Source organism: Eleutherodactylus coqui, chromosome 6 (genome assembly GCF_035609145.1).
Source record: "Eleutherodactylus coqui strain aEleCoq1 chromosome 6, aEleCoq1.hap1, whole genome shotgun sequence".
NCBI lineage: Eukaryota > Metazoa > Chordata > Amphibia > Anura > Eleutherodactylidae > Eleutherodactylus > Eleutherodactylus coqui.
The window spans coordinates 20,432,577-20,683,532 of NC_089842.1; the positions used below are offsets into that span (position 1 = coordinate 20,432,577).

At 43.8% G+C, this 250,956-nt stretch overlaps 3 protein-coding genes across 3 annotated transcripts; all 3 read left to right on the top strand.

Moving 5' to 3' along the window:
- Positions 1–1,175: 1,175 nt before the first annotated feature.
- On the top strand, positions 1,176–52,028 carry LOC136633502 (IgGFc-binding protein-like). Its single transcript, XM_066609263.1, has 7 exons — positions 1,176–1,196; positions 2,191–2,257; positions 23,103–23,156; positions 27,466–28,689; positions 30,547–30,893; positions 49,916–50,185; positions 51,723–52,028. The coding sequence occupies exons 1-7, from the start codon at positions 1,176–1,178 to the stop codon at positions 52,026–52,028; spliced, it is 2,289 nt and encodes a 762-aa protein (XP_066465360.1).
- Positions 52,029–53,644: 1,616 nt separating this feature from the next.
- LOC136633503 (IgGFc-binding protein-like) lies at positions 53,645–72,147 on the top strand. The gene is made up of 13 exons (XM_066609264.1): positions 53,645–53,650; positions 54,066–54,661; positions 55,573–56,146; positions 58,259–58,458; positions 60,798–60,939; positions 61,251–61,579; positions 63,036–63,606; positions 63,747–64,345; positions 64,986–65,547; positions 66,346–66,926; positions 68,234–68,804; positions 70,859–71,058; positions 72,142–72,147. Exons 2-13 carry the CDS (start codon positions 54,197–54,199, stop codon positions 72,145–72,147), a joined length of 4,800 nt encoding a protein of 1,599 aa, XP_066465361.1. The 5' UTR covers positions 53,645–53,650; positions 54,066–54,196.
- Positions 72,148–72,270: 123 nt separating this feature from the next.
- Positions 72,271–106,592, top strand: LOC136633504 (IgGFc-binding protein-like). The gene is made up of 21 exons (XM_066609265.1): positions 72,271–72,498; positions 72,557–72,694; positions 75,759–75,900; positions 76,392–76,720; positions 77,927–78,497; positions 79,928–80,526; positions 80,846–81,407; positions 82,229–82,809; positions 82,913–83,483; positions 84,635–84,837; positions 84,965–85,106; positions 88,549–88,877; positions 92,140–92,707; positions 95,012–95,592; positions 98,592–99,165; positions 99,288–99,868; positions 99,977–100,547; positions 101,051–101,250; positions 103,226–103,594; positions 104,474–104,763; positions 106,093–106,592. Exons 1-21 carry the CDS (start codon positions 72,271–72,273, stop codon positions 106,100–106,102), a joined length of 8,139 nt encoding a protein of 2,712 aa, XP_066465362.1. The 3' UTR covers positions 106,103–106,592.
- The last annotated feature ends 144,364 nt before the right edge of the window (positions 106,593–250,956 follow it).

Below are 250,956 nucleotides of genomic sequence, written 5' to 3' on the forward strand. Positions count from 1 at the left end.
TATACTATATGATTAGGGTGGGCAGAGGGGCTGCTTTAAGCACTATATGAATATAAATGCTGCCTGTATTCTGTCATACTTCCTCAATTCTCGAGCCTTTGAACATATGAGTCCACTAACATTTTAACATATTTTGCCCACAAAATCCAAATTTGCATAAACCTCAGCTTTTTGTTGTTCCATTAGTGCAATAGCATTAAAAATTGGACTGGTAGAAGCAGTTGTGGATTACAATAGGAACAGTTTGGGCAGCAGCATAGGTCTGAGGTTCCTGGAAAACACATGGCCACCCAAACTGCCCATCATCTTACAGTGTATAGCTGATGTCCACAGACATCATTTGAGATTGGATGCATCAGGCTGCACTATCCTTCACAGAGACCAGTGTTCATGCATTCCCAGCAGCCAGGCACTTCCATTCCACCCTATGGTAATGAACGGGTTCTGGGTTGGTGTCTCTTGGATAATTGGGATGAAACTTGTCCGTGATCTTCAGAGCATGGATATTGTGGGCCGCTTCCCATGAGTTCTCCTCCGGACCATACACCGTCGATTGCACCAGGTACTGCAGCCTCCCTATATGTGTTCTGGAATCCAGGATTCAGTCCACAAGAAACTCCTCTTAACGCTACCTCTTCACCAGTAGTTGGAAGGTGACTTGGCCCAACTTTGCAGAAATCTGGAAAAGCCCAATAAACTTTTGCCCTAATTTGTGAATGGGCAAATGCATTTTTAAGTTTTTAGTAGAGTGCCAAACTTTATCACCTACCTGGAAAGGAGCCTTGCAGTATTTATCCATTGCCTTTTTGTAGCGTTTCTCGGCTTCTTGAAGCATTTCTTTTAGCTTTTCCTGAGTTTCCCGTAATGCAGTTAATTCTGGTTGAGAAAGATTGTAAATTTGCCTGAAAGGGATGGTTGTTCCAGGGAGCAATTTGATCGGACAATCATATAGTCGATGACGGACAAGTTGGTCGGATTTCATCTTGCTGCAGACATCATTGTTGACTATCCTCATAAGTTTGGGTTTGTTTAAGGGTGGATAGTGACATCTGGCATCTTTCTTTGCAGTTCTCAGAGGGGAAGGTGATGGTCCTTAAGTCCCAGTTGATAGAAGGATTGTGGGTAGAAAACCAAGGAATTCATAGAATAACTGGAAACTTGGGACAAAAGATAAGATGGCAACTAATCGTTTCAAGGTGATCAGGTTCAATAACGATTTCAAATTTGATTGTTTCATGAGTTACAGGCCATGAAGACAACGGTGATCAATCCATGATTTCCATATTAATCAGTATGGTTTTGGTCCTACTGGAGTTAGTGTTGTCGGAAGCATATTTAAAGTCCATGAAGTTCCCTCCAGCTCAAGAATCTTACATAGAGGAGCTTTGTAATTTATGGCCTCAAATTAGGACTTGTATGGGAATGACAAAGAGAAAAGATGGTGGACGTATCTCATCTTTATCTTGAGTTATCGATGGGATGGCTGTGACAACGAATCCAGCTGTTTGGGAACATCAGATTTACCTTCGGACTTAGCACAGATAAAGGCAATAGTCTTTTGGAACTTGTTGGGGCAGTCAATACCATAATGTCCTGAGCCCCCACAATGGAGACATGGATTCTCCGCACAGTGCCTTTCCTTCTCTGTTAAGGATAGGGTTTTGAAGATGACATCAATCTGCATTGGTTCAGGTTCAGTTTCACTCCTTTGCTGGGTGATGAATGCTGGTTGACTGAAAGAATAGGCAGTGTGGTTCCAAAAACCTGCAGCTTCTCCTTCTTTCGTTCTGTAAGTCTTGGATAAATTTGAATATATATCCGATTAAAGTCCTCCAAATTGTCAGGGGTCTCAACTCAGGCAAGCTCATCCTTCACTGGCTTTGATAATCCTCATCAGAACTGATTCTTCTGGGCAACTAGGTTCTATATGGTATCAGTCATCCAGCGACAAAATTCTGCCGTATATTCGGCAACAGATGGTCTCTCTTGTCGTAGGCTATGTAACCTACCCTCTATAGTGGCAAAGCGATTTGGGTCATCAAAGACTTGATTCATAGTGGTAGTGAAGGCATTTACTTGGGCTTGGTCCCCCAATCTACAACATATTTAGGCGGATCTTGTGCTGTTGTGGTATTATAGGATGGCCAATCATGTGAATGATAGTCTTATAATGCTACTTTTTGCCTGCAGTGGATGCTGCAGGAGAAATGCTTCATTGGCTATGACATCCCCAAGCAAAGTCAGTGGACTGGCAAAAGTGGGACCCAGGGCAATCAGCTTTTTGCCCCACTCCCTGCATTCTGTGAGGGATTGTGTATGTTGGTGCAACTCCTTTAATCACCAAATTCTATGAGAGAATCACCGACTGGGTTGATCAGAGAAATGCGGTGGATATAGTATATCTTGACTTTAGTAAAGGATTTGACAGAATATCTCCTACCATACTTATTGAAAAAATGACCAAACATGGGATTGACAAGGCAACTGTTAGGTGGATTCACAACTGGCTGAGTGATCGTACTCAAAGAGTGGTCATAAATGGCTGCACATCCAAGTGGAAGAGTGTATCAAGTGAGGTACCACAAGGCTCTGTCCCTTTGCCCAGTGTTGTTCAACATTTTTATAAATGATCTGGAGCAGGGAATTGATGGGAAACTGATCAAATTTGCCGATGACACAAAGCTAGGAGGGATAGCTAATGCTAGGGAAGAGAGAGAGAGAGAGTATTCAAAAAGATTTAAAAAAGCTTGCACAGTGGGCGGCGACTAACAGAATAGTAATTAACAAGGAGAAATGCAAGATCCTACATCTGGGCAGGACAAATGAATAAGGCCGCCTGCACACGAGCGGAAATCCCGCCGCGGGATTTCCCACGGGATTTCCGCCGCTGAAAGTTTGCATAGGAGTGCATTAAAATATGCACTCCTATGCAGACGGCCGCGGTTTGGCCGCGCGAAATCTCGCGCGGCAAACAATCCGCGGCATGTCCTAATTTTCTGCGGGGCACGCACACTCACCCGGCTACCGGCTCCGGTCTGCGCATGCGCCGGCTGCGCGGCAGCCGGCACATGAAAGAGCCGGGGCCGCCAGGCGCGGGTGAGTACGCGCTCGTCTCTGCAGGCGCTCGGGTCGGATCGCATGGCGAGATTTCTCGCTGCCGGATCCGACCCGCTCGTCTGCAAGCGGCCTAAAACACATGCAGAATGGGAGGAATTGGACTAAGCAGCAGCACATGTGAAAAAGACTTGGGTATACAAATAGATCATAGACTGAACATGAGTCAACAGTGTGATGCAGCAGCCAAAAAGGCAAACACATAGATAAACTGGAGCAAGTTCAGAGAAGAGTTACCAAGATGGTGAGCGGTTTGCAAATCATGTCCTATAATGAACAGTTAAAGGATCTGTTTAGCTTGCAAAAAAGAAGCCCTGAGAGGAGACTTAATTGCTGTCTACAAATATCTGAAGGGCTGTCACAGTGCAGAGGGATCTGCCCTACTCTCATTTGCACAAGGAAAAACTAGAAGCAATGGGATGAAACTGAAAGGGAGGAGACACATTAGATATTAGCAAAAACTTTCTGACAGTGACAGGGATCAATGAGTGGAACAAGTTACCACAGGAGGTGATGAGTTTTCCTTCAATGGAAGTGTTCAAACAAAGGCTGGACAAATATCTGTCTGGGATGATTTAGTGAATCCTGCACTGAGCAGGGGGTTGGACCCGATGACCCTGGAGGTCCCTTTCAACTCTACCATTCTATGATTCTATGAAATAATTAATAGATTTGCTAAATTTAATTTCAATATGTAAAACCATTTGTACTACTGTCTATATTCATGTAGGGAATCTACTAGCTTTTCTATAGGGACTTCCAGCTAAAATCTACAGAATATAATATGATTTGCAACCATCTTAGCTATGCAGGTAAGGATGCATTCCTATACTTTCATATACGATGTGGGGACTTTTGAAACACAATGGCATACAATCCCATAGTGATGCCACAGAAAGATGTGAATTATCTTAGGATGTTTCCTTGTCACCTGCTATAAATCTTAAGGTTGGCCCTTTGCCAGTCTGCTGACACTGAGCTAAATCTGAGTTGCACAATTGTGAAGGGCGGTTCACTGGACGTGGTTACTTTTTTTAATATATGTAAATTAGGTTTAGTAGTGAGCAGTTATGATCCAGTAATATATATATATAAACACTGTCCTATGCCAGGCAGTCACAGTCCAGGGCAGACGAGGAGCAGGTAAGCATTGCACTTATTTGTGATGTCTTGTAAATTTTGCAAATGTTTTCACACTCACTTGATGGAAAAAGATTTTTATGAGAATTCTAAAAGATTTACAATTTACTATTTTATTTTTTTAGAATTCTAAAAGGAAAATAAAAATCAACTTTTTAAAAAATATTCTAATATTTGAAATAAATGTCTAATTTATAAATACAGGGAGAGACCCCTATTTAACCACAATGAAGAGAAGCTCTGGAGAACCCTGCATTCCTTAGACAACCCATTGATTTCAGTGCTGGTGCTGCAGACAAATGAAACTTTAGCTTCTTTCTTCGACTTCTCTCTTAGTGCTGCGATGTATTATTTACTACTACTATGTATTATTTATTACTGCTATGTAACTTTAAATTGAAGTCTTATTGTCTTGTTACAAATGGGGGAATTAATTGCAATTTAATCCAGTAGGGATCCTAACAGTGATAGTATGAATGTTGTGACAACCTGGGGGGACTCACTCATGGGGATCGCCATATTCAGGTCCTAGGATGGTTGGCACCATCTTCAGATAGACACTGGACAACTATATTTCTTTAAATCTCTGGCTCCTGCCACTTTATGGCACGTAGCAAAATTTTACAGTATCAACCCACTGCATATGTAGTGGAACATAAAGCAACTTCAGGGTTCACAACCCGCAGAGCCCTTGTCACTTTACCCTCTAAGGGCATCTAGGGGCGTCGTTCCCTGTCAGACTCGTGACTCTGGGTTTACAACTTGCAGTATCCTTGTCACTTTACCTAGCAAGAATGTCTAGGGGGCGTCCTTCCCTCTCAAACTCGTGATGGACATGTTCTAGCCAGCAACAACCAGGAAGTACAGAGTGGGGGAAGTCTTGTATTTACGGTGTACCCCCTCCAGCAAAAATGACAGAATAACTTTATTCTGTGGGTCATTATGATTATGATGCTACCAAACTTAAATCTTTTTTGGGGGAAGGGTACTACTTTAAAAAAAATTGAATATCTTAAAAAAAATTCCCTTCCACCATCTTCTGACTACCATAATTTTTTTATCTTTGCGTTTATTAAGTTGTGCAAGGGCTTGTTTTTTGCAGGACAAAGTGTGCTGTGGTTTCTATTGGAGTACATGCAATTATTTGTTCTCTTTTTATTAAATTATTTCTTGGAAATGGGGTGACCAAAAAAAACACAATGCTGTATTTTTTATTTTCTTTACTTACTATTGCAGTATTGTATTTATGGTATTTATGCCAGCTCTATATTAAGACATGCCACAGGCATGTCTAAATAGACAGAAATACAAGAGAACCCTAGGGGCCTACAAAAGGCTCACAGCTGCCATGATAACAGAATGGCACCTTGCGTTTTAATCATGGGTGGGGCCATTTGGGACCTCCAATCACCAGTTGGGGGATATAAGTGCTACTGTCAGAATTGAGAGCAGCATTTAAAGGTATAACAGCTGCGATCAGTATGAACTCTAATCGCGGTTGTTGTGGCCTGGCATCAACTGTTAAAGACCTCCAACACCAGCCATTTATGGAGTAGTCTTGGCTTCCAAGCCTGTGCCATATGAACCCCATGCACCTAGGATGAACATATATGTCCTGGTGCATGAAAGGGTTTAGTTATTGGCTTATCGGCTGTTATAATTAGATAGTAGCCCTAATAAATAGAGCCCGGCAGTCCCTTGTTTTACAGAGGATGGTCAATGTCCTGCAGTGCTGAGCTGCATGAAAGCTACGTCTTGGATTACTAAGGTAAGAACATAGCTGTATAATGTGGCAACTGTGTAAAACGAGTTTCTTATAAGATGACTCATGATTTCATGAAGAAGAATGTTCTGAATCACAGATTGTGAGTTTATGCCAAGAAGAGACGGAAACAGGGAGCAATGTAAATAAATATCACAGATGTCCCAATTTCCACAAGCCGTGCGTATATTGTGACAGTGCCGCTGATTAATGGCTAAACGCCACATTACTACATAGTGTGTGCAAACATGGAGCAAAATAACATTAAAGCAACACTCCAACAAAAACTGCCATACTGGGTATGAGGAGTCGAGGCATCAATCAACAAAAGAGAATACCTGAACCATTCCTGCCTCCCCACGACCAATATGCGATATACCCACAGATGTGAGCCGTTTTTATATCAAAACCGACTTCATCACTTCAGGGAGTAGCAATCCTCGTATGGCCAGGTCAATGAAAAAATAAAAATTGTTATGGCTTTTGAAAAGTAGAGATAAAAATCCCAAAAAAACTGTTGCATCCTTTGGTGCAAAATAGGCCGTGTCACTAAGGGGTTAATATGCCTTGCAACATGACTGAATATAAGCCAAAACCAGAGGCTTCTCTAGAAGGAAAAAAAGCATGAATAGACAGGCAGTTTTGGGGCCTTTGTCTCTCATTAGTATTCTGGCTGGCTGTGTGAGAAGCCTATGATGTCACTTGGGGAGGAGTACAGTTTCTTCTTGGGTAGATGCCTTGCAAAATAATCAGGAATATAAGCCAATCCCAGAGCCTTCTCCACGGAGAAAAAACGTATATAGACAAGCTGTTTGGGCTTTTTTTTGCCCTTCATCGGTGTACAGTAGGTTGCTGCCTGATTGGTTGAGAGGCCTATGATGTGGCTCGAGAGGGGTGTAGTTTTTTCGTTGTGGCGACCACCTAAAACATGTCAGGCTGTTGTAAAATCTGTCATTTGCATATCAAATTTCCCAGAGGAGCACTGCAAGGCCTTTTAAGTCTCCACAAGGAGAAATTGTACCCCTCCCAACCCACATTGTATCACTTCTACATAATAAGTTTTTAATCTTTAAGAGAAACCGTCTGTTCTTCTGACATGTCTATTTTAGTAGATACTTGAACTCCCTATAAAGTAACAATAAACTGACAACTGGGTGTTACCATTCTCCTTGCCAAAGAGGTGAATCCATACCCTGTCAGAAACTGTCAGTGTACGGACACCTGAATTGGCAATGTATTAATACATGTCTAAGAGGAATATCAGAGGAACGTCACAATGTCTCTACTCTGTGAGAAGATGCTCCAGAATTGTTCTATAATGGGCAATACAAGTATTTGTAGTAAAACAGACATCTCATTAGAATGGGTAGATCCTCTTTAATATATTCTGTTTCACATTAGTTCTTACTACATACAGCATTTTATCAGTCCAAATAAACTTCTATACCATAATACACTGAGGTCAAACTGTATTTTTCTGGGGAAATGAATAACTCATCAAAGGGGCTTCACCAGAATAACAAGCTATGCCCTATTCCCAGGATATCCACGGGATGGGGAATAACTTGCTGATCGGTGGAGGTCCCGTTCTCCTGTCACTGCGGGGGTTGCTTCTTCCCCAGCAGTGATGTCACTCTGAATGGAGCAGTGGCCGAGTATACCTGATGTATATTACTGTGTAGGCACACAGAGGGGCAGAGATGCGCCTAAAATAGCAGGAATAATATTAAGACTAGCCTATTTATACAATGCTGGCAGGCCTAGATGCAATGGTTTAAATCTAGGAAATAATGCAATCACTAAAAAGTCATCAGATATCAGTTCCCCGTATTTCGTGGTAAAGTGCGATTTTGCGCGATCGCGATTTTAACATTACAAGTCCCATGGACCCCTGCAGAAAAAAAAATGCTGCGAATTTCGCAGTGAAAAAAACCTGTAGTGGTTAGTCACCCTAAAGGCCCATTTACACGGACGTAAGTACGCCACACATTGAGGAGTGAATGAAACCCATTGATTTCAATAAGGTTATTCATATGTGCGTATGAAAATTAATAAAAAATCCTTCACAGAAAGTATTTCTTCTAAAAACAATTTTTATTAATATAGAAATAAAATTTTGGGCTACACATGTGGTGCACTAAAGCGCCACGCCTCACCACGGACGCAAGATGGGGTCCTAATAAAACTGCAACAACTCTCATAATGTTGCATAGACCAATTACACCTCTCCAGGTCAAGATGGAAGGACACCCATCCCTTACTAATCAGGGAAAGTGGGGAACCCCTGTCTAAAAGCGGGGTGATTGTCCTAATAAAGACAGACCCACTGTCTTCCTCTGGGACCTGGCTATCCCTGATTAGGAACCTGCAGATAGATACAAAACACAGGACACAACACTTGTTCTATGTTCAGTGTGTGTGAACAGACAGTTCACACCTCATGTCTGCCACCTGCACAGACACACAGAACAAGACGCTGTTCACACCAGCACACAAAGTCATGCATACCACATAGAACAGTAACCCCCCCCAGAACTCACATGCATACAGATAGTAAAACATAGCTAGTCCAAGTGTCCTCACTGTAAGGGGATAGAGAGTCAGCCACGGTGCTCACTCATCACCCATCTGACACACATATAATATATCAGACGTCTGGAGGCCGCACCTGTAAAGCGATAGGGAGAAACCTGTGGGTGCATGCACCTGTGTGGTCACCATACCACACACTACACAATTCACGCACCCCAGAACGCAAGGAGGGGAGGGACAACAGGTTCCAGACCGTCCTCAGGAAGTTGAGAGAGGCACTACAGACAAGTATGCATAACACCAGCTGTGAGTGGGATTAACCCTTTCCAATCCACTCTCTGACGTCTTCCAACTTTCTGATTGAAGCCTGTACAGCTCCGATGTTGGAAGACATCCGGCAGAGTATTCTTACTGTATATTACTGGCCGCTCTGTTGTTGGGGGCTCTCCAGCATGTCACATACTGCAGTGCTGGCTCTAGCCAGAAGATGGTGCCATTGTAAAACGGCAGCAAGATGTTACAAGCTTAGCTTGAGACATGACAAATTCTTAATCAGCAGATGGGTTTATAACAGTTATTACTCATCGGAGGACCAGATTGTGCTTGCTCCACATTCTAGATTGTCTTAACACTAATAGGGCCAAAGCAGCAACAGGCAGAATGAACTGTTAGAGGAGCAACCCATATACAGATATACAGGATGGGATATAAAGTCTGATCAGCCAGTCTCCCAGGGCATACACACTCAGAGAGTGACACCTAAAAGAGCACAGTAGATCCAAAACAGCATCTACCCAGAAAACTAATATCTCCTAAAGGGTGCGCATCTCCAGGATTACTGGGTGCATCAAAAAAGGGACTGAAAGGTCCACTATTAGGCCTTAGTCAGACGGGCGTTTTTAGCCGCGATTTGCGCATGCGCATGCGTCCGGCGATTTTTTAAAACCATTGCTTTGCAATGGTATCGGACACATGAGCGCTTTTTATGCGCTCGTCCGATAAATTATAGAACAGAAATCGCAGATCGCACCTATCTGCGATCTGCGATTCCTGTTCGCTTCTGTATATGCGCTCAATGGGGCCGGCGGCAGCAGCGTCGACCCCATTGAGAACATATAGAAGACAAATCATTCTTCTCTGCCACAGCTGTAACAGCTGTGGCAGAGAAGAACGATGTTTGCCCATTGAATTCAATGGAGCGGCAATACAGCCGCTCCATTGAAAGCAATGGGCTGCCGGCGTGCGCGGGGTGAATTGTCGGGAAGGGGTTAAATATATAAACCCTTCCCTGCAATTCATCCTAAAATGTGTTAAAATAAAAAAAAATTGTATACTCACCTTTCCGCTGCAGCCGGAGTCCAGCCGCAGCCGCTGTCAGTTCTCCTGAACTGCTTCTCGGCACTATTCAGCCGGCAGGGCTTTAAAATCCCCGCCTGCTGAATGATCTGCCTCTGATTGGTCACAGCCTGACCAATCAGAGGCCGGTTTCACTCACACACCCATTCATGAATTCATGAATGGGTGAGTGACTGCTGCCTCTCAGCGCTGAGCCAATCAGGGGCAGGTCTGACTCACATCCATTCATGAATTCATGAATGGGTGTGAGTGAGGCATGCCTCTGATTGGCTCAGCGCTGAGCCAATCAGGGGGCAGGTCTGACTCACACCCCCTTCACACCCACTGCAGGACGGCCGCTCGGAGCTGCCGGCAGAAGGTGAGTATGCAATTTTTTTTTATTTTAACACATTTTAGGATGCATTGCAGGTAAGGGCTTACATATTTAAGCCCTTACCGACAATTCATCCCGGGCTCGCCCGCAGCGCATTGCTTTCAATGGAGACGGCTGTATTGCCGTCTCCATTGAATGCACTGCGCTGGACAGCTCCGGCCCGTTTCTAATGAAACGCGGCTAGGAGCAGATTTTCGGGCGATTTGCGGGCGACTTGTGCGCACCGGTCACGCGATTTGCGGATGCGCATCCGTCATGCGATCCGCAAATCGCGCGAAAAAACGCCCGTCTGACTGAGCCCTTAGCTAACTATGAAGCGTGCAGAGTCAGATGTCTAGAACCAACTATTCATAGAAAAAGGATGTTTGTAGATAGAGTTCAGTTGTGGATTTAGAGCTAAATCAGAAGTACAATTATTGACAAAAACGTCAGGTTGAGAACAAAGATCAACTGAAAATTCAGAGTTTGATAATAAATATGACAAAAGATGGATTGGGTTCAAAGCTTGATTGAAAAGTCAGAGCTTAAAAAGCAATTGCAAAAAAAAAAGATAGGTTCAAGTTCTGTTCTCAATCGTAACTGTACATCAGAGTATGTGCCCTAGTACAATGGAGTCACAGGGCTATAAAGGATCAAAAAGCCCTACCTGAATTACTGATATAGAAAGAGTACCAAAGAACCTGCAAAATTCTAAAAGCAGCAGTGGAGATAGCAATGGTAATGTAACAGCAAATAGAGCAAATGTCAGCCTTGATGGTAGACTGACAAGAGAGATGGAAATAGCAACCTAATATAATAGCAAATGGAGCAAATGTCAGCCCTGATGGTAGACTGACAAGAGAGATGGAAATAGCAACCCTAATATAATAGCAAATGGGGCAAATGTCAGCCCTGATGGTAGACTGACAAGAGAGATGGAAATAGCAACCCTAATAAAATAGCAAATGTAGCAAATGTCAGCCCTGATGGTAGACTGACAAGAGAGATGGACATAGCAACCTAATATAATAGCAAATGGGGCAAATGTCAGCCCTGATGGTAGACTGACAAGAGAGATGGAAATAGCAACCTAACATAATAGCAAATGGGGCAAATGTCAGCCCTGATGATAAACTGACAAGAGAGATGGAAATAGCAACCCTAATATAATAGCAAATGGGGCAAATGTCAGCCCTGATGATAGACTGACAAGAGAGAAACAGAAGTAACAAGTGGTCCAGCTGTAAGCCCTGAAATGGACTGACAGTGTAGTATTTTTTTGTGTGTGTAAATACAAGCAATTACGTGTGCAAAAAAAATGCAGGCAGGACCAAAACACCTGAGTCCAGATCGGCATTAAAACGTCTTCCAGCTATGACTCATCTCAGCACACTTTCCCCATCCTGCCACTACCTCTTTCACTGAATGCCACCCATAGTATTAGTGCCTCCTCTGCAGCCCAACAAAATTATAGTGCTCTTTGCACGATCGCACACATTAATAGTGTCCTCTCTGTAGCCCCTCTCATTAACAGTGCCTGTAAACGTAAAAGTAGCCCCTATGTGGACCTTCTTAATAGTTTCTCCTACGGTATATGGCTCCTTTTAGTAAGGCCTCTTTCCCATGGGTGACAGTGATTTTGCCACAAGACAATTACGGCAAAATCGCGTGCTTGTTCTTGCGATTTTGCAGCGCTATCGCTGCTTTTATGTGAAAATAATCTTGCATCATATCTCATTTCTCATATCTTTTGGAATAAAATCTCGCAATAAAATCACATCGTTTTTTATTGCGAAAGTCAATATGACTTTTTCTGATGTTAAAAATGCATCGCAAGAAAATCGAAAGTTTGTGCAATGCGATAAACAAGAAGGCTCCATAGGGAAACATGGAGAAATTGCAAAAAAAAATAAAAATAAAAAATCGCAAGTCATGGCAAGATAGAATATGCTGCAATTTTTTCCCCAAAAATCGCAGGATTTTGCTGCCCATATGAAAGTGGCCTTAAGCGCATATTTTTTACATGCATTACGCAGTGCTGAAACACCATAGAGTTGCATTGGGGTATTCAAACATGCGTTTTTCATGTACTTTCATGAAAAAAATTTCAGTGTGTCCTATTTTGGTTCATATTATGGAACACAATAGCTCATGTAAGTTAATGGGAGTGGTAAAAATACGCGATGAATACATTTAGTATTTACACAGGAAGGAAAAGAAATCTACACCTTTTTGCGATTTTTTTTTTATGTGCATAGATACTCAGTGATAAGTGTCTATTCACTCATGCAAAAAAAACGAAATATGCGGGAGTAAGTGCAGTTCAGTTGCGTAAAATTGCAGAGATTTACACAAACGAATACATGCAATGCCCATGAGGCCTCCTCCACACAACCATATGCATATTTACTTTCACCCGTTATGCAGCGTATATACGCATGAATGACTTTTTGACACCATCAAGTCCCGATCTTTATTTGCATATTTAAAGCCATTTACACTGGGTGAATCTTAAAAAATACGCAGAAGCGATGGCAAGCAATGATCAGCAGAAATCCTCGAAATGGCAATAAAATGTCTAATGACAGCGATCAGTCTTCTTTTCTCAACATCGTTAGCAGAGTGGTTCCCTTTTTTTCAGCTGCCATAGAAGTCTATGGGAGCTTGCTGCATATCACGTCGAAAGATAGGGCAAGACCTATCTTTTCATGCACCTTATAAAATATATGGCCTCAGATGGTCACGTATGTCCTATATTTTCACGTGCGTATACTTTACGCAGAAAAAAAAGTTCAACTGAATGAAGCCATTGAAATAAATGCTTCGCATGGTCGCATTTCAGGTGCTTTTTTAATGCACCAAAATACCTGCGTAAATACGGTCGTGTGAATAAGCCCCAAAAGAGAGCCCAAATGCATCGCTAATTGTATCTGCTGCATTAAAAATACTCAGCAGAAGATGATGGATCTCGACTGGTTCTGCAGATAGTCCTGTGTCGTCAGCTAATAATACTAAATGAGAAGATGGCATACAGCATCAGAGGAGACACTGCATTCCCATGTGTGTCTAATCTGCTACCTCTGTCAGGGGGCAGAGTTCTGGGGCTACATAGGAAGGGGGGGGGGGGGGTCACATATTTATTACAGGATGCCACAAAAAGGGGCACATATTAAAATGGGCTAAGGGGAGTTACATATTGCAAGGGGCCATGGGGGTGCAGTATTAGTTATTGGTACCACAAACGGGCACTATCACATAATGGAACCATAGTGTTGGCACTAATACATAGTGGGGCAACAGATGGTGTCACATAACCAATTGAGGCCACAGCAAGGCTACTTTAACTTACTTGGACCATAGTGGGGTCATATTTTTACCATAGGAGGGCACTGAGAAGTTCATTAGGGGTTGCAGCAACAGGATGGTATGAGTGTGCAGAGCAACTATAATAATGCTCCTGCGTACAAGAATATAACTACCATAATACTGCCGCCTATGTAACAAGAATAGAACTACTAATACTGCCTCCTATGTACAAGAATATAACTACTATCATACTGTCCCCTCTATGTACAAGAATATAATTACTATAATACTGCTCCTATGTACAAGAAGATAACTACTATAATACTGCTTCCTATGTTTAAGAATATAACTACTTTAATACTGCCCCCATGGTACAAGAATATAACTACTATAATACTGCTCCTATGTACAAGAATATAACTACTATAATACTGCTCCCTATATACAAGAATATAACTACTATAATACTGTTCCTATCTACAAGAATATAACTACTATAATGCTGCTCCTATGTAGAAGAATATAACTACAATAATACTGCCCTCTATGTATAAGAATATGACTACTTTAATACTGCTTCTTATGTACAAGAATATTACTACTATAATACTGCCCCCAATGTACAAGAATATAGCTACAATAATACTGCCCTCTATGTACAAGAATATTACTACTATAATACTGCCCCCATATATACAAGAATATAACTATTATAATACTGCTCCCATGTACAAGAATATGACTATTTAATACTGCCTCTTATGTACATAAATATAACTACTATAATACTGTTCTCTATGCACAAAATACAACTACTATAAAACTGCCCCCATATGCAAGAATATAACTACTTTAATACTGCCCCCCTATGTAAAAGCAAATAGCTACTTTAATACTGCCCCCTGTATACCATAATATATAACTTATATAATACTGCTCCCTGTGTGCAAAAACAAAACTACTATAATACTGCCTCCAATGTACAAGAATATAGCTACTATATTACTGCCTCCTATGTACAAGAATGTAACTACTATAATACTGCTCCCTGTGTACAATAATATAACTACTATAATACTGCCTCAGATGTACAAGAATACAACTACTATAATACTGCCTCCAATGTACAAGAATATAGCTACTATAATACTGCCTCCTATGTACAAGAATGTAACTACTATAATACTGCTCCCTATGTACAAGAATATAACTAGTATAATACTGCCCCCTATGTACAAGAATATAACTACTATAATACTGCCTCAGATGTACAAGAATACAACTACTATAATACTGCCACCTGTGTGCAAGAATATAAATACTGTAATACTGCATCTATGTACAAGAATGTAACTACTATAATACTGACCTCTATATCCAAGAATATAACTACTATAATACTGCTCCTATATACAAGAATATAACTACTATAATACTGCTCCCTATGTACAAGAATATAACTACTATAATACTACGCCCTATGTACAAGAATATAACTACTATAATACTGCCTCCTATATACAATAATGTAACTACTATAATACTGCCTCCTATGTACAAGAATATGATTACTCTAATACTGCCCCCTATGTACAAGAATGTAACTACTGTAATATTGACCTCTATATCCAAGAATATAACTACTATAATACTGCTCTTATGTACAAGAATGTAACTACTATAATACTGACCTCTATATCCAAGAATATAACTACTATACTACTGCTCCCTATGTACAAGAATATAACTACTATAATACTGCTCCTATGTACAAGAATGTAACTACTATAATACTGACCTCTATATCCAAGAATATAACTACTATACTACTGCTCCCTATGTAGAAGAATATAACTACTATAATACTGCCCCTATGTACAAGAATATAACTACTATAGTACTGCCTCCTAGGTGCAATAATATAACTACTATAATACTGCCCCCTAGGTGCAAGAATATAACTACTATAATACTGCCCCCTATGTACAAGAATATAACTACTATAATACTGCTCCTATGTACAAGAATATAACTACTATAATGCTTCTCCTATGTACAAGAATAGAATTACTATAATACCTGCCCCCTATGTACAAGAATAGAATTACTATAATACTGCCCCCTATGTACAAGAATAGAACTACTATAATACTGCCCCCTATGTACAAGAATTTACCTACTATAATACTGCTTCCTATGTACAAGAATATAACTACTATAATAATGCCCTCTAGGTACAAGAATATAACTACTATAATACTGCTCCTATGTACAAGAATATAGATCACCGATGGGAGTCACTGATAACTAAAATATAACTTTTAATGTGTTTGTTTAAAAAATGCGCGATCAGAACAACTAAAATTAGTGCCTCTTTTTGTTGAAAAAACAGCACTGATATATTTTATGCCTCAAGCTTAAATCATTGTGTCCTCATCACACCTTATATATTGAGAGAGTAATACCACGACACTAGAGTCCTCAACACGGATCATCCAGTGTTTGGTGTGAATTGAAATTTCATAGGTAGTCTCAATTACGGACACCAAACCACACCACTAAATAAGTATTGGTTTCGTTTGATCAATTTGACCTGTGTTGAGGACTCTAGTGTAGTGGTATCACTCTCAATATATAAGGTGTGATGAGGACACAATGATTTAAGCTTGAGGCATAAAATATATCAGTGCTGTTTTTTCAACAAAAAGATGCACTAATTTTAGTTGTTCTGATCGCACATTTTTTAAACAAACACATTAAAAGTTATATTTTAGTTATCAGTGATTCCCATCGGTAATCTATTGGTTTGATTTATTGGGATATTCGCCTGTCACGGTGACATTATGTACAAGAATATAACTACTATAATACTGCCCCCTTTATACAAGAATATAACTACTATAATACTGCCCCCTATGTACAAGAATATAACTACTATACTACTGTTCACTATGTACAAGAATGTAACTACTATAATACTGACCTCTATATCCAAGAATCTAACCACTATAATATTGCCCCCTATGTACAAGAATATAACTACTATAATACTGCTCCTATGTAAAAGAATATAACTACTATAATACTGCTCCCTATGTACAAGAATATAACTACTATAATACTGCTCTCTATGGACAAGAATATAACTACTATAATACTGCTCCTATGTACAAGAATGTAACTACTGTTATACTGACCTCTATATCCAAGAATATAACTACTATACTACTGCTCCCTATGTAGAAGAATATAACTACTATAGTACTGCCTCCTATGTACAAGAATATAATTACTCTAATACTGCCACCTATGTACAAGAATATAACTACTATAATACTGCTCATATGTACAAGAATGTAACTACTATAATACTGACCTTCATATCCAAGAATATAACTACTATAATACTGCCCCCTAGGTGCAAGAATATAACTACTATAATACTTCCCCCTAGGTGCAAGAATATAACTACTATAATACTGCCTCCTATGTACAAGAATATAACTATTATAATACTGCTCCTATGTACAAGAATTTAACTACTATAATACTGCACCCTTTATACAAGACTATAACTACTATAACACTGCCCTCTATATCCAAGAATATAACTACTATAATACTGATCTTATGTACAAGAATATAACTACTATAATACTGCTCCTATGTACAAGAATATAACTACTATAATACTGCTCCCTATGTACAAGAATATAACTACTATAATATTGCCCCCTATGTACAAGAATATAACTACTATAATACTGCCTCCTATGTACAAGAATATAACTACTATAATACTGCCCCTATGTACAAGAATATAACTACTATAATACTGCCCCTTATGTACAAGAATATAACTACTATAATACTGCTCCTATGTACAAGAATATAACTACTATAATACCGCTCCCTATGTACAAGAATATAACTACTATAATACTGCCCCTATGTACAAGAATATAACTACTATAATACTGCCCCCTATGTACAAGAATATAACTACTATAATACTGTCCCCTATGTACAAGAATATAACTACTATAATACTGCCCCCTAAGTACAAGAATATAACTACTATAATACTGCCCCCTAAGTACAAGAATATAACTACTATAATACTGCCCCCTAAGTACAAGAATATAACTACTATAATACTGCCCCCTATGTACAAGAATATAACTACTATAATACTGCCCCTATGTACAAGAATATAACTACTATAATACTGCCAATACTGCCTCCTATGTACAAGAATATAACTTCTATAATACTTCTCCTATGTACAAGAATATAACTACTATAATACTGCTCCTATGTACAAGAATATAACTACTATAATACTGCTCCTATGTACAAGAATATAACTACTATAATACTGCCCCTATGTACAAGAATATAACTACTATAATACTGCCCTCTATGTACAAGAATATAACTACTATAATACTGCTCCTATGTACAAGAATGTAACTACTGTAATACTGACCTCTATATCCAAGAATATAACTACTATACTGCTCCTATGTACAAGAATATAACTGCTATAATACTGCTCCTATGTACAAGAATATAACTACTATAATACTGCCCCCTATGTACAAGAATATAACTACTATAATACTGCTCCTATGTACAAGAACATAACTACTATAATGCTTCTCCTATGTGCAAGAATATAACTACTATAATACTGCCCCCTATGTACAAGAATATAACTACTATACTACTGCCCCCTAGGTGCAAGAATATAACTACTATAATACTGCCTCCTATGTACAAGAATATAACTACTATAATACTGCCCCTATGTACAAGAATATAACTACTATAATACTGCCCCCTTTATACAAGAATATAACTACTACAATACTGCCCCCTATGTACAAGAATATAACTACTATAATACTGCCCTCTATGTACAAGAATATAACTACTATACTACTACTCACTATGTACAAGAATATAGCTACTATAATACTGCTCCTGTGTACAAGAACCGGGAAGGGTGTTATCTCTCTTTAGGAGAGCACCCAGAAGGTGTGTAGAGACACCAACGAGGTGGGAGGGTCAGGAGGGGCATCGTTTCTCTGCAAACAGAGCACCCAGAAGGGCTGTAGAGACACCTAGGAGGCGAGTGGGGTGTGAGGAACTCTAACACCAGGGACTGAACAAACTTCAGACCCCTGATGTTTAAACCTTTAAACGCCGCGGTTCGTGCTACTGCAGCATGTAAAAAGCTGACAGTGGGAGGGGGTTACCTCTGTCACCTATTGGAGCCCCCGAAGCGTCACATTTTTCCATGTAATTTCAAAAATTAGTGGGCGGAAACTCGAGTATGTCAGTTTTTGAGAGATTCAGTTTCAGGAAGAGAGAGGACATAGTGTTAGAGATAGTAGACAGTCTGTGGCATTCTGGAGGAATGTTGCTGTGATGTCACGGGAGGAGGTGTATAACTGGGTGTCGTCAGCATAGAGATGGTACTGAAAGCCAAAACTCCTGATAGTTTGTCTAATCGGGAATGTGTAGATGGAGAGGAGGAGGGGACCATGGACCGAGCCCTGGGGAACCCCAACAGCAAAGGGGAAGAGGAGGGGAGGTAGAGCCAGCAAAGGTGACACTGAATGAGTGGTCAAATAGGTAGGAAAAGAACCAGGTGAGAGCATTGTCCTTTGGTTCAATGGAGCAAAGCATAGTGAGGAGGAGTTTGTGATCAACAGTGTCAAATGCTACAGAGAGATTGAGCATGATCAGATTGAGGAATGACAGCCTCAGATCGAGGAATGATCAGATTGAGGAATGACAGCCCCTCGATTTGCCACTTTTGTAAGGGCAGTTTCTGTCGAGTGTAGAGGGCGTAAGCTGGACTGTAGAGGGTCAAGAAGAGAGTTTCTGATATATAGCTTGTAAGGCGGGAGTAAACCAGGTGTTCTAATAGTTTGGAGATGAAGGGGAGATTTGAGATGGGTTGATATTTTGAAATTGGGTTGATAAGGGTTGATAAGTTGATAAGTTGAAATTTTGTGTCCACTCTTCAAAGAGGAGATATTGAAATAGTAGTTGTATATTAATAATAATAATAATAATAGGTGCTTAAAAAGAATGGGTGATAAGATATATCTAGGTAAAGTGTAGTATGGGACTCACTTGGTATTGAGCCTGTCATATATGACCAGGCTCCACACCTGTGGTCCAAGGTCGCAATCTGTAATCCTCTGGGGGGATCCTGCTGGATGGATTGTGGAGCAGGAGAGCAGCATAGGAAGAGATCTGGGGTACTAGACAGCCTTGGTATAGACGATAGTAGTCCTCCTTGTGCTACTTTTACAAACGTATATAAGGGAGGACTTATTTCACTGGGAGGGGGGTGGGGGGGATGGACTTGTTATTTGTATAGCACCAACTTATTCCGCAGCAAGCTGAGTACTTTTTTGATCAACCTCGGAAGGATGGAAGGCTGAGTCAACCTTAAGACGGCTACCTTAATCATGCGGTGATTGAACCCGCAACCTTCAGGTCGTGAGTGAGAGCTCAGGACTGCTCTCACTGCTGCCTTAACTGCCATAACACTCTGTGCCACACGAGGCCCCTGGGATTGGACAATCCCTGGTGCTCAGAAGCCAAAGGTCAGAGAGAGGTTGAATATAGTGGTGAGATGGGAGATGACCACCAGGGAGAGGGACCGGAGGAGGTGTGATGGAAAAGTGCCGCTAGTGTATGTGGAGGGGCTAGCAGAGGAGAGAAATCTGGAGACTTCTTCCTCTGTCGTTGGTCTGGATACAGAGTGTGAGGAAGATCTACATGCAGCACTGATGAGACTAAGGTCTGGGCTAGTCTGGGATTGGGAGGTTATTTCCTGCCAGATGTCATCAATTTTCTGTTTGAAGTGAGCAGACAGCTCTTCAGCATGTAGATCTGTCACTCTGGGCTGCAGTTTAGGGCTGGGAAGGGAGTGAAAAGAGTCAAAGAGTCATTCAGGGCTGTAAGATAGTGAGGAGATGAGAGAGGTGAAGCAGACTTACATGGCGTGGTGGAGGGCAAAGTTGTAGGTTCTGAGCATGAATTTGAAGTGAAGAAAGTCTGAGGACGCTTGCGACTTCCTCCACAGCTGTTCAGCACACGTAGAGCACCATTGGATGAAGCGTATTTGAGGCTGAAATGTCTTGCTGAAATTTGTAAGGCCTTCTCTGAAAGACATTATCTGGATGGAGCATATGTTGTTCTACAACCTCCATATACTGCTGAGCATTGATAGTGCCTTTCGGGATGTGTAATCTGCCCATGCCATAGGCACTAATGCAACCCCATACCATAAGACATGCAGGCCTTTGAACTGTAAGCTGATAGCGAGTAAGATAATCCCTCTCCTTTTGAGTCCGCAGGTTTCCAAAAAGAATTTCAAAGTTTTAATTCATCTAAACAACAAACAGTTTTTTATTTTGCTTCAGTCCATTTTGAACGAGCTTTGGCCCAGAGAAGACGTCGGCGTTACTGGATAATGTTGATATATGGCTTCTTCTTTGCATGATACAGCTGTAACTTGTATTTGTGCATTGCACGGCGAACTGTATTCACAGACGATGATTTCTGGAAGTATTCCTCAACCCATGCAGGGATTTACATTCCAGAATCATACTGTTTTTTAATTCGGTGCCCCCTGAGGGCCTGTAGATCTCCAGCATCCAATATGGATCATCGGCCTTGTCTGTTGTACACTTGGATTTCTCCAGATTCTCTGAATCCTTCGATGTTATGTAAAGTAGATGTTGGGATATCCAAAGTCTTCGCAATTTTACCTTGAGGAACATTTTTTTTTAAAATAGTTCCACAATTTATAGATACGTTTTTTCCCAGATAGTGATCCTCTGACCATCTTTGTTTCTGATAGACTTTGGCTTTCTAACATGCTTTTTTTTTTACAGTCATGTGACTTAGTAGAAAAGTGACCTTCCAGCTGTTTTTCATTAGTACCACTTATTTTTCCAGCCTTTTGTTACCCTTGTCCCAACTTCTGTGAGATGTGTCGCTGCCATCAACTTCTTATTTAGTTATTTTTTTAGTGGAGTGAAAAAACGTCTCTCTTTCACCCTCTGATATGTGATCTACGTTCTATAGTGAATAAAGTATGGTTAAATGAAATTCCCAAATCATTGTATTATTTTATTTTTTACATGTATTTACATTTTACACAGCATCCAAACTTTTTTGGAATTGTTTTTTTCCCTTCAGCGTTCTATTGTCCATTCTAGGTTATCATTATTAATGATTCCGTCGCTTCACATTGACCCTTTGGCCCTAATAGAAGGATCATGTTTAGTGACAGCAGTTAAACCTGGATGTACTGGGAAACAAATTACCTGTCAGCTGTATTAATTATTTGGCTGCCAGGTAATTACATCTCATTATACCGATTTCCTCCTAGCAGTGGTTGGACTAGTTTTTAAATAAGTGATCTCCCAGGTGGCAGGAGTCCAGGATACATGCTGTGCCTCGCTTTCCAGTTGTGAGATTATTTACACCTGGTAATTGGCTTCTATAGAAACTACTGTTCTCTCCTTATATAGAAAACATATGAACGATTCTTGCAGAAAAGTAACTTTGGTACTGTATTATACAGATCCTGAAGTTATAGAAAACCCAGTATGTACTATAACACACTGAGGCAATACGGCCTGATACTTGGGGGACAACAGCAGGCTGATACTAGGGGGACAACATAAAGACACACTTGGTGTACGGAGCAATGACACTCAAAGGGACAGGATAATGACACACTGACACTTGGGGGACAGGATAATGACACACTGACACTTGGTGGACAGGATAATGACACACTGAAACTTGGGGGACAGGACAATGACACGCTGATACTTGGGGGACGGGATAATGGTGCATTGACACTTGGGGGACAGGACAATGACACACTGACACTTAGGGGACAGGATAATGATGCATTGACACTTGGGGGACAGGATAATGACACACTGACACTTAGGGGACAGGATAATGATGCATTGACACTTGGGGGACAGGACAATGACACACTGACACTTAGGGGACAGGATAATGATGCATTGACACTTGGGGGACAGGATAATGACACGCTGACAGTTTGGGGACATAATAATGGCCGCTGACACTTGAGGGACAGGATAATGGCACACTGACACTTGGGGGACAGGATAATGACACACTGACACTGGGGTACAGGATAATGACACACTGACACTTGGGGGACAGGTTAATGACACGCTGACACTTGGGGGACAGGATAATGACACACTGACACTTGGGGGACAGGATAATGACACGCTGACACTTGGGGGACAGGATAATGACACACTGACACTTTCGGGACAGGATAATGACACACTGACACTTGGGGTACAGGATAATGACACGCTGACACTTGGGGGACAGGATAATGACACGCTGACACTTGTGGGAGAGAACAGATGATGATATAAAATATATGTTACTTATCACTGCTGGTTCTCATCCTCTATAATGTATAATTCTGTTTCTTTTCCTTATTTGCAGAGATGGGGACGCTCTGGATTGTGCAGTTCTGCATGTGGGGAGCGTTATTCTGTGGTAAGATCTAATATGGCAATTCATATATTGTCAGTAGAATAACCAACCAGAAAAGCTGTTATCAGTGACATTATATATATATTACATTCCGTACTAGAAGCTGACTCTACTCATCAGATTTAATGTAATGACTGTTTCTACCATTAGAGGGCACTTTAGAGAATTGTTTATCACATGTTCTATTGAAAGTACTTTGTGCTCTACAATGTTCTCGGGCCTATTTGTTCCTAACAGCACACCATATGGATAGGAGTGGTATTGCAGGCAATTACTGAGTGTCTCACCATCACCCACAAAGAAATCTTACTAGATTCCCTTAAAAATGTTTCTTATTACTTTAATTAATGTCACCTGAAGATTGCTCAGTACTATGTTTCACAGCATGACGGCGCTGTCACACGAGCGTAGGCGTATTTACGTTCGCACGTGCGCAACGTTTAATCGCCGGAAAGAACGTTTTTCGGCGATCATGACCAGAGCTAGAAAGCGTATTATCGTTTGTTCCTACTTTGCAAACTATCTTTTCGGCCATCGAATATGCGTTGGCGCGTATTTCGGTCTCATATGTTCTGTTTTTTTTTTCGGGTTGCCGTTTTTACGCGCCGTAAAATCGCACGTGCGAACGAATACATTGGAAACCAATGCCTCAGATGGTCACGTTTATACGATTAGGCGCAAAAACACGCTGTTTATGTGCTCGTGTGAACGCACCCTAAGAAGGGCCGCTGAGATTGGTATATTGGACAAAACGCTGTGGTTTCCTTTACGAACACCAATTTCTCACAATAAAAATTATGTAAATAGTGTAGGCAGCTTACACCACATTATGTGGAGGGCATAATTATGTGGGGGGTTTTGCATTATCCCTACAAACACAGTATATCGCAGTTTCCCACTGAAGGCAGTGACTAATATCACTTGCCCTGTTATGTGTTATTATTGTGACAGGTATTAACCCCTTAATGCCACAGGTTGTAAGTTTACAACAGGGGTGGGTAGTACGTAATAAGAAGTGGACCCACACCATCCCGCAGAGGGTGCTGGCTGTGTCTGATTGCCTGTCTCTGGCACCAACAGCAAGGATTAAAAAGAACATTGATCTCTGCTCTTAACCCCTTACATGCCGCGATCAATGGAGCGTGCTCTGTGTCTGATGTAATCGCAGAGGGCCAATTGGTTGCCATAGAAACTGGACACCATACACTGGTATTCATAACAATCTGTACAATAAATTGAATGCACTCTTTATCCTGCACGGCAAAAACCGTACAAAAAAGCCTAAAAAACAGAGGCAAAATGCTTCCCAAAAATGCAATAAAAGTGATCATAAAAGTTGTATGTACCCCAAGATGGTACCAATAAAACATACAGTTCATCACTAAAAAAACAAGCTCTAACAGGCTCTTTTCATTGAAAAATAAATGTTATGGGACATTCAATGCAACAATGTAAACGTGTCCGTAAACATCAGATTTCATCATGGTGCACAATCACTCAACTTAGTTCCTAGTCTATAAGGGCTACTCACAATCCATTGGATCCTCATGTAAACAGAACATATCATCAGTAATATCTGATCAGTTATTTGTTAATCATCCCATAAGTAATAGACCTTAGTTTGTGAGTGGTTGTTCCAAAGTCAGTTCCAAATGGTAATGTCTTCTGCTGGACCTTTGACGCCCATTACTGGGTCAGAGCCTGGGCTCATCAGAGGATTTCCTAGTATTCTGTTGGACTACTCTAACCCTGGCACTCCACTTTCCATTCTTCTGAGACACATAATACTATGACTTTATATGCCATATAGGGGAAAGTGCTGAGTGAAATGCTTCCCATAGACTCTGCTCAATGTCAAAAGAATTTAGTGACTGGAATGTGTGAGTAAATACATATGATATAATTTTTATGTCTTAGTCTGTCAAGTCCACAAGGTCAGCATCTAGTAAGGAAGATTTCCCAGCAGCACTCTATAACACTGATGTAGGTAGTACTATGGAGATGCAGCAGCCACGCAATAGAGGCTATGTGGCAGCATCAAACGTTGCAAAAATGCTAAAAAAAAACTTTATTCTCCCATGACATACAAAAACATACTAGCAACATTTCGACCTATTGGTCTTTATTAGAGATGAGCGAGCACCAAAATGCTCGGGTGCTCGTTACTCGGGACGAACTTTTCGCGATGCTCGAGGGTTCGTTTCGAGTAACGAACCCCATTGAAGTCAATGGGCGACCCGAGCATTTTTGTATATCGTCGATGCTCGCTAAGGTTTCCATTTGTGAAAATCTGGCCAATTCAAGAAAGTGATGGGAACGACACAGCAACAGATAGGGCAGGCGAGGGGCTACATGTTGGGCTGCATCTCAAGTTCCCAGGTCCCACTATTAAGCCACAATAGCGGCAAGAGTGCCCCCCCCCCCCCCGCACTGTCAGCATAAAGATCGTTCTCCTCTGCCATAGCTGTAACAGCTGTGGCAGAGAAGAACGATGTTTGCCCATTGAATTCAATGGAGCCAGCAATACAGCAGGTTCCACTGAAAGCAATGGGCTGCCGGCGATCGCAGGATGAATTGTCGGGAAGGGCTTAAATATATAAGCCCTTCCCTGCAATTCATCCAGAAACGTGTTACAATAAAAATATATACCGGCGTATAAGGCGACGGGGCGTATAAGACGACCCCCCAACTGTCACCTTATACGTCGGGAATACAGCGGAGCAAAGAATAAAAATCATTATTCACTTCACCGGGCGTTCTGCAGTGCTGCTGCAGGCTGTCGCTCCCTCCTGGTCCCCGGCAGAGCATTGCTTTCTGGACGCAGTGGTTGAAATCCCCGCCTCCAGAAACACACGTGCCTTCAGCCAATCACAGCCATTCAATGACATCATTGTCATTGGCTGTGATTGGCTGAAGGCACGTGTGTTTCTGGAGGCGGGGATTTAAAGCCCTTCGTAGAGAAAGCAATGCTCTGCCGGGGACCAGGAGGGAGCGACAGCCTGCAGCAGCACCGCAGAACGCCCGGGGAAGTGAGTAATGATTTTTATTCTTTGCTCCGCTGTATTCCAGGCGTATAAGGTGACAGTTGGGGGGTCGTCTTATACGCCCCGTCGCCTTATACGCCGGTATATATTTTTATTGTAACACATTTCTGGATGAATTGCAGGGAAGGGCTTATATATTTAAGCCCTTCCCGACAATTCATCCTGCGATCGCCGGCAGCCCATTGCTTTCAGTGGAACCTGCTGTATTGCTGGCTCCATTGAATTAAATGGGCAAACATCGTTCTTCTCTGCCACAGCTGTTACAGCTGTGGCAGAGAAGAATGATTTGTCTTCTATATGTTCTCAATGGGGTCGGCGCTGCTGCCGCCAGCCCCATTGAGCGCATATAGAGAAGAGAACAGAAATCGCAGATCGCACATAGGTGCGATCTGCGATTTCTATGGCCTAAGAAGGACCATTGGGGTTCTTGAAGCCTAAAATACTCCTAACGCTCTCCCTATAGCAGCTCCGGCATCAACAACACTTTCCCTGAACTATGTCAGAATGCATCTGTGGCGAGCCGCGGGAGGGGCAGATTTTAATACTCGGGTGACACCTAATCTCGCCAGCCACTCACTGCAGGGGGTTGGTATAGGGCTTGAACGTCGCAGGGGGAAGTTGTAATGCCTTCCCTGTCTTTCTATTGGCCAGAAAAGCGCGCAAATTTCTCAGGGAAGAAAATGAAAGTAACCCGAACACCGCGTGGTGCTCGTCACGAGTAACGAGCATCTCGAACACGCTAATACTCGAACGAGTATCAAGCTCGGACGAGTATGCTCGCTCATCTCTAGTCTTTATCAAACTATTTAGCATCTAGTGAGGGAGTCACATTGCTTTTAGGCTCCCTTTACATCATATTTGATCCCTTTGTCAGAGGTATGCATCAGAAGGTTATTTTGAAGTACACCTCCACTATAAAGCTGCAATGTATGTCACTATATATGAGTATAGTAGCATTCATCAGTCGTGAGACTGTGTTGTAGCAGATATCCTATAGTAAAATATTGTGCCAAACGGACAGACTTTAGGCATGTGACAGGTAAATCGGGGCCTATGAATGCATTTCTTGTATGTGTCTAGAGCTTCTTGGCACATACACCAAAAAAATCACAAATGAAGTATGAATACAGCCTCAGGAGATTTTTTTGGTGGGGAGTTGGGTTGGGATGGAATGTGTCCTGCATGACTTGACATTTATTTAAATCCAAATTTAGGCATATACTCTATGTGGTCTCATGCAAAAATGTTTAAAATTCTCTGCCTTTCAGATTCCGGGAGAGCAAATATGATTGGAACGAAATTCATAACAACCTTTTTACAGAATGGGCCATCAAGCTTCAGTAATCAAAAGAAGGAAATTCGACTAACTGGCACTGAAGATAAAACCAATGTTACTGTTGAATCTATAGATGGCTCTTACTCGAGACGCCTAACTCTTGGAAGTAGAACAACAATCTCTATGCCTCTAACAGAGTCCGCTGAGAATAGAGGGAACACGAGGATTCTAAATGCGGTCCTCATCAGTTCTACCAAACCCATCAGTGTGCTTTCAATGAACTCCAGATACAAAAGTGCAGAGACAACAGCAGTATTGCCATTGTCTGCGCTGGGAACAGAATATTTTGCAATGACACCGACAACTGGGGCTTCAGACTCTTTCAAGGTTTGTGCAGTCATAGCATCAACTGAAGAGGCTTCTGTTGAAATTCACACTAAAGGTTCAGTCCAAGTCGATGGTAAAAGGTATGCAGCCAACAGTGTTTTCAAGGTAACGCTTCCAGCCTTCCAAGGAATCCAAATGTTGAGTGCTGATAATCTGTCAGGTTCTCAGGTGCTTTCTACAAAACCTGTGGCTCTATTGTGTGGACACACTTGTGCCCAGAAGAACACCCAGTGCAACCATGTCTATGAACAGCTTCTACCTGTCTCAAGATGGGCAGCCAACTATCTTGTTGTCCCACTATCTTTCCAGCAGAACACAGACCTTGTCTATATCATTGCAGCGGGTAAAACTGAAGTCAACTACTTTTTAGATACAATGCATAAAAAAGAAAACATGGTGGCCGGTCAGGTGCTGGAAATAGAATTACCAAACAAACCACTGAGAATTGAAGCAAGTGATGGTGTACAAGTCATCTACTTTAACACGGGTGGAAGAAGCAAGGAATTTGCGTATAACCCATTCTTGATGAATATCATGGGCATTGCTGACTATTGCAGCTCCTACTACTTATATGGTCAACGTGGTATTGAAAATTACGCTATTATTATAGCAGAAACCTCTTCAACTGCAGACATTAGCTTTGATGGAAGACCCCTCTATAAACCAAAATGGACTACAATACCCGGAACGACCTACAGTTGGGCTGAACTATACTATGGAAATAGTTTGACATCTCACAGAGCTGAACAATCCAATAAAAAATTTGGTCTACAGAGTGTGGGCATCGGGTCACTGTTTAGTTATGGCTCTCTTGGAACATGTCTGAAAGGTACAATCTACTCATTAGTCTTATGACTTTATTTTTCATATTTGAACTCTAGTGATAAGTAACGTAGTAAAATGTCCTAATATTAATAGATTTTAATTTCCGTAATATCTACATATGCGGCAGCAATGTACAATTCAATATGAGTGAGGGCTCACAAGAGCTTACAGTCTATGAGGAAATAGGTTAGTGTACATAAAGCTGTATAAGCCAGTCATCAGTTGGTATTCGTATGTATAGATAAGAGGTGTATTAGGGTGAATGGAGTATGGGACATACAGTGGGGTGAAAGAAGGTAGGATTCTGAGGGAGAATGTGTAAGAGGAGTATACAAAGGAGAGTTAGATTTGAGAATATGATAGGCATCACTAAAGAGGTGTGTTTTTAGAGCACACTTAACATTGTGGGTGTTGAGGATTAACCTTATTGTTCTGGGTAGCTCATTCCAGAGAACTGGTAAAACTCGGGAAAAGTCTTGAAGATGGGAGTTGGAATTTCAGATTACAGAGGATGTAAGTTTGAGATTTTTAGCAAAATGGAGATCACAAGTAGGGTTGTAGACAGAAATTAGGGAGGATATATAAGGTGGTGCAATGCTGTGGAGAGTTTTATAGATGGCAGTGCTAAGTATTAATTGTATTCTATGGTGGATGGGCACTGGGGCAGTGATTGGCAAAGGGTGAAGGCATCAGTGCATTGACTGGCACAGGGTAGAGGCAGTGGTGTACGATAGAAAAATGAGCCTGGTTGCTGCTTTTAGGATGGACTGGAGAGGGGGAAGTTTAGTAAGAAGACCAATCAGTATGGAGTTACAATAGTCAGGACGAGAATGGATCAGGGCAGTAGTAAAAGTTTTAATGTATCCAGAGTAAGAAAAGGACAGATTCTGATTCTGGAGATGGTTCTGAGGTGCAGCTAAAGTGAGTGAGAAAATGATTGCATATAGAGAGTGTAAGAAATATCAGAGTAATTAAATATGACCACAGCATAATGTGCGTCTGCCTAGAAATAGAGATAAGCGAGTATATTCGCTAAGGCACATTACTCGAGCGAGTAGTGCCTTAGCTGAGTATCTCCCCGCTCGCTCTAAAGATTCAAGGGACGGCGCGGGTGACAGGTGAGTTGCGGCGGGGAGCAGGGGGGAGAGAGACATCTCCCCTCCGTTCCTCCCCGCTCTCCCTTGCCTCTTCCTGGCCCCCGAATCTTTAAAGACGAGCGGGGAGGTACTCGGCTAAGGCACTACTCGCTCGAGTAATGTGCCTTAGCGAGTATACTCGCTCATCTCTACCTAGAAACTATGGTGGTACCACACAATGAGGTGGAATTATTAGCTTTCCGTAAGTTAGTAGCCAGCAGTTTTTGAAAACTTCTGTATCAAATAGAGAGAATACGTGATGTTAGAGACAGCAGACAGAAAATCATTAGAATTTTGCAGTAATGCAGGGGTAATGTTTCAGGAAGAATTATATAATTGGATAGATAGAGAGATAGATAGATAGATAGATAGATAGATAGATAGATAGATAGATAGATAGATAGATATGAGATAGATAGATAGAGGTATATAATTGGGAGTCATAGGCCTAAAGATAGTACTGAAAGCCAAATCTGCTTAATTCACAACATACTGTAGATAGATGCATAGATAGAAGAATATGAGATAAGTAGATATTAGAAAACTAGATGTGTAGACAGATGCATAGATATGTGGATGGATGGATAGATAGGTACATAGATAAAGAAACAGAGATGGATTTTTGTATACTTCCTTTGTTCACTAGTTTTAGAACTTTTCTTTTCACAATCACATCTCTAATGATAAGTAATGAGGTAAACTGTGATAAACTTTTGTTCACCTAGATCCAGGTCCCCCACCACCATCCTGCCGAGATGTGTTGTGTCCTCCTCGCCAAGCTTGCATCATGGAGAGTGGAAAGCCAAAATGTGTCAAACCACAACTGGACTTGTGTTGGGCATCAGGAGATCCTCATATCCGTACATGGGATAACACATATTTTGACTTTATGGGCACTTGCACCTACACCTTTGCCACAGTGTGTGGAGATGTCAAAGACCTTCCTAAGTTTACTATCCAAACAAAGCATGATAATCGAGGCAATGTGCGAGTGTCCTATGTGGGTCAGGTCACCTTCATAACAGGACCCCACACAATCGTAGCCAAGAAAGGAGAAATTGGTCACGTAAGAGTAAGTGGTGATTATTATTTAAAACAAAATATTGACTCAAAAATATCTTCTGATGGAACTTTGGTTTAAGGGGTTCTTCCACTTCTAGCTATTGGTGACCTTTCCTCAGGATAAGTTATGAATAGATATATCGGCAATGTCTACTACCCAGTACTACTAGTGATTAACTGTTCCCCCAGGCTAACATGTTTGTGTATGGTGCTGTTTTGCCACTGGATGCAGACGGCCATTTATGTTGTTAAGTGGCCCAGGCTGCTATTACAGGCTGAAGTGAATGGGCCCACTGTGTGATGTACAGAGCTGTCTGCTTCTGGCAAAATGCAGTTCCATGCACTAAGGGTATGTTCACCTATCCTGAGGTAGGTCATGATTAGCAAGAAACGGGAGATGATGCAACCTTTTTTTTCCCTCTCTCCTTCGTTTTTGAATTTTTCTGCCCACTTTAGAAAGATCATAACTCTTTTATTTATCCATCAATATAGCTGTCTGAGGGCTTGTTTTTTTGTAGGATTAGTTGTATTTTGCAATGGTACTATATACCATATATAGTAACATAGTATGTTTGGGTGAAAAAAGACATTCGCAGTTATAGACAAAAATTAAAAATTAACCTTTATTAAGTCCTTTAATAAGCTGAATGACAGCTGCGCTGAGCCAATCAGACGCAGCACTCACTCACCCATTCATGAATTCATGAGTGGGTGTGAGTGAGAGCTGCCTCTGATTGGTGAGGCTGTGACCAATCAGAGGAAGCTCATTCAGCAGGCGGGGATTTTAAATCCCCGGCTGCTGAATACTACTCACAGCAGTTCAGGAGAACGGCCGGCCGCGGCTGAACTCCGGCTGCAGCGGAAAGGTGAGTATAATTTATTTATTTTTTTTTACACATTTTAGGATGATTTTCAGGTAAGGGCTTATATTTTTAAGCCCTTCCCGAAAATTCATCCCGTTCTCGCCGGCAGCCCATTGCTTTCAATGGAGCCGGCTGTATTGCCGGCTCCATTGAATTCAATGGTCAGTGCTCGTTTAATCGAGACGAGTACTGCGTGGTGCTCGTCTCGAGTAACGAGCATCTCGAGCACCCTAATACTCGAACGAGCATCAAGTTCGGACGAGTATGCTCGCTCATCTCTAGTGAGAATACTTGACACGCAGTGATGGCCAGCAGTTCATCAGGAGCTGTAAACAGACGATCCTGTGTGCTTCTGGGTAATGAACTACAATAGAAGTCATCCCTGTCAGTATAGATAGATAAGGTATTGTGAAAGATACTATATGCGCAAAAGTATTGTGTCGGGCAAGGGGCGTTAGGTCCCCGGGATTAGGATAAAGCCCACTTGACGAAGGTATAGGGATAGATAGTGCAGAGAGATACCACTCCTGATACCACTTTGCAATGGCCTACGATAATTAGCCCTAATTCAGATGAGCAAAGATTGCCTTAGGTGCTATCCCTAAAGAAAAAGTGCAACGATACCAAATAAAATGAAAAGAAGTCAAAAGAGAAAAGGTCTGTGGCTCTGATGGTGAGCCAAGGCATATGAGTGTCAGCCCAGAGTGAAGCTGTAGTTATATCCTGCTAAGGCCTCCCATAATGGGTGGATACTAACTTAAATGGCCAATCAGGATAGGGTAGCGTTCCAAAAGGGGCGGGGCCAGAGTGACCCTTTCCAATTAGTGCCCCAAATTCCACGGGTATGGATAATGACCTCTAAAGAAGGTTGCCGCTATAAATAGGGACATATATATCACAGGTAGCCCTAAGGGTGACTACTAGAGATGAGCGAACGTACTCGTCCAAGCTTGATACTCGTTCGAGTATTAGCGTGTTCGAGATGTTCGTTACTCGTAACGAGTACCACGCGATGTTCGGGTTACTTTCACTTTCATCTCTGAGACGTTAGTGCGCTTTTCTGGCCAACTGAAAGAAAGGGAAGGCATTACAACTTCCCCCTGCGACGTTCAAGCCCTATACCACCCCCCTGCAGTGAGTGGCTGGCGAGATCAGGTGTCACCCGAGTATAAAAATCGGCCCCTCCCGCGGCTCGCCTCAGATGCGTTCTGACATAGAGGAGGGAAAGTGCTATCTTGTTGGAGCTGCTATAGGGAGAGTGTTAGGAGTATTTTAGGCTTCAAGAACCTCAACGGTCCTTCTTAGGGCCACATCTAACCATGTGCAGTACTGTGGAGGCTGCTTTTTGCAGTGTTGCACTTTTTTTTTTTTTTGGTATATCGGCTGTGCAGAGCATTGCGCCCTGCAGTAATACTCCAGGGCCAGAAGTGCTTAGGCAGGGACAGAAGACATATTGATTGAATATAGGCAGTGGGCCTTTGCAAAAAAATTTGGGGAAAAAAATCTGGGCTGCCTGTGACTGTCCTCAGTGTTCTGGGTCTGTGCTGGGTGTAGTAGTTCTCCAAATTCATACGCAGCCAGCTAAGTGTTACAGCAGGCTTGCACAAAATTATTTCCTGGCTCTGTCTGGGCTGTGAAATCACTGCTGTATTGCAGTCCACAGTGCAACACTCTGCAGTTCTTTGACATACTCCAGGGACAGAAGACATATTGATTGAATATAGGCAGTGGGCCTTTGCAGAAAAATTTGGGGAAAAAAATCTATCTGGGCTGCCTGTGACTGTCCTCAGTGTTCTGGGTCTGTGCTGGGTGTAGTAGTTCTCCAAATTCATACGCAGCCAGCTAAGTGTTACAGCAGGCTTGCGCAAAATTATTTCCTGGCGTTCCGTAAGCGAAGTCAGCCTCCAACCACAGGCCAATAAGCGGCACATTTAATTACAGCGTTCTGTTTCTGCATTCCTGGTAATACAGCATGCTGAGGGGTAGGGGTAGGCCTAGAGGATGTGGACGCGGCCGAGGACGCGGAGGCCCAAGTCAGGGTGTGGGCACAGGCCGAGCTCCTGATCCAGGTGTATCGCAGCCGACTGCTGCGGGATTAGGAGAGAGGCACGTTTCTGACGTCCCCACATTCATCGCACAATTAATGGGTCCACGCGGTAGACCTTTATTAGAAAATGAGCAGTGTAAGCAGGTCCTGTCGTGGATGGCAGAAAGTGCTTCCAGCAATCTATTGTCCACCCACAGTTCTGCGCCGTCCACTGCTGCAACTCAGAATCCTCTGGCTGCTGCTCCTCCTTCCTCCCAGCCACCTCACTCCATTAAAATGAGACATTCTGAGGAGCGGGCAGACTCCCAGGAACTGTTCTCGGGCCACTGCTCAGATTGGGCAGCAGTGGTTCCTCTCCCACCAGAGGAGTTTATCGTGACTGATGCCCAACCATTGGAAAGTTCCCGGGGACCGGGGGATGAGGCTGGGGACTTCCGGCAACTGTCTCAAGACCTTTCAGTGGGTGAGGAGGACGATGACGTTGAGACACAGTTGTCTATCAGTGAGGTGGTAGTAAGGGCAGTAAGTCCGAGGGAGGAGCGCACAGAGGATTCAGAGGAAGAGCAGCAGGACAATGAGGTGACTGACCCCACCTGGTTTGCTACGCCTACTGAGGACAGGTCTTCAGAGGGGGAGGCAAGGGCAGCAGGGCAGGTTGCAAGAGGCAGTGCGGTGTCCAGGGGTAGAGGCAGGGCCAGACCGAATAATCCACCAACTGTTTCCCAAAGCACCCCCTCGCGCCATGCCACCCTGCAGAGGCCGAGGTGCTCATAGGTCTGGCAGTTTTTCACTGAGAGTGCAGACGACCGACGAACAGTGGTGTGCAACTTTTGTCGCGCCAAGATCAGCCAGGGAGCCACCACCACCAGCCTCACCACCACCAGCATGCACAGACATATGATGGCCAAGCACCCCACAAGGTGGGATGAAGGCCGTTCACCGCCTCCGGTTTGCACCGCTGCCTCTCCCCCTGTGCCCCAACCTGCCACTGAGATCCAACCCCCCTCTCAGGACACAGGCACTACCGTCTCCTGGCCTGCACCCACACCCTCACCTCCGCTGTCCTCGGCCTCATCCAGCAATGTCTGTCAGCGCAGCGTCCAGCAGTCGCTAGCGCAAGTGTTTGAGCGCAAGCGCAAGTACGCCGCCACGCACGCGCACGCTCAAGCGTTAAACGTGTGCATAGCCAAATTTATCAGCCTGGAGATGCTGCCATATAGGGTTGTGGAAACGGAGTCCTTCAAAAGTATGATGGCGGCGGCGGCCCCGCGCTACTCAGTTCCCAGTCGCCACTACTTTTCCCGATGTGCAGTCCCAGCCCTGCACGACCACGTCTCCCGCAACATTGTACGCGCCCTCACCAATGCGGTCCACTTAACAACGGACACGTGGACAAGCACAGGCGGGCAGGGCCACTATATCTCCCTGACGGCACATTGGGTGAATTTAGTGGAGGCTGGGACAGAGTCAGAGCCTGGGACCGCTCACGTCCTACCCACCCCCAGAATTGCGGGCCCCAGCTCGGTGCTGGTATCTGCGGCAGTGTATGCTTCCTCCACTAAAGCACCCTCCTCCTCCAATGCAACCTCTGTCTCGCAATCAAGATGTGTCAGCAGCAGCAGCACGTCGCCAGCAGTCGGTGTCGCGCGGCGTGGCAGCACAGCGGTGGGCAAGCGTCAGCAGGCCATGCTGAAACTACTCAGCTTAGAAGATAAGAGGCACACGGCCCACGAACTGCTGCAGGGTCTGACAGAGCAGACCGACCGCTGGCTTGCGCCACTGAGCCTCCAACCGGGCATGGTCGTGTGTGACAACGGCCGTAACCTGATGGCGGCTCTGCAGCTCGGCAGCCTCACGCACGTGCCATGCCTGGCCCACGTCTTTAATTTGGTGGTTCAGCGCTTTCTGAAAAGCTACCCACGCTTGTCAGACCTGCTCGGAAAGGTGCGCCGGCTCTGCGCACATTTCCGCAAGTCCCACACGGACGCTGCCACCCTGCGCACCCTGCAACATCGGTTTAATCTGCCAGTGCACCGACTGCTGTGCGACGTGCCCACACGGTGGAACTCTACGCTCCACATGTTGGCCAGGCTCTATGAGCAGCGTAGAGCTATAGTGGAATACCAACTCCAACATGGGCGGCGCAGTGGGAGTCAGCCTCCTCAATTCTTTTCAGAAGAGTGGGCCTGGTTGGCAGACGTCTGCCAGGTCCTTGGAAAGTTTGAGGAGTCTACCCAGGTGGTGAGCGGCGATGCTGCAATCATTAGCGTCACCATTCCTCTGCTATGCCTCTTGAGAAGTTCCCTGCAAAGCATAAAGGCAGATGCTTTGCACTCGGAAACAGAGACGGGGGAAGACAGTATGTCGCTGGATAGTCAGAGCACCCTCCTGTCTATATCTCAGCGCGGTGAGGAGGAGGAGGAGGAGCATGAGGAGGATGAGGAGGAGGGGGAAGAGACAGCTTGGCCCACTGCTGAGGGTACACATGCTGCTTGCCTGTCATCCTTTCAGCGTGTATGGCCTGAGGAGGAGGAGGAGGAGGAGGATCCTGAAAGTGATCTTACTAGTGAGGACAGCCATGTGTTGCATACAGGTACCCTGGCACACATGGCTGACTTCATGTTAGGATGCCTTTCTCGTGACCCTCGCGTTACACTCATTCTGGCCACTACGGATTACTGGGTGTACACACTGCTCGACCCACGGTATAAGGAGAACCTTTCCACTCTCATACCCGAAGAGGAAAGGGGTTCGAGAGTGATGCTATACCACAGGACCCTGGCGGACAAACTGATGGTACAATTCCCATCCGACAGCGCTAGTGGCCGAAGCCGCAGTTCCGAGGGCCAGGTAGCAGGGGAGGTGCGGAGATCAGGCAGCATGTACAGCACAGGCAGGGAAACACTCTCTAAGGCCCTGGACAGCTTTATGGCTCCCCAGCAAGACTGTGTCACCGCTCCCCAGTCAAGGCTGAGTCGGCGGGAGCACTGTAAAAGGATAGTGAGGGAGTATGTAGCCGATCGCACGACCGTCCTCCGTGACGCCTCTGCCCCCTACAACTACTGGGTATCGAAGCTGGACACGTGGCCTGAACTCGCGCTGTATGCCCTGGAGGTGCTTGCTTGTCCTGCGGCTAGCGTCTTGTCAGAGAGGGTGTTTAGTGCGGCTGGGGGAATCATCACAGATAAGCGTACCCGCCTGTCAACCGACAGTGCCGACAGGCTTACACTCATCAAGATGAACAAAGCCTGGATTTCCCCAGACTTCTCTTCTACACCAGCGGACAGCAGCGATACCTAAGAATTACGTAGGCTGCACCCGCGGATGGAAGCATCGTTCTCTATCACCATCAAAAATGGGGACCTTTTTGCTTCATCAATCTGTGTATAATATTCCTCCTCCTCCTCCTGCTCCTCCTCCTGAAACCTGACGTAATCACGCCGAACGGGCAATTTTTCTTAGGCCCACAAGGCTCAGTCATATAATTTTTCTAAACAATTTTTATACGTTTCAATGCTCATTAAAGCGTTGAAACTTTCACCTCAACCAATTTTTATTTTTACTGGGCTGCCTCCAGGCCTAGTTACCAATTAAGCCACATTAACCAAAGCGATTAATGGGTTTTAACTGCCCTCTTGATTGGGCACGGGCAATTTTTCTCAGGTACATTAGTACTGTTGGTACACCAATTTTTGGGGGCCCTCGCTTACAGTGTAATCCAATTAATTTTTAGCCCACCTGCATTACAGCTGACGTTACATCAGCTGTGATGGGCACTACAATGGGATATATTTATGTACCGCCGGTGGGTTCCAGGGAGCCACCCATGCTGTGGGTCCACAGGGAGTTGTAACTGCATGTGTCCACTTCTAAAGAACCCCAGTCTGACTGGGGCATGCAGTGTGGGCCGAAGCCCACCTGCATTAAACATGACATTACCTCAGCTGTGATGGGCAATGCAATGGGATATATTTATGTACCGCCGGTGGCTTCCTGGCACCCACCCATGCTGTGGGTCCACACGGAGTTGTAACTGCATGTGTCCACTTCTAAAGAACCCCAGTCTGACTGGGGCATGCAGTGTGGGCCGAAGCCCACCTGCATTAAGCACGACATTACCTCAGCTGTGATGGGCAATGCAATGGGATATATTTATGTACCGCCGGTGGCTTCCTAGCACCCACCCATGCTGTCGGTCCACAGGGACTTCCCAATAGGGAGTTGTACCTTCCTGTGTCTATGAATTAAAAACCCTGGTCCGGTTGGGGCATGCAGTGTGGGCCGAAGCCCACCTGCATTTAATCTGACGTTAGCTCTGCTGTCCAGGGCACTGCAATGGGATACATTTATGTACAGCCGGTGGGTTCCAGGGAGCCACCCATGCTGTGGGTGCACACGGAATTCCCATTGCGGAGTTGTACCTGCCTGTGACAATTTATAAAAAACCGCGGTCTGACTGGGGCATGCAGACACCTTGACAGAATGAATAGTGTGTGGCACATAGGTTCCCCATTGCTATGCCCACGTGTGCAGCTCCAGATGGAGGTGGCACAGGATTGGATTTCTCGTTGCTTATGTACAGCATTGTGGACTATCGCCCCGCCCCTTTTAAAGAGGGTCGCTGCCTAGCCGTGCCAACCCTCTGCAGTGTGTGCCTGTGGTTCCTCTGGCAGACGCACTTATAAATAGACATGAGGGTGGCGTGGCATGAGGGCAGCTGAAGGCTGGGCAGGGACAGTTTGGTGTGCGCTGTGGACACTGGGTCGTGGGGGGGGGGGAGTTGGGCAGCATGTTACCCAGGAGAAGTGGCAGCGGAGTGTCATGCAGGCAGTGATTGTGCTTTGTTGGAGGTAGTGTGGTGCTTAGCTAAGGTATGCATTGCTAATGAGGGCTTTTCAGAAGTAAGAGTTGTTGGGAGGGGGGGGCACTCTTGCCGCTATTGTGGCTTAATAGTGGGACCTGTGAACTTGAGATGCAGCCCAACATGTAGCCCCTCGCCTGCCCTATCCGTTGCTGTGTCGTTCCCATCACTTTCTTGAATTTCCCAGATTTTCACAAACGAAAACCTTAGCGAGCATCGGCGATATACAAAAATGCTCGGGTCGCCCATTGACTTCAATGGGGTTCGTTAATCGAAACGAACCCTCGAGCATCGCGAAAAGTTTGTCTCGAGTGACGAGCACCCGAGCATTTTGGTGCTCGCTCATCTCTAGTGACTACCCACTACATTTTTTTTTTTCACTGCGAAATTCACAGCATTTTTTTTTCTGCAGGGGTCTATGGGACTTGTAATGTTAAAATCGTGATCGCGCGAAATCACGATTTTGCTGTAAATTGCGATTTTGCGCGATTTTAACATTACAAGTCCCATGGACCCCTGCAGAAAAAAAAAACGCTACGAATTTCACAGTGAAAAAAAATTGTAGTGGGTAGTCACCCTAAGAAGGATTTTATTTTAAACATTTTTTTGAAATGCAATGCAGGCTATATAGCGTGTATCTGACTTTCCCTCTATCAGGGGCTGTCGCCGTACGCTGTGCGTGAAGTTGACGGCACACACAGAGCGGTGTAAAAATTTTTTGATTTACTAGCGTGCAGTTGGAGGCTGACAGCGCTTATGTTATGCAAACTGCAGCCAGAAAAAAATTATACGGAAGGCCGCAAGCAGGCCTAGCTGTGCAATATGCAATAGTGATGCACCTCAACTCCCAGCAGCCACGCAGTGAAATGCACACGGTCACAGGTAGCCGTAAGAAAGAGATTTTTTTTTAAAGTTTTTGGGAAATGCAATGCAGGCTATATAGTGTGTATCTGACTTTCCCTCTATCAGGGGCTGTCGCCGTACGCTGTGCGTGCAGTTGATGGCAGACACAGAGCGGTGTAAAAATTTTTTGAATTATTGGCGTGCAGTTGGAGGCAGACAGCGCTTATGTTACGCAAACTGCAGCCAGAAAAAAATTATATGGAAGGCTGCAAGCAGGCCTAGCTGTGCACTAGTGAGGTACTAGAACTCCCAGCAGCCACGGAGTTAAATGCACACGGTCACAGGTAGCCCTAAGAAGGACCGTTGGGGTTCTTGTAGACAGGATTCCACACTACCACTGTCCCTGCCTCACCAGCACTCTCCCTATACTATGTAGTACAGACTGCAGCCTGAGAATGCTATAGCCTGCACGCCCGATATAAAAAGAAAATGTGCAAAACTGCTCCCAGCAGCCACAACAGTAATACACTAGGTCAGATGTGGCCCTAAGAAGGACTGTTGGGGTTCTTGTACACAGGATCCTACACTGACACTATCCCTTAATAAGCAGCAGCACTGTCCCTGATCTCTCCCAGTGTGTGTCTGTGGCGAGCCGCGTGCGGCCCCACTTTAAATACTCGGCGGTCACTTGATTTCGCCAGCCACTCACTGCAGGGGGGTGGGATAGGGCTGGAACGTCACCGGAGGAAGTTGTAATGCCTTCCCTGCGTGTCTATTGGCCAGAAAATGGCGCAAAACTTTCAGGGAAGGAAATGGAATTTACTCGAGTACCGCGTGGTGCTCGTCTCGAGTAACGAGCATCTCGAGTACCTCTAATACTCAAACGAGCATCAAGCTCGGACGAGTACGCTCGCTCATCTCTATTAATGACTTTACATAGTTTTGTATCATCTGCAAATATTGATATTTTGCTGTGCAATCCTTCTACCAAGTTATGAAAGCATATATTAAAAATAGTGTCTAGTTTTGACCTTTGTGGTACACCACTAGTAACGATGAACCATTCAGGAGTATGTACCTTTAATAACTACTCTCTGCGTTATATCCCTGAGCCAGATATCTACCTACTTACACACTTTCCCACCCACACCAAGCATTCTCATTTCATATACTAACCTTTTATGCGGCACAGTATCAAATTCTTTGGAAAAGTCCAGATCCACATGATCCAATAACTCTCCATGGCCCAGTCTAGAACTTAAAGCCCAATAGAAGTTGATCAGATTGGTTTGACAGGAGCGATCTCTCATAAACCCATGCTGATATGGAGTTATGCCGCTATTTTCCTTGTGGTACTTCAGGATAGCATCTCTTAGAAACCTTTCAAACATTTTACCCAAAATAGAAGTAAAGATTACCAGTCTGTAGTTTCCAGGTTCACTTTTTGAATATCAGCACCATCTTGGCTACGTGCCAATCCAGTGGAACAGACCCAATCATTATAGAGTCCTTAAATATAAGAAACAACGGTCGGTCTATCACATTACTTAATTCCTTTAGAAACCAGAGGGGATGCCTTCAGAACCCAGTGATTTGTCTATTTCAATCTTTTTAAGGAGGCTCTATATTTCTTCCAGGGTTAGACTGGTGATATTTAGTGAGGAGTTTAATTTATCACTCTGCATCTCATCTGACATTTCGTTTTCCTCTGAATACACAGAAGGAAAACTGATTTTGTAGATCTGCTTTCTGCTCATCACCCTCTACAATTTTTCCTACATTATTTATTAAAGGGCCAACACTTTCGCTATAAATCTTTTTACTAGTTATATAATTGACAAACAGTTTAGGGTTAGTTCCATTCTCTTTGGCAATGAGTCTCTGCCTCCAAGTTTGTGGCTTTTATCTGATTTTTACATAATTTTTTTTTTTCCCTATAGGGTTTTAGTGCATCTTCGCTGTCTTCTTGTTTTAGTAGTTTAAACACTTTCTTTTTGCTGTTTATTGCCCCCTTTAAATTTAGTGTGTCTTCACACTTGCGATTGTGATATCGCTGCATATTTTTTAATGCAAATGTCAATAGGACTTTCTTATGTTAAGAACACATTGCACAAAATTCGAAAGCACAAACTTGCGATTTTTGTGTGATGTGTTTTTAACATTAGAAAGCCATATTGATATGCGCGTAAAAAAACGCAGCAATATCGCGATCGCAAGTGTGAAGGCACCCTTATATTGAGCCGCATTGATTTTCTCCGATTCCTAACCCTTTTATTCCTTTAGGCCTCATTCAGATGAGTGCTGTTTTAGTGCACTATAGCCACGAGAAAATATCGCAGCTATAGTGTTTTAAAGATCACGTGAACGGGCTGCTTTAAGCTACTTGAAGTAGCCTATTCACCCGATCCAAGGTGCGTGCTGCATACTTTCAAGGCTCCCATAGGAGCCTATGGAAAGCATGCAGCAAAGATAGGACATGTCCTATCTTTGCGCGCACCTAGGAGCCAACATGAGAGTTTGCACTCGCAGGTCCTATCTTTGTTTGATGCGCTGATTCAGTGCGTCTAACAATCGTCCATGTGCACGCTTCTATAGGAACCTATTAGTTTCTATAGAAGCGCATTCTGTGCGCTGCTTAACAGCACAAAAACAGCACTTGTCTGTATAAACTGCTTACACTAAGCATTTAAGATGTTTTTAGACATTTCCTATTTATTGTCCATACTGTTATTTTTTACTAAAGTTTAGTACTTTTCTAGCTCCCCTATAAAACTAATTTTTGAATGATGAGTAGAAATGTATTATATTATGGCCATTATTTCCCAGGAGCCCCCAACCTGCACTCCTCTTATTCTGTCAGATCTTTTAGTTATTATTAAGTCCAAAATGGCCGTCCCTCTAGTCAGGTCCTGAACAAATTGAGTAAGATTATCTTAGTTATTTACAGAAACTTGTCACCTTTAGGCCTTAGTCACACGGGCGTTTTTTCCCGCGATTTGTGGATCGCATGACGGATGCGCATCCGCAAATTGCGTGACCAGGGCCGAAAAATCACCCGAAAATACTGCTCCTAGCCGCGTTTCAATAGAAACGGGCCGGAGCTGTCCAGCGCATTGAATTCAATGGAGCCGGCAATACAGCCGGCTCCATTGAAAGCAATGCGCTGCGGGCGATCGCGGGATAAATTGTCGGGAAGGGCTTAAATATATAAGCCCTTCCCTGCAATTCATCCAGAAATGTGTAAAAATAAAAAATATATATATACTCACCTTGTCCCGGCAGACGGAGTTCAGCCACGGCCGGCGGCAGTTCTCCTGAACCGCTCTCTCTAGTATTCAGCAGCCGGGGATTTAAAATCCCCGCCTGCTGAATGAACTGCCTCTGATTGGTCACAGCCTGACCAATCAGAGGCAGCTCTCACTCACACCCATTCATGAATTCATGAATGGGTGAGTGAGTGCTGCCTCTGATTGGCTCAGCGCTGAGCCAATCAGGGGCAGCTCTCAGCTGTCATTCATGAATTCATGAATGGGTGTGAGTGAGAGCTGCCTCTGATTGGTCAGGCTGTGACCAATCAGAGGCAGCTCATTCAGCAGGCGGGGATTTTAAATCCCCGGCTGCTGAATACTAGAGAGAGCGGTTCAGGAGAACTGCCGCCGGCCGTGGCTGAACTCCGTCTGCCGGGACAAGGTGAGTATATATATATTTTTTATTTTTACACATTTCTGGATGAATTGCAGGGAAGGGCTTATATATTTAAGCCCTTCCCGAAATTCATCCCGCAGCCCATTGCTTTCAATGGAGCCGGCTATATTGCCGGCTCCATTGAATTCAATGGGCAAACATCGTTCTTCTCTGCCACAGCTGTTACAGCTGTGGCAGAGAAGAATGATTTGTCTACTATATGTTCTCACTGGGGTCGGCGCTGCTGCCGCCGGCCCCATTGAGCGCATATAGAGAAGAGAACAGGAATCGCAGATCGCAGATAGGTGCGATCTGCGATTTCTGTTCTATAATTTATCGGACGGGCGCATAAAAAGCGCTCATGTGTCCGATACCATTGCAAAGCAATGGTTTTATAAAATCGGCCGACGCATGCGCATGCGCAAATCGCGGCAAAAAACGCCCGTGTGACTAAGGCCTTATAAGGTCCACAGGTTTCAATTTCCCAATTTATATCCGGATAGTTAAAGTCCCCCATGATAATGACCTCATTGTGATTTGCAGCTTCATCTATTTCTCTCAGTAATAGATTTTCAGTGGTTTCTGTTATATTTGATACTCTACAGAAAACCCCGATGAGGATTTTATTGTTTGTTTTCCCTCCACATATTTCTACCCATAGAGACTCAACATGTTCATTTGTCTTACCTATATCTTTAAAACTGACTTACTCATGTTTCCGCCCTCTGCAAATCGACCTTACCTTTACATCTCCATCGCAGTGTGTGGCACCACCATAACTCCCAGACAGCACCCCGCTGTCTTGGGGTCATATTCGACTCCGATCTTCTCTTTACCCCCTACATGCTATCTCTTGCCGAAACATGTCACTTACACCTTAAGAACATCGCAGGAATCCACTAAAAATGCTCACCTATCCACTCTCAGCTCGATTACTGCAACTCGCTGCTGATTGACCTCCCCCATGCTCAACTCTCCCCTCTCCAATCCATCCTGAATGCGACAGCCAGGCTCATCTTCCTGTCCAGCCGCTACTTAGATGCCTCGGCCCTCTGCCAGTCACTGCACTGGCTGCCCATCAAATGCAGAATTCAATTTAAACTCACTACCTTTATCCATAAAGCTCTCCACAACACCGCGCCACCCTACATTGCTTCCATCATCTCAATCCAACACTCAGCCCATGCCCTCTGCTCTGCTAACTAAATCAGATTAAGCGCCCTTTAACGTGAACCCCTCATTCCCACCTCCAAGACTTCTCCAGAGCAGCACCAGTCCTCTGGAATGCACTAACCAAAATTATCCAGGCAATTTCTTACTCACACAACTTCAGGCGTGCGCTAAAAATGCACCTATTAAATTACTCGTTAATTCTCGTTACTCCGCCTGATAACATGCTCCTTGTCCTACTGACTGCAATCCTTGCTAGTCGCAATGAACTGCCCGATTTGGCCACTATATTGCTCAATTCAACTATTGTCTATGTGTATAGTATCCCTCACTCTCCAACTTGCCATACCGTACACATCTCTAGCCCCTTTACCTTCTGTATCACCCCATTATTTGTATTATGTAAGCTTGTTGGAGCAGGACCCTCACCCCTACTGTTTCCATCACTTGATTACTTCATGTAGCCATGGTTTTGTTTCTGTTCCCCCTGTTTTGTAAGCTCTGCAGAATCTGTTGGCGCTATATAAATAAAGATTATTATTATCTTCCCATAGTGTGGGCTTTAAACAGGACTTTAGATGAAGACAAACCCCTCCCTCTTTTTGGTTTTTACAATCCCTTCTGAACAGACTGTAACTTTGTAAGTTCACTGCCCAGTCACATCTTCAATCCGACCAGGTCTCAGATATTGTCACTATGTCATAGTTCTTCTCAGACATTATTACTTCCAGTTCGTCAACTTTATTTGTCAGACTTCTAGCTGAAGTCACTATTTGGTCAGACTTTTAGCATTAGTCACCATACAGTTTTGAAGGTTTTGTGTATTTTTTATTTTAACTGTATCCCTATTAACTGTTCTGCCAGTTCTAACTCTACCTATCCCCCTCCCACTGCTCCTCCACCATTCTCATTACTTAGTGCCAGGTCACTGTCTACACTATCTTCCCTTCTATGTCTCTGGTTGCCCTCCCCTCCAACCTTCTATCCATCTTCTTCCCCAGCACAGCTGGACCCACCCCTTGAGATTCAGCCCATCCCTACAGTAGAACCTGTAGCCAACATCAAAGCCGGTCCAGTTCTCCAGGAACCAAACTCTCCCCTTCATACACTAACTATTGAGCTACTTGTTTACCACCATAATCTCCCTCTACCTTTCTACTTTGAAGATCTTTGCCTTAAGCTTACATCCTAGTTCCCTTAAATCCTTTTTAAGGACCTTTTTCATCTATTTCTAACTTTGTCATTGGTGCCAATGTGTACTGTGACTACTGGATCCTCACCAGCCCCTCCGAGTAATCCGTCAACCTGATCCGTGCAGTCTAGTTTCGTTAGCAGAGTGGAAAGCCACGGCTGGGTGATGGATTGAGATGAGGGAGGCAATATAGGGTGGCGCTGCGCTATTCGTCAGTAGTATTACGATAATATTTTATATATTTTTTTGTTTTGTTTTTTTGCTGTATTACTATTAAAATATAAAATATCTTTGGAAAAAATAAAATTATTTTCTGCCACCATAACTTTTTTATTTTTCCATCGACAGTTGTGCGAGGGCTCATTTTTTTGCACAATGTCCTGTAGTTTCTATTGGTACCATTTTGGAGATCACGTGACTTTTTGACCAAAAAAGCACAATTCTGGCATTGTGTATTTTTTGTTTCTGACGATGTTCACCGTGCAGGATAAGTAATACATTACTTTGATAGATTGCACATTTTTAGGAAGTATGTTTTTTATATTTTTGATTTTTTATTATAAATATGGGTAAGGGGGATTTAAACTTTTATTATGGAGTCACTGAGGGGCAGCAGGACACCCAAATTGAAAAATTAGAAATCCCAGAGAAGGTTCCTAGTAAAACTTAATCTTTATTAAAGGGGTTGTCCCGCGAAAGCAAGTGGGGGTATACACTTCTGTATGGCCATATTAATGCACTTTATAATATACATCGTGCATTAAATATGAGCCAAACAGAAGTTATTCACTTACCTGTTCCGTTGCTGGCGTCCTCGTCTCCATGGTGCCGTCTAATTTCAGCGTCTAATCTCCCGATTAGAAGCGCTTGCGCAGTCCGGTCTTCTCCCTTCTGAATGGGGCCGCTCGTGCCGGAGAGCTGCTCCTCGTAGCTCCGCCCCGTCACGTGTGCCGATTCCAGCCAATCAGGAGGCTGGAATCGGCAATGGAACGCACAGAGCCCACGGTGCACCATGGGAGAAGACCTGCGGTCCACCGTGGGTGAAGATCCCGGCGGCCATCTTCGCAAGGTAAGTAAGAAGTCACCGGAGCGCGGGGATTCGGGTAAGTACTATCCGTTTTTTTTTTTAAACCCCTGCATCGGGTTTGTCTCGCGCCGAACGGGGGGGCTATTGAAAAAAAAAAAAAAACCCATTTCGGCGCGGGACAACCCCTTTAACCAAATTAACCCCTTGAGTAGCGTGTTTCCTACCACCCTGTTGTACCCACCAGGGCAGGTTTTTTAAATGGGCCAATCATTTAATTTCAACTAATTTTCCAGTCGCGTTCCAAGAGCCATAACGTTTTCATTTTTCCATTGACACTGCCATATGAGGGCTTGTTTTTTGCGGGACAAGTTGTACTTTTTGATGGCATCATTTTTGCGTATATATAATGGATTGGATAACTTTTGTAAAAAAAAATTGTAGGGAGATTGGGGGAAAAAAAAGAAATCCTGCCATTTGTTTTTTCGATTTCCTTTTTACGGTGTTCAGCGTGCAGAATAAATAGTGTGATGACATTTTTCTCTGAGTCACATGATTCTGGTGATACCAAGTTTATACAGTTTGTTTATGTTTTGCTATTTTTGTACATTTAAAACATTTTTTTACTTAAAGGTTTGCTTTTGTGTCGCCACATTCCAAGAGCCGTATTATTTTATTTTTCCATTGCCAGAGTTCTAGAAGGCCTTTTTTTTTGCGGGATGAATTCCAGTCTTCATTTATCTATTTTTAGGATCATGTAAAATTTTGATCGCTTTTTATTCCATTTTTTCTAGTGGCAAGATTAACAAAATCTGTAATTCTGGCATGCTTTTTATATTTATTTTTCCCTGCATTCTCTGAGCAGTATAAATAATGTATTAAAGTAATTCTACAGGCCAGTACGGTTATGCCAATACCAAATTGCAATAGTTTTTATTCTTTTTCATGACTTTTTCACACTTTGAAAGAAAAAGTAATACAAGTTTAAATCACCCTCCTTTTGCCATATCTAGAATAAAAAAATCTAAATCATAAAAGAAAAATATATATTTGGTATCACCGTGTCCGTAAATGTCCAATCTATCAAAATAGTGCATTATTTACCCGCACGGTGAAAGAAAGAAAGAAATTCACTTTTTCAGTCACCCTGTCTCCCAGAAAAAAATGCAATATAAATCGAACAAAATGTTGTATATATTCCAAAATGGTACCAACGTTAACTACAGGACGTCTCGCAAAAAATGAGCCCTTGCTCAAGTATGTCGATGGAAAATATAAAAAGTTATGGCGCGCAGAAGATGCAGCAGAAAATAATTTTTAAAAGTTAAATGTCTTGAAAAAAAAATACAAGTGCTACAGCAAGGATGGTGCAATGTCATTTTTCTTTCATTTTACTCCACTTAGAATTTTGTAAAAGTTTTTCAGTACATTATATGATATATTAAATAGCACCATTAAAAAATACAACTCGTTCCGCAAAAAACAAGCCCTCATCCAGTGACGTCGATGGATAAATAAAGGAGTTATGATTTTTTAAACGGGGGGAGGAAAAAAAGAAAAGGGGAAAAAAGAAAAAAAGGGTCCGTGTCATTAAGGGGTTAAATAATGTACTAACCTCCTCCTATGGGTCATTACGATGCAGGGATACCAGATGTGTAATTTTATTTTTAATTTTTTACAAAGTAAAGGGAGACAAGTGTTTTTATTTTTATTTATTTTATTTTTTTAATATTTTTTTAACTTTTTTTTAACTTTTTTTTTTGTCCCTTAAGGTGACTTCCACAGAGACCCATCAGGACCCCCTGATCACATTCTGAGGGGGTCCGATCGTGACAGCCCTTTACATGCTGCAGTCACATAAAGACACAGCAGAGATCAGAGGTTTTCTCTGATCTCTGCTGTAAGAGCTGGTGCCTGGCTGTCCTCTGACAGCGAAGCACCAGCTCTACCTGCCACAGAGACCATCGGCTTGCTTCTGACAAGCCGATGGTCTCTATAGCAACCTGTAAACAAAGCCGGCATATCGGCAATATCTTCCTGCTTCTGTTTTTCAATGTCCTGCTTTGTTCTCTGTGGGACTGTTAGGCAGAGCACAATGCCACAGCTTTTGGCATTGTGCTCTGCATCTCCTATAGTGATACATAGCCGGGAAATCTTCCGGGCTATATTGCTATGAGCAGTGGAGTTCGCCCCGGAAAATTTCCGGGTGTGCCACTCAAGGGGTAAAATTCTACCATCAATTCTGATAACAGCACTTAAATGCCCCAATTGATGTTTGTGGGTCCCACACTGCCCCCCATGATGAGATCACAGGGTGCTGTGCGGTTGCCATGAAAGCCGGATTCCTTCTAAAAAACTGCTATGCCTATCAAGTTAGCCCAATGTTTTAGAGTTTATTAATGAAGGTGAAGTCTTATTAGGTACCTTCTCTGTGATTTCTTAACTTTTCTTACCATTTATGTTTTTTAATAATTAATACAACTTTTTTTCAACTTGTTTCCCCATCTGTTTAGTCCCTAGAGGTGACTTGAAATTGTGCTTGCTTCATTGCTCATGCAGTATAATGTAATACCATAGTATTGCATTATACAGCTTTTTGGCAGCCAGTCTATCAAGACATGCAACAATCATGCCTTGACGGTCAATCAGTCATGGCAGCCCTGGAGGCTTTCAGAAGGTCCCAGACTGCCACAGCAACCAAAATTGGAACTAACAATAGCATTGCAGGAGAACAAATCCCTGAACACAAATTGGGGCATTTAAATGCTGCTGTAAGAACTGACAGAAGTATTTAATACAATTGTAAATGGCAGAAAAAAATTATTATGTCATTTATGCTGTTTGATTAACGCTGTAAAAACGTAGTAGAATTGATGTGTTTTTTTTCTACCTGGCCTACAAAAAAAGTTAACAAAAGTTATACAATACATTATATGCATCCAAAAATTAGTACCAAATGTAAACTACAGATCACCACATAAAAACAAACCCCTATATGGCCATAAACATTATGATATTTGAAAAGTGGAGCTTGAAATCCTCCAACAATTGTGCCACTAGGTCCCAAATAGTCCATTGTCACTAATGGGTTAAAAGTGCTGAACTTTGTGCCACACATAACACTGGTGTATTCTTAGGTGGCAAAAGAACTCTTTGAGTGTGGATGCCACTTCTGTACCCCCTATAGCTATTCCTCTGCCCATACAACTGGAATCTAAGTTTCTAGCTCTCCTGTTCAGTATCCCAACCTGCCTAATGTCGCAGATGCTTAAACAGACGCCAGGCAGGACGGAAGTAGAAATCAGAACTTTTTCCAAATTTACAAAAATGTTGTCTGTTTTTCTCTAGGTGGATAATGCTCTTTGTCAACTCCCCATTTCACTGATTAATGGGACACTGAAGATTTTCCAGAGTGGGGCCTCAGTAGTGATTCAGCTGGGAAATGATGTACAGATAACATATGACTGGAATCACTTTATAACGGCGGCAATTACTCGAAAGTATGCTGGGAAAATGTGTGGCTTGTGCGGAAATTACAACCAAAATCCAAAAGATGACTTCCAAACACCAGAGGGAACTCTAGCTCCAAACGCCATTGCTTTTGGCGCCAGCTGGGCGGTAAGACGGACGTATATGTTATTCTAGATATCAGATTATTTTTGTGCTTTTTTGCAGATATCCAACCTGTGACTCTCCAGATGCTGCAAAGTACATCTCCCACCTGATGACCATACATTAGTTGGAGATCAGCAATGGAGGACCTTCACTTCTTGCTCATTTGTATTGATTAAAGGTTCTATATAGGGATTTTTCTAGATATCTATTCTGGGAAAAACTGAATGGAAACCAAGATGGCTGCCATTAGACCCACAGGGGAGTCATTCACCAGCTAATTGGCGTCATAGATGTATGGCAAATATGACCATTAACCCCTTTTTAGAGGGATCTGGTCATCACAGTAGTTTCAGTGCACTGACAGTTGACCTGGGCCAAGATGCACCAGAGCGTGGTTCCAAAGGAACATGCAAGGATATAGTGTGTATAACAAGCTGAGGCCAGGACAGGCAGGGTTCATGCAATATGGTAAAGCAGGCTAGAGGTCAGGGCAGGCAGCAGTCAGGTAAGACGTAGTCGGTAAATAGGCCTAGTTTGGGAAAGTTGACTACATAGACAAGGTCAAAATTGAGTAGCAAGCAGAATTCATGAACACCTTCATGTGAAGGACAAGAAACCTTTTGCTCTGACAACCTCCAGTGAGGGGAGGTGTCTTAAATGACCAAATAGGCTTGGAACAAAAAAGCTGGGTGCATCTGTTGACGTTTTAAGAGGCGGCCCAGGCATGTACCTGTGCCCAACGAGAGGAGGAAACGGCTGGCACAAGACTACAGACAGAAGACCAACAGCCAACAGCTGCTACTTGCCAGGGAGGTGGACAATAAAACCATCAGCTGTGACAGGTAGCCATTACATATCGACTGACAAAATGTGATTGTTCCCAGCAAGAGAAACCACATAATCTTGTAGATATGACATCTTTTAACGGCTAATAAAAATACATGATGTTAATGCGAGCTTTCTAACCAACACAGGGTTCTTCTTCAGGTTTAAATCCCTTTTGCTGTAGGAGCAGCATGTAGTTTATCTGGTTTCTGGCTGTTTTTTTTAGTATTGGTCTAATGAGACATTATTGATGACTGCAAACCATTTGTTTCTTTGTTTTCTTTCTTTTATTTCTTCCAAACATCAGTCTTCAAAACCCAGATGAAGAACTAATGAAATCTCACGCAACTGAGTTTCTTTTCTAAACATAAAGATATAGGCAGGACATGCCCTTCAGCAATGAGAGCTCATCTTGTAGGAAGGCAGTCACTCGAATGAAGAACATCCAGTTTTTGCTGTAGCTGGCTTCTAAGAACCCAAAAAGAGGGGAAAAAATAGAATTTAGTCCCTTATATTTAAGAGTTGGCTCTTCTTATGGCTCAAGGTCAATAATACTATCACTAGATCATAGATTGCTGAACACAAAGTCTTCTTTTCTTTATTATTTTTTTACATTTGTCATAGCATTATGCCTACATAATAGATTATAGTAATGCACTAATGAATGATGAGGCTTCACTAGCGAGTAAAGAACTGTTCTTCTCTATACTTGTAGGTGGAAGACAACACATTCTGTTGGCATGACTGCCGTGGACCTTGCTTGAGCTGTCCTTCTACTTCTGCCAATAAGTACTCAACTGTTGCATACTGCGGACTCATCAGCAAAGTTGATGGTCCTTTCAGTGAGTGTCATGCCCTTGTAGACCCCAAGATGTACATGGAAAACTGTGTCTTTGATGTATGCGTCAATGGTGGCTTCAAAAAGATTTCCTGTGATGCTGTCCAAGCTTATGCCGAAACTTGTCAGCGTGCCGGAGTGGCTATTAAGGACTGGAGAAATGCTGCTGGATGTCGTAAGTAGACCAGTAAGACACAGATGTAAGCAACAAATATAAGCAAGAACTGACTAAGTTGTAATGCCATTCTTTATGTTTTCAGCCATGCAGTGCCCTATGGACAGTACCTACAATATATGTGGAAGGGCATGTCCAGCTACATGTGAAGACCCTGAGGGCACAGCTTTCTGCCCAGACTCATGTGTTGAGACTTGTCAATGTAACCAAGGGTTTGTTTTAAGTGAAGGAAAGTGTATACCTAAAACACGCTGTGGATGCTCTTATAATGGCTTCACCTATGCCCCCAATCAGGCTTTCTGGAATGATACCGTATGCAAACAAAGATGTGTGTGCAATGAGAGAACCCGGAAGGTGGAATGCACAAACAGCCCATGTACAGCCCAAGAAGAATGCGCTGTGAGACAGGGAATCCAGAACTGCTATCCCCGATCTTTTGGTGTGTGTACTGCCTCTGGTGACCCACATTACATTGGCTATGATGGACTCAAATATGATTTTCAAGGCACCTGCGTCTATCTGCTCACTGGCCTGTGTAACCAAAGTCGTGGATTACCAGATTTTCAGGTCTGGGTTCGAAATCAAAATCGAGGCAACAACAGAGTCTCCTATACGACAGTGGTCTATGTGAAAATCTATGGCATGGAGATTGAGGCCAGTAGGCAATACCCAAATAAAGTTATGGTAAGCATAGCCATGTAACATGTGAGATGTCTTCAAAATATCTACAAGGTGAATGAAGGGTGAAAATCCATCAACTAAGATGATTTAACTGAGAAAGCAGCTATTTGAGTACAAACTTTACATTGAATGTGAGGTTCTGGGAAATTCCTGAGATTTTATTGTATATCTATTATAGATATAGGAAAACTAGACCATTTACGAAGTAGGTTTTCTATCATTTATTGTTCTGCACAAAGATTTTTTAACAGCGATTCTGAGGCTCCACACTAGTTCAACATTTTACCAAAATCACCAAATATTAAATTTTGAATCTAAAGATTTGGTTTATGATTCTAAATCTTTGCCTAATTTCTTTCTCTTCTAATTTTTCTTTTTCAGGTTAACAAGAGGCTCATAAATCTACCTTTTATGTCTGACGATGGCCGATTTTCCTTCTATCGCAACCCTTGCTTAGCCGTTTTAAGTTTTGACAATGGAATTAAGATCCTATTTGACTATAACAGTATTGTCAGGGTCACGGTTCCCAGCACTTATGCTAATGCTTTGTGTGGCCTTTGTGGTAATTTTAATGGAGTCGCCCGTGATGACTTAACACCCAAAGATGGACTAAAGCCTACTGACCCCACAACATTTGGTAAGAGCTGGAAGGTTCAGGAAGTTTACAGATGTAGAGATGATGGGAGTGCTGTCTGTACTGACTTATCATCCGAAGAGAAAAGGCAAAAAGATGGAGCCAGTGAATGTGGCGTCTTGATGAGTCCCAAGGGGCCGTTCCGTGATTGTCACTCACTAGTAGACCCAGAACCTTATTTCAAGAGCTGTGTGTATGATCACTGCATTCTACAGAAGCGCCAGGCCATCTTCTGTTCTGAGATAACATCATATGTTATGGCATGCCAAGATGCAGGAGGGACTGTTCATCCATGGAGGAGTCAAAAATTCTGTCGTAAGTGAATTTATTTTTTAATAAAAAAGTTTAAATGTAATTTTAACATTTCATGTTTAGAGTCATGAAATGTGACACCCTTGTATGCAGGATTGAACAAGTTACCATGGGCCCACCCTGACTCTACATTTGCAGTCAATTTTTAGAGAAGTAGTTCAATAGATTTACCCATATTGTGACAACTTGATCACATTAGTGGATTTACTGGTTTGGTGGTGGACGGATCCAACAATACCTGCAAGTGGACAGAGTACCATGGCTCCATTAGATAGACAGACAGACAGATATGAGATAGATAGATAGATAGATACTGCACATAGATTCTGTGATTAGATAGAGATATGAGATAGATACTATAGATATATAGATACTGTTGGATAAGCAATGACATGTATCTCATACATATGTGTTGCAGCGTTATCCTGCCCGGCTCACAGCAGTTATGACATCTGTGCTGACGCGTGTCCTGTCACCTGCAATGGCTTGTCCCGCCCCGAAGGTTGTAGTGGAAATTGCACAGAAGGTTGTGTGTGTAATAACGGATTCATGCTCAGTGGCGGTCAGTGTGTCCCTATATCTGAATGTGGATGCAATTACAACGGAGTTTACTATTCTTCTGGTGAGAGCTTTTATGATGATTTGTGCTCCCAGAAATGCTCCTGCGCTGAAGGCGGGGTTAGCTGCGCCCCATCACAATGCTCACCTACCGAAGAATGCCAGATAGAAAAAGGAGTACGTGGCTGCTTCTCAAGAGGCTCAGCAACGTGTATAGCTGCAGGCCATTCCCGCTATAGGACTTTCGATAATACATCTTTCAGTTTTCGAGGACAGTGCTCCTATGTGCTGGCCCAGAGCAGCAGCAAAAACATGAAAGGAAAAGATCTGACACCATTCACTGTGACTGTGACACACGAGAATCAAGGTTCTGGTCCAGGATCAATCAGAAGCGTCACTTGCGAGGTCTATCAAAGAAACCTGACCCTGAATCAAGGAGAAAAAGGCATTATTCAGGTAATGAGATATTGGAATGGATTAAGAAAGTGTCTGTGCTTTTTCCTCTTCTCACTTGTGTAAGCATCTTAACTCTGGACAATTCCTTTCCATTATAAGGGTTGCAATGGGAATAATATCATATTCCATGAACTTCACTGTCCGCTTCAAATTGGTTATAATGAGAAGTTGCATGCATGCAAATGTATCTGAGTCTGACTCTATGTTGGTCATTCTCTAGTACACTTCTCCTTTATTGTTAACATCATAATACAGATATAGTTGAAATGACGCATGTACGCCCCCCAACATCATAACAACTCATGATTGGCTTAGTATGTAATGACTCTAATGATTAGCATATGTTTATGCCACAGGTGTATGCCGCTATCAAATATGTCATCTCTAACTAGATAAGAACAAACCAAACTTATACTGTGTTCATTATGTAAGTAACTTTTCCTTATCAGTGGTTGAGGCCCCAGTGTTCTTTCCAGACAGGTTTCCCATGAGAAAGAGCCTACCTAAACATTTTGAGCAGATTTGCATATGCTTTGACTATCTTACAATGTTTCTATGTTGCAACATGTATCACAATCCAGAGCTGTATTTACAGGTCAGTGAGTGTCAACGCTCACAATTCCCAACACCCCTGCTTGTTCAGTGTCTGCAGACAGCTTACCCTGCTGATTTTGACTTCAATGAAGCAGAGTTCCTGCAGCAGGCACGGCTCATTAATCTAATGCAGAAATTTCTAACTCTCCCACAATGCTTGTCGGCCTGTGTTTGTCACAAAGCAGTTGATTGGTTCCAGTAGCTACAAGCAGAACTGTAACTGCAACTCTGAAATAATGAGTTTTTTCCTCAAAGGATACATACATAAATACTTAAACAGGCTTTATTACTTCTTTGATATTTTTGAATGTTTTTAGGTTAATGGTGAGAACTTTCGGCTTCCGGTAACACTACAGTTCGGGAAAATACGAGTGGAGGATAATGGTCAGGGCAGAACCATTAGTGTTGATGGCAGTGTTTTGGTGCGCTTCAACAATCAAGGCAACAGCATTTCGGTCACTGTGCCTAGTAACTACATGAATAGCATGTCCGGTCTGGGTGGCAACTACAATGGAATAGCCGAAGACGATGTGGGCAAAACGCCAGAGGAAATCACTGCCTTTGGAAATAAGTGGAAAGTGAGCAGAGAAACAGATAAAAACTGTGATGGATGTGGCGGCAGGGACAACCCCTGTCCATCGTGTCAAGAGGAAAAGAAGAAAATATTTCTACAGCTCATTAATTGTGGGATCATCAGCGACCCCTCAGGACCTTTTGCAAACTGTCACTCCAAGGTCAACCCTAAAACTTATTTAGATGATTGTGTTTCTGATCTCTGCGAGACCAATGGAGAAGACAGCAGTGTTTTGTGCACCAGAGTCACTATGTACGCTGATGCTTGCAAGTATGCAGGAGTCAAAGACTTAACCTGGAGGAAGGACGATTTTTGTCGTAAGTAGAACATTTGTTAAAGTATTAGATGAAAGCTAAAACAATCCTATGATAGATTATTAGTATAATCAAACCCATTGTGAGTGCAGTTAGCCCCAACATCCCCTTTTGCCCCCTTTCAGTAATAATGCCCCTGTGTTCTCTATTTAGAAATAATGTCCTTGTTTTCTCCTCTGAAGAGTAATGCCCCCGTTTTACTCATTAACAAATAATGCCCCCATTTCCCCCATTTAGACATAATGCTCCCCTTGCCTTCTTTCAGAAATAATGCCCCAATGTCCCCTTTCAGAAATAATGCCCCAATGTCCCCTTTCAGAAATAATGCCCTATTTTAGAACTTATGCTCTCTTTGCCCCCTCTAAAAGGAATACCCCCATTTGCCTAATTAACAAATAATTGCCCCTACATTCCCTTGTATGTAATAACATAAAAAAAACAGTACACACACCCTCCACTGTCACTTCCCGTCAGCAGTAATGGGCACGATCACTGACTTCCACGTTGTACGGTCATGTGACAATCACATGATCACTGAAGAAATTTCCGGCCTCAAGAGAATTGACTACAGCGATCATGTGATTGTCACATGATCATAGATTGGGGAGGTCAGTGGAGGACAAAGCACCATTACAGCTGCTGGGGAGCAACAGGGAATGTGAGTATGTCATGTTTTTTATTAAACACAATTAAAATTAGGGTGTCCGACTGTTGCCCCTGGCCCTCTATGTGGAGGGGGTTTGTAAAATCACCTTCATATGGAGTGAAAAATTTCCAGACCACATTTGCAGATTCTTAATCCCCAGCATGACTGTTTGGGATGCGGATATCAATCCTTGAAATACAATGGTTGTAACACGTGGCGCTTCCACAATAGAAACTATGGAAAAATCTACAGCATTTAGATGTGGATTTGGCCACTTTGTTTTTTTGGCATATTTGCTTTGGGTTTTTGGCTGCCGAGAATCCACTGCAGATTCGCCATGTGTGAAGACGGCCTTATTGTTTTCGTTTTACACATCAGACAGATCACTAAAAACATCTAATAGATTATTTCTGACTTATCCCATAAAAGCAGACTCTAGTCCCACAAATTATACTGTGACTTGCTCGCGGCCTTTTCTTGTTCATGTGCTTTTCGGCCACCATTGCTCGTGTGAATGAGGTCTTAGGCCTGCCTCACACAGACCTTTTTTTGAGCGTTTAGCGCTGCTATTTTTAAGAGAAGTCTATCCTATTTTAGTATGTTTAGTGTTCCCATCAATTTAAATTACGGCGCTTTCCACAACACATGTGTGCGAGGGAGGCCTAATAATGTATAGCTGGCACCCCAAACGAATGGCCAAGATCATAGATAACTCTGATCCTGGCCATTTAACTCTTTAGATGCTGCAGTTAATGTTGACCGGGCATCTAAGGAGTTATCCGAGCAGAACCCCCTCTGTCTGCCCATTGGCTTTTTCCGTAAGGCAAAGGTTGAGGGCCAATTGGTTGCCATGGCTATTATTCTGTACAAGAATACAGAAAATAGACTGTAATGCAGGAGGTGTATCACTTGAGTGATCATAGGGTCACTTGCTCAACTGCCTGACAGGGTCATAAAATTTGAGTAAAAAGAAAAACAGGTAATAGATGTTAAAGAAAATACTTTTACATGCACCTTTTCCTGTTGGTATCGTCAGAATCGCAAAGACCAACCAATAAAGTTATCATGTAATGTAGTAACATAGTGTATATGGCTAAAAAACAGACATGTCCATCCAGTATAACATGCTTTCCCCTCAATATTGATGCAGAGCAAGGAAAAAAAACTTGAGATAGAAGACAATTTTCCTCATTTCAGAGAAAAAAAAAGCTCTGCTGTAACTTATGCTGCTTGGTGTGTGCCATAAAAAAATGGTGAATGTGTTTTTCATCCTGACTCCCCTATAATAAAAATTATACATTCACTGCATCCCTATGTACCAAGGGGCTAGAGCCAAGTGATGGGATCAAAAGTTGCCTTTGATGACTCAAAACACGACTTCAGTGTAGTAAGGCTACTGTACTGTTATATCGCTCTTTAAACTACGACTTCTCACTGATATTTCACATCTCTTGTTGGTTTTTCGACAGCTATAATATGTGTCCCTCACAGTCATTATACAACCAAGGCTGATATGTGCTCCACCAGCTGCAGGTCCATCTACGATACTTATGAGTGTTCAGACCTATATAATGAAGGCTGTGAGTGTGATGAGGACTATGTATTTGATGGGGAAAACTGCATCCCCCTAAAAGAATGTGGATGCTTTGACAACGGTCGTTATTACAAGGTATGGAACATTAGCGCATAGAGGAGCTTTCTTATAATTATCCTTATTTCTATAGCACCAATACATTCTACGAATCAGAGGAAACATGTCCGGCAAAATCAGACACCACAAACCGTAGTAAAATGATAAACAATTCAAACAATTGGGGTGTATTTGGGTGCATGCAATTTAAGGGATACAATGGGGTGAAGGGGTCAGGTTTCGGGGAAGAATATAGAAGAGGGGTAAACGGAGAATAGTTAGCTTTGGGATCTGATGGGCAGATCCCCAATATAACTAGATGTTTTTTTTCTGCACGCTTAAAACTGTAGGCATTTGGAATTAACGTGATTGTCTGAGGTAACGCATTCCAGAAAACTAGTGTGGCTCGGAAGAAGTCTCTGAGATGGGAGTTGAAGTTTTGGATTATAGAGGAACTTAGTCTGAGATCTTTAGCAGATAAGAGAGCAAGGGTAAGGGGGTCGACAGAGATGAGGGAGGAGTTTAACGTGTTTTACTAATATGATGATATATCTTTGTGTGATACAATTTATTTGTCCTTTTAATAGCTTTGCAATGGCTAAAGATAAGATAATTACATCTGTAGGGCAGTGGAGCACTGTGGAGAGCTTTATCGAGGGGAGGGGTAATGTATAGGTTGTATATACAGACAGAGAGGCATTAAGTGAATAGGACAGGGTGGAGACATTAATACAGAGACTGGCAAAGGGTGAAGGCATCAATGTAGTGACTGGCACAGGGTTGTTAGCACAATGAAGCGCTGTAGGTATATTCTTGAGTTCAAGATTCAAAAGGTTTAAGTTATCAGCTGCTTGAAGAATCATGGACTTGTTCACACAGCATTTTGTGTAATTAACTGATTCTCTCTTTTATTAGAAAAACTGAAATATTTACTATGTGGTTTTTAGACAAAGACACTGGAAATCAGGCTTAAGTGACGCCTACTAATAAACATGCATAGCTTATTACAATTCATTTGTTATCAATGGTTATTAAAGATGAGCTTGGCTGCTGCATTCAGGATAGATTGGAGAGGGGGAGTTTAGTAAGAAGACCAAACAGTATAGAGTTACATCAGTAAAGACAACAATGGATCAGGGCTGTAGTAAACGTTTCTCATGTATCAACAGTAGAGATGAGCGAGTATACTCGCTAAGGCACATTACTCGAGCGAATAGTGCCTTAGCGGTGTATCTCCCCACTCGTCTCTAAAGATTCGGGGGCTGGCGGGGGGCGGAGAGCGGCGGGGGAGAGCGGGGAGGAATGGAGGGGAGATCTCTCCCTCCCTCCCCCCTACTCCCCGCCGCAACTCACCTGTCACCCGCGCCGGCCCCCGAATCTTTAGAGACGAGCGGGGAGATACTCGGCTAAGGTACTACTCGCTCAAGTAATGTGCCTTAGCGAGTATACTCGCTCATCCCTAATCAACAGTAAGAAAATAGATCTCTCTCCATCCCTCGCTAACACCCGCTGCCCCCCGCTCAACCCCGCTCGCTTGACTAACTGCTTTACCCAAGCTTGCTCACTCATCTCTAAAGGTAGGCTTTTATGGAAAGACCAGCCAAATTGTCCCCAAGAAAGCAGACATGCTGCCTATGAATTACAGTGGTGCATTACCTCAGACTGAAATGAAGCGATGTATGTAAGCAGCACCATACAGGAATCTTCAGATAATAGTCATTGAGATAAAATTCCAAACTTCATCTTTATTTATAAAAATTCCATGCAAAACAGGACTTCCAGCGTTTCGTCCGACGCAGCGGACTTTATTTTATAAATAAAGATGAAGTTTGGAATTTAACCTCAATGACCATTATCTGAAGATTCCTGTATGGTGCTGCTTACATACATCGCATCGTGTTGACCTTGGGGATCCCTGAAGTCCGGACCCTATGGTGAGCGTCCACAGCTGTGGATACTTGGTGTGCTGCTGGGACCCTTTTTTGTTTGACAGATTGAAATGAAAAAAGCAGGATTAGGTAAGTTTGTGGTTAGTAGTGAAAAAAAGAAGTTCACTGTCAAATAGAGAGAGGACATGATATAAATGAAAACCCACAAACAATCACTGGGGGTTTTCAGTAGTGAAGGTGTGATGTCACAAAAAGAGGTATATAATTGGATGTCATCAGCATAGAGATGGGACTGAAAATCTGTATCTGCTGATAGTTTCCCCAATGGGGTAGTGTAGATGGAAATAACGGAGAAGACCGAGGACCGAACCCCGAGGAACCCTAGCAACAAGAGAAAGTGGAGAAGTAAAGTCCTAATATTGGAGGCCAAAAATACTATCATAGTTCTAGAAAGGTAAAAAAATCTCAATGCCCTCATTTTTTCCATAGGCCAATGAAATCGTGCTGAGTGATGACTGCAGTCTGGAGTGTACCTGCGACCCAATCTCAGGGCTGAGCTGCCAAAACAAAAGCTGTGCTGCAGGAGATCAATGCCAAATTGTGGATGGTGTGAGGTCTTGTGTCAATTCTGGTGAGTCTACAGTATATCTGTACTGATATCATGCATGGAACAGAGTAGGACCTGTGCACAGCTCAAAGTCCACCAGTTTATGCTCATTCAGGTTTTTGACAGTATGACTAATCTAACTACATAAATTTCCAACATTAGGGTCAACTAGTTGGTTCACTGGAGGCTGCTAACGAAAAAGCTATCACTAAATATGGTCTTTCAATGTTGTGCTATAAAAGTGAGGTCTAAGGTCCCGGGTCAATGAATATTCGATTGATTTTTAGGACGCTATTTCTGTTTTTCTATATTTCATGATATCTTTTGTATTTCAGACCCTTGTAAGTCCAAAATCTGTCGTACAAAAGAGACCTGTCAGCTCCAAGATGGCGTAGCACGTTGCACACCAGACTTCACAGGCACGTGCTTTGCATGGGGAGATCCTCATTTTGGTAGCTATGATGGCTATAATTATGACTTTCAAGGCACCTGCAGCTATACTTTGTCAAAGTGCACTGGCAGCGATACCAACCTGGAACCATTCGACGTGGTCATAAAGGCTAACAACAGAGGAAGTCAAGCTGTTTCATATGTCGAGATCACACATGTTACTGTCTATAACACAAAACTTACAGTGGTAACTGGAGAATATCCAAAGATTAGAGTAAGTGTTTCTTGAGTTAAAATCAAGTTGTTGACTTATTTTGAGATCTTGAGGCAGGAAATCTGAATATTGTATCTACAAATGACTGGATGTATCATACATGTTCTTGTCTAGGGTGAAAATGAAAATTTACCACACATAGGTCTTTTCAGTGCATCCAAGAGTGTGATGAATATCTTGTCAAAACCAATAACTAACCCTCTCAGGGACCGCCTTAGGTTGCTTAATGTCCTGTAAGGTACCTTCTGCTGACACCCCCATGCTCCTCCTATACCATAAAGTTTCCCGGGAAGCCCTAGGTGCCCAAAGCCAGTGATGCGCTCTACAATAATCTGCAATAAACTAACATATAAGAATAGGAACACATAATAGATCATTTTACAAGGCATCACAAATACTATAGATCAATTTATTGGATTACAATGGAATTGCTGTCAGTGCTACAATAATTAAGACTTCTCACATCGTCATAAAACTGAATCTGGTTGTATAACTTTACAGCTGCCTCCTCACTGACTCCGGTACCTTTTTTTGTTCTAGCAACTGCTTTTTGCTCGAAACTGGTCTCTTTAGATACAGTCCCAATACTAGTGAATTGTCAGGTGAAAAGTCTCCACTGCCCAGTGTAATGGCTGAGCCGACATTCCTTTGAGACTTAAGCCCCATTTACATGCAACGATTTTTGCTCAAAATTTGTTCAAATGATGGCACATGAGCATTATAATCATTGCATGAAAACTCTACAATCGTTTACTCTTCAGCTGAATGATGATTTTAAGGTGAGCTTAAAATCCATTGTTCAGCCAGAGAGTAGATAACAGGGACTGCATGCTGTGTTCTGCATGGGAGTCGGAGATTACATTGTATTGAGCCAACAGCTTGTGCAAGAACAAAGGAGCTGTGTGCAGAGCTCAGACCACATGCTGTGCTCTGCAAATAGCTCCTGGAGGCTCATTTACACACAAAGCTGATAAAGTGCTAATGGACATTAGCATCCATTAGCACTTTATACAAAACAATTGCTAAAACTGTCAATCTTTCAATCGTTTGAAAGATTGTCTTTGCGTGTAAATTGGCCACGGGAGGTGGACAATTTTCTACTACTGGGCACACAAACTATTGAAACCGATTGTGTGTGAACAGGACAGCATGGCTAAAAAAAATAACAATTAAAAGAGGAGGCTGTGAAAGTGTGCAACCAGTTTTAGATCTGAGGGGATATAACAGGTCACTTTCACATTTCAGATTTGCATATGAGAGGACGACTATTATTCATTTCAATAGTATTTTTTTTGTTAGTTACACAAAGCAATATCCTTCTGTGTTATCTGTTCCAGACAGATAGCGTACCCTGTGCAACTGTAAGGCCAGGCCTGGCCCCAAATGCCATGTACGTGTTGTAACTCTAACAATTAAAGTAACATCTGACCTCCTCTACATTCACATCTTTGTGCAGGTCAATGACGAAATAATCAATCTGCCAGCAACTTTTGCTAATGGAAAATTGAAAGTGACTCGAAGCGGGCTGACAGTCTCCATAGAAGCAGAATGTGGTCTACTAGTTACCTCTGATTGGAACTGGCAAACCACAGTAACAATTCCCAGTAGCTACTACAATGCCACGTCTGGTCTTTGTGGGAACTTCAACCAAGATGCAAATGATGAACAGAAATCGCCTAATGGAACCCAGATCACCTCTACCATAGACTGGGCAGCATCATGGAAAGTCGACAGTCCAGATCAATTTTGTTTTGATCATTGTCCAGGCAAATGTCCAACCTGTAATGAAGCAAAGCAGCAACAGTATAGCAGTGAGAACCAGTGTGGAATCATCTTGAGAGAGAATGGACCATTCCAAGGATGTATCTCAAAAGTCGATGCAGTCAAGTTCTTTAAGGCTTGTCTCTTTGATGTTTGTATGACGGATGGGGCTAAAATCATTCTTTGCCAATCACTCGAGACTTATGCAAGTGCTTGCCTGAACCAAGGAGTCAAGCTTTTGGACTGGCGAACACCTTCCAATTGTCGTGAGTACAATGTTTTTGCAGTATGTAACATAAGTAACATAGAAGCAAGTAAATGTAGAAATATGAAGTAGGAGCCCAAGTATCTCTGTTATTGCTATGCTTATGTACTGAACATTTTCCCTTTCTTTTATTCCCTGTAGCCAAGATATGTGAGGATAAGAATAGCCATTATAATGCCTGTGGCAACGCATGTCCGGCCAGCTGTTTTGACAGAAATGCTCCAGCAAAATGCACAAAGCCCTGTGTAGAAACTTGTGAGTGCAACACCGGCATGGTCCTCAGCGGTGGCGAATGTGTGTCTATCTCCAACTGTGGATGTCAATACAATGGACGGTATTATAATCCCGACCAATCCTGGTACAATGAAAAATGCAGCATTCAGTGTAAATGTGACTCGAGTCTTGGAATGGTAGTTTGTAAAGAAATCAAATGCAAAGACAGTGAGACTTGCCTGATGAGCAATGGGGTACCAGGCTGTTATCCCAAAAAGTACACCACATGCTTAGCCTCTGGCAAGCCTCAGTACACCACATTTGATAAGAAGAACATAGATTTTATGGGCACTTGTATCTACCAGCTGGTCGGTGTAACATCACAGGACCCATCACTGACTGATTTCACAGTCAATATGTGGAACGAGCACAGGGGTAATAAAGCCGTGTCCGTCACCAAAGAAATCACAACGAAGGTCTACAACATGACAATAACCATGAGTACAGACTATCCACAACAGATCAAGGTTAGTAATCCCATGGGAAATTAGTAACAGGCAGAATCGATTTTTTTTGTAACATAACGTGATAGCTTAGAAAGAGAGTCAAAATTTAAGAACAGATCAGAAGTAACAGCTCAGCCGATCAAACAATAGATTCAAATAGTGACAGTGGAGCCCATCGACATCTGATTGCAGTTCCATCAAGGTTTTATCCATTACAATGACAAGAATAACTGAAAAGTGGCAGAAACCCCTATGCAACTACAGCTGGAGACCCGCAACACGGATGTGAAAAGAGCCATAGAGGAGATAATAATAATAGAAGGCCTCATATACAAGGCCATATCCCAGATCAGTAATAGTATATGGGGCATACTGGGCCATTGATATCATATAAAGTTTTTGTTAATTGTATAAACGACTCATATAAAACCAATATGAAGGGAAAAGTGGTATGTTCCATCAGATGCCATATTATGGGAAAATGCTGTCTTAAGAGTATGACTTCTTGAGAAGAATACAATGCGGCACTCTATGGAAACACATCAAGCGCCTACAGCTCCGTAATACAGAACCTTAGGGACTCCGAGTGTTGCTGTACAGATTCCATTGTCTTTGATATAATATCAATGACAACTATTACTTGTGTCGCATTTTCTCACAGGTCAATGGGCGTCTTGTGAATCTTCCCTGCAATCTTGACTCAAAGATCATATGCTACAAATCAGGAACTCATGTAATCGCCAAGACAGATTTTGACTTGTGGGTGAATTTTGATGGAATAAGTTATGCAACTGTCACACTCCCCAGCACCTACATGGGGGCTGTCAATGGTTTATGTGGAAACAACAATGGAGACCCCAGGGATGACTTCAACATAAAAGATGGTATTGAAGCCAAAAGTGCAGAAGAATTTGGAAATCATTGGAAGGTTGGAGGAGAAGACGGATGTACAACAATATGTCCAGGTTGTCCCAAATGCAGTGAGGCCGATAAGGAACCTTATAAGAGTGACAAGCATTGTGGACTTCTCACCAAACCTAATGGACCCTTCAGTCAATGCCATGATGCTATTGATCCAACTCCTTTTTTCAAAGACTGTCTATTTGATGCTTGTGCTTCCAAGGGTCGTCAATCTGTTGTCTGTAACACCATTGCAGCTTATGTTTCTGAATGTCAAAGAAATGGTTCTATGATCAAGGAATGGAGGATGCCATCTTTCTGTGGTAAGTATTGTCCTTCTGTACCTAAATGATGTGGATTCGCTGAGTTCAGCCATTTCCCCGATCTATAAAGATTTGTGACACAATGCCTGCAGGGAAGGTGAAGGAATGGCTGCGTCCCAAGTTGTAGTTATTCAGGGGTGAGATATCAGTGTGAAACCAATTGCAAATGCTTAGTACTATTTATGTCTGACAGGCACTGGCGGGGTGTGGGGTGTGGAAGGGTCTCTGCCCAGTACGTTGGTCACTTGAAAGACTGAAACTAGTGGTCATCATATCGGTGAAGATGGATGTTCTTGTGAAGAATGAAAAGAGGAGCTATATATGAGGGGATGAGAGGTTGGTGCTGATGTGAATGGGGGAGTTTGTGGCGTGTGTGCTGCGCCAAAAGGTGCAAGTTGAGTGGGTTCCGAGTCGCTAGAGTTTCTCGATCATGGAGGAGAGTGGTCCCTGAGTAATGTGGCCTGCCCAGACATTACAAAGACGTATCCTTCTTCCAGCTGGTTAAGAAAATATGCACGTCTGTATGAGAGAGTGGAGGACCATGCCAGGTCTGATCAGATTGTGTGATACCTTGTATTTGACTCCTGTGGGCCATAAGACCAGAAACAACGGCACAAAGAAAGGTGACTTATAACTCAGATATTATTAGTGCCAAAAAGTATCAGAAGTCTCTCTGTAAGAATAATGCAAGAACTGTAATCGTCAACAAATCCAGATTCAGAAGTTTACCCTGATATTTGCGACCTAGTTAGAGATTGAATTTGATGTATTTATATGAGTCTACCATTATCTTTTCAGAGCTGTCCTGCCCGGTGAACAGTCATTACAAACTCCTCGGAGATGGATGTCCCGTCACCTGTTTCGATCTTACATCTCCACGAACCTGTGTTAAGTCCTACACTGAAGGCTGTTACTGTAATGATGGCTTCATGTGGAGTGGAGATGAGTGTGTGCCTATGGCAGAGTGCGGCTGTGTATATAAAAATATGTATTATAAGAGCGGTCAAGAATTCTTCTCAAACGATCTGTGCCAGGAGAAATGTACATGTGGGAAGAATGGCAAAACCAGCTGCCAGGCCAATACTTGTGGCATCAACGAAGAGTGCAAAGTGGTGGATGGCATCTTGGGCTGTCATGCTAAAGAATTTGGACAGTGTATAGCTTGGGGAGATCTCCACTATATTACCTTTGATAAACGCTACTATGATATGCAGGGCACCTGTAGCTACATCCTTTTCAGTTTGAGAACAGAGAAAGTCACCTTAATAGTCACAGTGGAAAATGAGCCGTATGGAAATGTAGCCACAACCAAATCAGTCACAGTGACTGTAGGAAACCATGTCATACGCTTGGAAAGAGAAAAAGCCTGGAGCATTGAGGTTAGTAGTACATTGAAAGTTTGACCCAAATAAAGGGCCATATACTGTAGAACTTTTAAGATGTAGTTTAGTCACTGTAGTAGAGCCAAATTTATGTGTGATGCCATCACAGATGCCCCAAGCCTGTATGTTGCCTGAATCGAAGTGTGAAGTGGCTCTCCCCGCTGCAAAAAAACCCCCACTCATTCTACAAGCATTGAAAGCACAATACACAAGATGCTCAACACATATTTGAACCATTGAGACTTGTGTGACCCATTAGTGACCCCAGTAGTAATGACGTCCTCTTAGTAGTTTTAGTATTAACAGCAACCTGCATAGTGGCCCCAGTAGCAATAGTGCCCCATTAGTGGCTCCAGTGATAATAATGACCCAAATAGTGGCCCCAGGAGTAATATTGCCCCTGTTAGTGGTCCCAGTATTAATAATGACCTAATAGTGTCTGCAGTAGTAATATTGACCCCAATAGTAGCCCCAAAAGTAAGTTTCCCCCATAGTTGCCCCAGTTATAATAATAACCCCCATAGTGGTTCCTGTGGTAATAGTGACTCCTATAGTGACTCAAGTTCTAATAGTGTCCTCCATAATTTTTCGACTAGAAATAATAACCTTTTTAATGGCTCCAGTAGTAAAAGTGCCTTCTATAGCGGCCCCAGAAGCAGTGCTGTCCCTGGACCCCTGGGCAGCACAGACACCAGGGAAGAAATCAGGGGTCACAGACTCAACAGTGGCATTTCTGCATATTATGGAAAGCCAGAATCCAGCTTTCTGATCCAGCATGCATCTACACTTTTGTCTACCTAGTGCTACTTACAGGTTAGTGCTGTCGACAACATCTCTTACTTCTTTGGCAGCAGATGGAGCGGCAGACTGAGTAAGTGAAATGCCTGTCAAGTTGCCACCTGGCCGTCTCTAAGCTGGCAATTATTTTTTATTGGCCATTAATTTGACTGGCAAAAAATAATTACCAGCTGGGTGGCAACCCACAACCCCTCTGAGGTGGCAGTCTTAGGTCACCTTATGGCAGTGGTGCCCCTGGATATCACAGTGCAATACTTACAGACTTCCACATGTAAACTTATCTTAGGCTAAAAAAGACTGTTAACAGACAGCTTTGACTCAGCTACAGATAAATATTGTTTTGCCCTGGTTTATGCATTGACCTCATTATTTTAGGTGCTCCTTAGCTACTTCATTGTTTTTTAACTCGATGATAGGGCCACCCATTCAGAACCAATTATTGTCTCCACCCTAGACCACACGGTAATGAACTGTCTGTAGCTCAGTTTCTCTTCCTATTCCCACAGGTTAACAAAGAAAGATTCCATCTTCCATGCCAGTCCCCAAAACATCAATTCTGGATCAACGAAGAGGGAAACAATGTGATCATTCATACTACATACGGCATTACGATGCTATATGATCGACTGCACTTTTTTTCGATCTCGGTACCCAGCTCCTTTGCCGGACTCCCTGGAGGGCTCTGTGGAAATTTCAACAAAAACCCTAAAGATGACTTCCGCCTTCCGAATGGCACCACTGTTGCTGACCTGACAGTGTTTGCAGAGTCATGGGCAGTGGGACAACTGAGATCAGAGTGCCGTGGTTGTTCAGGAGATGATTGTTTTACCTGTGATGAGGTGACAACCGCCGAGTCTCAGTCACCCAACAAATGTGGATTGATCACAGACTCTCAAGGTCCCTTTAAGAACTGCAGTGCCTTGATGTCTCCAGAACAGTTTGTTAAGAGCTGTGTGTTTGATGTTTGTGCCAGTGGAGCTCAGCAGGATGCATTGTGTGCCAGCCTACAAATGTATGCATCGTGGTGCCAAGAAAAAGAAGTCAAAATAGGAGAGTGGAGAAATATCGCTGGCTGCCGTAAGTGACTTCCCCTTCAGTTCTTCGTATGGCTTGTAGAGAGATTACTGGTGTCTACAAATTAATTTGATGTACTGTAGTTCTGTAACATCTCTACTTGCCCTTATTAATTAGGAACCTCCGTTATTTACTTCAGGAATATAAGAATCAGTCATGGTCATGTGATCCAGTACCGTGTCCCTACCTACACCCATCTTACTTACTTTAAAGCCTGTATTTTGGAAATCTGAGCTTCCCCAGCAGGATAGTTTGGGGCATTATCCTTCTACAATGTGTTAATGGGCCACCTTAAAGTTTACGTATATATGCAGCTCTTGACTGGGAGGCTTAAAGGGATTCTGTCATTAGGTTCACGAAATTTGACTCAGACCTGAGCTTCGAGTATCGGGGGGAGCGTGGTGGCTTCTCCCCACCCACATCATTCAGACTGACAGCTCTCTCCCCATTTGTGTGTAGGGAGAGAGCTGTTATTTTGCATGCTGAGGCCGGGGAGAGGCTGGCGTGGCCCACCTCCGTGACTCAGAACTCAGTCAAACATAATGAACTAGGTGACAGAATCCCTTATATTTTCAGTTTCTCAGCATGATGGGGGCTGAAACAGATCTTAGAAATGCAGGACTTATTGCATATTCATTTCTGGTTGAGAAGATAAACTAGAACTTAGTTGAACTATGTTGGCGGAATATGTTGGCGCTATACAAATAAAGATTAGAGAAAGATTGGTCCTTTGGTTAAGGAATCCAATGCAAATGATCATATCTGTCCTAATAAGCGCTTGGTACAACGAGCACTATAAACTATAAAGACTTGCTGCTACAAACTATGACCCACATTTCTATAAGATAACCAGTTTATTACACCATATAGATCAACGAATACACTGAATAGCCACTTTACTAGAGAACCCCATCTAGCTGTGCATTGGACCTTCTTTTACCCTCAGAACCACAGCCACTCTCCATTGCATCCATTCATGGGTGTGCCTAAAAATCATTCCCCACACCTTCACTCCACCTCCACTAGCCTGACAGCAAGGGTTCATTGATTCATGATACTTGCGCCAAATTATTGAGCCTCTTATCAGCATGGTGCGACACAAGTATGGATTCATTTGACCAGGTGATGATGTTTTCCAATTGGTCAGGGATCCAGTTTTTGCAATCTTTTGCGCACTGCAGTCTCACCTTCTATTTTTTTAGACACAATGGCGCTGGAACTGGTCATCTGCTGTTATACCCCATCTGTGCTAAGGAACGTCAATTTGGCGTTCTTACGCACAAGGGTTCATTCACACAAGTGTATGCAATTTTTCTGCGTGGAGAACACGCCTTTTACACTGCGTGTGTGTGTCCGTTTGTGGTGCGTATGTGTGTTTGTAACATCTTTGTTGCATCTACGTGTCATCCGTTTTACATGCACACAAAACAAAATACCCATAGGATGTCAGTTTTATCACAACCCACAGAAAATCTGCAGTGAATATGGATTGTCGTCCGTTGTTCACATCTGAATAAAGCTATTTAATTCTTTGGGCCCATGTGCTGTCCGTATTCAGTCAGTAAAAAAATACAAATTAAATATGGACAGAAAATGCACCCGTGTGAATGGGCCCTTGGAGCCCCAGCATTGTATTCAGCTGCTCCTGACTGTGCAGCGCCGGTTGGTGAGAATGATTCCTGGCATCCTCCTCCGACCGCTTTCGGCAACATCCACAGAATCTCCTTTCACTGGATGTTTTTCCCTGATCACGCCATTCTCAATATATTCTCCACACCATTACAGAAGAAAACCCCAAGGGGTTGGCAGTGACATACTGGTCTTGGCTGGTTTAGCACCGATGACCAGGCTTTGACGGAAGTCACTCAGTTCACTGGATTTTCCCATCTAATGTGGGTTCACACTCCGGGGTCTCAGCCCTAATTCCCGTACAGGGAAGTTCCAATCACGAAAGGGCTGCAAGCACTAATAAGGTCACCATTTGGTATAGACAGACATGAATTCATATAATAGATGATAAGTAATCCATAATCTCTGTTCTTTTCACGTCTCTGCAGCATACAAATGTCCCGCCAACAGCCGTTATGAAGTATGCACCAAGACCTGCGACTTCACCTGTAACGGGGTCCTGGCTAAAACCACTTGTAGTGACAAATGCTATGAGGGTTGTCAGTGTGATGTCGGATTTATGTTCGATGGAGAGAATTGTGTGACAGTAGATGCTTGTGGATGTAATCATTACGGTCGGTATCTGAAGGTAAGGAAAATAATGTTACATTTTTATTGGTTTATACCTATTAATAAACTAATAATAGATAGATATGAGCTAGATAGATATGAGATAGATAGATGGATAGATAGATAGATAGATAGATAGATAGATAGATAGATAGATAGATAGATAGATAGATAGATAGATAGATAGATAGATCAACTGACCCCACAACATTTGGTAAGAGCTGGAAGGTTCAGGAAGTCTGCAAATGTAGACATGATGGTAGTGCTGTCTGAACTGACTTAACATCCAAAGAGAAAAGGCAAAAACATGGAGCCAGTGAATGTGGTGTCTTGAGTGTCTTGAGTGTCGCTCACTAGTGGACCCAGCCCTCAAGGGCTGTGTATATGATCTCTGCATTGTACAGAACAATGGAGGGATAACCAGAGGGATAAATAACTTCAAAAAGGATTTATAAAAAAAAACCAAAAACTATGCACCCTCCAAGAACTCGGTAAATCCAACTCATAAGCTAGAGGATTAATGACTCGCATTATAGCAAAGGGACCGATAAAACGTGGCGTAAGCTTTACTGAGGGGAGCTTCAATTTTAAATTCTTTGTGGACTGATAGACTTTCTGACCGATCTCAAATGGCATACGACCACTTGCTTCCTCCAAAATCTTGTGCAAACCATTCCAGACCTCCCACAACTCACTAGTAACATCAACAGCGGGACAAGCTGTAGGTACTGGAATGGAAGTCAGGAACCGGGGATGCCGACAGAACACACAGAAGAAAGGTGACACCCCTGTCGCCGAACTGATACGATTATTTATGGCACATTCAGCCAAAGGCAAAAACTCTACCCACCGATTGACCCTCTCGCCCACAAAAAGACGCAAGTATTGTACTAGGTCTTGATTTTTACGTTCCGTTTGCCCATTCGTCTGTGGATGAAACGCTGATGAGAAAGACAGAGATGTTCCCAAGTTTTTACAGAAGGCCCTCCAAAATTGGGCCACGAATTGCACACACACACACCCCCCCCCCGATCCCAAACTGTATTGACCGGTATTCCGTGCAATCTTATAATCTCTCTAATGAAAATCTTCGCTAATTCAGCGGTAGACGGTGATTTTTCCAAAGCAACAAAATGTGCCATTTTCGAGAACCTGTCAACAACTACCAAGATGGTGGAACAACCTTGTGACAGAGGCAGGTCAGTGACAAAATCCATGGACACGTGCGACCATGGACTACCAGGCACCGACAGCAGCATTAACGGTCCCTCAGGGCTCTTACGTCGACTCTTACCGCGTGCACAAGCTGAACACCGATTTACGAATTCCTGGACCTCCCGTGCCATGCCAGGCAACCAGTAGAAATGGTAACATAGTTCAAGAGTCCCCTGGACCCCTGGATGCCCTGCAAAAATGGAGGAATGAGACTGTTCCAGAATCAACAACCGCAAAGACTTCGGTACAAATAACTTCCCTACCGGAACCCCCTCCGGGGCTTCTTGTTGATGTTCCTGAAGCTGAGACTGAAGGTTCTGTGTCAGGGCTGCCACCACGACACCGGGCTGGAGGATGCCTTCCGGAGAAGAGTCCTTAACCTCCGGAGTCTCGAAACTGCGGGAGAGGGCGTCGGCTTTCACATTTTTATCTCCCGGCAGGTACGTGACTATAAAATTGAATCTCGAGAAGAACAGCACCCACCTGGCTTGCCGTGCATTAAGACGCTTAGCATTCGCAAGATACACTAAGTTCTTGTGATTAGTGAAGACTGTCACCTGGTGTCAAGCCCCCTCCAGAAGATGATAACATTCATCAAATGCCCATTTTATTGCCAACAGTTCCCTCTTCCCAACATCGTAGTTGCGCTCGGCGCTACTTAATTTATGGGAAAAGAAAGCACACAGACTATACCCTGAACGCCCCCCCCCCCAATTCCTGGGAGAGGATTGCCCCCACTCCAACTTCCGAAGCGTCTACTTTGACGAAAAAGGGCTTCTGAGGGTCTGGCTGAGCAGGCATCAGCGCGGTTGAAAAAGCCGTCTTAGTTTGCTGAAACACCTCTGAAGCTTCCGGAGACCACGACATCATGTCTGCTCGTTTGTTCGTGAGAACAGTCTGTGGCTGTGCAATCATTGAAAAATTTCTGATAAATTTTCTGTAAAAGTTGGCAAACCCAAGAAAGCGCTGAAGAGCCTTCAAATTATCTGGTTTAGCCTATTGTGTGATTGCCGCAACCCTTTCTGACTCCATACACACATCAGTTGGAGTAACGATATACCCCAGGAATGACATGCGTTTGACCCTAAATCCCATTCGCTGTTTGGGGGTAATAACTCAGAAAGCTTCTTAAAGAACACATCTTGAAAATCCTGTAAATAGTCCGGAATACTAATAGTATCGGTGGAGCACAATGTAACAGGCACTAGAGGATCCTGAGAGCATCCTCCCCATCAAACTTGCTCCAGAGTAGTCCAATCGAACTGAGGTTTCTGCGTCCTTAGCCCGGCAATCCCAGAACGATATCCACGGACATCTTCTCCATGACCAGAAAGTAACCTCTGAATGTAATGCGCCCACAACGAATCGAAGTTCTGGTGCCCTCCAACACACTCCCTCTGAGGACAGAGGGGTTGCATCGATACTGGTAAAGTGGATCGGCAAACCTAACGTGGTAAAACTTGATAACAGTGGTCTTACGAACTGCAAATGGATAAGGTTCGCGGCCGACCCAGAATCAATAAATGCCTGTCCCACCCTGTGAAAAGCCTTGTGAGACACGCTACAAGGCACCAGTAATTTAGGGAGTACCTGATCTCCTAGATGACCCTCCCGAAAGTCACCTAGGAGCTAAACTTTTCCTGCTGCTTCCGTATCCGCCTTTCCTGGCAGGACGCGATGCGATGACCAGCCTTGCCGGAGTAGAAACAGAGTTGGTTTGAAACCCGGAACCGCCTCTGTTCTTCAGGACTTAACCAGTCCACTTCCATACCATCAGCTCTGGGGGTTGACAATGGGGTACAGGCTGTAGAAGTCACCAGAGACTTAGCACCATGTTCTTGATGGTACTCTAGCTTAGCTTCCCTTCTAGACCTGAGTCTACGATCAGCTCTGACTGCCAATTCCATAGCTTGATTCAAAGTAGAGGGTGACGGATGGGACAGCAACAGATCTTTTACTGCATCAGGCAGGCCTACCAAAAACAAATCTTTGAATGCACAGTCGTTCCATGCAGATTCACCTGAATACTACCTGAAACTAGAACAATATCCTTCTGCCGACTGGCGCCCCTGGTGTAGAGCCAACAGCTTACGACTGCATAACCTGCATGATCGGGTTCATCAAAAATATTCCCAAGCTCAATGAAAAAAGAGTCTACCAACTGCAAACAAGCAGAATCAACCGGTAAAGAATAGGCCCATGACTGAGGCCCTTCTCTGAGCAGAGACATAACAATTCCCACTCGTTGGGGATCGGACCCAGAAGAACGAGACCGCAAGTGAAAAAACAACTTACAAGCCTCCTGGAAGACCAGGAAATTTTTCCGGTCCCCTAAGAACACCTTGGGTAATGGGCATTTAGGTTCAGGTACTGGATCAGCGGGCATGACCAACCGCTGCTCATGATGGCTATGACGCCCCGACAGGTCCTGAACCATCCCGGCCAGGTCACGAATCTGACCGGCTATCATATTGTAGGACCTAATTCACACTGTGAATCCCACCTCAAAAAACTGCAGGAAAATATTTTTGGGGCCAGTTATTATGTTACAGTACTAGTAGGGTGCACAGGTACGCACGGCGCAGGACTCCCTGACCCTCACCCATGCCAATATCACTTCCTGGAGGTAGCCCCAAAGGTGGACAGGTCCAGGCCGCCAACACTGACCCTACGCTGCCTAGTGGCAGGACAGGAAGGAACCGCCGTACCTATGCAGATGACAACTTACTAGAACCGACAGGCTAGGCAGAATAAACCAGCATGACAGGAAAACAACAGAACACAGGCAGAGCTGAATCAAGCAAGGTAACTTTCACTGGAACAGGACCTAAGTCAGCCACAGGGAACGGAACCAATAACTGCTATCAGCAGCTGCCAGACTATATTCAGGAGTATCCGCCCCTTGGGCGGAGACCAATCAAGCTAGCTAACTGGAGCTCCCAGCCAAACACTATAACTCACAGAGGTAGAGCGCTTGCGTCTCTCATAACAGGCACATGCACGCACGGCCACCCGTGGTACCTGACTGGCCTCATGGTAACAATAGATAGATATATATGAGATGGATAGACACGAGAGATAGACCTGCAAAAAATATGAAGGCAGCAGCACTCCTATGGAATACACCTATTTATGCGAGGCGTGGATATGGTGTGCAAAGCTCAGAAAGTCCCGACTTCTGGGACTGCAGAGTCCATCAAGTCAAAGCAAAAGCAGAGCAGCACAACCAGCCGTCCAAAATAGTACTTTTTTATTGATCCATATGCAAAACAGAGTAGCATAGAGCAGCAACGTTTCAACTCCCTCTATCGTCTTTGTCAAGCTTGACAAAGACTCCAGAGGGAGTTGAAACGTTGCTGCTCTATGCTACTCTGCTTTGCAAATAGATCAATAAAGAAGTATTGATTTGGACGGCTGGTTGTGCTGCTCTGCTTTTGCTTAGATATGAGATAGATAGATAGATAGATAGATATGGAATAGATACAGATGTGTTTTCTTTTCTAGGCTAATGACATTGTGATGAGTGATGACTGCAGTCAGGAATGTACTTGTAAAGGAGCAGCTGGAATGAGCTGTCGTCCGATGAGCTGTGCCAAGGATGAAAATTGTGACGTTTATGGTGGTGTTAGGACTTGTGTCAAGAAAGGTGAGATTGATCAATTGGTTTAATACTAAAATTGTATCCTGAATACATTGTTACATGAAGTACAAATGTAGCAGACTTTAACTTGACATGTAGCATGCTATGATAACCTAACTCAGTTTAAATACATTGCAGGTATCACACCGCGCTAGTCATGTTGATGGTTACTAGATCTATATTTCGGGGATCACTCAGCATGTCTGAGATAAATAAATCTACATAAACTGACTACATTCATGTATACTACAGCACTAAGTATATTTCACCTCTTATCTTCTGTTTGTCCTAAGCCGTACACTGAGGTGCCCTTCAGTAGAATAGTCGTGGGTGGAAAATGAATGCAGGCCTGTTTTAATACAAGACGGGTTCCTGCTGACTTTAGTAGCAGCTGATTGACTTTGCAAATTGTCTTTGTTCATTAGTCTCCCTTGACGATTTATATAGCCCTGTTATTAGTCATTGTACACTCAATCTGTTTTTTTGGTAACTTTTAGACCCTTGCAAGATGAAAACTTGTCATCCGAAGGAGACCTGCGAAGTCCAAGAGCAGAAGGCAGTGTGTGCACCGGATTTCACAGGCACTTGCTTGGCATGGGGAGATCCTCACTTTGGGTCACTTGATGGCAAAAACTTTGACTTCCAAGGCACCTGCAGTTATGTTCTCACACAGTACGCTGGTAGCGATACCACCCTGGAACCATACCAGATCATCATAAAGAATGACAACAGAGGAACTACAGCTGCCTCATATGTCAGGAAGACGGAAGTGAATATGTATGGCATTAAAATCAGTATGGAAGTTGGAGAATTCCCTCTAGTTCGAGTACGTTGTGGAAATGCATAATTAACAAGCCAAAGAAATTATACTTTAAAGTTGGAGGTTGACTCTTCTTCAATGCTCGTAATGAAGTCGAAAGGCCCATTTAGACACAACGATTATCACTCAAAATATGCTTATCTTCCATATTTTGAGCGATAATTCTGTGTCTAAACGCGCGTCCATCGTGCAGTTTTTGCTGCCTTTTAGCTTGCTAAAAGTCAGCTATCAGCCTGGGATACAGCTGATACTGTTATTTCAGCTGGTATCCTGCTTGGAGAACAAGCGGTCCAACTTCTCTTCTGCATACCCTGCTCGGAGCGCTCAGTTGTATACCAGCTGTGCGCTCCGAGAAGAAAACAGTTGTATACAGAAGACAAGCGGTCCTGCTTGTCTTCTGCATACCCGGCAGCTTGGAGTGCTCAGCTGCATACCAGCTGTGTACTCCGAGAAGAGAACAGCTGTATACAGAAGACAAATGGCCCCACTTGTCTTCTGTATACAGCGTGAGCTTCATTTACACACTAATAAGCTGTTAAGTAGCTAATTTGCTACTTAACAGATTATGCAAAGTGAACACTCAAAACTGTCTCTGAAACTGCCGTTTGAGCGAATTTTGAGCGATCATCTTGCCGTGTAAATGCAAACAATGATTATCGCTCAAAAGATATGAATCATGTGGTTCACCACCATCAAGAGATTTGTACAATTGCAGAGATGACTTACGTCTAGGGTTTCTGTTCCGACCCCGCTTTTGGGATTTAGGACATAAACCATGATGGAAACCCTATACATAAGTGGTAATATTATGTTAACAGGGCCTTAAAGGTATTTTCCCACTTCTAGCTGTTTTTCTGCAGGAAGCAAACAGCTCCATATATTGTGCAGTGGCCGGGGTGGGTACTGAAGTCCTATGTAAGTCCTATTTAAGTGAATGGGACTCAGCCTGCAATTCCAACCTGGGCCACTGAGCAATGTGCAGAGCTGTTTGCTTCCTGAAGCAAAACGGCTAGGAGTTCCACAACCCCTTTAAATGAGGAAGAGTTTCCAGTAGGCCATAATCCGCAATCCAAATCTACCTCCTCCCTTCATGAAAGAAGAGGTTCCCCAATGGGGAGAATCCTGATAAGTCACGTGTAGGGGGCATTTAATTTATGAAGTGAGTTTTAGACAGGTATAGGCGTTTTTCTTATTGCTCTGTTTTTCTTGCAGGTTGATGGCGAACTAACAAATTTGCCTGCAACTGTGTCTGATGGTAAAATCAAAATAGTTCGTAGCGGATTGACAGCAGTTGTGGATACTGCAGCTGGTATAACCGCAACTTTTGACTGGAATATGCGTACCACAGTAACACTTCCCAGTAGTTACTATAATGTTCTGTCTGGTCTCTGTGGAAACTTCAACCAAGATCCGAATGATGATCACAAATTGCCCAATGGAACTCTGGCCACCTCCATCGTAGACTGGGCTGCTTCATGGAAAGTCTACGACCGAGATCCATTCTGCTTCGACTCTTGTCCGGGCGAATGTCCAACCTGTGAGGAAAGCAAGAAGAAACTTTATGGGGGAGAAGATAGTTGTGGCATCCTGTTCAAAACGGACGGACCTTTCCGAGACTGTATCTCCAAAGTCAGTCCAGATAAGTTCTTTGATGGTTGTCTCTATGATGTCTGCATGAACGATGGAGCTAAAGTCATGCTTTGTCAAGCTCTGGAGTCATACGCGAGCACATGCCTGAGTCAAGGAATTAAGATCTATGACTGGAGAACACCTGTTGATTGCCGTAAGGACAATACACTTATCTAAAATCAATACTTGTAGAGTCTAGACAGATTTAATAAAGCTGTTGGTGTTGGGTTTAGCTAGTATTGACCCCTTGACACTTTTGTGTGTACATATAGGCCCTCTGGTGTCTTGGTGTGTACAGAGCAGGAGCTTATCTTGCTTCATACACATTGGGAACTGGATGTCAGATCTCTGACATCTGACATCCACCGGAAACAACCATGATCGGTGCTCATCCTGATGTAGCTGGTAAACCTTTAAATGTCACTGTCAATTCTGACAGTGGCATTTAAAAGCCCTGGTCAGAGTTCGGGTGTCCCGAACTGCCCCTTTGCGTTGAGATCCCAAGATGCTTTGCAGTTTTCATGGCAGACTAGGGTCTTCTAAAGCCGTTTAGGCCTGCCATGTATTTCTGCCTATTTGGACAAGTCTGTGGCCCATCCTAATAGATTGCGGGCAGAAATATCATATATTGCAATACTGAAGTATTGCAGTATTTAGTATAAGCGACAAAATGATTGCATTCAAGTTCCCCAATGAGGAGAACAAAGAAAAGTAAAAAGTTTGTGAAAAATAAACTTTTTTATTATTGTCCATAGCAAAAAGTTGAAACAAAAAAAAATCCCTAAACATATTTCGTATTGCTGTATCTGAAAAAGACCAGTCTATCAAAATAATGCATTTTTTTTATCCCACACGGAAGAAAAATAAAAAAACACACAATGCCGGAATTTCACATCTTTTGGTCTCCAAGAAAACAATTTACTAAAAAGGGATCAAACAGACGTATGTACTCCAATACGGTGCAAATAAAAACCGCAGGTCGTTCCGCAGCCAGCAAACCCTCATAGAACACTATCAAACAAAAGATAAAAAGGCTGCGGCAGTCAGAAGATGGCGGATTATTTAGATATTTTATTTTTTAAAAGTAGTGCAGCATGAAAAAACGAAATAATTTTGCTACTGTCGTAGTCGCCCAGACCCACAGAACAAAGTCATGTAATTTTCCTGCAGTGTATCCACAGTAAAATGAAGTCCCCAACAAAAATGTCAAAATCATGTTTTCTTTTTTTAGTTTCACCTCATTTAAAAATTAAAACATTTTTTCCAGTAAATTATATGATTCTTTAAACGGTACCAGTGAAAAATACAAGTCACTCGCAGGGAAAGCGAGTGGCTGCCTTCCGCTTGCACCAGACATTGGCAGACAAGGCGGCTTCCATCTGAGAAGACATTGATAGCCCCCTTACGTTTTCACAGCGGGGTATACGGATAGACTTGTCAAAATGACATGCCTATACTACACAGAGGTAGCAGAGCTGACTGTCTTTGAATCCGTGGACTCCATACTTATGGGAATTATTTTTCAGATTTTGCTCTCTTCTTTTAGCCTTTATTAATTCTATCATTTTATTTCATGTTTTATAGCAAAAACATGTGAAGATCCGAACAGCCACTATAACGCCTGTGGAAACGCTTGTCCAGCCACTTGTACTGACAAAGGTGCCCCAGCAAAATGCAGAAGACCCTGTGTAGAAACATGTGAATGCAATGACAACCTGGTCCTCAGTGGTGACAGATGTGTGCCGGTCACAAGCTGCGGATGCCAACATAATGGCAGATATTACGAGCCTCACCAGTCCTGGAACAACGAGAAATGCAGCGCAACGTGTAAATGTGATCCAGACCGGGCCCAGGTTGTCTGCCAGTCAACCAGGTGCAAAAACAGTGAAACATGCCAGATTGTCAATGGTGTACGAGGCTGTTATCCCAAAACATACTCCACCTGCATATCCTCTGGCGATCCCCATTACATAATGTTCGATAAGAAGAAAATGGATTTTATGGGCACTTGTATCTACCAGCTGGTCGCTAGCATATCACAGAACTCATCACTGCCCTATTTCATAATCAAGGTTTGGAACGAGCACAGGGGTAGTAAAGCCGTGTCCTTCACCAAAGAGGTCACAATGGAGGTCCACGGCATGACAATAACCATGAGTACAGCCCACCCACAACAGATCAAGGTAAGAAATACTAGAGGTGTGGTGGAGTAAGGAGACCACAGGCCCAGGGCTGTTCACACAATTTGGACTTCACTCACACACAATGATCCCCATATAGAATATTCTCATGTAAAACCATTAAATGAGAAACCAATAATAACCATTTGGTGGCGATTTTCTGCAGTTTTCCACTGCAGAACTTCCTGCAACAAATATGCCATCATGCATGAATTTACCTTAATTCAGAACCTTAGGGACTCCGAGTGCTGCTGTACAGATTCCATTGCCTTTGGTATATTATATCAATAACAACTATTTCTGTTGTCTCATTTTCTCACAGGTCAATGGACGTCTATTGAATCTTCCCTGCATTCTTGACTCAAAGATCATATGCTACAAATCAGGAGCTCATGTCATCGTCAAGACAGATTTTGACTTGTGGATGAGTTTTGATGGAATAAGTTATGCAACTGTCAGACTCCCCAGCACCTACATGGGGGCTGTCAATGGTTTATGTGGAAACAACAATGGAGACCCCAGTGATGACTTCAACATAAAAGATGGTGTTGAAGCCAAAAGTGCAGAAGAATTTGGAAATCATTGGAAGGTCGGAGAAGTAGACGGATGTACAACAAAATGTCCAGGTTGTCCCAAATGCAGTGAGGCCGATAAGGAACCTTATAAGAGTGACAAGTACTGTGGACTTCTCACCAAACCTAATGGACCCTTCAGTCAATGCCATGATGCTATTGATCCAACTACTTTCTTCGAAGACTGTTTATTTGATGCTTGTGCTTTCAAGGGTCGTCAATCTGTTGTCTGTAACACCATTGCAGCTTATGTTTCTGAATGTCAAAGAAATGGTTCTATGATCAAGGAATGGAGGACGCCATCTTTCTGTGGTAAGTATTGTCCTTCTGTACCTGAATGATGTGCATTCCCTGAGTTCAGCCTTTTTCCTGATCTATAAAGATTAGTGACACAATGCCTGCAGGGGAGGTGAAGGAATGCCCGCCCCCCCAGTTGTAGTTATTAGGGGGTGGGGTATCAGTGTGAAACCAATTGTAAATGCTTAGAATTCTTTATGTCTAACAGGCACTGGCGGGGTGTGGGGTGTGAAAGGGTCTCTGCCCAGTACAGTGGTCACTTGAAAGGCTGAAACAAGTGGTCATCGTACTGGTGGAGATGGATGTTTTTTGTGAAGAATGAAGAAAGGAGCTATATGTGAGGGGATAAGAGGTTGGCGTTGGTGGGAATGGGGGAGTTTGTGGAGTGTGTGCTGTGCCAAAAAGTGCAAATTGGGTGTGTTCAAACAGTCTGCTGGAGCAACAGGGATGAGTCTCTGTAGTGTCTCCATCATGGAGGAGAGTGGTCCCTGAGTAATGTGGCCTTCCCGGACTGCACAAAGGCGTATCCTTCTTCCAGACAGTTAGGAAAATCTGCACACCTGTATAAGAAAGTGGAGGACCATGCTAGACCTGACTAGATTGTGTGATATCTTGTACCTGACCCCTGTGGACTATAAGACCAGATACAACAGTACAAAGAAAGGTGCCCTTTAACTCAGATATTATTAGTGCCAAAATTATCAGACGTCTCTCTGTAGGAATAATACAAGGACTGTAATTGTCAGCAAATCCAGATACAGACGTTTACCCTCATATTTGTGGCCTTGTTTGAGATTGAATTTGCTGTACTTACGAGTCCACATTTATCTTTTCAGAATTGTCCTGCCCGGTGAACAGTCATTACAAACTCCTCGGAGATGGATGTCCCGTCACCTGTTTTGGTCTTACAACTCCACAAACCTGTGTTAAGTCCTACACTGAAGGCTGTTACTGTAATGATGGCTTCATGTGGAGTGGAGATGAGTGTGTGCCTATGGCGGAGTGCGGCTGTGAATATAAAAATATGTATTATAAGAGCGGTCAAGAATTCTTCTCAAATGATCTGTGCCAGGAGAAATGTACATGTGGGAAGAATGGCAAAACCAGCTGCCAGGCCAATACTTGTGGCATCAATGAAGAGTGCAAAGTGGTGGATGGCATCTTGGGCTGCCATGCAAAAGAGTTTGGCCAGTGTATAGCTTGGGGAAATTCCCACTATATCACCTTTGATAAACGCTACTATGATATGCAGGACACCTGTAGCTACATCCTTTTCAGTTTGAGTACAGAGAAAGTCACCTTTATAGTCACAGTGAAAAATGAGCCATATGGAAATGTAGCCGTCACCAAATCAGTCACAGTGACCATAGGAAACCATGTCATACACTTGAAGAGAGGAAGAACCTGGAGCATTGAGGTTAGATGGGCCATTTCATTGACGATATGACCAACTATTGAAAATACTTGAATTGCCTCATTAAATTTATAAATTTACATTATTCTTTTTTGTTTAATCTCAGGTCAACCAAGAGCAGTATAATGTCCCTTGTAGATCTCCAACACGGGAATTCTGGGTAAACCAAGAAGGAAATAATGTAATTATTCAAACCATATATGGTATTACGGTGTTAAACGACGGGCAGTACTTTGTTTCAGTCTGGGTACCTAGCTCATATGCTGGACAAACCAAAGGTCTATGTGGTGATTTCAATAAGGACACTGCAAATGATTTCCGTCTTCCAAATGGCACTGTTGTCACTGATCTGTCATTGTTCGCTGAGTCCTGGACAGTGGCCAGAGATGGATCGACGTGCAGAGGATGTTCTGGTAGTCAATGTCCTAATTGCAGTGAAGCTGCAACGGCTGAAGCCAGTTCTCCCACCAAATGTGGAATGATTGCAGATCCTAAAGGTCCATTTAAGGACTGCCATGCAAAGGTATCTCCAGACAGATATATCAAGAGCTGTGTATTTGATATTTGTAATGGACGTGGTGGTCAGGAGAACCTGTGTGCCAGCCTACAAGCCTACACAGCATTGTGCCAAGAGAAAGGAGTCATTGTTCAACCTTGGAGAGATATTGCTGGCTGCCGTAAGTTATGCTCCATGTTAATTGCTCCTAAAGAAATGAAACTTTATTCTAATTTCTTACTATACTCCAATTGTGATCCCCAAGAGCCAATTCCTGGGACTATAACTACAGTGTATGCCATTTATAATCCGTACACAACTACTCTTTCCATTCAAATACCCCAAATTGTGACATAATACCCAAAGCATAATGCAATAAGTGCGATAAGGATCCCAATTAACACACAGTAAGGGCTGCACATAAACATATGCTACCAAGCCCAAAAATGTGCAGTATACACTACTAGTAAAAAAAATTGCTTTATTGTGTCAAACATATAATCAAAATCACCTCAAAAGGAACCAGTTTCTGATAAAATATAATTGTTATTGATTAAATTAAAAAAAGAGAATAGAAAAAAAGCCCTTTTATTGTTCTAGTACATTACTACCTAAGAGGAGTATCCTCTCTGACAAGGACGATCCACTCTCAAACCTCTCTCTGGAAAACCCCAATAGCGATACAAGATAAGAAATAACAGTTTCTATTAGAGAGACGTATAGAGATTTATGGCTAGTTGATGATTTGTTCTAGATCATCCACTACTGGAACATTGTGTATTATAAACTTCAGTGTTTCTCTCCTGTTATTTTATCAACTGTTATATATTATTCTGTATCGCTATTAGAATAGGATTATTCAGGGAGAGGTTCCAGAGCAGGTTCATTCTTGTCAGGGCAGTTACCCCAGTTACGTAGTAATGTACTTACTTTATCAACAGGTGAACTGAATAGTCGAACATTTTGTTACTTCACGTCACCCCTTCATACATCCATATGATTGTTCAATGGGTGATATTTAAGTATACAAGAAATATCCCTCTGATGCCATATTGCTAAAGGCTTGGGCTCTATGTAATGTGTTCACATGGTCTATTTCCAACAAACATTCTCGAGATTTAGAGTGCCAGAGTTGAACATCTTCATTGTTTTCATTGAGATCTTCCATCTCTGGTCCACACAATGAAGAAAATCGAATTTACTTCATGATCATCCATGTGTGTAGAGATGACCGAGACACAAGAAGATACATGTTCATTATGTTCCACCAGCACTTAGGCTTTGGTGTGTGATGTAACTTTTCCAACTTCATATATTGTATTCTCCTCCCAGCATTCACATGTCCAGACAACAGTACGTACTCTCTGTGTGCCCAGACCTGTGGTTACCACTGCTATGACCTCATGGCTCCAACCTATTGCACCAAGAGATGTTATGAAGGATGTGAGTGCGATCCCGAATATGTAGCTGATGGCAACCAATGTGTGACAATGAACCATTGTGGATGCGTAATGAAAAATGGAAGATATCTAAAGGTGAGATATGGAGATATAACGTTATACTCAAGGATATGGTTGGTGAACCAAGAGGATAAAATGACACTCTGCTTTATAAAACAGGTCATCATTGTGTAGCATAAAATCTGTTCTTTTATGTTTCTAGATAAATGAAAGTGTGCAGAATGAGAACTGCACTCAGGTCTGTACTTGTCATCCCGAGGAGGGGCTTACCTGTCAAAACTGGACTTGTGCTGAAGACGAGACATGTCAGCTTCTGGATGGTGTGAGGTCTTGTGTCAGTACAGGTAAGGGCAGTTAGGGATTTGTGGGCTTTATAGTAGGTTGGCCTGAGAGGTGATGGAAGTTCTAGATTATAGGAAAGTTATAGATATGGTGCTTTGCAAAAGTTTTAATCCCCTTATTGTGCTGCATTACAACCTGGCATTAGAGTGGATTAAAGTGGATTTTTGTGGGTTTTTACCATGTGAGTTACACCACATGCCAACTGTCATAGCGCCGACTGCAGAGTGAGGATTGGGTCCTGGGTGATGTCATGCCATCAGCCCCAGCCCGGGTCATCCTCATACCAGTGACTGCTGCAATGTCGGTGTTGGGCACCAACAGTGGCACATCTCCTGTTGTCTATGGGTGGATTCATTGACTGGGAGGTGTGACTGCTCAGATGGTCAAATGCCATTTGTCTATATATATGTATTCCAGTTTCTCCTCTCAGATGGTGCCCACTATACTCCTGCCTCAGTCTGTTCTGACTTGCTGTCTGAAATCTTCATTGAAAACCCATCTGACAGCTGGTGGACTCTAGGCATGGCTCTCTTCCATTAGTAGGTTAGGGTCAGATTTTCCTTTTTCCACATTTGGTTTTATGATATATATTTTGTGTTGTCCACATTAGTATATTATGTGTATATCCCTCCAGTTAGAACATTATATTTACTGCTGTGTAGGCTATATACGATAAGCCCTGCATGGATGTAACACCGACCACTTTGAAGGTGCTCCAATTTTTTTAATGTCACACTAACAATAATTAAGACAAAAAAAGAAGACTTTAATGTGCATAACTATTAACCACACTGGAACACAATACTTTGCAAATCCACTATTTCTCTTAGCGAATGTCTCTATTAGCTCATCATATCTACACACAGAGATTCAAGCCTATTTTACCAGGCAACATTTCTCCATTTCCATCCAATTAGCTTGTTGCGTTGGTGTCCAGCAGCCATCAGATCAGCCACAGATTCTCCATTGCATTGAGGCCAATGACATTTCCAAGACATTTCCAGGTTCACCCCTTACACCTTCTAGTATAGCTTTACCAGTATTTTTAGAGCCCTTTCCTGCTGTAAGGTAAACCTCCATCCCAGTCTCACAACTTTGTTAGATGATTGTTTTACCTCCAGACTTGTCCTGCATTTTCTGCCATCCATTTTTCCTTCATGCTGACTGGTTTTCTCCCCATGATGATGCCACCACCATGCTTCACTGTGTGAATTGTGTTTTTAGGGTGATGGGAAGTGTTGGGTTTGCACCACACATTGCATTTCGCATGATGGTCTCATCTGAGCAGAGAACCATCTTCCATGTGTTTGGGAGTTGGTCACATTCCGTTTGGTGAGCTCCGAATGTATTTCTGATGTTTCTTGTTTTAAAAGTGACCTTTTGTGGTCGTTCTTCCATAAAGCCCCATTCTGCGGAGTGTACAGCTTGTAGTGGTCCTATGAACAGGGACTTCAATTTCCGATCTGGATCTTTAGCGCTCCTTCAGAGTTACCGCTAGTGTCTTTGTTGTTCCTTGCCCGGTTGGTGGGTTCTGGTGGGCGACCTTCTATTTTCATGTTGTTACAATGGATGTAATAGGGATCGTAGAGATGTTCCTGATCTATACTTCTCCACAACATCGTTTCTGTCCTGTTTGGAGAGCTCCTTGGTTATCATGTTGCAGACTCACCGGCCTCTCAGAACAGGAGTATTTAGGCTGTGTTCACATGGCGTTAATTTACTGTGGACGGTCTGCAGCGGACATTCTACAGAACATCCGCAGCACAAACTCTGCACCAAAAAGCACACCAATTGTGAAGCAACTTTAGATGTGAGATTTGGTACAGAATTCCTGCCTTCATTTGAAGATGTGGAATCCACATCACAAACCTGGTGCTATAATTGGCATGTAGATCTGAAATCTGTTCCTCGAGTCAATTTCCACAGTGCATTTTTTCTGCAGAGTGAAAATCTTATCTACTTTGCTGCTACTATAGATGCTGTGGAATTGCCTTACGTAGTGTCCATGCATAAAATCCGTGGTAAATCTGCCCTGTGTGAACATAGCCCTATGCTGACGTCATGTGACAGATCATGTGACACTTTCATTGTGCACAGGGGGACCTTAGGCTACGTTTATACCTGTGTTAGGGCTCAGTTCAGGGTTTCCGTCTCTCTGCTCCATTTTTGGTGGAGAGAAACTAAAATAAAATGGAAAAAAATGAATCCATTTGGGGTTTCAGAAAAAGAGAAAAGCTTCAGTTTGCTTCCGCTTTGCTAGATTTCTATTTTTTATTGCAACGTTATTTTTCTATCCAGAAAAACGGAAGCCTAATGGAATGGAAGCAAACTGGAGCCTTTCCATCTGCTTTCATTTTTTTTAAAATCCCATGGAAATCAATGGGGGGAAAAAACGGATCCATTTTTTCTTTTTTTTTTTTCAATTTCTCTCTACCAAAAACGGAGCAGCAAGACACAAACCCTGAATTGTGCCTTTATGTGGGTCTGAAAGCAGCCTTAGGCCTTATTTACGCAACCATATATAGGTGGCTAATTTAGCCTTGTCAGAAAATCACAACCATGAAGCATTGGAATCCAATGTATTCATTCAGACGAACGATTTTTAGGTGCATAAAAAAATTGAGCTTGGAAAAATAGGAAATCGGGGACTAAAAACATCGACTGATTTTATACGGCGCGTGGAAGGTTAGGTCTTGCCCTAGCTTTTGATGAGATACGCTGGGGGCTCCCATAGGCAGGGAGCTGATAAAAAAGGAGTTGGAGGGGGTATTCCGGCATCAACGCTGGGGAGAGATTACACCTGGCTCTATTTAACCATTAGACGTCAAGCCGAGAATTTCTGCCGACCGAGCGATTTCCGCAATGCAGCGTATATTTTTGCCGATACACCGCAGCCGCCCATGTGAATGGATAAGAAAACGCAAATTAAAATCAGGACTTGATCGCGGCTATTCTTCATTCATGCGATTTTTAGCGGCGTACGGCTGAGCGGTAAAACGCATACGGTCATGTGAAAGAGGCCTTATTCAGCTAATAATGTGACTCGTGGAGTTCATTGGCCGGCCAGACCTTATATGGGAGTTTTATAACAAAGGGGATGAATATATATGTACACACAACTTTTTCGTTTTTAGGTACTTTTTTCTTTCTACTGTAACAATTTGGATATTCTGTCAGCTACAGAACATAAAATCTAAATTTAAAGTCCATTTTAATTCCGGGTTGTATTGTAAGAAAACAGGAAGGACACCAAGGGAGTGGATACTTTCACAAGGCACTGCAAATAAGACAACTCATATGAGTGGACAAGGAATTGCTTCCCCCAACATGGCACAATTGGCATTATATGATGACTATTTTCCATTTCCTATAATGAGGCGATGATATTCTCTATTTTATAACCAAAAACATCAAATTTATGACACATTTTTTGTATGATTCCAGATCCTTGCAAGTTTAAGACGTGCCGTCTAAAGGAAACCTGTAAAGTTCAAGATGACAATGCAGAGTGTGTACCAGATTACACTGGCCAGTGCTTGGCACAGGGGGATTCTCGTTTCCAGAACTTTGATGGGAAAGCCTACATCTTCCAAGGCACCTGCAGCTATGTCTTCGCTGAGTACTCTGGTAGTGATCCCACCCTGGAACGATTCAGAGTCATCATAAAGTGCGAAAACAGAGGAAACCAAAATAATTCATTTGTCAGGAGGATGGAAATCAGTATTTATAATACCACAATAAGCGCTGAAGTGGGAGAATTCCCTAAAGTCAAAGTAAGAGCATAAAAAATATTTACTTACTCATATGGCTGGAATATGGCGCCTCCTACTGGAAGTCATCCATGGTTCATTTTAATAACACATATAATATAAAACTGCTAGACAACTTGTGTTAAGTAGTAGGTTATGCAATCTCTTGGACATACCAGGAAATTTCAAAGATCCATGACTACTTAAGATAGCATTTCATAAATAGACCAAACTTTAACCCCTTGATGTTTTTGTGTGTACACGTACATCATCTGTGGTTTGTATTGAGCTGGATCAGCCAATACCACTACAAACAGCTGTTTTTGAAAGCTGACACCCGCCGACAACAGCTACAATCAGTGCTCATGCTGATCATGCCTGTTAAGCCTTCAAATGGCGCTGTCAATTTTGAAAGTGGCATTTAAATGCTCCAATCAGATTTCAGGGATTATGAACCCCCCCCCCCCCCCTCATTGAGATTGGGAATTACCGTTTAGTTGCCATGGCCCCAGAGCTGCCATGTATTTCTGTCTCTTAGGATGGGCATGTATTGCATGTGACAAAAATACCACATATTGCAATACTTAGGTATTGCTGCATAAGGTATAAACGATCAAACAAACACAAGTTCAAGTCTGCTAAGTAAAAAAATAAGGATTTTTTTATTATTATAAAATAATAAAGGACACAGAAAAAAAAACAGTTTTTCAGAACGCATAATAAAAAATCAAAACAAAAAACCCTAAAACAAATTTCTTACCACTATGTCCGTAAAGGTCAGATCTAACAAAAATATGCATTTATCCTACATGGTGAATGTCAGGAGAAAAAAAAATACACAATTGCCAGAATTGCACTCGCCTCGTCTCCAAGAAAAAAAAATGTAATAAAAACCGTTCAAAAAGTCGAATGTACTCCAAAATGCTAGAAATGATCACACGTCTTCATACAAAAAACGTGCAAAAAGTCTCCACGCAAAAAAATTATGGAGGTCAGAAGATGACGACACAAAATATACATTTTTTAGAGACATTTTATGTTTTTAAAAGCAGTACAGCAGAAAAACGAAATGAATAAATGGGATATTTTAGTAATCGTACCTGGCCACAGAATCAAACTATCAGATCATGTTTGCTGCAATGTGTACGCCGTAAAAACAATACCTGCACAAAGATGGTGAAATTGTGTTTTTTTTTTCAATTCACTGCAAATAGAAATTTTGAAACTATTTTTCCGTACATTATATGGTACATTACATAAGACCATTTCAGAATACAACTTGTCTCACCGTAAAAAATGATCAGACGTATACATCGACAGGAAAATAAGAGTCAAGATTTTTTAAAATTGGGGAGGTGAAATTGAAAATAATTTTTTAAAAATCCGCACTCTTGAGGGGTTACACTCTACGGCCACAAAATTAAAGGGGTTGTCCCGCGAAAGCAAGTGGGGTTATACACTTCTGTATGGCCATATTAATGCACTTTGTAATGTACATTGTGCATTAATTATGAGCCATACAGAAGTTATTCACTTACCTGTTCCGTTGCTGGCGTCCCCGTCTCCATGGTGCCGTCTAATTTCAGCGTCTAATCGCCCGATTAGACGCGCTTGCGCAGTCCGGTCTTCTCCCTTCCGAATGGGGCCGCTCGTGCCGGAGAGCTGCTCCTTGTAGCTCCGCCCCGTCACGTGTGCCGATTCCAGCCAATCAGGAGGCTGGAATCGGCAATGGAGCGCACAGAGCCCACGGTGCACCATGGGAGAAGACCCGCGGTGCATCATGGGTGAAGATCCCGGCGGCCATCTTACTAAGGTAAGTAAGAAGTCGCGGGAGCGCGGGGATTCGGTTAAGTACTGGACGTTTTTGTTTTTTTTTACCCCTGCATCGGGTTTGTCTCGCGCCGAATGGGGGGGCTATTGAAAAAAAAAACCCGTTTCGGCGCGGGACAACCCCTTTAAGTTTAAAAGTGAGAATTATTTAACAATGAACTGGGTCTTTACCACTCATAAATGTAAAAGTCTATGTATCACTACATCCAATCAAAATGATCCCCTATGGCTTTGTTCATGCAGCTCTTCTGCAAACCCGTGTGTCTCTATTTGATCTGACAGGTATGACTTCACTTGATCTGAATGCTGCAGGCAATAGAGGAAAGGATATTAGAGGAAATTAGACTACACATTTTTTGTAATCTGTTGCAATGGAGATACGTAGGTTTGTAAAGGGTCTGCAAACTCCAAACAGTAATAGACTTTCGATCAAGAACATTTGCAAAGTTGTTTATTTTTAAACCATTGGAACACTCAAAGAATAGTTTGCAGAAGTATTTAGACCCTCTAAGGCCACTCTCATACATGCGTTCAGGTTCGCAGCATTTTACCACGATTTCGAGCAGCATTTTTGAACACATTGTACAGCATTTAACAGCGCTTTTCAATGCACATCATCGTTTTGATGGGTGACTGGGTGCGTTAAAAAGCGCTAAAACGTGTAAATATACAAATAGCGCTCAGAAATCACAGCGTTAGAAACGCTGCGTTCCAGTGTAGGTCTGCGAGGCCACATTAAAATTAGTGTTGGTGTTGTACTGCGGTTAGCGTGACGCTCGGGATGCCGTGCTAACTCGTGGTAAAAAGTGGTGAGTGTGATAGTGGCCTAAGAAGCAACTCAATGCAAAGAGTTCTAATGAGACGGGAGACCCCAAACCACAGGAAGCCTGTTGTGTCATCAGGTAACCGTGGTAGGGTGGTTTTCTATATATTGCTTTCCAGTGATTGGGAAAGTTCAATTTCTAGCATACTCTGACATAGATGTGCTGGCAGTTGTACTTTCCAAAAAGCTAGAGAGCTGCAGATTGCATGTTAAAGGGGTTTTGTCAAGATGACATCTCCTGGTCATATGCCCCATTAGGGTATATGAACATCATAGATTGGGATCTCCTAATTGGGAACTCCCTTTATGTCAAAGAATGGGCAGAGCCACTTAGTAGGAGACCCTTGCATCCTCATGTGAATTGCCATCCATTAGTACTGCATTTTTCCTGGCGACAGCTTCCTACGACAAAATCAGCTATTTGCCGAGGCTGATAAGAGTGGGATTCAGGGTGATCAGCTGATTACTCCAAGCCTCGCTTCTCAAAGGGGTTGTGTATCTCGGCACAACCCTTTTAAGGAAGAGCTCTATGAACAATTTCAGTCTTGGAGACTATGGCCTTGCGATGACCAAAACTCAAAATTGGAATATTAGGTGATCAAGATTCATTAAAACTGTTATTCCTTCCCACAGCTGAATGGTGAGGAGGCAAACTTGCCCATAAATCTGTTTGAAGGGAAACTTACTGCTAAACGCAGTGGATTGAAGTGTATTATCGAGACTAAATCTGTGACTGCAACGTTCGACTGGAACTGGGATGCAACAGTAACCGTTTCTAGTAGCTACTACAATGCCATGTCTGGTCTTTGTGGAAACTTCAACCAAGATCCGAATGATGATCACAAATTGCCCAATGGAACTCTGGCCACCTCCATCGTAGACTGGGCAGCTTTATGGAAAGTCTACGACCGAGATCCATTCTGCTTTGACTCTTGTCCAGGTGAATGTCCAACCTGTGAAGAAAGCAAGAAGAAACTTTATGGGGGAGATGATTATTGTGGCATATTATTCAAAACGGACGGACCTTTCCGAGACTGTATCTCCAAAGTCAGTCCAAATGAATTCTTTGATGGTTGTCTCTATAATAGCTGTATGAACAATGGAGAAAGTGATACTCTTTGTAAGACACTAGAAACATATACAAGTACATGTCAGAGCAAAGGACTCAAAATTTATGAGTGGAGAACTTCTTTGAACTGTTGTAAGTACTTGCTTTTTCTTTTACATCTTCTGTATTGACCCAGTAATCAATATTTTACTTCCATAGTAGCATTTCTTTTAATTTAAAGTGAATGTATGATAAGAATATTTCACACAGCATGTCCCAATAGTCGTGATGTTTTTCAAATGAGTCCATTTCAAGATTAGTTGGAGTGTGTATCAATGTTGACAAGAACAATGTTAACAAGTAACTTGATGTGTTAATGAAGAACCACCACACGAAAATAATATTTGTCATTGTGATACACAGTTGAAGGATATGAGAAGCCTGCTGGACAAATAGCATTCAGAAATACCATCCATTGGTAATGAGTTGGGTGTAAACATTAAAGGCAATTGCATTCGCAGTCCAAGGAAAACAGGATGTAAATGTGCTTGACTATTAGACGTTTATGAAGTTCTCAAGTTTATTGGTTCACAAACATTCCGAAGGAGCATAATAACCCTAAAATTAATGTGTGTGGTGCTCTTGCCACAGATCCTATGACAGGTTCACTTTTCCAAGCAGAAGTGACTGTGACATCAGAAAGTTACCTTGACATGTTAGAATTGTTTGCCGTACCCCAATTACATAAGGATATGATCTATCATCTAGATGGCTCTCTTCCGCATTATGTCAGGATTATTACAGAATTTCTTGATGAGCCATTTCCACGGTGGTGGATCGGTGGAAGCAATGGCCTTGATGCTCTCTGGATTTCACACCGCTGGATTCTTTTTTCTGGAAGTATTTGAAGCAAACTGAACACTAGAAACAGAGAATTGTGGAGGGTATTGAATTTGTCACTCCTGATATTCTTGGTCAAGTGTGTCAGGAAGCAGAATATTGCTTAGATGTTTGCAGAGCCACTATAAGAGCCCACGTAGAACCTCAATAAACATGTAAAGAAATCTATGAGATGTTCTTTACTGCAAATCATGTTCCATGTAATATGTGCCATATAATAACATTTTGTCTATTAAAGCCTCACAAAGGTTTTGGGGCACAGAGCAGCATTTACAGAATGTATGACTAGAATGAATGGAGCAGCATAAGGAATCTGCGTATGCTCGCCCAGCATCGGAGAAGGGAAAACTGCGCATGCATAGGCTCCTTCCTCTGTCAGATCAAGTGAAAGCATAGCTACAAATGGAACAAATACTGCACATACTTCCGCAGTGCTAGGCATAGGGGACACTACACATGCGCAGGGAAACCCCGTTTATTTGTGTAAGTGTATGTCTATTTTTTCCCCACATGAGCTAAATTGGCTTCTGCCTCATTGTTTTGGGTTTTTTTTGCCTTCCTCTGGATCAACAAGAGGGTGGAAACAGGCTGAACTAGATGGACATTGTTTCCCTTCAGCCTAATATACTATGTAAGAAATACAGAAGAATGTGTATGTCTCCAATATGGTCATACCCATACAGGAAATTCAGAAGGATATATGCATCTCCAATATGGCCACTCCTATACAGGCAATGCAGAAAAATATGTGTGTCTCAAATATGGCTGTCCCTATACATGCAATACGGAAGGATGTACTGTGTATATCTCCAATATGACTGTCCCTGTATATGCAATACAGAAGGATGTATGTGTCTCCAACAAGGCCAACCCTATAAAGATAATTCAGAAGGATGTGTAGGTCTAAAATATGTCCGTCCCTATACAGGCAATGCAGAAGGATGTGTGGGTTTCCAATATGGCCGCCCCTATTTAGATAATACAGAAGGATGTGTAGGTCCCCAATATGGCTGCCCCTACAAAGGAAATACTGAAGGATGTATGTGTCTCCAATATGGTTGCTCTTATACCAGCAATACAGAAGAATGTGGCTGTCTCCAATGTAGCTGCACCTATGCAGACAATACAGAAGAATATACAATATGTGTCTACAATATGGCTGCTCATACACAGAAGGATGTATGTGTCTCTAATATGGCCACCCCTACACAGACCATATGGAAGGATGCCTATGTCTCCAGTATGGCTACCCCTATAGACATATTTCAGAAGCATGTGTATGTCTCCAAAATGGTCGCCCACATGGAAGCTTTTAGAAAATGAATATCACCAATAAATAAGATGCTACAAGCTGATTAACTGTATTATATTTAGTGCAGGACCTGAAGGAACCGGAATGACACAAGGACCTTCTCTTTGATACTCTTTGAATTCTCTGGCCCCTCAGATTGTCCACCAGGCATAAACCTGTTTTTCCCCAATATGTTCTTTTAATTCTTTGCACGTTATATGCAGTATTGTCCTTCTATTAATGAAATGTTCTTTCTTGTATTCCAGCTAAGGTGTGCAAGGATAAGAATAGCCATTATAATGTCTGTGGCAACGCATGTCCGGCCAGCTGTTTTGACAGAAATGCCCCAGCAAAATGCACAAAGCCCTGTGTAGAAACTTGTGAGTGCAATAAAGACATGGTCCTCAGTGGTGGCAAATGTGTGTCTATCTCCAACTGTGGATGTCAATACAAGGGCAGAGATTATGAGCCTAATGAGTCCTGGACCAATGAGAAATGCACCGAGATCTGCAAGTGTGACCCAATACTCGGAATGGTTAAGTGTCAAGAAATGAGCTGTAGAGACGGTGAGATGTGCAAGGTGGTCAACGGGAGACACGGCTGCCATCCTTCATATTATTCCACATGTGTCGTTTCTGGGACTTCCCATTATCAGACATTTGACGGAAGAATGTTTACATACATGAGTAGCTGTGAGCACCATCTGGCGAAAAAGATATCCAATGACTCATCCTTGGCGGATTTCACAATCACAGCAGTGAATGACCGCCTGGGTAACAAAGCCGTGTCCTTCACGGTCCACAACACAACCATAATCATGAGCAAGCAGCACCCACAACAGATTCAGGTAAGGAGTCCAGGCGGAAGGTAGGAAAAAACACAGAGCTTTATAGGGATAACTAATACGACTGCTCCTAGAAGTAGGCAGGCAGGCGGAGAGGGAGGGAGGGAGGGAAAGAGGGAGGGAGGGAGGGAGAGAGAGAGAGAGAGAGAGAGAGAGAGAGAGAGAGAGAGAGAGAGAGAGAGAGAGAGAGAGAGAGATGGGAGAGAGAGAAGAGAGAGAGATGGGGGAGAGAGAGATGGGGGGGAGAGAGAGATATGGGAGAGAGGGAGAGATATGGGAGAGAGGGAGAGATATGGAAGAGAGGGAGAGATATGGGAGAGAGAGAGAGATATGGGAGAGAGAGACTGGTAAAATGGAATTATAGCAGCATGTCTCATTTACAAGTTACAAGCCCTTTCCTTCATTGAAGATAACAATTTAGACCGGCCGTAATATTATTATTCAACTGTTTTTGGTGGAAAGTGATGCTTGGATCTTGACTTCCTCCTGTAAGAAACATTACTTTCCTTGTGTAAGAACCAGCGAAAGTCGCCCATCATATTCGGATTGTACTTCCCTTTGTAACGGTCAGTGACTGAGATGTCTTGTGTATGTAATGCACAGTGAATAGCACATTGATTTCAATGGGTTAGTTCCCATGAGCGCATTTTTTCTCATGATGAACAATTGTCTGAAAAAGTATGCAGCATGACCTTGTTGGGGCATACTTACTGCACACTGCAATAAGCCATTGAAGTTAATGGGCAGGCACAAATATGCAGTAAGTACACAGGAATCCTGCTTATTTGCACACCATTTCAATGAGCCCGTCTACGTTCTTTTTTGCACGTGCAATCATGCAGTGTATTTGTGCATTTAAAAACAGCAGGCGAAAAACGCGACTGAAATGCACTTACGTCAATGGGAATGAGCCCAATAGTGACCCCTATAGTAGCCTCAGTAGTAATGGTGGCAACCATAGTGGCCCCAGTAGTAACAGTGTCTCCTATATTGGCCCGAGTAGTAATAGTGACCACCATAGTAGTCCCAGAGATGGTGCCCAGCCAGAGGCCAATAGCAACTCTCCCATTGGATCGGAAATAGGTAATCTGGTGTCATGAGGCACAGGTTTTATTGCAGAAGGTATATCTGGATACAGAATTTTATCTTTCTGTTAGCTGGAGAAACCTTTGGTATTTGGCATGCAAAAACTACAGTCAGTATGGCGGTCTCTTTGTTCTTGTTATACCATCGGAATTGCGAATGGCTTCTACTCTTGACTTTCAGCCACTGTGTGAGAGGAGTGTTACATGACATACAGATTATGTGCAGTGCCACTTCTTATCTTCGTCACCAAGCTTTATTCTGAAGTACTTATGATAGGCCTACTTTACCAAGGATGTTATTTTCCTCTGCTGCGCCTTTGTTGTGAACTGTCTACAGACATAGCAGAAATTGTCTGGGTTGTTCAGATATCTGCACCACTCAGCCATATTGTTAGTACATTTTGAAACATAGCCCCAGTTTAACCAATAACCTGTAACACAGTTCATTAATTGCAACTTCCTGGTGGATTATCTGCCGTGTTTATGCCACATGGAAACATACCCTATATGTTACATAAACCTACCCGTATAGTGTTCAGTCAGCCAGGTGTGTAACAGTATTTATGAAAGAGTTGCGCGATCACTGTTGTTGTTCTTTTTATTAAGCATTGTTAATGGCGAGCCTACTGGATTAATTGGGTAGGCATAATTCTAAAAAAATAAATTACAACGGAAATTGGATTCCATTATTCCCCATAACTGGCAATCCTTACGTGGCAGGAAAAAAAAACAGATATCATACTTGAATTCAGCACATTAAAGTTACTATGAGCCACCTATCTGCTTTGTGTTGCACAGTGTAATTGATTATGGGGCATATCTATGATGTTTTGTATGCAAGTTTCTTAGCATACAAAAATTGCAATTTTGGATTAATATCTCAGGCCCTGACACTTTTTAAAGAGTGTGCGGGGTCTAGTGTTAATGGACATGGCTTTACGCAGCACATTAGATTTGCTATAATGTACATCAAAACTGGCATAAATTGTATCAGAAACCTACACCAGCTTATACCTAGCATTGGTTTCCATTTGTTGCATAGAGGTGCCACCAGGTAAGACAAATATATTAAGAGACTTGCACTGCTTATATACATTTGTCACAGGAACACTAGCTTACACATTACTTAGACCAGCACAAGAGACCTCAGTTTAATTGAATGTGACACAATGTTATTACATTAAACTCGATTTTGCCATTGTCTGATGAAGTGGTGGTGGCCAAATTGGTAGAGGAGTTTAGGAGGAAAATAGACGTCCTTTTTAGAGCACTATGATATCACAGGATATAGATATTAAATAAACAGTGGAGCTATTAGCAAGAAAAAAAACACAATTTTCTGCGCTCAATGAATAGTGCGTTTCCACAAATAGTGGTTGGTCAAGAACACATAGGAGTTACACATACTGGGAAGGAGGGGGGTATGATGACCATGAGCCCCCTCCTTGAAGTGATGTCTCCTTTTTCTCCAGATAGATGTTTCCACACGTCAGGGATGAAGTAATAACACTTTTATTCCAGTATTCGCTAAAACAGGCAACGCGTTTCCGTGCCCACAGGCACCTTTCTCAAGCCATAATTACACAATGTAATCGTTACATATATATAGTATAAAGGTTACTTACATTACCATTACATTATCTTCTTGTATTAAATAAACAGTGGAGCTGTTGATCCGGATCTAAGAGTCAGGTAGGAATGTTGATCCAGGGATTATTATGACTGCCACTATTGAGTCAGGAAGGAATTTTCGCCCCGAAATGGGCTAAATTGGTTTCTGCTTCATTGGGTTGCTTTTTTGCCTTCCTCTGGATCAACAAGGGTAGATGGCAACAGGCTGAACTAGATGGACATTGTCTTCTTTGGGCCTAACATACTGTAATACTATGTAATATAAGTGCCTTATTTTTGCTTCAGGTTGATGGACACCTCACAGAATTACCTTACTATCTCTCTAATGAAGGAAGAAATCTGATCAGTGCCTACTCTTCAGGAAATAAAGTGGTTGTGAAAACTGACCATGAGCTTAATGTGATGCGTGATGGTTGGAACAACGTGTTAGTGGTTATGCCCAGCACCTACAGAGGAGCCATCAATGGTTTGTGTGGTAACAACAATGGAGATCCCTCTGATGATTTCACAACTGCTGACAACAGAATATTGGAAAGTGCAGAAGAATTTGGATTACACTGGAAGGTGGGAGATGTGGAAGGGTGTACAGAAGGATGTTCTGACTGTCCCAAATGCAGTGAGGCTGATAAGGAACCGTATAAGAATGACAAATACTGTGGCCTACTCATCAAATCTGATGGACCCTTTAGTCAATGCCATCAGGCTATTGATCCTATTCCTTTCTTTAACAACTGTCTAGCAGATGCATGTGCATACAAGGGACATCAATCTAGGGTCTGTGACAGTATTTCTATTTATGTTTCTGAATGTCAAAGAAATGGTTCCCAAGTCAAAGAATGGAGAACACCATCTTTCTGTGGTGAGTATCCTTGCAGTTTGGGCTCGTTTTTAGTCATTCCCATATGTTTGTTGGGGTTTCTTGGTAACAGTTTACATAATGGATCATATTTCATGAATTCTATCATCATTTTCTTTCTACAGAGTGGAATTGCCCCAGTAACAGTCATTATGAGCTCACCGGTAATGGATGTCCTTCCACCTGCTATGAACGCACATCTCCGCTAGTGTGTGAAAAGACCCCTACAGAAGCATGCTACTGTAATAATGGTTTCATACGCAGTGGACAAGACTGTGTGCCTCCTGCAGAATGTGGCTGTGTTTTTGGCAATACATATTATAAATTGGGTCAAGAATTCTTCCTTGATGGTCTGTGCCAGAAGAAATGTATATGTGGGAACCATAGCATCACAACCTGCGATGCCAATACTTGTGGCATCAATGAAGAGTGCAAAGTGGTTGATGGTATTCGTGCTTGCCATGCTAAAGAGCTTGGCCAATGTATAGCTTGGGGAGATCAACACTATATCACCTTCGATCAATACTACTATGATATGCAGGGCACCTGTAGCTACATCCTTGTCAAGTTGGAAACAGATAAAATCACCTTTGTAGTGATAGTGGAAAATGAGCCATATGGAAATGTAGCCGTCACCAAATCAGTCAAAGTGATCATAGCAGATCACATCATCCATTTGAAGAGAGGAAGATCTTGGAGCATTGAGGTTAGAGAGACCAATGCACCTTTGATATGGCTAACTTTTGATCTTCTTTGAATTGTCTCATCAAATATACTAATTTACATTTTTAAAATATTTTCCTTTAAATTTTAGGTCAACCGAGAACAGTATAATGTCCCTTATAGATCACCAACAGGGGAATGCTGGGTAAACCAAGAAGGAAATAATGTGATTATTCAGAGCATACATGGTTTTACAATGTTATTCAATGGACTATACTATCTTTCAGTCTGGGTCCCTAGCTCATATGCTGGACTAACCGAAGGCTTATGTGGCAATTTCAATAAGGATCCTAGTGATGATATCCGTCTTCCAAATAGCACCATTGTCACTGATATGTCATTGTTCGCTGAGTCCTGGACAGTGGCCAGAGATGGATCGACGTGCAGAGGATGTTCTGGTAGTCAATGTCCTACTTGTAGTGAAGCTGCAACAGCTGAAGCCAATTCTCCCACCAAATGTGGAATCATTGCAGATCCTCAAGGTCCATTTAAGGACTGTCATGTATTGGTGCCTCCAGAAATATATGTCAAGAGCTGTGTATTTGATGCTTGTGCTGGAAGTAGTACTCAGGGGAACCTGTGTGTCAGCCTACAAGCCTACACTGCATTGTGCCAAGAGAAAGGAGCCAATATTAAGCCCTGGAGGACTATTACAAACTGCCGTAAGTCATTCTTGCTTCTGAGTAGATTTTTACCTTCTTTGACTGGGTTTGTGATTCCACTGGCCCTCAAACTTTAAGCACAACAAAGGAACTGGATGGACTTCGGTGTAAGTCATTGAGCCGCCGCTTTTATCTTTTTTATAGCAGATCTGGAGCTAGGTTGTGGTTTCTGTTATGCACAGAAATTACACTGTACAACAGGGGCTGTGGAAGCACTGTGTCGCAGACTGATCTGGGTTTGGAGTACTCTTCAGGGCTCCTCTGAAGAATCCCTAGTTTTTTACTCTTTAACCCCTTTTTGACAGATCTGGTCTTGGCTGCAGAGAACCCTCAGGTTGTTTCCATAGGCGTTCACTCAGTACAATGACAGCTGACCTGGGCAGGTTGAAAGGAATCAGAGAGGCAGACAGGACCATCTTTTTGAAAGTGGTAGCATCCATGCACCAGTGTGTTCTCCATCTATTATAGCTGTGTGATAATATTGTGTTTTCATTTCCCCGCAGCCCAATCATGTCCAGCCAACAGCCACTATGAAGTATGTGTCAAGACCTGCAAATCCACGTGTAATACTCTCCTGGTTGGAACCACTTGTAGTGACAAATGCTATGAGGGTTGTGAATGTGACATTGAATATATGCTTGATGGAGAGAAATGTGTTACAGCAGACAAGTGTGGATGTAACCTTAGAGGGAGATATATGAAGGTAGGCCAAGATCTTGGGAGATAAGCAACTTTTCTCATGGTTTACAATGATCAATTAATACAATATATGGAGATTTATGGATGAGAAGCCTTATAAAAAAATAGGTGGGAATACATGCACAATTATGTAATATGCAACAAACTGGTATTGAACACTCAACAAGGTGTTTTCCAACTGTGTATGGTACAACACATCTTTAAATATTAGAAGTATCCTGCACAATTGGTGGCCTATGTGCCTTCATACTTGTGATTATTAGAGATATGAAGTAAAGCCGATCATAATGTAATGGCATATACTAGTGAACACCTTTAAAGAGGTTCTGCACCTAGACATAATTTTAGAACAGCTTGGTACTACAATAATATTGTAGCCTGAAATTGAGAATATTGTAGTTTTAGGCCCCTGTCAGATTAGCATCTGTATTTCTACGTCTTCAGAGCCGAACAACAAAAATACTGGAAGTGCTGGATCCAGCTGGACAGAAACAATCGTTAACTATATTCAGGTCTGCCTGACTGCCCAACTATGTCAGCTGGGATTTTATTCCAGATTTTCACCAGAAGCTCCAAAAGGAGCCTACTGCACCAATGTGAACATGCCTTAAGAGCCACCAAACTGCTCCTCCACCTTCTCTGACATCAGTATGTTGCCTATCCAGCATTGGCCTAAACCAGTCATGGGGATCATGTCTAACAGACTGGCAATTAGGGATACATTGACTAACCACCACAGTTTTTTTTAAGTTAGCATGATCCTAGTTATATTCATGATGCTCCTGGGCCATAATGTAAAATCTGGCACTGGTTTACCACCGATAGTGCGCTTTTTATAATACTTGTGTCTTATGTGGAAGAGGAACCTTTGGGCTCCTCTAGGCAGCAGAGGCCAAAAGTGACTGCTACTTTTTCACTCCCCATAGATATCCCCCTCCCCCTAGCCACCAATCTATCTCAGATCTACTAAGGTTCAATTGGCACTGAAGTAAAAGAAACACAGAGAGAGTCCAGGGGCCTAAGAAGGATCTATACTAGGCATTTCATTATATCTGACCATCATGTAAACTATGTTTTTGTCAAATAAAATTGTGTGTCATACCTCATTAATTCATGAATTTGAACTTGCAATAGCAGGTCTTAACATAAGGAGTGCACTTTTCATTCAGGCATATGTAATAGGGGGGGTGCACAAAAATATGAAAGCACTGTATGAAATACATGGGATTTTAATCATTAGCACTAAGCTGCAATTTTGACCCCTGCTTGGATGACAGCTTTCCTGCCAAAGTTGTGTTTACTTCACCTCTTGCCCTGCTCTGAGAGGTTTTAGGAGCCAGCTGGTAATAGCATCTGAATGACTCAAACCCCTGACCCATGGAACATTGTTGCTTGGGCAGATGTTTGCACCCACCCAGCAGCATCTATGTCATCGGTTTAAAATCAGCAGCATCTTAAAATCGGTCTCTACATGTCTTATTGAAATATGATTCATAATTAGAGTTGAGCGAACGTACTCTGCCGAGCTTGATGCTCGTTCGAGTATTAGCGTACTCGATGGTGCTCGTTACTCGAACGAGCATCACGCCGTGTTCGACGCCGCCCCAGTTTTTGGCTCCTCCCTGTTGTGACATGCCTGTTTTGGCCCCTCCCCACCGCGACGCAGCACGCGTCAATGGCAAATTTTTGGGGAGAGAGAGAAAAGCATGTAATTTAAAGCATGCATTTCATAGAGTGTTTCCATATTTTTTTCCACCTCCTGTAGGTAGACTACTTTGAAGTGCCATTTAATCTTATAGCTGTGATACAATACTTTAAGAATTATCCTTGTGGTTTTATTTTTAGGTTTATATATGTATATATAACAGAGACATTCAACATTTTAAATGGATATTATGGATTATACATAAAAAAGTTGTATTTTTGAGCGCTTCTGAAAACTAAAAATAGTCTCTGAAGTTCAAATTATTATGTTTCAGAATGGTGAAACTGTGGTTACAGAAGATTGTGTCCAGCGCTGCAAATGCCAGTCAGGAAGTCTGTCCTGCGTAAACTTAGGTTGTGCTAAAAATGAGATATGCCAAGTAAGAGAAGGAGTGCGCAGCTGTCAGCCGTTGGCATCTCAATGTATCTTAAGAGCAAACCGTAACTTCATTACTTTTGATGGAGTCTCTGGACAATTCCCCATGGATGGGTCGTATGTGATGTCATCATCTTGCAGTGAAGACGCAGAAGTCCAGTTCATGGTAGTCATCGGGACAAAGAAGTGTAGTAAATCAACAGACGGAATAGCTGTGCAAATCTTCACAACCCAAGGACTCATATCTGTGAATGGTCAGCAGATCTGGGTGAGATTTTCATGGACGTCTTCTGAATGTTGAGACTGAAAATGTTCTTGTTTTCTTTATGAATTAAGATTTGCATCTGCTTGACCTGATTTGCATCTCATGATCCAGTTTGGATGGGGGTGAGGAAGATGCTAAGGAGATTCCAGATATCTTAGATCTGAATTAAAGCCCATTTAGACACAACAATTATCGCTCAAAAGATGTCCCTTAAGCGACTTTTGAGCGATAAACATGTCATTCGCAGCGCAAGATGATCACTCAAGATGAGCGATCCCCTTGCGCTGCCAGCGGAGGATGCAGAAGACAAGCGGGGAGTCCCTGCTTGTCTTCTGCTTCCAGCTGCTCCCCCGCTCCGAGCGCCCGGCTGTTATACAGCTGAGCGCTCGGAGCAAAGGATGCAGAAGACAAGTGGGGTGTCCCCGCTTGTCTTCTGCATCCAGCTGCTTTCTGCACAGAGCGCCCGGCTGTTATACATCCGAGCGCTCTGTGCTAGGTATGGGGAACAGAGCTGGACCACTCTGTTCTTCATATTCAGCCTGTTATCAGGAAGCGGGATACAGCTGAAACAATAGTATAGCTGTATCCCGCTGTGAATCCCTAATAAGGCTCATCGTTGTCTTTCAGCATGCTGAAAGACAGTGATGACTGATGGCATTACAAAAACTGCACGATATCAGTGCAGTTACACACAACGATTATCGCTCAAAAGACGCCTTTTGAGCGAATTTTGAGCGATAATCGTTGTGCTTAAATGGGCCTTTAGTCTATAAATGTTTTTTCAGTGGATTGTAGACTGAAGACATTGAATTTAGTGCAGTTTTCTACTGTAGTTTTTAGACTTTTTAATGAAAATAAGCAATTTTCTCCATTTTTTTGTAGATTAATGGCTGGGAGCTTGAAGCCTCAAGAGATCTTGGAAATGGTTCTGTGAAGATTCAGACATCCCAGTCTGAAACAACTATAGAGCTATACAATGAGATAACTGTGAAGTTCACCAAGAGTGGTGACATACAGATAACTGCTAAGGAGAAGCTATCTGGAGAGATTTGTGGACCTTGCGGAAACTTCAACGGAGATTACATTGATGATCTCCGCCTAAAGACGGGTGAAGTCTCATCAGACATCTCCTTTACAATTCGCTCTTGGATTGCAAAACACTTGAGCCCATGGTGAGAATTGCTTACATTGAAATTGTAATAGTTTCTGATTAAATTTAAAGAAGTTGTCCAGGATCTCCATCATTGAGGTCCATATGTCCTCATGTGTGTGCAACATACCACAGGAAGTAGTGACTTCTAATTATATAATTACTGTTTTGATGACTGGAAATGGATATGATGTTTCAAGCAGCTGACTTTCTCCCCATGGTGACCAAATCGAATGTTGATCTACTGAAGCAGTTGCCACAGTTCCCAGACTCTCACTGTTCTTTATGCAGGCTGCCCTGGAGTTGTCAGCTTCTTTAGAATAGGGACCCTCACATTACCTGAACTTCTAATTTGTATCCTTAAATGGAAGGATACCAGAAATAAAATTTTCCGAGACCCCGGGCATAAGGGTAACAGGAATCAGCTCCAATTTGGGCTTATCACCCCATTGCTCAGTAGTAGGCCTCACATCCAAACTCCCAAGCACGGGGAACAACAGGAACATTTACATTTTTCTTTAGCTTTCTGTCTGTGTCTGCACTGGACTCTGACAATTTTCACTGAGGCAGTCATTGTCTATATAATCACAGTTATAGACACTTAAAATAATCTTTATCAAGCAACTTATTAAAAATTAGAGGGCTACCATTGACAGATTAACATAAAACTACAAAGACACACAAAACTCTGACTCCACTGGGCTGTGATGGATTTGAACCACAGTTCAGGAGGAGAGGTGATGGTCTCTGGCTTACTGAACCACAACTGACTATGAGAGAGTGGAAATTAGTGAGTTAAATTAATCTGCACCAGTCTAAAGCCTGCACAGGAGTAAATATTCCTGATTGGTGAGAATGCAGGACTTAAAGACTATAAATGACATGTAACTGATTGGGCCACTGTTGCTAGCGGGATGTCACATGGTTTAGTATTATGCTCCATTCTGTTCAATATAGTTATCAATGACCTTATGCAAACGGACCGAGATAAGCTGGGGGCTTGGGTAGAAAAATGGTAAATGAAGTTCAATATTGATAAATGTAAAGTTTTGCACATGGACAGGAGAAATGGATGTCACCAATATACACTAAATGGTGTACTGCTAGGGAAAAGTGATATGGAAAAAGACCTGGAGGTACTAGTGGACTGTAGACTTAACTAGAGCAATCAATGCCAGTCAGCTGCTGCAAAAGCAAAAAAAGTCTTGGAGAAGAAGGCAGTTACTCGAGATGAGCGAGGCTCTGGCTCGAGTAACTGACCTTACCGAGCGTGCTCGCTCATCTCTACTCAAGCTCGATTCTAAGATTTGACTATATAATAAACTCTTTTTTATTTCCCTCTTTCCATTAGCTTGGTGTGAGAAGTTCCATCCCGACTTCTGTCCAAGGCAAAATGAACCTGCTTTGCCTTCTGATTATTCAACAACAACAAGGAGAACTAATTTTTCACATCTCAAAAATGTTGATCTATTCATTATGTAAAAACAATGAAACCACATGGTCAACGCATGAGAGAAGACTCTAACCATAGAACAAAGCCTCTCATATCATCTAACGTGTAAAGGATTCTGCTTACAATATATACTATATTGGTAGACTGCTTATCGCGCACACTGTATTTTCCAGCTAAAGGCCGTAAGCATTGGTTTCTTGAATATTTGCTGCGCTTTTCTTTGCTGACTTTTTACTTTTGGACATAAGGCGGTCACAAAAGTTCAGATACTATGGTCAAAATGATCAATAATGCAGATAATAATAAAGATAAAATTCCAACCGATACTAATTGTTGGAATCAACAAAAAAAATCTGACTTTTTCCCATTGACCAATAAAATTTTTTGCAAAATTTAAACGTGTAAAATCTGTGCATGTATGTGGTCTGTTTGTTGTACGGCACCTCACTAATAGAAATCTCTGATTAGTCAGACAAATTCATAGTGCCGCTGATAATCTACTGTTTGAGATCCTTCCCAACACTCCCTGATGTCTTTTGTCAGGAGAAAACAAGGATATACCGTATATACTCGAGTATTAGCCGACCCGAGTGTAAGCCGAGTCAATAAGTTTTGCCACAAAAAAACTGCTAAAACTTATTGACTTGAGTAGAAGCCTAGCTATACTCGAGCATATACTAGGTAAAAAAAAAACAATACTCCCCTCTCAGTCAGCGTCTGTGTCCCCGGCACGATGCGGTCCCCGGCGGTGCGGCAAGCTGTTTCAGACTTCTCCCCGCTCTCATCTCCCTGGCTCGGTTTTCAATTACCCTGCCATCAGCGCTGTGCGAGGAAGCACTGTGATTGGATCGAGCTCCGGCCAATCACAGACGGTGATCGATAAACCAATCACAGCTATCAGTGACATCACTGAATATAGGAGAATGAAAACGCCACTTCAGTGGTGAAACATGTTTGGGGAGCTCTGTTCTACCTTTTAAATCAGCATTAGGCCTTATTCAGACGAACGTTTTCTCATGGCTATTAGCTGCAAGAAAATGTCTCCGTAATATCGCAACAATGTAAAGCATTGGATTTCAATGCATTCATGTACAAAAATCGTGACTGCAATTTTTTCGTTAAGCAGTTTAATAAAAGTTGTAATTCAGAGGGATCCAATTCATGGTCACGTTTTTGATTTTGAATAAACAGCTGGTCTTACAAAGTATATTATTTATATATTGTTTTTAAAAGCGCAAACACGAAGTTAGGGAATATTTTTCAATTTTTTTTTTCATTTTTAGGCTGGCTTCATACAAGGATATTTGTGTGCAGAATATGCAAAGAATAGAATCCAGTGATTTCAATGGGTTCATTCACATTTCATTATTTTATGCGGACATTTCAGATATTTTTCCACATTTGTGCCCCAAAAGGTCCGATGGGGAAAGGGGTGCGCAAATGTGCATGCAATACATAAGGAGATGCATGAAAAACTGTATACTTGTGCTGGAAAAAGAAAACACCTGGAACTAATTGGGCATTTCAGGTGATCTGTTATCTGCATACCCCTCCCCCTTTTTTTCTACTGGGGGACTGCAGCTGAAAACAATGTTATCAGCAATCTCGTGGAGAATCACAGTGTCCGATCCAAGCTATCAGCTGCCCGGCTAAATGATGGATTTTAAACTCAACATAAAATCATCGTTTGGCCGAAAAGCTAACTATGGTAGCATTTACACACAACGATTATCGCTCAAAAGACATTGTTTGAGCTAATTTTGAGATAATTGTCCCGTGTAAATGTGGCTTTACAGGTGGTATTTAACATTTTTCACACCCATAAACACCTTGGACCTAAGACAAAATTTGAATACCAGTGACAAGAAGAAAGAGAAACATACAGTAATAATACATATGGCATTAGTTATCTATTAAATAGTAATGCGGCTGCTTATGAATAATGGCCCACAAACACGAGCAGCGGCCCCTGAATGCTCGAGTAAAATATAAAAAATATTAAAATTCTGAAATTGGGCCTAAATTGCCTATGTAGTTGGGTAATGAAGTTGGTATGTACTCATTAATTTTGCATTTGTGCTTCAGTGCTTTGTTCTTTATATCAAGACAGAATAATTACTGTTTATCTTAGAGCTGCACCGAAACAATGAATCGTTTATCACTGCAGTCACTGCCATACTGTTAGTTCAAGCTGGATGGACATTAACAATTAAAGTTAATCCACCGCCTAAATAAATAATGCAGCCGCTGGGTTGGAATAATTTTACACTCAACATGACAGCGAGTAAAAAGACTGGTTTGACATAGAAGAGGTCTAAAGACAAGTCACGGCCAAGAAATAGGTCTGCAAATTTCTCAGTATTTGAAGGTCCAGTAGGCAAAGATTTGAGGTCTTCCCCTCCAGAATAATTGTACAGTATTGGGCAGATGTGGAAAAAATGCTGCAAAGTAAGAATGCTTTCAAAAACAGAGGTGTTTATAGTGTGGTGCGCCGGAGTGGGGTGGGGGTTGTGGTGGTGGTGGCTCCGCTGTCCTCCAGCAGCAGCTTTTAAAACGATCAGCTACTCACAGTCGAGTAAGGTATAGTGGTAATCGAAGTTATTTTTCCCGTGACGCTAGCCCTTAGCCAGATCTAAAGCTGCTATGAGCAAAAAAGGGGAAAAGTTTTCAGGATAATGGGAGGTTGGCGTCCCTTCCTCTGGATGGTGGTGTAGTACTCAGTGCAGGTGGTATTTGGTGAGAAGGTGCTCCAAGAGACTGAGTAACAGTTGAACAATAAAAAAATATGCTTAATTTGGAGACTTCAGCATACGGTAACAGGTTAACATATTTGTACTCTTTTCTTTCTATGTAGTTACAGGTACAGGGAAATACATTTCTAGTCTTCTTTTTCTATAGAATTACAGGAAAACACATGTGTACTCTTTAGAGATGAGCGAGCATACTCGTCCGAGCTTGATGCTCGCTCGAGTATTAGGGTGCTCGAGATGCTCGTTACTCGAGAGGAGCACCACGCGGTACTCGTCTCGATTAAACGAGCACTGACCATTGAATTCAATGGAGCCGGCAATACAGCCGACTCCATTGAAAGCAATGGGCTGCCGGCGATCACGGGATGAATTGTCGGGAAGGGGTTAAATATATAAGCCCTTCCCTGCAATTCATCCAGAAATGTGTAAAAATAAAAAATATATATATACTTACCTGGTCCCGGCAGACAGAGTTCAGCGCGGCAGGCTGCAGTTCTCCTGAACTGCTCTAAACAGCTGTGAGTAGTATTCAGCAGCCGGGGATTTAAAATCCCCGCCTGCTGAATAAGATGCCTCTGATTGGTCACAGCCTGACCAATCAGAGGCATCCCTCACTCACACCCATTCATGAATTCATGAATGGGTGAGTGAGGGCTGCCTCTGATTGGCAGAATAGAGAATTATCTCTGGACGTGGGCGAGGTCACATATTTAGAAATCCTGTTGTTTGCCCACCCGAGGTACGGTCTTTCTTCCCAGGGGTCACCTGTTTAAAGCCCAGCACACATTGATTTCATGCCCATATTGGCGATAATGTTCACAAAATGGCCGGGGTGTATGCGAGTATCCTCCTGTAGGCCACGGTGACTCAGGTGGTAGACGGCGTTCAGGGGCATACGACCCGGGCGAAAAAGACTGCCTCTCTAGTTCGCTCAGCTTCTGATAGAGAGTCGCCACACTGCGGGTTTATTCTGCCATGTGTCGCTGCACTTCTAGCTGGAGCTCATCAGCAGGTATATTAGACCGTTCAGCCTGCGGTTTACTTCACACTTGCGGGGGCAGGACAACTTATCATTCCCCATTAGACTCATGCAGGGTTTACACTCCTCTGCCTCAGTGGTCCGGGGCTCCGTACAAAGTATTTTTATCGCTAACCCTTTGAATTTAATAAAACAGCTGTCTGGATGCTGCACAGACATTTTGAGTAGAGATGAGCGAGCACCAAAATGCTCGGGTGCTCGTTACTTGAGTTGAGCTTTTCGTAATGCTCGAGAGCTCGGTTCCAGTAACGAAACCCATTGAAGTCAATGGGCGACTTGAGCATTTTTCAAGGTGACCCATGCTCTGCATTGTTTTCAATGGAGACGCCGGCAGCAAAAAATGGTCTGAATTGTTTTTCAGGGAAGAGCTTTAAACATAAGAGGACCAAGAAAAAACGGCAGTGGCGCCCCGCACAGTGCGGGAGAGGTGATGTATACTTCTTCTTTTTCTTCAGCTATGGCTTATTTTCAGGGTAGGGCTTATATTTCAAGCCCCTCCCCCCCCCGAAAATCCCCACATATGGTGCTACAAAGTCGCACGTTTCTCGCAGCGATGCCATGTTGCTCGTGTGAACGAGGCCTAAATGCCAAAGTATTACTCAGTCAAGTTACCCCACCCCCACCCCCATAGTCATAAATAGATAGGAGAAAAAAAATGCTACAGTCAGAAATAAGGAACAGATTCGAAAAAAATGAACATGTGTCTCGATCTGGCTTTAATTAATTAAAAACAAAATTGGTGATTTAGTCCCTTTAAACATTTTTAAACGTTATACAATATATTTTATGATATAATAAATGGTACCACTGAAAAATACTACTTGACCACAAAACACACAAGCCTCCTGCTATGCTGGTGGAAAAATAAAGAATTAATGGGACTTGAAGGCAGGAATGAAAGAAACAAAAAGAAACTAACATATGTTAGGTCTTGAATGGGTTAAGGAAACATGTAAGGCCTGATTCACATGTCAGCATTTGCACATGCAAATTTTACGTGTGCAATATACAGAAAATGGAACCTATTGAGTTCGACTGGTTTGTATTTTCCTGCGTATTTCGGTCACGGCACGTTTTTGCAGGAAAAGAATGCGTCTGAAACTCGTTAAACTAATTGGCCATTTCAGTGGCTGAGAGTATAGCTGCAAGTCTTTCTGCGTGCACAATTGCAGACAACACGTGCGTTGAAGAAAGTACAGTAAAATGCGCCGAAATGCAGTGTCCATTTTACAAAAATGTGTCGCAAATACGTGTGCAAAAACACCTATGCTCGTGTGACTCCAGCCTGAGGCTTCTTTCACATGAGCGCATGTCGGCCGGCGTTTTCACGGCGGCCGATATGCGCTGTGATCCGATGCACTGGATTCCAATGCATCAGATCACATGGGCATATTAGTAAGACGTAAAAACGCCCGTCCAGCCCAATATTGCTGGAACACGTCCTATGGGAGCCCATGGCAGCTCTTGGCTGCTAAACTCCCTCCCTCTGTTCTCCTCCACCTGTGCAGGCTTACCTGTCTTCCTCCCCTTCGTTCTGTGCAATGGGAGGGGCGGGGCAGGGGCGGAGCTAGCGCTGGTCTGCCCCACCTCTCATGGAGGGGAAATGGGAGTTGGCCTGGTAAGGTCGGCGCACTTGCGACCCGGCCCCTGCGCTTGAGGGGGCCCAGAGGCCGCCCTCCATCATACACTTCGCACTGCACTGTTGGCTACCTCATGCTTAGTGCGGTCCAGCCGACAGCACAGCCAGAGATGAGAGTAGGAGAAGGGAGGGGGGAGGGCTAGGAGAGATGACAGGGGAAGAGGAGGGGGGAGGAGTAGAGAGAACACAGACTCACCGACTCAGCACAGCATCTAGTGGACCAGGGATGATGAGATCATCTCCCTGCTTCTGACCTCCTGCTGACACAGCTGCTCTCCTCACCAAAGAAAAGGTCCGGCCACCGGGGGTATGTACCTGTCTGCTTGTCTGCTGCCTGTATGTCTTTCTATGTGTCTATCTATCTATCTATCTATCTATCTATCTATCTATCTATCTATCTATCTATCTTCTATCTATCTATCTATCTATCTATCTAATATCTATCTCCTATCTATCTGTCTCATATCTATCTATCTATCTATCTATCTATCTATCTATCTCCTATCTATCTGTCTCATATCTATCTATCTATCTATCTATCTATCTATCTATCTATCTATCTCCTATCTATCTATCTATCTATCTATCTATCTATCTATCTATCTATCTATCTATCTATCTAATATCTATCTCCTATCTATCTATCTGTCTCATATCTATCTATCTATCTATATACTGTATCTCCTATTTATCTATCTATCTATCCATCCATCTAACTATCTCATATCTATCTATCTCTCTCATATATATCTATCTCCTATCTTTCCATCTATCTGTCTCATATCTATCTATCTATCTATCTATCTATCTCATATCTATCTATCTAATATATATCTCCTATCTATCTCCTATCTATCTGTATATCTCATATCTATCTAGCTATCTATCTATCTCATATCTATTTATATATCTCATATCTATCTATCTCATATCTATCTATCTATCTATCTATCTATCTATCTATCTATCTATCTATCTATCTCATATCTATCTATCTCTCTCATATCTATCTATCTATCTATCTATCTAATATCTATCTCATATCTATCTATCTATCTATCTATCTATCTATCTATCTATCTATCCATCCATCTCATATCTATCTCTCTCATATCTATCTATCTATCTCATATCTATATATATATCTCATATCTATCTATCTCATATCTATCTATCTCATATCTATCTATCTATCTATCTATCTATCTATCTATCTATCTCATATCTATCTATCTATCTCATATCTATCTATCTATCTATCTATCTATCTATCTATCTCATATCTATCTATCTATCTATCTCTCTCATATCTATCTATCTATCTATCTATCTAATATCTATCTCATATCTATCTATCTATCCATCCATCCATCTCATATCTATCTATCTATCTATCTATCTATCTAGCTATCTATCTAGCTATCTATCTCATATCTATCTATCTATCTATCTCATATCTATCTATCTATCTCATATCTATCTATCTATCTATCTATCTATCTATCTATCATCTATCTATCTCTCTCATATCTATCTATCTATCTATCTATCTATCTATCTAATATCTATCTCATATCTATCTATCTATCCATCCATCCATCTCATATCTATCTATCTATCTATCTATCTATCTATCTATCTATCTATCTAGCTAGCTATCTATCTAGCTATCTATCTATCTCATATCTATTTATATATCTCATATCTATCTATCTATCTATCTATCTATCTATCTATCTATCTATCTATCTATCTATCTATCTCATATCTATCTATCTCATATCTATCTATCTATCTATCTATCTCATATCTATCTATCTATCTCATATCTATCTATCCATCTATCTCCTATCTATCTATCTATCTATCTATCTATCTATCTATCTATCTATCTATCTATCTATCTCATATCTATCTATCTCATATCTATCTATCTCCTATCTATCTATCTATCTATCTATCTATCTATCTATCTATCTATCTATCTATCTATCTATCCATCTCATATCTATCTATCTATCTATCTATCTCATATATATGAAAAAGGGTCCCAGGGGGGCCCAAGCTGAACTTTTGCACCCGGGCCCCTGAGCTTTTAGGTACACCCCTGGCACAAACGTTTGATTTGTGCGCCCGTTGACCAGAATTTTCACAAGCAATGTAGCATATATCGGCTGACTGTGTAAATGGCTGGCCGATGTTCGCTCGTGTGAAAGAAGCCTAACCCTCAGGGTGCTTCTACATGGAGTCTGCCTGAGCAGCAAGCAGATAGATGACAGTTTGCTCGCTCACTCAGCCGGTCAGTTGGAACACAAAGATAAATTCTTTCTCTCTCTCTTCTTACTGGATCGCTCAGGTTATGGCTCTGGTGAACGAGAACGACTAAATGATTGGCGTTTTAACCGAATGATAAATGAACGAGCCAACAATCATTTTTATGCGTGCATTAACCCCTTAAGGACATGGCCTATTTTGGGCTAAAGGGTGGATTCAGACCGTATATCAGCTCGGTTTTCACGCCAAGTCGATATACGTTGTCTTCATCTGCAGGGTATGGGGGGGGGGGGGGAATGGAAGAGCCAGGAGCAGGAACTGAGCTCCCGCCCCCTCTCTGCCTCCTCTCCACCCCCTCTCCGCCCCTCTGCACTATTTGCAATGAAAGGAGGCGGGTGGGGGTGGGGCTAAGTTCTGATAATTAGTCCCGCCCCTGCCCGCCTCTCCCCATTGCAAATAGTGCAGAGGGGTGGAGAAGAGGCAGAGATGGGGCGGGAGCTCAGACCACTGCTACTGGCTCTTCCAGCCTCTCCCCCTGCAGAGAGAGACGCCGTATTTCGGCTGGGCATGAAAACCCGGCCGAAATATGGTCGTCTAAATCCAGCCTAAGGATGCAACGATTTTTGGGAGATTTTCATCCAAACATTTCAAAAGCCATAACTTTTTTATTTTTCCATCGACGCGGGCGTATAAGAGCTTGTTTTTTGCGCGGTGAACTGTCGTTTTTATTCGAACTCTTTTTAAATACATAGGACTATATTGTAAAACGATTAATAATTTTTTTTATGATAGCAGGGAGAGAAAACACATCAATTCTGCCATTGTTTTTTTTTTTTTTACTTCAAACATGAAGCGTAAATGACACAATACATTTTTTCTGCGGGTCTTTACGATTACAACGATACCATAATTCTTGTTTATATTTTTTTTTACGTTTTTTCATTTTTCCGCAATAAAACCCCTTTTTTTTCATTTGTTTTTTCTAAATTGCTGCATTCAAAGTCCTATAACTTTTTTTATTTTTCCATACACAGAGCTCTGTAAGGGCTTGTTTTTTGCGTGGCAAGCTTTAGTTTTTATGGGTACCTTTTTGGGGTTCACATGGCTTTTTTGATCACTTTTATTGCAGTTCTTTGGGAGACAAAATTTTAAAAAGTTTTGGATTTAAAAAAAAATACTTTTTGCCGTGCAGGATAACAAGTGGGTTCGATTTGTTGCACGAGTCATTATGGATACGACGCTACCAAATATGTGTTTTTTTATACTAAGTGTGGATTCAGATGACCGTATATTGGCTGGGTTTTCACGCCGGACGATATACGGCATCTCTCTCTGCAGGGGGAGGAGGCTGGAAGAGCCTCTCTGCCTCCTCTTCCCCCCCTGCACTATTTTCAATGAGGAGAGGCGGGACAGAGGCAGAGCCCCGAAACTTAGCCCCGCCCCGTTCTGCCTCCTCTCATTGCAAATAGTGCAGAGGGGCGGAGAGGAGGCCGAGAGGGGGCGGGAGCTCAGAGCACTGCTCCTGGCTCTTCCAGCCCCCTTCCCCTGCAGAGAGAGACGCCGTATATCGGCTGGGCGTGAAAACCCGGCAGATATACGGTCGTCTGAATGCACCCTAAGGCCTTAGTCAGACGGGCGTTTTTTCGCGCGATTTGCGGATCGCATGACGGATGCGCATCCGCAAATCGCGTAACCGGTGCGCGCAAGTCGCCCGCAAATCGCCCGAAAATCTGCTCCTAGCCGCGTTTCATTAGAAACGGGTCGGAGCTGTCCAGCGCATTGCATTCAATGGAGACGGCAATAGAGCCATCTCCATTTAAAGCAATGCGCTGCGGGCGAGCCCGGGATGAATTGTCGGTAAGGGCTTAAATATATAAGCCCTTCCCTGCAATTCATCCTAAAATGTGTTAAAATAAAAAAAAATTGTATACTCACCTTCTCCCGGCAGCCGGAGCTCCGCGCGGCCGTCCTGCAGTGGGTGTGAAGGGGGTGTGAGTCAGACCTGCCCCCTGATTGGCTCAGCGCTGAGCCAATCAGAGGCATGCCTCACTCACACCCATTCATGAATTCATGAATGGATGTGAGTCAGACCTGCCCCTGATTGGCTCAGCGCTGAGAGGCAGCAGTCACTCACCCATTCATGAATTCATGAATGGGCGTGTGAGTGAAACCGGCCTCTGATTGGTCAGGGCTGTGACCAATCAGAGGCAGATCATTCAGCAGGCAGGGATTTTAAAGCCCCGTCGGCTGAATAGTGCCAAGAAGCAGTTCAGGAGAACTGACAGCGGCCGCGGCTGGACTCCGGCTGCAGTGGAAAGGTGAGTATACAATTTTTTTTTTTATTTTAACATATTTTAGGATGAATTGCAGGGAAGGGCTTATATATTTAACCCCTTCCCAACAATTCACCCCGCGCACGCCGGCAGCCCATTGCTTTCAATGGAGCGGCTGTATTGCCGGCTCCATTGAATTCAATGTGCAAACATCGTTCTTCTCTGCCACAGCTGTTACAGCTGTGGAAGAGAAGAATGATTTGTCTTCTATATGTTCTCAATAGGGTCAGCGCTGCTGCCGCCGGCCCCATTGAGCGCATATAGAGAAGAGAACAGGAATCGCAGATCGCAGATAGGTGCGATCTGCGATTTTTTGTTCTATAATTTATTGGACGAGCGCATAAAAAGCGCTCATGTGTCCGATACCATTGCAAAGCAATGGTTTTATAAAATCGCCGGACGCATGCGCAAATCGCGGCTAAAAACGCCCGTCTGACTAAGGCCTAATAGGGGAAAAAGCACAAAAAAGGGGTTTTAAAGTTTTACTTCTTTTAACACTTTTCATATCCCTGTTGGGCATTTGTACTTGAGCTGCTATGATCGCTATGATAACGCATTGCAGGACTTCTGTCCTGCACTGCCTTATCGCCTGTATTAGCCATAGGCAATGGCAAAGCAGGATGCCTGTTGCTGGTGTCCTGTTGCCATAGCAACCCATCCAAATGCAAGACTGTCCCACCTAAATCGGGAGGTCTGGTCACCTTACACTAGTAGTACTAGTATTAGTAACAAATAGGCCGCATAGAGGGCTCCGAGTGCACACATACCGTAGGTTTGCCACCACTTGACTACGCTATATAATATAGATGATTGTAATAGACGGGGCTATTTGGAGGTATTATGTGGAAGGAGTTAGGCTAACTTAGCACAGGCGAGGGCAATATTGCTGCGAGGCGTTTTCCTTGAAAATCATCATGCACCGAAGCATGTGCGTTTTTCGCGAGTTTTTCTTGCATGATAGACCGTAACAGCCACTAGTAATGTTCTAATTAGCAGATCCAGCCCCCTGTCAATTCCCCTAAATACAGCTCACCTGAGGTACTGCTATAGCCATGTCTTTCCTGGTCATTTGGAATGAGGTGCAGTATGCCCTCCATGGGAGGCGGATCCTGGGCAGATGCTGCTCTGTCCTGGCCAGTTGCTTCTCGCACGCTGCTGCTGCCGCCGCCGCCTCCCTTTAATTGGATGCCAACCTGGCTGCAGCTTCCATGGTGTCCGCCGTCCAGACTGAGGTGGTAGGTGCATGCAACATATCCTGCAGCCGGGCCGTATTCTGTGCGGAAGGCCGTGCATTTACTCCTAACCCACCGTAGAACTACAAATTCCAGAATGCAACTGGCATCCAGAGCCTGTTAATCCCTAGCATGTGATAATAGATAAAGATTTGGTTATAGTAATGAGTAGAACTGCAAATCCCAGCATGCATTACTAGCTTGCTCCCCCTGTAGAGGAGCTTGTGGTTGTACTGCTAGTACTTGATAGCAGGGTTGCTGCCCTACTGGAGGTTCAGGGGTGGGAAAGGGCATCAAGGGGGGCACTATTACCACTGGAGCTACTGAGGGGGCGCTATCACCAGCAGCCACAAGAATAATAAAATGAGAAAAAAAATGCAGCAGTAAGCCACGCCCCTTTTATTTTAATTTTTTTTACCATGGCCACAAAGGTGGCAACCCTAGGCGTGAGCTCTTCTGGGCACACATGTGCAGAAGGCGATGTGAGGTCCTGGAAGGACCATTTCGCCATGGGACAACACAAAGGACGGGGTGAGTATTTTTACCTCCTCTCATTCATCCGATCCATAAGGGGAGGTGAAACTTTAACTTTATTTAACTTTTCTGTGATCGGTCCCCGGTGACATCTCTGGTTGCCAGGAAATTTTAAATCTCCCAGGCGATCCGGGCTTTTGCGTGTAAACACTGAGGAGAATCTACCTGCGTATACGTGTATAGGCGCCGAGGAGAATCTACCTCGCGCGCACGTGTATAGGCGCCGAGGAGAATCTACCTCGCGCGCACGTGTATAGGCGCCGAGGAGAATCTACCTCGCGCGCACGTGTATAGGCGCCGAGGAGAATCTACCTCGCGTGCACATGTATAGGCGCCGGGGAGAATCTACCTCGCGTGCACGTGTATAGGCGCGGGGGAGAATCTACCTCGCGTGCACGTGTATAGGCGCCGAGGAGAATCTACCTCGCGTGCACGTGTATAGGCGCCGAGGAGAATCTACCTCGCGCGCACGTGTATAGGCGCCGAGGAGAATCTACCTCGCGCGCACGTGTATAGGCGCCGAGGAGAATCTACCTCGCGCGCACGTGTATAGGCGCCGAGGAGAATCTACCTCGCGCGCACGTGTATAGGCGCCGAGGAGAATCTACCTCGCGTGTACGTGTATAGGCGCCGAGGAGAATCTACCTAGCGCGCACGTGTATAGGCGCCGAGGAGAATCTACCTCGCGCGCACGTGTATAGGCGCCGAGGAGAATCTACCTCGCGCGCACGTGTATAGGCGCCGAGGAGAATCTACCTCGCGCGCACGTGTATAGGCGCCGAGGAGAATCTACCTAGCGCGCACGTGTATAGGCGCCGAGGAGAATCTACCTAGCGCGCACGTGTATAGGCGCCGAGGAGAATCTACCTCGCGCGCACGTGTATAGGCGCCGAGGAGAATCTACCTCGCGCGCACGTGTATAGGCGCCGAGGAGAATCTACCTCGCGCGCACGTGTATAGGCGCCGAGGAGAATCTACCTCGCGCGCACGTGTATAGGCGCCGAGGAGAATCTACCTCGCGTGTACGTGTATAGGCGCCGAGGAGAATCTACCTCGCGTGCACGTGTATAGGCGCCGAGGAGAATCTACCTCGCGTGCACGTGTATAGGCGCCGAGGAGAATCTACCTCGCGTGCACGTGTATAGGCGCCGAGGAGAATCTACCTCGCGTGCACGTGTATAGGCGCCGGGGAGAATCTACCTCGCGTGCACGTGTATAGGCGCCGAGGAGAATCTACCTCGCGTGCACGTGTATAGGCGCCGAGGAGACTCTACCTCGCGTGCACGTGTATAGGCGCCGAGGAGACTCTACCTCGCGTGCACGTGTATAGGCGCCGAGGAGACTCTACCTCGCGTGCACGTGTATAGGCGCCGAGGAGACTCTACCTCGCGTGCACGTGTATAGGCGCCGAGGAGACTCTACCTCGCGTGCACGTGTATAGGCGCCGAGGAGACTCTACCTCGCGTGCACGTGTATAGGCGCCGAGGAGACTCTACCTCGCGTGCACGTGTATAGGCGCCGAGGAGACTCTACCTCGCGTGCACGTGTATAGGCGCCGAGGAGACTCTACCTCGCGTGCACGTGTATAGGCACCGAGGAGACTCTACCTCGCGTGCACGTGTATAGGCGCCAAGGAGAATCTACCTCGCGTGCACGTGTATAGGCGCCGAGGAGAATCTACCAATGAGGCATATTCGGCCTTGTGAACGTGGCCAGAAGATAAAGGAAATGACCAGCGCCATATTTGTAGAGCTCGCTGTGTGTCCGCAGACAAGGGGCTTCATGCTGGTATAAGACCTGTTCCATATCCAGTGTCTGCACTCCACCCCATGTGTAACAGACATGTCCGCTCACCCAGTGCCCCGGTAGTCACCCCGGCTTCATGCCCCGCACTGGCTTCCCTCTGCTGCCCACCTGCTGATGGAGAAGCTCCATGTATCCAGCTCTGCTGTGCACTGATGGGGGCTGCGGGCAGTCACAGGACAGCCCCCTGTGCAGAGCTGTGAGGGAGAAGATGGCTGAGCTCCTGTGAGGAGCTCTAGTCAGTGGAACTCTGCTGTGCTGTCCGTATGAGGGCAGATAATGTAGCCCACACGGCCCGCGATGAGGTCCAGATGCAGAAGAACCAGCTTCCCTTTCCAAGGAGGATGCAGCCAGCACTTGGCAGAGGGGGAGGTACCAGCACAGGGAACAGGCGCCATTTTGAACTCTGAGCTCCGGCGCACCTCGCTGTGTTCAGCAACTCGCAGGCGGTGGCTCGGCTCTGACAGCCCTACCCAGCGCACTACCCACCTGCCAAGGTAGGAAGAGGTGGAAGGGGACAAACCCATCATAGTGCAGAGAGCGCCACAGCCATGGTAAGTTAGACTCACATTTAGGGCTCATTCACACGAGGAAATGCAGTTTCCATCCATAAAATAAGGCGCTTTCAAATGAGCGTCTGCAGGATGAAGCGGACTTCAGTGCTACGCAATAGCGCTGTGAAATACGCAGTTTTTGGCACATTTTTTTGCACACACAGGGCATGTTCACACGGGGCGGAACTTCTGTGGGAACTCTTATGGCGCACAAATAGGGCACGTTCCACTTTCTTTCGCACATACGAAATGTGCGCGCAAAAAGGAAATGGGAATGTACTTATTAAAATCAATGCGTGTTACGTGCAGAAATACATCCATGTGAAGCTGTTCATAATATTACATGTAAGGACGGTTCCTGTCACCGTATGCAAGCCGCTCATCCTAGACAATACATGCAAACCATGTACCGCAATCTGCAGATATTGCAGCTCGCTCTCAGACTCCTCCGCTGTCGGTATGTTGTGCTGTCTGCTATCTGCTGGGGATAAGAGGGTATCTCCCATGTAATGTTCACCTTTCCCCAGCAGATGGCAGAGAGTCTTACATGCTGACTGTCTAACAAACAGTCTGAGGAGGAGAGCAACGGAGAAGAGCGCAGAGAAATGGGAGCACAATGGGGAGATGGTAAAGGGTGTTTCCATCTCGGGAATCCTATTTCAGTCTGTTCAAAATCGCAAAAAGATGTTTATTCCCAAAATGCCCCGCTCTCCATATTCTGCAGATAGTTATTCCTCTGGTTGTTTATTGCTCATCACTAGGGAAACAGATCACCTGTTCTATGGAAAGAAATGCTGACAACGCTCCCATCTGTCACAGCTGAATGTGATGGGCACACTTTTTCTCCCTCCCTACATAGATCACAGCGCATGCCCACAACCACTCTTCTCATAGCAGTCATAGGTGATGGTCACAGCTCACCTCCTTCACTTTCCTGCACAGGTCACAAAGCATGCCCACAACACTCCCCCATAGAAGTAGATAGTCTTCCCATCTCACAAAGCATGCCCACAGCGCTCTCTTGGGTCACCACCTGTCTTTTGCTTCTTTGGATTCTAGGGCTGCTGTCAGGCCGGCTGCACACGACCAGGTCGGATTTTGCATGCAGGAGTCTGCAGCAGAACCCGAACCCGACCCTATGCCCAGCTGACATCTGCGCGTACCTGTTTTTTCTTGCTTTTCCCAGGCCGCTGCTAGGCGATGCCAAGGGTACCCGCGACCATTCTGTAATGTCATTGTGGAAGGGCCATGGACCAGACGGCTTACATTGACTCCAATGAAAGCCGTCCATGCAGGATCTGCACTAAACTAAAGCATGCTGCCATTTTTCCTCTGTGAGCGGAAAATTGCTTTTAATTTGCGCTTGTATACAGGAAAAGCGCTTTTCCAAAGCGTGCTGGGGAAGGTACTTGCTGCGGAATCCACAGGCGGACGGACACTAGCTCCAGATTCCGCAATGCAAATCCAGCCGTGTGCAGTCGGACTAAAGTAGATAGTAAAAAACTTTCTTTGTCTTTCCGCCTTCCAACCAACCTCCCCCCAACATCTCCATTCCAGTATCTGGCACCATCATAACCCCCAAAGAGCACGCCCGCTGCCTTGGGGGTCACACTAGACTCTGCCCTCTCCTTCACCCCCCACACCCAATCTCTGGCCCGAACATGCCACATGCACCTTAGAAATATTGCTAAAATACGTGCGTTCCTCACCACGGACACTTGTTATCACCCTCATCTATTCCTCACTTGATTACAGCATCTCGCTGCTCATCGGCCTCCCCCGCACCAGACTCTCCCCTCTCCAATCTATACTAAATGTGGCGACTAGCCGCTTCTGAGTCGCTCCTGCACTCTGCCAATCGCTGCACTGGCTGCCCATCCACTATAGAACTAAATTCATACTCGTCACCAACAAAGCTCTCCACGGCGCTGCACCGCTGTACATCGCCTGCCTCCTGCCTGTACATCATCCAGCCCACACAGTCTGATCAGCCAACACATTTAGATTAAACACCCCTCGAATTCGATCCTTACATGCTCGCCTCCAGTACCTCTCTAGAGCTGCACCGGTCCTCTGGGACGCTCTATCCCAAAACATCCGGACTATCCCCGATGCACAGAACTTCAGAAGTGCCTTAAAAATGCAGCTCTTCAGGTAGTCGAACCAAATCTCCTGATCCAATCCTGCAGCCCCCACAACATGCCTCCTGCCCCTCCCTACAGTTCCCCACACCCTCCACTTTGCCTATTATATACATCTCCTGCCCCTGTACCTCCCCCCCCCCCGTTCTTTTTCTAATGATTAAAAAAGTATGTAGTTTTAGTATTGTTTTGTGCTCCCCCGTGCCTCCTCTCCTGCCCCCGTAACTCCTGAATCACCCACCCCAGATAATCGTATACCACATGTAATAGTCGTCTTGTTTTGTGAAAGCGCTGCAGAACAAGTAGGCACCATACAAATAAAGATTATTATTTACCTGCAGCTCAGGCAGATTGGCGTCACGTACAGACTGCAGGATAAAACCCTTACTCTGAAAATAATAACATTAGAACACTGGAAAAAATATAGACAATACATTCCCTTTAAGCGATGTTTGCTGCACAGTACATGGTATTTGACCACTAGGTGGCACAACCGTGCAATCACTTTTTTCAGATACTCAAAATGTATCAATCCTATTTTACCTGATTGCTTAAACAAATTATATGTGTTAACTAATAAAATGAAGCAACTCTCCATCTAGTCTAGCAATCTACTGTATGCAGCTCCTGTGCAGGGCTATGTGTCTCTAATCACAGACTACAAGACGTATCATCAGGCTATGCATGCTAGGTGAATGGCTGTAATGCATCACATGTATGAATGGGGTCCAACAGAGCAGGAGGGGCTCCTAGGACTTCAGATGAGTGTATGCACAAACACGCTCGCCTTTGCGCAGTGAACAAGGTTGCTTTGTGCCCGTGTCTGCACATAGTGCTGTACGTTTTTGCGCACGCAGGGCCTGTTCATATGTGCATGCAATACATTCATGTCCTGATTTCAAAGGCTGTTTAGCCTAATTAGGGTCCAGATGTGTTCCTTTCTCTGTGGCTTTGTGCAGCGCATTCCCCTGGGCATTGCACCCACATTTGCGCCACTCCCATATAAGTCTATGGGGCCCTTTTCTGAGCAAATACGCAGAAAGATAGAGAAGGTCCTATTTTTTTTTTTTTTTTTTCACAAGACAGTTGACCCACTAAAATCAATGGAATCTTTCCTCTGCTCACTTGTGCGTTACGTTTGCGTGTGCAATCTGTGGTACAAAAGACATTATGGGAGATACCCTGAGGGCTCGTACCCACTGCCGATAGGTTTTCTAGCAATGGGAGAGTGAGTGAAAATGCATGATTATGAAACCAATGATTTTCAATGATTTAATTTAATTTCATTTGTGATGTGTTCACTCAAGCCTCACTACGATACAAAAAAGCTGTGATATCGCCCATTGCTTTCAGTAGGGCCAGGGCCCTATTGAAAGCAATGGGAGAAGATCATGCAACAGCCTTGTAATCTCCCGTAGCGAGGAGAGAGGGAGGGGGGACGGAGCTACAGGGGATCTCGGACATATCTCCCCAGATTTGGAGAGATAGGGGGTGCGGCTAAAGGGCTTTCCCAAGGTAGGAGGCGGGGCTATATGGACGAGGAGGCGGGGCTATATGGATAATTAAATCTCTGGACAAGGGCGGGGTTGGCTTGCAGGCCGAATTTGTTAATATGTGCGTATTTACTACGTATTTATGCATGAAGGCATGAGAAATCTATTGGGCCTTCTTGCATTTTTTTTTTTGCGTGTTCAAAGACGAAGCGAACAAGCACAAAAAAGAACACAAGGAGGCCAAAATAAGCAGCGCACGCCGTCTTGGTCCGTGAAAATGCTTCATATCTCACAAAAACTGCATATGCCCATGTAAAAGAGCCCTAACTCTTGGGGTGCCTTTACACATGCGAAATTGTTGTGGGCATTCCACAACTGAATACGCGCAGCAAATCTACTAGAAATCAGTGGTGGACGAACCGCACCTAAATTGTGTGGATTCGGCCTTGTTTTAAATTGTGGCGCAACTGTGGAATTTAACTCTTGTATTTCAGGGGTTGAACTACGCAACATAAATCTGCAGCATAAGGCCTCGGTCAAATGAGCGCTTTTTCCACGCATGAACAGGCGCGCAAAAGGATCGCTTCTAAAAGAGCCAATGGTTTCCTATAGAAGTGTTCACATGAACGATTTGTAGACGCGCAAAATACTCGCACCTGTCAAAGATTGTGGATGAAACTCGTATCTGAGGTCCGTGGTGCGCGCAAAGACAGGATCCTACGTGGCAAATTCAGCTATGTGAGAGCAGTTTCAGACGAATGTGTTTTTCACCGCTTATGCAGCCATGATAGTCACGGCCGTATAAACCGCTCAATGGAATTCAGTGGTTTCATTTCCACTATTAGGATTCTCACCCTTTAGGCCTCGTGCCTACGGCCGGGTCAGATTCCGACTGCAAAATCTTGCATCGGAATCAGACCCGGTGCCGAGCCAGAGAGACCCAGAGACCCATACTCACCTGTCCGGATCTGCCGCGAGTGCCTCGAATGGCGAGCCGACGCGCATGCGCAGTGCAGGGCATGACGTCCTGTGTGAGACCGCCGCACCTCAGCAAGCTTACGAAGCCTCACAGAGCGTCACTTTTTACATCCCATTCCTGTAACTGAGGTCAAGAAATACCCCCAAGCATGGGAGGAGGAGGGATACCCGGTTTTATTGCTCTAAAGATTTAGGGAATGCCAAAAGGAGGGCATGAGGGCGGGGGGGGGGGGGGTGCGGGGGGGGGGGGGGTGATTATTTTTATGGAGTTAATTATTTTTCAGCAAAAGTGAGCAATTGGGCGCGGAATTATTCAGTTGTGCCCTGAAATCAAATGGTTATTCTCTCCATTACAAGCCTATCCATGGGTCCAGTAAGCAAATTGAGGCTACAGAGGGTATTTTTCTGGAAGCACAGGAAAAACAAGACTATCCATTTTGGGGTGAAAGTCTTAATTCATATGTATTCTGTACAAAAAAACTGTTTTTAAAATGACACAATGAAAATTGTAATTTTTTTTCCTTCTGCTTTCTTTAGATTTATTCAAAAACTGTGGGGTCAAAATATGCAGTGCATCCCTAGATGAATTTGTTAAGGGGTCTTGTTTTCAAAATGGGGCCATTTGTGGGTGTTCTCTGTCGTTTTGGCCGCTCAATGGCTCTATAACTGGGCAATGGGGTCGAAAACCGCTTAAAGCAAAATTCTGAAAGCCACTGGTTGCTCCTTTTGGTTTGGGCATACAGAAATGAGATTAGGGCCACAATAGGTAGGTTTCTGAATGCAGGATAAACAGGGGTATCCATTTAGGGGTGCAAATCCTTATTTTCATGTGCATTATAGAAAAAAAAACTGTTTTTTTAAAATGACATTTTTACAAAAGTATGAAATTTTATTTTTTCTCCTCTAAACTGCAATAACTCCTGAAAAGAAACTGTGGGGTCAAAATACTCCTGACCCCCTCAGTGAATACATTTAGATGTGTATTTTTTTTTAAAGTGGTGTCATTTGTGGGGGTATCTATCATTCTGACACCTATGAGCCTTTGCAGTCTTGGCTTGGTGCAGGAAAACAAAATGTTCCTCAAAATGTTAACAATCAATGTTAAATTTGTACGTCTGTTAAATAATTTTGAAAAACCTAAAGTTTTTCCAATGTGCTTCCAGAATTAGGTAAACAGATGAAAATATATATCTCGTCAAAAATTTGTACAGTATGTTTGCACATATTTGACATATTGCAGTTGAAAATGTGAAAAAATGACAATTTTTCAAAATGTTCCCAATTTTGGCGTTTTTACACAAATTCTATGGGTCTATTTTTAACGCCTAAATGAAGTACAATATGTGGCAAAGAAACAATGTCAGAATTACTTGGATATGCCAATCTGTACAGAGTTATTCTGTGTTTAAAGTGTGGAAAATCGTAGTTGGTTTCCTCTCGTGAGCAGGGAAGACTCTTTTAACACAGCATGCCTATGGACGGACATTGCAGCGGAATTCTCGCTGGGCGTCTGGCTGCGAATTCCGCTTCAAAAATCTGTCCGTGGACATTGGGCTATAATTGTACGGGCAAGAAAAGATAGGACTTGTCTATGGTGTGGTGTTTGAATGCCCAGCAAGGGGAAAAAAAACCTTGTTCAGGCACAACCACACTCTGTAGCGGCAAATGTAGTTGCACATATGGCCGTCTGAAACCACCATAAATGTACCTTAAATGTTGCAAATTTCAACAGCAATTCCCTTACTGCCTGTGTGAAGGCGGCCTAAGGGCTAATGCCCATGAACTGATTCTGACCACTGCTCCTGCGGTGTAAATCCGCAGCAATTAGGTTCTATTGAACCTAATCTGCCAATGCCGACACGCGGAATTTCACCGCATATTTCCACCGCAGGAAATAAATCGTGGCCTGTTTTATTTCCCGCGGATTTACGCCGCGGGAGGTCTCTATTAACATTGTGTTAATGGAAACTGCGGCAAAACATGTGTTTTTCCGCGATCGCTAGTGGGCGCATTTTTTTTGCTACCACGATATTCCCACGGCTGAAATCCACGGTGGAATTCTGCAGCGGCCGTGGGCATAAGCCCTATGGGTATGTTCATAAGGCGGAAAACCTCGTTATCGCGCATTCCATGTCACTTCTTGATGCAGAAATGCATGGAAACAAGATTTCCTATGTTTAACATCCGCCCTCGGATTTTCTTATTGACTGGGCAAATTGCGTATGCGGATCTGCGCATTTTAAAGTGTTATCATGGTGAATTACGCTGTGTGTACATAGCTTTACCAGTGGAAAATCCCCGGCATTTACAGTACAGGCGTAGATGGGATTGTAAGAAATCGGACAGAGGATGATGAGGATGAAATACACCCGTCCCCTGTGACATACATACTTGAAAATAAGACCTACCCCGAAAATAAGACCTAACATGATTCTTCAGGATTTTTGAGGATGGCAGAAGAGGGATTTATACATTTCTCCCAGCTTTTCTTACAATATGGGAAGGATGGAACTTAAGGACTTATTTAGACAAATGTGTTTTTCCCCCTTATGCGGCTGTGATAATTCCCGTGTGCAAAAGACTCTGCCACAATGCTCTATCTTTGTGTGTATTTGTGCACCAAAGGCCCCATAAGAGTCTATGGTGGTGCGCAAATTAACACCCAAGAGTCACACGATCACGCAATACATTGTGCAATCTTGCAGGGAAAACAATACAGAGGGGTCTAAATAATGCTAAATAGTCGTTTCAACTCGGCTGTGTCCCGCGCCCATGTGACTGGTCAAGTCTGCACAAAAAGTACCGTAAAATGCTTAGACGTGAGATAGCGCACCGTTTTTGCGCTGAAAGTTGCACTACCAAATGAATACTTATAATGCAGGTGTTACTGTATATGGTCTAGGTGAGATGATTGTATGTAATATAGTTATTAGTTTACGCCGTGTGGAGGAGATGGGATACAGAGGATGGTTTCATCCTGACAAGTCCTCCTTACCGCACCGCCGGTGTAATTGCTCTGCGGTTTCTTTATGTTTTTGTTTGAGATTTCCCGTTGTTATTGGCTTAGGAAAGGATTAAGAAAAAGGAAAGAAATGTAACAACAATGTAAGGGTGAAAGAACTGAACACAATCTGTCACTGATATATCTGGCCAGACCGCAGCTGGAATACATGGCTGTATGTACAAGATATGCTTACTGTTAATCATGATAATTAACCCCTTAGTGACCCGCCTAAAGTGTTTTTATGCCCTGGCTTGCTGGGCTTTAATCCATAGGGCCATAAAAACATGCCAGCCCTGTGGCTTAAAGCCGCGAGGGCTGTGAGCATGACAGCTTCCTGCTATGGCTGCCAAAGGCAGCCAGCAACCTGGAGCTGTCATATGTGATCCCCGGAGATCGCATGAAAGTAAATAAAATGTCAAAAACAGTTAAAGTCTTCAATCGATAATAATGGTCACATAAAAGTTTTAAAAAGTTGAAGTTTAATCCCCTCACCGATGTGATCGGCGAGGGGACATGAAACTTCCTACCGGAAGTCTCCAAATTTGAACCCCGATGCGGTCCTCCTTCATAGACCTTCCTCGGCTTCTGTGCATGCGTCCGCTGGCAAAATGCCAGACACATGCACAGGAGCCACGGAGGACCCTGGAAATGTAAAATCTCCTTGCTCCCAGCTACCAAAAGTCACCGAGAGCCTGGAACAGTGACCAGTGGTTTCGTTGAGTGGTCCCTGGTCACTTGAAATAAAGGTAGCAATCTACCTTAGGCCGCTCTCACATGACTGGATAGAAATTGCAGATTCTGCATGCGTTTGATACGTGGTAAAATGCGGATTAATTAAATGAACTAGATTACACAATTCTGCTCTTATTAGCGGGTCGGAAGTATGTAATCCAGTCACAGAAAACAATGCAGCATGTTCTATTTTATTGCGGGTATCCACAACATACAGCCCATTGTGCTTTATGGTCATTGTGAACAGACTGCGGGTATTCGCGCCATCGCTAAGCAATGATGCGGGAAATATAAACAAAAAGGTTGTGCTGTGTGAGTAGGCAGTTATACACAGTACTTTACACAACCACGCGCAGAGCCACGGCCGGGCTCCCAGCTGGGATCCGCAAGCTGATTCCACATCCGGCCGTGTGAACCCAGCGCTATTCAGATCATTATCTGTAATACGTAATTTACAAGAAGCCCCGGGAACGCTCGCCTTCCTGCAGTTCCAGGAGCAGCTTGTTGAGCGGCTTCTGTGTGAGACCGCCACACCTCCGCAAGGTTATGAAGCCTCACAGAGCGCCACTTTATACACCCCATCCCTGCCGCTGAGGGCAGGAAATAAGCCCCACCCCCAAAAAAGTGTTTGCAGGAAGCATGGGAGGAGGAGGGTTTTATTGCTCTAAAGATTCAGGGAATGCCAAAAGGGGGGCGTGGGGGGGGGGGGTTGGAGTTAATTATTTTTCTGCAAAAGTGAGCAGTTGGGCGTGGAATTATTCAGTTGTGCCCTGAAATCAAATGGTTATTCTCTCCATTACAAGCCTAGCCATGTGTCCAGTAAGCAAATTGGGGCTACAGAGGGTATGTTTCTGTAAGTACAGGAAAAACAAGACTATCCATTTTGGAGTGAAAGCCTTAATTCGGGGGGGGGGTGGAGCCTGACCGCAGAGTGAGATGGCCGCATGTTAGAGCTGCTCCGTCGCTGAGGCAGTATTGAAGGCACCCCGCTGCAGCTGTCATCGGCAAAGATGGGTAAATTTACCAAGGAGAGGAGCGGAGAGTCCTCAGGAACACCCAGACCGGCCCGGGGACAAGCGGACCTACAAAAATATCTCAGGGAGAGAGCCGCCCGCTCTCCCCGTGCCCCAGGCAAAATGGCGCCGGCAGCAGAGCTGACTCCGCAGACTACAAGAGGGGGTGAGTCATCCTCAGAGGGAGAAGAGGAGCAGGGAGTCTCTAGGAGCTTCATGCGGGACCTCATAGCCAGGGCCATGAGCCCCGTTTTAGCAGACTTAACAGTCATAAAAGAAGAAGTCCGACACATGGGCAGAAGAGTGGAGGACCTGCAGGGGTCATCAGCAGCCATTACCTCACACTCCCTTGAACTAGCACAGGTTCTTCAAACACAGCACGAGCAGCTAAATAGGGCTCTGCTACAGCAGGACTTGGAGAATCGCAGCCGCCGCAGTAATGTCCGCATTAAGGGGGTCCCTGAATCCTGGGCAGCGGAGGCTCTCCATAAGGTGGTCCTGGAGATCTTCTCCACGCTTTTGGGTGCAGACAGAGCAGCTAGCATCGCTGTAGAATGGGTACACAGGGCACTGTGGCCGCAACCAGCGACAGGAGAACTCCCAAGGGACTTAATCTGTAAGTTGCTAGCATACCCAGAAGCTGTTGCTATACTAGTGGCCGCTAGAAACCAGAGGGGACTGCAACACGAGGGGGCAGAATTCCAACTCTATCAGGACCTCTCTTCCACCACGCTGGCAAAATGTAGAATCTTAAGACCCCTACTGGATGCCCTAAAGGCGAAAAACATCAGGTACGCCTGGCTGTTCCCCTTTGGCCTGGGAGTGACCCACAGGGGCAAAAGAATTAACATCAGGACGCCAGAAGACCTACGCAACAGTTGGCAACTTCTAGACCTCGAGCCCATAGACATTGCTAACTGGCTCCCCATGCCGGACTTTCCCTCCCTACCTCGTCTGCCGACCACTGAGAACTGGAGCGTGGTAACCCACTCGAAATCGCCCAAAAATAAAAACAAGAAAAAGTCAAGAGAAGAGGTCACCGAGATGGATACCTGAAGGATACATCTAGAGCACGACCCTGATCCCTTTATAAAATAAAATGGAGTCTTACGAGGAAAGAGAGCTTCAGTTCGATCATGATCTTAAAACGTCCTCAAGTTGTCCAGGACTGTGTGGCGGGGGAGGAGGCTCCGTTTTTTTCATCCCCCTCTCCCCACCGACGCGTTCAGGACTGTCTGGTTTACTAAGACTGTTTTGGAGTTACCCTTATAGATAAGGGGTGTCTGACTGCCTCATCCGGATCAGGCACCTAGTTCTTAATACCTGATAAGTTATTTGTTTAACACTGCCTCCTAAGAACGGACGTACCCAGGTCTCACGCAGACTACGTCCGTCTCTCACCTGTGTAGTGAGAGAAAAGCTTACTGTAACAAATTTGTCTTGTTTTGTTGCTGTGTCTAACCCTACTACCCTACCTTTCTCTCCCACCCCTCTTTTTTTCACTAGCCCAGCCAGTCCTCCAGGGACACCCAACCTCAACTCGAGCTTTTTCACCCCAACTCACAACTCTGATACGATTAAACCGTACAGCTCCTCTTGAGCCTCGTCTGGCCCCACCTAAGTCTGCCGGAAGTGAGAGGAACAACAAGACCTACAGCATCAGGATACCCTGGCATTTTTAAATCCGGAGTGGAACTCGCAGACCCTCACTCTCTTACTCTTTCTTTTAGTGACACGGTGTCTTCTCCTGCCTGAACTTACACATGGAAGCGCTGAAATGTACATCCTTCAATGTCCGGGGGCTCAACACTCCACGGAAAAAGTATGGAGTATCCCAGTTACTGAAAAAATACAATTAAAAAATATTGCTCCTACAGGAGACTCATTTTAAGGGGGGTAGACACTTCTCCTTACCCGGGAAGCAGTTCACACAATCCTTCCACAACTCCCACCCCTTATCAGCCTCCAAAGGGGTATCAATCCTCTTCCACAAGTCGGTGAATTTCACCCTCTCAGCGGAGTACTCCGATCAGGAGGGCAGAGCTTTATTCCTGAAGGGCTCCATCAACGGAGTCAAATTAACCATAGCAAATCTGTACGCCCCTAATACTCACCAAACAGATTGGTTACACAAACAGATTACAACCCTTAAGGAGTTTGCCAATGGAGAAATTTTACTGGGAGGTGATTGGAACTTAACCTTAAACCCCCTCTTGGACTCTTTGAAGGGTAAATCTCAGGTCTCACAGGGACGCATCAGCAAAATTGTCAGAGCAGTAGGTGATTTGGGGTTGGTAGATGTTTGGCGCACATTGTATCCCTTGACTAGGGATTACCGTAATTTCTCACAACAATACGCGTCTTACCAAAGACTAGATTACCTCTTCACCTCCTCAACCCTCCTCCCGCAGGTAACACGAGCCAAAATAGATGTGATCTCTATATCGGACCATGCACCTACCCACATAGACATAAGAATAGCAAGTGAGGGCCCGAGAGAATGGACTTGGCGTCTAAATGATTCCCTACTAGACAGGGAAGAAGATAGACAAAGGCTTACTGAGCTTTTGGAGGAATACTTTCAGCTGAATGGTGAGAACGATCCCAGAGCTCCTGTGGTGTGGGAGGCCCATAAGGCCTATATGAGAGGAATCCTCATCACCTTGGGGTCCAAGCGTAAAAAGCAGCAAAACAAGGAGATAGACATATTACTCTCCCAAATCGCGAAACTTGAAAAAATTTCCAAACTTTCACTGGTTAAAAATAGCCTGGATGACCTAACAGAAAAACGTAGGGAGCTGAACCGGCTATTACAATCCAGATTTAACAGAAAACACCTTTTTCTTAAGCAGACTGTATACATACAGGGGAATAAAGGGACTAAGTAGATGACGACATTCCTCAAAAAAGCTAAAACCAGAAACCATATCAGCGCAATAAAAGACCACACGGGTAAAGTAATGACCTCATCCCAGGAGATAGCCAAAGTATTCCATGCTTTCTATAACAAACTCTATAATTTGAAAGAACAACCAACCCCATCAGAACAAGCCATACAAATAAGTAAGATAAACGCCTTCCTAGAGACACTAGATCTTCCCAAACTAAGCGAGACAGACGCACAAGCCCTCCTGGCGCCTGCCACGGACAAAGAGATAGAGGACATAATAACATCTACTCCATCAGGTAAAATCCCTGGGCCGGATGGCTTTTCAGCCACATATTTCAAAGCCTTTAAATCAACACTCATCCCACGATTGAAGGACCTCTTTAACTCACTCTTACAGGGCGAGGCATTTCCCAAACAAGCTTTAGCTCACATCTCCCTCATACAAAAGGGAGACAAAGACCCAGAAAATTGTGCAAACTACAGACCAATTTTACTTATCAACGTAGATGTGAAGTTATGGGAAAAACTTCTGGTCAAAAGGATGGAAGATCATATCCCTAACCTAGTACATAAGGAACAGACAGGATTTATCAAAGGAAGGGAGGGTAAAGATAACGGCTGCAGACTCCTACATGCAATAAAGTTCGCTCAAACGCATAAAATCCCCACAGTGCTGACAAGTACAGACGCAGAAAAAGCGTTTGATCGCGTTAACTGGACATATCTGGAGAGGCTACTTCTTAACTTTAATTTCCCATGTCCCTGGGTATCAGCGATCTTCTCCCTCTATAGCGACCCCCACGCAAGATTAAAAATTAATAATTCTCTCTCACAGGCGTTCGACATACGCAATGGGACGCGCCAGGGGTGCCCGCTCTCCCCGACCCTCTTTGTCTTAGCGCTAGATCCCCTGCTTCAGGAGGTAAGAAGGCGCCCAGACATTGAGGGGCTAACAATAGGCCGGCACAGGCTTTCACTAGCTGCCTACGCTGATGACCAAATGTTTGTAGTAACTAACCCAAGGATAGGAATTCCCTCACTAATTTCCAGCTTGGAAGCATTCGGCCTTATGTCAAACTTCAAAATAAATTATGCAAAATCCAAAATATTGAACATCTCCGTCTCGCTGAAATTTAGCAATACCCTGGGGTCAGAATCATCATTCATTTGGAAAGAAAACTCAATTGAGTACTTAGGTATAAAAGTTACCAAGAAGGTAGAAAATCTCTACACAACTAACATCCTACCCCTCCTGATACAAACTAAGAATTTGCTCAGCACATATGACTTGCCATATTTATCATGGTTTGGGAGGAAGAATATTGTAAAGTCATATGTGACCCCCATTATCACATATAAATTACATATGCTCCCGATCCACATCCCTGGTTCATTCTTTTGGGCCCTCAATACATTAATGTCTAAATATGTGTGGAGGGGGGAAAAACCAAGAATAACACTTAGTCTACTTTCCAAAAGAAGAGAGGAAGGAGGGATGGACCTGCCGAACGTACACAACATATACAGAGCCATAGAGCTCACATACTGGCTGGACCTGGTCCACCCATCTAGAGACCCTATCCTACAAAAACTAGCTGCCAATACACACGGAGATACCATAGTCGAAGTCCCCTACCAGACAGCGTTACACCTCCAAGAAATTTAACCCCCTCCTGAGAGCCCCCTGTGAGACCTGGGATACACTAAGGCCCAGCCTAGCGCCCGATCCCTCTCCAATAGCACCTTTGAGCACCATATGCAACATATTGGGCATAGATACAGACTCGAATATTAGGAACATTTGGCTGGGAATCGCAGATGCCAAAATAGCGGACGCCCAAGCTTGGCTTGTCAGAATCCGAGGGAAGCGGGGCAGATCCTGACCGCGAACCTTCGTGGCTCTTTCCTGCATAGAGCGCACATCAGCAAAATCACGGAAGAATTCCTCAAGAAGCATAGGTCTACTAGACCTTCCACCTCTATTGAGAAATTCTTCTCAGAGGGCACCCCTAAAAAGAAACAAGTAACGAAAGCACAAAGAAATTTCATCCACCCCCCCATAGGCTACAAGCCTGCGTTCCTCACTTCGTGGGAAAAGGAACTAAACATCTCCCTATCCTCCAGAGGAAATAAAGCTCATCTTGAAATTAGCCTTCGGTCTCTCTCCGTGCATTTCAATGTAAGAAACCCACTACAAAGCTCTTGTTAGATGGTATAGAACACCGCAATGGCTGTATGTACATAAGCTTGCCACCCATGACAGATGCTGGCGTTGTGAAGCCGTTGGCGGCTCGTACTGACCTATCTGGTGGGATTGCCCGACCATTGCCCCATTCTGGAGAGAGATCGAACTTTCTATAAAAAGCATCAGGCCAAACTTTAAGCTGTCACCAGAAATAATCTTCTTGTGGAAGCCCTCACCCTACTTTCACCCCTTGAAAGATAAACTGATTGCCCTACTCATAAATGCAGTGAAGGCACTCATTCTGACATTATGGTTACAAACACTGCCTCCTACCGTGACCCAATGGAAAGAAAAAGTCGACCTGATTTATAACTTGGAGGAACTCACTAGTTGGAAGAGAAACACTCGTAAGAAATTCATTAGGGAGTGGGAGTGGTGGAAGCGCATTAGCTGAACCCCAACACATGTCAACCCACCCTGAGGGGAGAGAACCTGTCCCCCCCGCTACTTCTGGGAGGATGTAGCCCCCCCCTTCTCTTCCTTCTCCTCTTGAGGAGCTTACTCACCCCTGTGGAGGGCTCCCTGCCATGCCGCGTTGGAGGAGTACACCCCGGACGTTGGAGGAGATCCAGTGTGAGTTTTACCCGCTAGGAGCTCTCAATGTAAAAGTCAGAACCTTCTGACCCTGGAGACACTAGGAGACTGAAAACAGAGTCTGTGAGAGCCTTCCCATGAGAGATAAACTTGGAGGTACTACCTTTACCCTTGCCCCCCCCCCGCTCTATCCCCCTACCCTATGTCAAATGTTAAATGTTTTATGTGTGACGAGCAGCCGCACGTTAGGCTACTGTATTTTGATGCGCCCGGGAAACCCTAAGGACAACGGATTTAGATAAGCACAGTAACCCCTCGTAATCCAGAAATGCTCATTCATCCCGAGAGAGCACTGAATAAGACCCGAAGTTGTCCGGGGTTTGGTTGGGAGGATTGCTATGTTATGTTATGAAAATCCCTTGATTAGAAAAGCCGCACGTTAGGCTACTGTATCTTGGTAGACCCAAGAATTCCTATGGACTATAGATATAAATAAGCACAGTAACCCTTCCTCACTTTTTGAAAGGTTTAATTGTCTGTAAAAGCGTACTGTACAAGACCCGAAGTTGTCCAGGGTCTAGTTATGATGACTGTTATGAAAAAATCCTTGAATAAAGAATTGATATTAAAAAAAAAAAAGTCTTAATTCATATAAATTCTGTACAAAAAAAACAGTTTTCAAAATGACACAATGAAAATCGTAATTTTTTTTCTTCTGCTTTCCTTAGATTTATTCAAAAACTGTGGGGTAAAAATATGCAGTACATGCCTAGATGAATTTGTTAAGGGGTCTAGTTTTCAAAATGGGGTCATTTGTAGGGGTTCTCTGTCATTTTGGCCGCAAAAGGACACTACAAGTGTGCTATGGGGTCGAAAACAACTTCAAGCAAAATTCCTGTTCTGAAAGCCACCGTGTGCTCCTTTCGGTTTGGGCATACAGACATGAGATTAGGGACACAATAGGTGTGTTTCTGAACATAGGACAAATGTGGTTATCCATTTTGGGGTGTAAATTCTCATTTTCATGTGCACTATAGAAAAAAAAAACTGTCTTTAAAATTACATTTTTACAAAAATATTTTTTTTTCTCCTCTAAATTGCAATAACTCCTGAAAAGAAACAGTGGGGTCAAAATACTCCTGACCCCCCTCAGTAAATATATTTAGATGTGTATGTTTTTAAGTGAGGTCATTTGTGGAGGTATCTATCATTCTGACACCTATGAGCCTTTGCAATCTTGGCTTGGTGCAGGTAAACAAAATGTTTCTTAAAATGTTAACCAATAACAATGAATGTTAAATTTGTACGTCTGCTAAATAATTTTGAAAAACCTAAAGTTTTTCCAATGTGCTTCCAGAATTAAGTAAACAGATTGAAATATATATCTCATCAAAAATTTGTACAGTATGTTTGCACATATTTGACATATTGCACTTGAAAATGTGAAAAAATGACAATTTTTCAAAATGTTCCCAGTTTTGGCGTTTTTTACACAAATTATATAGGTCTATTTTTAACGCCTAAATGAAGTACAATATGTGGCAAAAAAACAATGTCAGAATTACTTGGATATGCCAATCTGTACAGAGTTATTCTGTGTTAAAGTGTGTAAAATCGTAGTTGGTTTCCTCTCGTGAGCAGGGAAGACTCTTTTAACACAGCATGTCTATGGACGGACACTGCAGTGGAATTCACGGTGGGCATCTGGCTGCGAATTCCGCATCAAAAATCTGTCCGTGGACATTGGGCTATAATTGTACGGGCAAGAAAAGACAGGACTTGCCTATGGCGCGGAGTTTGAATGCCCAGCAAGGGAAAAAAAAACCTTGTTCAGGCACAACCACACTCTGTAGCGGCAAATGTAGTTGCACATACGGCCGTCTGAAACCACCATAAATGTACCTTAAGCGTTGCGAATTTCCACAGCAATTCCCTTACTGCCTGTGTGAAGGCGGCCTAAGGGCTAATGCCCACGAACTGATTCTGACCACTGCTCCCTCGGTGTAAATTTGCGGCGGAATCCCGCAGCAATTAGGTTCTATTGAACCTAATCTGCCAATGCCGACACGCAGAATTTCACCGCATATTTCCGCTGTGGGAAATAAATCGTGGCCTGTTCTATTTCCCGCGGATTTACGCCGCGGGAGGTCTCTATTAACATTGTGTTAATGGAAACTGTGGCAAAACACGTGTTTTTCCGCGATCGCTAGTGGGCGCATTTTGTTTACTACCACGATACTCCCGCGGCTGAAATCCATGGTGGAATTCTGCAGTGGCCGTGGGCATAAGCCCTATGGGTATGCTCATAAGGCGGAAAACCTCGTTATCATGCATTCCATGTCACTTCTTGATGCAGAAATGCATGGAAACAAGATTTCCTATTTTTAACATCCGCCCTCGTATTTTCCCATTGACTGGGCAAATTACGCATGCGGATCTGCGAGAAAAGCTGTGTTATAAAGACGCGGACTTTGACACGCATCTTAAAGCGTTATCATGGTGAATTAGCCATGTGTACATAGTTTTACCAGTGGAAAATCCCCGGCATTTACAGTACAGGCGTAGATGGAATTGTAAGAAATCGGACAGAGGATGAAATACACCCGTCCCCTGTGACATACGTACTTGAAAATAAGACCTACCCCGATAATAAGACCTAACAGGATTCTTCAGGATTTTTGAGGATGGCAGAAGAGGGATTTATACATTTCTCCCAGCTTTTCTTACAATATGGGAAGGATGGAACTTAAGGACTTATTTAGACAAATGTGTTTTTCCCCCTTATGCGGTTCTGATAATTCCCGTGTGCAAGAGACCCCGCCACAATGCTCTATCTTTGTGTGTATTTGTGCACCAAAGGCCCCATAAGAATCTATGGTGGTGCGCAAATTAACACCCATGAGCCACACGATCACGCAATACATTGTGCAATCTTGCGGGGAAAACAATACAGAGGGGACTAAATAATGCTAAATAGTCGTTTCAACTCGGCTGTGTCCCGCGCCCATGTGACTGGTCCAAGTCTGCACGAAAAGTACCGTAAAATGCTTAGACGTGAGATAGCGCACCGTTTTTGTGCCGAAAGTTGCACTACCAAATGAATATTTATAATGCAGGTGTTACTGTATATTGTCTAGGTGAGATGATTGTATGTAATCTAGTTATTCTTCACTGTTAGGACTTTAAAACATAACCTTTAATAAAGCAATTAAAATTTAAAATAGTACTCACAAAGACTGACACACATAATACATAAAGAAAAATATTAATAACTCTGGAAGTATCTCAGAGGATTCTTGAAAATGTAGATGCCATATATCGTGCTTTCTAGGTATAGTGTGATGCCTTAACTGGTATCTATTCGAGGCAATGAATAACCGTTTTAGGGTGATAATACACCCCCACAACGATAGTATCTACAGTCTTGGGAAACTGATGGTGCCCAAGACTGAGATTATTTGTGCTTTGTATTAGCACCAAGAAGGCTTAATCAATATCTGGTCCTTGGTCCGACGCGTTTCGCTCAACTTGAGCTCCTCAGGGACCTCTTGTAAATATTTAATATGCCTCTCAGGATCTTAACAGCAATTGCATAGTAACCAAATAGTGAGCATTCAGTTGGTCGCAGGTAAACATATATCTTGCAGATCAGATGTTATCTGCAATGAAGTATATAATACCTCTTAATATGGTAAAAAAAATTTTTAAAGAATCTTTCCAAAAGAATTTTTTCTGAAAAGTTCAGAGTAAGCCATGTATCAGAGTCTCGCGTTGTGCAAGAGACAGTGCTGCATGGACTTTACACACCCATGCCCTGCATGATACCAATCACTCACCATCAGGGTGGTTGGCTTGCTGTTGCTCTATCCTTTTTTATTTTTCTGATCTACCTGCTACTTAGTGCGATACTTTTTGCTATCTTGTAATCAGAGAAGCATTAGGAATAAGGCACTAATAGAACCTAATTAGCGGAGAGAGATAGTAGTTAGAAATTCTACAGTGTGTGACCTAAAAACTATTAGGTAACATTATTACCACTGGTAGATAGGAATTAGTAAATATATAGGGGCCAGCAAGCTATCAAGGTAGATGCAGGGCATGGGTGTGTAAAGTCCATGCAGCACTGTCTCTTGCACAACGCGAGACTCTGATACATGGCTTACTCTGAACTTTTCAGAAAAAATTCTTTTGGAAAGATTCTTTAAAATTTTTTTTTACCATATTAAGAGGTATTATATACTTCATTGCAGATAACATCTGATCTGCAAGATATATGTTTACCTGCGACCAACTGAATGCTCACTATTTGGTTACTATGCAATTGCTGTTAAGATCCTGAGAGGCATATTAAATATTTACAAGAGGTCCCTGAGGAGCTCAAGTTGAGCGAAACGCGTCGGACCAAGGACCAGATATTGATTAAGCCTTCTTGGTGCTAATACAAAGCACAAATAATCTCAGTCTTGGGCACCATCAGTTTCCCAAGACTGTAGATACTATCGTTGTGGGGGTGTATTATCACCCTAAAACGGTTATTCATTGCCTCGAATAGATACCAGTTAAGGCATCACACTATACCTAGAAAGCACGATATATGGCATCTACATTTTCAAGAATCCTCTGAGATACTTCCAGAGTTATTATTATTTTTCTTTATGTATTATGTGTGTCAGTCTTTGTGAGTACTATTTTAAATTTTAATTGCTTTATTAAAGGTTATGTTTTAAAGTCCTAACAGTGAAGAGTTGCACATAACATTTTGGACTTTACTTGCCCCCAGTGACAAATTTGTAATCTAGTTATTAGTTTACGCCGTGTGGAGGAGATGGGATACAGAGGATGGTTTCATCCTGACAAGTCCTCCTTACCGCACCGCCGGTGTAATTGCTCTGCGGTTTCTTTATGTTTTTGTTTGAGATTTCCCGTTGTTATTGGCTTAGGAAAGGATTAAGAAAAAGGAAAGAAATGTAACAACAATGTAAGGGTGAAAGAACTGAACACAATCTGTCACTGATATATCTGGCCAGACCGCAGCTGGAATACATGGCTGTATACACAAGATATGCTTACTGTTAATCATGATAATTAACCCCTTAGTGACCCGCCTAAAGTGTTTTTATGCCCTGGCTTGCTGGGCTTTAATCCATAGGGCCTAAAAAACATGCCAGCCCTGTGGCTTAAAGGGGTTGTCCCGCGCCGAAACGGGTTTTTTTTTTATTCAATAGGCCCCCCATTCGGCGCGAGACAAACCCGATGCATGTGTTAAAAAAAAAAAAAAAACGTCCAGTACTTACCCGAATCCTCGCGCTCCCGCAACTTCTTACTTACCTTGCTAAGATGGCCGCCGGGATCTTCAACCACGGTGGACCGCAGGTCTTCTCCCATGGTGCACTGTGGGCTCTGTGTGTTTCATTGCCAATTCCAGCCTCCTGATTGGCTGGAATCGGCACACGTGACGGGGCGGAGCTACAAGGAGCAGCTCTCCGGCACGAGCGGCCCCGTTCGGAAGGGAGAAGACCGGACTGCGCAAGCGCGTCTAATCAGGCGATTAGACGCTGAAATTAGATGGCACCATGGCGACGGGGACGCTAGCAGCGGAACAGGTAAGTGAATAACTTCTGTATGGCTCATAATTAATGCACGAAGTACATTACAAAGTGCATTAATATGGCCATACAGAAGTATATAACCCCACTTGCTTTCGCGGGACAACCCCTTTAAAGCCGTGGGGGCTGTGAGCATGACAGCTCCCTGCTATGGCTGCCAAAGGCAGCCAGCAACCTGGAGCTGTCATATGTGATTCCCGGAGATCGCATGAAAGTAAATAAAAAGTCAAAAACAGTTAAAGTCTCCAATCGATAATAATGGTCACATAAAAGTTTTAAAAAGTTGAAGTTTCAACTACCGGAAGTCTCCAAATTTGAACCCCCGACACGATCCTCCTCCATGGACTTTCCTCGGCTTCTGTGCATGCATCCGCTGGCAAAATGCCAGACACATGCACAGGAGCCACAGAGGACCCTGGAAATGTAAAATCTCCTTGCTCCCAGCTACCTAAAGTCACTGAGAGCCTGGAACAGTGACCAGTGGTTTCGTTGATTGGTCCCTGGTCACTTGAAATGAAGGTAGCAATCTACCTTAGGCCGCTCTCACATGACTGGATAGAAATTGTAGATTCTGCATGCGTTTGATACCTGGTAAAATGCAGATTAAATGAACTGGATTACACAATTCTGCTCTTATTAGCGGGTCAGAAGAATGTAATCCACTGGCAGAAAACAATGCAGCATGTTCTATTTTACTGCGGGTATCCACAACATACAGCCCATTGTGCTTTATGGTCATTGTGAACAGACTGCGGGTTCTCGCACCATCACTAAGCAAAGATGCGGGAAATATAAACAAAAAAGTGTACTGTGTGAGTATGCAGTTATACACAGCACATTACGCAGCCACGTGCAGAGCCACGGCCGGGCTCACAGCTGCGATCCGCTGTGGGCCTCCGCAAGTGGATTCCACATACGGCTATGTGAGCCCAGCGTTATTCAGACCGCTACCTGTGATACGTATTTTACAAGAAGCCCCGTGAACGCTCGCCTTCCTGCAGTTCCAGGAGCAGCTTGTTGAGCGGCTTCTGTGTGAGACCGCCGCACCGCAGCAAGATTACGGAGACTCACAGAGCGCCACTTTTTACACCCCATACCTGCTGCTGAGGTCACGAAATACCCCCAAAAAACATGAGGAGGGGGGATACCTGGTTTTATTGCTCTAAAGATTTAATCTAAGATTTAGGGAATGCCAAAAGAAGGGCTTGCGGGGGGTGGGGTGGGGGTTATTTTTATGGAGTTAATTATTTTTCTGCAAAAGTGAGCAGTTGGGCGTGGAATTATTCAGTTGTGCCCTGAAATCAAATGGTTATTCTCTCCATTACAAGCCTAGCCATGTGTCCAGTAAGCCAATTGGGGCTACAAAGGGTATGTTTCTGGAAGCACAGGAAAAACAACACTATCCATTTTGGGGTGGAAGTCTTAATTCATATAAATTCTGTACAAAAAAAATGGCACAATGAAAACCGTAATTTTTTTTGCCTTCTGCTTTGCATCTCTAGATAAATTTGTTAAGGGGTCTAGTTTTCAAAATGGGGCCATTTGTGGGGGTTCTTTGTCGTTTTGGCTGCACAAGGGCTCCATAAGCGTGCTATGGGATCGAAAACAACTTCAAGCAAAATTCCTGGTCTGAAAGCCACCCTTTTGGTTTGGGCATACAGACATGAGATTAGGGCCAGGTTTCTGAACACAGGATAAACAGGGATATCCATTTAGGGGTGCAAATCCTCTTTTTCATGTGCACTATAGAAGAAAAACTGTCTTTAAAATGACCTTTTTACAAAAGTATGACATTTTATTTTTTCTCCTCTAAATTGCAATAACTCCTGAAAAGAAATGGTGGGGTCAAAATACTCCTGACACCCTTCAGTAAATATATTTAGATGTGTATTTTTTTAAGTTGGGGTCATTTGTGGGGGTATCTATCATTCTGACATCTATGAGCCTTTGCAATCTTGGCTTGGTGCAGGAAAGCAAAATGTTCCTCAATGTTAACAAATAACAATCAATGTTAAATTTGTACGTCTGCTAAATAATTTTGAGAAACCTAAAGTTTTTCCAATGTGCTTCCAGAATTAAGTAAACAAATGAAAATATATATCTCATCAAAAATTTGTTCAGTATGTTTGCACATATCTGACATATTGCAATTGAAAATGCGAAAAAAATGACAATTTTTTTAAATGTTCCCAATCTTGGCATTTTTAATAAATTTACACAAATTCTTTCAGTCTATTTTTAACACCTAAATGAAGTACAACATGTGGTGAAAAAAAATGTCAGAATCACTTGGATATGCAAATCTTTACAGAGTTATTCTGTGTTAAAGTGACACATGTCAGATTTCCAAAATTTGCCCTGGTCATGAAGGTGCAAACAGGCTTGAGGTTAAATAGCAGAACATAACATCCAATGATCAAAGGATCCATCTCAAAGATATGAGTACTGACTCGAAGGGGGAGTCTAATGGACATCTAGTATCCAGGATTGCAAATTAATAAGAGCTGTCTTTGAGGTAACATTAACCCCTCAGTGACCAAGCTTTTTTTTAAAAATTTCTTCATTTTCGTTTTTTCTACTTCCCCCCCCCCCCTTTAAAAAAATCATAACTCGTTTATTTTTCCATCAACGTCGCTGTATGAGGGCTTATTTTTTGCGGGACAAGTAGTATTTTTTCAATGGTGCTATTTAATGTACCATATAATGTACTGAAAAACCTTTAAAAAAATTCTGCCATCTTTCCGCTGTGTTCTGTTTCTACGACGCACAAGCGGCATAAAAAAATGACAACTTTATTCTATGGGTCAGTATGGCTACTATAATACCTCATATAGTTTTTGTTTTTTTGCTGTACTACTTTTTCAAAGACATTACATTTTTTTTAATGATTTTCTGCCGCCATATTCTGTTTCCAACAACGTCTTTCTTTTTCTGTCAACATTGTTGTGGGGGGGCTCATTTTTTGTGGGACGTCCTGTAGTTTGCGTTGGTACCATTTTGGAATACATACAAATGCCATAGAATTACATCATACTGCAATTTGACAGGCAGTCTATCAAGCCACCCCACGGGAATGCCTTGATAGGCATTCTGCCATGAAAGCCCTGGGGTCTTTCAGAAGGCCACTGGCTGCCATGACACCCACACAGCTCCCTCATGAAGGGCCATATGGGACCCCTGAACATTGTTCGGGGGATTTAAAGGGTTAACAGCCCCGATGAGCCATGCGTCTTATTGGGGCTGTTGCCACCATGTGTCAGCTGTAAGAACCAGCCAGCGCTGGCAGTGTTTGAAGAGAGATCACCCCGAAATCTCTCTTTATACATAGACTGCAGATTCAGGCCTTCAAATGGCGTATCGGCAGTCACGAAGGGGTTAAACTTGATCCATTGGTCCGTTTTAAGAATTATTTATTAATTCATAGAAAACAAAAAGGTACAGGAACACTGCAATGCATTTTGGGGTTAAAATCTCCTTCCTCAAGCACAAATGTATCACAGAAGGGGTATATACATTATGTGCCTGAAGGGGTATATACATTATAGTTAACAGTTGTGTTGGGTATGGCCGTAATTATGGTCAAAAAATAAGAGCGCTTTCACAAAGCTTGTATTGGGTGTGCGCTCCAGCAGAAGAGTGCCAACTCTGATGGTGCATTCCAGCAACCAGAAGCGACTACAGCGCTATGACGCAGGCACGTCACCCAGCATGCTTTTAATGAAATAGTATGTTCGTGTGGCATGCGTGTGTGTCAAATGCCAGAAGAGGAAGCAATCACACTAAGGCCTTAGTCAGACAGGCGATTTTTCGCGCGATTTGCGGATCGCATGACGGATGCGCATCCGCAAATCGTGTGACCGGTGCGCGCAAGTCGCCCGAAAATCTGCTCCTAGCCGCGTTTCATTAGAAACGGGCCGGAGCTGTCCAGCGCATTGCATTCAATGGAGACGGCAATACAGCCGTCTCCATTGAAAGCAATGCGCTGCGGGCGAGCCCGGGATGAATTGTCGGTAAGGGCTTAAATATATAAGCCCTTCCCTGCAATCCATCCTAAAATGTGTTAAAATAAAAAAAAATTGTATACTCACCTTCTGCCGGCAGTCGGAGCTCCGTGCGGCCGTCCTGCAGTGGGTGTGAAGGGGGTGTGAGTCAGACCTGCCCCCTGATTGGCTCAGCGCTGAGCCAATCAGAGGCATGCCTCACTCACACCCATTCATGAATTCATGAATGGATGTGAGTCAGACCTGCCCCTGATTGGCTCAGCGCTGAGAGGCAGCAGTCACTCACCCATTCATGAATTCATGAATGAGTGTGTGAGTGTTTTCAGCCTCTGATTGGTCAGGGCTGTGACCAATCAGAGGCAGATCATTCAGCAGGCGGGGATTTTAAAGCCCCGCCGGCTGAATAGTGCCGAGAAGCAGTTCAGGAGAACTGACAGCGGCCACGGCTGGACTCCGGCTGCAGCGGAAAGGTGAGTATACAATTTTTTTTTATTTTAACACATTTTAGAATGAATTGCAGGGAAGGGTTTATATATTTAACCCCTTCCCGACAATTCATCCCGCGCACGCCGGCAGCCCATTGCTTTCAATGGAGCGGCTGTATTGCCGCTCCATTGAATTCAATGGGCAAACATCGTTCTTCTCTTCTATATGTTCTCAATGGGCCGGCGCTGCTGCCGCCGGCCCCATTGAGCGCATATAGAGAAGAGAACAGGAATCGCAGATCGCAGATAGGTGCGATCTGCGTTTTTTTTTTTTTTGTTCTATAATTTATCAGACGAGCGCATAAAAAGCGCTCATGTGTCCGATACCATTGCAAAGCAATGGTTTTATAAAATCGCCGGCCGCATGCGCAAATCGCGTGAAAAATCGCCCGTCTGACTAAGGCCTAAAGTGGTTCAATGTACCTAAATGTAAAATATTTTCTGTGAATAATCCATGTGACATTTTTGAAACTTATTTCAAATAAATAAACAATTAAACAATCAGCTATAATAACAACCATAAGATAAAATATGGGAAATTATAACACCATAAAACCGTTAGGCTGGGCTGGAGAAATGAAATAAAAATATTGAATACTAAATATACGTATAATATAAATAAAATATATATCTATAGTAATACCCACCTCTTTTGTACCCTCTGTTACTCCCAGTTCTATCAAAGCCAACCCTCTGTTTTTGAATCCCTTGGTGTCCAAGGTGGCTTTGAACAATCCCTCACACCTTTCTCCAGCTCAGCCAACAGTTCACACTGCCCCACAGAATTCTCATGTTTCAACTGTACCTCCACCCTCTGAACCTATTCCACACCAATTTCCTTCTATCTCTACTCTGGGCCACCTCCATTTTCCTGCCCACTATCTGCAATACCAGAATCCTCTGTCAATATTCCATCCGCCTCTACCCAACAATAGGATTTTTTAGAATTGGGCCCCCAACCCTCCCCTCCATTAAGTAAGGTCCAAAACGCATCCATTCCACAGCTGCAAGTCACCAGACCCCCTTCAGTTTCATCCGGATGAACTGCAGAGACTCCAACCCCCACTCACACCCAACCAGTAGTATGATCCAAAATAACTCAGTTTTATCAACCAATCCTCTCGACTCCATATCACAAAAACAGATAAAACTGAGAAAAAGAGATAGAAGAGCATGGAAACTGTTCATAAAAATACCCCCAAAAAATCCAAGTGAAGAAGTAAACAATGAAGAAGCATGTGCCTGTGGGATTTTTAACCCCTTCCTGCAATAGGGCATAACTGTACATCTTTGTAGAGGGGTACTTAGCACAAGAGGGCACACTTATGCCCTGGGGATAGAACAAGATCATAAGATATCCCGCGCTATCTGGCAGTGGAAGCCAGCTGTCACCGATAGCCGGCCTCCTGCTGCAACTGCGGGGGTGCAACGGAGCAACCACCCCCACTGTTAACCCCTTGCTTCCCACGATCTATGTAGATTGTGGCATGTAAAGGGTTCACAGAGGGAGTGCGCTACCTCTGTGATATTATTGGACCCTTGCGATATAATCGCGAAGAGCCCAATGGATTGCCAGTGCCTGTGATCGCTAATACAAGCGTTAAGGCATTGCAGGACAGAAGTCCTGCAATGCCTTATCCTAGCGATCATAGATGTGATTGTACAAGTCCTATACAGAGACATAAAAAGTGTGAAAAAAATGTAAAAATAAGAAAAATGTAAACAAAGTTTTTAAGCGTTTTTATTTTCCCATGTTAGCATGCAATATATATATTTTTAAAATCCCACATATTTGGCATTGTCGTATCAGTAACAACTAATACAATAAATTGAACACGCCTTTTGTCTTGCAGAGCAAAAGGTGTAAAAGAAAAACCCCTAAAAAACTGAGGCAATATGCTTATTTTTTTTTCATTTTGCCTCCCAAAAAATGCAACAAAAGTGATCAAAAAAGCTGTATATACCCCAAATTGGTACCAATGAAATCTGCAGCTTGCCTTGCAAAACATAAGCCCTTACAGAGCTGCGTCCATGGAAAAAATAAGAAAGGTATAGGACTTTGAATGCAGTGATTTAGAGGAAAAAAAAATTATTTCCAAAAGAATTTGGTTTTTATTGCAGAAAAATGGAAAAACCTAAAAAAATATAAGAATTTTGGTATCAATGTAATCGTATAGACCCATAGAAAAAACTGTATTGTGTTATTTATGCTGCATGATTAACGCTGTAAGAAGAATATAAAATCTATAGCAGAATTGATGAGTTTTCTCTCCCTGCTATCATAAGACTATATTGTAAAACTTTTTTTACAATTTTTTTCTGTACCCAAAAATGGCACCAATAAAAACTACAGTTCACGAAGTAAGAAACAAGCCTTTTATGGCTGTGTCGACAGAAAAATAAAAGAGTTATGGCTTTTGAAAAAGTCCTTAAGCCCAAAATAGACCATGTCTTTAGGGGGTTATTCTATCCTACTACGTTTTTTAAAAAAAAGATATTGAGGTCTACAGTAAAGGACTTTCTTTTAGCCCTTCGAAAAGTTCTGATGTGTTTGAGTTAGTCGTTGATTTAAATCAATTTATTAGAAAACTATTTGTTATCATTTTCCTTTAAAAAGGATGGAAGATACACAAATCCATATAACTAACATCATGGATACCCCCATCTTTGGATCAATAAACCCAGATTGGGATTTTGAGGAAACGGTAGTTTCACTGTCAGGAACCAATTGCCACAGATCTAAAGCCAACTAGTAATTTTTATCCTGTACTGGACAAAGGCCAGTTTGTTGAAAGTTTTTATAAAACAGCCCCAAAAAATGGCCACCCTCAGACAGCTCGCTGCAAGTAAAGACATTGTGATAAAAAATGCTGATGACGGTGGAGCTACTGTAATCATGGATAGGGATTTCTATGATTGTGAAGCTTTAAGAATTCTGGGAGACATAGAGTATTATAGAAAACTTCAAAAAAAATCCAAAAATGCTCTTCACAGAAAACGCATTGGTACAAAATTGTTTATCTAAAAATGAAAACAAGTTTATTTCTATAACAACCCCAGAGGTATCCTACCTACCTTTACTTCCTCCCAAAAATGCACTGGAATGTCTCTAACCCACCAGAACATTTATCTCTGAGGCAAGTTCCGTTACCAGTGGGCTGTCGGAGTATGTGGCCCATTATCATCAAAGGTTTGAACTTACCTGTCAGCCTACTTTAAGGGCACTGGACACCTTTTGTCACTAAATGAAAATATTGGGTGGAATGCGTCTTTTGTTGTGACATCGCTTGATGTAAAATCCCTATATTTAAATATTCTCCATTCCATACGTATCACTGTGGTGAAACATTTTTTTTTGACCAGGATCCTCTCATGCCATATTCTCAGAGAATGTTTATTTTAGAAGCCATTGATTTTCCTAATATTTATTTTGTTTCTATCAACCAGTTTTGCTTACAGGTAAAAGGCACCGCTATGGGGACAAAGTTTGCCCCAAGTTTTGCAAATCTGTATATATGGAGGCATTCGAGGAAAAAATAAGGAATTCGCACATTATTTTTACAAAAGATTTATTAATAATATTTTAATAATTTTGAAAGGTTCTATAGCTGATTTGAAACATATCTTAATATCCTGAATGATAACCCATGGGGGTTGGAATTTTCCAGCACGTTTGACTTGACATATTGTCTTTTTAGGTTTGTAACTTAATATTGTGGACAGCTCCATTGATACAAAAACTCACTTCAAGCCTTTTGATTCTAACAGTTATCTTGAATTCTATAACTCCCACGCCAAAAAAAGAAAAGTGAATATCCTATACAGACAGTTTAGAAGAATCAGGAGGAATTGCACCTCGGAAAAGGTATTTTAGCAAACAATCGTTTTAGAGAAAGGGGCTAACCAGAAGAACTGATTCAGTCTTCCTACACAAGAGTTTTAAAACAGGGCCAAAAAGCATGCCTGCAATCTATAGACACCAGGGAATTCAACCCTAAGGCCCTATTTATCACTTGTTACAACTCCCAGCATTCACAATTAAAATCTATTATTTTCAAACACTGGAAAATCCCCAGGGGTGATCCCGGAATGACCAATGGAAAAACCAATATTTATCTTTCAAAAGAATAAAACTCTGAAAAACAATCTAGCCCCTTTTTCTCCCCATAACAAAACATCCCCCTTTCCTTGTGAGGAGTGTAACATCCGGACTACTAAGGGTCCCTTTTATATGCGGGATAAGTGCTGTTTTAATATCCAGCATGGAAGAAAAATCAATGTAGAAAGTGAAAATGGTTCCATTGATTCGAAACAATTTCTTCATTGTTGCTCTTCCTATGTGATCTATCTTTTGGAATGGCCGTGTGGCCTTAGGTGCCTGGGAAGGACTATAAGCGCTCTTAGAACTGCAGTAAATCAACACTGCTCTAATATCCAGTATGCATTCTTAAGACAAAGTGTTTCTAGGCATTTCTCCAGTGTTTATAATAAGGATACTTCTCTAATGCAGATCACACCATTGGAGGAAGACACACAGTGCCATTTTTTGCAATTAACCCCTTAGTGACCAAGCCTGTTTGCGCCTTAATGACCAGGCCAAATTTTGCAAATCTGACACGTGTCACTTTAACATGGAAAAACACCAGAAAGCTTTTGCATAGCCAAGCGATTCTGACATTGTTTTTTCTCCACATGTTGTACTTCATTTAGGCGGAAAAAATAGACCGATAGAATTTGTGTTTATTTATTAAAAGCGCCAAAATTGGGAAAATTTTGAAAAAATCGTCTTTTTTTCACATTTCCAACTGCAATATCCTAAATATGTGCAAACATAATATAGAAATTTTTGCTAAGATATATATTTCCACCCGTTTACTTTATTTTGGGCGCACATTTTTTTTAACCATTTAGGAGACGTACAAATTTAACATTACTTTTTAGCATTTTTAGGAACACTTTGTTTTCCTACACCAAGCCAAGATTGGAAAGGCTCATGAGTGTCAGAATAATAGATACCCCCACAAGTGACCCCATTTTAAAAACTACATCCCTTAATGTATCCACTGAGGGGTGTCCTGAGTATTTTGACCCCACAGTTTTTTTTCAGGAATTAATTCAATTTAGAGGAGAAAAAGTAACATTTCATATTTTTGCAAATCTGTCATTTTAAAGAAATGTTTTTTCCTATAGTTTACATGAAAATGAGGATTTACACCGCAAAATGGATACCCCTGTTTGTTCCGTGTTCAGAGACATACCCATTGTGGCCCTAATCTTATGTCTGGATTCACAACAGGGCCCAAAATGAAAGGAGTAGTCAGTGGCTTTCAGAACATAGATTTTGCTTGAAGTCCTTTTAGGCCCCATAGCCCACTTCTAGACTTCTTGAGCGCCCAAAACCATAGAGAACCCCCACAAATGACCCCATTTTGAAAACTAGACTCCTTATCGAATTTATCTAGGGGTGTACTGCGTATTTTGACCCCACAGTTTTTGAATACATTCAAGCAAAGCAAAAGGAAAAAATTAGGATTTTCGTTTTTTTGGCAATTCTGTCATTTTAAAAACAGCTTTTTTGGTACAGCACACATATGAAGGAAGACTTGCACCCCAAAATGGATACCCCTGTTTGTGCTGTTTTCAGAAATATACCCATTGTGGCCCTAATCATATGTCCGCATGCACAACGGGTCCCAAAATGAAAGGAGTAATCGGTGGCTTTCAGAACATAGATTTTGCTTGAAGTCCTTTTAGGCCCCATTGCCCACTTGTAGAGCTCTTGAGCGGCCAAAACCATAGAGAACCCCCACAAATGACCCCATTTTGAAAACTAGACCCCTTAATGAATTTATCTAGGGGTGTACTGTGTATTTTAAGGCTACGATTTTTGAATAGATCTAAGCAAAGCAGTAAGAAAAAATTACGATTTTCATTTTTTGGGCTATTGCGTCAATTTCAAAACAGTTTTTTTTGTACAGCACATGTATAAATGAAGACTTTTACACAAAAATGGATACCCCTGTTTGTCCCGTGTTCAGAAACATACCCATTGTGGCCCTAATAGACTTACAGGACACATGGCTAGGCCTACAATGAAAGGAATACCCGTTGGATTTCAGTGTACAACTGAATAAATTCCAGGCCCCATTGCCCACTTATAGAGCTATTGAGCGGCCAAAACTATAAAGAACCCCCTCAAATGACCCCATTTTGAAAACTAGACCCCTTATCAAATTCATCTAAGGGTGTACTGCGTATTTTGACCCCACAGTATTTGAATGAATCTAAGCAAAGCAGAAGGAAAAAGTTACTATTTTCAATTCTTTTGGCAATTTTTTCAATTTAAAAACAATTTTTTTGTACAGGGTACATAGGAATGAAGACATTCACCCCCACATGGATACCCCCGTTTGTCCCGTGTTCAGAAACATACCCATAGTGGCCCTAACTTACTTACAGGACCCATAGCAAGGCCTATAAAGGAGGGAACACCTGTTGGATTTCAGGGCACAACTGAGTAAATTCCAGGCCCCGTTGCTTATTTGTACGGAATAAAAATTGACTCTGTAAATATCCCCCCCCCCCACACACACACACACACTCTGCGCCCTTTTCGGCGTTCGCAAATCTTAGATAAAAGTAATGATGTGAACTGTGTGGTATTTCCGAAGACAGGGGTAATTACGGGGGCCTTAAAACCGGTATCCCCCCTCCTCTCATGCTTTTTGGGGGTCATTTCTTGACCTCAGTGGCGGGTATGGGGTGTAAAAAGTGTCGTTCCGTGAGTCTTCGTAAGCTTGCGGAGGTGCGGCGGTCTCACACAGAAGGCACTCAACAAGCTGCTCCTGGAGCTGCATGAAGGCAAGCATTCACGGGGCTTCTTGTAAAATACGTATTACAGGTAGCGGTCTGAATAACGCCGGGCTCACGCAGCTGTAGGTGGAGTATTTTCAGCTGCCCTGATGGATCCGATTCATCAGGGCAGCTGAATCTTTAACTTTTTTTTCAACTTTTTTTTACTTTTATGTGATCGGCGCTATCGATTGGATAGCAATGATCACATTGCCGGAGGGGGGGGGGAGGGGTCCGTGCAGCCCGGGATGACAGCTCCATGCTGTCGGCTACCTGCGGGCACCGACAGCATGGAGCTGTCATGTCCAGAGCCCGAGGGTCTTTATTCTCTGCAGGACACATGTTTTTATGTCCTCAGAGAATAAAGCCCACTATGAGTTGGTCGTTAAGGGGTTAAGATCCAGGGAATTGTACGAGATTTTTCATCTTAACACTTGTACCAAATGGTCTAAATGAAATTCTGGGAACAAATGTAATAAATGTTTGCAGTTCTTACGAATATTATTTTTACCCTCTTAAACATATCTTTTAGTCTTGTCTGCTAATTGTACCTTTTTTCTTAACAATATTTTAATAGTTTTAATATTAATATTTTTTTCCACCGATCCCTATTTCAACAATATATTTTTTACATATTTTACAAAAGCCGTTCCTCCTTGATTCCTCCTAGCTAGTCAATATTTCTATTTTTCAATTCATTCCATTTTTTAACCATTTTATATATTTCTTTAGATCATCAATTCATCCTAACTTTATGCATTCTTTACATATGTTGATTTTATTGAATGTATAGGTTCTACTATGTATATTTTATTTATATTATATATTTTCATTTCATTTCTCCAGCCCAGCCTGATGTTATAATTTTTCATATTATACCTTCTGGTTGATAATATAAGTGATTGTTTATTTATTTGAAATAAGTTCCAATAATGTCACATGGATTTTTCACAGAAAATGTTTTTATTTTACATTTACGTACATTGTAAGATAACAGAAAAAACGATGGCCATATTTACTTGGCAAATTAGTAGTAGGACATAGATGGGAAGTCAACTACACCACGTCCTATTAGATGCAGATAGACCGAATGCTAAATTGAAGAGTTTATAATAAGTAAAGTACTAATGAACAACTGCTCACAAGCGCTCGTCTTTTGATCTGTCTGCATTTAATGGGAGGTGGTGTATTTGACTTCCTATCTATATCCTGCTAGTAATTTGGTAAGTAAATATTTTACCCTCTCTTTTTTTTTTTTCATATTAGTGTAGGGACAAGAAAACAAGGACCCTTGATAAAGGCTTGTGAGCTTCTGTATTTTGGCCAAAATATTAACCAATATCTCAAATTTATCGCCATTTATCAATATATTTCTATTAAGCAGAATGGCTTTCTATGATAGAGAAGCCTGTAGTGTTGGTGCCAGTGTGGTATACCTTAGATGTACAGGGCAGCCTGCTAAATTTAAGATTGGCATTGCTAATAGGCTACAAGCATGTATGGTGCACTTCATGTATCAATTGGCCTCATTTCGAATCTATCTGTCTGTAGTTTTTGTGCTAAGAAGTCGAAATGGCCAATGTGTGTTGGACATCGCCCCTCACATATTTGTCCCCTTTACCTTAGCAACATGCCACAAACAGGGTGGTATTCCGAACCACTTTTTTCTATTTATTCAAGCATCTCCATACATTTGGACCACCCTGTGCCTCTATATAGTTAATGAAATTTGAAGCAGAAAGTGTGGTGTTATTGTAAGAACTGAACAATAACCATTATCTAGGACAAATTTCCCAAGGTTAGTAGCTATTTGTTATTTCCCTGTTCAATGTTTGACCTAAATTACTTTGGCAGAAGATAATATTATTTTAGAACCTTTGAGCTCCTTCCAACATTGAATAGAGCAAGCAAGCAAGCCATTTCTCTTTGTAAACATTTTGTGGTCTGAGGCAGGAGAGCAACACAATGCAAGAGGATATTTTGTTAATGAATGGAATATCACTCCAAGCCTGGAAGGCACAGTGATCGACTTAATTAACCTCACATGTAACTGGAGGATATTATTACATCCGAATCAAAACTATGAATTTCAGAACTAAAACCTACTAGTATTATTCCAATGATGCTAAGCAATGCTGGCCAAATCATCCGGCCCTCCCACTACCTTTATGGACCACTTCATTGTCTGGCTTCTACAATTTCTTTCAAATTACATTGTCATGGGTGACGTCCGTACCCCTGTTAGCACATGCCATTTAGCTGTTTCCAATCTCTTATCGCTTCCATCCTCCTTTGGCCTTTTACAGTGGTCTTCCACTGTAACTCACAAAGGACACACACTGAAACTAATTTTCATAAGTCAGTAATGATTTGCTAACAGTCGAAGCTTCATGACATTAAAGGGACCTTGTGGTTTCTGGACAAAAATCTGTACTTGGACTAGGGGGAAGGGGTGGGGTATATTACCTGTGTCAGTAAGGAGATGTGAATCTTCTGTGCCACACCCTGGTTTGGCTAAGTTGCAGATGATACTACAAATAGAGCAGGATGCAGTAGGTGAATGTATGAACAGAGGCTATGCAGTAACAGCGAGTGAACAGAGGTTATGTCAAAACCAACTGTGAAAAGAGGTATAGCCAACGGTGTCCATAATCAAGTGATGAAGTAAACTCTCCACTGAATGTCACCTGTCTAACCCATGAAGAAATGCAGAGTTGTCTTAAAAAGATTGAAATAGATAAATTGACGGGTCCCCATGGCATATGCCCCTGGGTTTTAGGGGAATTAAGTAATGTGATACACAGACGCTTGTTTGTTATATTTAAGGACTCTAATGTGACGGGGTCTGTTCCACTGGATTAGCCCATAGCCAATGTAGTGCTAATAATCAAAAAGGGGTCAAAAATGAACCTGGAAACTACTTATATTGTGCGTAAAATGTTTGAAGGGTTTCTAAGAGATGTTATCCTGAAGTACTTCAAGGAAAATATCTATATAACTCTGTATCAGCACAGGTTTATGAGAGATCCAATGAGAATCATTTGATCTTGTGTATCTGGACTTTTCCAAAGCATTTGATACTGTGCCACACAAACGTTTGGTATATAAAAGGGAAAATGCTTGGTCTGGGTGAGAATGTGTGTAAGTGGGTAAGTAACTGGTCAGTGATAGGCAGTAGAGGGTGATTATAAATGTAACTTGATTGGGTCACTGTTACTAGTGGGGTACCACAGGGCTCAGTTTTGGCCCTATTCTTTTTAATATATTTATTAATGACCTAGTATGCATACTAAAAAAAAAAAGATCAATATTTGCAAACGACACAAAATTCTGTAAAGAAATTAACAGTAGAGAGGATGGAAGGCAGCTACAAGAGGATCTGGATAACTTAGGGGTTTGAGCAGTAAAGTGGCAAATGAGGTTTAACACTTATAAATGTAAAGTTATGCACACGGGCAGAGGAAATACATGTCACCATTACACACTAAATGGGAAACCACTGGGAAACACCGACATGGATAAGGACTTTGGGATTTTAGGTAACTGTAAGCTTAACTCGAATCGCAGTTTCCCGTAGGGTCACCCTGGACACAGTGCGTACGCTGAGGAACCGGGAGCATAGGATGCTGGCTTGTCATGGTGGCACTTACCATGCTCCCTCCCGGAGGGACGCACGTAGCCTCAGCCAGGGCAGTGCTGGCCTCTTCCGGACACCCCTCATATAGGGATGCCCAATAAGCTGGAGAACAGGGATAAGGGTTGTCACGGGTGACGTTACTGTTCCGTTACCCACCAGTATGACCCTCATCAGTAAAAAAATGTAGCCGCAGACAGCATTAGTGTACCTCAGGTTCCAGGGAATGGCCAGGGCCTGGAAGAACTTTTCTTGAATAACTTCAGAATAACACAAGGCACAATTAACAGTTCTTAAACTGCAGGCAGTAAACAAACTTGAGTAATAGTACCTCCAACTGGTGATCCCAGACTTCATGATGGCCGGTTGTGCCGAATGAGAAAGAGTACCTCTACGCGATGATCCAATACTCCAGACAGCCTTGTAGGAAAAGAGGTCAGAAAGTAACTCTGCACTAGGCCTTGGAAATTGCACTTACTTCTGTCTCATGCTCTGTTTTGGGGCTCACTCTTTTCTCATCACAGATACACGCACACTAGGGAACCATTCTTCACCACATGTAGTTTGAAGGTACCCCCATGTGGCTGGCACTTTGAAGAAAGGACTGAACCACTTTCCCCCTCTCACACACTCTTATTTAAAGCCTCACTCATACCACATGACAGGACATAAATTGATACATTTACAGACCATCTCCAGGCTGTTACAGGTACAACCCATCACATGTTGCAGCTGTGTAATACATATAACAGAATGAGTAGACAGATTTGCACAGGGCACCAACATAAGATATGATATGTATGACATTATGGGGGGGGACAGGAAAGTTTATACTGGGCCACTACAAAGTAACTAGTGTCAGGTAGCTGCTGCCAAAGCAAATAGAAACATAGGGTGCAAATGTGAACTACACTGTTAAGTTCTCTATACAGATTTAAAGGGGTTGTCTCACAGCAGCAAGTGGGGTTATACACTTCTGTATGGCCATATTAATGCACTTTGTAATGTACATCGTGCATTAAATATGAGCCATACAGAAGTTATTCACTTACCTGCTCCGTTGCTAGCGTCCCCGTCGCCATGGATCCGTCTAATTCTGATGTCTTCTTGCTTTTTTAGACGCGCTTGCGCTGTGCGGTCTTCTTCCTGGTGAATGGGGCCGCTCGTGCCGGAGAGCTGGTCATCGTAGCTCCGCCCCGTCACGTGTGCCGATTCCAGCCAATCAGGAGGCTGGAATCGGCAATGGACCGCACAGAGCCCACGGTGTACCATGGGAGAAGACCCACGGTGCATCGTGGGTGAAGATCCTGGCGGCCATCTTGGTGAAGGAAGACGTCGCAGAGCGGGGATTCGGGTAAGTAATAAAAATTTTTTTTTTTAGCACATCCTTTGGGGTTGTCCTGCGCCGAACGGGGGGCCTATGGAAAAAAAAAAACCGTTTCGGTGCGAGACAACCCCTTTAAGTTTATTGTATTACCTTTATGTTTTCTTCCTTTTGTCAGGTGTGCAAACAGACCCCCTCATAATGAAGGTACGCGGATTGCTTATATAACAGTTCTCTTCCCATGCTCCCAGCATTATGTGATTGTTTATTTTAATTAAGCTTTACTTTCCCTTGGCCAACAACTTAAGAATGCTGAAGGAAGTGACAGTCAGCTGCCAATTCATTGTTTCTACCTTCAGGATCCTCAGCTTTGTCTTAGAGTTTGAATGGAACTTTGTATCGAGAGCCAGATGAATGAACAATCGCACTATAGTGGTCCACCAAGTTCAGGACATGTGAGCGGCCAGCTTACTAGATATCCAGACTATTGGAAGTTTTAGAATATACAATGCTGCCCTATACAGGTTTTTAGCAAAGACCTAATGCTGCTAATGGGGGAAAAAAAAGTAAGTGAAGGGAGTCTATCAGTCCCAAACTCTAAATTTATGGAATCATAGGAGCTGAAACCCTAAATTCGGGGATGTATTATACTTACCTTTCCTGCAGAACTTTGTTGAAGAAAAAATAAAGTTATGGCTGTCAGAAGATGGCAGCAAAAAATAATTTAAAAAAACTAGATATATTTAAAAAAAAAATAGAAGTAGTAAAAATTTTTTTTGTACATTTGGTACCATAGTATCAATTGTACTGACCCACAGAATAAAGTTATTGTGTAATTTTTGTTCAATGTGTATGCTGAAGAAACAATATACACCCGAAGTTCACGGAATTACATTATTTTTCATTTCACTCCACTTCAAATTTATTTAACATTTTTTAGCACTATTTAATGTACCATAAAATGTTATGGTACCTTAAATAGTACTTTTCACTGTCTATGTCAACGAAATCTACAGCCCTTCACAGTAATAGACAAATTGTCTATTACTAGAGATGATGCTCGGGTGCTCGTTACTCGGGACGAAATTATCGCGATGCTCGAGGGTTCGTTTCGAGTAACGAACCCCATTGTTGAAGTCAATGGGCGACTCGCGCATTTTTGTATATCGCCGATGCTCGCTAAGGTTTCCATTTGTGAAAATCTGGGCAATTCGAGAAAGTGATGGGAACGACACAGCAACGGATAGGGCAGGCGAGGGGCTACATGTTGGGCTGCATCTCAAGTTCCCAGGTCCCACTATTAAGCCACAATAGCGGCAAGAGTCGGCCCCCCCCCCTCCCAACAACTTTTACTTCTGAAAAGCCCTCATTAGCAATACATACCTTAGCTAAGCACCACACTACCTCCAACAAAGCACAATCACTGCCTACATGACACTCCGCTGCCACTTCTCCTGGGTTACATGCTGCCAAACCCCCCCCCCCCCCCCCGCACGACGCAGTGTCCACAGCGCACACCAAAGTGTCCCTGCGCAGCCTTCAGCTGCCCTCATGCCACACCACCCTCATGTCTATTTATAAGTGCGTCTGCCATGAGGAGGAACCGCAGGCACACACTGCAGAGGGTTGGCACGGCTAGGCAGCGACCCTCTTTAAAGGGGTGGGGCGATAGCCCACAATGCTGCACAGAAGCAATGAGAAATCCAATCCTGTGCCACCTCCATCTGGAGCTGCACACGTGGGCATAGCAATGGGGAACCTATGTGCCACACACTATTCATTCTGCCAAGGTGTCTGCATGCCCCAGTCAGACCGCGTTTTTTTATAAATAATCACAGGCAGGTACAACTCCGCAATGGGAATTCCACAGCATGGGTGGCTCCCTGGAACCCACCGGCGGTACATAAATATATCCCATTGCATTGCCCATCACAGCTGAGGTAATGTCATGTTAAATGCAGGTGGGCTTCGGCCCACACTGCATGTCCGAGTCAGACTGGGGTTCTTTAGAAGTGGACACATGCAGTTACAACTCCGTGTGGACCCACAGCATGGGTGGGTGCCAGGAAGCCACCGGCGGTACATAAATATATCCCATTGCAGTGCCCATCACAGCTGAGGTAACGTCCGATTAAATGCAGGTGGGCTTCGGCCCACACTGCATGCCCCAGTCAGACTGGGGTTCTTTAGAAGTAGACACATGCAGTTACAACTCCCTGTGGACCCACAGCATGGGTGGCTCCCTAGAACCCACCGGCGGTACATAAATATATCCCATTGCAGTGCCCAGCACAGCTGTTGTAATGTCAGCTTTAATGCAGGTGGGCAAAAAAATAATTGGATTACACTGTAGGCGAGGGCCCCCAAAAATTGGTGTACCAACAGTACTAATGTACGTCAGAAAAATTGCCCATGCCCAACCAAGAGGGCAGGTGAAACCCATTAATCGCTTTGGTTAATGTGGCTTAATTTGTAACTAGGCCTGAAGGCAGCCCAGTTAAAATAAAAATTGGTTCAGGTGCAAGTTTCAACGCTTTAATGAGCATGGGTACCCTCAGCATTGGGCCAAGCTGTCTCTTCCCCCTCCTCCTCCTCCTCCTCAACGCGCTGAGATATAGGCAGGAAGGTGCTCTGACTATCCAGTGACATACTGTCTTCCCCCGCCTCTGTTTCCGAGCGCAAAGTGTCTGTCTATATGCTTTGCAGGGAACTTCTCAAGAGGCATAGCAGAGGAATGGTGACGCTAATGATTGCAGCATCGCCGCTCACCATCTGGGTAGACTCCTCAAAGTTTCCAAGGACCTGGCAGATGTCTGCCAACCAGGCCCACTCTTCTGTAAAGAATTGAGGAGGCTGACTCCCACTGCGCCGCCCATGTTGGAGTTGGTATTCCACTATAGCTCTACGCTGCTCATAGAGCCTGGCCAACATGTGGAGCGTAGAGTTCCACCGTGTGGGCACGTCGCACAGCAGTCGGTGCACTGGCAGATGAAACCGATGTTGCAGGGTGCACAGGGTGGCAGCGTCCGTGTGGGACTTGCGGAAATGTGCGCAGAGCCGGCGCACCTTTCCGAGCAGGTCTGACAAGCGTGGGTAGCTTTTCAGAAAGCGCTGAACCACCAAATTAAAGACGTGGGCCAGGCATGGCACGTGCGTGAGGCTGCCGAGCTGCAGAGCCGCCACCAGGTTACGGCCGTTGTCACACACGACCATGCCCGGTTGGAGGCTCAGCGGCGCAAGCCAGCGGTCGGTCTGCTCTGTCAGACCCTGCAGCAGTTCGTGGGCCGTGTGCCTCTTCTCTCCTAAGCTGAGTAGTTTCAGCACGGCCTGCTGACGCTTGCCCACCGCTGTGCTGCCACGCCGCGCGACACCGACTGCTGGTGACGTGCTGCTGCTGACACATCTTGATTGCGAGACAGAGGTTGCGTAGGAGGAGGAGGAGGAGGGTGATTTAGTGGAGGAAGCATACACCGCCGCAGATACCACCACCGAGCTGGGGCCCGCAATTCTGGGGGTGGGTAGGACGTGAGCGGTCCCAGACTCTGACTCTGTCCCAGCCTCCACTAAATTCACCCAATGTGCCCTGCCCGCCTGTGCTTGTCCACGTGTCCGTTGTTAAGTGGACCTTGGCAGTAACCACGTTGGTGAGGGCGCGTACAATGTTGTGGGAGACGTGGTTGTGCAGGGCTGGGACGGCACATCGGGAAAAGTAGTGGCGACTGGGTACTGCATTGCGCGGGCCCGCCGCCGCCATCATACCTTTGAAAGCCTCTGTTTGCACAACCCTATACGGCAGCATCTCCAGGCTGATAAATTTGGCTATGTGCACGTTTAACGCTTGAGCGTGCGGGTGCGTGGCGGCGTACTTGCGCTTGCGCTCCAACACTTGCGCTAGCGACGGCTGGACGGTGCGCTGAGAGACATTGCTGGATGGGGCCGAGCACAGCGGAGGTGAGGGTGTGGGTGCAGGCCAGGAGACGGTAGTGCCTGTGTCCTGAGAGGGGGGTTGGATCTCAGTGGCAGGTTGGGGCACAGGGGGAGAGGCAGCGGTGCAAACCGAAGGCGGTGAACGGCCTTCGTCCCACCTTGTGGGGTGCTTGGCCATCATATGTCTGCGCATGCTGGTGGTAGTGAGGCTGGTGGTGGTGGCTCCCCGGCTGATCTTGGCGCGACAAATGTTGCACACCACTGTTCGTCGGTCGTCTGCACTCTCAGTGAAAAACTGCCAGACCTTTGAGCACCTCGGCCTCTGCAGGGTGGCATGGTGTGAGGGGGCAATTTGGGAAACAGTTGGTGGATTATTCGGTCTGGCCCTGCCTCTACCCCTGGCCACCGCACTGCCTCTTCCAACCTGCCCTGCTGCTGCACTTGCCTCCCCCTCTGAAGACCTGTCCTCAGTAGGCGTAGCAAACCAGGTGGGGTCAGTCACCTCATCGTCCAGCTGCTCTTCCTCCGAATCCTCTGTGCGCTCCTCCCTTGGACTTACTGCCCTTACTACTACCTGACTGATAGACAACTGTGTCTCATCGTCATCGTCCTCCTCACCCACCGAAAGCTCTTGAGACAGTTGCTGGGAGTCCCCAGCCTCATCCCCCGGACCCCAGGAACTTTCCAAAGGTTGGGCATCGGTCACGACAAACTCCTCCGGTGGGAGAGGAACCATTGCTGCCCATTCTGAGCAGGGGCCCGAGAACAGTTCATGAGAGTCTGCCTGCTCCTCAGAATGTGTCATTGTAATGGAGTGAGGAGGCTGGGAGGAAGGAGGAGCAGCAGCCAGAGGATTCAGAGTTGCAGCAGTGGACGGCGCAGAATTCTTGGTGGTCGATAGATTGCTGGATGCACTTTCTGCCATCCACGACAGGACCTGCTCACACTGCTCATTTTCTAATAAAGGTCTACCGCGTGTACCCATTAATTGTGAGATGAATGTGGGGACGCCAGAAATGTGCCTCTCTCCTAATCCCGCAGCAGTCGCCTGCGATACACCTGGATCAGGAGCTCGGCCTGTGCCCACACCCTGACTTGGGCCTCCGCGTCCACGTCCTCTAGGCTTACCCCTACCCCTCAGCATGCTGTATTACCAGTAGTGCAGAAACAGAACGCTGTAATTAAATGTGCCGCTTATTGGCCTGTGGTTGGAGGCTGACTTCCCTTACGGAATGCACAGCAGAGCCAGGAAACAATTTTTCGCACACCTGTAGTGAGACGTAGGTGCGTATGACTGAGCTAGTGGAATTCACAGCGCAGAAGCAGTCAAGTGGCCAAAGGCCAGTAGTAGGCCTTAAATATTTTGCTTCTATTTTTTTAAAATGCTGGGCTGATACAGCAGACAGATACTGTAGGCAGCGTATAATATTATGTATACTCTTTCCCTCTGGCGGGATGACGGCGATCATGTAACAGAGACAGCAGATCCAGGAAACAATTTTGCGCAAGCCTGCTGTAACGCTTAGCTGCGTATTAATTAGGACTACTACCCCCAGCAAATAGATACTGTAGGCAGCGTATAATATTATGTATTCCAGGAGGCTGGAATCGGCACATGTGACGGGGGCGGAGCTACTCGATGGCGCGTAGAAGGGGGCGGAGCCAGAATGCCGCTCGTGCCGGACCGAAGAGATGGCAGAAGACCCTTCTGCGCAAGCGCGTCTAATCAGGAGATTAGACGCTGAAATTAGACGGAGCCATGGAGACGGGGACGCCAGCGCAGGGAAGGTAAGTGAATAACTTCTGTATGGCTCATATTTAATGCACGATGTATATTAAAAAGTGCATTAATATGGCCATACAGAAGTACTTAACCCCACTTGCTTTCGCGAGACAACCCCTTTAATGGTGTATGTAAATATTTCCATCTGCCTAACTAACTAGATTGGCAATAGCACCATATATGCTGCCATACATTTTTTGGGAGGGATAATATCTACATCTTTGGAAACCACCTCACTTTGTTGCCTTGCAATCTTACCTGTACAACATTAACAGGCCTTCAAAGAGAGTGCTGCTGCCTCCCTAGTCTGATGGCGCTCCAGATCAACAGCAGAATACCTATAGATACAGAAAATAAAAGAGTTAGGCCCCCTGTACATGGCCGTGTATTTGCCAGCGGTAAACTGCGTTGCTATGGAAAGCGCCGGCACCTGTCCACAAGTGGAGAATTATTGAGATTCTCAGCTCGCGACGGGCAATTCGCAGCATGCTGCGATTTGCCCCGATTCTCCGTGGCCAGCCTATCTATTAGATATGGCTGACCGGCGGAGATTCGGCGGCGACTCCTGCTCCCAGGCGGCGGCTCCCATGGCGGAGATCTGCTGCAAGACTTTGCAATGCCCGTGGACAGGCAGCCTTAATGCTCAGCCATGCATCTCTGCCAACAGAAAATATGTTTTTAATGTTTGATAAGGTGTGTGGGGCACAATGTCACAAAAATCTGCCACCCAAAAGTCAGTTTGGTGGGAAAAGGTTTGCTTCACAGCCTGCAAATTTGTACAAGAGACACAGTGGAAAAAAGTGCCAATAATGAGCTAACTAAGAAAAAAGGTGGGCATAGCCAGCTTAAAAAAATACTATCTAAAGAAACCAGCTCCTCAGCCTCGAAAACGCTCCCTGCGGCGAAATGAAGTACTCCGCGAAGAGGTCCCTGACTTGGATAGCAGATTGTGTTGGCCTACCATATTTTACAGGGTCCTTCAAAACTTCTCCCCCAAATGCAGGGAGAAAAGCCTCCACAGCATTCCAAACAGTAGTATGTTGCCGGCACAAATTATGTAGAACCACACAGGCACGAATTACTGCATACACGTTTTTTTGAGCCAGCTTAATGGGGCTTAGTAAAACTCACTACCTATTAGTGAGAATCCCAAATGCACTCTCCACATAATGCCAGATACGTGTGAGGCTGTAATTAAACACCCGTCTTCTGGTGCCTATGTTCCTGGGAGCAAAAGGACGCATAACATGATTAGCCAGGCCAAATGCCCCATCGGCCACAAAGACAAATGGATCTTCTGGATCTGACGAGCCAGGAAGGGTCTGTGCTCGTCCTTCAGCTGCTCACCTATTCTGGAATCTCTGGAAATGCGAGCATCCATAGTGCTCCCAAAGGATCCAATATCAACCAGCAGGAATCGATAGTTGCTCTCAGCAACTGCCAACAGAACCACCGAAAATAACTGCCTTTAGTTGAAATACTGAGACCCTGAGTTACGTGGCTTTAAGACACGAATTTGCTTCCCGTCAAGCGCCCCAATGCAGTTTGGAAACTGCACAGCGTCCATAAAGCCAACAGCGACATCCATCCAATCTTGATGAGAGGGTGGAGCCATCACCAAAGGTACAAGACGCTGCCAAAGGACGTCATAGGTCTTCAGACTATTCCACCAACGGTAAAGCGGCCAAGCCAGAAAGCCAAATGCAGTGAAGCAAATGAATTACTAGTACCCAGAAACCTGGGGACAGAGGAGATAAAGAAGAGATCTTACTATGAAGTTCAATTACACAATTACACCTGGGACTATATTTGTCAGGGGCAAAAGCCTAAATGGCTACAGACACACATCTGGCCTACAACACCAACTGTGTGTTTGGTGTTCTGGGCTAAAAATCCCCAAAAGCTGGATGGTGGCCCCAAAGGATTTGCGTAACCATACTTTATTGCCTCACTTCCAAGAGGAAAAAATTGGGGGCTCTTGTCATTTTCATTACAGTCTGTATTTTAGACCATAGGTGACAAACATAGGAAATATTACAGCCATCCAATTAACATCTTAAAAATGCTTGTACGGATGAAATGTTACACAACGTTTGGGCATCTAGAGCCTAAAAAAAAAAATTACCCATTGCAGGAACAAAATGTCCCTCGAAGAAAGCAAAAGGTGATCCAAACTCTGCCATCAGCTTATTTGTCTTCTCATGGGCAGAGAACGAATGCACATTTATGATGAGCAGCTCAAGTATCTAAAAGTGCCTCATAGACAACAAACACTACAGCCTGTGTTAGCAAACCTGCGTCCATAAAAACGCTGCACACTCCTATAGCTCCAATACCATATTCCACTGACAAATACAAAAATCAAAAATTGGGCACCACAATTTTCACAGAAATGATCGCTTTGGTGCAATTTTGGTGGGCACACTTCGCCGCGTCAAAGCCCATGATTGCAAAAAACATACTTTAACCTTCCCTGAAATCAATTAGCAGCAGAATCGAAGAATTCTTTATTGCTTTACATGTAAGAATCTTATATGCAAAGCCCTTTCCTGAAAAAGAAGCCGCGGCTCCATTGAAAACAATGTACAGACCTGCATTCACACGTGTTTTTGCACGTACATGGGAGTGCACCTATGTACACGCAAAAACAGGCTTGTGTGAAGCCACCCTGGGTGTTTCCATCTTCTAGGATATCAGGTGGATGATCGGTTTTTCATGGTTATGTTCCTGCCGATGGGATGCTCCATTTCATGCTACTATTTTGAACTATTTAGCTGCTTACTGGAGAGCATGGGGTGCTACGAAACAGGCATCTCATTGATCATTCTCTACCTTGATGATTTCCTGTTTGTTGTCCCCGGGAATTTGGCAGTTTTTGTATTGTTGCTGCATATGTTTTGGGTTTTAATGGCAAGGATCGGTGTGCCACTATCGGAAGAAAAAATGCTGGCTTCGGTCACACAGTTGATCTTTTTTGTGTATCGAGATCGATACTCTGCAAGTGGTTTTCTGCCTACCAGAGGGTAAGCTAATGCAGCTAAAAGAATTATTCAAAAATATTTGTCAGGTGGGGCGTTCTTAGTCTTACCCTTTATTCGAAAGAATGACTCATTTAAAAATGCATCTACAAATAAAATTTACTCTAATCGGGACTTTATAAGACTCAAAATATTGTTTATCTTGCAGCATGTTCTTGCCTAAAAATGATGGTTCAGCAGTTCCGACATAGAATACTCGCACACATTGGTAATATCCGTAGGCGTGTAACAAATTCACCTGTGGACCATATGTGGTCAGTCCATGACGGGAATCTTGAATATCTGAGTTTCCATTGTACTGAGCTCCTCAGAACCCACGCCCGCAGGCGTAACATTGAGAAAAGATTAATCCAAAAAGAAACAACTTGGATTTATCACCTGGAATCTCTTAAGTTTAAATGAAAACTTATCATTCAGTTGTTTTCTCTAACAAAGTTTATCGAATCACGGATTAAATTTCTGTTCTCTGGATACATATGAGCTCAATCATTGTTCTTTCACTCTAATGTAGAGTACCACCCTGTACCTATCTTTTGATGCCTTATATTTCTTTGAAAGACCTGGGTTAATTATCCCGGACATGATTACTCTCTAAACATACACATAGTAAGTGCATTTAGTCACTCTAATTCTCTATCTTAAGGTTTATATTGACCATTAATACAATGTTTTTCAATTGATCATCTAGATCTGGCCCAGGATAGGGCCTATGTATTTTTGGTATATATCTAATATTCACTATTTGTGTAATATATTTTATGTGACATGTTCTCCATATCCCTGAGTTGTAGACTCCTGTTGTCAATCTAGTGATAAGGAACAGCATAAGCAGTCATGCCCCCAATGACGCATGGGACACGCCCCCATTTAGGTGGATTGGTACTCCCGATGCCATCTTGGTGAGCCTGAATGTCTGAATATTCACGCCCTTGATGACGCACACCACACAGATGGTCATGCCCCTGATGATGTGGATGGGTAATCCCATTATGGTCTTGGGGAGCTTGATTGACAAGATTTCCATGCCTTGCATGACGTGCATGTCAGGCCCCTGCTAACACGGACACCGACCCCTGGCATCATCTTGAGGGGATGGCTTCAAGATGTTTTGATTAAACAATGGATGCTAGTATAAACGATCCAGTTATTCCATAGAGGATCAGATAGGATGAGGCGATTTAAGTATGCTGCTGTACTACTCCGGTCAGTGTAAATATGCAACTAAGTGAAGAGAATACATCTTTCTGACGCTACGGCTATATTGGAGGGTGTTACCCATACCCCGACCGTTCCCATCTTTGGATTATTGGTCAGACTTACTTGTGCCCACCTAGTGGGTGGTCTTTGTAGATATATAAAGGCAAGGCTTACACTTCAACAAACACATATCTCTGGTCCACCATCAGGGCCACAGACCTCATTGCAGCTGTTCTTTATCATTTTTTTTATTCATTCCATTATCTTTTAAGGCTTAGCATCTTTGAAACCTAGATAGGGAGAACTTACCTTTTTGTTAGGTTCCAAAAAGCGATCTCAGACTGACCTAGACTAATATTTCCTAGTTATCTATCTGGGTTAGTCTGCATTACTTATTGTAATATAGCTATAGGCGAATCACATATGGTTCTCTACTTCATGCCAAGCACAAGCTATTAACTAGATATTCTAGTACCAGGCTGAGGTTATTATACTTTTTCAGCTGATTGCTAGATATATCTTGGAGCTATTTTGCGGACATTAATTGGTATCAGACATAGTCAGACATTGATCTAGTATTCTAAATTGTTCTTCATTGAAGGTATACTAGCAGTTGATTTCAAGATAATATGACACAGTCAAACACTGATGTTACACTCTAAAACTGATTTTGAGTCGGCATACATTATAAGCTGATTTCAAAACACATTTCTGATACCTGGTATTGGAACATTATTAGAGATGAGCGAGTATACCCGCTAAAGGCAATTGCTCGAGCGAGTATCTCCCCCGCTCGAGACAGAAAGTTCGGGTGCCGGCAGCGGGCAGGGAGCTGCGGGGGAGAGCGGGGCGGAACGGAGGGGAGATCTCTCTCTCCCCCTCCGCTCCCTCCTGCTGACTGCCGCTACTCACCGCTCCCCCGCACCAGCACCCGAACCTTCCGTCTCGAGCGGGGGAGATACTCGCTAAAGGCAATGATCGCTCAAGCAATTTCCTTTAGCGAGTATACTCGCTCATCTCTAAACATTATCTATCCCACACCAAATATTGATAAAGCTAGTGTGAGACTAGTAGTTCCCCTCTAAATGGAATTTGACTGACTTTCTCTTATTGAATCAGTCAGTTGCATTATACCAAGCACTATAGGTGGTCCTTATATCTTCATTGCAATCGCGATGGTATGATCACTTATGACGCTCTTAATCCTATAAGAGATTTAGTACTTAACATCTAAAATGCTGCCCATATTTCTTTGGTTCAGACCTAATTTATTCATCATTGTCTGTCATCTAGGGGATTATTCCTAACATGTTTCATCTCTTCAGTAAAACTGTGGTTCCCGATGAACTGTCCTAAACTTGGCAGAGAAACGTGTTGAACCGGTTTATATTAATGAGCCAGTTTTTATCCATAATCACACTTAGATCTGACTTTCCAACAGACAAATTATGATCTCTCCTGTATGAGTGCTCGAAGGTACCGAGAACAATAACCACATTCATATAGGAGTGTGAATATTGTGTGATATATATATATATGTCATCCTGATTGAATCCTGTACACAGTAACTCTATTAACACCTGAATTACCACTGCTATATACCAGGGGTGTTTTTCTATAGATATATAGCACGATTAATTGCTTGAAGACAGAGTGCTCATATATTATATCCTCAATGTAAAGTGAGTCTTTCTGATAGAACTTTGTTAGACTCCAGGAAATATATGAATCCTTGAAGGAGTATAACACCTTCAGATTGTCATTCTATATTAAGGACAGATGGGTGGTATGCTGTACCTGTTGGTTTATGGACCTTAAAGCTGTGTGGTACCCATCTCCTACCTAAAGATCCTACTATCTGATATTAGTCTTTCATATATTACACTGTCTCATCTGGGGATAGTGAGTGATATAGGTAGCCAAGATATACAACTTCTTGGCAACTACTTATTCTTGAGCTGGGTTCCCACATATTGTATTTTTGTTTGTTTGTCAGCCGTATTATGTATTTTAAAAACTCAATATTAAAAGTTGAGTTTTATTTCTGGTTAGTCTATTCTGTGAAGGGCTTTGGAATATATTACAGACCACATACTGCTTCTGTGATGCTCTTGTGCGTTCTTACTCTGGTTGAATGGCAGGACGAATTTAACAAAGTTTTTTGTCATACGCAGGTAATGAAAAAAAATAGCTTCAGACAGATGGCGCTTGCTGTCCTTCAAGTGCCTACGAACCAAATTAGATGCTGACAAAGACATTGATGAAAAAAATTACTATTAGCTGGACACCATCCTATTGGAGATACCCAAGGAGAACAAAATCATCCTCCTGGGTGATTTTAATCTAAGAGCTGGACAAGACTTCAACCTGTGGCCAGAAACTATAGGAAAAGATAGAGTTGGAAACAGCAACTCGAATGGCATCCTGCTTCTTCCCAAATATGCAGAACATTACCTTGTTATCATCAACACGCTCTTCTGCCAGGAAAATAAGTTAGACATCATGGAAGCACCCCCCGGTCAAAGCACTGGCACCTCTTAGGCTATGTAATTTTAGGTGGCAAAGACCGCCGCCATGTACTTCTCACAAGAGCTATGACAGGCGCTAATGATTGCTGGAGAGACCACCGGTTAATTCGATCTATGGTTGCCATCATGATAACCCCACAATGCAGACTCCAAGGAAGAAAGATAAGATGTGAAATGAGCACCCAACCCTTCAAGAGTCCTCTAAATGAACCCTTCTCCAAACAACACTCAAGGATCATCTATCCTTGCAACATCCTGAAAAGTTGAGAAAAATTGGAATAAACTGAAGATCACTATTGTTACAGCCTGTGAAGAAATCATTGGATACCAAACTAAGAAACATCAAGACTGGTTTGATGAAAAAGATAACGAGATCCAACAACTAATCGATAAGAAAAGAAAAGCCTTTCAAATATGGCAAAGAGACACCAACTGTGTTGCTAAGAAAAAGATCTACACTACTGCAAAAGCTGAGGTCTAAAGAAGGACCAGAGAACTCAAGAACATCTGGTGGACATAAAACGGCTCAAGAAATCCACATTTTGTGGATATCAATGAGCTACAGTGTTTCTTTAAAGCCACAAAGGTCATCTATGACCCATCAAATCATGGCATTCACCCTCTATGTTCATCAGATGGAACCAAGCTTCTAAAAGACAAAAACAATCAATTGTGCCATGCTGGAAAGAGCACTATCATAACCTTCTTAAAGGGGTTGTCTCGAGGAAGCAGTGAATTTTTTTTTTTTTTGCCCAGTCCCCCTTATTAAGCATACATTACTAAGCCCCCCTGTAAATGACTTTTCTAGCTGGTTTGTACTTACAGTTCCAGCGTTTCAGCAACTTATAAAAAGTTTCCCCAAGATGGCCGCCGGCTCTTTTCCCTTCGCTTGCTGTAGCCCAACGTGCACGCTCCCGAGACGCTACCAGCTGTATCTCCCTGACAACCAGATGCCCCGCAGCCGCCGACCGGACCCTGGGATTGAATGCGGCCGACCGGTCACCCACCGCCAGGCAGCAGGTAACCGGCGCTAGGCCCCGGCTCCCCCGCGCTAGGCCCCGGCTCCCCCGCGCTAGGCCCCGGCTCCCCCGCGCTAGGCTCCGGGGCCACAGCGGTAGGCCCCGGGGCCACAGCGGTAGGCTCCGGGGCCACAGCGGTAGGCTCCGGGGCCCAGCGGTAGGCTCCGGGGCCCAGCCGTAGGCCCCGGGGCCCAGCCGTAGGCCCCGGGGCCCAGCGGTAGGCCCCGGGGCCCAGCGGTAGGCTCCGGGGCCACAGCGGCAGTCTGTCACGCGTCACCCCCGTCAGTCCGTCACCCATCACTTACCTGGGCGGCTGGGCTGGGCGGCTCGGGTGGGCGGCTCTGCTGGGCGGGTGGGCGGCTCGGCTGGGCGGCTCTGCACCTTCCTCTAAGAGAGGATGGTAGCAGAATGACCGCTCCAGCGCGCTCCCGAGAAGATACAGCTCGTCTGCGCATGCGCAGGAGAGCTGTAGCGGCGAGCACACTGAAGCGGCTCGTGCTCAGAGCAGAAGACCGGACTGCGCAAGAGCGTCTAAAAAAGCAAGCCGCCAGCGAATTTAGACGGAGCCATGGAGACGGGGACGCTAGCAATGGAGCAGGTAAGTGAATAACTTCTGTATGGCTCATATTTAATGCACAATGTATATTACAAAGTGCATTAATATGGCCATACAGAAGTGTATAACCCCACTTGATTTCGCGAGACAACCCCTTTAACCACAGTTCTAATGTGGCTGAAGAGGCTCTCTTGCAAATCCCGCAACAACAAGTCAGGGATGAGCTTGCAGCACTGCCCAGCTTGGAGGAAGTCAGCAAGACTATCAACCAATTAAAAAGTAACAAAGAGAGTGGTCCTGATAGGATCCCTGTTGAAATCTTTAAAAAGGGTGGACCTGAGCTGACACAAAAACTCTACCAGCTCATTGAAAAAATGTGGGTGACCAAGAAAATCCTGGTGGACTTTATGGACACCACTATCATCACCCTTTTCAAAAAGGGGGAATGAACAGACTGTGGAAACTATTGAGGTATCTCCCTTCTAACTTCTGCTAGAAAAATCTTTGCAAACCGTCTTCTACCCATTTCAGAAGACATCCTCCAGGAATCCCAGAACGGGTTCTGCCCTTCCAGAGGAACAGGTGATATGATCTTGACGGCATGACAGCTTCAAGAAAAATGCAAGGAACAAAATCAACCATTGTACATGGTTTTCATTGCCCTCGCAAATGCATTTGACACAGTGAATCACAGTGCTCTTTGGACCATCCTCCAAAAAATCAGATGCCCTAATAAATTCGTAAACATTCTGCAGCTCCTCTATGATGACATGATTGCAATAGTCTTGGACAGCAATGGTTCCCAGAGTGACCCAATTAAGGTGGAGTCAGTGGGTCAAACAGGGTGTTAAATTGCCCCAACTTTATTTTACATCCTAAGGGCTCGTTCAGACGAGCGTGTTTTGGTGCGTGCACGCACGCACCAAAACATGCTTATATTTACAACACTGCATTCCCTATGGTGTGTGCACATGTCCGTACTTTGCAGGTGCGTGCCTGCAAAGATAGGACATGTGTGCACCATAGGGAATGCACGCATTGTTTTCAATGGAGCCGCGGCTGCTGCCAGCGGCTCCATTGAAAACAATGACCTGCTGGCTCCCTGCATTCCTTTTCAGGGAAGGACTTTACATATAAGCCCTTCCCAGAAAAAGAACGATTTTAGTGTAAAAAAAAATAAAAATGCAGCCATTCTCTTCAATGGAGCTGCTTCTGCTGCCGGCGGCTCCATTGAAGACAACAGTCTGCTGGCACCACCAAATTGTTTTTCAGGGAAGAGCTTAACATATAGGCTCTTAACTGAAAAGGAAAAATTTTGGTAAAAAAAAATGCAGCCATTCACTTCAATGGAGCCGCTACTGCTGGCGGCGGCTCCATTGAAGACAATGGTCTGTGGCACACCTGAATTGTTTTTCAGGAAAGAGATTTACATATAAGCCCTTCCCTGGAAATCAATTAAAAGTGATTTAAAAAACAAAAAAAATAGATACTCACCTCCCTTCAGCTGCCGGGGCACAGCCGCGTCTTCTCCTGCTGTCCCCTGCACTGTGGTGCTGAACTGCTGATCTATCAGCAGCCGGGGATTTAAAATCCCCGCCTGTTGAAAGAGCTGAATGTGATTAGCTGAGGTGCTCAGCCAATCACAGGCAGCTCTCCCCGAATGAATGACAGGTGAGAGCTGCCTGTGATTGGCTGAGCGCCTCAGCCAATTACATTCAGCTCTTTCAGCAGGCGGGGATTTTAAATCCCCGGCTGCTGATAGATCAGCTGTTCAGCAACACAGTGCAGGGGACAGCAGGAGAAGACGCGGCTATGCCCCGGCAGCTGAAGGGAGGTGAGTACCTATTTTTTTTCTTTTTTTACTATTCTAAAAGGCTTTTCAGGGAAGGGCTTATGAAGCCCTTCCCTGCAAAGCCACTAACAGGGCTCAGCGGGGACTTCTGCCGCTGTCCCTGGCTCTGTAGCGCTGCTGAGCTATCAGCAGCTGGCGATTTAAAATACCCTCCTGCTGGTAGCTCTGATTGTGATTGGCTGAAGCAATTCAGCCAACCACAATCAGAGCTACCAGCAGGCGGGGATTTTAAATCCCCGGCTGCTGATAGCTCAGAACTACAAAGCCTGGGACAGCGCTAGAAGTCACGGCTGAGCCCCGGCAGCTGAAGGGAGGTGAGAATTGTTTTTTTTTTTATTTTTGCACTATTTTAAATGGCTTTTCAGGGAAGGGCTTATGAAGCCCTTACCTGAAAAGCCATTGACAGGATGCCGGGAGCAGGATTCTCTACCGCAGTTGTCATGTGTGACAGCTGCGGTTGAGAATTGAAGAATTCCTTTTGCTGCATCTGCCACAGATGTGGCAGATGTAGCAGCAGGAAATTCTTTTAACTAGCGGGGGTGAAGGATACATCTGCTGCATGCGGCAGATATGTTTTCATGCCCGCGGGGGTCACAGCAGCGACGGAGAGGTAAGTTTTCTTTAATTCTTTTTTTGTTTTGCACTAAAATGTTTCTTTTTCAGGGAAGGGCTAATATGTAAAGCCCTTCCCTGGAAAAGAATGCAGGGGACCGGCAGAGCATTGTTTTCAATGGAGCCGCCGGCAGCAGCCGCGGCTCCATTGACAACAAGCACGCAGCTGTGTTCACGCGTGCTTTTGCTCATACCTAGGTGCGGACGTATGTACGCACCTAAGTACGCACCAAAACACGCTCGTCTGAACGAGCCCTTATAGCTATGATACTGCCCTTTGTTGATGGGAAGCTTCCCACTGGCAAGGAAATCCTCTATCGGACAGATGGCAAACTATTTAACCTTAACAGACTAAGGGCTCATGTCCACGAGTTGGTCAGATTCTGCATGCAGTAGCCCACAGCGAAATCTGACCCTGCCCGCGGCCGATTAACTTCGTTAGCTGTCTGGGTCTTCCTTTTTCCTCTACTGCAGATGTGTGCGGAAGCACCAGCTGACGCGCCGTCGTACATGTGCCGTAGAGTTTTTTTTTTTCTTTTTTTTCAAACTCCTGCTTTTTCACGGAATCCCTGGCCTGCCCGCAATGTAAATTGCGGATGGGCTGTGGATAGGACAGCTTGCATTGACTTTAATGGAAGCCGTCCATGCGGCAATTGCACTGAAATACAGCATGCTGCGATTTTATTTCCGCACCCAAAGGTCCGCAAATCAAATCCGCATGCTTTAATTCAGTTGCAAACACCCATGTTTCCCTATGGATGGCTTGAACTGCAGATTCCGCAACTCAAGTCCGCCCGTGGACATTGGCCCTAAAAACCAAAACCAAGGTCACAACAACTTCTGTCATAGAACTTCAATATGCTGATGATAAGAGTGAAGGTAGCACAAAGATAAAGTAGGGTTTCAGTCCCTTCATTCTCTGTAGGGTTTTCATAGATCAGACCCTTGGCTGGTTGTTAAAGTATTAAAAAAGCCCCTCCCCTAATCTCCTTCAGAGAGTTTGATTGTATTGTCCATCACATTTGATAGTGGTTGTGAGGTGGTCTTCATCATGGTTGATACTTATCAATACATCAAGGAATTACATTTTTATAATTGCTATAAGTGCTAAGTTAAATCATACATTTTGCAAAACACTAGACCCTTTATTAGCATAGAAACATACAGTATATATTACATGATATTGCATGACATTGAAGCATGGGGCAGGTATATCTGATCTAATACAGCCCTGTTGTTGGCAAGAGCCCCCCCCCCCCCCCGCTTTCAAGCATGGATAAATGCGAAGGGGTGGGGAAAGCAATGGCAAGCTATTCCAGTACCATTGCCGAAATAGTTTATGGATCAAAACCAAATGCATTTAAATATGGCGCTGGAAGTGGGGGCCCCTGGCCGAAAGGCACCAATCAAACCACCAGGAAAGAAAAAGGACAAAACTCGAATAATTTAGGCATTAATGACGCAGGCATTATTGTAAATCATAAAAAATGAAATGCAATGGCTCAACATCAGCCTGTTGAGTATCAGCAAGTTTCATTGGATAGGCAACGGCTTTTTCAATGATGTACTTGATGAAGGCCATAATATTGTAAGGCCGAAACGCGTCTACTGCTAAAATAAATACTTGGAACTACATTTGCTGCAGCCAACGGTAATCTGTTACGCCTACTGGGATCAGGGGCGTCTATATCAAGGACGCCTCAGTGAAGTAAGTTCACTCTACTTTATTCTTATCTCCACCATTTCATTTGCCATACTGTATCCATACACTTGAGCGCTGAGGACTTTTCTTCTTTTTCTTTTGTCTATATTTACTCCACCATATCTATGATTGGAGCCTCCTCTAGCTGCTCTACAATGCACTAAGTGCCTGTATCAACTTGGGTACAACTCTTATCAACTTGAACAAGGGGTCCACATCTTCCTCTTCATTGTCAAATCCGAATGACGTCCTGGGATATCTGAATAAGTGAGCGCTGCCTACTCAACTCTCTGACCAAAGTTGGCAGATGAGAGGGATTCCATTACAGGTTTAGCACTGCTGCAGCATAGCATACCCTCTAACCACCAGGGACATGACTGCTTCAGTAAGAAGGGGAAAGCAGGGCCGGCTAGACAGGACTTAGTGGTGAGGGACTCAATTATTAAGGGGACAGACAGGGCAATCTGCCACAAAGACTAGGATCATTAAATGGTGTGAGGGTAAGACTAATAAAATCTTGATAGGAGTTTTTTATAGCCCACCAAAAATAACTGAAGAAACTGAAAACTTATTACTAGGACAAATAGAAGAGTTGTCAAACTGAAATGAGGTAATTATTATGAGGGACTTTAATTATCCAGATATAATATGGGTAGATGAAACCTGCAAATCGCACAAGGGCGATAAGTTCTTGAGAACAATTAAAGATAACTACCTTACCCAATTTGTACGGGAGTCAACTAGAGGGAGGGCCACTCTGGACTTATTATTAAACAACAGACCAGGCTGAATCATGGGGCTGCAGGTTGAGAGACACTTGGGAAATAGTGACCACAATATAATCAATTTCCAGTTGTCATTCATTAGGAAGCCTTACCAGGGAGTGACAAAAAAACCTAAACTTTAGCAAAGAAAAATTTGATCAGCTCAGAATTACTTTCAGCCACATTAACTGGGACAACATCCTCAAAAATAACACTACAGGCAACAAATGGCAGAAGTTCAAAAAAATCCTAAATACCTTATGTGAGCAATTCATACCCTACGAAAATAAATCTTTTTACTTGTATATCGCCAACTTATTCTGCAGTGCTTTCAAAAATAAAAGAACTATGAATAAAAGGAAACCTATGTGGCTCAACCAGACTATAAAAGGGGGGGTTGGGGGTGCAATAAGTGAAAAAAAGAAAGTGTTTAAATTACTAAAAGAGGAAGGCAGTGAAAAAGCAATGAAAACATAAAGGGGGAAAAAAACAACAAAATATGTAAGGAAAAGATAAAAACTACCATAGAGGAGGCAGAGAAACAAATATGCAGAAGAAACCACAGAAGATGGTGAGGGAAGGCAAATCTATTAAATCATTTTTCTCAAGTATATTCATGAAAGAAAATGAAATGTCATACAAGATGCAAGTGGATAAAATGAACCCCCTACTAAATATCACCTGCCTAACACAGGAGGAAGTGCAAAGCCGGCTAAAAAAGATTAGAATAGACAAATCGCCAGGTCCAGATGGAATACACCCTAGGGCTCTAAGGGAACTATGTGGCATGACAGACAGACCACTATTTCTTATGTTTAGGGACACTGGATTGGCATATTGCCAATGTAGTTCCAATATACAAAAAGGGTTCAAGAAGAGAGCCTGGTAACTACAGGCCGGTAAGTCTTACTTCAATAATTGGAAAAATATTCAAGGGGTTTCTGAGATAATGCCATCTTGGAATACCTTAAAGAAAACAACTGCATAACTCCTCACCAGCACGGGTTCATAAGTGGTCGATCGTGTCAAACCAACTTGATCAGCTTCTACAACGGAATAAGTTCTAGGTTGCACCTGGTAAAGTCTATTGATCTCGTATATCTGGATTTTTCTAAAGCATTTGACACTGTGCAGCATAATGTGTTAATATATAAAATGAGACAGCTCGTTCTGTTCGAAAACATGTGCGGCTGGGTAAATACCTGGTTCAGAGATAGAAAGCAGAGGGTGGGGGCGTGGCCTAGCCAGCGGAGGAAGCGGTCGCACAGAGGCTTAGCTCCTGTGACCTGAGCAGATAAGCTAACTTTTTGGCTTGCCTGCTTGAGGGAAGACACCGCTGAATATTTGCTATAGCATCTCTGCAGGCTAAGGAGCAGATAGAGACGCTCCAGGCTGCGGGGGACCGCCGAGACCGAACGGGGCCTACAACCGCGGGAGAAGCCGGGGCCTAAATCTCCGGAGGGCCTGGATGCGCGCGAAAAACCGGACGCCCGAGGAGGCACAAACCTGCACCAGTGATCAGCCGGAGCAGGGACAGGGGCTATCGAGAACAGGTTTGGAGCGGGAGGTGGTGAGCGCGCTCGTCTATTAAGGCACGACACAGCGGCAGTCCGTCCAGAGGGGGAAAAGTGAGAGGAGGAGGCGGCCGCGCTTTGGAGCAGGGAGGCAGGTGAAGCTCCCCCGACACAGTACAGAGACAGAACAGTAAATATCCAAGGGTTGAATACTGTCTGCTTTTCAAAGTAGCACATATTAACCCCTAAGACTCTGTCACCGGGGTGGTGTGCACCCCCCCCCCCCCGACCCACAAGACCTGCAGCTTCCATAACGGAGGACCAAGACAAAATAGGCAGTATCCAGCTTGCCCCCCCCCCCCCCCCGAGCTGCTTGCCCCCCCCCCCCCCCCCCTGTCATCCACATAAAGAGGAACTGCAGCCTAGCAAAGCAAAGCATACTGGATTTTGAAACTAACAGAGAGCTGACAGCCATCCAGTTTACACCTGCTCAATTAATATTGGACTCTCTACCTTCTGCCAGACCTCAATACAGGCGCATACCTTGATAGGGATTGAGTCCCATACAGGCCTAGCCTGAATTTTTTCTCCATTGCGGAATCTCGGACCGGTTCTGCGTAAGGAAACACCTTGATTAATTTGAGACTTGTTGCTGTCCTGCAGATCCTGATACGAGTAGCAAAACCAGCCACAAACCTAAATCTACACAGGCTTAGCCTGAATTTTTCCTCCACTGCGGAATCCCGAGCTGGTTCAGCGGAACAAAGCCTCTCGAATGAACCGAGACTTGCGGCTGTCCTACAGAACCTGTTACGGGTAGCAAATCCTGCCAGAAACCTAAATTGTTCGCAGGCCCAGCCTGAATTTTTTGCGGAATCGTAGGCAACGGTTCCCTAGAGCAAATCCATCCAGTAATTCACCCAGGGAATCACTATACCAACTGTTCCTGGTGGTAATATTGCGACCTGCAAGATAACTTGACTTACAAGTACTACAGAACTTATTCCAACATCTTAAATTTCTCAAATTTCCTGATCGGATTGTTGAGGGATCACCTCCTCCGAATGGCCCTGTAACAAGGCAAGCTTGGTGAGGGGCCCCATCGCAAGACCTAGATTGAAATCTAACCCGTTACACAATGGGGAAAAACAACAGAGAAAGAAGTAACGACTCCTTATCTACACCACGACCGTCCAAGGGTCAATCAGATATGCAAAAATTCTTGAAAGAGAGAGTCTCAAGATCCCCGCATCCCCCTAGTAAGAAGTCACTGATTCTAACAGCTCCTACTTCTCAAAGCAGAGAAAGAGACGAAGAAGACTCATCAGAAGGAGAAGAAAACGGTCATATATCCAAAAGCTTCATGAGGGATCTAATGTCTAACTCTCTACGGCCTCTCAGAAACGATCTCCTAGAGATCAAAGACAAAATTAAGGCTATGAATAAAAGAGTAGAGACCCTCGAATCCTCTTCATCTAAGATCATCCAACACTCTTCCGAAATGGCTCAGATGGTAAGAGAACATCAGCAGCAGCTAAATCGAGTTCTTATTCTACAAGAAGATATAGAAAACCGAAATAGACGTAACAACATAAGAATAAAAGGCCTCCCAGAATCGTGGGCTTCTGAAGTATTGCCAAAAATTGCCTCAGAACTGTTTACCCTACTTGTGGGTCAAGAAAGAGCATCAATTATATCCATAGAACGTATCCACAGATCTCTGAGACCTATACCCACTAGCTCAGAACCACCAAGAGATATATAATGCAAATTTTTAAACTACCCAGACACACAAGCGATACTGAATGCCTCCAGAACCAACAAAGACCTGCATTATGAGGGGGCCCCAATACAAGTGTACCAAGATCTTGCTCCGTCAACTTTAGCTAAACGCCGACTGATGAGGCCGTTGCTGGAGGCACTTCGAGCCAAAGACATCCGATATTCCTGGCTCTTCCCGTTTGGGTTGGGAATAAATCTAAAAGGCCGTAGAATAAATATTCGATCTCCGGAAGACCTTCAAAAATGTTGGCATCTTTTGGAGTTAGAGCCGATTGAGATCCCGTGTTGGCTGCCGTTGCCAGACCCTCCTACACTCTCTGCACTACCTAGCGCGGAAGCGGAGTCACTTCCAGGATGTTCGCGTTCTCCTAGAGAGAGAAAGAAGAGACCCAAAGATGGCCCATTACAGGAGGAAACTTGAAAAAAGAAAGGATCTGTAAATCCGATTACTCTGATAGTAGTGACTTTACGAGGAGGTTGAATGGAACCTCTACGATCATCTGATACAGTGGAGATGAACTTTATCTCTGTTTGATATTTTACAAAAGTGATGGGGCCCGTCCATATGGCACAGGCCCAGTTAAAATAGTTACTTACTGTTTACTTACTGACTACTCATTTACTTGAAACTTGTCTCGGTTGAGAATTACAAAGCTGAATTAATACGTTCCTCGTACACATATTGAGTGCGAAGGTAGCAAGATCAGAACATCTGCAATTTCGCTTTAGTAGTTCTCTCAACTGACACATCTTTGGTTTGTTTACAAACTTATTTCATCCTATATACCCTCGTCCCCCCCCCTCCTTTCCCAACACACCCCTACTACCCCCCCCCCCCCCCCACCACCACTGCTCCCTGGTAAGGGAACACTACCCGTGCGCTTAATAGGAACTAATTCCATTACTCTCTGCATTTCTCTTTAAAATTACAGGTGAGGTACAGGATAGCGCCGTCGCCATGACTTCCATCCGCTTCACTTCATTGAACGCCCGGGGGCCAAACTCGCCGCACAAGAGACACAACGTGGCACACCTACTAAAAAAATGTAAGACAAAAATTTTATTTATCCAGGAGACACACTTTAAAAAGGACAGACAATTTGCACTCCCGGGTCTGGGTTTTCAGCAATATTTCCACAACACACACCCAAATTCGGCATCTAAGGGAGTAACCATAGGACTCCATAAGTCAATCCCATTTAAATTAGATGCACAGCTCCAAGATGAAGAGGGCAGAACTCTCTTTCTGAGGGGCTCTATTAATAATTTCAAATTGACAATTGCTAATATCTATGCCCCTAATTCCGATCAGATTCCCTGGCTGCTAAAACAGTTAGATACTCTTAAGCAGTTCGCCATCGGGCATATTATATTAGGAGGAGATTTAAATATTACACTTAATCCTGTACTGGACTCCTCAACAGGACGCTCACAAGCTTCACAGATAAAATTAAAAAGGTTGCACCGCTCCTTGTCAGAACTGGGGGTTCTGGACGCGTGGCGCTATCTCCACCCCTCCACTAAAGATTTCTCTCACTATTCCCAAGTCCACTCCTCCTTCCAGAGGCTGGACTACTTACTGGTCTCCGCTGGACTTTTGACCCACCTGAAGAGAGCAAATATAGACCCCATTACTGTCTCGGACCATGCACCGATCCACCTTGATATCAACCTGCCATGCATTACACCAGGTGAATGGAGATGGCGTCTAAATGACTCCCTCTTAGACCCTCTAGAGGAGAGACTGAAAGTAGGAGACCTTCTAGAGGAATATTTTAAGATCAACTCAGAGGAAGTGTAGATATGCCGACGGTGTGGGAAGCCCACAAGGCTTTTGTTAGGGGTCTTCTGATAGCACTGGGCTCGAGAGTAAAAAAGCAAAAACAAAAAGAAATTGATAATTTATTAGCCCAAATCATCAAACTTGAATACTCAACAAAACAATCTCAAACCAAACAGAACCTTGAAGAGCTAACTTCCCTAAGGCACCGTCTCAAATGTTGTTTAATGGAGAAATTTAACAAAAAACATATTTATCTTAAGCACGCAGCTTACGCCCATGGAAACCGGGGCAGTAAACTTATGACCTCGCTTCTAAAAAAGTCAAAGGCAAGAAATGCTATTCTCTCTATAAAAACACAATATGGCTCTCAAGTTTCCTCTACACCAGACATAGCCAGGGAATTTCAACTTTTTTACTCAAAACTGTATAACCTCAAAGAAAGAGCAGGTTCCTTGGCTCAACAGAATCAGACCGGGAGAGTAGATGCGTTTTTGAGATCCTTAAAAATACCGGAACTGAGTGAGGCAGAAGCAGCATCCCTACTGACTCCGATCACAGGGAAAGAAGTGGAGGAGGTGCTGAACTCCTTTGCCGATGGTAAAAGCCCAGGCCCCGATGGCCTCTCACTTACCTATTACAAAGCTTTTAAAGTACAATTAATTCCCAGTCTTACCGAAACTTTTAACGCCCTATTAAAGGGAGCTGCTCTACCTAGACAAGCCCAGGAAGCGCACATCACCCTTATTTTGAAGGAGAACAAGGACCCTACACAGTGTGGTAGTTATAGGCCTATTTCACTTATTAATTTAGACGTGAAGATCTGGGCCAAACTCTTAGCTAAAAGGGTGAGTGAGTTTATACCGACACTAATAGACCCAGAACAAACTGGTTTTGTTAGGGGCAGAGAGGGAAGGGGAAACTATCTTAGACTACTTCATGCAATTTACTATGCCCAGGCTCGTAAAATACCCATGGCCTTAGTAAGCACTGATGCAGAAAAGGCCTTTGATAGGGTAGACTGGGTCTTCATGGAGAGAACACTGCTTCGCCTCCACTTCCCTCCTGCTTTCATTGCGGCTATATTAACGTTATACTCAAATCCCCATGCTAGACTAAAAATAAATGACTCACTTTCCCCCCCTCTCCCCAATACTCTTCATCCTCACTATAGAACCGTTGTTACAATGGGTAAGACAGGACCCGACCATGGAAGGTCTTAGAGTTCAGTCAGGCACGATGTCGTCAGCAGCATTTGCGGACGACGTCATGTTTGTAATTACTAAACCAGAAAGGAGCTTGCCGAGGCTTGTCTCAATTCTGCGGGATTTCGGATCCTTGTCGAACTTCAAAGTCAACTTTGAGAAGTCAACGATTCTAAACATATCAATTCCGGAAGTTGACTGCAGGCGTCTGAAGGCTGGCTCCCCGTTTGCATGGTCCGAAACAGTGGTGAATTATCTAGGAATAATGCCGCCTGCACACGGCCTCGGGATTTCTGCCACTGAAAGTTTGCATAGGAGTGCATTACAATACGCGCGCCTATGCAGACGGCCGCGGTTTGGCCGCGCGAAATCTCGCGCGGCAAACAAACCGCGGCATGTCCTATTTTTCTGCGGGGCTCGCACTCACCCGGCCGCCGGCTCCGGTCTGCGCATGCGCCAGCTGCGCCGCAGCCGGCACATGAAGGAGCCGGGACCGCCAGGCGCGGGTGAGTACGCGCCCGTCCCTGTAGGCTCTCGGGTCGGGTCCCGCGGCGAGAATTCTCGCTGCCGGATCCGACCCGCTCGTCTGCAGGCGGCCTTAAGCTTACGAAAAGAACTGAAGACCTCTTCTCAAAAAACTATTACCCTCTAATTGGCCAGATCAAAACACTACTGCGAAAATACGACCTACCATTCCTTTCATGGTTTGGTAGGAAAAATATTCTGAAATCCTATGTTCTACCTATCGTCCTTTATAGGCTTCGTATGATCCCAATTCATCTCCCGTTGTCCTTCCTTAAATCCATACGGGTAATCTTTTCGGGCTTCGTGTGGAGGCAAAAAAGACCCAGACTGGCATATAATCTAATGACCAAGAAGAGATCCGAGGGGGGAATGGATTTGCCTAACGTCCAGGACTACTATTACTCTATTCAAATCGGATATTGGATGGACCTGACCCGTCCGTCGAGAGACCCGATACTATATGACCTGGCGACTGCCCCACATGGGGATTCTTTGGTGGAAGACTTGTGGCTCCCAAAAAAGAGCATATTTAGAGCTAAGGGATTTAATCCCCTCCTAAGGGGCCCATGTGAAATTTGGGACAAAACTAAAGAATCCTTGGCCCCTACTCCCTCCCCTCTGACACCTATTCGAAGCATATGCAGGTTACTGGAGATTCCCCCGGACCCGGGTTCTCAAAGTGTCTGGAAACAATTACATGGTAGTAGATTGGAAGAACTGCAGACCCAGGCCCACAAAACACCAGAAGAAATTACGAACTCGCTGATCACCAATCCCAAAATATCATTTCTGCAGCGGGCACATGTAGGGAAAGTGATAAAAGAATTCCTATCTAAACACAAATCTGTTAGACCAAAGACAAGCTTTGAAAAAGCATTACTAGAGGACAAACCTGGGTCTAGGAGAATCTCTAATATCAGGAAGAACTTTATAACTCCACCTTTATTCAGCAAACCAACCTTCCTAATATCTTGGGAAAAGGAATTAAAAATCAACCTATCCACGGCAGACACCAAACTAATCTTGAAGCTAGCATATGGCCTGTCCCCATGTGTCCTGTTGCAGGAAACTCATTACAAATTACTAGTCCGATGGTACAAAACCCCCCAATGGCTACACGATTACAAATTAGCGCCCGAAGATAAATGCTGGAGATGCAATGCTGCATCTGGCTCCTACCTCCACATTTGGTGGGAGTGTCCGGGAATCTCCCGTTTCTGGAAGGAGATAGAAAAAGACTTAAAAGTCTTCTCGCCAAGTATAACAATTTTACCGGAGATGGTGTTCCTTTGGAAGCCCTCCCCCAACTTTCAGCCGTTCAGAAACAAATTAATAGCATTCTTACTAGACGCTGCGAAAGCACTGATTCCCTTAAACTGGCTTCAACAAAAGCCTCCCTCCGTTTCACAGTGGAGGGAAAAAGTAGATATGATATGTAATATGGAAGAGCTAAGAAGTTGGGCAAGGGGCACTCACGAAGATTTTATTTTAACCTGGCACCCCTGGAGAGAGGTAAGGAAGGATCACTAAGTATATTCCATCTTCTATGCACAGTCCATAATATAGAAACAGATGATGATCCCGTGTTTCACGGGAGGGTAACGGTAGTTGCGTGCGGTCTGGACCCAGGGCGTTGAATACACAAGTATATATTCGTCCTCCTGTTGGAGTACGAGGCGGAGCGGAAGAGAGAGAGCGACCCAGGTAAAAAAGGAGCAAGTGTCTCAATCCTTCTGGTATGATTTGAATGTTACTATACTGTTCCCCCTTCACCCGCAAACCTACCCAACTCTACCCCCCTCCCCTTTTCCTTTTTCCCTTTTTTTGTTTTTATTCTTCCCTTTTCTCCATGAACAATCTTAACTTCGTTGGCCACATTACTACATTTAGTATAGTGGCAAGTTACATTGTTAGATGACACTCCAGGACCAGCCTTGAACCCCAAGCTGGATGGAGTGGGGGAGGGGTCCCCCCCCCCCCCCCCGTGGCACCAACCAGGGCAGAACATTACATAGACAAGGGGCCCTTCTTAAAAGGCTGCCCTAGAAATACTTGATCCGAAAAAATTCTCAAACCTCAGCTTGATAAACCACTAGCCGCCCACACAATTTTGGTGAACTGGTCTGGGTCTCGCGGGGGGCCTTCCCACTAAATACTGTTTAATTGTATTGATACTGCAATATTATTCTCATACTGCAATATTTATTGTACTTACTTGCAATTTTGAGAACAACGCATGACTGTAATGTTTGTAATTGAATTTAACATAAAAAACTTAATAAAAAATTTGATTAAAAAAAAAAAAAAAGAAAGCAGAGGGTGGCCATTAATGGTTCATAGTCTGATTGGGCCACTGTTGCTATTTGGACGACACAGGGTTCAGTATTACATTTATCAATAACCTGATAGAGGGACCACACAGTAAAATACCAATATTTGTAGATGATATGAAATTATACAAGATAAATAATACAATGGAAAATGTACGGCTGCAAATGGACCTAGATAAACTGGGAGCTTGGGTAGAAAAATGGCAAATGAAGTTTAGCGTTGATAAATGTAAGGTTCTACACACGGGCAGAAGAAACATATGTCACCAATATACACTAAATGGGGTACTGCTAGGGAAAAGTGAGATGAAAAAAGACCTGGGGTACTAGTGGATTGTAGACTAAACTGGAGTAACCAATGCCAGTCAGCTAATGCAAATAAAGGCAAATTAAAGTATTGGGGTGCATTAAAAGGGGTATAAGGGCAAGAGAGGGGAACACTATTCTTCCACTATATAAGGCACCTGTCAGGCCTGATATGGAGTACTGTGCGCAGCTCTGGACACCGGTACGCAGGAAAGACATTGCAATGCTTGAAGGGGTTCAAAGAAGGGAAACAAAATTAATAAACAGAATGGGAGGACTGGAATACCCAGAGAGACTATCAAAATTAGGAATATTCACCCTAGAAAAAAAGATAGTTAAGGGGCGACCAAATAACTATGCACAAATTCATTAGGGTATAATACGAGAATCTTTTTCTTGATCTGTTTATACCCAGGACTATAAAGGTAACAAGAGGGTATTGTCTATCGTTATAGGAAAGAAGGTTTCATCACCAACACAGAAGGGGGTTCTTTACTGTAAGAGCAGTTAGACTGTGGAACTCTTTGCCTGAGGATGTGGTGATGGCAAAATCCATAGAGGAGTTTAAAAGGGAACTAGATGTCTTTTAGAGCACTACAACATTGCAGGATATGGACATTAAATAACCAGAAGGGCTGTTGATCTCAATTGTTGATCCATGGATTACTCTGACTGTCATTATGGAGTCGGGAAGGAATTTCCCAGAACGAGGGTAAATTTGCTTCTGCGTACTGGGTTTTCTTTTGCCTTCATCTGGATCAACAAGGTAGGTGGGGGTGGGGGTTGGAAACAGGCTGAACTGGATGGACATTTGTATTTTTTCTGCCTAGCATACTATGTTACTACGTATGTCAATTGCATTGGAAATACTGGCTAAGAGAACATCTCTGGGTACAAACTGCAGCTCTGATCACCAGATACTAATCACAAAAATCAAGCTCAAATTCAGCAACATTAAAAAATCGCCAGCAATGTGCCCTTTCAATGTAGACCACATTCCTTCACAATACGCAGTTGAGGTAAATAACAGATTTGAAGCGCTTAGCACCATCAGAAAATACCCTGATGAATTAAGGGAGGAAATCAAATCCATCAATCGGAATATAGCTCAACAAATCATCCCTTTCCAAAAAATTTGCAAAACGACCAAAATGGCTATCAGATGAATCCATCAGAATCACCAGCAAGTGCCGAGCAGCTACAGCCGCAGGCACTATCATTGAATTCAGACAGCAAATGTGGAATTTCAAAGAAAAGTCAGGTGAGACAAGGAGTGCTACTGGACGACCAATGCACAAAACTGGAAGAAGCAGACCAGCAAGGCCACACCTGAGCTCTCTTCACCTATGTGAAGCAGACTCGTGCATCATTCAAACGATGCAAGGCAGCAACTATCAAAGATTAGGATGGTGAATTATTACAAGAAGAAGATCAAATCAAGTGTAGGTAGCGAGAATATATGGCAGAGCTGTATGCACGCAATCAAACAGACAACCTGTTGGATCAGATACATCAATTAGAAGAACTATGCATTCTGGAGAAAGAAGTCATATGAGCCCTGAAAAAACTACAAAAAGAGAACAGCTCTGTGCATGGATCACATATAAGCCAAACTGCTCAAACCAGTGGTAGTCAAGATCCTTTCCGAACTATGTCAAAGGATCTGGAGCTCCAAATCATGGCCCAAAGACTCGACAAGCTCTGCCTTCATCAGAATTTTTAAAAAAATGATGCTCAAGCAGGTTCCATTCACGCTCGCCCTCATACCTCATAAGAGCAAAATTCTTTTAAAGGTCATCCAAAAACGAATAGCGACAATTGTTGAATAGGAACTGCCGGACGTTCAAGCAGGCTTCTGCAAAGGACATGGCACCAGAGGCTAAATCACAAACCTGTAATCGATCATAGAGAAGACCCAGGAGTATCAAAAGGATGTGTACATGTGTTTCATTGACTACAGCAAAGCATTCGATTGTATACAGAATGACAAGCTTTGGAAGTGTCTGAAGCAAATGCAGGTCCTAGAACATATTGAACAGCTATTCTATCCTAACGATCGAAGAAAGATATAATCTTGATTGATACCAAAGTCCTAATGGTAAATAATAGTATTTCAGTGACTAACCTCAATACTCATGTATTGGGTAATCTTGATTGATTTCTGTTTGTTCTCAGTCTGGATCACAGTCAGAAACCTGCATAGCTAGTCCTACAGAAGACTGAGAGGGCATAATGTAGTGGCCCAAAGTCACTGCAGCCCCTTCAGAATGTATCATATATGTAGCTTGTATTGTCTTGTACTTTGACTTAAATATGGAATGAATCAACTAAATGTACTAATGTTTGTAGGAATGAAGGGGTTATCATATGCAAATGTGCTGTCCGTGTCTGGAAATGTATCATTTTATGTTGTGAGTTTAAAGTCGTGTGACCATGCTTCATTTGAAAGGTGGAATGTAGGAGAGTCGATTGTAGTCTAGCAAGAGCGAGCAGTTAGCAAGAGTCTGCAACAGAGAGAGATGCTTTTGGACCCACACAGACACTGATTGGTCTGTGCGTGGGTATTGGAAGAGACCGAGTGATTTCCAGAGGATTGTAAATGTTATATAACTGGGTATGTCTTAAAGGGGTTGTGCAGTTGTAAAATATTGGTGACCTGTCCATAAGATAAGCTATTAATAGTAGATCAGCAGGGATCAGCAACCTTAGACCCCTACCAATCAGCTGTTTTCAGCGCAATTTCGCTTGTGCACTGAGCTGATTTGTGCAGGAAATGGACTTGGTATTACAGACAAACGTTCATAGCGGTGGGTGGGAACACGTTAGGGTGAACCCCTATGGAGGAGTTGGTAGAGATGTAATGACTGTGTAATGACTGTGTTTTGGTACAAATGACGGGTTTGTGGAAGTCAGTGCAGTGTCGGAAGTCACAAGAATTTGGTTGTGGTGGAAGATCAATAGCTCTACATTTTCTGGTTGTAAACAGATGGTGTCTCTGACTGGTTTGAGTTGCCTAGATTGATCTTCTGGATGAAAGACTGTGTAGCGGTGTGACTGACCGAGTGAAGGACCATGCCATGTCTAAATATACAAAGTTCTACCCTGTACCTGATCCCTGTGGGTCATAAAGCAGAGGAACTGTTGTATTTAGCTGGTATCTGAAAGACTGAGTAGAATCATTTCTTTGACCTCAACAAGTGTCCCATGTCCAACACCCATACAGGTTGCTCTAGTCAGGCAAGACATCAGAAGACCTTTTTAAGCTAATTCTATACCTCAAAAAGATCCTCATCCCACCTTAATTTAACATAGTCATTCTTATGTAATCAGTGATAGCTTGAAGCTTGTACCGTTGGGCAACAGAATGAGGAAGCCTTAAGGTGCCTACGGCTTAGTACTTAGCCCCATTGTTTATATTTGCACAACTTTTTCATTTAGATGACATTACACTGATATATGATGTGAATTAATGAGAGATGGGGTTAAGCCAAGGCCTTAAGTGAAGTCGACTTCTTAGTATTGTGGATTTCACTATTCTTGTTAGTACTTTACTTGCCCATGTAAATATCCCAACACACATTTTATTGCAACCTGGCTACAAAGACATCCAAAAATATATTATTTATTTGAATCTATTACATTGTAATCTTGTACAATATAAAGGGGATAAAGATCATAAGAGATTCCCTATAATCAATGCCCCGAATTGATATAAGAAATACCCTCTAAATTAGTAGAAAATTTGCCAGAGATTTAAAAAAAATGTTTTTTTCTACTTTCTCCTATTTATTACTCGTGACAATTATTCATGGGTATTGGCACCAATGGTCTCCACTTGTAGTCTAGAATAGCCTAATGTATTGCATCATTCTGTGTACTTTACCAGATGGGCGTTGGACATGCTCTATCCAATTATAGAATTTTGCTGGCGTTAGGTATGAGGGCGATAGTACAGTAATTGGAACATTCTTGAGCATCACCTTTTTTGGAAGTGTGATGAAGAAAGATCTTGTCCAGTCTTTGGGCCACAATTCAGAGCTCTGGATCTTTTGACATAGGTCGGTTAAGATCTTGACTGACACTGGTTTGAGCAGTTCAGCTGGTAAGTGATCAATGCCCAGAGCTTTCCTGTTTGATCGTTTTTTCAGGGCCCATGTGACTTCTTCATCCAGAATGCCTGGTTCTTGTTCTACTTGATGTGCGTAATCCAACAGGCTGCCTGTTTGATTACCTGCATACAGCTCTGCTGTATATTCTTGCCACCTTTCTTGATTTGATCTTCTTCTTGTAATAATTTGCCATCCCAGTCTTTAATAGTTGCTGCCTTGCACTGTACGAATGGTGCCGGGGTGTGTTTCACATGGGCGAAGACAGATCGGGTGTGGCCTTGCTGGTCTGCTTCTTCCAGTTTCACGCATTGGTCATTCCAATCCTGAATTCAAGGATGGTGCCTGCGGCGGTTGTTGTTGGCGGTTCTGATGGATTCATCTGATTGCAATTCCAGTTGTTTTGCAGATTTTTTTGGAAGGGATGATTTGCTCAGCACGTGATGGATTTGATTTCCTCCCATAAAATTGTCAGGGTTTTTTTCCGGTGGTGCTGAGTGCTTCAAATCTGTTATTCACTTTGACTGCATATTGTGAAGGGATGTTGTCTACATCGAAACTGCATATTGCTGGTGACTTTTTGATGTTACTGAATCTGAGTTTGATTTTTGCGTCTAGTAGCTGATGATCGGAGCCACAGTCTGCACCCGGGAGTGTTCTCATGGACAGAATTGAGCTTTTCCAATGCAGTTGATGTAGGAAGTAGTCAATTTGGTTTCATTGCACACCATTTGGGGCCATCCATGTGTACAAACGGCATTTCGGCTGCTCAAAGCATGTATTCATGATTATATGCAGTTTTCTGTGCAACATTGGACCATACAGTCGCCTGCATTATTTCACTCACCCAATCTGAATTTTCCAGCGACTGTTAGGTCTTCTGCAGAGTTGATTTTTGCATTGAAATCCCCTGATAAAAGTGATATCCTTTTGGACACTCAGGAAAACAGACAGAAGGAAAATTGATGTGTTTGAACCCTGGTGCTGGAGGAGAATGCTACGGATACCTTGGACTGCCATGACAACGAACAAGGTAGTGTTAGATCGTATCAAACTAAAAATATCACTAGAGGGCAAAATCATCAAGCAGCAACTCTCTTTTTTTGCACATGTGATGCACACGAAGTCACTGGAAACAGTATTGATGCTTGGCAAAGTCAGTGGAAAGAGAAGATCAGGACGACAAAGAACAAGATGGCTAGATACAATCAAAGCCACCACAAACATGTCAATTGCAAACTGAAAGAATCGGCGAAAGACAGAAACGCGTGGAGAACATCAATCCATAGAGTGACCGAAGATCGGATCAGACTGAACAGATAATCATCATCATCCAGTTATAAAGTTCAACCAGCCAAAGTGAGCACAACCCAAACAATATTGCCAGCAAATTAGACTATAGGGAGATCAAAAAACTGTGAAGGGTAATAAATCTGAATAGTTGTGTTGTCATGTTCCTCAAGACATTCTAACTAAAGTTACATTCACACTGCGTCCGGTCTCCCTTGTTGTCTTCCAGACTGAAGGTTCTGTCTGAGGTGCCAAAAACAACATTCAGACATAACAGTAGATGGCTCCATTAGCTGTCAATCTGTCATTATTAAAATAATAGTCTCCCTTTCCATGGGTCTCACTGAGTTAATTATGATCCCATTTGTGGGCCCATCAAATGGTCAAGTGTCCTAACCCGACCACGGGTCTACTGGTCTAAACTCAGAGCATCATGGGGATCTAGAATGCTGTAAGTTCTGGTCAGTAGACATGCAGTTGGACACTTGATCATATTAAGGGCACATAAATTTGCCCATAATGTGCTCTTGTGAAACTGGTCTTACCAAGACCAGATTTGTTCCCCACAGACCTTTTAGCCTTGACTCCCTCAGTATAGTTTACTATGACCTTCTCTTGGGTCACTGCTGAATTCTGTGCCATTGGGTAAAATATTTAATATTAAGTAAATCACAAGTGATGTACATAACTTATACTGTATGAATTGTTTTTTATGCATTAGAGGTATTCTTGCTTTGAGGCTGGGGTCTACTGTTTCTCCTTGTGAGAGCACCACAAGAGTATAGAAAGACTTACAGGCTATGTGATGCTCCCTGAGAAATAAGTCATCTATTGTAAGGTAGCTACTTTATAAGTCAATATTCAACCTTTTTTATATAATTGCTTTTTTGGTAAACAACATTTTGCAAGGTTGAATGGTTTAGCCAATGGCAGTCACTGGTCATGCGTTCTTGGACTGTCTGAAGGGGTTTGAACTCATGTTGGAGTTAAGGTCATTTGCTTTAGGTCCCTGGAACATCCTCTGTAGACCTTGAATAGACCCATGAAAGAGGTTAATGATCGGAAGAGACTGAACAATTAATATATTTCTATACCCTTCCAGGATACTAATACAATGACTCCTTATGTGCCCATGTCATTCTTCCAACCATTGTTCTCATCCTAGGAATATGACCCAAAAGGAAAAGAATAACTTACAGTATTGAGCTCTCCATGTTGGTGCCAAGATAGTTAAAGCCTGGCTAATTTATCTGGTGCAGGGAAATCCTAGAACAGAGAATGAGGAAATTATTTACATAAGGACGCAAACAAACTGCCTTGTACCTGCCAGCTTTCTGAAGGACAGCCATTACCGGACCATGTTGGAACACTATGCATATTCTTCAAGTATCTATGTATATTACATCTCTATCTATCTGTGGGGTCCTGTTATGAAGGTGACCTGATCAACATAGGACACCCACACATTGCCTCGATTTTCATGCTTTTTCTGGATAGTAAACTTAGGAAGATCTTTGACATCTCCACACAATGTGGCAAAGGTATAGGTGCAAGTGCCCATAAAGTCAAAATATGTGTTATCACATGTACGCTAATGGGGATCTCCTGATGCCCAATACAAGTCCACCTGCGGTCTCACACATTTTGGCTTTCCACTTTCTATGATACAAACTTGGCGAGGAGGACACAACACATCTTGGCAGGATGGTGGTGGGGGACCTGGTTCTAGATGAACAGAAGATTTATCATAATTTACCTCATTACTTAGATAGAATGAATATCATATTGATATCTATCTATCTATCTATCTCCTATCTATCTATCTCATATCTATCTCATATCTATCTATCTCCTATCTATCTATCTATCTATCTCATATCTATCTATCTCATATCTATCGCATATCTATCTATCTATCTATCTATCTATCTCATATCTATCTATCTATCTATCTATCTCATATCTATCTATCTCATATCTATCTATCTATCTATCTATCTCATATCCATCTGTCTCATATCTATCTTTCTATCTATCATTTCTGCCATATCTTTCTATCTAGCTTCTAGTTATGGAAATAGGCTGATCATTGCAGGGTTGTCCCAGCAGGAATATTGACATTTTAGAAGGATGTACCCTGCTCAGGAGCCACATGAGCTTTTGTTCTTTCAGACATGGACCATGTAGTATCTGGCAGTGATCTGATATCAGGTATTGTCTTCATTGCCCTGTACTATTTGCTGTTAAGAAAATTATCACACTACATGTACAATGCAACACCTAAGAATGCAATAACAATGTGAAGCCTCTTACATCTAGATTTGGGAGTCTAGAGAATGTTTTTAAGTGTTCTTCAAAACAATACAAAGTTGCAGTCTAACTACATCTTATTCAAATAAAGGTAATAATTAGAGATGAGCGAACGTACTCGGATAGGCACTACTCGTCCGAGTAATGTGCCTTATCCGAGTACCTGCCCGCTCGTGCTGAAAGATTCGGGATGCGCTGCGGAGCGGGGAGCTGCAGGGGAGAGCGGGGAGGAACGGAGGGGAGATCTTTCTCTCCTTCTCTCCCGCCCGCTCTGCCCCGCTCCCCGCCGCAACTCACCTGTCAGCAGCGGAGCGCCCCGAATCTTTCAGCACGAGTAGAGCGGTACTCGGATAAGGCACATTACTCGGACGAGTAGTGCCTATCCGAGTACGTTCGCTCATCTCTAGTAATAATCTCACCTATGTAGCAGGTTATGTTAGCTCCTGTCTTACATTCCTTGCTGTGTCCTCTTTTCAGCATGAAGAAAGCAGTCTCTCATCCATACTGCTCGATCCTTAGGCGGTTTCTTGACACAAGTGCATTTAAATGATAGGCGCTTGGATGCATAGAGATAAAACTTTCTTCTGTCTTTATCCAATATGTTCTCATTGTAACAAGAAAAATACAGACGTCCATGCTCTGAGGGATATGTAAGGGTTAATTAACAAGTGAAAATGTAATAAGATTATTATTTAAGGAAGGAAGTAACATGTTGTGAATGAGGTGATCAAGACCTGAAAAGGTTGAAACGCGTCCTCAGGACGTCTGTATTTTTCTTGTTACAATGGGCACGTATTAAATAAAGACAGAAGAAAGATTTATCTCTACGCATCCAAGCTCCTATCATTTAAATGCACTTGTAACTACATCTTAACTAGAGATGAGCGAGCACCAAAATGCTCGGGTGCTCGATACTCGAGTCGAACTTTCCGCGATGCTCGAGGGTTCGTTTCGAGTAACGAACCCCATTGAAGTCAATGGGCGACTCAAGCATTTTTGTATTTCGCCGATGCTCGCTAAGGTTTTCATTTGTGAAAATCGGGGCAATTCAAGAAAGTGATGGGAACGACACAGCAACGGATAGGGCAGGCGAGGGGCTACATGTTGGGCTGCATCTCAAGTTCCCAGGTCCCACTATTAAGCCACAATAGCGGCAAGAGTGCCCCATCCAACAATTTTTACTTCTGAAAAACCCTCATTAGCAAGGCATACCTTAGCTAAGCACCACATTACCTCCAACAAAGCACAATCACTGCCTGCATGACACTCCGCTGCCACTTCTCCTGGGTTACATGCTGCCCAACCCCCCGCACGACCCAGTGTCCACAGCGCACACCAAAGTGTCCCTGCGCAGCCTTCAGCTGCCCTCATGCCACACCACCCTCATGTCTATTTATAAGTGCATCTGCCATGAGGAGGAACCGGAGGCACACACTGCAGAGGGTCTGCAGGGCCAGGCAGCGACCCTCTTTAAAAGGGGCGGGTCGATAGCCCACAATGCTGTACAGAAGCAATGAGAACTCCAATCCTGTGCCACCTCCGTCAGGAGCTGCAAATGTGGGCATAGCAATGGGGAATCCATGTGCCACACAGTATTCATTCTGTCAAGGTGTCGCATAGCTCAATCCACACTGCAAGGGGAAAGCCGTCAGCGCTCTGCCCCCTACCCAAGTCAGTCAGTGCCTTTGTGCCAGACAGGTCAAACACCGCAATGGGAACTAAGTTTGCACCAACAGCATAGGTGGGTCCTAGGAAACCCAAGACAGAACCAAAAATTGATCTGAGCGGCCAAACATGGCAGACTTGCACCTCGCCCACGGCATAGGCCTCGGCCCACAGATTCAGCAATCCTAGGCTGGAAGCGGACTTTCACTGCACCCAGGACATAGGCCTCTGCACAAACCCTCAGCAATCGCGTGCCTACAGCGGACTCCAATGCTAACGTAGCTGTGCACGTCTCATTAGCGCTGTATTGATCCTGTAGTTTGTCCCAATGCAGTGCCCTGGATAGTAGAGCTAACGTCAGATTAAATACAGGTGGGCTTCGGCCCACACTGCATGCCCCAGTCCGACTGGAGTTCTTTATAAGTAGACACAGGCAGGTACAACTCCGTGTGGACCGACAGCATGGGTGGGTCCCAGGAAGCCACCGGCGTTACATAAATAAATCCCATTGCATTGCCCAGCACAGCTGAGGTAACGTCAGATTAAATGCTGGTGGGCTTCGGCCCACACTGCATGCCCCAGTCTGACCGGGGTTTTTAATACATAGACACAGGCAGGTACAAATCCCTAATGTGAAGTCCGTGTGGACCCAAAGCATGGGTGGCTCTCTGAAACACACCGGCGGTACATAAACAAATCCCATTGCAGTGCCCTGGACAGCAGAGCTAACGTCAGATACAATACAGGTGGGCTTCGGCCCACAGTGCATGCCCCAGTCAGACTGGTAATATGTACCTTAACAGTAACCGCGTTGGTGGGAATGTGGTGGCGACTGTGGACCTAGTAGCGCGGTTTTATTTAGTTGGTTTTCGGAATGTGGCCAGGATTAAGTGGGCCGTGGCGGGGGATGGTGAGGGGGCTCTCTTGTTGTGTCGTTAAAGGTGAAATTCTTGGACTGCCACCAGACGGACCAATGCAAAGGTATTTGCCAAGAATGTTTTCATTGTTGGAGGAGGAGGGGGATGTTTTTGAGGCACTACGTGTCCTCTCCACGTGTCCATGGTTATATGCACCTTAACAGTAACCGCGTTGGTGGGAAATGGCCTCGCCGCCATCATGTCTTTGGGAAGCCTCCGTTTCCACACCCCAGTGACATAGCATTAGCAGCGGTATAGGCAGAGCCCAGAATTAGTAACATTTCAGCGGTAGCATTAGGGACAGGCCCCAGTAACATATCACTATCAGCATTATAGGGTGAGCACAGTATTAGTTCCATTTCAGTAGTAGTAGCAGTCTGGACAGGCCCCAGTAACATATCACTAGCAGCAGTATAGGGGGAGCACAGTATTAGTTCCATTTCAGTAGTAGTAGCAGTCTGGACAGGCCCCAGTAACATATCACTAGCAGCAGTATAGGGGGAGCACAGTATTAGTTCCATTTCAGTAGTAGTAGCAGTCTGGACAGGCCCCAGTAACATATCACTAGCAGCAGTATAGGTGGAGCACAGTATTAGTTCCATTTCCATTTGAAAAAACAGACAGACACCGTATGCAGCATATATTATGTATACTGTTTCCCTGTGGCGGGATGACGGCGATCATGTAACAGGCACAGCAGAGCCAGGAAACAATTATGCGCAAGCCTGTAGTGAGACCTAGGTGCGTATGACTGAGCTACTGGAATTCACAGCGCAGAACCAGTCAAGTGGCCAAAGGCCAGTGGTAGGCCTTAAGTATTTTGCTTCTATTTTTTTAAATGGTGAGATGAAAAACCAGACAGACACCGTATGCAGCGTATATTATGTATACTGTTTCCCTGTGGCGGGATGACGGCGATCATGTAACGGGCACAGCAGAGCCAGGAAACAATTATGCACAAGCCTGCTGTAACACTTAGCTGGGTATTAATTAGCGAATACTACCCCCAGCAGACACGCAGTAAACTGAAGACGGTCACAGGCAGCCCAAATATAGTATTTTTCCCCAATTTTTTTGAAAAAGCCCACTGCCTATATAGCCAGTATACCTCTTTCCCTGTACCACTGTCCCTGCCTCACCAGTACTGCCCCTATACTCTGTAAAATGACTGCAGACTGAAGACGCTATGGTCTGTATGCCCGATATACAAAAAAAATAAAATTGTGCAACACTGCTAAAAGAAGCCTCAACAGTACTGCACACGGTCAGATGTGGCCCTAAGAAGGACCGTTGGGGTTCTTGAAGACTGAAATAACACCTAACACTCTCCCTATAGCAGCTACAGCAAGACAACACTGTCCCTGATCTCTCTCAGTGTGCATCTGTGGCGAGCCGCGAGCGGGGCAGATTTAAATACTCGGGTGTCATCTGATCTCCCCAGCCACTGACTGCAGGGGGGTGGTATAGGGCTTGAACGTCGCAGGGGTAAGTTGTAATGCCTTCCATGTCTTTCTATTGGCCAGAAAAGCGCGCTAATGTCTCAGAGATGAAAGTGAAAGTAACTCGAACATCGCGTGGTACTCGTCTCGAGTAACGAGCATCTCAAACACCCTAATACTCGAACGAGCATCAAGCTCGGACGAGTATGCTCGCTCATCTCTAATCTTAACCCCTTAGTGATTTATACGTGTTTTCACATCCTGGGTGTTTGGGCTTTTTTCTACCAGGCTGTGAAAACACGTTGGCCTGTAGAATAAAGCTGTGGGGGTTGCATAATAACATCTTCTTCCCACCTCTGCAACATTCAGCAATTCCAGTAACCTGATTGGCTCTGATTCACAATTCCAGCAACCTGATTGGTAATTTGGGCTGGCTGATTCAGCCTGATTGGTTATTTGGGTTGGCTGATTCAGCCTGATTGGTTGTTTGAGTTGGCTGATTCAACCTTATTGGTTGTTGGGGCAGAGCAGTAGCAGAAATTGTTAGGGAGTGTGAAAGCTCCCTGCTATTGGCTATTGGAGGTTGCCAACAGATTGCAGCTGTCTTCGGGGGCTGCGGTTTGTGGTCCATGGTCACATGATTGCTGTTATTTAATGGATAATGGCAAACACATAAAAGTAACAAAAGTTACGTTAACTTCACAGTGTCAAGCGTGACATGGTGCCGTGAATCACGGCCCCATATTGCCCTTCCCAACATGCGAATTCCCTGTGGATGCAAGGCGTTTTCTTGTCAAAAAAGCCTCGCATCACTTCGAGAAGGAAGCAATCCCCCCCCTGCAGCTGACAGCCATGATGGAGGATTGCAGAGTTCCTCCCATTGTTTTCAGTGGGGGACCTTGCAGGACCTTCCTCCACACGGTGCCATGCAGGAAAACATTGTTCTTGTGTATGACTGCTTTCAAGAGAATGAGGTTTATATTTGTATGTCTCGTCTGCACAAATGTTGCATGATTTTAGCGCCTGTATGAAGTCAACCTTAAAGCCTGAAACTTCCTATCTTACGCTTTAGCCAATGTCCTTTATTGTGAAAATGGCTGACATATCGCAGAAGCCAGACAGGGCTCGGGAAATTTAAAATCTCTTAGTTCCCAGCTACAAAAGGTAACCAAGATCCTGGAGCAATGACCGGAGGCTACAATGGGGCTATTACTGAACACAGAAGTACTAGTGCTAGAAAATTTGGAATGCATCTTCCAAGTTTTTCCTACTTGAAACAGAAAAAAAGCTGTAATGAAAGTGACAATTTTTTTCAAAATATTGTTGGGTCAGAATGCTCAGTACAAACCAAGATATATAGGCTAAGGGGTCTAGATTTCGAAATGGGGAATTTGTGGGCGTCTTTCTATCATTTTGGCAGCTTGATGGCTCTACAACTGCAATGGGTCTTGGAGTTTATTCAGTTGTGCCCTGAAAGCCAAAGGGTCTTCCCTCCTTTTCAGGCCAACTACGCATCCAGTAAGCAGATTAGGGCTGCAATGTGTATGTTTCTGAAACCAGGGTATCCATTTTGGGGTGCAAGTCTTCAGTCATTGTGTGCTGCTAAAAAAAGAACAGTTCTTAAAATGACACAATTGCCAAAAAATGAAAATCATAATTTTTACCTTCTGCTTTGCTTAGATTCATTCAAAAACTGTGGGGTCAAAATACACATTAAACCCCTAGATGAATTCATTAAGAAGTGTAGTTTTAAAATGGGGTGATTTGTATGAGTTCTCCATCGGTTTGGGCGCTCAAGGGCTCTACCAGTGGCCAATAGGGCCTAAATCACCTTCAAGCAACATTTCTGTTCTGAATGCCACTGGCTGTTCCTTTCGGTTTGAGCTCCGTTATGCATACAATCATAGGGCCACAATGACTATGTTTCTGAACACAGGACAAACAGAAGTATTCATTTGGGGGGGGGGGAGAATCCTCATTTTCATGTGCACTATAGAAAAAAATACTAACATATTTGCAAATATATGAAATTATACTTTTTCTCTTCTAAATTGCATTCACTTCTGCAAAAGAATTGTGGGGTCAAAACACTCATGACCCCCCTCAGTAAATACTTTATGGGGTATATTTTTTAAAATAGGGTCATTTGTGGGGGTATCTATCATTCTGACACCTATAAGGCTTTGTAATCTTGGCTTAGTGTAAGAAAACAAAATGTTCCCACAAATTTTAATAATTAATGTTAAATTTGTATGTCTCTTAAATGGTTAAAACTAATGTTTTTCCAATGTGCTTCCAGAATAAAGTAAACAGATGAAAATATATATCATCAGAAATGTATATTATATGCTTGCACATATTTGACATATTGCAGTTGAAAATGTGAAAAGATGACATGTTTTTCAAAATGTTCCCAATTCTGGCACTTTTAGAATATGTGTATATTTATTATCAGTCTATTTATACTATCTAAATGAATTACGATATGTGGCGAAAAAACAAAGTCAGAACTACTTGGATATACAAAAGCTTTACGGCATTATTCTATGTTAAAGTGTCAGATTTTCAAAATGTGGCTTGGTCATTAAGACGCATGCAGGCTTGATCACTAAGGGTTGAAATGTCTGTAGTGAGGCTCACACTCCTGCCACATTTACTGGGTCAGCAATGTGAAGTGGATAAGTTATCTAAGGCTGCGCTAGACCCTCCTTTCAGAGGTTTCGTAGCCGATCCAGCACAAAATACCAAAAGAAATAGCGCTGCATGCAGTTTATTTCCTTCTGGTAGAATGCTGGGTGGAAAATGAGCGGACCTCATTATAGTCAATGGGGTCTTTATGACGCTCTTTGGTTCCATCATAAGATGGAACCATTCAACCTTTCCTGCTTCCCAAACAGAGCCGGAAAACGAATGCCCCACTGCAAATTTGAAAGCAGCTTTACTAAAATCTTAAGATTTCTGACAAAACGTAAGAGAATTAAAGATACCGTTACATTGATCATTTCGGGAATAACAAACAGTACAAATCTTACAAACGGTATTCAATTTTGGAAACAAAAAGGGGGCGGGGTGATACATAGGTTACAGGGCAGGTGGTATGGCGTGTGGGAAGTGCAGGAGGCATGGGGCGAACCATTTATATGATAGGCGTATTATGGTGTGCGGAATTATATCAGGGCAGTTGCTAGGCTGTTTTGAAGAGGTGAGTCTATGGGGCGCGTCTGAAATGCCGTGCATCAGGGATTGTCCGGATGTCTTGGGGTAGAGCATTCCATAGGGTCGGTGCTGCTCTGGTGAAGTCCTGGAGGTGAGCATGCGAGGTCTGTATTAGAGGGGTGTTTATTCTGGATGTGTTAGCAGATCAGAGTGTGCGGGACGGGTGGTAAGTGGACAGGAGGGAAGCAATGTATGGTGGCACGGCACCATGGAGAGCATTGTGCGTGAGAGTGAGGAATTTAAATTGAGTTCTATACTGTATGGGCAGCCAATGCAGCTACTGGCATAATGCAGAAGTGTCTTGATAGGAAGACGAGTCTGGCACATATAATTTGCTACCATGTTGGCTATACAGGTAAGGATACATTCATATACATTCACATGGGTTGTGGAAACTTTTGAAACACAATGGCATACAATCTTATAGTGATGCCACAGAAAGATGTGAATTATCATAGAAGGTTTCCTTGTCACCTGCTATAAATCTTAAGGTTGGCCCTTTGCCAGTCTGCTGACACTGAGCTGAATGCATCTTTCACAATTGTGAAGGGCGGTTCACTGGACGTGGTTACTCTTTTTTAAGATATGTAAATTGGGTTTAGTAGTGAGCAGTTATGATCCGGTAATATATAAACACTATCCCATGCCAGGTATCCATAGACCAGGGCAGACGAGGAGCAGGTAAGCATTGCACTTATTTGTGATGTCTTGTAGAAGTTGCAAATATTTTCACACTCACCTGATTTTTATGAGATCTTAAAAAGATTTACATTTTACAATTTTATTTTTTTTAGAATTATAAAAGGAAAATACAAAGTAATTTTTTTTTCTAATATTTCAAATAAATGTCTAATAAATAAGTAGTAAGTTAGGATATTATAAGGGTTTAGGATAAAACAATTGCATTAGTCCAGCACCTTGGTGCTGAAATCTGCAAACAACTGCCATCAATTTTCCAAAACACTGCATTCAATTGGGTGGTTGGTTTAGAAAACCTATTTTTTAAAAGCCCCATAAATATAGGTAGAGCCCCCTATTTAACTACAATGAAAAGAAGCTAACAATCACTCTCTAGAGACCTAACAGGTTTCTGCATTCCTTAGACAACACATTGATTTAAATATGTATTATTTCATTTTTCTTGTGATGGTGCTGCAGGAAAATTAAACATCTGCTTCTATGTTTCCTTTTAGGGCTGTGTTATATCATTAGATAACTCTTTGTAACTTTAAATTGCTTTATTTGGGAGTTTCTTGAGTCTCCTGGTTTTCCCACAGCTTAATTACAACTTAATGGAAAAGTATGAAATAAAAAAAAAAAAACAATAGAATGTGAATGACCCCCCGAGGTTTTATTTGACATCATGGGGGACATAGATGGTAATGAACAATTAGTTACAAAAATAAGAAAAAAACATTACAGAATAAAATAAAAATATATACATAAAAAAGAAAATGGCCCACCGCCTACACCAGCCAAAACTGTCACCATATGCGCCCTGTAATCCAGAACTATACAAAACATATCAAAACATTCAAAACAAAATGAGGAACCCATTTCCATATTTTATTTTAGTCTAAATATACTAATTTTAAAAATAAATAACTATACATTTTTAAAAAATCATTTTTTACCTTTTTAGCTTCCCCCCCCCCCAATAAAACTAAAAAATGGGGAAAAAAGTCTGAAAAAAATAGCCCTATATGTCATTGAAAAAAAATGCAGCAAAAATAATTTTGGTAGCTGAAGAAAAAGATAGGGCAGCAAAACCACCACATGGGTAAAATCCTTAAAACGTGTCTGGTCCTTTAGGACCAAAACATTCTGGTCCTTAAGGGGTTAAATCACACCATTGAAAAATACAGCTCTTACCACAAAAAAACAAATCCTCATACAGCCAGGTCACCTGAAATATAAAGAAAATCTGGGTTTTTGTAAATATGGGAATCCCAGAATTGCAAAATGTGACATGGACACAGGCGCATCATTGACCCTTGGTCATGAAAGGGTTAATTTATCAAGATATGTTGTAGTATACAATAATTAAAATTCCACACGTGTGGTACTCACAAACAGCTGGCAACTTCTCCCGAGGTTTTTTATATCTGCATATATTAAAGAATACAAAACAGGAGCTCCAGTTCCAGATAGCTGGAAACCCCTCCAACAGAGCAGATCCGCATACATTCCAGAGCCACTCTTACGCCAGGAGCACCAATTTCCTTCATATACCTATTAAAAATTGCAAATAGCCATGGGTAATGATTGGGATGTGGAGGACGTTTGGGTTCACAGTAAACCCTATAATGACCATACAATACCCTTACCTAACGGGGTAATCACCCTGATAAGTGCGTCCCTGCAATCCAATGACTTGTCACTATAAACACACTATCAGGAGGATTTTTGGTAACAAATAAGGGCTGGATAGTGTGCTCCTGATGGCAAGTGAACAGACCACAGGGATGCTCTATTCAGGGAAGACCCTACTCTTAGGGAGGGTCATTGTAGGGTATGTTTATCAGGAACTTGCGCTCGTGTTTTGTGAGTATTCTATGATATATGCGAATTTGCGTCTCAGGAGGGCTGAAAATCCTTTTACAAATAAGTCAGTGAGGGTGTGTGTATTTATAAGTGTGGCTCAGTGGTTAGCACTGTCATCTTGCATTGTTGGGGTTTAGGTTCACACCTCATTAAGGATAACATCTGCATGGACTTTGAAAAACTCAATTCCGATGTTGCCTTTGGTCAGATCTGAACCTACACTTCCTGCACTGCAAGGCAGCAGTGCTCACAACTGAGCCACCACAGTTGTCTGTTCTGCTCCAGATGAGGGGAAGGGCAATGAGGATAAATACAAAGATGACATAAAAATACCAATTTTCACTCCCATTGATTTCAATGTGAATTGAAATTAGCTGTTCCGATTAACAATTATCTTCTGAAGATCGTGTTGGAAACTCCCAATCCAAATGTTTCAATAATTGCTCAACATTATTGTATAGCAATATATATCTTGATAGACCTTTATCATCTACCCATAGGAATCACTGCTCAGACCCCCACTAATCCTAAGAACGGGTCTCATATCCCCCTTTTCTGTCATTGCAGTGATGCTTCTCCCACCCACAGTGACATCTGAATGACTGCAGTGATGGACATACATGTGCAGCTGCTCCTTCATACATGTCATTGGAGCTTATGGAAATAGCCGAGCTCTTATACTCTGTTATCTCCAGCATTGAACATAAATGGAGTGGTAGGATGCATTCTCAGCCATTCCTCCATTCAGTGTCCTCCTCACTGCGGGGGTGAAGTGAGACTGAAGTGAGGAAGACAGGGGGAAAACAGGACCTCTGTTCTCAGGAATGGGGGGGGGGGGGTCTCAGCAGTGAGAACCCCACCAATCAGACTTTTATCCCCTACCCTATGGACATGTGATAAAAATCTAGCTTGGTACAATACCTTTAAGCCAGGGGTGTCAAACTCATTTTCACCGAGGACCGCATCAGGCTTATGGTGACCTTCAAAGGGCCGATTGTAAGGCTGCCTGCAGACGGCCAGGTTGGATCCAGCTGCGAGAATTCTCGCAGTGGGACCCGAGCCGCACCCCTGCAGGAACCAGCGCGGTACTTACCTGCTCCAGCAGCTCCAGCTCTGTGATGTGCCGGCTGCCAGGCAGCCAGCGATGCGCAGAGCCCCGCACAGAAATAGAGCATGCCGCAATTTGTTTTCTGCGCGAGATTTCGTGTGGACAAATCGCGTCCGTCTGCATAGGATTGCGTTTTCTAATGCAATCCTATGGCAGCTTCCATGGGCGGAAATTCTGCGGGAAATCCCGCCGCGGAATTTCTGCCCGTGTGCATGAGCCGCGCAAATACGTGGTGAATGCGCAGGAAACCTATGTATTCACTGCATATTTGTGCACCATTTCAATGGGCCCACGTGTGTTCATTTTTGCAAATGCAAATATACAGGCGTAAGCGATTTTCGATAGCGCAAATATGCAGCATATTTGCACGACCGAAATACAATTACACCCATGTGAATGAGCCCTAATAGTGATCCTGATAGTGGCCCCAGTAAAAATAATGACTCCCACAGTGGCCCAATTAGTAATATTAACCCCCTCAGTAGTAATACCCCCATAGCAATGTTAACTCCCCTTGGTAATAAGCCCCCCTCAGTAATAGTAAGCCCCCCCCCCTCAGTAATAATAAGCTCCCCCTCAGTAATAAGCTCCCCTCAGTAATAGTAATAAGCCCCCCTCAGCAGCCATAAGAAGCCCCCCTTAGTAGCCATAAGAAGCCCCCCTCAGTAGCCATAAGGAGCCCCCCTCAGTAGCCATAAGGAGCCCCCCTTAGTAGCCATAAGAAGCCCCCCCTCAGTAGCCATAAGAAGCCCCCCTCAGTAGCCATAAGAAGCCCCCCCTCAGTAGCCATAAGACGCTCCCCCTCAGTAGCCATAAGACGCTCCCCCTCAGTAGCCATAAGAAGCTCCCCCTCAGTAGCCATAAGAAGCCCCCCCTCAGTAGCCATAAGAAGCCCCCACTCAGTAACAATAAGCCCCCCCAGTAACAATAAGCCCCGCTCAGTAACAAAAATAAGCCCCCCCCCCCTCAGTAATAAGCCCCCCCAGTAATAAGCCCTTTCAGTAACCATAATAAGCCCCCCCCAACCCATATACTTACCTCCTCCCTGCTGTCAGCGCAGCTCCTCCTCTTCTCATGCTGATTCCGGGATGCACACTGACATCAGTGTATGTGCCCGGAACGCTTCCTCCCCGAGTCCTCTCCTGCGGAACTGAAGAGCAGGGGACTCGGGGAGGAGCATCCTGGCTGCACACTGATGTCAGTGTGCGCCGGGATCAGCGCTTCCGGCGTGATTACCAGCGGGGAGCTGCGGCTCCCCAGCTGGTAATTGCTGCAGTGGTGAGCGGCGTTGGCGCGCCACGGGCCACATAACATGAGGCAGCGGGCTGTTTGACACATGTGCTTTAAGCTATCATTCCTTCATTTTTTACTTTCCCCCAGCGTTATATTCTGGGGGTAATAATAGATTCTGTGTTTTTGCAAGTCTATATATACTGTTTGTTTTTTTTCAGTGGCAGAGGTTTATGGTATCGATAAAGATATCTTTTATAAGGAGGGGTTTTTTTTGGAAGTAGGTTTTTTTTGACACAGAGGGGGGGTTGTATACTTACCCCTTAATGAAGCTGTCATTTTTTTTTCAATTTTTGGGTTCGATCCCCACTTTCAAAAGAATCATAACTGTTTTATTTTTCCATCAACGCAGCTGTCTGGGGGTTTGTTTTTTTGCAGGATGAGTTTTTTTTTCAGTTTTACTAATTGATGTTCTATGTAATTAACTGAAAAATTTCTAAGTGAAGTAAAATGTACCCAAAGGTGGCACCGAGAAAAACTACAGTTCGCCACGCAAAAAACAAGCCCTTAATCGGAAGCATCGACGGAAAAATAAAAAAGTTATGACTTTTGAAAAATGGAGAAGAAAATCCGCCAAAAATCGTTGCGTCCTTAAACCCAAAATAGGCCATGTCCTTAAGGGGTTAAAGACATCCAACACCAGTCATTTATGGAGTAGTCTCGGCTTCCAAGCCTGTGCCATATGAACCCCATGCACCTAGGATGAACATATATGTCCTGGTGCATGAAAGGGTTAAGGTATTGGCTTATTGGCTGTTATAATTAGATAGTAGCCCTAATAAATAGAGCCCCCGACAGTCCCTTGTTTTACGGAGGATGGTCAATGTCCTGCAGTGCTGGGCTGCATGAAAGCTATGTCTTGGATTACTAAGGTAAGAACATAGCTGTATAATGTGGCAACTGTGTAAAATGAGTTTCTTATAAGATGACTCATGATTTCATGAAGAAGAATGTTCTGAATCACAGATTGTGAGTTTATGCCAAGAAGAGACGGAAACAGGGAGCAATGTAAATAAATATCACAGATGTCCCAATTTCAAGAAGTTGTGCTGCTGATTAATGGCCAAATGCCAGATTACTACATAGTAAGTGCAAACATGGAGCAAAATAACATTAACCCCTTAATGACCAAGCCTGTTTGCGCCTTAATGACCAGGCCAAATTTTGGAAATCTGACATGTCACTTTAACATAGAATAACTCCGTAAGGGTTTTGCATATCCAAGTGACTCTCACATAGTTTTTTTTCTTTTTGCCACATACATGTATTTCATTTAGGTGGTAAAAATAGACAGAATTTGTGTATATTTATTAGAAGCACGAAAATTGGGAAAATGTCATTTCAAATGCAACATGCAAACATGCTGTACAAATTTTTGATAAGATATATCATCTGTTTACTTCATTCTGGAAGCACATTGGAAAAGCTTTAGTTTTTTTTACCATTTAGGAGTAATACAAACTTAACATTAAGGGCTCAGCCAGACAAGCGTTTTTTTTTTTTCACACAAGTTAGGCACGTTTGCGATTTGTATCCATTAGAACCAATGCTTTCTAATAAAGGTGGTTGCATGTCAATTTTTTACAAGCGAATAAAATTTGCACCTGCAAAAAATAGGACAGTGTTTTTGTTTGAATCGATGAGACTTTGACAGTAGGAAATCCTACTTTCAGAGCTGTTAAATAAGCCCTAGATGCTGGGGAAAAAATTAATACATCACCTAGAAGGAGTGTCTGGGGCTCCAGCGCATCTTCTCCCCGAGTCACGGGGCACTGTTCTTTATCATTCTCCTCTGGCTCAGAGAACATCGCGCTCTACTACCACAGCAGTGACAGCTGTGGCAGGGGATTCCTTGGATATGCAACTCCTGGATGCTCTCACATCCAGACGTTTCACCTTGTTGTAAATGAGGCCAGTCGCAGCAGCGCCGGCCCCACTGAAAACATAGGGAGAACATTGCGCTTCTCTGCCACAGCTGTGACAGCTGTTGCAGGGGAGTCCCTTCATCACTGAACACTGTGACAGTGCTGTCACAGTGATAAGTGATGAGGGGACTCCCGCGGAGAGGGAGGAATCCCCTGCCACAGCTGTTACAGCTGTGGCAGAGGAGCGTGATGTTCTCCCTGTTTTTTTTTTTTTAATGGGGTTACCACTGCTGCCACCGGCCCCATTGACAACAGGGTGAAACCCCTGGATGTGACAGCATCCAGGTGTTTCACATCCAAGGAATCCTCTACTGCAGCTGTCACAGCCACAGCAGGGGATAGCGATCCTCTCCCATTGCTTTCCATGGGGCTGTACTATATGTGCAAATTTTAGGATTATGTGACCACACAACAAGTGGGAATTTAAAAATGTGTCTACCACTTTGGTCATGTGAATTTTATGCATGCAAATTTGTTTCTCATGCTTAACATGCGTGAAAAAAACGCTCATCTGACTAAACCCCAATTATTAACATTTTAAGGAACACTTTGTTTTCCTACAGCAAGCCAATTTTGCAAAGGCTCATGGGGGTCAGAATGATAGATACCCCCACAAATGACCATATTTTAAAAACTACACCCCTTAATGTATTCACTGAGGGGGGCATGAGTATTTTGACCCCACAGTTTTTTTTTTCAGGAATAAATTCATTTTAGAGGAGAAAAAATAAAATTTCATATTTTTGCAAATATGTCATTTTAAAGACATATATTTTTTTTCTAGAGTGCACATGAAAAATGGATACCCCTGTTTCTCCCGTGTTCAGAAACATACCCATCGCGGCCCTAATATTATTTTTGGATGCACAACGGGGTTCAAAATGAAAGGAGTAGTCGGTGTCTTTCAGAACAGAGATTTTGCTTGAAGGTGATTTAGGCCCCGTTGCCCACTTGTAGAGCCATTGAGTGGCCAAAACCATAGAGAACCCCCACAAATGACCCCTATTTTGAAAGCTTGACCCCTTAACAAATTTATCTAGCGGTGTACTGCATATTCTGACACCACAGTTTTTAAATGAATTGAAGCAAAGCAAAAGGGAAAAAAAATGTGATTTTCGTTTTTTGGGCAATTCTGTCATTTTAAAAACAGCTTGTTTTGTACAGAACACATATAAATCAAGACTTGTACCCTAAAATGGATACCCCTGTTTCTCCCATGTTCAGAGACATACCCAATGTGGCTCTAATCTAATGTCTGGATGCACAAAGGGGCCCAAAATGAAAGGAGCAGCTGGTGGCTTTCAGAACAGAAATTTTGCATGAAGCTGGTTTAAGCCCCATTGCCCACTTGTAGAGCCCTTGAGCGGCCAAAATGACAGAGAACCCCCACAAATGACCCCATTTTGAAAACTAGACCCCTTAACGAATTCATCTAGGTATGTACTGTGTATTTTTACCCTTCAATCTAAGCAAAGCAGTAGGAAAAAAACTATGATTTTCATTTTTTGGGCAATTGTATCAATTTAAAAACTGTTTTTTTGTACAGCACACATATGAATGAAGACTTTCACCCCAAATGGATACCCCTGTTTGTCCCATGTTCAGAAACATACCCATTGTGGCCCTAATCTACTTACAGGACACATCACAAGGCCTATAATTGAGGGAACAGTCGTTGGATTTCAGGGTACAACTGAATAAATTCCAGGCCCCATTGCTGACTTGTATGGAATAATAATTGCCTCTCTTCCCCCCCCCCCCCCCCCCCTCCGCACCCTTTATGGCGTTCCCTGAATGTTAGATAAAATTAATAATGTGAACTGTGTGGTGTGTCCGATGACCGGGATAATTATGGGGGCCTGGTTGGGATGGGCACATGGGGCAATAAAACCTGGTATCCCCCCTCCTCTCATGCTTTTTGTGCGGTATTTCTTGATCTGCAGGGATGGGGTGTTAAAAGTAGCGCTCTGTGAGGCTTCGTAATCTTGCTGAGGTGCCGTGGTCTCTAACTGAAGTCACTCAACAAGCTGCTCCTGGAACTGCAGGAAGGCGAGCGTTCCCGGGGCTTCTTGATAATTACGTATTACAGGTCGCGGTTAGAATAATACTGGGCTCACACGGCCATATGGGGAATCCGCTTGTGGATCCCAGCTGTGAGCCCGTCCATGGCGCTGTGTATAGCCATGTAATGTACTGCGCATAACTGCGTACTTACACGGGCGGTCATGCGCAGTACACCTTTTTTTTGGTTTGTATTTCCCGCCCCGTCGCTTAGCGATGACATGGGTACTCGCAGCCTCTACACAATGTAGTTGCGTATGGGCTGCGGGTATATCCATGACCATGGAGCACAATGGGCTCTATGTCACAAATATCCGCAGTAAAATAGAACATACTGCGTTCTCTTTTCTCCGAGTGGATTACGCAATTTCGATCCACTAATGTTAGCAGAATTGTGTAATCCAATGCAATTGATCTGCGTAATACCGCGGATCAGATGCATGCAGAATCTGTAATTCCTATTTGGTCATGTCAGACCGGCCTAAGGTAGATCGCTACCTTTTTATCATGTGACCAGGGACCGCAGAACGAGGACACTGGGAGAAGGAGATTTTACGTTTCCTGGGCTCCCTGACTCCTGCGCATGTGTCCAGCATTTTGCAGGTGGTCGCATGTGCAGAATCCAGTAAAGTTCACAGAGGAAGATCACGTTGGGGTTCAAATATGGAGGCCTCCGATAAAAGGTTTCATCTCCTCTCATCGATCGCATCGGTGGGGGGAGATGAAACTTTAACTTCTTTTTTACTCTTACATTATCGCCATTATCCATTGGATAACAGTGAAAATGTGATGAGGAACCACTCACCGTGGCCCCCCGTTAAATCTCCAGGCTCTTGGCTGAGTTTTGAAGCCAGAAGCAAGCAGATTTTAACCCCTTAACGACCAGCCCATAGTGTTTTTACGTCCTCCCGAAGTGGGCTTTATTCTCTGAGGACGTAAAAACATGTGTCCTGCAGAGAATAAAGCCCCATGGGCTCTGGACGTGACAGCTCCATGCTGTCGGTGCCCGCAGGTAGCCGACAGCATGGAGCTGTCATCCTGAGCTGCACGGACCCCCCCCCCCCCCCCCGTAAGCTAAAGATTCAGCTGCCCTGATGGATCGGATCCATTAGGGCAGCTGAAATTACTCACCCCCGTCCGCCGCACTGCTCCCCGCTCTCCTGATGCTCCGGGACCCAAAGACGGCCTTCTGCGCATGCGCGCCAGGCGGCATTACATCAGCCGCATGCGCAGAAGGCCCAGAGCCGCGGGAGATTTAAAATCTCCTGGCTCCCGGCTCCTGTAGGTAGATGAGAGGCAGGAGATGTCAGTGGGGACTGCGGTGAGCGGTCTCCGGTACCGCGATCGCCGTTATTGAATGGATAACGGCGATCGCGGAAAAGTGAAAAAAGTTTTTAAAAAAGTAAAGTTGCCTGAGGTCGTGAAAGCTCCATGCTGTCGGTGCCCGCAGGTAGCCGACAGCATGGAGCTGTCATCCCAGGATGCGGGCAGTCACCCCTGGCATTTCGATGGGCGGTATCCAATGGATAGTGCCCATCGCAATAAAGTAAAAAAAAGTGGTAAAAAAGTTGGATATTCAGCTGCCCTGATGGATCGGATCCATACGCGCATGCGCAGAATCCCGGGAGCCCCCAGCAAATTTAAAATCTCCTGGCTCCCGGCTCCTGAAGGCAGCCGGGAACCAGGAGATGTTACCGGGGACCGCTGTGATAGTGGCGATCGCGAAAAAGTTAAAAAAGTTTTAAAGAAAGTGTCAGTTTCACCTCCCCTCATGGATCGGATCCATGAGGGGAGGTGAAAATACTCACCTCGGTCCTCCCCGATGTCCCGCTGTCCCGGGACCCGAAGTCCCCTTTTGCGCATGCGCGCCCGATGGTTGACGTCGGGAGCGTGCACAGAGGGGCTCGAGCCCCGGGAAATTCAAAATCCCCCTGCTCCTGGCTGCCATGTGTAGCCAGGAGCAGCGGGATGTCACCCAGCATGTGATCACCGTAATCCAATGGATAACAGTGATCATGTAAAGTAAAAAAAAGTTTTAAAAAGTTAAAAAAAAGCTTACGTTTCATCTCCCCTCACGGAGTGAGGGAGGATGAAAGTACATACATAAGGCCCCCGGATTTATCCGCAGACCTTACCCCAGCTTCTGCGCACACGCCCATTGCCAAAATGGCGGACGCATGAGCAAAAGCTGTGGATTGCCAGGATAATTTAAATTTTCCCTGCTCCTGGCTACAAAACGTAGCCAAGAGCCTGAAGATTTCACGGAGGGCCGCGGTGAGCGATTCCTGGTCACGTGTTTGCCGTTATCCAATAATGGCGGTCACGTAAAAGTAAAAAAAAAAATTTAAGTTTCATCTCCCCTCACCGATGCGATCGGTGAGAGGAGATGAAACTTTTTACCAGAGGCCTCCGTATTTGAACCCCAGACGCAATCCTCCTCCGTGAATCTTCCCGAATTCTGCACATGCGATTGCCGGCAAAAAGCCAGACGCATGCGCAGGAGTCGGGGAGCCCAGGAAATGTAAAATCTCCTTGCTCTCAGCGACCAACGGTCGCCAAGAGCCTGGAGCAGCGACAGGTGGCCTCGTTGAGCGGTCCCCGGTCACGTAATAAAAAGTTGCGCTCTAACATAGGTCGGTCCCACATGACCGGATAGGAATTACGGATTCCGCATGCGTCTGATCCGCGGTAATACGCAGATCAATCGCATTGGATTGCACAATTCTGCTAACGTTAGTGGGTTGGAATTGTGTAATCCACTCGGAGAAAAGAGAACGCAGCAGGTTCTATTTTACTGCGGATATCCGCAACGTAGAGCCCATTGTGCTCCATAGTCGCGGATATACCCGCAGCCCGTACGCAACTACATTGTGTACGTACTGCGGGTACCCGCGTCATCGCTAAGTGACGGTGTGGGAAATACAAACAAAAAAAAAGGTGTACTGCGCATGACCGCCCGTGTAAGCACGCAGTTATGCGCAGTACATTACGCGGCTGTATGCAGGGTCACAGCCGGGCTCACAGATGGGATCTGCTGCGGGCCTCCGGAAGCGGATTCCACATCCGGCCGTGTGAGCACGGCATTATTCAGACCGCTACCTGTAATACGTATTTTACAAGAAGCCCCGGGAACGCTTGCCTTCATGCAGTTCCAGGAGCAGCTTGTTGAGCGCCTTCTGTGTGAGACCGCCGCACCTCCGCAAGCTTACGAAGACTCACGGAACGCCACTTTTTACACCCCATACCCGCCACTGAGGTCAAGAAATGACCCCCAAAAAGCATGAGAGGTGGGGGGATACCGGTTTTATGGCCCCATGTACCCATCCCAACCAGCCCCCGTAATTACCCCTGTCTTTGGAAATACCACACAGTTCAAATTATTACTTTTATCTAAGATTTGCGAACGCCAAAAAGGGCACAGAGTGTGTGTGCGTGTGTGTGTGTGTGTGTGTGTGTGTGGGGGGCCCATTGCTTATTTGTACAGAATTTTTATTCCGTACAAATAAGCAATGGGTCCTGGAATTTATTCAGTTGTGCCCTGAAATCCTCCTTGTTCCCTCCTTTATAGGCCTTGCCATGGGTCCTGTAAGTAAATTAGGGCCACAATGGGTATGTTTCTGAACACGGGACAAACGGGGGTATCCATGTGGGGGTGAATGTCTTCATTCCTATGTACCCTGTACAAAAAAACTGTTTTTAAATTTAAAAAATTGCCCCAAAAAATTGAAAATCGTAACTTTTTCCTTCCGCTTTGCTTAGATTCATTCAAATATTGTGGGGTCAAAATACGCAGTACACCCCTAGATGAATTTGTTAAGGGGTCTAGTTTTCAAAATGGGGTCATTTGGGGTGTGCTTTATAGTTTTGGCCGCTCAATGGCTCTATAAGTGGGCAATGGGGCCTGGAATTTATTCAGTTGTACCCTAAAATCCAACGGGTATTCCTTTCATTTTAGGCCTAGCCACGTGTCCTGTAAGTCTATTAGGGCCACAATGGGTATGTTTCTGAACATGGGACAAACGGGGGTATCCATTTTGGGGTGAAAGTCTTCATTTATACATGTGTTGTACAAAAAAAACTGTTTTTAAATTGACGCAATAGCCCAAAAAATGAAAATCGTAATTTTTACTTACTGCTTTGCTTAGATCTATTCAAAAGTTGTAGGGTTAAAATACACAGTACACCCCTAGATAAATTCGTTAAGGAGTCTAGTTTTCAAAATGGAGTCATTTGTGGGGGTTCTCTATGGTTTTGGCCACTCAAGAACTCTACAAGTGGGCAATGGGGCCTAAAAGGACTTCAAGCTAAATCTATGTTCTGAAAGCCACCGATTACTCCTTTCAGTTTGGGCCCCGTTGTGTATGCGGACATAAGATTAGGGCCACAATGGGTATATTTCTGAAAACAGCACAAACAGGGGTATCCATTTTGGGGTGCGAGTCTTCCTTCATATGTGTGCTGTACAAAAAAAGCTGTTTTTAAAATGACAGAATTGCCAAAAACACGAAAATCCTAATTTTTTCCTTTTGCTTTGCTTGCATTTATTCAAAAACTATGGGGTCAGAATATGCAGTACACCCCTAAATAAATTCCTTAATGGGTCTAGTTTTCAAAATGGGGTCACTTGTGGGGGTTTTCTATGGTTTTGGGTGCTCAAAAACTCTGCAAGTGTGCTATGGGGCCTAAAAGGACTTCAAGCAAAATTTCTGTTTTGAAAGACACTGACTACTCCTTTCATTTTGGGCCCCATTGTGGACTCAGATATAACATTAGGGCCACAATGGGTATATTTCTGAACACGGGAGAAACAGGGTTATCCATTTTGGGGTGTAAATCCTCATTTTCATGTAAACTATAGGAAAAAAATATGTCTTTAAAATGACAGATTTGCAAAAATATGAAATTTTACTTTTTCTACTCTAAATTGAATTAATTCCTGAAAAAAAACTGAGGTTGTCAAAATACTCATGACACCCCTCAGTGAACACACGAAGGGGTGTAGTTTTTAAAATGGGGTCATTTGTGGGGGTATCTATTATTCTGACACTCATGAGCCTTTCCAATCTTGGCTTGGTGTAGGAAAACAAAGTGTTCCTCAAAATGCTAAAAAGTTATGTTAAATTTGTACGTCTCCTAAATGGTTAAAAAAAACGAACATTTTTCCAATATGCACCCAAAATAAAGTAAACGGGTGGAAATATATATCTTAGCAAAAATTTCTATATTATGTTTGCACATATTTAAGATATTGCAGTTGGAAATGTGAAAAAATGACGATTTTTTCAAAATGTTCCCAATTTTGCCGCTTTAAATAAATAAACACAAATTCTTTCGGTCTATTTTTTCTGCCTAAATGAAGTACAACATGTGGCAAAAAAACAATGTCAGAATCGCTTGGATATGCAAAAGCTTTCTGGTGTTTTTCCATGTTAAAGTGACACATGTCAGATTTGCAAAATTTGGCCTGGTCATTAAGGCGCAAACAGGCTTGGTCACTAAGGGGTTAAATTACTCTGGCAATCCACAGCTTTTTGCGCATGCGTTCGCCATCTTAGCGACAGGTGCGTGCGCAGAAGCTGGGGTAGGGTCCGCAGATAAATCCGGGGGCCTTAGATACGTCATTTCATCCTCCCTAACGGACATCATCTGTGAGGGGAAATGAAACGTAAGCTTTTTAAATTTTTTTTTAACTTTTTCAAACTTTTTTTTTTACACTTTTTTACATTTTTTTTTTTTAACTTTTAATGATCACTGCTATCCATTGGATAACAGTGATCACGTCCCCGATGACATCTCACATCCCCAGTGACACATGGTAGCCAGGAGCAGAGGGGTTTTGAATTTCCCGGGGCTTGAGCCTCTCTGTGCACGCGCCCGATGATTGACATTGGGTACGTATGCGCAGAAGGGGACTTCAGGTCCCGGAAGACCGGGACATCACGGAGGACAGGGGGTGAGTATTTTCACCTCCCGCATGAATCCAATCCATGAGGAGAGGTGAAACTTGCACTTTTTTAAACTTTTTCGCAATTGCCGGTATCCATTGGATAGCGGTGGGCCCGGGTACCCCTCACCATAGTCCCCGGTCACATCTCCTGGTTCCCGGCTACCTTCAGGAGCCGGGAGCAAGAAGATTTTAAAGTTGCCGGGGCTCCTGGCCTTCTGCGCATGCGTGTGAAGTTATTAGTCTTGCGTGCGTGTGCAGAAGAGCGATGACAGCTCCAAGAGGACCAGTGCACCGCGGACAAGGCAGGTGAGTATGCTCAGCTGCCCTGATGTATCCGATCCATCAGAGCAGCTGAATCTTTACCTTTTTCAAACTTTTTCCTCACTTTATTGCGATTGGATAGCACCGATCGCATTGCCGGGAGGGGGTCCCCGCAGCCCCGGATGACAGCTCAATGCTGTTGGCTACCTGCGGGCAGGTATGGAGCTGTTACGTCCTCAGCCAAGAGGGCTTTAATCCAAAGAGGATTAAAGCCCACTTAGCTAGGACATTAAAAGGCAATAAGGCCGTCACTAAGGGGTTAAAGATAACTACCTTACCCAACTTGTACATGAGCCAAGTAGAGTGAGGGCCACTCTGGACTCAGTACTAAATAACAAGCCGGACTGAATAATGGGGGTGCTGGTTGAGGGACACTTGGGGAACAGTGACCACAATATAATTATTTTCCAACTGTCATTCAATAAGAAGCCTTATCATGGAGTGACAAAAAAACTAAACTTAAGTAAAGCAGAATTTGATCAGCTGAGAACTACTAGAGGCTACGTTAACTAGGATAGTGTCTTCAAAAATAATAGTACAGGCGACAAATGAGAGAAGTTTTAAAACTTCCTAAATACCTCATATAAGCAGTTCATAACTTTTAAAAATAAAAGGACTACAAGTAGAAGGAAACCAATGTGGCTCGACAAGACTGTAAGGGAGCAAAAAGCGAAAAAAAGGTTATTCACCCTGGAAAAAACGGTTAGGGGCAACTATGTATAAATACATGAGGGGACAATACAAGGATCTCTCCCATGATTTGTTGATACCTAGGACTGCGACAGTAACAAGAGGGCATCCGCTACGTTTAGAGTAACAAAGGTTTCATTACCAACATAGGAAGGGGTTCTTTACTGTAAGGGATGGCAAAATCTATAAAGGAGTTTAAGAGGGGACTGAAGATGCATTTCTAAAACGCTATGATATTACAGGATATAGACATTAAATAACCAGCAGGTTGTTGATCCAGATCTTGGAGTCAGGTAGGAATTTTCAAACTTTGGTCCAGGGATTATTCTGACTGTCATTATGGAGTTGAGAAGGAATTTTTATCCCCAATGAGCTATCTGGATTCTGCCCTGATTGCTTTTTTTTTTGCCTTCCTCTGGATGAACAAGGGCGGTGGAAATAGACTGAACTAGATGGACAGTGTCTACCTTCAGCCTAACATACTATGTTACTATAGAAAAAGGAAATGCAAAAAACAAATGGCTGAATTTCTTTTTTTCCCTAATCTCCCTAAAAACAAATTAAACGTTATACAATAAATTGTATATATAAATATATACATATAGTTAGAAAATGCAACTTGTGTCACAAAAAATAAGCCCTCATATGGCTAAGTAAATGGAGAAATTTAAACAATATGGCCCTAGGAATGTGACATTTAACCCCTTAGTGACGGCCCCATCGGAAAATTACGTCCTTAGTAAGTGGGCTTTAATCCAAGAGGATGTAGTTTTATGCATCCTCTTAGGATTAATGCCCACTTGCCTGAGGACGTGAAAGCTCCATGCTGTCGGTGCCCGCAGGTAGCCGACAGCATGGAGCTGTCATCCCAGGATGCGGGCAGTCACCCCTGGCATTGCGATCGGCGCTATCCAATGGATAGCGCCCATCGCAATAAAGTAAAAAAACGTGGTAAAAAAGTTGGATATTCAGCTGCCCTGATGGATCGGATCCATACGCGCATGCGCAGAAGCCCGGGAGCCCCTGGAAAATTTAAAATCTCCTGGCTCCCGGCTCCTGAAGGCAGCCGGGAACCAGGAGATGTTACCGGGGACCGCTGTGATAGTGGCGATCGCGAAAAAGTTAAAAAAGTTTTAAAGAAAGTGTCAGTTTCACCTCCCCTCATGGATCGGATCCATGAGGGGAGGTGAAAATACTCACCTCGGTCCTCCCCGATGTCCCGGGACCCGAAGTCCCTGTCTGCACATGCGCGCCCGATGTCAATCATCGGGCACGTGCACAGAGGGGCTCGAGCCCCGGGAAATTCAAAATCCCTCTGCTCCAGGCTACCATGTGTAGCTAGGAGCAGAGGGATGTCACTGGGGACATGATCACTGTTATCCAATGGATAACAGTGATCATGTAGTGTAAAAAAAAGGGGTAAAAAAAAGGGGTAAAAAGTTTTTTAAAAACAAAGGGGGATAAAAAAGTTTAAAAAAAGTTTAAAAAAGTTTAAAAAGCTTGCGTTTCATCTCCCCCCACGGATCATATCTGTGAGGGAGGATGAAATGACGTACCTAAGGCCCGTGGATTTATCCGCGGACCTTATCCCAGCTTCTGCGCCCGTTGCCAAAATGGCAGGCGCATGCGCAAAAGCTGTGGTAATTTAAAATCTCCCTACTCCTGGTTACAAAACTTAACCGAGAGCCTGGAGATTTCACGGGGGGCCACGGTGAGCGGTTCCTGATCACGTGTTCGGCGATCACGTAAAAGTAAAAAAAAGGCGCAGGTTCATCTCCCCTCACCGATGCGATCGGTAAGATGAGATGAAACTTTTTACCGGAGGCCTCCATATTTGCACACTGACGCAATCTTCCTCCGTGAACTTTCCCGGATTCTGCACATGCGACAGCCGGCAAAACACCGAACACGTGTGCAGGAGTCGGGGAGCCCAGGAAACTTAAAATCTCCTTACTCCCAGTGACCAACGGTTGCCGAGAGCCTGGAACAGTGACCTTGTTGAGCGATCTACCTTTGGCCAGTCTCACATGACTGGATAGGAATTATGGATTCCGCATGCGTCTGATCCACGGTAATACGCAGATCAATCGCATTGGATTACACAATTCCGCTCACATTAGCGGGTCGGAATTGCGTAATCCACTCGCAGAAAAGAGAATGCAGCAGGTTCTATTTTACCACGGATATCTGCAACATAGAGCCCATTGTGCTCCATTGTCGTGAATATACCCGCAGCCCACACGCAACTACCTTATATACGGGCTGCGGGTACCCGCGTCATCGCTAAGCGACGGTGCGGGAAATACAAACAACAAAAAAAAATATACTGTGCATGACCGCCTGTGTGAGTAGGCAGTTATGCGCAGTACATTAGGCGGCCGTACGCAGGGTCACAGCCGGCTCACAGCTGGGATCTGCTGCGGGCCTCCACAAGCGGATTCCACCTACGGCCATGTGAGCCCGGCGTTATTCTGACCGCTACCTGTAATATGCAATTTACAAGAAGCCCCGGGAACGCTCGCCTTCCTACAGTTCCAGGAGCACCTTGTTGAGCGCCTTCTGTGTGAGACCGCCGCACCTCATCAAGCTTATGGAGACTCACAGAGTGCCACTTTTTACACCCCATACCCGCTACTGAGGTCACGAAATACCCCCAAAAAGCATGAGAGGAGGGGGGATACCTGGTTTTATTGCCCGATGTACCCATCCCAACCAGCCTCCGTAATTACCCCTGTCTTTGGAAATACTACACAGTTCACATTATTACTTTTATCTAAGATTTGGGGAAAGCCGAAAAGGGCGCGGGGAGGAGGGGGGACATTTTTTTAAGGTGTCAATTTTTATTCCGTACAAGTGGGCAATGGGTCCTGGAATTTATTCAGTTGTGCCCTGCAATCCAACGGGTGTTCCCTCCATTACAGGACTTGCCATGTTTCCTGTAAGTAGATTAGGGCCACAATGGGTATGTTTTTGAACACGGGAAAAACGGGGGTATCCATTTTGGGGTGAAGGTCTTCATTCCTATGTACACTGTACAAAAAAAAACATTTTTTAAATTGACAAAATTGCCAAAAAAATGAAAATCGTAATTTTTTCCTTCTGCTTTGCTTAGATTTATTCAAATACTGTAGGGTCAAACTACGCAGTACACCCCTAGATGAATTCGTTCAGGGGTCTAGTTTTTAAAACGGGGTCATTTGTGGGGGTTATTTATCGTTTTGGATGCTCAATGGCTCTATAAGTGGGCAATGGGGCCTGGAATTTATTCAGTTGTACCCTGAAATCCAACGGGTGCTCCGTCCATTATAGGCCTAGCCATGTGTTTTTTAAGTAGATTAGGGCCACAATGGGTATGTTTCTGAACACAGGACAAACAGGGGTATCCATTTTGGGGTGAAAGTCTTCATTCCTATATGTGCTGTACAAAAAAAAAAACTGTTTTTAAATTGATACAACTGCCAAAAAAATGAAAATTGTAATTTTTTCCTACTGCTTTGCTTAGATTTATTAAAAAATTATAGTGTAAAAATACACAGTACACCCCTAGATAAATTTGTTAGGGGATCTAGTTTCAAAATGGGATAATTTGTGAGGTTCTCTGTCGTTTTGGCCGCTCAAGGGCTCTACAAGTGGGCAATGGGGCCTAAATCACCTTCATGCTAAATTTCTGTTCTGAAAGCCACCAACTACTCCTTTCATTTTGGGCCCCGTTGTGCATCCAGACAAAAGATTAGGGCCAAAATGGGTATGTCTCTGAACACGGGAAAAACAGGGGTATCTATTTTGGGGTGCAAGTCTTCATTCATGTGTGTGCTGTACAAAAAAAGCAGTTTTTAAAATGACAGAATTGCCAAAAAAACGAAAATCACATTTTTTTCCTTTTGCTTTGCTTGAATTCATTCAAAAACTGTGGGGTCAAAATGGGCAGCACACACCTATATAAATTCGTTAAGGGGTCTTGTTTTCAAAATGGGGTCATTTGTGGGGGTTCTCTTTGGTTTTGGCTGCTCAAGAGCTCTACAAATGTGCTATGGGGCCTAAAACGCCTTCAAGGAAAATTTATGTTCTGAAAACCACCGACTACTCCTTTCATTTTGGGTCCCGTTGTGCATTCACACATAAGATTAGGGCCACAATGGGTATATCTCTAAACACGGGAGAAACAGGGGTATCCATTTTGGGGTGTAAATCCTCATTTTCATGGGTACTATAGGAAAAAAATATGTCATTTTAAATGACATATTTGCAAAAATATGAAATTTTATTTTTTCTCCTCTAAATTGAATTCTTCCTGAAAAAAACTGGTGGAGTCAAAATACTCAGTCAATACATTAAGGGGTGTGGTTTTTAAAATGGGGTTATTTGTGGGGGTATCTATTATTGTGACACTCATGAGCCTTTGCAAACTTGGCTTGGTGAATTCAATAGCTAAGATATAGCTATTCATGAATGAATAGCTAAGGGCTATGTGTGATTGGCTGGGCGCTCAGCCAATAACTAAGCAGTAGCTGCTATGGGCTGAGCCCTCAGCCAATCTGCACAGCCCTTTCAGGAGGCGGGGATTTTTAAATCCCTGACTGCTGAAAGAGCTCAATAGCAGTGCCGGGGAGCCAGCAGGAGGACGCGGCTGAGAGCAGGAGAGGTGAGTATAATTATTTATAATTAAATTTTTTTTCACACTTATTGATGATTATTGGGGAAGGGCTTATATTTCAAGCCCTTCCACAATAATCATTCCACGGGGCTTGCCAAAGCAGTGCTTTCAATGGGATCGGCAGCTGTGCCGATCCCATTGAAAGCAATGGAATAGAAAGCCATTCTCCACGGTCCCCGCAGGGATGAAGGAAACTCCTGCCCCAGCTGTCACAGCTCTGACAGAAGTCCCCGGCATTCTCCATGTCTTTTAAATGGGGCTAGTGCTGCTGCCGCTGGCCCCATTGAAAAGACTGGCGATATGTTGGCGTGATGCTGATATCCCCGGCGTCATGCCGATTTTTTTCTCGCACTGCGATGTGAGACTTTAACTTTAGAATCGCATCGCAGTGGAGAAAATATCGCCAGTGGGTGGGAGCCCTTAACTTGCATTTGTGGAATTCATGGTGAATTGTGTTCACAGACAATGGTTTCTGGAAGTATTCAAGAGCCCATGCAGTGATTTGCATTTCAGAATCATACCTGTTTTTAAAGGCCCATTTCCACGGTACAAATGTCGGGCACACAATGCCTGACACTCATCCCTGTGTGGACTCACTCCCATGCTGCTGCACGGGAGTGAGTATCGCTGTCTCTCTGACAAAGCAGCCAGCAGGGGGCCGGTGCGGCTGGAGGAGATTCCACTACTGGCTCTCCCCGCCCCTCTCTATTCACTTAAAGGGGTTGTCCCGCGGCAGCAAGTGGGTCTATACACTTCTGTATGGCCATATTAATGCACTTTGTAATGTACATTGTGCATTAATTATGAGCCATACAGAAGTTATAAGAAGTTTTTCACTTACCTGCTTCGTTGCTAGCGTCCTCGTTTCCATGGAGCCGACTAATTTTCGCCGTCTAATGGCCAAATTAGCCGCGCTTGCGCAGTCCGGGTCTTCTTCTTATCTCAATGGGGCCGCTCGTGCAGGATGCCGGCTCCGTGTAGCTCCGCCCCGTCACGTGCCGATTCCAGCCAATCAGGAGGCTGGAATCGGCAATGGACCGCACAGAAGCCCTGCGGTCCACCGAGGGAGAAGATCCCGGCGGCCATCTTCAACCGGTAAGTAAGAAGTCACCGGAGCGCGGGGATTCAGGTAAGCGGTGTGCTGTTTTTTTTAAGTCCCTGCATCGGGGTTGTCTCGCGCCGAACGGGGGGGGGGGGGGGGGGGGGTGAAAAAAAAAAAACCGTTTCGGCGCGGGACAACCCCTTTAACACAGCCGCTTTTAAGTACTGAACATCTGCTGCTATTTACACTGAATGATCATCATTCAAGATTTTATGCAGCGGACCTGAGTGTATATACCTGCGTGTAGCGGAGCTGTGTATATTTCTACCTGTGTGTAGCAGAGCTGAGTCTCTCTTTCTTCTCCCCTCCCTGCCACTTGCTCTTTCTCCCTTCTCCCCTCCCCTTTTTGCCGCTCTCTCTCCTCCCATCCGCGCCCTCCCTGCCACTCGCTCTCCCTTCTTCCCTTTTCGCTGCTCGCCCTCTCTCTCCCTGCCCCTCGCTACTCACACTCTCCCCTCACTGCGTCTCGTGCTTGCTTAGCAACGCTTCACTCTCCCTCCATGCCATTCACATCTCGCGCTTGCTTACCAATGCTTCAGTCTCCATGGCAGCCTGTGCCCATAGACTTAACATAGCAACTTTGACCTGGCCTCACAGGTCACTCAATGTATCAAACTCAGAATTGACAGTGGTGAGGATGTTACAAATCTAATGACACCAAAATCATCCAAAGGTCAGGCAAAGGGGTGAAAGTGTAGCATAAGATAAAGTATGTAGGCTTTTTTATATTAGATTGGGGTTGTAATTGTTTTTTTCCCTTCAGCGTTCTATTGTCCATTCTAGGTTATCATTATTAATGATTCCGTCGCTTCACATTGACCCTTTGGCCCTAATAGAAGGATCATGTTTAGTGACAGCAGTTAAACCTGGATGTACTGGGAAACAAATTACCTGTCAGCTGTATTAATTATTTGGCTGCCAGGTAATTACATCTCATTATACCGATTTCCTCCTAGCAGTGGTTGGACTAGTTTTTAAATAAGTGATCTCCCAGGTGGCAGGAGTCCAGGATACATGCTGTGCCTCGCTTTCCAGTTGTGAGATTATTTACACCTGGTAATTGGCTTCTATAGAAACTACTGTTCTCTCCTTATATAGAAAACATATGAATGATTCTTGCAGAAAAGTAACTTTGGTACTGTATTATACAGATCCTGAAGTTATAGAAAACCCAGTATGTACTATAACACACTGAGGCAATACGGCCTGATGCTTGGGGGACAACAGCAGGCTGATACTAGGGGGACAACTTAAAGACACACTTGGTGTACGGAGCAATGACACTCAAAGGGACAGGATAATGACACACTGACACTTGGGGGACAGGACAATGACACACTGACACTTGGGGGACAGCATAATGATGCATTGACACTTGGGGGACAGGATAATGACACACTAATACTAAAGGGAACGGGATAATGACACTGCTACTTAGGGGACAGGATAATGAGACACTGCCACTGGGGGGGGGGGGGGAGGGCAGGATAATGATACGCTGATACTTGGGGGAAAGGGTACTGACACTTGGGAGACAGGATAATGACACACTGATAATTGATGGACAGGGTGATGATAGACTGACATTTGAGGGACAGGATAATGACACGCTGACACTTGGGGGACAGGATAATGACACACTGATACTTGGGGGACAGGATAATGACACACTGACACTTGGGGGACAGGATAATGACACACTGATACTTGGGGGACAGGATAATGACACGCTGACACTTGGGGGACAGGATAATGACACACTGACACTTGGGGGACGGGATAATGACACGCTGATACTTGGGGGACAGGATAATGACACGCTGACACTTGGGAGGCTGGATAATGACACACTGATACTTGGGGGAAAGGATAATGGCACACTGACACTTGGGGGAAAGGATAATGGCACACTGACACTTGGGGGACAGGATAATGACACACTGATACTTGAAGGGACAGGACAATGACACTGACACTTGGGGACAGGATAATGACACGCTGACACTTGGGGGACAGGATAATGACACGCTGACACTTGGGGGACAGGATAATGACACGCTGACACTTGGGGACAGGATAATGACACGCTGACACTTGGGGGACAGGATAATGACACGCTGACACTTAGGGGAAAGGATAATGACACGCTGACACTTGGGGACAGGATAATGACACGCTGACACTTGGGGGACAGGATAATGACACACTGAAACTTGGGGATGAGTTTAATGACACACTGACACTTGGGGGAGCTGATAATGACACACTGAGGGTGCGTTCACACGAGCGCATAAACGGCGCGTTTTTGCGCCCAATCTTATAAACGTGAGCATCTGAGGCGTTGGTTTCCAATGTATTCGTTCGCACGGGCGATTTTACGGCGCGTAAAAACGGCAACCCAAAAAAAAAACGGAACATATGCGACCGAAATACGCGCCAACGCATATTCGATTGCCGAAAAGATAGTTTGCAAAGTAGGAACAAGCGAAAATACGCTTTCTAGCTCTGGTCGTGATCGGCGAAAAACGTTCTTTCCGGCGATTATACGCTGCGCACGTGCAAACGTAAATACGCCTACGCTCGTGTGAACGCACCCTGAAACTTGGGGGACAGGATAATGACACGCTGACACCTGGGGGACAGGTTAATGACAGGCTGACACTTAGGGTACAGTATAAGTGTCATTATCCTGTCCCCCAAGTGTCAGCATGTCATTATCCAGCCCCTCAAGTGTCAGCGTGTCATTATCATGTCCCCCAACTGTCAGTGTGCCATTATCCTGAACCTGAAGTGTCAGTGTGTCATTATCCTGTCCCCAAGTGTCATTGTGTCATTATCCTGTCCCCCAGGTGTCAGCGTGTCATTATCATGTTCCCCAAGAGTCAGCATGTCATTATCCAGCCCCCCCCAAGTGTCAGTGTGTCAATATCCTGTCCCCCAAGTGTCAGTGTGTCAATATCCTGTCCCCCAAGTGTCAGTGTGTCATTATCCTGTACCCCCAAGTGTCAGTGTGTCATTTTCCTGTCCCCCAAGTGTCAGCGTGTCATTATCCCATCCCCCAAGTGTCAGCGTGTCATTATCCCATCCCCCAAGTGTCAGCGTGTCATTATCCTGTCCACCAAGTATCAGTGTGTCATTATCCTGTCTCCCAAGTGTCATTGTGTCATTATCCTGTCCCCCAAGTGTCAGTGTGTCATTATCCTGTCTCCCAAGTGTCAGCGTGTCATTATCCTGTCCCCCAAGTGTCAGCGTGTCTTTATCCTGTCCCCCCAAGTGTCAGTGTGTCATTATCCCATTCCCCAAGTGTCAGCGTGCCATAATCCTGTCCCCCAAGTGTCAGCATGTCCTTTTCGAGCCCCCCAAGTCTCAGCGTGTCATTATCCTGTCCCCCAAAAGTCAGTGTGCCATTATCCTGTCCCCCAGGTGTCAGCGTGTCATTATCCTGTCCCCCAAGTATCAGTGTGTCATTATACTGTCCCCCAAGTAACAGTGTGTCATTATCGTGTACCCCAAGTATCAATGTGTCATTATCCTGTCCCCCAGGTGTCAGCGTGTCATTATCCTGTTCCCCAAGTGTCATTGTGTCATTATCCTGTCCACCAGGTGTCAGCGTGTCATTATCCTGTACCCCCAAGTGTCGTGTCATTATCCTGTCCCCCAGGTGTCAGCGTGTCATTATCCTGTCCCCCAAGTGTCAGCGTGTCATTATCCTGTCCCCCAGGTGTCAGCGTGTCATTATCCTGTTCCCCAAGTGTCAGCGTGTCATTAACCTGTCCCCCAAGTGTCAGCGTGTCATTATCCTGTCCCCCAAGTGTCAGTGTGTCATTAAACTCAACCCCAAGTGTCAGTGTGTCACTATCAGGTTCCCTTAAGTGTCAGTGTGTCATTATCCTGTCCCTAAGTGTCAGCGTGTCATTATCCCATCCCCCAAGTGTCAGCGGTCATTATCCTGCCCCCCAGTGTCAGTGCATCATTATCCAGCCCCCCAAGTGTCAGTGCATCATTATCCTGTCCCGCAAGTGTCAGCGGTCATTATCCTGCCCCCCCCCCCATGCCAGCAGTCATTATCCTGTCCCCCAAGTGTCAGTGCATCATTATCCAGCCCCCCAAGTGTCAGTGCATCATTATCCTGTCCCGCAAGTGTCAGCGGTCATTATCCTGTCCCCCCAAGTGTTAGTGTGTCATTATCCTGTACCCCAAGTGTCAACGTGCCATTATACTGCCCCCCATGTGTCAGCGTGTCATTATTCCATCCCCCAAGTGTCAGTGTGCCATTATCCTGTCCCCCAAGTGTCAGCATGTCATTATCCTGTCCCCCAAGTGACAGCTTGTCATTATCCTGTCCCCCAAGTGACAGCTTGTCATTTTTCAGCCCCCGCAAGTGTCAGCTTGTAATTATCCTGTCCCCCAAGTGTCAGTGTGTCATTACCCAGCCCCCCAAGTGTCAGTGTGCCATTATCCTGTCCCCCAAGTGTCAGTGTGCCATTATCCTGTCCCCCAAGTATCAGTTCGTCATTATCCAGCCCCCCAAGTTTCAACGTGTCATTATCCTGTCCCCCAAGTATCAGACTGTCATTATCCCATCCCCCAAGTGTCGGCGTGTCATTATCTTGTCCCACAATGACAGGATAATGACACGCTGACACTTGGGGGAAAGGATAATGGCACACTGACACTTGGGGGACAGGATAATGGCACACTGATACTTGCGGTGCTGGATAATGACACACTGAAACTTGGGGGACAGGGTGATGACACGCTGACACTTGGGGGTCAGGATAATGACACATTGATACTTGGGGTACAGGATAATGACACACTGTTACTTGGGGTACAGGATAATGACACACTGACACTTGGGGGACAGGATAATGACATACTTACACTTGGTGGACAGGATAATGACACGCTGACACTTGGTGGATGGGATAATGACGCGCTGATACTTGGGGTACAGGATAATGACCCACTGAAACTGGGGGGACAGGATAATGACATACTTACACTTGGTGGACAGGATAATGATACACTGACACTTGGGGGACAGGATAATGACACACTGACACTTGGGGGACAGGATAATGACACAATGACACTTGGGGGACAGGGTAATGACACAATGACACTTGGGGGACAGGGTAATAACACTGACACTTAGGGGGAACATGATAATGACACACTGACACTTGGGGTACAGGATAATGTCAAGTTGACACTTGTGGGACAGGATAATGACAGAATGACACTTGGGGGACAGGATAATGACACGCTGACACCTGGGGGACAGGATAATGATAAACTGATAATTGCGGGGCTGGATAATGGCACACTGACACTTGGGGTTTAGGATAACGGTACACTGACACTTGGGGTTCAGGATAATGACACGCTGACACTTGGGGGACAGGATAATGACACACTGAGAAATGGGGGACAGGATAATGACACACTGACACTTAGATGACAGGATAATGACATGCTGACACATGGGGGACAGGACAATGACACGCTGACACTTAGATGACAGGATAATGGCACGCTGACACTTGGGGTACAGGATAATGACACGCTAACACTTGGGGGGATGGATAATGACACGCTGACACTTGGTGGAGAGAATAATGACACACTAACACTTGGAGGAGAGGATAATAACACACTGAGACATGGAGAACAGGATATTGCCACACTGACACTTGGGGGACAGGATAATGGCACACTGACACTTGGGGGACAGGATAATGGCACACTGACACTTGGGGGACAGGATAATGACACGCTGACACTTGGTGGATGGGATAATGACGCGCTGATACTTGGGGTACAGGATAATGACACACTGACACTTGGGGGACAGGATAATTACATACTTACACTTGGTGGACAGGATAATGACACACTGATAGGGATTTTTCCATGTTACGTTAATATGCTGTGGGGCTCCAAATCAAAGCTGGTTATGCCGGCCACCATGAGAAAGCAATAGACACAGGCATCACGGTCGTGTCTTAGAGCAATCTGAGTTTTATTGTGTACATTGTCTTTCTTATACAAAAAATAGTAGGCGTATCAGAGGTTGAACTGCTTTACAGAGGTCGACCTGTTTTACTGGTACATAATTTTGTCTTCTCTATAAACAATGCTTTATTTGTTTGTATTTAGACATCGTGTCTGGACCTAGACAGCAGACAATGATCAAAGCATTCCTCACAACCTTTGTAAACAAAAGCTAAACGAGATCTTGGAGACATGATGGACACTTAAGATTACACGTCTACTTCATTTAGCAGAGCTTTTCATAGGACACAGAATAGAATGTACAATTTAGGCCTACAGCCTCCGGAAACGTATATCAAAGATACATACATATATAAATTAATATGTTCATAACCCTCACAATCCCCCATTTTGAAACAGTCCATCTTGAAAAGAGCCTTTGTAGTGGTACTATCAAGGGTGCTAAGCCACCCCCGCCGGTCTTTCTATCCTCTTCGCCGGATCCCCACTGTTGTTGCTCTTTTACGTATGACTGTTTTAACGATATCGTAGAGGGAGCGATTCCAGATAATTTGCTTGTCTCCGTATCCCACAGAATGTCCATAAATTGCAAACACTCAAAAGAATGAACAAAAGAAACAGTATTAATAATGGGTGAAACATAAAATCCATCATCTTTCCTGCAATAGGTGACCATTCAGTAAAAATATCATACCAGTTATACTCTGTGTCTACCTGGATCTTAGTACCTAGGCTGACTAGCTTATCTCCTACCCATACATTTTTCTAATTCCATAAGGGAGAGGTTAGTAACATCCAAATGCTTTTAAAGGTGTTCAGTATCTATCATTAGTCTTACAATTCTACCCAAGGATACTGTCAGAGTTGACATAGGGATAGCATCTGGGTGCCAGTAGTACCTTAATGTTGCTTCAGCATCTGGCAAAAATGTGTAAGTTTCTGTAAATCAATGTATCACCGATATGTTCTGTATACATCCAGATAATGGAGTGGTGAGATTATACATACTGGTGGTTCCAGTTCGGTTGGCAACAAAGAATATATATTGGGGGCCAACTTCTATCAGCATATAGATGAAGCAGGTAACACCGTCCAATCACATATGCTGACTGAAGGCTGCAGGAAACATGGCTCATATGCGGCTGTACTCCGTCCGCATGCTAGGCCATCCAGTGTTTCTTCACAGTTCTCTATACCATGGGTTTTATTTTCACTATCAGTCATCGTACCTGTGAACTTGGGCAACCAGTATTGTAAAGCATATAGAGGCGGTCCAAACACCACAGGTAGTACTACAGACTTACACATCAGGCTTGTGTCCTTTACATCATAAAGTCATTTCCCCAGTGCTATACTCATCAGAGCATTCTACACCATCAGCCCCGGGCCATATCCAAGATGCTACTGGAATTACATTCTTGAAAATATTTCTCCACAATTTTTCATTATTTGTCATCACATCTGACTGCTTTGTTCCTCTCGTGAATCATATATACATATTGCAGGCTACATTGTGTATAGTTCATGAATTTACTCATATTTACAAACAAATCCTTTTAAACCGCAAAACCAGATTAAAAAGCGTTAATACATCCTTATCATATCCTAATGCAAGACATCGGGGGAGGAACAAGGAAGGCATGCATTGTGCCTGAACATTTATCAATCTAGAAACATCCTGTCCTACCCCAGCCATTTTATTCTTCATCACCTCTAAATCTATAGAGTTCAGAACCCCTACACCTGTACCAATTCCCCCTAATAGGGTATCATACCATTTTCGTTTTCCTCTGGTGCAGGGTTTCATTGCCTGAAGAGAAATATTATAATGCAATATGGTTTTCTGGCTCTTTGTGGATGATAAGGGGTGTCAAATGCCTGGGAGTTACCCAGGGCAGACATGAAGTGTTGCATTATTTCACCTGTGAAATGTGTACCTCTATCTGACTCGATTACCTCTGGTACCCCGTATCTGCAGATTACCTTATTCATGAGCTTCTTTTCGGTTACCTGCTCATTTACTTTTGTAACAGGGTACGCCTCCAACCTGAAAAACATCAACAACAAGCACATATTCATACTTCCCAACACGTGGGAGCTGAATGTTGTCAATTTGCAATCCCTGAAATGGGTAGAGTGTCCCTGGCAAGTGCCTTTGTGGTCAATTTACTTCTACCCTGTTGCTTACGGCATAGCTCATGCAAAACTGGACAAATGATGTAGCAGCTACAAAGAACCCAGGGGTCAACCCTTTCTCTCTCAAGCGTAGGTAACATAGCTGCCTTCGATAGGTGAGTCTTTCCATGGATCAGCTGGGCCATCATGGGGTACAGGGATCGTGGTAGGCAAGTTACTGACTGTTTGCCATACGCCACCCTGTTCTACTGCTCTCATATTAGTCCATTTATCTTTTTCTTCTTTGCTGGCTTGTGACTGTAATGTCTTTAGTACATCAATGTTCAAATTTTTATCAAAGTCCAAATCATAGTCTCTGACTTGTGCGGTCAGTATCTTCTTTTCTTCTTTCTTCCACGGCGTGAGGGCCGCTGTCTGCGCTGAAGTCTGCTAGGGCGTTGCCTTTTGCTTCTGCACTGTTGGCTTTAGTATGAGCTTTCACCTTCAGGATTGCTACTTTGTCTGGTAGGAGTAGGGCTTTCATAAGGTTCTGTACTGCTACACCATTCTCAATGGGTTGTCCTACAGAAGTTTAAAAATGCCTGGCCTTCCATATTGGGCCGTAACCATGATCTATGCCGAATACATACCAGGAGTCAGTGTAAATGGTTACCTTCTGTCACTCTACACGCCTCAGTGAGGGCCTTCAGTTCCGCTTCTTGTACCAAGACATGCGGAGGCATTCTGCTTTTAGAGATCTTGTTGTGTGAACATCTGGTGTGGAGTCGTCAATCACCCTGGTACCATCTATAAAATACAACTCAAAATATGTATTAACAAGGGGTTTCAATAACTCTTTAAAACTTAAACTTTCTTGTTGCATCAATGCTAGACAATCATGCTGATATTCTATTCCAAATAGATCACGTTCTTATTTGCAAAAAATTTTTTAAAAATAGCTGATCTGTAGTACATAGATCACCTATGCATCCCCCTCCCCCATTTGATCACCTATGCCTCCCCCTCCCCCATTTGAAACAGGATACTCGATTGGAAGAAGAGTAGCCGGGTTCACCATTGAAAAGAAATATTAAAGGGGGGGCATGAGCAAAGCACATTGCAACCTTATTTGACGAGCTAGAGACAGATGTTTAGGTTGTACTTGAGTAAGTATACTCTGGATGTCATGAGGGGTGAGAACCACTAGGGGGGGTAGTTCAGGACTAACTCAGAAGACTTGTCAACCCTTACTTGTACTGCTGCCACCGCACAGACACAGGAGGGGGCTCCTCGGGCTACCGGAGTAATACCCAAGTGACCGTGGACGTCCTCCATGTTTTTGCGTCAATACTGCTGTCGAATGAAAGGCCAGGGACGGCAGTATGAGACAAGTCCCAAAAAGGTGCGAAGCTTTGGCAGCAGAAGAAGATACAGAAATGGCTTGAACTGCAGCCCTGCGTCGTTCTGTGAGATGTCTGCCTTCTTGAGCTAGACAACAACCTTTTGTTTACAAAGCTGTAATTTTTCCTTTTTAAGCCTTGCAGCCATTTTCTGCTAAAAAAAATTTTAGAAGAGAAATGGGTGCAGATTGACATGTTTTCATATCCTCAGCACAAAGCTGGAAAGTCATTAACATATTGCAACAGCACAGTCCCCTCAGGCGGAGTCCAAGCCTGCAGGACAGTTACATAAATGCCCTTTTGTCTGAAAAAGGGCCGGAGATTCAGACTGTCTCCACTCTGGCTTATTGTCTATGACCTTAGGGATTCCAATAGACCTTCTACAAAGGCCATACTAAGTACATGTTTGCCCATCTCTTCTATGCCCCTATACCCCTGATCTGACTAATGTTGTTGAAGGCGGGCATAGAATTGTTTTACACTTTCTTCCTTCTCTTTGTGTGATATTAGAAAGAGACAAGGAGGATTCTCTCAAATTTTTGTTTTTCTTTTTCCCAATGTTAAAAATATTTTACCACTTCTCAATTCTCTATGATTAATTTAATCCTAATCTGTGCCACAATAGTTTTTCACATAATTTTAGATTATCGTTCCCACTGCCTTCCCTGTTCTACATATACTCCTGCATCTCCTCCTTGTCCTCCTTCTCATGCTTCCACTCACTAGCCTAGGATCTAGTGAGCATAGGCATAACCGGTTTGCACCGAGGAGCTCCGCAAGCAGGGCAGCTCTCTCTCCAATCCGGGTTCTGTTGTCCACAATGCCAGCAGGTCCATCCCTCCAGTCCAATGTTTGACCTTGGAGTGGATGACTTGGCATAGGGTGGGGAGGAGACGGTTGGAATTGAGATGAAGGAGGGGGTGAAGATGGAAGAGGGAACTAACCCGACAATGAGAGAACATCTTTGAATTCTTTTCTCATTTCATTTTTAGCTACTGAACAGTATATATATATATATATATATACACAATACAACATACTTCCTGTGTAGCCAAATATAACCAATTCTTAATTCAGATTTCTTTGCAAAGACAAGTAGGTCTTCTAAAGCCCAGTACTCCCCACCCTTTGAAATGTATCTTATCTTCTATAGAACACGGAAACTTCTCCAGACAAATAGCTGTATAACTGGTTCCACTGCCTGTGACCTTCTTCACTTGCCCCCACCTTACAAAAACTGCAACTTCACACTCACTAAGGGGGGTTTTATTCATTCCTATACGGACTGATAATATGTGAAGTAGAAATTGGGATTGTATTTACTGTACACCAGACTTCCAATAATGAGCGAATTATGTATAGATAAGAAAAACTCTTAGTACCGCGGTTTTTACACAATTTGCTCAGAATAGGCTACCCAATGACAAACACAATACAACTTATGCCCATTTCTACCCACATACTGATATTCACCACACTGCGACCACTCAGCGGCCAATATATTATAGGGGGCTTTATTCCACCCTGGCATAATTAACAATTCATCGGACACTTCTTTGTTCTTAGCTACCGACATTTTCGTACTATTGCGGATTTTCTTAAAAGGCGACATTTTCACACTAAGCCCGATTATCACAAGAAATTCTTCAACTATCAGTTTATCAAAATTTTCCTTTAAAACAAACTAGTGTATTACTCTCTGCGTAATCCTGTTCACAGCGCTATTAATATATATTGCTGCAAGGAGCAAGACTTAGTTCAAACTACGCTTTATAGAGAGTAAGACACTATAAAAGGCTCATACTGTAGTTGACTGGGACCCCAATAAGTGGGATGGGGACCAATATTCATTTGCCAATTTCTTTAGCTATCTTCCGCACCTTATCCTCTTTACCAGCAGTATGGACAATGGCTGGCGGTTTATGTACACCAAGAGGCTTATAATTTTTATTCTTTCACACACATAAAACAATTGTTTGTTTCACTATTTTCTTATGCAGTCTTCCATACCTTATCCTCTTTACCAGCAGTATGGACAATGGCTGGCGGTTTATGTATACCAAGAGGCTTATTATTATTATTATTTTCTTTATACACTCTTCAAATAAAATACTGTTGTTAATTGGAAATGGGATACACTTTAAATAGAACTTTTGCTATTAATTTGACTAAAGTACTTATCAGGTGTTTCAAGTACACAATTATCTCATATTAATATCTTAATTCAATAATATTCAAATTAACACAACCCAATATTTTTGAATTCCACATATTCCACGAATCTGTATATACATATATACACTGTGGTAATCCTGGGCTATTATCTCACACAACTAGTCTCAGGAATAAAATTAGATGCCCCTCCTTTGGTCACTCCATTTGTTCAAGTGAGAGACTTAACATGGAGTCTAAGAGTGACCTTCACTCTATACATTACCACAATATACATATATATATACACCAACATCCACTTAAAATGGAGACACACTTCTCACCTAGGCTGGACTGTGTGTAGGGTGGAGCAAGACCTGTTCCTATTGTTCTTCCCTCCCATCTCCTTACATCACCTAGCTCCACCCCCTATGGTCTGGCTCAGCATTTGGTCATTTTTGCTTCATTTCGTTTCTGGTTACCGGACAGTATACACCATATAACACAGTCTAACTCTCATACAGGTCCTTCCATTTATACACACACATAAAGACAAAAACATTTGCATGTCAGTTACTAAAGTGTCAGTACTTTTTTAAGTGTCAGTACTTCCTCACTTGTCTAAAAGTGTCGGTACTTCCCAACCCTGCTTATTTCCCCCCGTCTCAACTACTTCTCTTATACCTATAAGAGGCTCCCATTCAGGGATTTTATCCCCTGAAAATTTTAGGCTTCCCTGGTACAATTTATACCATGCCTTCCCGAGATCGGCAAGAGGGTTTCATATTCTGTACTTCCTCACCCTGTACACTGACCATGCAAAGTAACAAATAAAGACAATAACAGTTAAACACCCGCACAGCATATTCAGCCCACCATATGAATTCTTAAAAAGCTTGAAGATTTATAAGAGGCATGCACTTCTTACCCCTCGGACAGGAAAGGAGCAGCCAGGAAGCACGGATAGATTGTGGCAAGATAAAACCTTACCTTACTGCGCAGTTTTTGTCAATCCGTGGTTCCGAGTGGCTCCTTATCCCATCTGGGTCCGGGGGGGTTCGAGGTGTAGGTGGTCCTCTTGTTCCATCAAGCCCCGCGATCGGGCGCCAATTACTGATAGGGATTTTTCCATGTTACGTTAATATGCTGTGGGGCTCCAAATCAAAGCTGGTTATGCCGGCCACCATGAGAAAGCAATAGACACAGGCATCACGGTCGTGTCTTAGAGCAATCTGAGTTTTATTGTGTACATTGTCTTTCTTATACAAAAAATAGTAGGCGTATCAGAGGTTGAACTGCTTTACAGAGGTCGACCTGTTTTACTGGTACATAATTTTGTCTTCTCTATAAACAATGCTTTATTTGTTTGTATTTAGACATCGTGTCTGGACCTAGACAGCAGACAATGATCAAAGCATTCCTCACAACCTTTGTAAACAAAAGCTAAACGAGATCTTGGAGACATGATGGACACTTAAGATTACACGTCTACTTCATTTAGCAGAGCTTTTCATAGGACACAGAATAGAATGTACAATTTAGGCCTACAGCCTCCGGAAACGTATATCAAAGATACATACATATATAAATTAATATGTTCATAACCCTCACACACACTGACACTTGGGGGACAGGATAATGACACACTGACACTTGGGGGACAGGATAATGACACAATGACACTTGGGGGACAGGGTAATGACACAATGACACTTGGGGGACAGGGTAATAACACTGACACTTAGGGGGAACATGATAATGACACACTGACACTTGGGGTACAGGATAATGTCAAGTTGACACTTGTGGGACAGGATAATGACAGAATGACACTTGGGGGACAGGATAATGACACGCTGACACCTGGGGGACAGGATAATGATACACTGATACTTGCGGGGCTGGATAATGGCACACTGACACTTGGGGTTTAGGATAACGGCACACTGACACTTGGGGTTCAGGATAATGACACACTGACACTTGTGGGACAGGATAATGACACACTGACACTTAGATGACAGGATAATGACATGCTGACACATGGGGGACAGGACAATGACACGCTGACACTTGGGGGACAGGATAATGGCACGCTGACACTTGGGGTACAGGATAATGACACACTGATACTTGGGGGACAGGATAATGACACACTGACACTTGGGGGACAGGATAATGACACACTGATACTTGGGGGACAGGATAATGACACGCTGACACTTGGGGGACAGGATAATGACACACTGACACTTGGGGGGATGGATAATGACACGCTGACACTTGGTGGAGAGAATAATGACACACTGAGACATGGAGAACAGGATATTGCCACACTGACACTTGGGGTACAGGATAATGGCACACTGAAACTTGGGGGACAGGATAATGGCACACTGACACTTGGGGGACAGGATAATGACACACTGACACTTTGGGGATGGGATAATGGCACACTGACACTTGGGGAGCAGGATAATGACACGCCGACACTTGGGGAACAGGATAATGACACACTGACACTTGGGGGGACAGAATAATGACCGCTGACACTTGGGGGACAGGATAATGGCACACTGACACTTGGGGGACAGGATAAGGCCACACTGATACTTGCGGTGCTGGATAATGACACACTGAAACTTGGGGGACAGGGTGATGACACGCTGACACTTGGGGTACAGGATAATGACACGCTGACACTTGGGGGACAGGATAATGACACGTTGATACTTGAGGAATGGGATAATATCACACTGACACTTGGGGGACAGGATAATGACACGTTGACACTTGGGGGAAAGGATAATGACACACTGACACCTGGGGGACAGGATAATGACATGCTGACACTTGGGGGTCAGGATAATGACACACTGACACTTGGGGGTCAGGATAATGACACACTGACACTTGGGGGACAGGATAATGACACATTGATACTTGGGGTACAGGATAATGACACACTGTTACTTGGGGTACTGGATAATGACACACTGACACTTGGGGGACAGGATAATGACACACTGACACTTGGGGGGACAGAATAATGACCGCTGACACTTGCGGTGCTGGATAATGACACACTGAAACTTGGGGGACAGGGTGATGACACGCTGACACTTGGGGTACAGGATAATGACACGCTGACACCTGGGGGACAGGATAATGACACACTGACACTTGGGGGACAGGATAATGACACACTGACACTTGGGGGGACAGAATAATGACCGCTGACACTTGCGGTGCTGGATAATGACACACTGAAACTTGGGGGACAGGGTGATGACACGCTGACACTTGGGGTACAGGATAATGACACGCTGACACCTGGGGGACAGGATAATGACATGCTGACACTTGGGGGACAGGATAATGACACATTGATACTTGAGGAATGGGATAATATCACACTGACACTTGGGGGACAGGATAATGACACGTTGACACTTGGGGGAAAGGATAATGACACACTGACACCTGGGGGACAGGATAATGACATGCTGACACTTGGGGTCAGGATAATGACACACTGACACTTGAGGGTACAGGATAATGACACATTGAAACTTGGGGTACAGGATAATGACACACTGTTACTTGGGATACTGGATAATGACACACTGACACTTGGGGGACAGGATAATGACACGCTGATACTTGGTGGATGGGATAATGACGCGCTGACACTTGGGGGACAGGATAATGACACACTGACACTTGGGGGACAGGATAATGACACAATGACACTTGGGGGACAGGATAATGACACAATGACACTTGGGGGTACAGTATAATGACACATTGATACTTTGGGTACACGATAATGACACACTGTTACTTGAGGAACAGCATAATGACACACTGACACTTGGGGGACAGGATAATGACACGCTGACACTTGGGGGACAGGATAATGACACACTGACACTTGGGGGACAGGATAATGTCAAGTTGACACTTGTGGGACAGGATAATGACAGAATGACACTTGGGGGACAGGATAATGACACGCTGACACCTGGGGAACAGGATAATGATACACTGACACTTGGGGGACAGGATAATGACACACTGATACTTGCGGGACTGGATAATGGCACACTGACACTTGGGGTTTAGGATAATGGCACACTGACACTTGGGGTTCAGGATAATGACACACTGACACTTGGGGGACAGGATAATGACACGCTGGCACTTGGGGGACAGGATAATGACACACTGAGAAATGGGGGATAGGATAATGACACACTGACACTTAGATGACAGGATAATGACATACTGACACATGGGGGACAGGACAATGACACGCTGACACTTAGATGACAGGATAATAACACGCTGACACTTGGGGGACAGGATAATGGCACGCTGACACTTGGGGTACAGGATAATGACACGCTAACACTTGGGGGGATGGATAATGACACGCTGACACCTGGTGGAGAGAATAATGACACACTAACACTTGGAGGAGAGGATAATGACACACTGAGACATGGAGAACAGGATATTGCCACACTGACACTTGGGGGACAGGATAATGACACACTGACACTTGGGGTACAGGATAATGGCACACTGACACTTGGGGGACAGGATAATGGCACACTGACACTTGGGGGACAGGATAATGACACACTGACACTTTGGGGATGGGATAATGGCACACTGACACTTGGGGGCCAGGATAATGACACGCCGACACTTGGGGGGCAGGATAATGACACGCTGACACTTGGGGGGATGGATAATAACACGCTGACACTTGGGGGACAGGATAATGGCACGCTGACACTTGGGGTACAGGATAATGACACGCTAACACTTGAGGGGATGGATAATGACACGCTGACACTTGGTGGAGAGAATAATGACACACTAACACTTGGAGGAGAGGATAATGACACACTGAGACATGGAGAACAGGATATTGCCACACTGACACTTGGGGGACAGGATAATGACACACTGACACTTGGGGTACAGGATAATGGCACACTGACACTTGGGGGACAGGATAATGGCACACTGACACTTGGGGGACAGGATAATGACACACTGACACTTTGGGGATGGGATAATGGCACACTGACACTTGGGGGCCAGGATAATGACACGCCGACACTAGGGGGGCAGGATAATGACACGTTGACACTTGGGGGACAGTATAATGGCCCACTGACACTTGGGGAACAGGATAATGACACACTGACACTTGGGGGGACAGAATAATTACCGCTGACACTTGGGGGACAGGATAATGACACGCTGACACTTGGGGTACAGGATAACGACACACTGACACTTGGGGGGACAGGATAATGACTGCTGACACTTGGGGGACAGGATAATGATGCACTGACAGTTGGAGGACAGGATAATGACACGTTGACACTTGGGGACAGGATAATGACACGCTGACACTTGGGGTACAGGATAACGACACACTGACACTTGGGGGGACAGGATAATGACACGTTGACACTTGGGGACAGGATAATGACACACTGACACTTGGGGGATGGGATAATGACACGCTGATACTTGGGGATGAGTTTAACGACACACTGACACTTGGGGGAGCTGATAATGACACATTAAAATTTGGGGGACAGGATAATGACACGCTGATACCTGGGGAACTGGTTAATGACAGGCTGACACTTAGGGTACAGTATAAGTGTCATTATCCTGTCCCCCAAGTGTCAGCATGTCATTATTCAGCCCCTCAAGTGTCAGCGTGTCATTATCGTGTCCCCCAGCTGTCAGTGTGCCATTATCCTGAACCTGAAGTGTCAGTGTGTCATTATCCTGTCCCCCAGGGGTCAGCGTGTCATTATCATGTTCCCCAAGAGTCAGCATGTAATTATCCAGCCCCCCCCCCAAGTGTCAGTGTGTCAATATCCTGTCCCCCAAGTGTCAGTGTGTCAATATCCTGTCCCCCAAGTGTCAGTGTGTCATTATCCTGTACCCCCAAGTGTCAGTGTGTCATTTTCCTGTCCCCCAAGTGTCAGCGTGTCATTATCCCGTCCCCCAAGTGTCAGCGTGTCATTATCCTGTCCACCAAGTGTCAGTGTGTCATTATCCCATTCCCCAAGTGTCAGCGTGCCATAATCCTGCCCCCAAGTGTCAGCATGTCCTTTTCGAGCCCCCCAAGTCTCAGCGTGTCATTATCCTGTCCCCCAAAAGTCAGTGTGCCATTATCATGTCCCCCAGGTGTCAGCGTGTCATTATCCTGTCCCCCAAGTATCAGTGTGTCATTATACTGTCCCCCAAGTAACAGTGTGTCATTATCGTGTACCCCAAGTATCAATGTGTCATTATCCTGTCCCCCAGGTGTCAGCGTGTCATTATCCTGTTCCCCAAGTGTCATTGTGTCATTATCCTGTCCACCAGGTGTCAGCGTGTCATTATCCTGTACCCCCAAGTGTCATTGTGTCATTATCCTGTCCCCCAGGTGTCAGCGTGTCATTATCCTGTTCTCCAAGTGTCAGCGTGTCATTAACCTGTCCCCCAAGTGTCAGCGTGTCATTATCCTGTCCCCCAAGTGTCAGTGTGTCATTAAACTCAACCCCAAGTGTCAGTGTGTCACTATCAGGTTCCCTTAAGTGTCAGTGTGTCATTATCCTGTCCCTAAGTGTCAGCGTGTCATTATCCCATCCCGCAAGTGTCAGCGGTCATTATCCTGCCCCCCAGTGTCAGTGCATCATTATCCAGCCCCCCAAGTGTCAGTGCATCATTATCATGTCCCGCAAGTGTCAGCGGTCATTATCCTGCCCCCCCCCCCAATGCCAGCAGTCATTATCCTGTCCCCCAAGTGTCAGTGCATCATTATCCAGCCCCCCAAGTGTCAGTGCATCATTATCCTGTCCCGCAAGTGTCAGCGGTCATTATCCTGTCCCCCCAAGTGTTAGTGTGTCATTATCCTATCCCCCAAGTGTCAACGTGCCATTATACTGCCCTGCATGTGTCAGTGTGTCATTATCCTGCCCCCCAAGTGTCAGCGTGTCATTATTCCATCCCCCAAGTGTCAGCGTGTCATTATCCTGTCCACCAAGTGTCAGTGTGTCATTATCCCATTCCCCAAGTGTCAGCGTGCCATAATCCTGTCCCCCAAGTGTCAGCATGTCCTTTTCGAGCCCCCCAAGTGTCAACGTGTCATTATCCTGTCCCCCAAAAGTCAGTGTGCCATTATCCTGTCCCCCAGGTGTCAGCGTGTCATTATCCTGTCCCCCAAGTATCAGTGTGTCATTATACTGTCCCCCAAGTAACAGTGTGTCATTATCGTGTACCCCAAGTATCAATGTGTCATTATCCTGTCCCCCAGGTGTCAGCGTGTCATTATCCTGTTCCCCAAGTGTCATTGTGTCATTATCCTGCCCCCCAGGTGTCAGCGTGTCATTATCCTGTACCCCCAAGTGTCATTGTGTCATTATCCTGCCCCCCAGGTGTCAGCGTGTCATTATCCTGAACCCCCAAGTGTCATTGTGTCATTATCCTGTCCCCCAGGTGTCAGCGTGTCATTATCCTGTTCCCCAAGTGTCAGCGTGTCATTAACCTGTCCCCCAAGTGTCAGCGTGTCATTATCCTGTCCCCCAAGTGTCAGTGTGTCATTAAACTCAACCCCAATTGTCAGTGTGTCATTATCAGGTTCCCTTAAGTGTAAGTGTGTCATTATCCTGTCCCTAAGTGTCAGCGTGTCATTATCCCATCCCCCAAGTGTCAGCGGTCATTATCCTGTCCCCCAGTGTCAGTGTCATTGTCCTTTCCCTACAAGTGTCAGCGCGTCATTATCCTGCCCCCCCCCCTGTGTCAGTGTGTCATCATCCTGTCCCTCAAGTGTCAGTGCATCATTATCCCATCCCCCAAATGTCAGCAGTCATTATCCTGTCCCTCAAGTGTCAGTGCATCATTATCCAGTACCCCAAGTGTCAGTGAATCATTATCCTGTCCCGCAAGTGTCAGCGGTCATTATCCTGTCCCCCCAAGTGTTAGTGTGTCATTATCCTGTCCCCCAAGTGTCAACGTGCCATTATACTGCCCCCCATGTGTCAGCGTGTCATTATCATGCCCCCCAAGTGTCAGCGTGTCATTATTAAATCCCCCAAGTGTCAGTGTGTCATTATCCTGTACCCCAAGTGTCAGTGTGCCATTATCCTGTCCCCCAAGTGTCAGTGTGCCATTATTCTGTCCCCCAAGTGTCAGTGCATCATTATCCCATCCCCCAAATGTCAGCAGTCATTATCCTGTCCCCCAAGTGTCAGTGCATCATTATCCAGCCCCCCAAGTGTCAGTGCATCATTATCCTGTCCCCCCAAGTGTTAGTGTGTCATTATCCTGTCCCCCAAGTGTCAGTGCATCATTATCCCATCCCCCAAATGTCAGCAGTCATTATCCTGTCCCCCAAGTGTCAGTGCATCATTATCCAGCCCCCCAAGTGTCAGTGCATCATTATCCTGTCCCCCCAAGTGTTAGTGTGTCATTATCCTGTCCCCCAAGTGTCAACGTGCCATTATACTGCCCCCCATGTGTCAGTGTGTCATTATCATGCCCCCCAAGTGTCAGGGTGTCATTATTCCATCCCCCAAGTGTCAGTGTGTCATTATCCTGTACCCCAAGTGTCAGTGTGCCATTATCCTGTCCCCGAAGAGTCAGTGTGCCATTATCCTGTCCCCCATGTGTCAGCGTGTCATTATCCGGTCCCCCAAGTGTAAGAGTGTCATTATCCTGTCCCCCAAGTGTAAGTGTGTCATTATCCTGTCCCCCAAGTGTAAGCGTGTCATTTTTCAGCCCCCGCAAGTGTCAGCGTGTCATTACCCAGCCCCCCAAGTGTCAGCGTGTCATTACCCAGCCCCCCAAGTGTCAGTGTGCCATTATCCTGTCCCGCAAGTGTCAGTGTGCCATTATCCTGTCCCCCAAGTGTCAGTTCGTCATTATCCAGCCCCCCAAGTTTCAACGTGTCATTGTCCTGTCCCCCAAGTATCAGACTGTCATTATCCCATCCCCCAAGTGTCGGCGTGTCATTATCCTGTCCCCCAAGTGTCAGCGTTTCATTATCTTGTCCCGCAATAACAGGATAATGACACGACGACACTTGGGGGAAAGGATAATGGCACACTGACACTTGGGGGACAGGATAATGACACACTGATACTTGCGGTGCTGGATAATGACACACTGAAACTTGGGGGACAGGGTGATGACACGCTGACACTTGGGGTACAGGATAATGACACGCTCACACCTAGGGGACAGGATAATGACACGCTGACACTTGGGGGACAGGATAATGACACGTTGATACTTGAGGAATGGGATAATATCACACTGACACTTGGGGGACAGGATAATGACACGCTGACACTTGGGGGACAGGATAATGACACGTTGATACTTGAGGAATGGGATAATATCACACTGACACTTGGGGGACAGGATAATGACACACTGACACCTGGGGGACAGGATAATGACACGCTGATACCTGGGGGACAGGATAATGACATGCTGACACTTGGGGGTCAGGATAATGACACACTGACACTTGGGGGTACAGGATAATGACACATTGATACTTGGGGTACAGGATAATGACACACTGTTACTTGGGGTACAGGATAATGACACACTGACACTTGGGGGACAGGATAATGACATACTTACACTTGTTGGACAGGATAATGACACGCTGACACTTGGTGGATGGGATAATGACGCGCTGATACTTGGGGTACAGGATAATGACACGCTGACACTTGGGGGACAGGATAATGACACACTGACACTTGGGGGACAGGATAATGACACAATGACACTTGGGGGACAGGATAATGACACATTGATACTTTGGGTACACGATAATGACACACTGACACTTGGGGGACAGGATAATGACACACTGACACCTGGGGGACAGGATAATGATGCATTGACACTTGGGGGACAGGATAATGACACGCTAACACTTGGGGGACAGGATAATGACACACTGACACTTGGGGTACAGGATAATGTCACGTTGACACTTGGGGGACAGGATAATGACAGAATGACACTTAGGGGACAGGATAATGACACGCTGACACCTGGGGGACAGGATAATGATACACTGACACTTGGGGGACAGGATAATGACACGCTGACACCTGGGGGACAGGATAATGACGCACTGATACTTGGGGTACAGGATAATGACACGCTGACACTTGGGGGACAGGATAATGACACGCTGACACTTGGGGGACAGGATAATGACACGCTGACACCTGGGGGACAGGATAATGACGCACTGATACTTTGGGTTCAGGATAATGACAGGCTGACACTTGGGGGACGGGATAATGACACGCTGACACTTGAGGGACAGGATAATGACACACTGACACTTGGGGACAGGATAATGACACACTGACACTTGAGGGACAGGATAATGACACACTGACACTTGGGGTACAGGATAATGACACACTGACACTTGGGGACATGATAATGACACGCTGACACTTAAGGGACAGGATAATGACACGCTGACACTTGGGGGACAGGATAATGACACGCTGACACTTGTGGGACAGAACAGATGATGATATAAAATATATGTTGCTTATCACTGCTGCTTTTCATCCTCTATAATGTATAATTCTGTTTCTCTTTCCTATTTGCAGAGATGGGGACGCTCTGGATTGTGCAGTTCTGCATGTGGGGAGCGTTATTCTGTGGTAAGATCTAATATGGCAATTCATATATTCTCAGTAGAATAACCAACCAGAAATGCTGTTATCAATGACTTTATATATATATTACATTCTGTACTAGAAGCTGACTCTGCTTATCAGATTTAATGTAATGACTGTTTCTACCATTAGAGGACACTTTAGAGAATTGTTTGTCACATGCTCTATTGAAAGTGATTTCTGCTCTATATTGTTCATGGGCCTAATCTTTCTAACAGCGCACCATGTGGACAGGAGAGGTATTACAGGCCATTACTGAGTACCAGTGTCAAATACCATATTACTGTATGTTTTTTTTAATTCTTCTCACCATCACCCACAGAGAAATCTTAGTACATGATCTTATAAATGTTTCTTATCGCTTGAATTAGTGTCACCAGAAGACTGCTCAGTACTATGTTTCATAGCATAGCAAGGACCACTGAGGTTGGCATGTCTAACAATATGCTGTGGTTCCGCCAGGCTGGGCGCTGTAGGAAGCCTGACAGTTTACCTACAAGGACTCTAATTTCCCACAATACAGAATATAATATGATATATTATATGATATATAATATGATATATTATATATATATATATATATATATATATATATATATATATATATATATATATATATATATGTATGTATATATATATATATATATATATATATATATATATATATATATATATATATATATACTCACTTATGTTTCTTGTGCGATATAGATAGTGTAGGCAGCTCCCACCACATTATGTGGAGGACAAAACTTGCTGGCTTTTTTTTTCATCATCCCTATGAACACAGTATATTGCAGTTTCCCACTGACGGCAGTGACTAAGATCACTTGTCCTGTTAGGTATTATTGTGACCGGTATTAACCCCTAACGCCTCAGGACATGAGTTTATGTCCTTGCTGCTGGGTACTTAACGCATCAGGATGTAAACGTACGTCCTGTGGATGGTGTGGGCTCAGAAGTGAGCCCATGCCATCCCGCAGAGGGAGCTGGCTGTGACTGATACTGGGCCTCCCATTGTAACAACGAGGATTGATGAGTACATCCATCCCTGCTCTTAACCCCTTACATGCCATGATCACTGCACGTTGTGGCATGTAAAGGGTTAACATAGGGAGCGCACTTGGTGTGTAATGTAATGAGGTGCCATACATTGGTGTCCAGACCTGTCATAGCCTGTGATTGGCATTGTGAGTGATAATGCACTGCCGTACACAAGTACTGTAATGCATTGTCATAGCATTAGAATCCCCTACAGGGACATAAACATGTACAGAAGAAACTAGCAAAAGAATACCTGTTTTTTGCACACTTTCCTGTGTGTATAAACATTTCTTTTAACATTATTAAAAATCAACATATTTGGTATCATCGTATCCGTAACAACCTGTACAATAAATTGAACACACTATTTATCGTACACAGTAAAAACAGTAAAGAAAAATCTAAAAACGGACGTAAAATGCTTTTTTTTGTTATTTTGCCTCCCAAATCATGCAATTAGGCTACGTGGACAATGGCGAGCATGATATCGGGCCAAGAAACTCAAGCCGATATCGCGATTGCCAATGTACATTTTCCATGCTGATGCAAGGCATTTTTCATTCTGTGAAATAGCGATCCTCAGGCATGTATCTCATGCGCGTCAGAGGATCACAAGTGTTTTCCATTGATTTCACTGGGGAACAACACATCGCACTCGCATGCACATCACATAACAATGTGTGCCATGCAATGTCTTTTAGGCCTCAGTCACATGGGCGTTATGCAATCCGCAAATCGCGTGACCGAGGCCGAAGATTCGCCAAAAAATCTGCACCTAGCAGCGTTTTCAGCAAAAGGGCCCGATCAAACGAGCGCTGCCCGCTATCCTCTGACACAGCTGTGGCAGAGGCGAACAATGTTCGCCCATTGAATTCAATGGAGACGGCAATACAGCCGACTCCATTGAAAGCAATGGGCTGCCGGCAAGTGCTGTATGAATTTTTGGGGAAGGGCTTAAAATATAAGCCCTTCCCTGAAAAGCATCCTGAAAATGTGTAAAAATAAAAAAAAAGTATACTCACCTTTTTGCTGCAGCCGGAGTTCAGCCGCGTCCAGCCAGCAGTTCTCCTGAACTGCTTTCTGTAGTATTCAGCAGGCGGGGATTTAAAATCCCCGCCAGCTGAATGGGCTGCCTCTGATTGGTCACAGCCCTCAGCCAATCAAAGGCAGCTCTCACTCACCCATTCATGAATTCATGAATGGGTGAGTGAGTGCTACCTCTTATTGGCTGAGCGCAGGGAACAATCAGAGGCAGCTCTCAGCTGTCATTCAATAGCTGTCATTCAATAGACACCACCAGACACCACCTGCCCGCTCGGAAGAAAAGATTTCTGGTGCCGGCGGGGGAGAGCGGGGAGGAACGGAGGGGAGATCTCTCTCCCCCCCCCCCCCCCCCCCCCCGCTCCCACCTGCTCACTCCCGCAACTCACTGCTCACCCGCGCCAGCAGCCAAATCTTTTCTTCCGAGCGGGCAGGTACTCGCTAAGGAAAATGCTCGATCGAGTAATTGTCCTTAGTGAGTATGCTCGCTCATCTCTACTAGTCAGTGATTGACAGGAGAGAGAGTTACCGGGAGAGTGAGTTCCTGCAGATAACTATGCCCGTGGATGTACACATACCCCGTGAATCCTCTCAGCTTCTCCACTGTAAGAACTGCTTTATTGTGATTTGTTAACAATGTTTAAGTAAATGGACAGAACCGAACGTTACCGATTCTTGTTCAGAAAAGACAATCTGTGTGCATGGACTACTTTATTCCATCTACAAAAATTCACCGCAGAGGATGGAACGTTGGCGTCACAAGTGACAAACAGAACTTCAGGTAACCACCATTACCCCATTTGTGATCTCCCCCTGTTAGTAACGAGGTCGGGTCCCAAGCTTAGGAAGGAGACAGTAGAGCCCTATGACAAGGTATTTCTCTACTCTGCTCTCTCTTGGCCGAGGGCCTGCTCCTCAGATGCTGCACCCTAAAAGTGTTCAAAAAAATCTTATGTACCCCAAAATAGTACTAATCAAAACTACAGCTCATCACACAAAAAATAGGCCCTCATAGAGCTTTGTCCGTAGAACAATAAAGGAAGTTATGAGATATTGAATGCAACAATATAAAAAATTTCTGAAAAAAGAAATAGACTTTTAGGGTGCGTTCACACGAGCGCATAAACGGCGCGTTTTTGCGACCAAACGTATATACGTGACCATCTGAGGCAATGGTTTCGAATGTATTCGTTCACATGGGCGATTTTACGGCGCGTAAAAACAGCAACCCGAAAAAAAAACGGAACATATGCGACCAAAATACGCGCCAACGCATATTCGATGGCCGAAAAGATAGTTTGCAAAGTAGGAACAAACGAAAATACGCTTTCTAGCTCTGGTCGTGATCGGTGAAAAACGTTCTCTCGGGCGATTATACGTTGCGCTCGTGCGAACGTAAATACGCCTACGCTCGTCTGCCCGCACCCTTAGTTTGTGAGTGATCGTTCCAAAGTCAGTTCCAATGGTAATGTCTTATGCTGGGCCTTTGACACCCATTACTGTGTCAGAGCCTGGGTTCATCGGAGGATTTCCTGGTATGCTGTTGGGCCAGTTTGACTTTGCTACTCCTTTTTCAATTCTTCTGAGATACAAATGAGTTTACAGGCCATACGGGGAAAAGTGTTGAGAGAAATGCAACCCATAGACTCTGCTCAATGTCAGCAGAATTTAATTACTGGAATGTGTGAGTAGATGCATATGACATAATTTTCATGTTCCAACTTGTCCAGTCTGTAAGGTCAGCATCAAGTGAGGGAGTCACATTGCTTTTAGGCTCCATTCACATCCGTTTGTCCGAGGTATGAATGGGAAGGTTACCTTGAAACACACCTTAATGTAAATTTGCAATGTATGTCACTATTTATGTGTATAGTAGCATTCATCGCCCGTGGGACTGTATTGTACCAGATTTCCTACAGTGAAAAAGAATTATGCAAAACAAACAGTTTTTAGACATGTGCCAGGTAAATGGGGGCCTATGGATGATTTTCGTATATGTGTCAAGAGCTTCTTGGCACATACACTGAAGATAATTAACAAATGAAGTGTGAACATAGCATCAGGATATAAGTATTTTTTGTTGGGGAGTTGGGTTGGGATGCAATGTGTCATGCATGACTTGATATCTACTTTAAATCCAAACTATTAGGGCATATACTCTATTTGGTCTCATGCAAACTTTTTTAATTCTCTTCCTTTCAGATATTGGGAGAGCAAATATGATTGGAACAAAATTCATAGCAACTTTTATGCAAAATGGGCCATCAAGCTTCAGTAATCAAAAGAAGGATATTCGAGTAACTGGTACTGAAGATAAGACCAATGTTACTGTTGAAGCTATGGATGGCTCTTACTTAAGAAATATAACTATTGGAAGTAGAACAACAGTCTCCATACCTCTACCAGAATCCCTTGAGAATAGAGGGAACATGAGAATCGTAAACACAGTCCGCATCAGTTCTACCAAACCCATCAGTGTGGTTTCAATGAACTCCAGATACAAAAGTGCGGAGACAACAGCTGTATTGCCATTGTCTGCGCTGGGACTAGAATACTTTATAATGACACCGACAACTGGGGCTTCAGGTTCTTCCAAAGTGTTTACTGTCATAGCATCAACTGAAGAGGCTTCTGTTGAAATTCGCACCAAAGGTTCAGTCCAAGTCGATGGTAAAAGGTATGCAGCCAACAGTGTTTTCAAGGTAATACTTCCAGCCTACCAAGGAATTCAAATGTTGAGTGCTGATAATCTGTCAGGTTCTCAGGTGCTTTCTACAAAATCTGTGGCTGTATTTTGTGGACATACTTGTGCCCAGAAGAACACCCAGTGCAACCATGTCTATGAACAGCTTCTACCTGTCTCAAGATGGGCAGCCAACTATCTTGTTGTCCCACTATCTTTCCAGCAGAACACAGATCTTGTGTCTATCATTGCAGCGGGTAAAACTGAAGTCAACTACTTTTTAGATACAATCCATAAAAAAGAAAACATGGTGGCCGGTCAGGTGCTGGAAATAGAAATATCAAACAAAACACTGAGAATTGAAGCAAGTGATGGTGTACAAGTCACCTACTTTAACACGGGTGGAAGAAGCAAGACATTTGAGTATAACCCATTCTTGATGAATATCATGGGCATTGACGACTATTGCAGCTCCTACTACTTATACGGTCAACGTGGTATTGAAAATTACGCTATTTTTATAGCAGAAACCTCTTCAACTGCAGACATTAGGTTTGACGGAAGACCCCTCTATGACCCAAAATGGACTACAATACCCGGAACAACCTACAGTTGGGCTGAACAATACATGGGAAATAGTTTGACATCTCACAAAGCTGAAATTCTCAATAAAAAATTTGGCCTACAGAGTGTGGGGATCGGATCACTGTTTAGTTATGGCTCTCTTGGAACATGTCTGAAAGGTACAATCTACTCATTAGTCTTCTGACTTTATTCTTCATATGTATAACTCTAGTGATACGTAATGTAGTAAACTGTCCTAATATTAATAGTTTTAGTTTCTGTAGTACCAACATGTGCCGCAGCACTGTACAATTCAAAAGGAACATGAACAAACAAAATCAGACATTACATACAGTATTAAACTAAAAAACAAAAAGAGTGAGTGTTCTGCTCAGAGGAGCTTGCAATCTATGAATAAATATGAGTGAGGGCTCACAAGAGCTTACAGTCTATGAGGAAATAGGTGTGACACAAAAGGCTGCAGTGCTTGTTCTGTACAATAGTCTGGCCAATTTTTATATGGTAAATAGGGTAGTATAAATAAAGTTGTATTAGCTGGTCACAGCTGGTATTCCTATGTATAGACAGGAGGGGTATTAGGGTGTATGGAGTATGGGGCATACAGTGGGATGAAGTGGGTAGAATTCTGAGGGAAAATGTATAAAAGGAGTAGACAGAAGTGTTAGATTAAAAATATGATAGGCATCACCAAAGAAGTGTGTTTTTAGGTTATGGGAATTAACTTGATTGTTCTAGGTAGCTCATTCCAGAGAACTGGTGAAGCTCAGGAAAAGTCTTCAGAGTGGGATTGGGGGGATCAGATTAGTGGCTGAGACAGTATGGAAGCATCATGCAGTGAGAGGCCCAGAGTAGAGGCAGTGGTGTTATTGATGTAGAAATGGTGCTAAA

What these genes read in the sequence shown, in the direction of transcription:
- LOC136633502 (XM_066609263.1), top strand. Translation starts at nt 1,176, where the DNA reads ATGGCAACTAATCGTTTCAAG. An exon ending in AAGTCAGTGGACTGGCAAAA is followed by an intron (nt 2,258 to 23,102) that starts GTGGGACCCAGG and finishes CCTTATTTGCAG; the next exon opens with AGATGGGGACGCTCTGGATT. An exon ending in TCTTGGAACATGTCTGAAAG is followed by an intron (nt 28,690 to 30,546) that starts GTACAATCTACT and finishes TTGTTCACCTAG; the next exon opens with ATCCAGGTCCCCCACCACCA.
- LOC136633503 (XM_066609264.1), top strand. Translation starts at nt 54,197, where the DNA reads ATGCTCAGTGGCGGTCAGTGTGTCCCTATATCTGAATGTGGATGCAAT. An exon ending in GAGAAAAAGGCATTATTCAG is followed by an intron (nt 54,662 to 55,572) that starts GTAATGAGATAT and finishes GAATGTTTTTAG; the next exon opens with GTTAATGGTGAGAACTTTCG. An exon ending in AAAAAGCCTGGAGCATTGAG is followed by an intron (nt 66,927 to 68,233) that starts GTTAGTAGTACA and finishes CTATTCCCACAG; the next exon opens with GTTAACAAAGAAAGATTCCA.
- LOC136633504 (XM_066609265.1), top strand. Translation starts at nt 72,271, where the DNA reads ATGGACTACCAGGCACCGACAGCAGCATTAACGGTCCCTCAGGGCTCT. An exon ending in GAGGACGCCATCTTTCTGTG is followed by an intron (nt 81,408 to 82,228) that starts GTAAGTATTGTC and finishes TTATCTTTTCAG; the next exon opens with AATTGTCCTGCCCGGTGAAC. An exon ending in AAAATGGAAGATATCTAAAG is followed by an intron (nt 84,838 to 84,964) that starts GTGAGATATGGA and finishes TTATGTTTCTAG; the next exon opens with ATAAATGAAAGTGTGCAGAA.